At 40.2% G+C, this 284,823-nt stretch overlaps 9 protein-coding genes and 1 long non-coding RNA gene across 19 annotated transcripts; 5 read left to right on the top strand and 5 right to left on the bottom strand.

Annotated features, from left to right (window-relative positions):
- Positions 1-17,068: 17,068 nt before the first annotated feature.
- On the top strand, positions 17,069-39,775 carry rsf1b.1 (remodeling and spacing factor 1b, tandem duplicate 1). Of its 2 annotated transcripts, XM_040032471.1 has the most exons (17): positions 17,069-17,256; positions 19,552-19,643; positions 22,496-22,588; positions 23,293-23,498; positions 23,582-23,673; positions 27,175-29,429; positions 29,752-29,799; positions 29,907-30,188; positions 30,722-30,826; positions 31,124-31,203; positions 32,190-32,244; positions 32,344-32,456; positions 33,542-33,609; positions 33,814-34,027; positions 34,125-34,348; positions 34,908-35,087; positions 36,360-39,775. In XM_040032471.1, exons 1-17 carry the CDS (start codon positions 17,103-17,105, stop codon positions 36,926-36,928), a joined length of 4,830 nt encoding a protein of 1,609 aa, XP_039888405.1. In that variant the 5' UTR covers positions 17,069-17,102; the 3' UTR covers positions 36,929-39,775. The 2 variants fall into 2 exon arrangements, with proteins under 2 accessions (XP_039888405.1, XP_039888406.1); XM_040032472.1 differs by lacking the exon at positions 29,752-29,799 and having other exon boundaries at positions 17,070-17,256.
- Positions 39,776-41,621: 1,846 nt separating this feature from the next.
- Positions 41,622-45,397, bottom strand: LOC120733936 (aquaporin-11-like). The gene is made up of 3 exons (XM_040032470.1): positions 44,385-45,397; positions 43,804-43,920; positions 41,622-43,531 (listed from the first exon to the last, which is right to left on the bottom strand). Exons 1-3 carry the CDS (start codon positions 44,971-44,973, stop codon positions 43,425-43,427), a joined length of 813 nt encoding a protein of 270 aa, XP_039888404.1. The 5' UTR covers positions 44,974-45,397; the 3' UTR covers positions 41,622-43,424.
- On the top strand, positions 44,859-68,790 carry LOC120733935 (glycerophosphodiester phosphodiesterase domain-containing protein 5-like). Of its 4 annotated transcripts, none has more exons than XM_040032467.1 (17): positions 44,879-44,964; positions 54,469-54,602; positions 55,627-55,813; positions 57,607-57,710; positions 57,890-57,983; positions 59,796-59,855; positions 61,083-61,181; positions 61,293-61,386; positions 61,881-62,026; positions 62,447-62,529; positions 64,044-64,194; positions 64,832-65,056; positions 65,193-65,350; positions 65,440-65,587; positions 66,556-66,638; positions 66,756-66,835; positions 68,412-68,593. In XM_040032467.1, exons 3-17 carry the CDS (start codon positions 55,658-55,660, stop codon positions 68,492-68,494), a joined length of 1,764 nt encoding a protein of 587 aa, XP_039888401.1. In that variant the 5' UTR covers positions 44,879-44,964; positions 54,469-54,602; positions 55,627-55,657; the 3' UTR covers positions 68,495-68,593. The 4 variants fall into 4 exon arrangements, with proteins under 4 accessions (XP_039888402.1, XP_039888401.1, XP_039888403.1 ...); XM_040032466.1 differs by lacking the exon at positions 44,879-44,964 and adding an exon at positions 52,750-52,892 and having other exon boundaries at positions 68,412-68,790; XM_040032468.1 differs by lacking the exon at positions 54,469-54,602 and having other exon boundaries at positions 44,859-44,964.
- LOC120733937 lies at positions 45,573-52,760 on the bottom strand. The gene is made up of 3 exons (XR_005695919.1): positions 52,724-52,760; positions 52,456-52,641; positions 45,573-45,775 (listed from the first exon to the last, which is right to left on the bottom strand). It is a non-coding gene; the product is annotated as an uncharacterized LOC120733937 (long non-coding RNA).
- A 3,998-nt stretch (positions 68,791-72,788) lies between the features above and the next one.
- Positions 72,789-122,946, bottom strand: myo7ab (myosin VIIAb). 3 transcript variants are annotated; one of them, XM_040032454.1, is made up of 49 exons: positions 121,068-122,946; positions 119,787-119,883; positions 114,488-114,556; positions 112,203-112,316; positions 110,969-111,121; positions 110,291-110,475; positions 109,955-110,076; positions 109,704-109,846; positions 108,518-108,631; positions 107,629-107,782; positions 107,459-107,535; positions 107,198-107,317; positions 106,355-106,497; positions 106,055-106,265; positions 105,834-105,969; positions 102,489-102,595; positions 100,880-101,017; positions 98,502-98,660; positions 97,688-97,780; positions 96,872-96,966; positions 96,568-96,652; positions 95,948-96,166; positions 92,606-92,923; positions 90,293-90,502; positions 89,464-89,640; positions 89,289-89,378; positions 88,179-88,306; positions 86,884-87,010; positions 85,672-85,791; positions 84,325-84,498; positions 83,811-84,038; positions 82,873-83,043; positions 82,674-82,791; positions 82,448-82,574; positions 81,271-81,440; positions 80,999-81,189; positions 79,985-80,109; positions 79,739-79,896; positions 79,015-79,168; positions 78,378-78,533; positions 77,990-78,095; positions 77,674-77,787; positions 76,648-76,735; positions 76,433-76,539; positions 76,031-76,216; positions 75,024-75,140; positions 74,786-74,869; positions 74,235-74,354; positions 72,789-73,756 (listed from the first exon to the last, which is right to left on the bottom strand). In XM_040032454.1, exons 3-49 carry the CDS (start codon positions 114,503-114,505, stop codon positions 73,664-73,666), a joined length of 6,543 nt encoding a protein of 2,180 aa, XP_039888388.1. In that variant the 5' UTR covers positions 114,506-114,556; positions 119,787-119,883; positions 121,068-122,946; the 3' UTR covers positions 72,789-73,663. The 3 variants fall into 3 exon arrangements, with proteins under 3 accessions (XP_039888388.1, XP_039888389.1, XP_039888390.1); XM_040032455.1 differs by having other exon boundaries at positions 119,787-122,946; XM_040032456.1 differs by lacking the exon at positions 119,787-119,883.
- Positions 122,947-126,313: 3,367 nt separating this feature from the next.
- Positions 126,314-182,240, bottom strand: capn5b (calpain 5b). The gene is made up of 16 exons (XM_040032461.1): positions 181,994-182,240; positions 181,754-181,816; positions 181,107-181,323; positions 168,063-168,236; positions 158,012-158,143; positions 147,167-147,375; positions 145,866-146,058; positions 141,963-142,156; positions 139,164-139,241; positions 138,045-138,240; positions 137,838-137,960; positions 137,553-137,749; positions 136,168-136,289; positions 136,006-136,059; positions 134,793-134,929; positions 126,314-131,411 (listed from the first exon to the last, which is right to left on the bottom strand). Exons 4-16 carry the CDS (start codon positions 168,225-168,227, stop codon positions 131,229-131,231), a joined length of 1,983 nt encoding a protein of 660 aa, XP_039888395.1. The 5' UTR covers positions 168,228-168,236; positions 181,107-181,323; positions 181,754-181,816; positions 181,994-182,240; the 3' UTR covers positions 126,314-131,228.
- Positions 149,471-150,561, top strand: ompb (olfactory marker protein b). The gene has a single exon (XM_040032464.1). The coding sequence runs from the start codon at positions 149,955-149,957 to the stop codon at positions 150,435-150,437; it is 483 nt and encodes a 160-aa protein (XP_039888398.1). The 5' UTR covers positions 149,471-149,954; the 3' UTR covers positions 150,438-150,561.
- Positions 182,241-185,307: 3,067 nt separating the features above from the next.
- On the bottom strand, positions 185,308-206,893 carry LOC120733929 (cullin-5). 4 transcript variants are annotated; one of them, XM_040032460.1, is made up of 19 exons: positions 206,874-206,893; positions 198,244-198,353; positions 198,054-198,153; positions 195,938-196,114; positions 195,695-195,836; positions 194,516-194,661; positions 194,207-194,287; positions 193,503-193,641; positions 192,200-192,330; positions 190,902-191,009; positions 190,755-190,819; positions 190,530-190,662; positions 190,100-190,231; positions 189,742-189,865; positions 188,377-188,552; positions 187,756-187,917; positions 187,502-187,620; positions 186,528-186,651; positions 185,308-186,373 (listed from the first exon to the last, which is right to left on the bottom strand). In XM_040032460.1, exons 2-19 carry the CDS (start codon positions 198,312-198,314, stop codon positions 186,179-186,181), a joined length of 2,325 nt encoding a protein of 774 aa, XP_039888394.1. In that variant the 5' UTR covers positions 198,315-198,353; positions 206,874-206,893; the 3' UTR covers positions 185,308-186,178. The 4 variants fall into 4 exon arrangements, with proteins under 4 accessions (XP_039888394.1, XP_039888392.1, XP_039888391.1 ...); XM_040032458.1 differs by lacking the exon at positions 206,874-206,893 and adding an exon at positions 205,674-205,718 and having other exon boundaries at positions 193,548-193,641; XM_040032457.1 differs by lacking the exon at positions 206,874-206,893 and adding an exon at positions 201,636-201,726.
- slc35f2 (solute carrier family 35 member F2) lies at positions 206,022-213,621 on the top strand. Its single transcript, XM_040032462.1, has 9 exons — positions 206,022-206,172; positions 206,660-206,759; positions 207,168-207,340; positions 208,590-208,717; positions 209,189-209,348; positions 209,626-209,782; positions 210,951-211,003; positions 211,123-211,277; positions 212,247-213,621. Exons 2-9 carry the CDS (start codon positions 206,671-206,673, stop codon positions 212,451-212,453), a joined length of 1,122 nt encoding a protein of 373 aa, XP_039888396.1. The 5' UTR covers positions 206,022-206,172; positions 206,660-206,670; the 3' UTR covers positions 212,454-213,621.
- Positions 213,622-216,336: 2,715 nt separating this feature from the next.
- elmod1 (ELMO/CED-12 domain containing 1) lies at positions 216,337-228,035 on the top strand. Its single transcript, XM_040032463.1, has 11 exons — positions 216,337-216,488; positions 216,920-216,991; positions 220,690-220,835; positions 221,744-221,772; positions 221,926-222,023; positions 222,185-222,314; positions 222,663-222,796; positions 223,003-223,071; positions 224,965-225,015; positions 225,701-225,834; positions 226,749-228,035. The coding sequence occupies exons 2-11, from the start codon at positions 216,975-216,977 to the stop codon at positions 226,922-226,924; spliced, it is 984 nt and encodes a 327-aa protein (XP_039888397.1). The 5' UTR covers positions 216,337-216,488; positions 216,920-216,974; the 3' UTR covers positions 226,925-228,035.
- The last annotated feature ends 56,788 nt before the right edge of the window (positions 228,036-284,823 follow it).

Raw genomic sequence — 284,823 nt, 5'->3', positions numbered from 1 at the left:
ACTTAGATAGTTTTGTCATGTGCCAACCGCAGCAATGCATTCATACCGGTCTGCTAGGAGTTCCTGTCCAGAAGGAGGGGGCACCGCAGGGGAGGCGTCGAGGGGCGGAAGGCGGTGCCTTAGTGCCCTCCCTCCTTCTGACATTTGTAAAGGAACCCTAACTTTATTATTTTTTTAATACTAAGATATATATGTATGTATGGATATGTTTTTTGTCCTCAGATGAGGTTTGAAGTGTCTGTGTGGTGCAGCTGGTCTGGTCTGTCTCTGTACAGTCGAGGCTGCACCCACCTATAAAAGGTGGGGGCTCACCAGGACATGCACACCTCACAAGTTCCCGGCTCTCTCGACTCGGTTGACGGGTTTCTTGGAGAAGGGGAGGGCAGTGAGGCACAGTCCCCCGTCCCCCGACGCCCTCGCGGTGCCCCTCCTTCTTCGACTAACCCTCTGCATAGGAGCCGTGAGAGCCAGGAACTTGTGAGTTTTGTATGTCCACTCAGGCATCATTCATACCTGGTCTGTAGGAAGTTCCTGTCAGAAGGAGGGGGCACCGCGAGGGCGTCGAGGGGCGGAAGGCGGTGCCTTAGTGCCTCCCTCCTTCTGACATTGTAAAGGAACCCTAACTTTATTATTTTTTTAATAGTAAGAGATATATATATATATGTATGTATGTATATATATGTTTTTTGTCCTCAGATGAGGTTTGAAGTGTCTGTGTGGTGCAGCTGGTCTGGTCTGTCTCTGTACAGTCGAGGCTGCACCCACCTATAAAAGGTGGGGCTCACCAGGACATGCACACCTCACAAGTTCCCGGCTCTCTCGACTCGGTTGACGGGTTTCTTGGAGAAGGGGAGGGCAGTGAGGCACAGTCCCCCGTCCCCCGACGCCCCTCGCGATGCCCCTCCTTCTTCGACTAACCCTCTGCATAGGAGCCGTGAGAGCCAGGAACTTGTGAGTTTTGTATGTCCACTCAGGCATCATTCATACCTGGTCTGTAGGAAGTTCCTGTCAGAAGGAGGGGGCACCGCGAGGGCGTCGAGGGGCGGAAGGCGGTGCCTTAGTGCCTCCCTCCTTCTGACATTGTAAAGGAACCCTAACTTTATTATTTTTTTAATAGTAAGAGATATATATATATATATGAATGTATGTATATGTTTTTTGTCCTCAGATGAGGTTTGAAGTGTCTGTGTGGTGCAGCTGGTCTGGTCTGTCTCTGTACAGTCGAGGCTGCACCCACCTATAAAAGGTGGGGGCTCACCAGGACATGCACACCTCACAAGTTCCCGGCTCTCTCGACTCGGTTGACGGGTTTCTTGGAGAAGGGGAGGGCAGTGAGGCACAGTCCCCCGTCCCCCGACGCCCCTCGCGATGCCCCTCCTTCTTCGACTAACCCTCTGCATAGGAGCCGTGAGAGCCAGGAACTTGTGAGTTTTGTATGTCCACTCAGGCATCATTCATACCTGGTCTGTAGGAAGTTCCTGTCAGAAGGAGGGGGCACCGCGAGGGCGTCGAGGGGCGGAAGGCGGTGCCTTAGTGCCTCCCTCCTTCTGACATTGTAAAGGAACCCTAACTTTATTATTTTTTTAATAGTAAGAGATATATGTATGTATGGATATGTTTTTTGTCCTCAGATGAGGTTTGAAGTGTCTGTGTGGTGCAGCTGGTCTGGTCTGTCTCTGTACAGTCGAGGCTGCACCCACCTATAAAAGGTGGGGGCTCACCAGGACATGCACACCTCACAAGTTCCCGGCTCTCTCGACTCGGTTGACGGGTTTCTTGGAGAAGGGGAGGGCAGTGAGGCACAGTCCCCCGTCCCCCGACGCCCCTCGCGATGCCCCTCCTTCTTCGACTAACCCTCTGCATAGGAGCCGTGAGAGCCAGGAACTTGTGAGTTTTGTATGTCCACTCAGGCATCATTCATACCTGGTCTGTAGGAAGTTCCTGTCAGAAGGAGGGGGCACCGCGAGGGCGTCGAGGGGCGGAAGGCGGTGCCTTAGTGCCTTCCTCCTTCTGACATTGTAAAGGAACCCTAACTTTATTATTTTTTTAATAGTAAGATATATATATGTGTATGTATGTATATGTTTTTTGTCCTCAGATGAGGTTTGAAGTGTCTGTGTGGTGCAGCTGGTCTGGTCTGTCTCTGTACAGTCGAGGCTGCACCCACCTATAAAAGGTGGGGGCTCACCAGGACATGCACACCTCACAAGTTCCCGGCTCTCTCGACTCGGTTGACGGGTTTCTTGGAGAAGGGGAGGGCAGTGAGGCACAGTCCCCCGTCCCTCGACGCCCTTCGCGATGCCCCTCTTTCTTCGACTAACCCTCTGCATAGGAGCCGTGAGAGCCAGGAACTTGTGAGTTTTGTATGTCCACTCAGGCATCCTTCATACCTGGTCTGTAGGAAGTTCCTGTCAGAAGGAGGGGGCACCGCGAGGGCGTCGAGGGGCGGAAGGCGGTGCCTTAGTGCCTTCCTCCTTCTGACATTGTAAAGGAACCCTAACTTTATTATTTTTTTAATACTAAGATATATATGTATGTATGTATATGTTTTTTGTCCTCAGATGAGGTTTGAAGTGTCTGTGTGGTGCAGCTGGTCTGGTCTGTCTCTGTACAGTCGAGGCTGCACCCACCTGTAAAAGGTGGAGGCTCACCAGGACATGCACACCTCACAAGTTCCCGGCTCTCTCGACTCGGCTGAAGACGGGTTTCTTGGAGAAGGGGAGGGCAGTGAGGCACAGTCCCCCGTCCCTCGACGCCCTTCGCGATGCCCCTCTTTCTTCGGCTAACCCTCTGCATAGGAGCCGTGAGAGCCAGGAACTTGTGAGTTTTGTATGTCCACTCAGGCATCCTTCATACCTGGTCTGTAGGAAGTTCCTGTCAGAAGGAGGGGGCACCGCGAGGGCGTCGAGGGGCGGAAGGCGGTGCCTTAGTGCCTTCCTCCTTCTGACATTGTAAAGGAACCCTAACTTTATTATTTTTTTAATACTAAGATATATATGTATGTATGTATATGTTTTTTGTCCTCAGATGAGGTTTGAAGTGTCTGTGTGGTGCAGCTGGTCTGGTCTGTCTCTGTACAGTCGAGGCTGCACCCACCTATAAAAGGTGGAGGCTCACCAGGACATGCACACCTCACAAGTTCCCGGCTCTCTCGACTCGGTTGACGGGTTTCTTGGAGAAGGGGAGGGCAGTGAGGCACAGTCCCCCGTCCCCCGACGCCCCTCGCGATGCCCCTCCTTCTTCGACTAACCCTCTGCATAGGAGCCGTGAGAGCCAGGAACTTGTGAGTTTTGTATGTCCACTCAGGCATCATTCATACCTGGTCTGTAGGAAGTTCCTGTCAGAAGGAGGGGGCACCGCGAGGGCGTCGAGGGGCGGAAGGCGGTGCCTTAGTGCCTCCCTCCTTCTGACATTGTAAAGGAACCCTAACTTTATTATTTTTTTTAATAGTAAGATATATATATATATATATATATATATATATATGTGTGTGTGTGTATATATTTATGTATATGAGGATGGACAGTGAACATTTTAAGCCCACTCGGCAGCGACAGATGGCCACCCCTTCCTGAGCCTGGTTCTGTCGGAGGTTTCTCCCCGTTAAAAGGGAGTTTTTCCTCCCCACCGTCGCCAAGTGCTTGCTCATAGGGGATTTTTTGGGCTGTTTTTTTAAAACCAACCGCTGATAAGTTCACTGGCATCAAGTTTAGGACTGCAAACATTTAAATGGATAATTCGTCATCAAGTGAGGAATGATCCATTTAAATCATATTTGAGAGTCACATATATTTGTATATAAATATGATTTGTTGGACAATAAGGCCAATCACAGACTAATTTGGACAATTGGGAAAAATTAAATAAATAAAAAAAATTGGATAAAATGCATGTGTCATTGTTTCATATTGATTTCAAATAACATATCATTTGATTTCAACATATTTTTGTTACACTTGCAGTGGTGTTATTTTGTTATGATCCTGTTCATTTTAAATCTATATCTAAATCATCTAAATAGAAATGGAAAACTAGAAAAATTAAAAATATAGCTTTACTAATCTGAAAGTTATTTGTCATTTGATCCATCATTCCCACAGTGGAAACACATTATTTCATATTATGTTCAATTCAGTAGTTAAAAGTATAAAATTTAATAATGTCTATTTTTAGTTTACTTTGTTAATAAACACATTTTTTAGTATTTTAGAAACACTAACATCATACATATCCAAATATGAAGCAATGTTTTAACTCCCATTTACATACAGACCTGTGGCCAACTTTATAAACCATTTTGAATTTTTTCCAGCTGAGGCGTTCAAAATAGATATACTTTTGATTGTCACAGTGTTATTTGGGCAGCTGCCTGCCTAATATAACATAACATCACCACAATATTTTACATTAAATGAGGAAATGTATCTTTGTTTCCTCAGCTAAGACTGCTTGGCTGCTGTAGCTTGTGTTTATGTTGAGAGTGACATCTGATTTAAAAGCAAGAAGCAAAAGCCACTGAGCACCATCAGTCAGCACAGAGGCAATGCTACAAATTTAAGGAACAAAGGTCAATTCTTTGTGTGTGTACATGCACAGAGCACATGTGCACACGGTTGTGCAGATTAACTCACAGATGTATATGACAACTCACGTTTGTGGCATTGATATTGTTTTCCAATCTTAAATGTAATACATACATTTCCGTCATTGGCCATAATTCTTGCAAGGAAGGGACTCAAAGGTCACAAGTTATTAAATAAAATTAATTAAACACACCATTAAAAGAAGTTCACTATTCACTCCTTAAACATCATAGCTAGCAGCAGTTATTCATATCTATGAAAGAGAGAGCTTAATTGTTTGATTAAGCTTGATTGGAATGTCAGCTCCACACTGTGGCTGGTTGATTAAATAAGTTGGGGGAGCAAAAGTAAAATGAGCTACTTGTGGGATACTATTTAACTTGGGTTGGGTTGGGTAAGCTGCTCATTTTATGCTCATTTTACTTTTCAGATGGTGTCAAGCCTGGCAGTTTGGTGTAATTGTTAGCCTAGTAATTCATACTAATATATTTCTCACACACAACCTCAACCTCTGCCTCTCCATGTGAGCAGAGACGCAGCAGCATCTTGTTTCTACAGGAAGCCTGATTAAAATGTGAGGCATTTATACGGTGTACAAGATTAATAACAAATATTCACTGCCTGCAAACCATACCAGGATGGACTATTCGTTTTCCCAGTGGGTCACACGAAAAACTGAGACTGGTGTGGAGGCTCAAACTAATAAGCTGAACTCAGTTCTAATCAGTATTAATTTTATTTCTTCATAAACTGCTACTGGCATGAGTGCATATTACAACTTCACTGCCACAGTATTCCTTGTTTTCCTTACACACAGACCTTATAGGAGGTAATTGAGAGAAAAAAGAGGGGAGGATGGAGTGGGTGAGTAATGTCATTAGGTGAGGTCATTTGGGATATTTTATGGCAATGAAGCAGAAAATTATTGAACTTTAAACTGGATACATTTAAAATTGCATTGTTTTTCTGATGCAGATTGTATTTTATGCAAAATATGTTAAATCTTGTGGGAATGTTCACTTTCAATACAGTTCAGTTATGCAGTGCTGAGTGTCAGACATGCTAAGGCAGCGGTCCCCAACCCTCGGACCGGTACCGGTCCGTGAGTCGTTTGGTACCGGGCCGCGAGAGTTGAGGCTCAGGTATGAAATGTGTGGTTTTCAGTGTTTTTATCAGTTTTCAGCGTTATTTTGTTATCGTTTTTATCGTTAACTCAGTTTTCCTGGGTCTTTTCACGTGTGTTATGAATAAATCTTCTTTTTTTCGGTACCGGTACTAGTTTTATTTTGTTGTATTTATCCGCGACACCTTAAAGGCTGGTCCATGAAAATATTGTCGGGCATAAACCGGTCCGTGGCGCAAAAAAGGTTGGGGACCGCTGTGCTAAGGCACATGTAATGAAATAACTTGTTTGAGCTTTGGTAAAGAGTTCATTTCTAAATGTTTACACAAATGAGACTTTTCTCACCTTGGTTACTGTTTCAGCTTCACAAAGGCTTCAGTGTTATAATGAAGAAAAAGGAGCATCACTTCAATACATCAGCCGTGTTGTCAGTGATGTAATTTGAGATTTTGCTGGAAGAAGGAGATGTGAGTAAGGTCTTTATGTTTCTGCTTGGACCTTCTGTCCTGCAACCCAAACCCAGATAAGCAGCAAGATATGGATAGATGGATGAGTAGATGTCCTTCTGACATAATTATGTCAATAAGAAACATGAAAAAATAGTTTAACCAGTGCACTTTAGGTCTTAAAAACATGAACAGCATATCCAAGCATTTCCTTAAAACCATATCAACACAATCCAGTGAAGTGAATTAACAGTTTCTCCAAAGACAGCTGCTACATGCAAAGGAATCAAAGTTCACAATGCCATCTTCTCAATTCTGTTGGAAAAATATGTCCCATAATTTTTTAAATGGTTAAGAGACAGAACAAATAACCATGTCTAATGTAGCATCTGTGATTTAAACGAAACACAAAACTGTATCAGTTTTCAATTGAGTACGTTTTGTATGATTTTGCAAATTTAAAAAAAAAAGCACCATGATCTACTTTAAGGAACACAAGCAGGATATTTTGGAGTGACCTGACTTGAAAACTCTGCAGGTGGATATTAAAAATGCTGCATCTTCTGCAAAGCAGCCTAAAAATATCCAACAACATCAAAAGTGCTTCACTGAAAAGTGGGTGAAATTTTTTTAATCAGTAATGGAAAGAATGCACAAGTTGATATGAATATCACAAGGTCTGCTAGCTAAGGGTGTTGCAATCTAGAAACACTGTTGTCTCTTCCTCTAACTTGGAGCAGTTATCATCACAGTGCAACTTCACCCTCAGCTCTGAGCAAAACTGCTAAAAAATGTGCATGGTGCAGAAAAGGAGAGAGGCGATGGATGTGTGAGGCAGAAAACAGGATTCAGAAAAATGCTGAGCTCTGCAGGCTTCAGGAGTAGACTCTGAGTGCACAACCACAAATGGTTCTTTCTAGTTGGAGCTCTTTTCCCCTCCATACATTACTGAGGTGCTGAACCATGGTGGTGGTCCAGACCTTTTTTAATTTATGCCCTCAGCCCTGGGGACTTAGTGACTGAAAGACTGCTAAACCTCTGCTGGTCACTGTAGATAGTCGCAAAGGAAATAATCTGAACTGTTGAGCTGTTTTATCATAACTGAAAAACATGCAGTAGCTAGGAAGAAATATTCTCCATTAGCATTAATTTAAAAAACTGAGCACAATAAGGTCGGTTGTCAGAAGAAGCAGGCACCCTTGGCTCCCTGGCACACCGAGCTGAAGACATGGTCTCTCTTCTCATTTGACCTGTGCACAGTGGACCATAAATGAGCTGTTTACTTTTTTATCTCTACAATATCTCAGGTAATATCTACATTTGCATCAAGTGAGGCAACAGTGCAGTTTCTCTCCTGTATGGATTCTCTGATGAACACACAGGGGCACGCTCGGATCAAACACTTGTTATGTCTGCCTGAATGATTTGTCATGTTCGCATGTATTATGAGGTCAACATCCTCTTTAAAACAAGCACAGCAAACACAGCAGAAGTTTATCTCAGTGTGAGATTGTAAATGATTAGATATTTTTCATGGATGTTGCACATGCTGCCAAGTACTCTTCAGAGACAGCAGCGACCTGACTGGAGGCTCCGTGGCATGCCTTCATCTTCTTATTCTTTATTTACATGTGCAGAAGCAGAGCAGTCTGATTCCAGCAGTGCATGCTGGGAAACGCTGTCTGTAGACTGTAAGCACCATTAGTCAACGCTGTGCGCGAATGCTCCCCTCCCGCCAATTTCCTGAGATAGACTCAGCGGCGTGTGGAGCAGACATGCAAAAAGATCCAGTCGCACCAAAGCATTATAGAATACAGATACATCAAAAGAAATACCATCACAAGTCACAAGACTCAGAACACAAAACTACCAAGAAAATCTATGACGTTGGAGAATTATCATTAAACAGTTCGCAGCGTTCCTCACAGCACTCAGTAGCGATTAGTCCACATTTGCTCCGTGTTTTTAAACAGTTTGCTAAAGAAATTTAAAAACCTTTTCAAGGACATTTTAAAAGTTTGAAACCAGTCAGCTAACTTTTGACAGCTGTACCGACCAGTTTCCTCCAGTCTATGTAGCAGACTGTTTTATCCTAAAAGAAAATGGAGAGAGGAGACGGACGACAAAATGATGTTGGTGTAGGGGTCGATGAACTCCGTTTTACACTGCTGCAAATCGTTCTGTTGTGCGGTCTATTGATTGAAGAAAACCTCTGTGTTCTGGGTCAATTTATTAATCGGCTGCCACATGATATTGACGGGGACAACCGTCAGAATGACGAGGAAGAGGCTGACGAGGAAGATGAGGAGGTGGTTGATGTTCCAGTAGAAGGCATCGAAAGAAATCCATCTCAGGAAATAGAAGGACCCTGGGACAATAATGGAGCAGGAGACTTTGAATTAAACCTGGCTGAGCAAGCAGAAGATCTGATAATTGAGGAAATGAGGTGGTTCTGGAAAGATGAGGAGTCTGAAAATGGTCCTCATAGGCTGTATCCCAATTCAGGGTCTGCAGCCTTAAAGTACGCAGCCTTAACGGTCCGCTAGGGCCTCGTAGTCAAAGACCGCTAAGGACGCCGGAAGTGCGAGGCTTGTGAAATCGGACGGTCTAGCCTCCGTCGCGCTGCCTAGGTTGCCTAGAAACCATGATACTAACCGCTGGAAACGTTTCATACAGCTTTGTTTGACAGAAATTAAGGTGAAATCTTTTTTTCATTTGTTTGTTTGTTTTTACATGAGCTTTGTGTGATTTGATAAGCATCTGAGGCTGAGACCACGGGACTGTAAAAACACAATTGTTGGGCTTCATTTCTGTACTGAACAGTCATTTAAGATTAGCTAGTAAATAACAATTAGTTAATTTTGTTCATGAGACTAAAGTCATCTCACTTTGGTAATGTAAATATAATATGGCCAATATTAAAGTTATTATTATATTAATCATTATTAGTTATTGCAGCAGTGAACTTGAACTCTGTGTCAAATACTGAGCTTCAGTAAAGATTCAAGTTGTAGTTATTTATGTCTTATCACCTTAAATCTTCACTCAAAGACTAGTATCTTTTACAGTGTATATGTACAGTTGTGGTCAAAAGTTTACATACACTTGTAAAGAATATAACATAATGGATCTACTGAGTGTCCCGTTATTTCTAAAACTCTGATTTTTCTCTGATAGAGTGATTGGAACAGATACTTCTTTGTCACAAAAAACATTCATGAAGTTTGGTTCTTTAATGACTTTATTATGGGTTAACAGAAAAAAGTGATCACATCTGCTGGGTCAAAATTATACATACAGCAACATGAATTAGCAATTTTGGTGACTTAGAAAGTTGTCAGTGAACTGAGCTTCATAGCATGGCCTCTTAACTTCTTGTGAGTGATTATGAGTGACTACAGCTGGTGACTTCTCTTAGACAGGTTAAATAGGGCTCATTGGATACAAACGCCCACAAATGCTACAATGGGAAAGTCAAAGGAGCTCAGCATGGATCTGAAAAAGCGAATTATTGACTTGAACAAGTCAGGAAAGTCACTTGGGACCATTTCAAAGCAGCTGCATGTCCCAAGAGCAACAGTGCAAACAATTGTTTGTAAGTATAAAGTGCATGGCACTGTTTCATCACTGCCAAGATCAGGAAGAGAACGCAAGCTATCACCTGCTGCTGAGAGAAAATTGGTCAGGAGGATGAAGAGTCAACCAAGAATCACCAAAAGGCAGATCTGCCAAGAATTAGAAGCTGCTGGAACACAGGTGTCATTGTCCACAGTTAAACGTGTTTTGCATCTCCATGGACTGAGAGGCTGCCGTGCAAGAAGGAAGCCCTTGCTCCAAAAGCGGCACCTTAAGGCTCGACTGAAGTTTGCTGCTGATCACGTGGACAAAGATAAGACCTTCTGGAGGAAAGTTCTGTGGTCAGACTAAACAAAAATCGAGCTTTTTGGCCACAATGCCCAGCGATATGTTTGGAGGAGAAAAGGTGAGGCCTTTGACCCCAAGAACACCATGCCTACAATCAAGCATGGTGGTGGGAGTATTATGCTGTGGGGCTGTTTTGCTGCCAATGGAACTGGTGATTTACAGAGAGTAAATGGGACAATGAAGAAGGAGGATTACCTTCACATTCTTCAACATAACCTAAAATCATCAGCATGAAGGTTGGGTCTTGGGCGCAGTTGGGTGTTCCAACAGGACAATGACCCCAAACACACATCAAAAGTGGTAAAGGAATGGCTAAATCAGGCTAGAATAAGGGTTTTAGAATGGCCTTCTCAAAGTCCTGACTTAAACCCCATTGAAAACGTGGACAATGCTGAAGAAACAAGTCCATGTCAGAAAGCCATCAAATTTAACTGAACTGCACCAATTCTGTCAAGAGGAGTGGTCAAAGATTCAACCAGAAGCTTGTGGATGGCTACCAAAAGCGCCTAATTGAAGTGAAAATGGCTAAGGGACATGTAACCAAATATTAGCACTGCTGTATGTATATTTTTGACCCAGCAGATGTGATCACTTTTTTCTGTTAACCCATAATAAAGTCATTAAAGAACCAAACTTCATGAATGTTTTTTGTGACAAAGAAGTATCTGTTCCAATCACTCTATCAGAGAAAAATCAGAGTTTTAGAAATGACGGACACTCGGTAGAGCCATTATATTATATTCTTTACAAGTGTATGTAAACTTTTGACCACAACTGTAGATGTATCATATATAAGAGACAAATATTGTTTTTTTATTATGTTGCCATCACTAAATCTGTCTGAATGCTTAAATATATGTGTAAAAAGAAAATGTACGAGCTGTGAAAACGGTTTCTGATAGAATGAAGAGTAGACTGATATATGAAATATTCCTTTATTGGGTGAGAAAATCAGACCATGTCATAACTGCTTTAAGTCATACAGAATAGATATCAGAGCCTTAAACAGGCTGACTTCTGCTAAATGTGTCAAAATGGGCAGAAAGTACACAAACACACAACATCCTTATAGAATATCATGTAACACTATAGATCAACTTACCTAAGAATATATAAAGCATATAAACAATTACAGCAATATGATGCAACAAACACAGCAGTGCTACTGATCCAAAATACTCAAAGCTTCATAGAACTGGAACAAACATTTATTTTTAGGTCCTTTCTGCTGCTGATACATACTTTAGGTTTCCGAACATTAAACTTGTTTCTGCCTTTCGTAGTGTGTAACTTGAAGGCCCTGAGTACTTTCTCCCACACTGAAAACACTTGAATGATAAAAATTATTTGAACATTACCTAATAAGACTGATTCAGGACAGACAATTAGTTATTTTAAACTTTTATATCAGTCCTTCACAAACAGGGAACAGTCTGTCTATTCTCTCCATCTGTCAGCTGCTGCTGGCTCTTCCTCCTCCTCTTCCTCACACACTGCTGAGTTTGTCCTGGTGGATCATCAGGGATGCAAAGCCTCACAGATGATGTGCAGCAGTGGGTCCCTCAGTCTGTCCTCACTCTGGACACTTGCAGTTGTCACACATGGAAATCAAATGTGTGATAAGCTGCAGGATTCAAACACAAGTGTAACTTATGTAACATGTTCATACTTTTATTCCACAATCAGAGAGAAAGAAACAGAGAGAGAGTGCAGGACAGACAGGTGACAGTCTCAGGTGTACACACTGCTACAAAACAGCACAAGAGAAGGAGGATTTAGTGTTTGTGTTATTACGAGTGCTAAACAAGAAGAGTTCCCAGATGGTACAGTGGACACATGTGTGACTGCTGTGATTAAAGCATCTTTCTTTCAGCTTAACGAGTGAACCGTCAGCTCGTTCAAACACACGTTAAAGTCCGTTTGGCTCGACACCACCGAACAGAGGCAGCAATATAACATAGCTAACATTAACAGTGAAGTGGATCCTGCTTGTGACGTGATATTCAGGACTGCAAACCGAGCAGCATCACTGACTTTCAGCTTGTTGTGTTTGTGGATATATGACTGACTTTAATTATCCATAAAATCATCACATTCTCTGTAAGATTAAGGTCACCTATTGAACGGCGTATATTTTAAAGTAAAGTCTTAAAACCAAACATCTTGCCAACAGTAATGTTTTAATGTTCTTTGTTATTAAACATTTGCACATAAATAAGTGACATAATATTCAGTACTTACTTTTAACAGTTTATTCTTCGGCCGCCCCGCTTCAGCCGTCTGCCGTTTTTTTTGCCCAAATTATCGGGCTATGAAGTCTGGGATATGTTGGGCCATGAAGGATACACCGACTCATCCTTAAAATTCAGAGAAATGAAGGATGCATTTGAGGGCCGCATTTCGAACTGCCTTTGTGGCGTCGCTGTGACGTAATCGGCCTTGAAATGTGGCCTTTAAGGCTGCAGACCCTGAATTGGGATACAGCCATAGTGACACAGATAGCAATGACAGCGATGATGATGGAGACAATGGTCAGGATGCTCCTGTGTTATTGCCCCCCAGCCCAGTACCAGGAGGTTCAAGGAGGAGCCCAAGGGAGGAGGAGGATGAAGAAGAAGAAGATGGGAGAGCTAGAAAACAATTTAAACACTGAACTTTGAGCTGAGCTCATCTTCCAAAGCTACATGTGTCCTACATGTAGCATATATATATATATACATACATATACATATACATAGCTATTTCAATTCCCCTTGTGTCTTCTACAGCTGTGTTTTAGTCTCCCTTTGCCCTTTATGTGTTCAAGCTGTATGTCTTATGTCAAGTGTCTATTGTCATGTCTGCGTCGCATGTTTCCTGTTTTATTTTGAAAGTCTGTGTCCTATATCAGTGTAGTCAGCTTTGCTTCCTTTGTCTCCTCATGTCAGTCTAGTGTCAGCTGTTTTCCCCATGTGTTTTCACTCCCCCTAATCACCCTTGTGTGTATTTAGTCTGTGTGTTTCTGTTCATTCTTTGTCAGGTCGTCTGTTGTTCACGGCATGTTCTCCATACCATGTTTCTAGGTTTTTCCATGTTCTTTGTTTAGTTCTCCCAGTTTAGGTTTATGTTAATTTTGCTTCGGTTTGCCTTGCCCTTTGTTTTTACCTTTTACCGGCCTCATTAAACGGCTCACCTTTTGTTAACATTCAAGTTTTGTTCCCTGTTCCTTGGAGTCTGCGTTTTGGGTCTTTTTTGTCAACCCCTACAGTCTGCTTTGGCCAGATTGTGACAATGTCTAATTTTTACAAACATTAACTGAGCACAAAAAGTGAGACAGTTAGTGCTTGGTCATTTTTTTCTCTTTGTTGTAAACATGCTTCTTGGCAATAAATCTTATACTGCTGGAAAGCCTGTTTATTTCCCCTCAAATGGTGTCACATTTGTAAGGAAAATATGGGTTGTGGCCATGAAAAAGTAGGAGCCTCAGTAACATGTGGAAGAACCATACACAGCCACAACAGCCTGGCACCTCCTCCTCATGCTGGTCACCAGCAGTGTGTGACTGAGGTTGCGTTGGTCACTGTGTTAAGTGGAGTTGAAATCAGCCATCAACATGTGTGGCCTTGTTTTGTTTGTTACATTTTTGGAAACACCAAACTGCAGGTACAGAGAGTGTTTCAACAACAGCATGTCATCGATATCTATGATTAACTACTTATTCCAAGACCAAACCAAGCTCCCAAATAATATACTAAAAGATATTCTGAGTGTAGATAACATCCGAGATGTGGGGCCTAAATACCCCCATTATGAAGTTTTACCAGAGTATTGCACTCAAGCTTGTATCTTGTTCTGACTTCCACAAGTTCATTTTTAGATCAGATTTATCCTCAAGCCCCAAACACAGTCATTTTATCCTGTTTTCCTACAACAGAAGTTTTCTACACTTACACGACACATTTTGACACACTGAATGCTTTTATTTTCAAACGTGTCAATCCAGGAAAGCCAAATGGAAAACATAAAGTATAGATTTGATTTGAACAATAGAGTCAGCATCTAAGTAATCAAAAGGTTTTTAGCCCATGAAGCAGTTCAGCAAACATGTAAAGCAGCAAAAATGCACTTTAGGTAGTAAAGTGTTTTAAATAACCAATTACTGATGAAAGACTCACCCTAGTTTCCTTAAGTTAATTTATTTTATTCAGCCAGAAAGGAAAAATAAATCATGAGGAATACTTTAAACTTTAAATAAAACACTCATGGAGAGGTGTGAACATAAACCAAACAGCCAACAGGTGGTATCTACTAAGTGACAAATGGCGCCATCTTGTGGCCTCTTTCTGTCACTATAATTCATTCAAAGCTTGAATTATGGAATTTGTGGAAAATGCTTCACCTGTAAAAGTTTAAAAGTCACCAGTGACATTTTCCCCCAGCAGAATGTTCAACAGCTTCATCAGAATGAACCAAAGTCGATGTCGTCGCAAGAGTCAGAACACAGAGCTACCAAGAAACTCTATGACGTTCATCTCTGCATCGTTTAGTTTGGATGTAGTTGGTGGAGAAATATCATTAAACAGTTTGCTGCGTTCCTCACAGCACTCAGTGGACACTGGGCTTGGACACAGTCAAATCAGTATGTGAGATAGCTGGCTGCTCAAATAAGTGTTCTCCTTTTTCATACCAGGCTCATCCTCCAGCTGTGATTCCTCCCCTGTTCCCTGTTTTTTTCTTTGTCTACTGTAGTTATATTATAAACACAAAATTAGCTCAGGTTCAGAGAACAATTCCAAAATCTTGATGGTGACAAAAATACCAAAAATTGTTCTTTTAAGCTGTATAGCCAAGATCTTTTGCTGTAAATGACCACATCCGTTGATAGAAGTCATTTGTAATGACAGGTAAGAACATTTAAGACAGATGAGGTGGAAGAGGAAGGGTTAGATCCTTCACCTTTTATCTTTGCATTTTTATTTTCATTTTATTGTATTTCTGAGCATTTTGTTGTTCCTTTTGGTGTTTTGGGAAACTGTAAATATTGACCGAGAGGCAATAATAATAACATAATAATCATAATTATAATAATTAATAGTATTAGAACATTTTCCTGTTTCTCTGTTTCATGGGGGCTTTCGTCCTGGGTTTCTCTCGTGTGTCCAGTAACCTGGCGTACTGAATGCGTGCAGCTCTGTTTTAAATCACACTAAAAGTTAGGATCTGTACGAAACACAGGAGATGTTTGACTAAATATCACCCCGAGATATTTAAACCCAGCATCTTTAAATGCATTTGCAAGATAAGGGGTTTTTTGTGGAACATTACTTGCAAAAGGGAGATGGAGAAAAGACAGAGATTAGTAGATAAATAGAAATAGAAAGTCTCTGTACTTACTCCCCGGCTACAATCAGTCATGCTTGCCATGAGGGTGCAGGGTCTGGATGTGCATGCACACTTTTGATTAGCAGCTGACTCTTCTCTGGCTAGGAGTCAAACTGCCTGTAACAAAGTTAGAAAATGCTCTGGTAATGTGCTGTCTGGGGCAATTTGTCCGTGACAGGGTTGCTGAAGGTACACTGGTCCAGACTGAGTGTTATTCAGAGAACTCCAAAGAAAAAAAAAAGCAAATTGAAGGATGCTGATGCCTCTCTTGTGAGACAGTGATCCAAACATGACCCTGTGTGCCCCTTAAGCCTAATAACTGGTTTTGCCACCCTTGGAATAAAAGAACTGCAGTTAAGTGTTTGTAAAAACTGGCAATCAGTCTTTCACATTGCTGTGGATGAATTTTGTCCGGTTCTTCTTTGCAGAATCGTTGTATTGCAGCCACATTGGAGGATTTTTGAGCATGAACGGCCTGTTTAATGATACGACAAAGTGTTTCAGTCTGATTTAAGTCCGGACATTCAATAAAAGCGCTCAAAAACCTTCCTTTTTAAATTTTATTTAATTGTATTTTTTTCCCTAGCCATTCAGAGGTGGACTTGCTCGTGTTTTGCATATTTGTCCTGCTGCATAATTGAAGTGTGCTCCTGCATTTTGTATTCACTCGGGTTATTTTTGACCAGCAAAGAAAATTTGTTTAATGATTTGGAAAAAAGCAAAAAACTAAAAAACTAACAAAACATTAATTAATGAGGAATGGGGTGAATCCTTTTTTTCACACGACTTTATGCTTTGTAAAAATGTTTCTCTTAAAATGCTTAAACCAGAATTAACTGAAGATCACTAAAGACATTACAGTTCCAATACAGAGCATGCAACTGATATGGATTTGTTGGACTATTTAGTACTATACCTTACATTACACAAGGACCACCACGGTAAAATCTGCTGCCTGGTAGAAAATAAATTGCATAAATTAGCCTCATTCTAGAATTGGAGGACAACTTAGGCCTAATCTTTGCTCAAATACACCATACATACATACACCATTCAAACTATTGCAAAGGCAATAGATTGTGAGTTGTGAGTTTAAAAAAGCATTCATGATTTTGCATGTTAGCACACTTATAAGAAACAAATATCGACAAAATTTAAAAAAACAAAAAAAAAATAATGTAAAAGGGAATAACTTATGATATATTTGGCCTACAACTTGTCAAAAATGGCTTTTGGGAGTCCTCAAGAACTTTTTTGTATTTTAAATCATATTTTGGACCAACTTAAAAAAATAGGTTTACATTTTGTCTCTGGACGAGTTTTTTTTTTTTTAATGTATGTTTTTATTTTTCTGTGCATGGACTGCTTTCAAATTCAGGGGTGGGATAAAAATGTTCTGCAACTGTAGAATTAAACATTAATAATCTGATGTACACCTTTAAATACGTGATTCTGTTGCATAAATGACATATGTTAAATAGCCAATGCAATTCAAGCAACTTTTTTCTGATTTGACACAGAGGAAGTGCAACTGTAAATAAATAAATATTAATGCAGACGGGAAAAGCTGTCTTTTCAGGACAGGTTACAATCCCAGCGTCTTATTTTGGTAACATTCGGAACTCATGCATTTAATTCCGGCTGGCTTGCACTGGTGTGGAAAAGATGGCTGCTTCGGCGGCAACGGCGAGTTCTTCCCCCGGTTTGTGTCCAAATTACGCTGTGATTTGCTCTTTTCTTGAGCGCTACGGAGCGTTGTTGGACTTGCCGGAGCTCACCTTTCCTCAGCTGGAGAGGTATCTGCAGGACACATCCTCAGGTAGGGTAGTAAAAGGTCCCGCTGCTCACGGGGAGGAGGAGGAGGAGAGACTTCACCGCTGCATTAATGATAATGGTAGCGAGCTAGCACGTAGCAGCTAATGTTAGCTGGCTGTGTGTTATTGTGTTGGTTTTTTAACATTCTCCTTCACTTAAATATAACTTAACTCCGCCCTGAAGCTGCCATTCGAGGTAGAAAACACGTCTGTGCTCATTCTGATCGTTATTCAGCTGCAAACGGGCCGAATTATTCGAGGTTTTCTGTCACTTTTTTAGCTTTTGAATTGGGCTTAATTTTTTTCCAAGCAGCCTTTATCTGCCGTTGTAACGTAAAACAACACAACACGCACACAAACATGCGGCCGTGACAGTGCTCGCGAGGCGGTGAACGTGGAGATAGCTCACGCAGCGCGGCGTGGATTCAGTTAAGTGGTCTCCGAAGGTGTCAGTGTGTGAAACGAGCACGGATTTGTGCACTTTATTTACACTTAAAATATTTTGCCTTGTGGTGCTTCGCGCAGCTACCGTCAAGCCACACAAAAACAGAGGACAAACGCGTAGGCGCTTTCAAAATAAAATAACTTAAAGCCTTAGAAACGCAATAGTTTTGCGGGTTACTGCGGAACTATATGCGCGATTTTGATGTGAAATTAAATTAACTGTGACTTTTATTGTTTCCAAACTCTTAACGATAACCACATCATAGAGAACGGTGTTTAAGAATTTCACGGTAATTAAGAAATTGTTTTCTTCTTCCGCTCCCGCTGCTAATTGTGGTCGACTTGACTGTTTTTCTTATCCCGTTGCGTCGATTAGCGCATGCGCGTCCTCATCTGAAAGTGTTCCTGATTGAGTGTGTATTAATTAGCATGTGCCATCACCTCGTGTGTTTTAAAAGGACACCACGGACACATTTTTTCTACGTTCGATATTCCCATTAATTATTGAAAGTTTCAAGCTCAATGCTTTTATTTGATTAAAATTAGACTTTTTAAAAATATATATACTTAAAAAGTATATACTTTTTCAAATCGAGGGAACAATATATGTTGTTATAAGGATACAGTGTGTTGTATTTATCCTAGAGGCCTTCCAGTGCATGTTGGTAAACAGAAAAAGGCGGGCATGTGTAAAGAATAAACTTGTTTTATGGGAAAAACAAAGATAAATAAGGCTCTGTAATGTGTTGACACTGACTCCCGCACAGCGAAGGATAACAGCAAGAGTGAAAGAGAATGTTTACAAGGCGGTAGTGAGACGTGCTATGATCTATGCACTAACAGAAAGACAGGAAGCAAAGCTGAAGGTGCGAAAAGTGAGCAGGATGGGCAGGATTAGGAATGAGTACATCAGAGGAGAGGCACACCTGAGATGGTTTGGATATGTGCACAGAAGGGATAGTGGATATACTTGACGAAGGATGTGGAAGATGGAGTTTCCAGGCAGGAATTAAACAGGAAGACCACAGAGAAGGTTCACTGATGCAGTGAAGGAGGATGTGCAGATGTTCAGTGTGGTTAGTGAGGATGCTAAGGATTAGGTGAGATGGAGGCAGTTGGGCTCCTGTGGTGACCCCTATAAAGAAAGTAGGAGATGAAAATGAAGTATGTCAAATATTAATCCTATTTATCTGCGCATTTTTTGACTTCGTCCTACATTTTATGTTAAGTCAAAGACTTTTTGCTTTGTTTTTGGTTTAGATGGTTTGCTGCAGATGCTCTGATAAATGATTCTTTTGTTGTCAATTAAAACTCTTCATGAGCATCAATCAGAGCGAGCATCTCTCAGACTTGGTTTGATGTAAATATTACAGAGGGGAGACACTTTCATTGCAAAATAATGTTATAAAATAAAAAATGTATTTAATTAATTAAATGTGAGCTTTTAAAAAATGTAAACGAAGATGGAAAAGATGAAGTTAATATCAATAAAATGGGCAGAAGTTCAGTAAGAAAAACATACAAGAATCAGGGTTTTTTTCTTCTGCATTCACATGTTAGAAATTGTCAAAAGGGCCATATTTAGCATGAAAAGCCCAATAGCGTTACATAGACATTGCATACATTGTTGCCTGGGTGTTTTTGTCTGCACTCTGGGTTTTTGTTTTTTGTTTTTTTGTTTTTTTGATCAGCTTTTCCCACGATGCAAAAAATTTCATCTCCAGTCACAGCAGCTGATGCTGTTACCGGACAGTGTTACTTGCTTTACGGCTGTTTTACACTCTCAACAGTTGTAGCATCACACCTAAAATGCCTTTCGGACGCTAACGGGTTTCTCTGTTTTATTGTTTCCGCAGTTCCAAAGCTGCTGGTTGATCTTCACGTTAAGTTGCTGAGGAAGATCGGCAAATCGGTGTCTGCAGACAGATGGGAGAAGTATCTCGTCAAGGTAAGCGGTTGACACGCAGCACAAAAGAAAAAGAAGTACCGCCACAGTGTTTTGGCACAGGACAATCTAGAATATTTACTTAACATTTAAAATAAATAGCGCCATATTCAGACAGCTCCTACTCCATCCAGAGTACCTAAAAGGGCTTCTTTCAGGAAGCTGAAATGTTCTTTCAGACCATTTTCTTTCTGTACTTTCACGACCATTAAGATTAGCCATACATCCAACTCCCCCCCCTTTTTTTTTTTTTTTTTTTTTTTTTTTTTTTTTTTTTTAAACAAACAGCTTTCCAAAAACGTGCTTTTTAATAGAAAATGCTTCCCACATGGTTAAGCAGATGTCTGGTTTTATAGAGATCATCTGGTTATTTAAAAAAAAAACAAAAAAAAAAACTTTAACGTTGCAGCATATCAACTTTGGGATCTACTAAACTGGGACTAGGTTGACAAATTTGGAAAATAAAACCCAGTTTAATAATCTGATGGACAGGTCTGTTTTATCAGAGACCCATCCTGTAGTAACCACTCTAGGAGCCGAAGCTGTTTGCATGAATAAACGGCAGTAATCCCTGCGCTCAGAGTAGAAAAAGGTACTCAGGGGGTGATGTCAGCAGGTAGCATCAGGGTAGCAGGGTGGGCTCGTAATTTTTGCAAGGGGCCGCAGGAGAAACTGTGGCTGTTGTGGAGCCCACACCAATAAGGTGCTCAATGTTAGTGAGATGTAGATGTCACTGTTAGACAATGAAAATGTGAAGCAGGCATAGTAAAGTCATAATTTAATCAACAATTGAGAACAAAATGTGCATGTTTTTGCAAAATTATAAATATGTTATATTATAAATTATGCAAAGTGCTGTTGCTATTTTTGCTCCAATTACATCTTCTGCAGGTATTCAGCTTTTTTGTTTTGTTTTCTTTTTGTTAATTGAGAGAAAATTGAGTTGTTTTTTGTTGTGTTTTTTTTTTTTTTGGCTTTAACAAGTGCTTTAAAGTCAGGTGCAGTGTCTGAGGTGTAAATGTGGGCAGGTGACTGTGACTGAGAGACCATCTGTGTCTGGATTAAACTTCATTACTGAGAACGATTGTTCACATATGAAGGCAAATTCAAAGAGAACCAACATCTTTTGAGAAGGTCTCCTTATGTGTAGAAAGTTTTCGGCACCTGCTGTCTACCAGTTACAAAGATACCAGTTTCATTTATGGTTTCATTTATTTCTCTTTATATTACATCCACTTCAGAAGGCCAAACATTTTTCCTGTCAGATTTGAGCAGCCATTGGCTGGAACACCTGCCAGTTTGTCCCATTTCAGCCATAGCCCTTCCAAGCAACCGTTTACCTCTGTGAAGAAGTCACAGTCCCTTTCACTGAGTGCACTGCTGCCAGTTCCTCTGTGATCTTAAGTCTGTTGCTTACCACATATAGAAAGATGAGAAACTATCCTGTGTAGACAGACAGCACAACTCTCATCCACAGTCAAGGAGAAAAAAGTCACAATAGTCTGTTTTGTTTTTAAACTGGAGCTCCAGATTTCCTGCAGTGTCCTCACCTCAAGCAGTCTTGTTATGGTTCAGCTGGATTGGACACATTCTCAAATGCTTCTTCTGAAAACTTCTTGTATTTCTGGGTGTTTAGTCTCATAATGGTGATTGAAACTGCAGTCCTTAAACACACCAGTCTGCTGTCCACAGACTAAACTCACAGCTTGACCTCCGACTTCAAAAGTCAGTGTTGTTGATTAAAAAAATCTTTTATTAGAGTGTATTTACAGTGATGCTGCATTTGCTTACTCACAGATGAGAATGTAAAAATAAATGATCAGTCACCTTCAAAATCAAAGCAGTAAAAATGTGTTGTCCTTTCCCACAAAACTGCAAAAAACAGTAAGCCATTCTTTGATGGATACTTATCTTTGAATCCTAATTTCACACTGGCTGGTCAGGGACAGCCAAAAGGCCGAATGTGCCCCACAGTATGTACAATGCCCGGGTCTGCTTTTAAGATAATGTTTTTTAGTAGATTTAAAAAAAAAAAAAAAAAAAAAAAAAAGTACAGGGATGGTTAACAATTTAGAAAAAATGAGGGAGAGGAGACAAATGGTCCCAGTAAACCAGCATGTGATGCTCTAAGGTGGTCGCCTCTGTTATTGTTTGCTATAACAATAAAGAACAGTTAAACACAAACATGCAAAAACACATAAGCACAAAAACACTGTGAAATAAAAGAAATGGGCATGACACACATTACGGCAATGTTTATATGTAAAATTTATGTTTTAAATAATCAGAATAGAAGTAACACAGTTTTGACTGGCCAACCTCAGCCTCTCACTCTTGCTTTGTGTTTATTTCTCTGACCAAAAAATGTAACCATTGTTATATTAAGACTTGAGAGCCTGAAATATCATCTTTTTTTTTTTTTTCTACTGTCTCAGAAACATGACACTTTAAGTCAGGAGTGCCCAATCCCGGTCCTCGAGAGCTACCGTCCTGCAGCTTTTAGATGCATCCTTGTTCCCACACACCCGAATCAAATGAATGGCTTGTTATCAGGCCTTTGCCAAACATGATGGCATGCTGAAGAGGTAATCAAACCATTTGATTCAGCTGTGTTGGAGTAGGGATGCATCTAAAAGCTGCAGGATAGTAGCTCTCGAGGACTGGGATTGGGCAGCCCTGATTTAAGTCATCTAAACGGAGGCTCTTATTTATTTTTTACTTTTTGTACTCAAGAAGTAACTGTGTACCCTCTATTAATTGACTAATGTCTCCAGTTTGACTTTTTTCTGAAAATAAAGGTTAAGCATGTGATGTATTTTAATGCCACTTTGTTGTGTTACTTGTTTCCCTTGCAGGTATGTCAGGAGTTCAACACAACCTGGGCGTGGGAACTCGAGCAAAAAGGATACAAGGAGTTGACGGTGGAGTGCAAGACGGGGATACTTAAAGTGAGTTTTTTGTTGTTGGTGGATGTCAGGATGGCCGTCCGGTTTCCTCTCCCCTATTAGATATTATAAATGAACATTTTCTCCTCCACTGGCCCGCTTTTACACACCCGTGTACATGCTGCAGGTATCACCCAAACATAGACGAGTGGGACAGCTGCAAATAGAGCAAAGTTCTCAAGAAGTCAGTCAGATTTAAAGATGTAGGCAAACATGTATTTTAACTTAATCTCCACTTGTTGCTTTGTAAAATAAACCAGGGGTGGGAGGAAGCAGCTAAAAAAAGATTGCCTTTTGTCTAGCTCGAGTCGAAGTACTGGTTCTTCCCAGTGTAGCTTCACCAGCTCTCCACCTGTTGAAGGTTCTGGTTGGGGCAGAATGCAGACTGTGGCCACATAGTCAAACTTTCTGTAAGAAGTCCCTGAGCGAATGAAGTGACCCAGAAGTAGAAGCGTGGTAGCCTTTATAAGACCTGGTTGGGTTAATACATAGTGACGCAGTATCAAACTGTCAACGTAACTTAAGTGATTCAGTCCATGTAAATGTTAAATAATGGTGTATTTTCCCTTTCACACAGGCTGAGGTTTTGAACCTTCAGCTGAACCATGAATATTCAAGTTTCTGCTCTAAAATCTTTTAAAAATATAATTCTGTGCCTCTATGAGGTAGTTTGACTTTCCTTTATTGGGCCTTTCTTTTTTCTGCAGTATTTGTGTGAGTGTCAGTTTGACGACAACGTCAAGTTCAAAACCGCCATCAACGATGAGGACCCAGATAAAATGCGCCTGCAGCCAATCGGCCGGGACAAAGACGGACAGATGTACTGGTTTCAACTGGACCAGGACAACAACGTGCGCGTTTATGTGGAGGAGCAGGATGACTTGGACGGGTCATCGTGGAAGTGCATCGTCAGGTAAAACGGACAGAAACGTCCGTGTGAAATAAACATTTGTTTGTTTTATGTTTTTAAATGTGTGTTTGTCTCTCTCCCTGCAGAGATAGAAACGATTTGGCCGAGGTTGTGGCTCTGCTGAAGACGCAGATTGATCCTGCGCTGTTGAAAAAAGAACAGGAAACGAAGCCTGAAGGTAAAAGAGTTTTTCAGTATAAAAACCAGCAGTTACAATTTTCTCTGGATTGCATTTTTAGTTCAGATTGTTGCAGAAATGTTTAGACTTCATTAGGAACCTACACCTGAATATTTGAATAATAATATCTTTGATCAACATGAGCTGCTGGCATAGCTCACGCTCAGAGCAGTGATTATCACACTTCAGTTGACCTCTCTTGTGCCAGTTAGATCATAATTTTCATACCCCCTTAGCAGCTTTTTCTCCCCCCTTTTGTTTGTTTGTTTGTTTAGCGCTTTACTAGTCCCTAAGGACCCCAAAGCGCTTTACACATTCAGTCATCCACCCATTCACACACTGGTGATGGCAAGCTACATTGTAGCCACAGCCACCCTGGGGCGCACTGACAGAGGCTTGGTGGCGTGGTGCCCATGTGCACTTGTTTCTAATTTAATGCTGGTGTATATACTTTTCTCCTTCATAGATGTGTCTAATTATCTATATAATTATATCATCATCATTATCTATATAAATATCTAAATTTGGAATTAATCTACTAAAAGTATGGTTTGTGGAGGCCACCATCTTGACGCGCCATCTTGAATACAGTGGCTGTTTTGCTGTTCACGTTTTGTTTGTGAATAGAGACTGCCCACATGCGTAGTACACCAAAGGTGAAGAGGAAGAAAACTCGTAGGCATCCCTATGTATTATCACCTGAGAAGGAGGCCAGCATCTGAGTAAAAGCTCAAACTCATCTCCTGAACTGAAATCAGGGCTTTAAAACAAAACATGCTCGCTTATTCCTGATATTGTCACAGCTATCAGCAGATTAGACCTGTGAGCCTCCCGTCTCTGGTCGTTTGACAATGAGGTGGTTAAACAACAAACAGCAACTGGTTAAATGCTAACGTTATGTCAGCTAATGTCAGGCTGGAGTGTCCTATAAATCGCACCTTACAGTTTATTTGCTAAGTATCTGATTCCAGCAATGTTAGATCCAGTGGCTAACAGCAGCTAACCGAGGCTAACAATGGCAAAAACAGCAGCGCGTACCAACAGAAGTTCAGGATAATCTCAACAACTCACCTCAGTATCGCTGTCAGAAGTGAGTTCTGCTGACTACTTGACTTGTATCGGATTTTCACATAGTTTTACGTCCCACAGAGTAAATGGATGAGGACACCAGTCTACTCGCACTTAGATTAATTGAAGCCAGAGTTCTTTGTCCTACAGTGGCCACCGTAGTTGGGATTATGTGCTTAAATGGGAGAAGTCAGAAAACAAAACTCTGTTGACTTTAATGTGCAATCTACTGACACCATTGTGTCTTTAACACTAGATTATCTATGTTGATACATTTCACATGTGCACAATGATAAAGAAATTTAATGAAATTCCAAATGATGTGATGGCTTGAAATATTGCTTCAGACTGTGGAGGCAGAAAAGAGGTGTCACAACCAGAGTAAAGCTTTATTTATAGTAAATGATAAACAGACTGGCACTTACTTTAATTAATCACTCAAAGCTTTTACTACAAGTCTTATTCATCCAGACACACACACACACACACACACACACACACACACACACACACATTCATACAGCAGTACTGAGCACCTTGTCTAACACTAATGAATGAACTGGGAGCACCTCAGGGTTTGGCATCTTGCTAGTTTAGACATAAGCAGTTATCTTGTTTTCATAACTTGGATGACAAGTATAAATGTAAACAGGGAAAGCTTATACTCCACAAGGATTTAACGCAGTAAAATAATTTAGCCCTGCGACAGACTGCTACAGACTGGCGACCTGTCCAGGGTGTACCCTGCCTCTCGCCTGTGGTAGCTGGGATAGGCTCCAGGCTTTTTTTGTGCTATCGAAGTTCGCTGGCTTTCATTCAAAATCTGTTTATCACGAGCACCTACACATTGAGCAACTTAAAAATGATAAATGGCTTCAAGCTCACATTGACACCTGTGGGGCACTATCAGCCACTAAGACAACAGACAAACTTAAGTGTTTTAATATATGAATATTTCATACTTTTAAGGCTGCCTGTTTATTTAAGGGAGATGAACGATACATTATAATTTTACATAATAATATCACAGATGATAGACTAAATAAATATATTTTAGGTAGATGCTTGTGCATTCTCAAAGTCTTATATGTTGAATTGAACTGAGTATGTCATCTGTTCAAAGCCTCTCCCAGTCAGTGCTGTTCTTTCTGCCTGTCTCACTGTACATGATGTTATTAGCACAAACACTTTAAAATGATCATTTAGGACTTTAACAATAATACAGACAGCAATGTAGTCAAACATCTCACAGTTAGTTTTATTGGGAATTAACTTTAACCTCTTAGACCCCCAGGAGTTTTCTGAGCTTTCTGCTTGGAAATGAAATGACCAAAATAAATGAAGTATTTCTCTGCTATAACAAACTCTGTGTAAACAGTCTGGGCATCAAAATACAACTAACACTTGTGAGATGTCATCAGAGGTGTAAATAAGTTACTGTGACTCAAACATAGAAAAATTTTGTTTTTTTTTTTATTTCACTCACCTAATTTATTTAAAAGTATTTTAAAGCATATAACACCTTTGAAAATATACTTTGGTTCACATTTAACTCCAGAAAATCATAAATCAAAATATGGATATTACCTGTCCACAGATTCATGGTGACGTAACTGCTCTTTTAACTGTTTGGTGTCTTTGCTTTGTTTGGTGGTTGTAGAAATGGTTTACACGAGCTTTTAGCTGAGATTCAGAGGTTTCTGCGGACACTACTTATGTCAGGACTTATATTTTTGACGTCTTGTTATAACCGATTAAACACGATCTCCTCCCTTTTGCCCCCATTTTTGGGGGCGTGGGTGCTTAACTAGTTAAAAACAAACAAACATCTGTCTCCTATTTTTGTGTCACATAGGAAAGAAGCATCAATAACTGATGAGAAGACTTAATTTAGCCTTGCTGTGTATTATTGTGGTGTTTGGGGCAGTTTTCTTGTTTTGTGGGGTGGTTGTTTTTTTTTCCCCAAGTGCAGATGAATATCTCTAACAAGTTGATTTGTTCGCGTTGCACATCGTAATTTTTAAGAGAAATGTGTTTTTTGAGTTACACTATATGCATATAAAGCAACCATTTCCTTTTTTTGGTATTTATTTTGTGTGGTGCATTTTTCTCTGTTTTAACAAAAGGGAAAGAAAGTTCATTTAACTCGACTTAAGATGATTTGTTTTAATTTTTAAATGATCTTACTGAGGTGATGCAAAGTGAAACATGCATTCTTTTTTTTTAGGTAATGTGCTGGAAAAGCTTGAAAATGGACCTTAAAAGTTTTTTTAAAAAGTGCTTGAATTTGACCCTGAAAAATGTGTATGAACTCTGTCAAAATAAACCTCATATTAATCGACATTATTCTACTTTGAGTATTTAAGTACATCAGAGCTCCTAGTAGCCATTTAATCTTTTTGTTCTCTTTTTTTTGTATTTATTTTGTTACAGGTGAGACCAGAAAGACTGAAGATACATCAGATGAAGACAGCAAAGACTCCACCAAGTCAGTCTCTCCAAAGCCGGAGAGCATTGAAAAAGTAACTCAGAACACGAAATCTGAAAATTCAGAAGCAAAATCTGCACTAAATGGTGTCATTGAAGGTAAAGCGGAGGCAGAGCTCGACTCAGAAAATGTCAGTAAAAAAGCCCAGAACATCAAAGAAGAGCCGATGGAAGTTGTGGACACTAAATCTAACTCAAGCGAACAAACACCAGCCTCTGAGACGTTGTGTACATCAGTAAAGGAGGAAAAAGGGGAGGAACCGAAGAAGTCCAGTGCAGAGGAAATGCAGCAAGCCATGAAGAATGACCAGCAGGCCAAGATCCCTTTGAAAAAAAGGGGAATGAAGTTCAGTGAAGACTTTGATAAAAATAATGCCGTTATAGTGCAAAATCCATCTCTTTCTAATCTGAAGGAGGCTTCAAAAGACAACTCGACTCCTGACCAATCAAAGAAAGCGTTGAGTATAAATGATCATATTAATGGGGAAGTTGCCCAATCAGAAAAAGGGTCACCAGAGCGAGTAACAGAAGCTGTGGAGAAATCTGTCGACATTAAAGAGAACGACGCTCCGACCACCGACGAGGAGGTTAAAAAGGACGAGCCACAGGGAGTCACCTCACACCAAGCGGATTTGGAGAAGAAAACTCAAGATGAAAAGGAAACGGAAAAAAGGGAAACATGCGAGTCTTCGCTGCCCCCGACAGAACAGACACCTTTATCTAAAGAGATAAATAATGCAGCAGAGAAATCCTCTAATCACGAAGAGCACGAAGAAATGAAAGAATCCAAACCAGCAGACACAGAGGAGTCTTGTAAGGTGAACAAGACAACATTAAAGGAAAGTCATAAAATATTAACTGCTGATGAGTCAGGGAACCTAAACTTAAATCATGAAGTCGAATCCAAAGAAGCCGAATCAAAAGTTTCAAAAAAATCAGAGGAAAAGCTAGACTGCACAGACATGGACACGTCCGAGTCGAGTCAGACTAAAGAAGCCGAGGCGCCCGAAAGTATAACGCACAAGCAAACAGATACGAGTGACTCTAAAGAGACTGGATCATCTGAGGGTAATGTAGAGAAAACTGATAGCTTTGCTCTGGAAGAGAAGCCTGAAAGCTGTAAGACAACAGAGACACAATCTGCAGACACACCAGAGAAATCTGTAGACTCTGAAACCTCGGAATCAAAGTCTGTCACTAAAAAAACAAGTGAGAAAGCGGAGGAAACAGCCAACACTAAGGAGAGCGTGGACCAGCCTGTTATCGAAAAGGTCGACAAGTCAGACTCATGTAAAGCTGCAGAGAAGCACGATGGCATCAAAGATGCAGAGACGGCTCCCACAGTCTGTGAGACAAAGACGGAAAAGCCAGAAGACATAAAGAAAACTGTCAACTGTGAAGATGGTACGGTACGTGATGCTTCCAAGATAAGCGACTCTGTGTCTGGGCCTGTGGCTGCAGAGGCACAGGGCGCAAAACTCGATGTGACAAAACCACAAAAAGATGACAAAGCTGAGATGAACTCTGTCGCACAAAAGCCAGCAGAGCAGCCATCTGAAGGGCAGGATAAAACGCCCAGCCCTGTTGAGAAGACGGATGCCTCCGATGAAAAACCTGAGACTGAACAAGAGAAGGATTCTGAGAAAAACCCCAGCGCAATCGAGGCAGAGCATCCATCATCAGATAATAAAAAGGATGCTGACAGGGAAAGTGAAAAGGACACTGATAAAGAAAAGCTTTCAAACTGCAAAGAGGACTCCACAGCAGATGAACTCTCAAAAACTGAGGAGAGTAAGGGCAAAAGCGAGGATGTGGACTCTCAAGCGAAAAAAGATGTGGCGAATGGCAGTGAAGCCCCAGCAGATGTTCAGGAGGAGGATGTCTGCCGGAAAAACAAGCGCCCAGTCAACCGAAGGAAAGTTGAGCTCCAGCGGGAGGAGCGACAGGGGGACTCAGAGTCCGACACAAACGTGGGGAGATCCCTGCGAAGATCACCGAGGATCTCTAGGCCGACGCCAAAGGCAGTAGAGATCCAGGACAAGAAGCAGGAGAAGTCGCAGGCGCCTCAGAAGCGCGACGAGGAGAAGGGTGAGAAGGAAAAGTGTGAAGACGAGGAGGACAAGGAAGAGGAGGTGGTGAAGGTCGTTAAGAAGAAGCCAAGAGAGAAAAAGACGGATCAGGAAGGCCAAACCAAACCCAAGGTAAGACCAGGCATTCATTCCATGCACTGTATACAAAAGATGGACATAGACACTGTGACATTATTCCACATCTGAAACTTAGAGGTGAATGAGGAACTGAGGGACACCGGCACTCATGATAGTCAGGAGTTAAGCCCACCCTAAGGTGTAACCTGCTTCATCAGCCTTTCTGACTTTTATTGGGGAATTTAAATTGATGACCATAAGAAAAAATATTAAGACTTGAAATGTCTTTCCTGTAGATTTCTGTAGTAGTGGTTTCTACCTGGTGGGCCATGAAGGTCCTGCAGTCCTTAAACTTGGGAATAACCTTTTTTTGCAGCCAGTGGAGTCGCCCTCTGCTGGCCACCAGAAAGAATGGAGGCTTAAGGTACTGCAGCCATGGCTTTGTCCATCTTTTATGTACAGACTGGTCATTTTCCAGATTGCACAGCTCTATTTTTCCTCCGTTAACATTTTCATTACTGCTTGTTTTAGGCGAGAAAGAGGCGAAGGGTTCGGTGGTCCAACACTCGGACGCGCCGCAGAAAGAAAGACTCGGAAGACGAGGACGAAAACAGCGACGAGGAGTCCAGCGAAGAAGACGAGAGCGAGGAGGAAGACGACAGCGATGAAGACTACAAGGTTGAGCGTACAAGAAAGAGGCGGAACCGTAACCGAGAAAGACGAAGCTCGGACTCCTCGACCTCATCCGACGAAGATCTACCTCCCAATGACGACCCTTGCAAACACTGCGGTCTTTCAAATCACCCAGAGCTGGTGGGTAACATCTGTAAAATCTCACCCGCATATATTTATATTGAAAAGAGACTCAAATTATAACAGCAATGAGAGACTGGAATATTATCCAGAAAGGTTTTAACAATGAGACTTTAAGGGTGTTATTGAATCAGGGGGCAGTTTTTAGCCGTGAACTTGGAAAAGAAACAAGTCCTGAGGCTCCTCCTAGTGGGGAGAAGGCAGAACAACGCTTTTTTTTTTTTTTTTTTTTTTTTTTTTTGTTAGATGTAAATATAGCCCAACATTTAATATCAGTACAAATATGAGAGGAAACTAGGGCAGCTGGGGAGTTTTTGGTTAAAGTCTGAAGCAGAAAAACGCCTCCTAACCGACAGTGATCTCACATAGAGTAGCATCAACGTCACTTTTTGGCAAGCAGGAAAAAACAGCCACTGATTTATTTCCTCATTACTGTAGTTTGATTCTATGGGTTGTGCTAACTTTGCACTCTTCTTTCTTTGTTGAGAGAAATGCTTTTGTTGTGTTACGATCTGCCTGTATCTCTTTCTCAGATCCTGCTGTGCGATTCGTGTGACAGCGGCTACCACACAGCCTGTCTGAGGCCTCCGCTCATGATCATCCCCGATGGAGAGTGGTTCTGTCCACCCTGTCAGCATGTACGTACCAGTCAGTGCACTCAAAATTAAATGTATAGTTAGCTCAGTGTTTCTACATCTGTGGGGCGTCAACGACCGGGAAGAAAAAGACAGCGTAAACCACAAGTAAATGTGTTTTTAATGTAGATTAAAATAATGCAACAAGAGTCCACTGATGCTGTTTTTCACGTTTTTTTTTAAGAAGTCTTAATGATGGCTTTAAAACTTGTGTGGTGTTTGATATCATGACGCTGAAGTGCAGTTTGAGAGCTACTGGATTAACTAAAGTTCAAATGTATCACTCGCCCCCCTCTGTAGAAGCAGCTCTGCGACAAACTCGAAGAGCAGCTCCAAAACCTCGACGCTGCTTTGAAGAAGAAGGAGCGGGCTGAGAGGAGGTGAGACAGTTTGTGTTTCAGCTGCTGTTGAATTTAACATTTTGTTTTACTTTGAAGCCAGTGGTTCCCAGTTTGGGTATGATTTTGAACCATTCCACATTACATACATATTTTTAAGGAAGGTAAACAGTCCTTTAGACGGTCTGCGTTTCCGCTGTGGCACAGACGTAGCAACAGCATCTTCCCACAGATTTGAGTGGAGATGGACAAATATAAATACAATACAATTTGAAAGTAAAATTGAATCAATTTTTGTTCTATTTCCTCTCTCTGATTTGAAATCTCTCTGGACTTCAGCAGTGGTGTAACAGGTCTTTCCAGAAAGCAAGAAAAAAAAAAAAAAAAAGCCTGCACCTGTTAACTGTTAGTTTTTCACCTGGCTTCATTTGGAGCTTGTTGCGGTGGTTTCCCGTTCAGTTGAGGAAGAAGGATTTTGTGAACGCAACCTACTTTTTGCCTACAGTGATGTAACGTGACAGGAATCATTTGTAAGTCAAATGGTGATTGGTTGGTTGATAAGTGGGCTTGACAGGAAGTAAGCAGCAGTAGAGTTCACCATAAAGGGAAAGCAATTCACAAAAATGTCACAGAGCTGCTGCAGAGTAAAATTTTTCATTGGTTTTAACATTTTAGAAGCTAAAACAAGAATATCCCACAGGCATGTTTCTCTGTACATTTTTGACACTGCCCCCTGGTGGTATTATACAGCTGTGCACAAGAATAGTGCACACCCATGGTGTTGCCTTGAAGGTGCAGGACTCCCAAAAACCATTTTAATTCCTGTGCTGGAAAAGATCTCAGTGTTATGTAGTATTATGAAAATCCTGTCCACTTTCTGTAGATGTGTATTCCAGCTTTTACTCTGAAATTGCAGCTCTTTAACTAAGTACTGCAAAGCTTTTACAAGTTTGCACTATTTGACAAACAGAGGACACTCGGATTAACTTTTTTGTGTGATCATCTTACTGTGTTTTGTCCTTCTCCAGGAAAGAGCGTCTGATTTATGTTGGAATCAGTGTCGAGAACATCATCGCGCCCTCTGTGAGTACTTAGTGAGGTCATGGGGTCTTAAATAAAAACAGAAAAAACATTGACTGCTGCTGATGTTTGTGAATGTAAGTGACGCTGAACTCTTTCCAGGTTGAGGTCGAGGAGGAAAAACCAGAGATCATTATCAAAGAGAAGAAAGAAACAAAGAAGAGTAAGAGCTGGGGTCGGAGGTCAACGAGGGCGAAGAAAACCATCAGCTACAGGTACGAGACATACTATTTTGCTGCACGTTCAGGCAACCAGTCCATATCAGTTGATGTTGATGACATCAGTGTTTGTAGCTAGTAGCCAATCACGGATAATATATAATTTCTATAGAGCCGTAGTCATCATAAGAAAATCTTGCCTACTCCACAAACAGTTGATGGCCTGGGTTTGTTGGATAAGCTCGATCTGCCACAGTGTGGGGAGTTGCATCTGCCTGCCAGATGTTTTCTTTGGGGGGGGTTTGTTTTGTTTGTTTGTTTGTTGTTTTTTTTTACCCTAAATAAATCATAAAAAAGATTACCTATTATTTCCAGTATCTAGAAAATAAAAAATCGTAAAAGGTTTTGTTTACTGAAAACAGACCCTGGTCGACATGGTGGGTGCTGAATGTGCATCTGTGTGAGATAAATGTTATCACATCTCTTTTGCTGTGAGCCACTTTAGGGTGTTTTCACACCTATAGTCGGTTTACTCTGGCCCAAATCAGTTTGTAAACTTCTAGCTTTTTCCTTTGATTTGGTTTGTTTTCACACAGAGAAAATTCTACGTTAATGTTCAGTCTGCTTATTGGCCAGGAGTGTCTGGGCCCGACCAACAAAAGTAAACAGGAACAGGAAGGTGCTGTGTTCTGGGGTACTCAAGAAAACGGAGAATTTAGGTTCATTTCAAAGCTCGTTGCTAGCCTGTAAAGACCTTTGCAGCTCTGTAGTAGTTTTTATTTTTCTTTTCTTTTCTTTTTTTTTTTAAAACTCAAACTTGTAATGTACACCTAGTCGCACCTAGTAGTTGGTTCGGATCGCAGTCGGATCAGGTTTGCACCATAAACAATTGTGTTGACTTCGTTTGAAACTGCATTAATCCCACCCCCTCTAAAAACTCTCCGTGCGGTTGTTTTGGTCAGCACCTGAGTGCGATTGCCAAACCACAGTTTGATTTAAACGGACTAAACGCTGCAGGTGTGGAAACACCCTTGGAGTCAGTCGGCAGTTGGACAGGTGATTGTGTTATTATTGGCAGAGACGCATTTAAATTCTCCAGGCAGCAAAAAATATTCTTGTCTGTGTTGATGTAAACTTTGCAGATTTGATGAGTTTGACGAGGCCATCGAGGAGGCTATCGAAGAAGACATCAAAGAAGCAGAGGGTGGAGGTAGGAGGAGAAGAAACTGTACTGTGTACTTTGCTGAAAATATTTCTGGCTCTGAAGATCAACCCAAAATCTGAAGCTCATTTAACATGTTGTATCCGTCTTGTTTGTAATGCAGAAGAATGTAGCAACTTGTCATATTTACACAAGAAGCGGTTCAAATGTGAAAGATGTGAAGTTTTTAATATAACTGAGGTGTTTTTGCAGGAGCGGGTCGGGGTAAAGATATGGCCAACATCACAGGGCACAGAGGGAAGGATATTTCTACCATCCTACAAGCCGAGGAGGGCAAGGAGAACGGCCAGCCGCCGCGACCCAGCGCCAGCCAGCGCAGGAAAAAACGCCGGCGACTCAACGACCTGGACAGCGACAGCACCGTGGACGAGGAGGAGAGCGAGGAAGAGTTTCGCCTCAGTGAAAGGTACAGTTTGACTTTTGGTTTCCAATCTCATAAATCTGTCAGTTTTGTTCACCAGACGCTGAACTCTCTCTGCGTTCGCTTGTTTGCTCGGATGCAGCTCAGAAGAAGAGTTTGTTGTGACGGACAACGACACGGAAGCTGAATCGGAGGCAGACTCCAACAACAGCGACTTTGGCAGCAACGGCAGCGGTAGGCATCGAAAGTCTTCGCGGAGCAGACTGCTGACATGCAGACGGAGCTCCAGAAAGCGGCGGCGACCGAGAGGGTACTCGGATGATGAGGAGGACGAGACGGATGATGAGGACGATGAGGATGAAATAGGTATATCTGTTTTACGTGATACTCTTTTTACTTATTCTCTAAAACCTGAAATAAAGAGATGACTACAGGTTAAAAGGTGCAAGTTGTAGTTGAGTTGTCTGCCCCACAGAGCATCTTTGCTTATAACCAGAAGCTTCAGACCTTAGATCGCTTCTGAAACGCTGCTATTACAGTACTTAAACCCAGAAATTACTCGCAGAGACCTAACACAAATATTTGAGGTTGGACCCCCCGGTAAAACTATAAACAAGACTAATGATAAGCTCAACTAGTAACTAGTACACAAAACTGCAAAGAAAGTTAAGAGAAAAGACCAGTGCTGGTGCAGGAAAGAGACCCAGCATTAACCCTGCTCTTGATGGTGAGCCTCCTTAGGATGAACTACAGAAACGGAGCAGGTTAAAAAGGGGATGCGTCTGGGTACACTAGCAAGTCAGAATTACAGTTTAAATGTCTGAGCACAATGTCATTTAAAATTTGTTTCTAAGAATATTCCTGCTGCAGGTCATCCTCTGATTTTTAACCGCTTCTTTGTTGTTTTTTGTGCGTTTCTGTGCAGTGACCGAAGGCTCCAGTGAGTACAGCGACAGTGATCTGGATATGAGCCGCCGGCGGTCGAGGCGAAGCCAGAAGAAGCAGGTCAACTACTGCGAGACGTCCGAGTCTGAAGGCTCTCAGGCCGAAACCAACCGGGCCAAAACGAAACCCAGACGTCAGCAGGAAAGCTCCGACAGCGACGGTCAGTCAGAAACACTTGAGTGATTGATTAATCTATTTAGATTAGTAATTAATCAGATGAGTTAAAAGTGTGGAGAGCAACTTTGGTTTCCACTAATTTATCTTAAAATATTTTGTGACTTACAGTTAGAGGTAAGAATAAAAATCACCTTTCAAACTCACTGGGTCTCTATTAATAACAAATCATTTAAAACAAATACAAAAGTTTGGTGTCTTTCTAAAAAAGAACTTTTTCATCCAGTTTTGATAATATTCAGCAGATTGCAGTATCTAAGCTTTATTAACTCCCTCCTGTACCCATGACATCTCTTTGATCTTAAAATAGTTAAGACCAGAGTCACCACATAAATCACACCAGCTTAGAGACTGGTTCATGACCATCCGGCACACCTGCCATTCACGAGGGAAAACTTCCGTGTAATTTCTTTGGATGCTTGCACATTTACTGTTAGTAGAGGTGATGGACTTACAAACGGAGCTGCTCTCTGAGCTGTAGTGAAACTCAAAAGTATGAACCAAACCATAAACTGAGAAATTTGCATAACTTTTACTGCGAAGGCGAGCTTTTACTGGTGACCAGCAGTAGTACACCTCAGTCTCCTTGTAGCCACACCTATGGTATCAATTTAAAAGTCTTTTTCTTTTTTTTAAGTTGACCTCTGACCTCTCTGAGATTTTAACTCATCCAAGATTTTTGGTAGTTTAGTTTTTTAATAGTATCAATTTGAAACTCCTATGTGGCCTCATTGTTGATTTGGTGAATGACCTTTTATGGGTGAGGTGTTTAAAAACTGCAGGCAACCCCAGCAATCTCCTAGAAACCAAAGCAATCGCTGGTGCTGGTGCTTTTTTTTTTTTTTTTTTTTTTTTTTTTTTTTTGTGCCAAACAGTCTTTGCACCCTGTGAGATGGCAGACAACTGTCAAGCAATGAGCTCTTGATGTCATGTGAGAAACTTCAGTTTGAACCCTGACAAAGTCCATTCACTTTCAGCACCATGGACAGCGACAGCAGAGAAGTGTTGGTTTAATGTCTTTTAGAGATGAAGCTGATTCAACCTTTTCCTCAATTGATTTTAAATTCTGACTGTTTGACACACACACACACACACACACACACACACACACACACACAGTCGTATTTCATTATTTGCATCAGTTTTAAGTTGCTGAGTTTTAACTGATTGAAAAACAAAACTCGTAAATGAGGCAATGTTGACGTGAACGTGATTGATGACAGCAAGACTAAATGTGACTCTCGTTTTCTCTTCCCAGCGAGTTTCTCCAGAGACTCCGAGGAAGATTCGAGGGATTGGAGGTCGAATAGAATCTCATCGGAGGAAGATTCCCGGCAGCGACGCAGACGCCTAGCGCTAAAACGCAGGAGAGCGTCGGAAGATGACGACTCCGACGATGACTCGGACGAATCTTCCGAGGAGGATCGACCCATCCGTAAACGAGTGAACCGCATCGACTCGGATGACGACGACGATGACGAGGAGCAGCAGGAGGAGAAGCCGAAGGATAAGAAAGCAGAGGAGGAGTCAAAGGGAACAAATGCATTGGACTGCGGCCTGGTAGAGCTGCCGCCCGCCAACGGGCAAAGCCCCATAAAGAGCCTCGAGGGTATCATCAACCGGCCCGCTGCCACCATCGCTACCATCACCGCTCCAGGCATTATCCCACATCTGGAGCCGCCCAAAAGCATCAGTGCCACACCGGCTGCTGCCATAGCACCAAACGGGCTGGTGGGGCAGGACATTGCGGCACAGGACGATGACGAAGACGACCTGTTAGGAGTCACAGACCTCGTGGACTACGTCTGCAATAATGAACAATTGTAAAAACAAAAGTGGTGTACTGTTTGTTTGGGTTTTTTTCTTTGTTTTTTTTTTTGTTTTTTTTTGGTGGTATTGTATTTTTATATTGCTTAACTTTATTATTCCCTCCCATGCCAACAACTCCTCCTCCATGTCCGTTTTTCTCATGTCACCTGGAAGCCTGGACCCCACCCCCACACCTCCAGTGTGACGCTGTCCCCATGGGATCCTGCAGCCAATAAGTGCACCAACATATCATTCCTCATTCGTCTGGAAATAACCAGTTGACCCGCCGAAGCACCGTCGTCCCCCCGGGTTGTCGTCATCGTTGTCCTGTTTTCAGTTTTGGTTTTGATCACTTTTGGCTCTGAAACTGGGGGAAAAAGTTAGTCTGTTTGAAAGCTGAATAACTTTAAAAAAAACAAAACGAATCATTCCATAATTGGCACCAAGTTCTGGACATCTGTTTATCATTTTATGGCTTTTTAAAGAAATGCAATCATATGTTGATTGAAACGCACTTCACCGGGCAGGGTTAGATGAGATGATAGACGCGGCCGTTTAGCTCTGCACAAACACGGCGCGATGAGCTACAAGAAAGCGGATTTAGCTTGTTAGTCTGCTTTAATTAACCAGCTGGCACGCTGACCTTTCACAGCAGCTTTTAGCACCAGATGTTTTTTTTTTTTTTTTAACGTTAACAAACATGCTTCCAACGTTACAATCGACGAAAGCCGGGGCAGTCGTGGTGCGGCACTAATTTAGAGGTTTTTGTTCGTTAATACTTTTAAAACAATGTATGTTTAATTTCCTAAACATATTTTCAGTCAAATCCACCTGTGGGCATTTTTAAAGCTCTTTCAAGCTCACTAATTAACCCTTTATGCCCCATTTGTTGCAGGAGGAGCTTTAGAGGAGCTACAGGTTGATTTTCGGTTTTTAGGCTTCGTGCTGCGCTAACATGAGCTACTGCTTCATGTGAGGGATGTATTTGATAAGTTATTGGTTCTTTCTGATCATATCTGGTGTGTATTTTGTTATTAAACCACGCCCCCCCCCCTTTTTTTTTTTTTTTTTTTGTCAATGCTAATCAGTCAAATATAACCCCCCCTTTTCATCGTATGAAGGTGTGAATGTATATATGTGACCAACCTTCGTTCGTCCCCCCCTTGAACCTAATTTTTTGTCGTTGAATGTTAGAGTAGCTTTTGTATATTGTATACATATATAATTATTTTAACTACACGCGCACTGCCATCAGCATCAGAGGTTGAACTTTCAGGTTATAGTTTGTTTGGAGAAACCAAATCAAAAGGTGAAACTCTCCTTCCCTCCTGATCCAGAATAGCCTCTTCTCATCGCTTTCATGTGATTCATGGTTTCAGTAAATCTATTTTTTTGTATATCTAAACATTTATTTGTTGTTGTCTCTTTGAGGAAATGATGTAAAGTGTCTTATTTTCTTTGTGGGTGGAGATGCCTGCAGGTCTTTAGATTTTTAGTATCTTTAAATGGATGAAGGAGTGTTAGGGTTTACATTAAAGAATGGGGTTAAAATATCCAGAAAAAGATCACCTAGTTGAAGCAAAATAACTCCCTGGTTTGACTTTTTAAAAGCATCCTTTGAATATATATATATTTTTTAATGTAGACATAATACTCCTTCGTTATAAACAACACTCGGCTCTGAAAGCCTGTTTTCTCTCTTATTCCACTCCCCTGGATCTTCCTGTTTCCTCTGACATGAGCCGTTTCCATAATCCTGAGCTCAGGTTCGGATCAGATCAGGATCATGAAAACCAAACGGTTTTAAAGCGATGTGTCGGGTTGCAGGGGAACGGGGGGAAAAAGGCAAACCAATGACTTCACTGACCTCTGCTGGAACCAGTCTGTGTGTATATCTGTAGTTTTTGCTGTAATATATTTAGAGGCATTTTTTTAACCATGGAAAAATATATCGAGCAATTCTTTGGGATTGCATGAGTTTCTTATAGTTTTCTTTTGTAGGGAAGTAATATTGGCACAACAGTGTTTTGTAAGAAAATCGCAAAAAACAAAACCTCTGGCATGCTTTCAGGATCTCCTGACCTGGTGCATTTGTGCTGAGGGACTCGTGAAGTAGGCGTGTTAATTTGCAGTGAAACTGCATACGGGGTAAGCATGCGCTGACGTGCTAAAGGCGTGTTACAGAAGCTCGAGGGGGAAGAACGGGACGTCGCCGTGGAAAATAATCAAGGACTGAGAGGGAGTGAAGCCTGTTTGTAAAATATTTTGTAAATTAGTCTCAGCATGGTCTTCAGAGGATAAACCACTATTTATCATACCGTTTTGATACTGGCCACGGCCAAAATGACTTCCAAGACAAAAACCTATACGTGCCGCTTGCACAGCATAGGCGTCTATACACGATATTTAGCTTTTAGATTAGCTGGGCAGAATATAGAAACCCGGTTCTACAGACGTAACAGAGGTGCGTGTCCTGGTGGGTCGAGACGGAGCAAAGGAGTGTCTGTGTGCTGTGTGTAACCCTGTTTATATTCTCCACAGAGATAAGGAGAATGTATAAATGTGTATCTCATGGTTATGAAATAACCCGTAGCGAGACCTGCATAGGGATGGAGAGAAATAAAAGCTTAATAAAGAGAAAGAGGAGGTCGGTGCCAATGACTGAAGTGTTAACAGTTTCCTATTTACCTCATGATGAATCTGGGAGGAAAGACACCCTGTCCACTGTGTATAGATCCTCGTAGACTGGTTGGTGATGTTTTGTCCGCTCCCTACATTTTTTTTTTTTTTTTTTTTAACTTTACTGTTATTTCTTATGAATCCGATCTTGTACATTTGTCATAATAAAATGGGTTTTAAGCCTGATGTCGACTGTGCTCGTTTTACAAATGCAAAACATGCACAAACAGCTGACCCTTATAATGCTTAAAATACATAAATGATACGTAAGAAAATAAAAACAGGCTAGAAACGAGTTGCAGTTGCACCCTTTGTTTGAGCTGCTAACAAGACATGAACATGTACCAAAAAGCCCTTGACCTCCCTGTCTCACAAACACATAAGAATAAATAAATACTGAGCCCACCATAGAAAAACATTAAAAACTGAATTAAGGAAGAAGAGACTCCCTGAAAACATTAAATAAATGCAATAAAGCACAATGTATAATAAAGCAGTCTAAACCTGGAGTGTTTATCGAACCTTGTGGAAATTTTAAAAAAGTAATTAAATATAAATTTGCATATATGAGCTTTAATTTCTGTCATTTTTGCTACATCTGACATTTTATTGTTTAGCTTAAATAAACATTAATATATAAAGGGGTTAGGGTCAGCTCTTCAGGATGCCTTTTCCACAGACGTAGGTCACAGTGACAAATTGTCTCACTGTGGGTTTTACCGCTGACTTTGGGGAAAATTAAAAGCCCCGACCTGGAAGTTTCTGGTCCTAAAGTGCAGACGACCAAGGTTTAAAAACAGCTTTGTTAAATCTGTTGCGTTGACGCTTCTAATAGGCCCATAATATAAAAGCAGTTCAGATCCTTCACATGACTGTCACACTATTGACTATTTTATGTATTTTATGACTATTGCTCCTTTTGTCTTTTTTTGCGAGGTGACCTTGGGTTTTTGAAAGGCGCCTTCAAATAAAATGTATTATTATAGTCATTATTATTATTACTAATTATTCCATCTCCAGCTTAAGTCACTTTCTCTTAAACAGGAAAGGCTTCTGAATCAGCACAGATGAGCATACAGATACTTCACAACTTCTCCCAAAATTCGGAAGTTCTTTATCAGAGAGTTTGGGAGCTCTCTGAAGATCCCCAGTATTAGACGGCACAGCTGCAAATATTTGGTGGTCTGGTTTGTGTTTATGCATTCACTTGCCGACCAAAAGATCACCGGATCAATAGCAGCCAGACACACAGATCCTCGTATCTCTTACATAATAAAGCATGAAAGTCCACTTAAAGCTCAGAGCCAGATAAAGCTGCTCGTCACCATCGTAAACGCTGCTGAGATAAAATAATCTCTCGTGTCATGAGAGTGAGGGTCAGAGGAGTTTGTTGCAGCTGTGAACTTTAGCACCACTCTTCTAAAACGGCACACTGTGAGATAATCTGTAACCACGTCAGCAGGAGGAAGCTTGTTTACAAACCATCGAGCACGTGCCGCTCTGTCAACCAAGCAGCAGGTCTCAAGGAACGCCGTGCATTCGTTTCACAGGCTGAGGGGCCGAAGGTCACATGTTTGTCATCTGTTCTGCGCTGACGATGATCCACGCTGAGGAAAAACAGAGACGCTGGTGTTGGGCATTTGTTTGGAGAGTGTGAGACGCCTGAGGAAGAGGAGGAGGCGGCGGAGGCGGAGGAAAGGACACAAAGGTCGTGTTGTGTAACCAGCACCATGTGAGCCATGGTTGGGGGGTGGGGGGATTTTATTGGATCTCTGTTTCTGATAATCCAAACCTCAGAGAGAGGAGATTAACCGTCACTTGGTTGTGTGTTTCACTGATGAAAAGACCCCAAATGACACATTTACTGTATGTATGATATATAAACTACACTACACGCATTCTAGGCAGTTTTTGTTTGGCTAGTCTTTGCATTTATCCTCAAATTGGATCCAAATGACTACAATTCCTCATCCGAGGACCCACGAATGTCTGCATGGAAACTTCCCTGCCACCTTCCAATAAAATCACAGCATTTAACATTTTTCAGACATATTTTTAATCAAAATACTGCATTTAAATTACAACATTATAGAAAACCACTGTACATTTTGTTCACAGAGAAATGTTTTTAACCACATTCTTATTTAAAATAATTATCCCAGTTTTACAATCAGAAACTGGCACTGTAGGAGGTTTTTAAGATCAATCGTCTTTATGCACAGAAACTTCAGATTCAGTGTTGTGCCCCAAAAATAAAATACCAAAGTCCCACCAGCACCACATACAGTATAATTCTAGCACCTGAACCTTTAAATACAGTAAACTACCAGACAGACGCGTTAACGAGCCAAACGTGAGATTAAACCAATAAAAGATCAAAGGTTTGGTCACCCAAAACCAACCATCACCATTAGCATGTCCTACAACTGAGGTCCATTTTTCTTTAACATGCTACATGAAGTAGAAAAGCAAGACATCTGAAGGTTTAAGGCTTTGAAAACATGGTTAATAAAACCAAACATCTGCAGTCCTTTTCTCCAACAACACCCAGTTTGGCAATAAGAGTGAATTAAACCCTTTTATGTTGTTTTATGGCATTTGGAGATTGCACAGTGGCTGCATGTGTCTTAGATTCTTTCTGCTGCTCTCTTATTAACGAGAGATTGCCACAGCTGATCCATACACAGAATAACCTTCCAGGCACAACCTCAAATGGATTGGAGTCTTCTTCTGGTCTCGAACCGGGGATCTTTCTTCACACCTCTGAAAACATGTCCTGATATCAGTAATATCAAGCTTAAGAAAAGCTTGGAATGTGGCTCCCGCAATCCAGAACAGACCCAGGCTATTGTACTCCTAATGGCGTGCCAAACCAAAATAAATGGAAGGGTCGTGTAAGCCGGATCCATCCGCTGTGGTGACGCTCATGGGAAATAAGGGAGCAGCATAAATAATTAAAGTGCTTCCAATTAATGGCCCACAACCCAAAAAGTCATGAATCTACCAGACTGCATAGAGAAAAAGATACATTTTAGTAGGTGCACCATCACACATACTTGTTTGCATATTAACCACTTAGCTGCTTGTGCTTTGTCCGTATTTTTAAAATCTGTGCGCTTCTGTTGTTCTTCAGCTTCGTCACATGTGCGATGACATAAGCACAAATATACATTCAGCTTAATAGTGCAGACATTCATCGTTGTTGTGCTTATGACAATTTTCACGTTATTTTTTTGGCAATACTTTAAATATTTGTGCTTAAATCTTAAGACTATAAGATTCATGAAAATAACTATTGATAAAAATGGCACTAACCGTGCATATCCAGGGCTGTTTTCCCTGTTAAATGTAGGGCAACTAGAAAATTTATGCTTTTTGGTAGCTGCAGTTGCATTATAGCTAACATTTAATTGCACATGAAGAAAGAAGAATTAAGATTTTAGGTCAACCTTAAGCCACAGAATGCATATGTTATTTTTAACATTTAAAATAGTGTTTTAACAGCAGGTTTGAGCCTCTGTATGAAGCACATTTGTCATCTTCTAGTGAGAAACTGAAGCCACTTGTGTGTTCTGATTAGCTGCCAGCTTTCTAACAGTGTATTTGACATCTTAGCTGACATTTGCTGTTCAGTGACAGTAAAAGTGCGTTTTACCCTGACAGTACCCACACATTACAGTGTGTATTGTTTTTTTATGTGTTCACAGACATTTTGAAGGTGAGGCAACCCTGCAGTGCAGCATTAATAACAAAAGAAAAACAAAAGCTGGCTGTGCTGCTGTTATCCCGTTAAGACATGAGGAATAAAACAGGCACGGCTTTTCCCCACTCGCACCTACTGGGTCTTCTTTTTCTGGATGGCAGGAACGTCCAGCCCAACGGTACTCCCACCAAACAGGAAAGGGATGATCTTCTCAAACAGCAGGATGCAGCTCACCACGCCTGCACACACACGTTAGACACAGGAAGTTATTTTGGTAACAACAAGCAGACATATGTCAGGTATGAGTCGTGCATTTAAATGACAGGCCAAGCTTCTTTATTTAGAGGACGGTCATCCTAATCGAACCATGGAGTAGCTTGTAGAGCAGGTCGGTCCTGAGCTCTTAGTCAGTTATCTTATTTGCCGAGAGTTAGAAAAGACAACAAATACCACTCTCGCATCTAAAAGTGGACGTGAGAGCATAAAGAGTGGACTCCAGTCCGCTGCTTACCTAAAACTGGTCCCAGCCAGTACACAAAACAGTACTCCAGGTAGGTGTGGCCGCTGCAGGGGAACTGAACTGAGAAGGCCAATACTGGGTTGAAAACGGCTCCGGAAATCTCTCCACCTGCACAAAACAAAAGATGGAAGAATAATTAATTTACTTTATGGGCATGGAACCATCTGCACTTTTAACCCACATGCTGAGGAGGGTAAATATGCATGCTTGCTGCATTTAATAATTGCACTTTTGCAAGCACAAAGGCTGACAGGATGGTTTAAATTCTGGATTTAGTAGGATTGTGGTCAGTATTTTAGTTGTGCCATTTAGATCTTGATTCTTGTGGGTCTATGTTGTGGTTCCCAGGACAGTACAATGTTTCTGACAGAAACCATGGCAGGGTGATTGCCAGTATTCATGTGCAGGATTGTTCTTAACATTAAAAAAAAGAAAAAAAAAAGAAAAAAAGAAAAAAGTTTTCCGGGTCTGTGCGGTGTACGGGGCACAAACTGTGACCCTTTCTATTTAAAGGGGGTTTCATTTACTTGTTTAGACCTGTGAAGAGTAGGAAGTGCCCCTCATTAACACACCTGCATAAACTGCTGCCGTTACAACAGCAGCGATGAAGTGCACCTGGAGTCTTTCGTCCAGTTTGTGGACGTGCATGCAGGCAGCCTGGAAAACGAAGGCGCAGGCCAGCTCCACCACCGCGGCCTCCAGCAGCGTCCCGCCTAGGGGATCGAAGCACCTGAAGTCAGTGCTCTGGTGCTGCAGGTGAATGTCGGAGAGACCCTGCGACCACACGGAGGCGACATAAGACTGCGAGGCGACGGCAGCTGCGAATTGGAGCATAATGAGGACGCCGGCCGCTCTTAAGCTGCGGGTCCCGCGGCACACACTCTCTAGAGCCGCGGTGGGGTTACAGGTCGCGTCCTGGAAAGTTACCAAGTGGACAAGAGTCACCGTGTAGGTGAGAGCCAGGCCGTAACTGAGCTCCAGGTGGGCCGAGTCTCCCAGCAGTTTGAGTTCATGCGTGCAGCAGCAGAGCTGGAATGTGGACGCCGCCTCCAGCAGGTAAATCCGGTAATCTCTCGGGAACACACGCGCTGCGGAGCGGATCAGCTCGCTGAGGAGCACCGAAACCCCCAGCACCGCTACGGAAACCCACAGGTAGGTCATCTCCCGGCTCTTCACTGCCCCACACGGTCTGACCTCAATGCATAAGCCGCTCCTCGTGACGGGGGCAACTTTCAGGACTCATCTGTCAGAGTAAAGTCTACTTGATCCACGCTGCTGCGTCAAGGCGCACGGATTGAGACCGCCTTCAAAATAAAAGTGGGGATTTGAATGCCTGATAATTAAAAGTATTTAGAGTCAAAATACTTAAGTGCCAGCGAGACACCGCTTTGTTCCACATGTTCAGTCAGAATATAAGCATGAAAGATGGAAACTCCATAGAGGTGTAATATGTTTTCGTGGTAAAAAGAAATAAATAAATCCACAGTGACTCTAAAGGCCAACTACTAAAAGTGGGTAATAAATGGGGAACTGCAGTGATTGGCGGGATTACTCACAACAAGCATCTATCAAACCGGTTACAAGAGTCACCCTGAGGGCACTTTCTCTTTCAGTTTGTAATTCAATGTTTTACAATAAGAAGTTGTAATTTACTCTATTATAATAAAAAAAAATCTAAACAAATGGAAAACCGGCACATACCTGTGACAGCATTAAAATCTGTATAATGTAAATGCAAAAAAAAAAAAAAGGGGTAAAAGCACAAAAACACAGAATATTAATTATAAACATTGTAAAACATGACTGATCTCTGAAATGTATCGAGTCTGTTTTCACCGAGTCTCTCTTTAGATATGATGCAGTCACCATTTCTCCCATTCAAAGCTCAAACGTGGGGACAGTCTTCTTTTGCTGCTGTAACTTTCTATGCAGTTCATGTTCCTGCTGATCACACCACACATGCCTGTAGAGGCACATAGTTCCATGCTCTTTCTGTAAGAAATGCTTTTCCAATATGTGGCGAGGTTTTGTACAAAACCAGAAAAATGAGTCAAATTACCAGCAGCAGATTTAGTTTTAGTTAACTATACTCACACTGCTCTGGCTTCCTTCAACAGCCCAAAGACACGAATGTTAGCTTAACTGGTGATTCTAAATTGGCCCTAGACGTGAATGTGAGTGGGAACGGTCTCTTTGTTGGCCTTTAGATGGACTTTTGAAAGTCAAATTTTTTGGATTAATAATGACATTAAATGTCCACCACTTTGGAGGGCCTCGAGTGCCAAAACTAATTAAATAAACGCATAATTACATATTTAATAAAATGCGTCAAATTACAATGGGAAATTGAATATATAATTATGATTCAATAATTTAATTAAATATTTCCAGTTTTAATTGATACATTTAATGTATTTGTTCATGTTGGCACTCATAGTCCTCTGTAACTACGAACTGGTCTGTTCCTTATAGCACTTGGTTCCATTTCTGTTTACAAAGTGTTAAATAACAAAACAGGCATGATTTCATCAACTAACAGGCAGGGTGGAGTTACTTCAGCTGACACAGTTAAAGGTGCACCCCAGACCTGCTGACTATTAATTTTCCTGTTTGGCCTCGAGTTATTTTTAGTGTCCCATAGGAACCCATGCTTTATTTTGAAAAGTCAAATCAGGAATTGGGAGGTAAATATTTTGAAGGGCTTAACATTTGACCTCGCTACCAGTGAGAAGTTCAGGCAGAGGCAGCAGAAATCAGACAGTTCATTGAAAACCTATTCTGACAGGTTTTCATTAAACATCATGCAGGTGTGTGCACATGAACTGTAGCAGGAGAAAGGCATTGGAGCACCTTTCATACACCCTGTGCTAATATCCAGGGTGCAGTGGTGGTGATCCTCTACATGTAGAGGGGGGAGTTCCATGTTTTATGGATATGGTGTTACTGTGTAAGAGAGAAGTTTTCAACAGTCATGAAAACTGGTTGTCTGTTTGCACAGCATCCTTTGACCTATATTAACTGGCCACTTTAGTAGGTATACCACGCTAGTGCCTGGCATAGACTCAGCAACGTTCTTTGAAACACACACAGATTCATCAGGTGAACATGCACGATGTTAATCTCCTGTTCCCCATCCAAACAGGTCAGTTCTGATCCTACCATCCAAAAGTCACAGCAGAAATGGAGGCCCATCAGATCAGGCAACATTTTTTGTCCAGTGTCTGTGAACTTGCCTTTGAGCTTTTCTTTTAGCTGGCGTGGTCTTCTGCCGCTGTAGCCCCTCTGCTTCAAGGTTCTACATGTTGTGCATTCAGACTGTTGTCTTTCTATTGGCTCAAAGTGGTCTGGCCATTGCCCAGAGAGCTGCCACTCACTGGATAAATGCCAAGCATGTCAGCAGGTTCTGAAATACTCAGACCAGCCTGCCACGTGTAGTCACCTTTCTGCCCCATTCTGATGCTTAGATTGAATTTCAGTAGGTCCTCTTGACCATGTCTATGTAAGACTTGCATAGATGATGAAATGCAAGTAATAATTCTATCCAGCTGTGCTTATCTCTGCTTCAAGGAGTGAATGGGTTAAATGCAGAGAGAAATTTCCCCACGGGGATCAATAAATAAAGTATACATTATCAATATTTGCCCCCAGTGTTCCCAAAAACACTGGATAATTGCTCCAGGTGGCTGCAGTTACGCTAATGCAATATAAAAATGGAGTACACTGACATTGAGATGTAAGATTTGCATAGTAAGTAATAATTCAGACAGACAGTAATAATATACCGTCTGTCTACATCCCTCTATCCTTTCTCCAGCTCACGTGGTGAGCTGTACTTCGGTTTTCTGTACTAGCTCCCTTTACAGGCCTCCTGTGTCCACAACCATAATGCTCAGCCATAATCATTGCCCATTATTCTAATTAGTAACTCACCAACCTCATTCTTCAGATACCAATTTTACCAATCCCTATAATAAGGGCAAAATGATCACATTTCTACTTCCGGACCTAATAATTTCATTCCTGTGCCCTGTAAATCACAGCCTGGCAGTTTAGCAGTTATTGGCCTTCTTAACTGCAGATGTTTGTCCAATAAATCTTTTACTCTAAACGATTTCCTTATTTTTTTTTTTTGTATTAGGCAGATTTGGCTGGGGATTGCTGCCCCCTTGTGGAACTTTGTCCACCCAACCATTTTTAAAGAATTAGTTTGCTCCATTGTTTATCAGCAGCCTCCTAAACCCCCCTCTGAATTCTCAAAGTTCTGAAATCTGCTTTCATCTGATCTTACATTTAATCTATAATTCTTCTAATTGTACAGTTCTTGATAATGTGGCCTCCTTAAAATCCAAATTTGCTCCAGTCGTTCTTTTACCTTGGATCAATGATCATATTTGTCATCATAGATGAGAGAGCAGAAAAGCTGAACCTAGATGGAAAAAACCTCCATGTGGGCTACCAGCACACAAAGTAGTTATTAACCTCGTTCAACTGACTTAAAGATGCAAGAATATCCCGTTTCTCTAGCTTGATTAGCAATAATAGGCACAATAATCAGTTCCTGTTTAACACCATCGACAGGGTCTGGTGTTGATGATCATTTATGTCTGTTTATTCAACATGCCAAGTATTTGTCTTTCTGTTCAAGAAAAGCCTACACAGAGTGTGATACAATTTTCTATATGCATTCAACCTATAATGTGAGAAAATTAATATCAGAAGTTCCCTTCGGGTGCTGCAGTGTCTTTAGAGTCCAAAGGCATGCAAGTTGCCTGAAGTATACATTTTCTAATGGTGCATCAAAAATACATTTCAACCAGGGATGCGGAGTTATCATCTATCATCTGGGTGCATGCCAGATTACTTAAACAGCCACTGTCATCTGTTAACTTAAAAGAAAAAGCATTGACTACAGGCCCATTTCCAAACTTCTAATAATTTTTAAAATCCTCAAAAGCTGTGGCCCATCAGTTACTTGGACTGGTTGAGGGCAAAAACACATTTTCATATATATTCCAGTCAAATCATTGATCATACCATTCACTCTGACAGACTGGAGTTGGATTGGTTTCTCTGACACTTCTTTAAAAAGACATTTCATCATATTTATCAAATATTTCAGAAATCATATTAATAATTGGATAGCCTCATCAGAGACCCTCGGGGATGAATTTCTGGACACATTCTTTGTATGCATTTCTTACATTACTATGCAGACAATATGCAGTTATTCTTTTCTGTTAAGACACAGATTAGATTACTGACACTAGATTACTGCAGTTTATGTTAAACTGAGCAAAGCACTAATTACCTGATTTCATCTGGTTCTGCTGGACTCCTGACTAGTAGATGGAAATCTGTTTCCATTTTGCATATTAAATGTTATACGTGACTCCCTGCGATCCATAAGATCATTTTATTGTTTATACATGCAGATTGTTTTATACATGATTTTTTAAAATTGTCTAATTATATTTTTTGTCCTTACTATTGTTCTAACTGGTTCTTAATGGTTTTGAAAATGCATTTTTTTTTATATCAGAATCAACCTTTTGGGGCTTAAGGTTAGGACTGATTTTTAATTGAGATGCTGTGGCATGATCCAAAAACCCGTAACTCATCCGATCAAGAGATCCAAACAATTGAACGTATTTTAGTTTGATGGGCAGCAACAATGAATGCCTGGAGGAAGTTTGCAGTGTTGGACATCAAATAGACTTTAATGACCAGTTTCCCTGCATTTGACATTTGCATCCTCACGTGTCGCTCCCTCACATGATGTCTGTAAAAGCTCAGGCCTGCAGTACAGAAGTGCTATTACCATGGTGGGATTAGTTGGGCCGCTGCTGCTTTGGTCTGGAATGTAAAATGAGCTATTCCATCCATTAATTACTGTTTGATTAGCATTTCAGCGATGGAAAGAAAATGAACTTTGACTTAAAAAAAAAAAATCTGCTAAGTAACATCTCATCAACCTCCGCTTTACATTATATAAAGGCTGAACTCAAGCTGCTTTACACTCTTACATTTTCTTTATGTTAAATTGAACTAGACTATTTCTACCATTGTCCTTCACATGCTGCTGCTTGTGATCTGCCTGACTTGGCATTTCCTATTTGTGCAGAATTTGTTAATATTTACAAAGTCTGTCCGGCAGCTGCAGTGGGAGTCTGCCCACCCAGTGGGAATAAAAGTTCAAGCAAAACAAGATGAACTACTAGACATTTATTCTGTTTATGGTGTAAAAGCAGCTATTTATCTGCTTTAAGAGGGTCATGTAAACAAAGCTCTATCTGCGGGTGTACAGGGTGGGCCATTTATATGGATACACCGTAATAACATGGGAATGGCTGGTGATATTAAAGTCCTGTTTGTGCCACATTAGTATATGTGAGGGGGCAAACTCCTCAAGATGGGTGGTGACCATGGTGGCCATTTAGAAGTCGGCCATCTTGAATACAACTTTTGTTTTTTTTTTTGTTTTTTTTTTTCAATAGGAAGAGGGCCATGTGACACATCAAACTTATTGGTAATGTCACAAGAAAAACAATGGTGTGCTTGGTTTCAACGTAACTTTATTCTTTCATGAGTTATTTACAAGTTTCTGACCAGCCATTGACATGTCGAAGAGGTTAACATGTGAGGAGCGGATCGAAATTGTGTTGATATCTGGTGAACGCAGTAACCGGGTCATTGCAGCAGATTTCAATGCAAGACACCCTACGAGACCACCCATCTCCCATGCTACAGTTAGCAAACTGCTTGCTAAGTTTCGTGAAACTGGTTCAGTGTTGGATTTGCCAAAATGTGGACGCAAGAAAACTGTCACTAATGAAGAAACATCAGTGGCTGTCCTAGCTTCATTCAGCAAGAGCCCACAGCGTAGCACTCTCGCCACATGTCACTGGAGAGTGGCATTAGTCGAACATCCCTTTGGCGGATATTAGCTACTCACAAATAGCACCCTTACAAACTCCAGCTACTACAGCATCTCAACGAGGATGACCCAGATCGACGCACAGAATTTGCAGAATGGGCAAAACAAAAATTGGAACAGGACCCTCAGTTCACGCAGAAGATTTTGTTCAGTGATGAGGCAAACTTTTATGTGAATGGTGAAGTTGACAAACAAAACCGCTATTGGTCTGACACTAACCCACATTGGATGGATCCCTCCAAGACTGCTGGAACAACAAAAGTGATGGTTTGGTGTGGTATATGGGGCACAACGACAGTGGGTCCATTCTTCATCAATGGAAACCTCAAGGCCACTGGATATTTGAAATTGCTACATGATGATGTGTTTCCCTCTTTGAAGCTGAAGCTGGCACGTTCCCTGAGTTTTTCCAGCAAGATGGTGCACCACCACATTATGGGTGCCAGGTCCGAGCATTCCTAGATGAACAGTTTCCTGGAAAGTGGATTGGTTGTCGTGGGCCAGTTGAATGGCCCCCAAGGTCTCCTGATCTGACCCCCTTAGACTTTTATCTTTGAAGTCATCTGAAGGCAATTGTCTATGGTGTGAAGATACAAGATGTGCAGCACCTGAAACTACGGATACTGGATGCTTGTGCTGGCATTTCTCCTGCAGTGTTGCTATCAGTGTGTGAAGAGTGATACCGGTTACTGCGTTCACCAGATATCAACACAATTTCGATCTGCTCCTCACGTGTTAACCTCTTCGACATGTCAATGGCTGTGAACAAAGAGAAACTTGTAAATAACTCATAAAAGAATAAAGTTACGTTGAAACCAAGCACACCATTGTTTTTCTTGTGACATTACCAATAAGTCTGATGTGTCACATGGCCCTCTGCCTATGGGGGGGAAAAAAAAAAAAAAAAACCCCCCAAAAGTTGTATCCAAGATGGCCGACTTCTAAATGGCCACCATGGTCACCACCCATCTTGAAGAGTTTGCCCCCTCACATATACTAATGTGGCACAAACAGGACTTTAATATCACCAGCCATTCCCATGTTATTACGGTGTATCCATATAAATGGCCCACCCTGTAGATGTTAGTGAAGGAATCACTTTGTTTGGGCTTTAACTTCACTTGATATTCAGAAAGCAGAGTTCCTGTCTGGACCGGAGAGATGACACATTAGCCATTCAGGGGGCAGAAGAGCATGATGAGATGGAAAGCATGACCAGACTTGGGGGTGCACTGCAATCTGATGAAAACTCTGTACAGACTGTTAACGGTTTCATTAGGAAAAAATGAATCTGGATGATTCAGGATGATTTTTTTTCCCCCTTTTCTGCTCTTGTATTCAGAATGCATTCACCCCTTAGTTGTGCTACTGAGGGACTCACCTCTTGTCACTCCCCTAGTGTTTTTATGCCATCTATTTGTGTCATTTAAATTTTTCTCTTCTCTCTCTCTCGTGAGGTCTGTGCTTGTTTCCTCTTCTTTACCTTCACCTCCAGATGAAGCAGATCCTGACTGATAGATGATCTTTGCTGCTCAAAGATCATCTATTGTTCACTTAATAAAACTAAAGCACCTTAAAGCAACTGCTATGAATGTATGCAAAATCAATATAATTGAATTTCTACAGGTTTGCAAACAGATGACCAACTACCGGTATACAGATATTCCAAGACTGTTCATTGATATTGGAAAGGAAAAAGACATGCTCACCTAAATTTTTCTTCTGTTTGTTAATATTTTGTCGTTTATTGTAAGGAGGAGGTGGTTCAGAGGAAGCGGGAGCTTGTTACCATCATGGGCTCATCTGATCAGAATGAGAATGAAGTCATCAATCACTTACAGGTTTCTCATTTAACTGAATAATCAGTATTGAAGGACACACATGGACTGCTAACTCTGAAAAGAAACAACATTTGATTTAAGTCATTCATTAAATTAGAATAATACGTGAACTGAGGAGACCCAAACAAAAACTCACCTCAGCTGACACCCATGTGGGAAAGAAGGAGTGAAAGTGAGCTGTAGGTGAGTGCAGTCCTTATATAATGTGTGACAGGTGAGTGCAATTAAGGGCAAGCACCAGACCCAATCAAGTGTGAGGAAAAGAAACAAGGTGAATTTGGTGAAGTGAGTGAGTGCGCTGAAAGGTGAGTCTTTACAACATTTATCATGGTTTCCTCATTTTTTTTTTTCATATAATGTAAAACAAGCTGATTATTTGTACAGTTTTATGTATAAAATACTTAAACAATAAATAGTGGGTTTGTCTTTCTTGAGACCCCCATCTCTGACATGAAACTGGATGAATCACCTAAATTATAGTGGATAGTAGATGTTTTCATACCAGTAACATGGCTAGCCGGAGTAGCCTGGGATGGACTCGGATTGATCTTTCAGTGACCTGTGAAATTAAAGATTTATACATGTGTCTCTTAGGCAGTATCATTAGAAGTCACAGCATATATTTTCACTTCTATGCAGAGTGACACTAAAAAACTATTTCATGCATTTATGACTTCTAGGCTGGACTACTGTAATTTGTTATTATCAGGATGCCCTAAAAACTCCCTGAAAAGCTTTCAGTTGGTCCAAAATGCTGCAGCAAGAGCACTGACAGGGACTAGAAAGAGAGAGCATATTTCTCCTATATCGGCTTCTCTTCAATGGCTTCCAGTTAAATCCAAAATAGAATTGAAAATCCTGCTCCTCACATACAAGGTCTTGAATCATCAGGTGCCGTCTTATCTTAGTGACCTTGTAGTACTGTATCACCCCATTAGGACACTTTGCTCTCAGACTGCTGGTTTGCTTGTGGGTCCTAGAACAGACACATCTCTACTTTTAAGGCTAGGCTTAAAACTTTACTTTTTGACAAAGCTTATAGTTGGGGGTGCATCAGGTGACCCCAAATCCTCACTTAAGCTGCAATGGGCTTAGACTGCTAGGGACTTCCCATGATGCACTGAGTGTTTCTCCTGTCACCCGTTTTCACTCACTATGTGTTTATACACCTCTCTGCATTTTATTATGAGTTATTATGAAACTATGGCTCTCTTCCACAGCATGTCTTTGTCCTGTGTTCCTCCCCTCACCCCCAACCAGTCTCACCTGATTCTGCTGGAGGTTTCTTCCCACTTTCGCCTAAGTGCTTGGTCACAGCGGGTTGTCTGATTGATGGGGTTTCCTGTTTTCTCTGTGTTACTGTTGGGTCCTCACAATATTAAGCGCCTTGAGGCGACTGTTGTTGTGATTTGACGCAAAATAGAATTGAGTTCCTTTACAATAACTGCCCAAATAAATATTTAGAAATAGTTCATTCATTTATTTCTTTATCTGCGCGCTTATGGGACCCGTGTATTTTAAAGCCAGCCTGCAAACCAAGCTTTCCTTGGGATGACGACGACGATGATGATGGTCGCAGTGTCTTTCCACGACTGCGGCAACAGGTGGCGGTGGATGACACAGAGGTGCAGGACATCAACAGCAGTAAAGCAGAGGAACAGTTACAATCTTCTCATTTCCGTGTTAATTTCAAAATAAAGCCGCTCTGTTGCCTCATACTTGCAAATATTTACTAAATATTCTCGATACATATAAAATCTCGCTATGGAGTGTAAATAAAAGCTAAATGGCGAAAAAATGATGCACAAGATTGTATAAAACCGCTAAAATCCTACTGCAGACGTGTTTTTAAAAAATAAATGTGTGCCTGTATTTTTGAAGGCAGGGCCTTTCCCCTGGTCCCCGTGTTAGTAATTCCCGCTGACTTGACCCGTTTTCCGAGGCCACCTGCTCCGGACGGCTGCACACTGCGGCTTCTTCTCTGCCGTTTACCCGGAGGGAGAACCGGCCTGGAGGTAGGAGATCTGTCCTTACGACATAACAAAAAACAGGCTGAAGTGGAAGCTGCACAGTGTTTTTGTAACGATCCGCTGCTCGCTTGAGCTCTGAACAGGTCCTCAGGTCCCGTTCTTTGTTTTATGGAGCGTTCATCACCAGAATGCGTTAAATATTTGTACAATTTTAATATTTTCATGCTGGTTTGCGAACGCGCTTAGTGTGTTTTACTCATTTAGCACTTTTTATGATGAAATAGTCTAAATCTTTAATTCGGCCACGATACAACACACGAAGGAAAGTGTTAAGTGAATCAAAAAAGTGAGATTTGAGTCTGATTAAAAGTTTGCGAGATTTAGCACCATAATCCCAGGTTGGTTGTCTTTAGTTTCGTGATGACTGGTGGATATTTTGTCATGTCATGTTTTATGATTTCCAGGAAGTGGACCCATGACAACCTGCCATGAAATGCCAGTATTGCTGAAATCAGGAAACAATTGTTTCTTTTTTTTAAATACTTGAATCAGTTTCATCTGTCTTCACTTTATTTCAGTCAATACACAAGCGCATTGTAAGTAAATCTGTCTTAAAGGGGGGGGAAACACAACTAGTGAGACTTTCTTTGTTCTCCTGTAGTGATAATGACCCACTTGAGTATCATATGTGAAGAAGCCTGCCAGTGATGGACAAAACCGACCAGTGAGCTGTGTAACTTTAGCTTTCTGGGAGCTGAGCCCAGAGGAGTTAGAAGGTTTCTCAGTGTTATCCTATTTTTATAAAAAAACCCCAAACAAACCACAAAACAAAACAAAAAGACAGTAAATAATAGCTCAGGTTTAGCTTGCACACATTGTATGCCACAATACACCCTAAAAGTGATGCTTTAGTAGCTATTGGACAATTTCAATGCAAACTTAAGACCCTTTTGGCCTCTGTTTTATACCTGTTTTACTTGATTTGCCTCTTTTCTGATGTTTTAGCTTTAATTCGAATTTGTCTGGTTGTCTTAGTCGATTTTTCTTATTTCTGTGTGCGTTGGAGCAGGATGGAGGCTGTGGCAGTGTGTGTATGAGCCATGGCGTCTACATTGTTGCAGTGGTTTCGTAGCCTTCGTGTGAAGTTGCTGCAACGTTATGAGCACCAGCCTTTCGTGTCATGTTTGGCTGGTTTGTACGGCTGCCAGTGGAAACACTACAAGAGGAGTCAGCCTGAGGGCTGCTGCTGCAACAAGGTCAGGAAGCAGCAACACAAGAGCCACTTCTGCTCCAGCCAAAGTCATCTGTTTATTATCATTGGAATTAATGCATCATACTGTGGTTAAGTTTACAGGAGTTTCAGTGTTTTTGGGGTTTTTTATTTTAAGTTCTAGTGTTCCTACCAAAATTAAAGTCCAGGGAAACTGAATGTTTTGGAATTTATTTTTTAAAGATTCAATATAAGAAATCAGCACAGAACTCTAGGTCCTATACGTAAGCCGTCTCTGTGGCCCCCTTTCCTTTCTTGAGTCGTACAGTGCTCTGAAAAAGCATGTACCTCCTTCCTGTTCTCTTATTTTTTGTTTTGCATGTTTGCACCCTTGCATGTTTCAGATCATCAAATTTTAATATTAGACAAAGATAACCGGAGTAAATAGAAAATTCAGATTTAGGGAAAAAAGCTATTTTAATCCACAAAGGCTCAAATATATACATATACTCACATATTTGAATAATGTGGTCCTGAAGGTTCAACAGTGTCCTTTAACTTCATGAGGCCAAGCCCTATTAACTTCTAATTGGTGATCATGATTGACTACAGTTGGTAGTTGTGAGCATAAAAGAGATTTGTTTGACAGCACTCAATGGATTGATGAATACTCAAAATAATAGGGAGCTGCAAGAAAATATGAGATCTGGAAGAAGATCCAAACTGTGATCTTCAAATGTGAGTAAACTGGTTAGGATGTTCAGGAACCACCAGGGCTCATCCCTGTCATGGGCTTTTGAACCTGAGAATACTGTAGCAAGTGTCAAGCATGGTGGCGGTAGCATCATGCTTGGGGACTGTGCAGTGGTTGGAATAGTGAACCTCCAAATTCTTCACTTTCACTTCAAATCAACAACCAACAGGACATTGATCCCAAACGCACAACAAAACTATTTTTGGAAGGGATAAAGCCGGGTGGGACAGCCTTCCCAGAGACCCGACCTCAACCCTTTTGAAATTTTGTGGACTATGTCTAAAAGCCAGGTCTGTGCAACAAATTCAAATGAACTCAAAAGAGTTGTCAAATATTTACCCAAAATTGTGCCAGAAACTTGTTGATGGATATCAAAAGGATCTAGTCGAGGTACAACTTACTAATGGACATTTAACCAAATATTAGTAGGAGTCTATGTGTATGTTTGAGCTGGTATATATACTTTTGACTCTGTGGGTTAGAGGAACACACTCAAAAATTGAAACCTGTGCACCCAATTCTTTTTCTAAAGCCATCTAAAGTTGAGATGCTGTGTTTGGAAAGAGAGAGGAGTAAAAGCACTCAAAATATGATGGAAAAAAAATGCAGAATAATTAAATTTAGAGACACACGTGGTCAGCAACATGAATTTTATCATCAAACCAAACAGCAAATAGGAAAAAAACCCCACTAATAAATCGTTGTGGGAGAATATAAGTCAGCTACAGTTGGAGGAAGATAAAACAAATCAATAAAAGGAAATGAGGTAAGGGTGACGTGTCAGTATGTTGATTCTTTGTTTTGTTTTCTGCAGTTATTGACTTCAGTATTTGCATTTCTACAACTGTAAAAGTCACCAAATGAGAAATAATTTTCAGACATTACAGTTAAACAACTTCATTTCGTTTTTTTATTGTGCTGATGCTGAACAGAGCTGTCGGTTGGAGCTCCTCTGTCTCTGTAAAACTCAGAGGAAGTCTTAAAATGCCACGGAAACAGAGCAGTAAACAGTGCGGGGGGCTGGATTTAACTCGGGGAATAACAAAAACAAATTTCTCTCATTGTTTTGTCTCCTCTGTCATCAGTTGGAGGGTGCCAGCTTTGCTGTGCTTGTGGCGGCTTTCTGCTTGACGCTGCTGTTCCTCTACTTCTGGGGACAAGCCAAGAATGACTACAATGACTTTGACTGGTGGGTGGAGCGACTCCTGCACTTATAGTACTGTCGTAGGTAAACATAGAGCTGTTCAGATTAATCTGCTGCAGGAATCATTGGTGCTAAATTTACGTTCATATGTCTTTGTTGACTGAACATGTAACAAACGTTTTTCTGCCTTCGTGTCTGTTGTGCTTCCTCTCATTTGGCTGAAGGTTTAACTTCGGGAACCTGGGCTTCTGGTTCCCGTGGTCTGTGGTGCTGCTGGCTGTCGCTGTGGTCTTTTTCACCTACGTCACAGTGCTTGTGGTGAGACACAAACGCTGCATTGGCTTTTCATCTCTCATCTCGATTTCTTCTACTTGTCTTTTTAGCTGACTGGATAATTTATCCAAGTGGTGTCAACTTTTTACTCTTGCTTTTTTTGTCTTATTTTGTAGTGTTTTTGGAAACCACACAATCTGTGGTTATTTTTTTTTTTTAACCACAGATTGTTCATTTAAGTTCTCTTTTATATTTTATTGATACAACAGCATTAAAATAGGAACCTCAATCGCTTTTAGTAATTTCCTTTCAAACACAAATTTGAAGCAACTGATTGATTGTTTAAAACCCGAAAAATAAAAGCAAACACTTAAATATTGTATATATTTAATCCACCATCACTGAAATTATCTTGTAACTTGTAACTGCAATTGTTCGCGCCAGCAGCCGCCCAGATTTGAAACATTCACATTCTGTTCACTTCCTCATCCTCAGGCCCTGCACCGACTATACAGGGAGAGAGAATAATTAGCACTCTGGGTGTACCACTCACCCCAGCTGATGCCATGCCCTTAACCATCCTACCCTATCTCTCTCCCACAAATCATACCCTCCCCCCACCATAAGTAGATTCATGGGAAATCGATTGATCTGCAGCCCCGCAGCAGTTTTATGCTGGTGTTTTCACTCATTTCTGGGCTACTTTGACATTTTGACACCTTTGCTTTGCTGCAGAGTTATGCAAGAGATCAATTTATTATTGCTCTCATAAATATGCAGGAAAAGCTGGGAGGCTGTTAGTCATTAAGAGTGGAAACATGGGAACCAGTAAGCCTGCCAGTAAGCCCTGTTCGTAGTACAAAAATACACCTATCAACATTTCTGCACGCTTCTGAGGTCACTAATCGCTCCTGTTTGGGATTTGCATATTTTCCCAGTACTTTGAATTCTCCAGGTAGACCAGCTTCCTCCTGCAGTCCAAAGGCACGCTCATGAAATCAGTCATAAATCGGCCACAGGCCGGTGAAACTGTGCAACTTGCCTTTCTTTTTTCTTACCCAACAATCAGTCCCTGGTTTTGCCGGAGACCTTCTCCTGTTAGCAGGGAGCTCCTCCTCCCCACTGTAACCATAAAGGGCTTCTGCAGGGTCTTTATCATACAACATAAAGCTGCTCGAGACAGCTGCTGTGAAGTGGTAGATTAGAAAGCAAGTGCGTAAATGGTTCCAACATATAACTCCAAACTGATGTAACACTTTCTTGATCTGCAGATGAAATACATGTTAGTTTCAAAATTTAAGTGGGTGTTTGTAAATTTAAAAGAAACAAGATTCACTGTTTGTGTGTTTACTAAATCGACGAGCTCATGAGAACCTGGCCAGATCATAAGTGTGAAAGCAGTTTTACAAAGGCAATGAGAGGTCAGGTTTTTATATAAACTCTGCTCTGGCTGCTTTAAACTTTGCCAAGCGCCGCCCTTATGCATTCATGTGACATTCCTGTGTGCAAGAGGAGTTTTATGTGCTCATCTTTTAACCCATAACCATGCCCACTATGTTATGTTGTTATCTTATGTCCTTTCCTGTTTCGTGTGCTACAGGAACGTTACAGTTAATGATAAAAATAGTGCAGAACCAGAACACAAAGAGCACAAAACAGGCTTGTCTGAGCACAAAAGTCAGTTTTATTATGGGAATTTTAAAGCCAGTACAGAAATGCAAGCCCTTTGGTGAATGCATTTATTAACTATATCTCACATAGACTTTGAACTATTCCTCAGACTAGCTCAGACTTTGCCCAGAAAGTCTCATCATCTCTTCCCAAGTTTATTTTGTCTGTACTTTTCTGTCTCTGCAGCTGCTGGCTGTGTGCTTGCTGTCAGAGGGCCAGAAGCTTTATTTACACTGGAGCCACAAGGTAACTCAGTGATGTGTCTCATAGTTTTTATGGAATGTCGGGTCAATGCAGTGTCACTGGAACTGGTCAGCAGCTTTTTCATAGATTTTTGTTTGCAGACTTCAAATTCAATTCTGAGCTCAGACATGAATGTCTGCACAGTAATTATGGTGGATAATTACTGTCAGTCTTAAAGGGACTTTTCTTTATTTTCTCTGTTAATTTTACTAAAGTGGTCATGAGCAATAGTTCTCCAGGCTTTCTGAAGGTCTTTCAAAATTCTTCTTTGAACGCTGGCTGACCTGACATTTTCACAGGGATTTCATTTATTTTTTGTTAAGCCACTTAACATGGACCTATGAATCATTCAAGCACAGTAAAATCACCTAACATATGGGGATGATCTAGTATCTACACATAAAAGAACCGATTTTAAATGATATCTTTTAGCACTTTGTTACTAGCATCCTGTGGCAAAAGCATATTATTTGTGTCCCCATTACTTTACCTGGATCTATGAAAAATTCCAAAGATAAAATAGTTTCCGTGTCTGAAAGTCATTTCCTTAAGAAGTAGGAAAAAGAGAGAGAGAAATCTGGACCTTCGGTTGATTCATCGACTGCTCATTGAAGTCTCATCAGAAAAAGTCTCAGTGGAAAGATGGCCGTAACGAAGCCGTTCTTAAGGAAGGTTAAAAAGGCTGAGATATGCCAGATTACACAAGAGCTGGATTGAAAATTAGTGGCAACAGGTCTGATGGAGATACATTTTTGCTTCAAATCGTCAGTAAGTACAGAGGAGGTCAGGATAGAGAGACAACAGTGAGTGTCTTCAGCTATATTTAAAACACAGTGGATGCTCGGTCATGGTTTAGGCTGCATTTGACCATAGTGGTGTTTGGGACCTTTTCAAAACCAGTGGAAAACACCATCAGATTCTAATCCACCATGAAAAACCATCTGAAAAAACACACTGCTAGTGCAGTAAAAACATACTTGGATAGAAAAACACACAGTGGAAAACTATACTATCCATGTTTGTTGTTCTCCTTATATTCACCCAGACATCATCCTTAAAATTGACCTGCTAATTCTTTTCTCTGAGCTTATTAGGATGTTTTATTCACTGGATGCTAAAGAAAAAAATCACCAGAATGAATCAATTCTAGTCAGTGTCGCCAAATGAAGATGTTTTCTATCCATATGAAACATTTTTCATGTTTCTACACGTTGACACTGTTTTTTGCAGATCGGGATCCTGGTGAGCCTGACGGTCTCCGTCATCGCCATGGCTGTCTTGTCCAACCTGTGGAGTAAAGAATGGAGGACGCTGCTGCTGTCCTTCCAGGTGACGCTCTTCTTCTCCTCCTCAACGTAACTTTTTCTGTGTGTCTATGATTTCCACTTCTCGTGTTAGATTTAACTAGATTTTTTTTTTTTCCCTCTTGTTCATGACCAGGTAACAGCACCTTTCTTACATGTGGGCGGAGTCTTACTGATGACATCACTGGCTTGGCCTGTTGCTTTGCATTTCTTTCGCATGAAAAGCACGGGTGAGTCTCAGACGTGCTTTTAAAATGTTTGTTTTTATTCTGATATATGAAAAGATGATAAACATAAAAACTCATATTTAAAGTAAATTGAAAAATAAGTTTTCAAGAAACACAAGAAAAGCACAATATGGGCAAAATACACTCAGCAGACACTTTCTTAGGTACAACTGATCAACTAACCAATTACATTAGAGCGACTCAGTGCATTTAGGCATGTAAAGGTGCTTAAACTGAGCATCAGAAAGGGGATTTAAGTGACTTTGAGTATTTCAGGAACTGATGGTCTTACTGGGCTTTTCCAACTCATCCAAACGACCTCACAACACTTTCTTCTCACCTATACATCCACGAACTGTGAAGCAGGTTAGAAAAATACTGAGGGGAAAAACACACACACACACACAGATTCCTTCATTTATTAGTTAGGAGCCCTCGGTTGTTTTTAATCTCTTTCTCTTCGTGTTTATGCTTTATATTGTGTGTTTGTGTTTTAGTACGGCGAGGCCTGATCATGGCCGTGTACCTGACCGTCCTGTTGTCCCTCTACTTGATTCCCCTCGGGTTGTATTCTCCTTGTATCAAAGAGAAGGGGACCCTGGGCCCTGCACCGGCTCTCATTGGCCACAGAGGAGCCCCTATGGTGAGCAAAAACACAGTACACAGTCCTGTACACTAAAGTGAGAGAGCAGCAGTATTTCAATTGTCCTAGTGTCACATGTGACAAAGTAAAACAGAGAATTTTTCTTTCTTTGTAACAGAAATAAGCAGATTTTGATTTTCTTTTCTTAAACAAACAGTTACTGTTCATGAGAGTAAAGGATTTTTTTACATGCTGTTGTAAAACCTTTTGGTCTGTAAAAGAGTTTTAAGCCTGAATGTGACACAACATAAATGAGTGTAATGTGAAATATGTTCTTGGGCACCGCTCAGGCTCTGAACTGACACAAAAACAAAGGGAAGCTCACATCCTTCGTGTGTTTTGTTCAGAGCTGAGAGAAAGTCCCCCACATGCACTGACTGCTACTGCAAGTTGCTGTTCTCTGTTGATCTCATTCTGCAGCTCGCTCCAGAAAACACCCTGATGTCCTTTGAGAAGGCGGTGGAGGCTGGGTGTGACGGTCTGGAGACGGATGTCACCATCAGGTCAGCGAGGAGCTCTCTGCGAAAGCATGTGTGTTCAATTATGGTACAATGGCCCTGAGAGCCCAGTGCAATGCAGCCTAAACAGTATTTAGAAAACATGCTGCAAAGAGACAAAGCAATCACATGTCAGCAGCTTGCTTTTTCACATAATCACTGCACAGTCTCAGTTATTGTAAAACACTTTCAAAACTCTATTGAGCAGAGCACCCTGGGCTTTATTATGCAAACGGCGTCTTATTGACTTTGTTCTGTGTGATTTTTGTTCTGTATTTATTGCTCATTTAGTAACTGTTATGTAAAGTGTATATTTTGAATAACTTGTTCAGCACTTCGGTCAGCTGGGGTTATTTAAAATGTCCTATAGAAACAAACGTGGCTTTAAAACCGCAACCAAATACGCAGATGCTGCAGAATCAACAGTGGGCGTGGCCAACGACTGTCTCGATTGATCATGTGACCAAACATTTGTGGATGTCTTGCCATCTTGTTTCACTTCCTGTTAATTGTGGTGTTTTTTCTGCTGATGACTGATCTGATTTCAGATTAAGGTTACAAAATGTGAACTTCTAATTGCAACAGCTGCAACAATGAACCACAGTCTTCTTTATCTAATAGTATAACGTTTATGATTCCTGCAGCGTTGGCTCTATTACTTTTGGTTCTTTTTGTGGCAGACACTTTTCTACCACATGGTATTTAATTATGTGTAAAATACAGTCGGATCCAGTGACATTTTTTTGTAGTTTTGCTTCTCTAAACCAGCTCGGATTTAAAACCATTCAAGACTGTTTAATGCTTAGATCCATTTTGAAACGCAGTCCTCCATTTTTGCAATTGGACAGTTGACTGATACGCAGTCCTTTTAGGGACATAAAAGATCTGAAGTAGATTCCAGATCCGGTATATTTTCACTGGTACATTCAATATGAGATCCAAAGAGATACTGCCAACGGTTGCTCCTGACTGAGCCTGGTTCTGCCGCAGGTTTCTTCCTGTTAAAAGGGAGCTTTTCCTTCCCACCGTCGCCAAAGTGCTTGCTCGTAAGGGGTCTTCTGATTGTTGGGGTTTTCTATGTATTATTGGTCTTTACCTTACAATATAAAGAACCTTTAGGCAACTTTTTTAATTGATTTGGACGTCACTCATTAATAAACTACTGTTATAAGTGTTATCCCTTACATTTACAAAAAATATTGTTTATTAAAGTCGAGTATAAAGAATAAGAATCAAAGTATCCAATAAATCCAATGATAATCGACTTTTTGAGGAATTCATTGGCATTTTAAATTCCCCAAGTTTGTGTAATAGTGAATGTAAAGTATTGATAAAAGAATTTGAGCATTTGAGCCAGTAGCTCTCTACATACATGCTCACTGGAGACCAAGCACTTAGCCAGGTCTCAGTGAAGCCTATTAAACTTTAAATACAATAACTTTTCAGGCAAGCTGACTTTTCTGTTTCTGAAAAGCTCCCTGCCCCATTTGGAGTCTCATACTGTTGTCCTGTCCTTGTAGTTTTGATGGAGTGCCTTTTCTGATGCATGACTACACTCTGCAGCGGACGACCAACATCCATGAAGTTTTCCCAAACCGGACCAATACTCCAGCTGCCAGGTTTACCTGGAACGAGCTGGAGAGCCTGAACGCTGGGGACTGGTTCCTGTCTGTGAGTCTGCCATTTAATGACCTTTCCCATGATAGTCATAGCTATTCTCTGATGTCTGAAAAATGTAACCAAAGAAAAAAAGCTCTAAAAAAATAAGGAAGAATTATTGATTTTATTCACTGCATGTTTGAGGGGTCAGCTAATAACCTCTCTGATATTCTTTTACCTGCTGTTTGCCGTAGATGGGCTCAGAGCACAGCTGCTAATCTTTTCTATTCAAATAAGCCATTTGAAGTGTTTTGAGCATGTCTACCTGACACACTGGGGCAAACTCAGGACATGTTGGAGAGATTGCATCACTTGGTTGGCCTGGAAATGCGTCCCAGAAGAGGGTTAGAGCGAGAGGAGGTAGCTGGGGAGAGAGAACCCTGACCCAGACTAGAATAAGTGGCAGAAAATGGATGTACGGATGTAATGAAATGCTAAAAAAGAAAAAGAAGATAGTTTGTTTACTATATTCAAGGTTTAAGAGTGTTACTATAACTACAGGAGGGAGTTGAGCATGTTTGGACACAAATGAATTCCTCATGACAACAGCCAAAAATGGGGGGAAAAAAATCAGCTGGCCAATGAAAAGCATATCACATGTCATATGAAATCACTGTATTGATTGGTTATTGATGGTCACCCCCTGCAGCACAACCCATTTGGCACGGCTGGCTCTCTGAACGCAGACGACCGACAGCGAGCTGGAAACCAGTCGGTCTGTAGCCTGCAGGCCTTCCTCCAGCTGGCAGCTCAGACGGGCAAACTCGTGATCTTCGACCTCTATCGGCCACCCAGAGATCACCCTTTCAGAGACACCTGGATCCAGCGCACGCTCGAGGTCATCCAGAACGAATCATCCATCCATTCCTCACAGGCGAGGCTTATTTATTTCTCTATCACCAGACTCCATTGTGAAATGTTGTAATTTAGCATTTTACCGTTTGAAAAGAGTAAAGAGTGCAGTTACTGTGAGTGAGTAGTAGGTAACACTGCTTGCGTGCCATATCTAGGTGCTTTGGCTGCCATCAAATCTCAGAGCTCTGGTCCAGGAACTCGATCCTGAGCTCCAGCAGACTTCAGGCAGTCGGCTCCCTCTAGAGGAGCTCCAGAGTAACCACATCGTCAAACTCAACCTGGACTACACTTCCATGTCTGCTGAGCTCATCAGGTAACACGTGTGTGTGTGTGTGTGTGTGTCTATACTGTCCTCCTCCTTAGTTTAGTAATATTCATGACTTTCTCCTCTCCTGTGTGTAGGGAGTACACTGCAGTAAACATCACCACAAACTTGTATGTGATCAGCCAGTCGTGGCTCTACTCTCTAGCCTGGTGTGCTGGAGTGCATTCAGTCACCACTAACGCCCCCCAGCTGCTCAGCACCATCAGTTCCCCTTTGTTTATCATGGTGAGTTCAAGCAATGCGCTTCATGTCTGACATCGACCTGTTCTCTCTCTTTCTTACTGCAGAAGCTTTTATTTTGAAACACCTGACCTAGTGATGATACCATATAGTTAGGAGTGGGGAGTAAGGGTATCAATTTTGAGGTAGTTTGGATGAGGTGCGGTTGTAGTATCATGTAGTGGGGCTTTACCTTTTATGGTCCAAGCTGCTGAAGCAACCTACCAAATCACATCAGTCATCCAGCATAATCAGGGATTAAACCAAACTCATAGCAACTCCTATTTAACCTTCAGTAGTCCGGTTTCTGGTTTTATTTTACCCTATTCCTGCTTGTTTAATCGATTGCAATTTTTAGGTTCTAATAATTGTTCATGCATGCGTGTTTTAAAGTATCCTGCAGTTGAGTGTTTTGTTTTTTATCTGTAAAAACACAACGTACACCGTGTATATCGTGAGCTTGTGCTACATAAATAAAGTTTTGCTTGCTTTTGTTGTTACATTTGTTTCTTATATCTGTTTTAATACATCATTTAGTGCACTAAAGTGCATCTAAAGCACTAAAACACATCTGTAGCATGCTAAATTATGTTATAATACACATTGTTACATATCATTGGGCAATTCTTTACCAGAGAGGTGTTGAAATCTTTTCAAGTGTGTTCTCGGCTTTGATTAACTCTTGATATTTCTTTTTATAGTACTACAGCCGGCAGGCCTCCTGGTCGATTAAGTGCTTGGTTACTTTAACTTGCAGCACCATCTTGTGGTAGAAATTAGTGCAACAAGCTTTATCAGGGAAGCTTTTAAACCATATTTAATCACAGGAATTTACAGTAATTATCAAGATGATAAAAGGAATGATAAAATGAACTGTGGTTTTATCTGTTACCCTTTTATTATTGTTTCATGTGTGAAAGATATTAATATTCACCTGTTCACTTCCATACGGTCTCTTCTGATCTGCTTCTCAGAGTCCCGATGAGTATAAACTGATGTGGATTCTTACTGATCTGATGTCCTTTGTGCTGATCCTCCTTATCTTCTTCTTCCACAGGTGGAAAACACACGCACACACACGCACACACACCTACCTCACATCCAATACATCCAACCTCTATTCTGATGTAATCGCGATGTTTCGCTCTCTATCAAGATGAAAATATGTTTTCAGATGGAGAGAGAGAGAACTGGCCTTCTGCACGGGCAGCAGGATCAAGTTGGAAGGTGGCACTTACAGCAAATTTAAAAAGGGTAACTTACCATAAAATAAACGTCAGACTTAAAAAAAACAAAAGACTAGAAGGAAACTGGAGTCTAGATATGTGACGCACACAGACATTTTCATCTCTAGGCTAAATTAAAATCACCCCATTGAGAGTAAACAATGATTTTTTTTTCTCTGTACATTATTTTAAAAATCTGGTGTTTTAAAAACCCCTAATTACATCAAATTAAAGAATCAACTAAATGGAAATATAACCATCAGATTGGTTACATTTCTCAATAAAAATTAATTTATCATCAACTATGTACTTTGTATTTATACATGTAGAAAATATATTCTAGTATATATTGGAAAATTGCCATTATAAGGTTGTTTACAGACTTAAACTGATTTATTTTCTTACAGTATAGGTTTTCACAAAGATTTAATTATGAGATGAGGGATTAGACGTACACTGTAATCAGTGCAAAACAAACAGGTCTAACATCTTATTTGCAATGCAAATGCAATGATTATAAATCAACAATTGTTTTTCACAGTTGCAAAACATTTTTGGGGAGTCCTGTGTTAATACAATGTGATGGAATTAGTGTGATTTGTGATTATTTCTCATCTACCTCCTGTAGTTTAAGGAGCTGGTTTGATGTTTCACACTGAGGACTGAATTAGAGGACTGAAAATGTTAACAAGCAAAAACAAAAAAGAAAAAAACACAAACAAGTGTGTGTGTGTGTATAATGTTTCCAGCTTGTGAAAAAAATGAGGATTTAAATTTTTTTCATGGGGGTGTTTGAACTGTTGGACAGAAAAACCAAAACATCTAAGATGCCACCTTAAATTATAGAAAACTACTTTTACATTTTTAATTTATAGTTAATTTTATAGTTTAATACCCCCTTTAATAACTCCATGACCTTTTCTATAGCATCTTTCATTCTATATGAAGTCAATCAGTACCTCCCATCTGAACCCCTCAGAATCAGCTGATTGTTTTTTTTTTTTATGACAACTTTAGTATATTTAATGAAGCCACACAAACTTTTACCTTCATACTAAGAAAATATTCCAAGAACACAAGGCTGGGTTTTGGAATTTTGGATTTTTTGGAGCTCTCATAACGTAAATATGGGAGATATCAATATGAAAAAGTTTTTCTTTAGGGCTAAAAAACACAGTTTAAACAAACAAACTGCAGATAAATCAATTCCCACTGCCACAATATGTGTATCATATCCTGAGAACCTGCCTCTTTGAAGCTAAAAGAGGGCACCCAAAAACATGAGATATCATTGGAAAAACCAGCATGTCCTCTATAGAGCACACCATCAGGACTTATTAGGGTAGCTTAATTAAGTCAAAAGATATAGACCAAAAACAAATGTTCATTACAGCGGATATAAATGAATAGGAGTCGTATTATGAGGATATAAGTGCATAAAATTGCCATATGTAGCAACTTAACTTAAAAACTGAAAATTCATATATGCAAATGGGAGTTTCCTGAAGGATTTTTCTGGTCCAGGCTTTATGGGGCTAAAAACCCAACATTTTGACTTATGGACAGCTAATTTTTCTTTCTTCTGACTATATCTTCTCTCTCAGAGCTGAGTGATATCTGGTCGGTTTCCAGTGGGAACTCAGCAGCGGAAAGGATGCCCAGCCTGGCGGCCGTAACAGAGCACTAATGTCTGCTGAGCCTTCGAAGCCCAATCACACACTGCCAACCTCGAAAAACTTCTGTGTCTTAATGAATTAAAGTGTCTGAAACAATGCTTCACTCTTTATTTATCTGGTTTAGCGTTTTAAATAATTTTACGTTAGACTTAAAATGATTAGCAACAGCTAGCAGCTTAGTTTAGCTTAGCACAATAACTGGAAACACAAGGGAACAGCTAGCCTGGCTCTGGCTAAAGCTAACAAAAATCCAGTGTCTTATTAGATGGCACTTGTTAAACCTTTCCCACAGGGGCCGTTTTAGTCAACCTGATTTTATATTCCTCTATTTAAATTAATGGGAAACTCTTTATATTGAGCTGTATTAAACAGTGTCAAATAATCAGGCGCGCTAGTAATGTAAGCCAAAAGCTCTCCAGAGCGGTTAGCTCAACATGCTAACTTTTTTTCAGTGGCAGAAACAATCATCGATACTAATTTGGTTATCTAGATTCTAGGACACAAAAGGTAAGCCCACCTGCTGTTCAAACCTTCTGTTTGTCTTAGGAAGCCAGTCAGAAGACAGTTGGCTTAAATGGGATGAAGCTAAAACGGCATATGAGATGTTTTAACAGAGTAACTACAACAACAACAACTAAACTGTGGAGCTGAAAATGAGCCAAATAGGACCACATTATAAAAACTTGGACTTAAGCAATTTACAGGTAATGAGCATTAACTGAGTAGAATATACATTGTTAAGAAGCGCTAAAATATTATGGAGAAAGTTTTGTTTCAGAAGTGTCACAGGTGTATGGTATGATTTTGAGTGCTTATAATTGCCTGTTATATTTCACAAACAACCATTTTAACAAATTTGATTATTTAAAATGTGTATGTTAGAACCTGAATAAATACTGATAATGTATGCACACATTTTTAAATTAAACATCACAAATAAGATCATTTTTGCATTCAAATAGCTTTCTGTAAAAAGCTCAATCTTTGAGTATACCTATTTGTATTTGTAAGAGATTACTTTTAATTAAAATGTTGTAATTTACAGAGGTGTGGACTCGAGTCACATGACTTGGACTCGAGTCAGACTCGAGTCATTAATTTTATGACTTTAGACTTGACTTGAAAAAATGTTCTAAGACTTGTGACTTGACTTGGACTTTTACACCAATGACTTGGGACTTGAATTGGACTTGAACCGGTTTACTTGAAAAGACTTGATATTTTACCCCAAATATAAAATTTAACATGCATATTATATAGAGATTGAAAATGTGACGTCATTCACGGGTAGAACCGCAAAGGATTCTGGGAACTCGTGGCAAGCGGTACTAGCGCACGCAGGCTTTCAATTAAAATCTGTTATACAGCGATAAAAAGAAACACAAAAAATGGCAAGAAGCTGTTGTATTATTAACTGCAATAGCCGGTCGCATGACAGCCACGGGAAGCCGACGGGTAAAGAGATCGGTTGTTATCGGATTACGTCGTTGAAGAGAAATTGTTCGAGCCATGTTTCCGAAGTAACAAAGAGGCGACGGGTGGCCTGGATTGCAGCCATTCAAAGACCAAATATAACGTCCCAGAACCCTCCAGCTCACAGGTTAGTCTGCTCCAAGCATTTCCACACAGGTCAGTCTGCTGTTGTAGTTAATGCGTCATTTTCATAACATAATTGGTGATATAGGTTACAAGCAAGTCTGGTGCTGAACAGAAATTGTCGCGCTATGCTCCTTTATTTATTGTGCATAAATAGTGAATTGTCCTGACACAATATTGTGTTTCGCTTCTGTTATTATGGTACATTGACAAAAACATATACTTTCATTCACAGGGTAAAACAGTTGTTTTGTATCACCAATCGCCCAGTGCGATTACAGCATACAATATTATTGTCACTGCTACATTTCTGTGATGCTACCAGAAATTATTTCCACTGCTAATTAATTACCGTTGAGCTCAAAGGTCCTAAACGGTTAACAAATGTGTATTTATGACGACGATTTGTGAGACTGGTAAACTTATGATACGTACGATGGTCTTTACTTTCTACACGGTGCATTTCAAGGTCCTGTACCCATCCGTCGGTAAACTGTACCTGGGCTTGTTGCAGTGACCGGAAGTTACTAAACTTCACGAGTGTATGCACTCACAAGAAGCGTATAATTATAAATATGCTACGATGAGATAGCTGACTTCATCTAACTAGCAAATGTTTTCCAGGCTACGTTGGTGATGCAGGTTTTTTTTTTTTAAATGATATTTTTAAAAAAAATATCATTTATTTATGTATGATATTTTTGTCATGCGATTTTAAAGCCGGTCCTACAAGCGCATCCAAGAATAACATGCAGCTTATCTCAGAACTGTCGGTGAAAATTATTCTTGGAGCTAGGTTTAATTGAGCTGCATTTTAAAGAGGTGCAATTTCACAATTTGTGTATATTTTCTAAGTTCACTATTTTGTCATGTGTTGAGAAAAACACAGATTTAAAAATTACATGGTCTAATATTTACATTTAGCATATAACTGCAACATGCTTTTTTTTTCGTTTTTTTTTTAAAGACTCGAAAGGACTTGAAATTCAAAATTTCAGACTTGTGACTTTACTTGGACTTTTACACCAGTGACTTGAGACTCGACTCTGACTTGCCTGACATTACTTGAGACTTGACTTGAGACTTGAGGATAAAGACTTGAGACTTACTTGAGACTTGCAAAACAATGACTTGGTCCCACCTCTGGTAATTTATACATGATTGTAAGGATATAGCTTACAAGTAAATATCAGAATGAAAGTTAATTTACAGCTGGTACTTGGATGTCTTTGATCATGCAGGGAAAATTCTCTGGCATCTAAAATCTCATGTTGCAACCACACAGGACTCTTTGGAAAATGTTATTTATTATTTCTACAACATAAGATATGTGGTCATATGGATGAAATAATTTCTGCTTCATAAACATCATCCAGAACAAACATAACTCTGTTATGATTTACAAATTAATACTAAATTCATATATTAAAAAAAGAAGAGACAAATACGAATCATTTACCAGCTACAGTACACATGGAGACACTGAAAAAAAAATCCCTACTGGATACAAAGAGTGCTTGAACTTTGTGGCACACACATGGGATGCTAACGATGAAGTAAAAGCAACATTACTCGTATTTCCTCCATGTCAGTGCTATGTTCAAGTCCAGATAGTGTTCACAGGTTTGGAGATTGTTCCTGATGTGGTTGAGGTTGACTGTGAAAATTGGCAAAGTGTAACAAATCGATCAAATCAAAGAAGAAGAAAAAAGGAACACATCTGAAACGTACAATGTTTTTTTTTTTTACATGTCATAACGTTGATTTAATAACCTTGGGACAACTGTAAGCATAAATAAGAACACTACCTACAAGTTAAATAAACAAAAAGAACCAGACGACTAATGTTATGGGGAGATGTTGCTTCAGATAGCCATAGTTAAAAGTCAGGGATGAATGAAGCATCACAGAATCTCTTGGGATTATAAAGATTTGGGTACAATAACGGCACAAATTAACCCATTAATTCAAAAATAATGCAGCATCATTTTGACTTGACCCGCAGTCAGTCCGGTGGGGTTCCAAAGGTTCAAGTAGAGTCATCATTGATATTTATTAGTCCTTTATTTATCTAAAAAAAATCTCATTGAGATTAAAAATCTCATTTCCGAGAGAGACCTGGCAAGTCTTAAGTCTACAAACTTGTGAGTTGTGTAAATATCAGATTTCTAATGTTATTAGTCTGCCTAAAAACACATTTTTGTGATGAGGTTCGTGGCATTTTCTTTTGAGCCAACACAGACGCTCTGAGGCGGAACACCTTTTCAAATTTTGAATATGCAGATAAAAAAAAGTAGCTCCAGAGAAAAGTTCTGCTCAGAAAAGGTTTGGAAACGCCCCTAACGTCATCAGAAAAATATTGTCATGACCAAACTAGAGATGCAGAGGTAAAATTTGGCAGTTTTTCTGTGAGAAATATCATTATTGTAGTATTATTGAAGGGTCTGTACCTTACAATATAAAGCAATTTGAGGTGAGAGTTGTTTATCTAAATGAACTGAAGTGAATTTAGGAAGTATATTACGATCCTTGAATTTTTCAATGGAAAACAGACGGGGAGTACTGGGAAATTTTCTTATATTGGATCATTTTTTAAATGTCTGTGAAGGTTCTCAGTCATCCAGGTCATCGTAGTTTGAGGAGCTTGGAAAGAAAAGCATCTGGAGAAACTTAAAGAAGTCCAGATGCTTTTCTTTCCAAGCTCCTTAGATCAGTTTCTAAAGAATGACTCTAAATTGTATAAATGGGAGTTTGTTCATGCCTTTAGGATTCTAGTTGAACTTTTATGCCATTTTATATTCTTAATGAATTATAATCAAGAATATGATCTATAAAGTAGAAGCAATTCAAAGATCTGCAAAATTAAAACTGTTGATTTGACACAAGAAGTGTGCACGCATAAATCTCGTGCATACCTCTCTGCGTAAATATCACCAGGTCCAACATAGCAAGATTTCTTTGAGACTTTATGGAAAAGTGACCAGGATGCTTCTTCAGATTTGAAACCGGCATGTTAAGATGGAGATTAATAGGACAGAAAATGATCTAACTGCTATTTCTTTTCTAACAGAAACACTAAAAATGACTGGCTCCAGATTTTAAATGTAGTGTTTTAAGGATCAGTTCATCGATGACGCCAAACAAGACATTTAACTGTGCTCCCCTAACACAGTCAAACAAGAACAGTTGCATTCATCACTTTCAGCCAATGTAGGACCAAGTTCCTACTTAGTGACACTTTATAAATACAGGCCCAGCTGTTTCAGTGCAGATGTTAATAGTATAAAAATCTTTTTGCACACTTCAGTCAAGACATGTGAAAAGTGGTTTCATTGAAAGTTGAACGTGTCACACTTTACAGCACAGAGAATAAACGTCACTGCTAATCACTGCAATTACACAAAGTCCAGCTTCAGGAAAAAGTCATTTAAAGGCAGCGGGTGAGTTTTAAGACAGGACCGATGTTATAGTGTGAAAACATTAGAGCGTCACAGTCAGCCATTAGCGCGTTTTTTACATTCTGCCGTGTGGGTGTTTGTGTCCGGCTTCGATCAAATGGGATCAATGACTTTCCAGCCTTCTGCTCACTTGCTGTTGCCCCGGGACGTTCGCTGTTTGGTCATCGTCGTCAGCATCTGGCTGATGTAAGAGGTCAGGAGGTCGTCCATTTTGTAGCCCTGATGGATGAGAATACATTAATGATTGCTTTGTGGGATGTGCGGCTCTTTTCACTGTATAAGGATCTATTATTATTCACACAAGATCACTGATTTGATTTTCTCATAAGTTTTCCTGTGACGTTAGAACTGTTACTTCACCCCTTTTCTCTGAGCTGTAATCAAGTTTGAAGTTAAAAAGAGAGCACAGGTAACCATGCAAAATCGTTTCAGACACCACACTCAAAAAAAACTTGATTACACATGAAATAAATGACAGATTCAAATGTGAACGCAAAGATTTTGCTTCCTGCAGAGCGTAATCTTGTTGGTGGAACACGTGATAAACGAGAGAGTCTACAGAAAAGACAGACAATTAAATCTGCTGGCACGCTGCTTTCACTGCTCAGGCTGTGCATAATCACATTAAAAGCAGCTTTGTTTGGAAAGCTAAATGCTCACACTCTTTGTTTCATGTTACAAAAACTTAAGAGCTCACCAGGGAGGTTTCACACAGCAGCTTGCTGCCTCGCACCAGGTTTCCAATGGTGATGTGAAAGTACGTGTTGCCGCTGCTCCAGTTGGAGATCTTGGTGAAAGGGTGAGTGATGAGGATGTCCTACAGGAAATTTTGATAAGCCGGATAAGAGAATAATCCAGTGCTAAACTTGACATACAAACAAATATTTGCAGGTTTAAATCAAAAACTAATTGCGAAAAAAAAGTGCTTTGAGTGCTCAGATATTTAATTCAAAGGAACAGCTGCCTCAACGTGCTTTATATTGTAAGGTAAATACAATACAATAATACAGAGAGAAACTACAGTAATAGAAAAAGGCACCAACAATCAGAAAACCCCCTATGAGCAAGGACTTGGCAACAGTGGGAAGGAAAACCTCCGTTTTAACAGGAAGAAACCTCTGGAGGAAAACAGGCTCAGGGAGGTGCATCTATCTGCTGTGACCAGTTGGGAGTGAGGGGAGGGAACAGAGTAGCAAAGCGCTCTATCAATACAGATCGATTTCAATATCAAAGATAAACGTGTTCCACCTTAGACTTGGGATCAATCAGACTGACTCCATGTTTGTTGATTGCTATCAGGAGGGTTTCTGGGTAATTAGGATCAGTTGTTTGCTGCAGAAAAAGCAAAACGGAAAAACCAAAAATGCAAAGTTTGTCACAGTGTTGTGCTGCTTTTTTAAAAGTGAAAGTAGATAAAATAGAGCAGGAAACAGTGAATGCAGAAGTTCCAAGCTTTCATAAACTAACGAGTCTCTAGCGTCTTTACCTTGACTTCGAAGAAGGCCGAACCAAACGTGGGCCACTTGTAAATGATTTTGAGGAAGGAGAGTTTGGCTTCTTCCCGAGTCTTCCCTGAGTGCTTGTTGAACAGCGACACGATGGACTGAGACACACAACAACAGGAAGATGAAACACTCATTCACTCTTTTTGCACACAGACTTGTAAGTGATTACCTGTAAAAGTAGCAAGCAGCTGTGGGATATGTTTTGGATTTTAATGTTTTCGAACTCCCAGAGAGCTCTGAAAACAGTAAAGCCTCTTTTTGGGGTTTGGGATGACGTCAGAGAGACAAGCTGACGTGCTGCTACAGATTTAAATCTCTGCATATCGCCTGGTGATTGTCTCGAGTTCTTTTTAATCAGTACAATCAGCACACAACTTTTAGTTTGTTTCAGTTTGATCATTTTAACTCATTTGAAACTTAAGTACCTACGACTGATTAAGGAACGTGTATTTAGCAGCATGGCTCAGGCCGAGACTCCTTTTTCAGGCCTCTAAAAATAACATTTTTCTGAATCCGGTGCTTCAAAGGATCCTGTAAACACATGAGGTCGGCTCTTTTGCAATAAAAGCTCCTGCATAAAACATCTGAGTCACCTAGAAGTTTTAATGTGCGATTAAAGGTTTTTGTCTCACTAGATTTCCACGACAAGTTCAATCTAACTTTAGTGTTTTTTACTTGTTGATTAAAACTTTAACTGGCTAGCATAGGAGCCAAAAAGCACCAATCACCAGACCTTATTTCTGGATTTTTGAACGAAAGCATGAAAACATCTTAAATATGTAACTAGAGAAAGAACTGTGATCACCGAGGAAAGGTTATGAATGAATGAACACCCGAGGATTAAATCCAAATCTGATGTTTTGAATTCTGCATCTGTGGCAACAAACTGAAGAGGAAATTATTTTTGAACATAGTCATCATTAGCCTGAGGCCATTCCTGCATCCAGACATTCCGTTTTTTACCATTTTTAAATCTGCGCGTGCTCACCCGCTTCCAGTCGTCGGGGGACAAATGTCTGATCTGGTCCTGGGGGACGAGCTCCTTCAGGATCTTGGAAATATTGTGGAAGTGGGATTTATCCTCCTCAAACTTCACCCTGTAGATCAGCGCTGCCAGCTGGTGCACCTCCTCCTTTGAGCACTTGTGGTAGCCACGCAGATACTTCGGCAGCTCCTGCAGAGAAAGACAACAGCTGGTAAGAAACCGATACCACACACAGATGTTCTTTTTTTGAAGCTTTGCACAGCTGGAGGGAAGATAGAGACAGAGAGCATGATTCAGAGTTTAGTCTACACCATCCATTCTACATCAGGCAAGTTTAAAATGTTTTATCTCAACATTTAATCAAGTTAGAGTAACCAGATATACTGATACTGCAGAGGGACTAACCTGGTAGTAGTGGAAGATGGAATCAGCCATGGAGTCCTTTCCAGGAAGTGTATTAGTCCACAGCTTCTTCATGAAGAACACCTGGTAGGTCAGAGAAGGCACTACACCTGCACACAGCACAAAGGTAAAAAGACAAACTGGTAAAGAAAGAAGAACCAGCGAGAAGATCAAAGATAATCTGAGCTTCAATCTGAATCTGATCTGATGGGCTTTACCATCTTTTACAAGTCTGGCTTTCTTGATCCAGTCAGTCAGGTGCCTCACAAAGTCAAAGAAGAAGTCACCGTCCGGCACGCTGATGACCTGGAAGTAAGTGAAGGATTTAATTGTGTAAAGAAGATCCATGTTGAATGGCTTCAATGGTAGGCATGATCCCTTTTTCCTCAAAAATAAAGCTATTATTCAAAGTAAAAAGTTACGACTACATGTATACTAATCACATGTACAGGCAAAGTCTGTACAGATGAAAGTAAAGCAAAAAAAAAAAAAAAGTTAAATAAAAATAATTACAAGCAAACTGAGCAGCAAAGGACAACCTATGAATACCCCCCCCCCCCCACCCAAAAAAAACAAACGAGTACTGAGAGCTGCAAAACCAGCGAGAGAAAAGCAAAATGACCTCAGACTGAAAACCACCTCAGAATGATTTCCAGAAACAAATCTACACCACTGAAGATGAAAACTTATCATGCAAACAAAAACCAAAATATAAACACAAAAGGAACCAGGAAGTCACGGACTGACAAGAAATCAATTAACTGATTACAGAGAGGTGGTAGAAGAACTTAAAAATCCAGAACCACTGAATAAGTAAATAACATGACTACAAACACACAAAAAGAATGATTAACAAATACAAAATAACACACAAATCAAACATCTGCAACAAGACCCAAAACAACCAAGAGAAGACTCACAATTACCACAAAACAGGAAGAGGGTCAAACCAGTGAAAATAGGATGCAACATAAAAACAAACTGACTCCAAATTAATGAAAAATGACTAAAAATGTTACTTTTTATGAATCTGAAACAACAAATTCTTGGTAGAGAACCAAAGGTCTACCAGAAATATGACAGCAGAGAGAGCAACAACTACAAACAGCACAACAAGAAAAGAAAAGTCATCAGCATAGAAACAGAAAATTATGGCTTTTTTGTCTAATCTGTCTATTTGCTGCCCCTGAGCTGAGCTTGTAGTGAATACGTTTGTACGATCGGGCTGCGGATGAAGGCGTCACCTTGTCAGTGATCTTGACGAAGAGACTGAAGCCCTCGGAGGATTTGAGCATCAGACGTCCGGAGATGTTGTGGCAGAAGTCTTTGGCTTTCGTGCTCGACTCCACCTCAAACACCTGTGAACACAAACATAAACTAAAGTCAAGCTATAAGCAGAATATTTAGTACATGTGCAGAAAAATGTGAACGATGCAAGTTCACTGTTTGTTTAAAGAGGTGGCACGTCTCAAATTACAGTTTTTTCCCCTTAGTGTACAAAATGCACAGTTGTAAAATACCACATAACAATGTACTTTTTGAATGTTAGTCGTAACTGACCTCGTCTGAATCGTCAGGGAAGTAAACTTTGTGGAAGATTTGCGTCGTCTTGTGCTGGATGGCCTCCACCTCCACCAGGTGAGGAGGGTACTTCCTTGATCCGTTTCTAGCACAAAGGGCAGTGAGGATGAATAATGAATAAAATATAATAAAAAAATTACTAGGGGTAAAAATTGTAATTTAAAGCAACCATTTAATCACACACTGGGGTAATATGCACTATAGTTTCTGTAACTGAGCTGTATGAACTAGCTGGAAACTAGAGGCTGCTTGCAGGTGCTTCTCAACTGAGCTAAAAAAAAAAAGTGGTGTGAGACTTAAAGCTGTAAAAAGCAGCAGTGAAGACGTTTTAACAGGCGTTAACAACAACTGTGTGCGTTTGTGTTACCGTAAGGCTTTCTGCAGCCGCTGCATGCAGTCTGGAGCCAGAGGATAGTGTTTCTTGGCTTGCAGAAACTTCTGGACGTGAGGCAGCAGGATGTTACTGGGAGGAAACAAACCAGTGCAGAGCCACAGCAGCTCCCAGCCCTTCTCCTCACTGTACCTGCACACAAACACCATGACAAGGTAAACGGTGCACAAACTGAGGGTCAGGATTTTGGCTTTGTGGCACAGGAAAGAAAGTGTCCTTTAGTGAGAAACATCTAGAAGTCAGAAATTTTCTATGCATGCTCATATTCCATCATGCTTATATCATTATTTTCTTGCTGCTACCAGGCATATTTATAAGTGTGCAGGGATTTTGTTTGTGGTGACGGTACAGCAGGTGAAAATGTTAAACACCAGTCTCTGTGTGGACAATGAATACAGTTTTGTTTGCTTGTGTGAATTTAATGAATTTCAAGTGGCAAAAAAGACTCTAAGGGTGCTGCAGAGACTGTGAAAGAACCGCTGGGGTTACCAGGAAGGTGCATGTTACAGATGTAAGAGATGCTTTGAGAGTGATCAAAGTGAACACTGAGCTAAAATATTGATTATAGAAGAAGAGATAGAAGAAAAGACTGTTTTTTTTTTCTTGGACTTACTTAATGTGATTGTCTGTTAGCTGTTTGAGAATCTGGCAGAAGATTTCGTCTTTGAGCGGCTCGGCCTTCAGGGCTCCTTCGAATATCTGATCGGTGAGCTCGTTGACAGAACGCACTCGTTTGGACGGGTAGTCGCCCATATACTTCATGACAGGTGCAAACACAGTTAAGGACCATTCACATAACGACAGGCTGGTACAGGTCAGGCAGTATGGCTGACTGGAAATAACCAAGCAGCAAACTTCCTCTCATGGCCAATTGGCTGGCTCCAAAAAACCGAGTTCATCCCTATAAACTCTCATGTTAAAATTACTAACCTACCAGCATTAAAAAGCATGTTTTCTTTGTATAGAGCAGATTCAATATTACAGTTTCAATCGCTACAAAAGCAGCTAGACCTTTGCTAGCGATGGAGCAGTCAAGACCAGCTTATGATTCCCATCAAAATCACAAACAACAGTGAGTAACTTTCATGGGGAGTTTGGTCGAGAGGTGTGACTGCAGGCTTGAATACCTGCAACATCCACTCTTACCAGTAGCAGTTTATAAAGAAACAAAATGAATATTTATCAGAACTGAACTGAGCCCTTCACAACACCTCCACTTTCTCATATGGTCCCTTGGGAAAGTTAATTACCTGCTCTGATGTAACAAAAGCACCAGAGGAAAAAAGCAAACAAGAAAGCCAAACATATGATCAATCACGCCCTCTCCTAAAGGATATCTATGAAGGCAAGGCAGGCCTCCTGGGAGAGCTCGTCGTGAGCCAGGACTTTCTTCAATAGAGGCTGTTTGAGAGGCTCGCGGGTGCAGCTCCACAGACGCTCCTTCCCTCGAGCTTTCGAGATCACCACCCTGCTCAGAGTACTCTTTGGAGGAGGCCTGAAGAACAGTGGTTAGAAGAAACTTTCACACATATTTTTTTTAACATCATTTGTACTTAAAACAGCCTCACATTAGACTTAGTTACCTGAAGTAGTCGTAGGAAAACTCCTCCAGAGTGTAGGCCTTAGATTTATCCTCTTGGTCCGAAAGGTTAATCTGGGACAAACCGATAGACTCGCGCCTCTGATCAGGAGTCATGGTGACGAGAGCCTGAGAGACAGTAAAACAGGAGGAAGATTGGATTTTTTTCACATTTGACCCTTCCAACTGGTTAATTCAGCAAAGTACATCAACATATTTCAGAGCATTTTCTAGGAAGAAAAAATGCTTTTGGCAAGTTAATTTTCCTTTTAATGAGCAGCCAATACCTGGAGTTCAACAACCACATCCCTGTCAAAACCTTCCTTTCAGAATCCATGAGTTTTTTGCTTTTAGTGTGTGGTTTAAGCACTTTTTTCTGTTACAGTATACCAAGCAGAAAACTAGTGATGTGCTTTTGATGATAATACAATGTGCAAATTCAATATTTCTGTAATATTCTTATTTTTTCAGTGTTTGGCACTTTGTAGACAGCCATTAAACACACAGCTGGCTGCACAGAGAGACTAGCATATATTTATTTTTGTGTTTTTTGTTAATTGGGAGGAAAAACTGCTAAAAAAAAAAAAGGTGGACAGCTAATAGCTAACAATTGGAGAGACAGCAGCTGCTCACATGCTGCTTTAATCAGGTTGTTTTCACACATGTGTTGAAAATGTATGTACGGTGCTGGGAGAGGCTCCAGCGCCCCCGGGGCCCTAAATTGGATAAGTGGAAGAGAATGGATGGATGGATTGAGAAAGTACCGAACATTAAAGAAGCCCCTGACACCTTCAAGCCTGGCAGAAATTTGCTGCTGCACACATGGATAATTCAAATGCCTTAGCTACAATAACCAGGTATATCTACACACTGTTGCACAGGGACATCCTGAAATCACTTACACTGGAAGAACTGGTTAGACTTCTAGTTCTGTCCTGTAAAAACAACCTGCTGGATTAAAAAAAAAACCTTCCAGCAGAATTTGGAAGACAGAGATTATTTTTCTGACTCCACTCACCACTATATCATACTGTGGTCGGGTGATAGTAGGTAGCACATAGACACAGTCAGCAGGGAAGTCCCCTCTCTGTTTGGTCCTGTCATTGACGCCGTGTGCCCAGCCAGAGTTCATCACGTGCTCTCCGTCATGTTCGTCCAAGATGATCAGATCTCCTTTAGCAAAACTCAGGAAGTTGGAATCTACCCCTACTGCCAGGGGAGATGACAAACAGATTAACCGTTCTGCTCCTAAAATCACCTTTTTATTTCTAATTCATCAGTGAATCTTACGTGGGTTCAGGCAGTCTAGCAGGCCCACCACATATTTGGATCTCTTCCTTAGACCCTCGAGGAAGGAGACCACCAGGTCGCGGATGTCCTCTGCATTGTTGGAGGTGAACGTATACTCGTCTCCTTTGATGGTGGCCAGAGTGAAGCTCTGTCCCTGGAGTTTACCCCCTCTGCAAAGTTAAACTTTGCTTTATCAATGATAGTTCAAAATATGGACAAGATGCAATTCTGACAAGCAGAAGATCCCTAAAAACTTAAAAATGCTAAAAATATATTTATTAAGTAATGCTTACAATCATTTGTATCAGCACAGAAGTGAAGAAAGTCTTGTTTGAAATTAAACGTTATGTATGTAAATATTTTTTTAACTTATTAAAGAAGTATTAAAGAATGATACCATCTCTGATTATCTTGGTTGCCTCCAAAATAGTGTGGCTTGAGAATTAGCAAAACTGAATTTAGCTAGCTAGGTTGAGGAGCAAACCCTGTTTATTCTGGCTAATGTTAGCTAAAATATAGCTTGCCTGCTAGCATGTGCTAGTATTCAGTGATTTGAGTCCCCATGACAGAACTGATTGAACACCTTGAATTTTCCACATCTTGTTTTGGGATGAAATAAAACAGATTTAATTTAGATGATGCTTGAATGTCATTTTAAACCAGATATGACAAATGAGAAACCCTTCTTATACTTCAGGCTTACATGGCTTACATGGCTATCAACTTGTCAATCACAAGCTAGACCTACTCCAATTCATACTATGACCTATTCTCCCATTTTATCTAAATGGGATGTTTACAAAATACACATCATACTCTGTTCAACCAGAGGTGAAAGCAACGATTAAGACCATGAACTCATCAGGGAAGGTTTTTCTGAGGTCATAAAGCAACACAAGAGAGCCATTAGGCTGTTTTCTTATAGACTCTATATAATCAGATTTCTTCAGCTTCAGATTTAGAAGTTGTTGTGGGAAGACGCCATTAATAACCAAGATTTTCCTGATGTTAAGACAAACAAATCGATTGTTTGTTTGTAGAGAACCTTTAAGGTCAATATAAATGCCAAGAAACCAGCAGCAATTAATTCACTTATTAACTCTGTACAACTCAAATATACTTTGTACTTTATTTTGGGGTGCCTGTCATTTGGTGCATTTGTGGCTGTTTGTCATACCTGCTGCTGGACACAGCCATGATCTCTGGGAAAGAGAGCTCGAGAAGGACCTGCTCCTGTTCATCCACAAAGTAAACGCCGGTCCAGTTCACCGCTACGATAACGTCATTCTTGGGCAGGCTAGGCCCTGTGAGCAGATGTGGTCACATCCATTAAAAAATATCCACAACCACTGATGGGAACAAAGCATTTAGTAGTTTAGAAAGAGGTACAGTGTTTTACCAACCAGAGAATTTGAAGGCCTCGTAGAAGCGTGAGAAGAGTAAAGGCCACTTTAAACGAGCAAAATCCACCACATCCTCCTTCACCTTCTGCGTGTTTACCCTCCTTTTCATTTGTACTCCCTGCACAGTGAGCTATAGTTAGATTCTCCCAGAAAACAGCACAAAATTAAGACTGGTTTTCATCACTCGACCAGAAGGTACCTTTTTATGGGCGCTGATGATGAGCTGAACCCACTTCTCCGCAGTCTTAGTGGAGGTGATTTCTCTGTCGGGGATGTAGGACGGAATGAGGCTGAGCAGACGATCCTGGAGGACCTCGGCGCCGTAATCCACAAAGTACTGCTGAGACGCCAGTTCTGCCAAGTCCTCCTCCTGCAAGACAGACACAGGGTGAAGCAATGGTCAGGAGAAAGCAAGCCCAACACCTGAAACCTGCCATCAACTCTTCTTTCAAGTAGATAAGATCATATCAGGAGAACCAGATGGGCTGATCAATATACAGTACTGTGCGAAAGTCTAGAGCTACCCCTCCATTCTGTATATTTTGTAAATACGAAGTAGTTGTCTGTTACTCTGCATTGGCCCTGCAGAAGACTGGTGCCCTATCCGGCACTGGATGACGACCCTACGATCGGATAAGAAAACTGGAAGAACAAAGAAGGATGAGTAGATCAAAAAGCTGCAAAACTAGCTCAAGCTCTTCTGTCACGGCAGCCCTCTGCATGTCCCCCATCCTCTTTGCCTTCAGTCTGGCAGCTCCATCCTTTGTCCAATATCCACTATCCCTCCTCTGTACATGTCCAGACCATCTCAGTCTTGTCTCGCTGATACACTCAAGGCCTTGTCTTATATTGTTATAACAAAATGCAAACCTTGAGGCTTTAAAGTGCAAATTCCAGAAACCAGTGGGTGATACTACTGTCGTTACAACCATACATTACATAATGGTGCTTATAAAGTGCTTTTCTACTCTATTTAAATGCTCAAAAACCTTTCTTACTACAAGACTCATTCTCCCATTCAAGTGGGTTTAATGTAATATTCACACAGTCATACTCCAGTGGATCCATATGGATCCATCAGTATCTCACCCTCTTTCACACAAAGCATGCAGAGTTGCACACAGCTCAGAGGCTCACCCTCTCACAGCGGTACTCTCCGAATTTCACCCCCCGGACGATCTGCTGATAAATGAGGTTTGTGGCAACGTAGTCCTCGGCAGGGTTGTGCCAGGGGCTGAAGATCTCCTTCCTGAAGAACAGCCTCCAGGGAGCATTCCTCTCCTGGGCGCCCTGCTCCTTTGCATATTGCTCACACTGCGAGATGGCGTCCATGACGTGATCGTTACCGCTGCCCAAAGACGACACCTGATGAACACATACTTGCAGTTAAATAACTCCATGAGATCTGAACAAACTGACTAAATGTTTTCATTTTAAAAAATATTGTTTATTTAAATTTAGTTTCAGTTAGTTCCAAGTATTAGTTTGATCATTTCACTTAAGTTTGTCTTCCGTGTTAGATTTAGGAAATTCATAATACACACTAATGTCGTGCAGACGTCCCAGATGAGCACCAAAGCACGTTTTCTGACAAACGTCTTAGTTATAGTTAACTGTTACAACCTCGCTGTCAGTAGAGCCTGTGTTTTACCTTGTCAAACAGAGCTATGTACAGCGAGAAGCCAAAGCGATCTTTCAGGTTGATTTTGTCCGCCAGTGCGTTGCACAGCTCGCTGGCTGTGGTGGCCGAGTCTGCGAGGAGTGTCTTTGTGGTGCCGTCCATGAATGTCACGGGGAGCATGATGGGCTTCTTAGACTTTGTGGCCTGGAGGGAAAAACAATGAGACTCATGTTCAGACAGGCAACAGTTAAGATGCCCTACAGCTGTGCAGCATTGTGGTGTTATAGGCTCACTTCAAAATATAAATATTACAACCTCTACCATCCAACCACCTGTAAAAAAAACAACCCCATTATTGATATTAAAGATAATTAACCTGTAGAAAACCACAAAAAGAAGAGATGAAAAAGTATAACAAAGTATAAAAAATGCAAATTTAATTTCAGTTTTTGATCAGTCATTACAGATTTTAATTTTTTGTTGAGGTCTTTAATTTGTGATGTTTGATTGTGGTTATTTTGTTTTGTAATTATTGGTTTTGTGTGGAATAAATAAACTTTTATCCTTTATTTTTGATGTCTGCCTCATTGTGGTTACTGAATAGGAGAAAGAGCGAGCTGCCTCCTGAGAAACACGAGTCAGAAACTGACAAAGAAGGTCAGAAGGTTGCTGCTACAGTCCTCTTGATCCAAACTTTGATAAGTAAAATTAAAATTAAAGAAGGACCAATGGCTTCTTCCGGATCACATGAGTTGATGTTTTAATGAGAATTTAAGAGAGAATAAATATAGTAAAGAACACTGAATTTTAATAAACTAGCTACATTTAGCTGTTTTTTGTAAAGTTTTACAGTTTACGGTAATTTGATGTAAAACATCGTCAGGCTTTCTAGATGTTTCTTCATGTATGTAATGTAACATTTTAAACACCTGAAAAACAGTATAAAAACTATCTTAAAATCATCTCCGTTTTCAAACCAAAGTATGAAAACCAGTGGAATGATATGAAAATATTTATTATAATATCACATTAAGCTCTCAGTTATTTTCAGCTAATTCTAGTTTCTAATATTTAATGCTGATATTTATTACAGTTATATAGTTATAGATGTATTTCAACAAACAGTTATTATTTAATACAGATTTTAGCTAACCTGGACACTCCCTCAGCACACAGTGAGCTTTGTAACTGTTACTCAGTGATAACAGTGATAGCATTAGCTACATGCTTTGTAAACTCCTAAAAACCACAAACAGAACAACAAACGCTGATAATCCCATCAATTTACTGTTGCAAATGCTTCCAGTTAAAAGATGAGACACTTGACAAACTGGATTCACTGGACTTGACGACACAGAGCAGAGAGATTTTTGGCACCTGCAGTTCCAACCAAGACGGCGGCTGCATCCGAGTGCGGTTGACAAACGTCCTCCTCAACCTCTCCTCGCAGTAGGGAGCGTAACCCGGAGGACCGTTTTTCAAAAATGTCCGTAGATACTGATAAAAGAGCAGAGAGAAGAGAAATATTCATCGTATTACTGACATAAAGGCCGTTTACAGCCCTGAGCAGATTAAAGGTTAAAGGTGTGACATACCAAAGACATACCAAAGGCACTGACACACTGCACACAGCATTATATTTATTCTGTTTACATAAATGAAATCAAACTCATAACTCAATTTTACTAAAATCAGTCAGGAAAAAAAGTTAATTAAAAGTTTCTAAAGCTAAACGTGATTTTCAGATGTAATATTTTGTTTTGAGTCAGACCAGAAAACTTTTGCTATGTTTTTGTTAAAAATGAATTCTTGCAATGATCAAACTGCAGATGAAATCTTTGAGATTCTCCCTTTGACTACTTTATTTTAAGCTTTTACTTTTACTTCTTTGAGGACTTAAACTGATTTTCAGCCATCAGACCTGCTGATGGTGATGGTGGAGACGGACAGACTACTGTTTACTGACTGAATGCGAGTGGATCGAGTTATAGATCTGTCCCATCTGCTCTCCTGGACTGAAATCCACTGCCGGAAAACAAAAGATTATATCTTTGTTCGTAGTGTATATGACTTTATCTTTTAGACATGTCTGCTTTGGATTAGCTGGCTGACCAACATTAGTAAAAAGGAAGAAACGTTGTTAGGTGGCTGATTAGAAACATCAGCCACATTTGAAACCCGGTCGTAAATTTCTGTTGACATGCTTATTTATTGCAGTTTACCATTATTTCTTTATTTTATGGTCAAATTTAAATCATCTGTAATATATTATTATTAAATGAATTTTCTTTTTGTTCCTGACCTTTCATGTGCAGTACAATTACATGGATGAAAATAATGGTACTGCAGGCGGCATAGGGCCGAAACAGTGAGTACCACAAAACACTTTAAACAGGCAGTGGTGGGCAAATATCAGTAACGTGAAGATACAAGTAAAAAACTGAGCGTGTAAAAGTGCAAAAATGGTGACACTGCAGTTACAATAGTGGTTATTTTTTTCCCCATTTCAGTTTTTAAATGAGTTGCAATTTTCACCAGTTAACCGTGAGGTTTTATCATCAAGTTTCCCATCAGAAATACGTTTCTTACTTTGACGAACTTCTCGGAGGGGGCGAAGCAGCCCACGCAGAGGGACAGCAGGATCCATCCGCGGGCGTGGCTGCTTTTGGACGGGTTCTGGCTGAGCTGCTTGCAGATCTGACAATAGATCTCGTCTCTGAGGCAGAGGACAACATTCAACAAACAGATCAGAGGCCTTCTTCAATACACGAGACAGTCACCACAGCTAAATCAAATTAGACCCCATTTAAAAAAAATTTCCAAAGAGGATCGTGCAGCATCTGGATGTAGGGACTGTGTCCCTGCAGTGAGGTGATCTATAGCCAAATATTCCATACAGAACATACTCCAGGTCTGCTATGCCAACAGCATAAAATGGTTTCTATTTAACACTGTGTCTTTAAATTGCTAAAGCTCAGTGAACCCGAGCTCAACAGATGCTGAGGCAGGACTCCTCTGGCAGTTTCTAAGACCCAACAAAAGATGGAGAGTGACCAGGTTTTGTGCTGAATCTGAATCATTTCTCTGTTTCCTCCAATATTAAAAATTCTTTCTGTTAATAATTTTAATTAATTTTACTTTGGTTTCCAAATTATCTTCCCTTTTTTAACTAATCATCCCATTTTGTTTAAATATTACTGTTTATAGCATTAGTTATTAATCGCCGAGTTACAGGAGATTTTCTGTTTTTGCCTTATTTGTGTTCCGTCTTTGTGAGAAATTTATTTTTCTTTTCCTTTAAGCTTCTTAAACTGTGTTGCAGCATCTCGTATGTGGGCTTCCTCTAAGTTGTGAATTAGAGTCTCTAATAGTTTACAAAACCATACAGTGGAAAGTGACTCTCTGTGAAGCAGACAGGAGGAGTATATGTCTGCAGATTATGAGACCTTTAATTTTGACTGTTCTGAACGGTTGTAGTAAATGCACAAGCCAGAATCATCTCAATAGCTTTAAATTAATAAGACATACTTTTAATAATCATGGTATGAAAGTAAACCTCTCTCCACACTAACTATTCAAGCTCCACACTCACAGGAGTAACGCTCTCCACACTTGAATTTAGCCGAAAAAGCCATCTGATTTCAACAAACCTATTCATTTCAATTCAGTGTCATCTTCAAGACAAAATCTACAATCAGAATAAATCTTGAAGTCTACAGTGAAAGTTTTTCATCAACTCCAGAGAACAAAAACATCAGTGCGTCATTTGCTTGGTCCAAAAACATCGATAAAGCATCGTCATGCTGCCGCAAGCAACATCTTCATCCCTCACTGCTGCTTCTAGGAGCAGCCTCTATTTAGTGCCGATGACACTCATGGGTCACCTGAGGGTGGGCCGCAAGATGCCGTTGCCGATGATGAAGTGAAGTTTCTCCAGGTTGGAGGTGGGTCGGTCCTCCAGCATGCTGTTTCCCTGGAGACTGTAGTCCCCTTCTGTCAGCCGCCTGGTGACCTGCCACCAGCGTTACAGAGAAAAGCATTAATTTGAAGGTTTTGAGCTTAAATTTGCAGAATCCAAGAAACGTTTGGATTTTTTTTTCAGTCTTTGGGCTATAGTGGTAAAAAACTTCCCAACAAGAAGTCTACCCCAGCTGTTGTGGTTAAGAGGTGGGGGACACCCTGGACTGGTTACTGATCCATCACAAAGCTAACGAAGAGAAAACCTAACCTAACAGGCTTGTCTTTGGATCTCTATGTTATCAAGTCAGACATTATCTATGTAGGTACAGGGAAAACATGCAAACATTACAGCAAATGTAGGATCTGTTCAAGGTGAGGCAACAGTGCAACACTGCACCGGTGTGCCACCTTCAGTTTCCCGGTGTCCAAGTGTCCCAGTGCTTGAAAAAAACCCAAACAGTTATGCCTATAACTTCTGTTCCCCGAAGGAAAGGAATGAGGTACAACACAAATAAGATGGGATATCACACCTGTGCATGTCCTGGCTGAAGAAATCTCTATTAGCAGCTTTAAGGCAGATGACCTGTGATGACATGCACACAGGCTCATCTGCACATATAGCCCATCATCACAATGATCCCTCAGTTCGATAGCAGTCTTCACCAAGCCAAGTTGGGGCGGGGCATAGCGGGGCAATCTTGTGTTGTACCCCGTTCCTCTCCTTCAGGGAGCAGAAGTTAGAGGCATAACTGTTCATTCCCTTTCAGTTGATTGACTCGGTAGAACGCATATAATATGGGACACATATACACACCCCATAGAACAGCCACCAAACTGGAGTCACCACTGACGGTACTGACTACACCGCCATTTTTGTCCAGGTTCTCCCATTTCTTTTGTTTAAGTTAACACTCTTTTAAGGTTTGGTTTTATACTGTTATCACGTCACCCTATGATTAAAAGTGGAAAACATGGGACATGTGAAATAAACTATTTACTTAGATCAGCTGAAAAGAAGTGATGTTGTTTCTCACCTCCTCAGTGATCTTGGACTTCCTCTTCAGAGTGAGTGACACGAGTTTATGCCTGACGCTGTTCCTCTTCTGGCTGTCTATGGAGCTGTTCTGTAGGTACAAACAGGAGATGACATTTTGGAGGCTCTGACCTGACAATCTGTAACGACTCATACAATCCCCAGCATCCTCTCACCTCTCCCTCCACCTGCAGCTCCTGCAGCTCTCGCTTGTAGGTCCTCTTGCCGAGGGTTTCATAGATCTTTGTCATGACGGGGATCTTCTCGCTGCCGTCATTGATGACCATCGGGCATTTGGGTTCCGGGAGGTCGCCCATGAACCTCAACACAGTGATCCATACAGCTAAAGCCGCCTGGAGGACAGGTCAAATATGGCAAATAAGAAAAACTTTTTTTGAAATCACCTGATTTTTCATTATACATGTTAGAGTGATTTCAAAATTATTCTACAGCATTATCTCTGATTTATAAAAATAAATAAAAAATCACCAGCTTTGAGACTCTTTTTCTGTAGGTTACAGCCTATATTGTAGCACCACTAGCAGTCAAGAGTAAAGCATTGTAAACATTTTAGTAGGCCAGTGTTCGAAGCCCAGAGGATTTTAATTGATCCTTCACATGTCTGAACTCTGACTTTCTGCTAACGAGGAGTTACAAGGTCCCTTTGTGTAGGTGTGACTGTTTTGCCGTCTCAGTAAGAACTTTCTAAGATGATTGGATTGTGTTATGTGTTATAATAAGAAAATTAACAATTTATTCATACCAAAACTAAACTGAAAAACCAACATTTTTGGTGATATGGTTGTTTTCTCTTCTTTTTCCAGAAAAAGGACAAAAAGAGTGACAGTTTAACTTGGTTTTTTCGCCCAAAACATATTCGTAATCGGCTCAGCAGCCGGTACGTGTGTAAATCTGCTGAGCCCATTAACACATAATACGAATAACTTAAATAGATGATCGGGGGCTGTAAAAGGCTTTGGGATTGAGATCGAAAGTCAGCCTCACCAGCTGGTCTCCTTCGTCCTCGTGGAAAAGCAGAGGTTGTTTCAGTGGCCGTCTGATGTAGGTGTGGGTGGAGACACCCTGGAAGTAGGTGGCTGCAAACTTGGAGAATTTATACTCTGACAAATCCTCCTCTTCCTCGTCAGGTAACGGGGGAGCCTCGCTCAAAACCTCCTCTTCAGCTTCCTCACCACAAGGCGTGTTTTCCAAATCCTGAGAAACAAAACGATATGTGAGAGAAATTTCTAGGAGACAAAAAACAGAAGAGCTGAAAGGAGAGTGAAACATTTAAATCAGCCAAAGACCAGAGACCAAAACACTGAACACTGTTCTCGGTGAGGACCAAACAAACCATCCACTTCCTACATCTAAATAGTACTAAAACCCTCAGTGTAGACTAGGACCATGGCATCACTAAGTCTGAGGTGGAACCTGGTGGTGTCGGCTGGACAGAAACAGAATGTCTCAGAGGTTTACTATTGGACTCCGGGAACTGCCTGCATACTTTTGCCACATGAGCCGGAGCATTTCCGTGGACCAGGAGGAACCCAGGACCCACTACACCAGCATAGGGTCTGACATGGGTCCAAGGATTACATCCTGATACCAAACAGCAGTCAGGGTCCTGTTGCCTAGCCTGTAGAGGTCTGTGCATCCCTCTGTGGATATGCCTTACCAGACCACCATTGAGCCACTGTCATTTGTGAATGATGTTGCAGGCAACATGATCGGACCTTTTCACGTCTGTCACATGTGCTCAAAGTGAATCTCATCTGTGAAACGCGCGGGGTGCCAGTGTTGGTCCTGCCAATTTTGGCTTTCTATGGCAAATGTCAGTCAGGCGCTATGATGCCAGGCAGTCAGCACAGGGCCCAATAAAGGAAGTCAGCTCTCAGACCACTCTTATAAAGTTTTTTCAGATTTTTTTGGTCAGGCATTCAATTCAATTCAGTTTTATTTATACAGCGCCAAATCACAACAACAGTCGCCTCAAGGTGCTTTATATTGTAAGGTAGACCCTACAATAATACATACAGAGAAAAAACCCAACAATCATATGACCCCCTATGAACAAGCACTTTGGCGACAGTGGGAAGGAAAAACTCCCTTTTAACAGGAAGAAACCTCCGGCAGAACCAGGCTCAGGGAGGGGCGGGGCCATTTGTCGCGAATGGTTGGGGAGAGAGAAGGAAGACGGGATAGAAGACATGCTGTGGAAGAGAGACAGAGATTAAAAACAAGCGTGATTCAATGCAGAGAGGTGACTGAAGAGTGAGAAAGGTGACTGAAGAAGAAAAACTCAATGCATCATGGGAATCTCCCAGCAGTCTACACCTATTGCAGCGTACCTAAGGGACGATTGAGGGTCACCTGGTCCAACCCTAACTATATGGTTTAGCAAAAAGGAAAGTTTTAAGCCTAATCTTGAAAGTAGAGATAGTGTCTGTCTCCTGAATCCAAACTGGAAGCTGGTTCCACAGAAGAGGGGCCTGAAAACTGAAGGCTCTCCCTCCCATTCTACTTTTAAATACTCTAGGAACAACAAGTAGGCCTGCAGTGCAAGAGCGAAGTGCTCTAATGGGGTGATATGGTACTACAAGGTCATTAAGATAAGATGATTATTTAAGACCTTGTATGTGAGGAGCAGGATTTTGAATTCAATTCTGGATTTAACAGGGAGGCAATGAAGGGAAGCCAATAGAGCAGAAATATGTTCTCTCTTTCTAGTCCCCATCAGTACTCTTGCTGCAGCATTTTGGATGAACTGAAGGCTTTTCAGGGAGTTTTTAGCACATCCTGATAATAATGAATGACAGTAGTAGCCTAGAAGTAATAATGTGTGAACACATTCACACCAGTGGCCTGCGGGAGGTCATTTTGTGGCTCTGGCAGTGCTCATTCTGTTCCTCCTCGCACAAAGGAGCAGATACTGGTCCACTGATGGGTTAAGAGCCTTCTATGGCCCTGTCCAGCTCTCCTCAAGTAATCGCCTGTCTCCATGTTCTTGACATTGAGATAGGAGACACAGCACACCTCTTGGCAATGACATGTATTGATATTCCATTCTGAAGGAGTTGAAGTATTCATGCAACCTCTGTAGGGCCAAGGATATTATCTTTACATTATTTCCATCATAAATGCATGCAGGGGTATGCACAGATTACCAGAAATTAAGGAAATTACATATTTGACATTTCCTGGAAAAAAAACCCAAGAACCCCGTGTGTCCCCCTCAAAAACCGGAGGGGGGAATCCTAGCTAATGGATGATTTAATCAGACATCTTTTCTGGACTACAAAACCCACATATACATACTTCAAAACCAGCTGGTGCCTGTCCATCCTGGTTGGGCAGCGGCCCGGAGTTCCCCAAGAAACCAAACATACGGTCAACCATGTCCGAGTGGTCGACTGGCTGCTCCTTCTCCCTCTCCATCTGCTCCAGCAGCTCCTTCTTCCTCCTCGACTCCTCCTTTTCCTCCCGCTCCCTGTCCTCTTGCTGCTGTGCCAGCTGGATGAGCCGCTCCTGGTGTTTCCTTTCAGCCTCAGCCTTCGCCCGCCGAACTGTCATCTGGTTTCGCAGCTGCTCCTCCTCAGCCAGGCGCTGGCGCTCAGCTTCCAGTCGATGCTGCAGCTGTAGAGGGAGGTGAGAGGAGGAACAGAGGGACAAGAGTTCACAGAGGAAGATGGAGGATTATGCTTACATTTTCTCTGTTATCTTATTGTTTGTCTTGCTCTCTATTAACTGTTAGTCAAAACTAGAGTAGACACTAATCTAACAAATCATTACCATTAGATAATAGTCGACAAAGATTATGAATATTGTTTAAAGCTGAACACGACATGAAGTATGAGCTATTCACAGAAGAATAAATCTAAACTTCTACACACTAACATAACCAACAATGAATAAAAACAGTGCAGAGGTCAACACTGTAACACTCTGACACATGAACACGTTTAACACGATAACACGCAGCAGCAGCCGCCTCTGGTCTGTCACCCGCTCTGCTGCGGTGCTCCTAGAGACCTCACGCTCTTCGCTTGAACTGCAGACATGTTCGAGAATATTACAGTTCCCTGAACGTTCAATTTAATAAGAAAATGAGATTAAGCAAACATTTACAAAATACAATATTTTATTTAACAGTCTTCAGGGGGAAAAAATCATATAAAAATAGCAGTTTTTACCCTGAAAAAGTTGAAAAGCTAACAAACATTTCCATAGTTTACAAAAGCTGTTTTCACACATAAATTCTGGACAATTTCCTGAGACTCAGGTCAGGATATTACCCACATTTATGCTCTCAAAGATGTAGCACACAGGGGAAAACAGTCTGCACCGAGCAACTGGAAATACTCTGAGAACCAGCATGTCAGCACTGGCAGGTTAAAGACTGACCTGACTACATGGGACATTTGCATTCTCACATGTGAATCCATCAAATCGTGTTTATCACAGCTCAGAGCTGCAGTGCATGTATGAAAACAGCTTTACAGACTTTTACATAAAATCGCTGTAACATAATGTGTTAAAAATAGTTTTATGGTGACATAATTTAGGCCAACAGAGTTTAATACAGAAAGAATAAATATAAGAATATATAAAGACAAGTGAAACAAAACTTTGCAAAAGATCTAAAAAATTATTTAAACTCACACTAACAAATCCTGGCTCAGAATGGGCCTTTGAGCCGTGACTACCCTAAACCCAATGAAGGCCAGCAGAGTCAACTCATTTGACCCAACCAATCACATGATGTGAGGGTGGCTTGGTAACTTCCAGGACCACCACCAAGATGACAACCCCACTCAGAGTTAAATACCCAGGACTAATATTTTCATCTTATGTCTGACCACATGATAAACCAAACTGTCCAACCTTTATTCCAAGACGGCTGGACGCTGTGTAAAATGTAAATAAAAACAGAATCCAATGATTTCTAAATGTCATAATCCCATATTTTATTCACAATAAAACACAAAACAAATCAAATGTTTAAACTGAGACATTTTACTGTTTAATGAAAAATATTAGGCAATTTTTAATTTGATGGGACCAACATGTCTCAAAAAACTTGGAAAGAGGGGAAAAAAAAGGCTGAAAAGTAAGTGGCAATAAAAAGAAACATATAGAGGAAAATCTTTACAACTAATCAGCTTATTTGGCAACAGGTCAGTAACATGATTGGGTATAAAAAGAGCTTCTTAGAGAGGCAGAGTTTATTGGGAGTAATGATAGGCAGATGTTCTCTAAAAATTGCATTTCAAAATAAAGTTCCTCAACGTAAAATTGCCAAGACTTTGAATATCTCATCTTTAATGCACATTATATCATCAAAAGACTGAGAAAAATCTAGAGAAATCTCTGCGCAAGGGACAAGGCTAAAAATCAATAATATGCCCATGATCTTTGGGTCCTCAGGCACCACTGCATTAAAAATATGTATGAGTCTGTCATGGAAATATCTGCATGATCTCAGGAACACTTTCAATAAGTTGGGGTTTTACATTATAACTGAATAAATTACATCCTTACCAAGCATATTTAAAAAAAAAAACACATACACACACATTAAACATTTTCATTGGAATGACAGGGATTTCCTTTTGAATCCAAAAAAGAAATAAAAAATAACTTACAGTGGTGGGGTGGTTGCTTTTTTAAATAAAGCCTGACATGACTGATACAAAAATCAAAAGGTAAGATTCAATTATGGATTATTTTGCTACTTCATTGAATCATTTTGCTCATTGTAGCAAATAAAATGATTGGTGATTAGAGGCCTCTTATTTATCAAAGGATGAAATCAAAGGATTTTTCTCACGGCACACTGACGTTTATATCAACTCCCTAATTCTTTAGTGGCTGTTGTCGCAATTAAGTTATTCACATAATTGCTATTCTCATGAAAATGTGAAGCCAGAGCCACCAGAGCAGCTTAACATAAAGAAATAGTTTTTTTCTGAAGGCAACAAAATCAAAAAGTGTTATTTTAAAAATTATTTTAGCATTAAATAAGATAAATGGCACTAATAAGCGAGTTATATGTTTCTGACTGAGATTCATTTGGATATTGTTAGTACAGACTGTATACAAAATGCTGATCAGCCACAGTGTTGATAACCACTGCTTACTAAATAGGACTCTTAATGTGATCTTAAGTTACAAAATTGACATTATTAAACAAGGCATAAAACTAGTGACTGAGGCCATAAACTCATCAAAAAGGGTTTAATGAGATCATAAATCAAAAGAGGCTATGAGGTTTTTGCAAACACAGGACCCCCTGCTCTGGTCATTACAAAAAAAATATGGAGGTTTAAGGCACTTCTGCATTGGCTTCACTTTTTGGAGCTGGTAGCTATGTAGATCTATAGTCTGTAACTTTTGAACAGAAGCTACAGGTGAACCCTTTTTTTCCACTTATTATGCTAAGCTAAGCTAACTGGGTAGACTTGAAAATGATATCGTCTGTCTCTTCATCAAAGTAACAAACTTGTGTTCAGTTGCATCTAGCACAGATAAAATATAATAAAGACGCCATATTATCTTTCACCTCCATCTGTCAGTCTGGCCTCAGGACCAGTGTTCTCGTCTTCCTGACCCGCCTACAACATGATTTAGGTAGCAGTAGTAAATGTAGTAACTATTTACCTCTGCCCTGAGCCTCTGGCAGAGGCGTCTGGCTATCATGCCCCTGGTGTAGGCCTGGATGGTCAACACGGCACGAAGACGCCGCCAAAATGCCTGCCGGATGAGGAAACCGCGGCAACGGGCTTGGATGAGAGTCACGCGAAGGCGAGTCGTCCGGTAGCTTCGGTAGTACTTCCTCGACCTGTAGACGGCCTGGAGACGCAAGAAGCCGGACTGCATCTGAAGGAGGGGAACGCGTTTGACAGGTCAGGGATTATTGTTATGTATTTAATTTGTTTTTTGTTGGTGTTGTAATTGTTTATATTGGACACCGTGTGCTGAGGCTCGCACATGAGTACATCTTGGGGAAAGAATGTTTTCATATGTGTTTAACATTTGCAAGAAGCAAGATTGTAAAAATGACCAGGCTCAATTTTATGCAACTTGGAATAAAATAAAGAAAGAGCTACCACTGCACTCTGTCTCGTTTTAATCTGGTTTAAGAAGACCTTGCAAATTTGAAAACAAAAAACGGAGAGAACAGATGAAAATTGGGAGAAACAAATACATACTGAGGCTTTCAGAATATTTCAGTGCATAAAAAACTACAGAAAAACAGGCTGTTGATGTAGACGACTCACAATTTGGTAATTCTTTCTGCACCGGTAACCCCTCCAGACCTTCTGAATAACAGTCACAGCACCCTTCAGTCTGAGGAAGTTTGTCCTTGGAGGAGTGACAGAAGGAAACAAACTAGATTTCAAACCTTTATCTTTGTAGGTTAAGACAGAAATCTCTTTTCATTACTCCTTTGCTTCACGCTGTGGTAAACCAAAGATATGTATATATGCTGGACCTAATTTTACACTTTAAGGAAGAAGAGAGCATTATTCCAATGAGCTACAAACACTTTTGATATTTGGGAATCGCCTACAAGTCGCTTACCTCTCTTTAAGCCCACGCACAGCCTTCTGGATAAGGATGACCTTGTCGGTGATGGCGTTGTCCCTCTCTATCTCCAGCTGCATGTCGTGGTGATCCTGAAAGGAGACAAAGTGGCAAATAAAGAAAAGAAAAATTATTAAATTATAATATGCAACAAAAAGGCACAGTAGAGCTCTTTTGCCAAAACTATGTTTAATAACTTAAATAAAACACTTGAAATTAGCTTTATAGGAGCTTGTGTTTTTTGCCTTGGGGACCCATACTGAGACAATTCGTCTAGAGGGAACAAACTTGAGCTATTAAAGTAAAAATGTTCTTGGTCATCAAAGTTTTTGGTGATTTTGCTTTTATTAGAAAAGAACAGTAGAAACAGCCAGGAAGTACAGCATTTCCACCTAGTGTATACCCTAACCACATACGATTGACCTGCTAGGATGGTTTGCCCCCTCAAAGTGTCTGGTTGGGGATGACAGCAGTGAATGTCATTGACTGATTGAGCATGCTTGTGTTTTCTCTTTTTGCTGCTATGTTAAAAAGAACCTGCAAAATCCAAAAAGTTTATTGAGCTGCAGAAGAAATCCTGTGATAAAAGACCTTGTTCAACATTTACACAGATGGACACTGCAGTGAGCTTCATTAAGAAGGTCTGAAACTTTTTTAAGGCTATCAATGTTTTGCTTTGTTGTGCATAAAAATGACAGCAGAAAAGCCTTTTGCTACATCACCAGCTGCCTAAACTGTCTAATATTCTGCCGAATATTCAAAAGTCTTTGGATCAAGGCCTCAGTAAGCTAACTTTCACATGAGGAAACCAACCTTTAGAAAAATTTTAGTCTTTCCAATCTGCCAGTCATCATGTTTTCCCAGCCGGGCCTGGACTATTTGCTGACAGGTTCCTCGTAAGTCCTCCTGGAAAGAAAAAACTAGAAATAATGACTCCTGACATGAATTTGTACTTTGTTTTAAGGTTTATCATTAAGATTTTCATCAGAATTAAGGAAACGTTGAATTACAGTCAGTTTAACTCTTTCGACCTTAGACACCTACTGGGGTAACCCTCGTTTCTCTTCTCTGAACTTTCTGAGCTGTCATATTAGATTTCCTGCCTATAAAACAAAATGACTGATGTCAGGGGGATCTTGGAAAAATCCAGAACAAACCACAACTTTACTGATATATAGTAAAAAATGTCAAAACTCATCATTAACGCTACAGGGGAGGTCATCAAATGTTGTCTCAATGGGGGAAAGAGTTAAGAAGGTTATGTAGCAATGTGTCAGTTTTAAATTTAACAAACATCTATTAAATATATCCAAATATATTTTTTAAGTAAGTTAATTTAAGGTCAAAATTCATTAAAGACAGCTTCAAATACTTTCCAAACCATATTCACATTTTTAAACAAGGGTATGCTGCTGTAAATATACCGTAATTATATTTGATACAAGACTGGAAGCTCAAATAGCCTCTACACCGTGTTTTATATGCTGTATTAATGTGGATATATGCTCTAAAAATCCATCATTCTGTAATCTAAGTAAAAGATTCTTTCAATAATAATGATAATATCTCAGCTAAAATAATCTGTCAGGACTAAGCAGTGAAACGGATGACTGATTTTAATGTTGACCTGTATGTGAGCAGGTTTGACGCCAGGCATCAGGACTCGGTAACGATCCACAAATTCGGCGAAGGTGTATCTGATTGGGTAACCCGCCCGCCTAATCCGGATGGTCTCCATCATGCCAGAGTAGCGCAGCTGACGAACGCACAGCTCTCCATCAAACAGCTGAGAAGGAGAAACAAGCATCCAGTGTTAAAACGTGAGTTAACCCTTTTCTGCAGTGCCTCCTGATGTGCAAATGAAGGCTTATAAAGGTTTGGGGTTCAAAACAAAACTAAATCTACATCATGCTAAAGTGGGCCACACAATCACTGGTGAGCTATAAGCTATGAATACGTGAAATTAGAAGCTTACAGGCCCAGTTTTATTTTAGTTCCAAACTAATGTTTGTGATGCTTGTGTTTTAGACCATTTCTATAATTTCAGGAGCGTTAGTTAGCTTATCGCAGCTAACTACGTTTCAGGAAGATAGTTTTCCCAGCCAAAATGTAGTCCTACTGATAGTCTTATGTTACTGCAATAATACTTTTTATGACTTTTTCAGACTGTATGTTCAGCATTACGAGTGTTGAGTTTTTCATGAGTTTACCTTCAGACAGAGCCAGTGTTTTCATGCTGTAATAAGCTTTTATGCCGGGTATATGCTAAGCTAATTTAGCATCATCAGTTTTCTCATTTAACTCCACAAATATGAGAAAGTTTAATATTTATATATATGTATATTGTGTGATAGCAAATATTTAGACCCTATATATATATATATAAGTAAAAATTCTACTTTAGTAGCCTAACAGTATGAAAACTTTACTATATAACAGACAGTCTGTTTTCACAAGGGGGCGGTGCTATGCCATGGCTGCACTCTGAACTAGGGTGACCAACTCTTTTCCCCCGGACATGTCCCACTTTTCACATTCTGTCCGGGGGGATTTTCGAGATTGATAAAAATGTCCGGGTTTTCCTGTATTCCGATAGAGGACCCGTGTGTGTGACGTCATCCCCGAACTGCTGCTTTGTGAGCGCTTGTTCTGTGCTCACAGATGGGACTGACAGCGCGCAGCAACGTGCCTAATGATGTTTGAATGATCCCAAAGCGCAAGTGCATCTTTTCAGATGAACTGCAAAAGAGATTTCCCTCGTACTGACCATAGCTGGACTGACCATCAGGCATACCGGGATGGTTTTGTTGTTGTTGTTGTTGTTGTTGTTTTGTAACGGTATAAACAATGAAAGGTGGTGGATTGGCCAGATGCTGGCCGGTGTGTGAAAATAACTCAGTTATTTGGTGGTGTCTATGGCGGAGCTTCCACAGAGGCCAGCGGGTGGATGAGTGTCAGGTAAACTGAACTTCAGGTAAGAAGTTATGACCTGCAGTCTATCTGGGTCAGATATAAACCAAGTTTAGGTGGAGTTTATTTTCGTTGTGCTGACTTTTTACAGTCAGTTACAATAACTCGTACTGCATGCTAACTAGCATGACGGAGTTTCTATACAGCTGGGTGGGTGCTATGTTACTGATAGTGATATGATATCGGTTTGGTTATCTGGTGAGAGGGAAACATGAAGATGAAACCAGGAGATGTCCTTACTGAATCATCAGAGCTAAACAGGTGATGGAGAAACAGGATTTACCTTTTAGGTGACATGAATGAGTTGAAGGGAAGTTATGAACTGTTTCTGAGAGACAAATAACACCAGGATCCTTTTCTATGTAGCTGACAGCTGGTAACTGTGTCAGGGGCGGGTCTAGCAAAGTTTTGCCAGGGGGGCAGGTAGGGCATTAACAGGGAGAGGGGGGCACAAAGAAATATTTTTCTTTCTTATTCTCATTTAAAATGTCTCGCTTTTAAAAAATAATTATCTGAATCTTACAAACAAAGTTCTTATCTGATGTAAAATGTATAGAAATCATACATATACCAACAAGACTGTACATCACTGTCACAACAGAGTTCGTTTTCATTCAAAGGCTTTATGGCTTTTCCTATAATACCTGGTGGGCCGGTCTCTAGTCAAAATGCCCTGGTCAATTTTTTGTCCCAGTCCAGCCCTCATACCGACTCAGTACTGGTAATTCTTTTTATGCAGATGAGGCATTATTTCTGTACCATTATTTAATTCCAGAGGTTTTTAAGTTATTTTTTTTTTGCACTTGTTGACTTGTAAAAGCCTATATGACATAATTTATTTCACAATTAATTAACCACACAGAGAAGGCATCGTTTAAATATGTTAAATATGTTTCTTTAAGCAAGTTCTTCATGACTGAGCTAAGTGTCCTCTTTTTTTGGAAATCAAAATATGGTCACCCTACTCTGAACATATCTCCGTACTCTGGGGCATCGCAACACAGAAGCGCATACATAGTAATAAATCACGCTCACCATGGGTTTTTTAAGTTCATTGGGTTTTATACAGCGAACGAAGAACGGCTGACACACACTGAGCGTCCTCATCAGCAGCTCCAGAGATCGTTTGAATTGACTGCTCAGAGTCGGGGAGCGCTTCCTCGTCTCAACGCCCTACGAACGCAAACACATACAAAACAGATAGTTTCAGAATGTTTGCACTGCAGGTAAAGACATGCTATTGATGCTGCTGTAATGGGACATCACAATGGTATATAAAACACCCTAAATGGGAATTGAATTTTGAACGCCTACAACCATAAATAACCAGTGGCTTCAAACTCTTAAGATCCACAAAGCAAACACAGATTGCTCTCACGTTATTTCTATTGCACACGACGGACAATTAAAAGAGGAGACAACACAAAATCTCTGACACCAGTTGTCACTGTGATCCTGTGAGTAAAGCCAAAACACAATTAGATTTAAACATTTTAAAAGCATGCAGGAGTTTTCGTCTGTATGCAGAACTGCCTACTGTGTCAGAGAGTTTGAAAGATTATTTTTCATTAACTTCACGCCAAATTTCCCCTCATCAGCACAATGTTCCCCTCTGCTTTTGGCACACCTGTGAAATAAAAAGAAGGGCTGAGAGGGAGCAGAGGGATGCTGCTAAGCACGTCATGGATAATTGGACTCGGCTTAAGAGAACACACACGGGGTTGGAGGGACCACATGTGGCTAAAGGCTGGTGATTACCTTGGGAGCAGGTGTGCTGGGCTGCTGATAGCCACACAGAAACTGATTTCAGGAGGAAAAGAAAGAGGAAAGAGAAAAGAGAGCAGAGTGAGAGGAGGTGTTTGTCATTAGGAGAGAAGCCGAAGGAAGGCAGAAGACACGCGCGATGTTAACAACACCGGTCTACAGATTTAAAACGCTTCAGAAAGAAACTGAAAATGATGCAATGTGTTAAAGTAGGGTTGCTCGGCTATGGTAAAAAACATATTCATGATTATTTTGATCAATATTGTAATTTCATAAGTACATGGTTAATCTAATTACTTACAAGCTTAAACATCATGCAATTTATAAATCTTTAAAACAAATTAATAAAGAGAGAGGTGGATGCGGTGTGGGACATCGGGTCATCAGGTAGGGAGCTAGGACCTTTAAGCTTGCCTCACAAGGGCAACTCACAGTCCCTGCAAAGCTGCAGCCACACCAAAGACAGGGGGTGGCAGATGTGCACATCGTGGGAGATCTGTGCAGTGGGAGAGTGATGGAAAGCCACAGTCTCATGTTGCTGACAGGGGCCGGGTAAAACAAAGGCTCAGGCTTAATGTCTTTTACTTCTTCTACCTACTCCTCTTGACCAAAGGCTCTCTTTTTGTCATTGTAGCTCAAGCTGAACAAACAATCGGTGAGGCTGAACTCTTCGAGAGGCGTGAAGGTGCGCTGCTGTAAAAGCCTTCATAAGCTTTGTAGTGAAAATTAATCCAAGAAAGTAATAATTTCTTCCAGCTCAAAGCCAAAAATCATAAATAAAGTGAATATCGATTATTTACCAACCCAAATAACCAAATAACAAAACAGAAAAAAGATACAACATACAGTGTCGTGATTTTATTGCATTTGTTGGTCTCACCATGGCAACATCAGCCTGGAAGATCTGCTTGATGAACTTATTCTTGGACGAGTGGACGAGCTGAATGATGTCAGTGTGGAGGCTGTCTCGGTTTTTCTCCAGGAAGCCTGAAAGGAGGGCGTAATGAGGAAAAGCAAGACAGAGGACTGATTATATCTTATTTGAATCAACATTTTTACTGCGCTGATTTTTGCACAGAAATTTATTTACAAAAAAAAATCACTATATTTTGGTCATGTTTTCAACACTAAATTGAACTGAAACATTATAATCAATATCTTCTGTGAGTGTGACAACTGCTAACTTGCTTGAATGACCTTTTCAGATTAAATGAGAATGCAATGATTTTAAAGGAACAAGCTAAACTTCATACAGCAGCACAGTATCGTGCATGAGCAATATTCAATTCAATTTTATTTATATAGCCCCAAATCACAACAGTCACCTCAAGTTGCAATACATGTATTTAAGAGAAGTTTAGGTTTTGCATTCACATCAATTTTCCAAACAAACTCAAACAAACCAAGGGATATTTTCCTGAGGATGAACCGACATGTTAGTGAATTCTGTTCAAAGCTGGTCTGCATGTTGTAGCTTAGAGACATTAAACAAAGTGAGGTTAAGTTGTTAAACTTAACCTCCTAAGACCCGAACTCTTCCACGGCATGCATTTTTCATTTCTCTTTGATATTTGGGCATATTGGGAACCAATGAATGTAAAAACAAAGAATTACCAGATTTTTTTTTTTTACCTGATTTTTGTTTCTAAGAAAAATGAGAGCCACGTATGAGGATATTCATTTAAAATTTCGATAGAACAGTAGCATATAATGTCCTCGTAAGTGGATATCAGGCCCTTATAGAGCAAAATTGAGTATTTTGGTCTAAATGACCCAAAATGGGATGTCCACATATAAGGACGCTAGGTCCTAGGAGGTTAAAATGAAAAAAATAGTTAATCCACACCGGAACCAGCCACACAAACCAATTAAACACTGGGAATGGGGCTGGTCCTGAGTTAAGGAGTGTGTTGAAGCTGATGATCAGCCACTAGTGGACATTCCAGGCTGTGGTTGTCTAGGTAACCCTATGTATTTACCATGGTCTCATACGTCAGTCAACACTATCCTTCACTCACACATGTGTTGTGGCTTCAGTGTCTTGTCTTGAAGTTGAGAGGCCAATGGGCGGGTCCCCGTAGTGCCCGTAGTCCCTTAAAGTCGCTGAATGTAATTGACTTCCAGTGGCTTCTGGACTAGGGATGGGTACCGGTATCATGGCACCGGTTCTGACATAAACGGTAGTAACCAGACCGAAAAGCAGCACACATTTCGGTGCTTTATTTCGGTGCTTTTTTTCCTGAGATGTCATACACTTTGGATTCTAGCCAATCATTTTACCTTTCCAAGGATAGTAGGCGGGCCCAGGTACGTACATTCTTTTAGAGCAGAGCTACAGCTTAAAAATGCCCAAGGCGAAGCGGTCAAAATTCTGGCTGTACTTCACAGCAAAAGATGCAAACTCAGCAGCCTGCAACAAGTGCTTTAAGGTGATACTGTGCAAAGGAGGTAACACCTCGAATCTGATGAAACACCTGGTGACGCATAGCAGGGTTTTTTTAAGCCGAGAAATGCGCCGTATTTGATAGCTTGCTGCGAGACCTCACACCGGCACATCTACTGCCGGTGTGGTGCCTGTTATCGGAACCGGAGTTAGCAACATCCCCCAAGAACCCGAAGAGGAGAGTCCTGGCCCCTAGCCCTGCCAGTGTAGCAGAAATGATGACGGATGATGATGCAGCAGCAGCAGCCGTTCTTCTCTGAGTGAGTAGCTTAATGTTGTTCGTGTGTAATTTACATTGAGTAGGCTAATCACGTTATTAAAATAATGCACATAAGGTGAACTAGCAAACACCATCGTAGTTACATGCGGCTGTCTTCTTGTTTGATGGCAGATACTCCCTTCACCCTGGCCAATAAGGCTAAAATTACCAAAGAAAAAGTGGAAAACAGTTAAACATGAGAGGTTTTTGGACAAAGTTTGTGTTTTTTCCATTGTTCAAGCACTGCTTCCAGCCAAGAGTGATACCATACATGACCCTATAGCTGCAGAAAAGGCTAACATTGTTATCTTTTTACAAACAAACAGCTGAACATGAGAGGTTTTTGGACAAGTTTGTGTTTTCCATTCTTTAAGCACCGGTTCGAGCACCGTTTAAGCACCGGCAACGTTTCAAAAGTACCGGTTTGGCACCAGTATCGGCTAAAACCTAAACGATACCCATCCCTACTCTGGACGCTACATTGCTGCTAGTCACTTCCTGTGTGGATGCCCTTTTAAACTTTTCTCAACTACCAATGAGTGTGAAGGATATGACATTAACTTATGACAAGTTGGTAGACATGTTAGATGGTTACCAGGCAACCAGAGCCGACTCCCAGCATCAAAACGATGCACGATGAGTGAATCGCTTCCTGTGTCGATATCCCTTAAGACCGGAACATCTGGCTTAAATGATTTCTTTGTAACTATTCTTCTGGCATCTAAACTCTAAATTCTTGCTTTGATTTTTGCAGATGAAGAATTTCTGGTTGAAACCGATATTTATCCTTAATATCCTCTTTAATGTAATTCTGAGTGAATCTTGTGACACAAAGTGTTCATTTTTGGACCAGCTCAGAGTATGTGATAATGATTATTTTCTCCAGCAGCTGTAAGAGCCTGAGAGGTGAGAGCTCTGGTCAGATGTGATGAAGCATCTATTAAGACTGCTGTAGCCAAACACCCTCCATGAGACCCTCATCCGAACTGTCTGTGCTTCCTCAGAAAAAACTTCTTCAGACCAAAGTTATTTTTTAATCAATATGATCTTAATGTGCCTGCTGGTAACTTTCCCTACTGACCTTTTAAAAGTAATAACTCGGGAAGAACACATTTGTTTTGAGGAAACAAGAAAAATCCTGTCAGGACAGGTTGATTTCAGAATCAATATCCTCTCAGTGTGCCTGCTGCTAACTTTTCTGAATGACCTTTTGATAGAATGTTTATTTCACCCACTTGATTGAAAGACTCGGGAAAACAACCTTCAAAGGCCAAATTAGGGTCTGGAGTTACTGGAAATTTATGCTTCAGCGGGAAATCAACGTTGTAACCTGATGTGCACCTCCCTAGAAATGTAACTACACGTCAGGTCTATGCAACTTTTGTGACTGGTCTGTTCAGTACAGCTGATTCCTGCTGGCATTTTTAAACGTATCAGTGAGAGAATAAAAATCATTGCTTCAATATAAGTTTAAATCAGATAAACTAACACAAACAGAAAAAATCTGATGAACAGGGACGTACCTCTGGTCTCGTAATGTACCACTCCTGCAAAGTGCTGGATACCAAACTGGGTTTCGTAGCAGTTTTTAGGAGGAATGTAGTTGGAGTTGAGCTTGTGCTGAGAGTTGAGCTTATACAGCATCGTAGCATCAGTTCCCTGAAAAAATAAAAAAACGCACATCAATCAAAGCCAAATTCAGTAAGACTTATCTTTACAAGTATCTACTAAATATCTGTTGCACCTTGGGAAACTTGCTCTCTTCATCTATGAGGGAGATGATGTTCATGGGTTTGTTGGCGATCATGTCCAATGCATCCTGGTTGTCTGTGAACTCAATGTGCTGCCAGCTGATGTCCTCCAGGTTGTATTCTTCCTGCTCCAGTTTAAAGACGTGGCGGACAAAGAATTGCTGCAAGTTCTCGTTGGCGAAGTTGATGCACAGCTGCTCAAAACTACAGTGGAAAAAAAAAAAGATGACAGCGTTAAACTAATAAAGTAGCATAAATGATCTACAAAAACACTCTTTTACACAACTTCTCACCTGTTGACGATAAAGTTCTCAAAGCCAAAGATGTCCAGCAAACCGATGGATCTTCGGATGATGGTACTCTCGCAGGAAGGAGGTCGGTATATGGCAGCATTAATCTTATCCACTATCCAGATAAACAACCTCCCGTAGATCCCCTGGATGACAGAATTCATGAACTTTGCTGAAGCAGACTCGCTCACCGCCTCCTAAGTGTGCTTCTTCATCACCATCATTGTCTTCGTTGTACGGCAACGTCATTAGCGTCATTAAGGTTCGGAGACTCCCAAAAATATTTTCCCACAGACCCTTTCCCAGACTTCACTCCAACATAAATACTTCATAGTTATTAGGAATGGGAAAATGTTACACAATTACCACCAAAGGTGTGGAAATAACCAGCAGTGTCCCATCCACCAGCCTAGGGGGGTAAGTGGAGGGACACATTTTAAGGTAAGCCAGCACCTTCCAGGTCTGTGTGTGCATCGCACCTGTGCAGGCTCTCCTAACCAAGCTCCATAAAACCATCATGACAGTGACAACAAATGTCCATGCCTTGTAATAATATCTAGGGTCTTAAATTCTCGCCTGCTCTGCAGAATAAGTGAGTCTTGCATAGTTGTACATGAACGAGCTCTCCAACTTGCAGGTAATGGCTAAATTGGCTCTTTAGCTCACAGCAGATCTCCTGGAGAGTAAGTCAAGGACTCTGTTACCAGCTATAGCTGTAGAGTGTGTCTGCAGAAAGACAGACTCGTAGAAAGAAGAAGTTGGATTGTCTGGAGGACAATCACAACATGATCTGTGAAAGACTCGGTGATTACGTGTATTACCTCTAAAACAGGACAAAATCGGTACCTTAACAAAGGCGTCCCTGACATCCAGGCCTTGCTCCACACTTAGAGGGGTGACAACACTTTCACCACGTGTGATGAGGGTTCGTGTCGTCAAACACACCATCACATCTTTAGGCTCCACCTACGGTTCACAACGACCAACAAAAGCATCACCAAAAAAACTGCCAGATATCAATTTGAAAGAGATTTAAAGCCACTCTTTTCTAAGGAAGAACAGTAAAATGGTTGTGTGTCAATCATGTGTGTGAGAACAGTTACAGACCTCCATAAGCGACGCAGCGGTCACCAAGTCAGGAGATCTCACAACCACACAGGCGTCCAAATTATCATAGGTACGAGCTGAGGGAAGCAAGACAGAACATCGTTTTCTTCACAGGTTTGTAAAGTTTGCAAATTTTCTGATTGATGCTTCAGATTTGTGTATTCACGCACCCTCGAATCGCAGGTTTCCCATATGCAGGATGGCAGCCAGAAGCTTGGAAATCTCCCAGGTTTCCGTCTCGGTAAACATGAGAACCTTCATGGCTGACAGGATGCTGGAATAATCACTCAGGTCGTTACGACCGTCACACTTTGTGCAGCTACCCTGTGATATAAAAGAAATCCAAGTTCAGGTCTGCTGTTTATGAGCAGAACCAGGCCAGCGGCTCCAGGTAACTGCAATGTGGCTTAATGGGTTTCACCTGACAGCTCCGAGTGAAATGCTCTGGGAAGCAGCTACGTGCTGCTCTTTATCGGAAACGGTAAATTAACTTTACATTATTATTATATTACTTATGATCCCTGAAGCTTTGTGCACAACATTTACTGCACCATTTATGTTTCTGTACTTTAGCTTCATTTTACCATCAGGACACAAGGGCACAGTCTTTTTCCACTCACTGTTTTTATTGTAACCTCATGCATTAATTGAGACATACTTTATTATGATTGGTAATTTTTTATTTTACTAAAATAACACTTTGTTAATTCTTTGGTTGTGGAGGACCGGAGAGGGTGCACTACATACTGGAGCAAGAACATAAAGAGCTTTAAAGACAAGAGAGTGATTTTAAAAGCAACATGTAAGCTGAAAGGCACCAGTGTGTTCTCTCCTTCCAGGCCCAGTAAACACTCAGACTGTAGAGGTTTGAAATATATTGAGGTTAATTAAAAACATTTTTAATAGAGCAGATAGCAGAGCACTGCAGTAGTCCACCCTGTTATAAACAAACAACACAGTGATGTTCAAAGTGCTAAACTCAGCTGTATGATGGGTACATCGATTTCTTAATTACTCATTTTTATCACTAAAAATGAGTAATTAACTGGCGAGACTCACCATAGTGAGGTAGGCGTAGTCTGTGGCAAGGCCCAGGCCCAGCTTTGACTTCATTTCAGGAGCCATGCCCTTCAACATGCAGTAGAAAATATGGTAGTTTCTCTCATCTGGAGCCTGCAGGAGCAAGAAAGAAGCAAACCCTGTATGTCCGACACACAATATGCTATGCACATGTAAGCAGCATCTACGTGATACTGTTTACGTATCATAAAGAGTATATATTATTAATCTTGGACCAGTATTTATTTTTTTTGTATGTAATATGTCCACATATGCAGGGAGACTGAATGGTTCATCTGCCCCTGTTTAATTAATGATAAATAAATGACTAATTACACACTTTGATTCAGCTGTGAAGAGTTTGATTGTAGCTTGCCTCCACCAGTGTGTGAATGTGTGTGTGAATGGGTGGATGATTGGGTGTGTAAAGCGCTTTGGGGTCCCTAGGCAGGACTAGTAAAAGCGCTATACAAATACAGGCCATTTACCATTAAATATAACAACTCCTGTGAGCACCAAAGTGGAGGCAGCTGCTGTATAAACAAATAATAAATGACAAACTAGTAAAACATTAAGACAGGTGAGACTCCCTCCTGTTAAAAGGGAGTTTTTCTGATTGTTTGTGTTTTCTTTCTTCTATTGTAGGGTCTTTATCTTACTACCTTACAACAACTTAGGCAACGGTTGCTGTGCTTTGGAGCTATATTAATAAAACTGAATTTAAATAAATTGAAAATAATCACAAACCCAAACAAACAAAATCACCATCCAACATCTTGCAGTTTTAGTTAAATTAATAATTTAATTCTTCAATATTTATTGCAAATATGCGCACAATATCTTCTCTATTTGTTTATTATTTGGCTAATGTGTCATTTATTTTAGTAGTAAAAGCAGTCATCATGTAAACTTGAGACTGTATGTCTGTCATTGATGTCAGACTTTTGATTTTGTAAAAAAATATTAAACTGTATTTATCTAAGGTTCAGAAGCAGGATCACAACTGCTAGACTCGCTGTCAGATAACCTCTACCCAGGAGCAGCCATCAATCTTCACTCAGGCCCATCCCAAACTGCATTCTCAGGTCTAGATCATTGCTTACCATCCATCTGTCTACAAATGTTGACTAATTGTGGTTGGAGTTGTGAAAGATTTAACATATTTAATCTGGATCTGGTTTCTCACCTGTCGACACACGCGGGACTTCTCCAGCAGGTACTGCTCTATTTTGGCTCCTTCAATGGCCCCTCGCTTGTTGAAGTGGATATCTATGTACTTCCCAAAGCGACTGGAGTTGTCATTTCGAATTGTCTTGGCATTGCCGAAAGCTGAAGAAATTGACAAACCAGACGATGAAGGTGACCCATGACACTTTCTTCCATGTTCACTGTCCATTCGTGGACTGAAGGTGATCTTTTTTGGAGTTTAATGCTTACCTTCCAGGATAGGCGTGGCTTCTAGGACTTGCTGCTCTATCCAGGAGTGCTGCCCGCTGATGGCAGCGAGGAACTGCAGAATCAGCTTTGTGCTCTCAGTCTTCCCAGCTCCAGACTCACCGCTGCCTCATAAAGAAAATAGTGACACAGTCATGCAATAAACATGATGATTTCATTACAAATAAACTATTCAAACAGCCGCAGCACACAAAGGACACTAAGTATGACCAGCCTTTTTAACCAACAGAAGCTTGCAGATTAACTGCAGAGTTTTTCCTGTTTAGAAATGGCGCACTTCCATCACTTTGAGTTCTTATGAAATGATCAAGCGCAAACCTGATGATGCAGCACTGGTCCTTGTTGTTCCGCTGCATGTTGAAGTAACAGTTGTCTGCGATGGCGAATATGTGCGGCGGCATCTCACCGATCTTCTTATTGGTGTAGAGGCGGATCTGGTCTGGAGTATAGATGGGCAGCAGCTGGTAAGGGTTGACTGCTACCAGTATTGAGCCTGTATACGTCTGCAGACACCCAAAGACAGACGAAAGTCGATGTTTTAAACATGAGATGGATCAAAAACTCAGGGACAAAATATGTGAATCAAACACTACTGACATGGTATAAAACAAAATTTTATGCTCTCCAAAATATATGAGATGATTATAAAAATAATGTCACTCTATTATTCCTATTTAGTGGTCTTAACTTTGACTTACTAGCATTTCTAAGATTGGGTGTTTTACAAGTACAAATGCCTGTTTCTATCAGTGAACCTCCGGTCAAACAGCAAGGAGGGGACGTTCTGTTTTATTTATAGCAACAAGTAAATGCTGCTGTTGCTGGGCGCTTAAGATACAAGTAAACAGATTAACCTGAATAAGACCTTAACTGGGCCAAAGCCAGTAGTTACTGCTTTGCTGAACACGCGAGTAAAAGGCCTGGAAGTTACAGAAACTAATTGCACCTCAGGCGATCGTAAATGCAGCTGCGTTGGTGCCACAAAGGGAAACTTACGTAGATGACGCATTCATTATAGCGGATTAGCAGGTTACGGAGGATGCCAGCTTCATTGAGGTCACCCAGACGGATCATGTCCTCCACCCCATGTATGGAGGTTGGGTGCATGGGTTTGATGTTGGTGGCATTTTGAGGGGAAATCCAGTGCTCCTGCATTGGTGAGGAACGAGGAAGCAGATTAGAGGAACAAAGGCCTCAAAATCCACATGAAGTCACACTGACTCATCCTTCTTTGACGGAAACAATTAATTGGCAGTTTTGTGTCATTTTAAAAGGACAAAAATATCTGTATGCTACCTGTCTTCTAAACAGATTCAGGGTACAGTGGTGTTTAGACGGGGAATGAAAAAACAAAACAAAACAAAACCCTTAAAAAAAGACAAAACAAAGTTCAAAAGCCAAAGGAAACCATATCGGGAACACACTAGAAACAAGAGATCAGAACACAGTACAACGTAACAAAGAACACAGGCAAACTGAGGCTAAAAATACACATGACACAAGGAGGTAAGTGGAAACAGGAGGGGAACTAAACACAACTGAACACGATTAAGTTAAATGACAGAAACTAAAACTAGAGATAATGCATGGGAGACTTAGTAAAACACAAACTAAATAGAAACACTGAACATGAAGCGAGACACTGATGGATCAAACTCTAATACAAACAGAAGCTCGAACTAAGAAACAAGGGCTCAAAATACTAAGGGAACACATGAAGAAAAACGAAAGTAATAAGTGAACTAAGAATGAAGCAAATACTCAAAAAAGTTCAAACCATTTAAAACCCATGACCATGAAAAGCATTACAAATTATTGGACGCAGATTAGGTTTAATGGTCTAATACAATACAAGTGTGCAACAGCAAAACACAGTCTGAGTTTTGGACTCTGAATTCAGGTCTATTGTTAACTATTCTTGATTTATTTAGAATCTAAGCTTGTGCGTTTAGAGCTCTTAGTTTATACATTTCAGATTTTTTTCCTCTGTTTTTGGCCTTTAGTTCTTATTATTTGTGTTCTCTGGTTTTTGTCGTATCCTGTCATCAAGTCCTCCCTGATTATACTCTGTGTGTGTATATAGCGTCAGTCCACTTTCAGTCCTTATCACAGTATCTACGCAGTCTCCCTTGTTTTCATATTTGAAAAACCTAAATTCTAATTTCTCTTGTTTATGTAGTCTACCTTGGAGTACTGCTTTCAGGTCCTTCCTGCTTTTCTGCAAACTTACCCGGCCTTCATCATCCAGAACCTGGATCTGTCCAGAGTCGCACAGTTTGACCACGGCTCCCACGGGGACGTCAAACTCCCGGCCCGTTTTAAGATCCAGCCACACATAGTCCCCCTGGATTACAAAACTTTAGTTAAAGACTGCAGGAAGTAATAGAATAACATCATAATATCAGAGCAAACTGAAGCTGAATGATTTTTTTTTTTATCTCCCTGGGGAAGTTCAGAGCACTTGTTAAAAAAAATCTGTAACCAAAGATGTCAACTGTTTGTAATCATATAATTTCTTATCTCATACTTATACTTTAACTCTTTTTATTCCTAGATGTTATTTTGAAATTTGAGCAAAAAACATCAGGTTTTCCCCGTAACAGCTGCAAAACCTGATGAGCTGCATGTGCCTTAGCTGTACGTGACATTTGTTACGGTCTCCTTGTCTGCATTCAACTATTTGATATACATGTTGGATAACCAGGAAATATCAGTTGCACCACACACCCAGTTACCCAGTTTTTCAGCTGCCAACTAGTTACATTTTTGAGGATTTAGCCTGAAAAAAGGATTTAAACTTGACCACATCCACCAGGAAGGCCATGATGTAACACTGAGACTTAGGTAACCCCATGTAACAACAAATAAGGCTTAATTTTCCTGAGGTGGAACCAACACTTAGCAAAAACCATGACTGAGCAGGTTGCTACAGGAGGTATTAAAAATCTACAAAACAGTCAACCAATCATGGCACTGACTGTGCCATTAGACATACTATGAAAAGCAAGCCCCCTGGAGATGAACACTGCCGACCCTAAAAAAGTGCATTTATCATCTTAGACGTGCCAGCACAGAGGTCATTTTGTGTTTTGCCAGTGAATGAAAAACACGAGGTGTCATTTAGATGTAAATCAGAAGGGGAGCTGGTATAAACCTCATCATAACACTGCAGCACGATGCTCAGCGTTCATCCCCACAGTCTAGACTGTGACCTTAAAGATGCTATTTTTGCTTCCATTTAACAACATCCAGATGTCTCCCACTCGAATGAGATTCATAGCCGTGGCTCTGAGCTGAGATTGAAACGGTGCAGGAGTGTCTGAGTCGTGCCCTGCAGGACTCTCGGGGGAGAAAGGCACTGGCATCTAGTTATTGAAAGGGAAACTATTGATGGCCTGATATGAGGTAACTGCCCAGCTTTTTCTATATTTAGTGTGTCAGGACTGTGGAGCTCATGCTGAATAAATCATTCTTGCTCACAATTTGATTTTCGGTTGTTTCTTTTTACATTTTAATTTAATTTAAAATCATTAAACCTGCTGGCTGGCCCACCATAACAAACAAACATTCCCATAAGACACTAAAATGTCAGGTTAAACTGACCTACTTGCATGAGTTGATGCTAAAGAGACCTAAACTATGCTTTTTGTGTTAAAGTAGTAGAGCCACAATCTGGATTTTAAGCCGATCTTTTATGAACAGAGGCACTGGCAAGGTTGATGTAACGATTATGGCCTCTCATAATAATAATATGGAAGAAGAAAATGAACGAGTTCAGTAACCTTCCGCCCTCCTTCAATAAATCCCAAATGATCCTTCAGACAGACAGTAAAAAAGTGCTGCCGTGCTCAGATATTCACCTACTGACTTCTGAGGTAGAGTCAGCATCTAAGAAGACTTAGACCTCAGACAATTAAAGCATCTGATATGAAATAACTTCAAATTATTTTCTCAAAATTTTGAGATAGTAACCCAAACTTTTGACTTATGGATCCATGCAAAAAAAAATTTCTCCACTGGCAAAAACACTGGTCCACTGGTCGCTACGTAAAAATCTTTTGGCGAGTAATGCATTGAAAAGTTCCTTGTAATTGCTTTGTTCTCCAATATATTTTTTGTTATCAACTTGGGTGCAAATACTCTCCAAATACTCGCAGAGAGGTAGGGGAACTGCAAAAAGTGTGATGCAAACCAGAAACTGTGGCTCATTTCCTTCAAAGTAAAATCTGTGCCTCTCTGCTACAACAAATAAACTGCTGATGTCAATGTCTAACCAGGTCCCATTACAACATGGACACCAACAGAAACTCCACCTAAGTTTAAAAATAATAAATATCAGCAAAGGAAAAAATATTACCTGACTTTTTACATTAATCCATAATTCCCACAGAACGTTTGTACAGAAACGAACTTAAGAATTTAGTTTTAATACACGGACAGGACAAAGAGGTTGGAAGTGAATGTCTACAGACGAGGACTCTGTAGACGTTCAGAACCATTTGGTACAGGACCCACCTGTTGCAGAATGACCATGGTTCAGCCTCGTGTTGATTCCAGGTCATCAGAAGTCACCATATGAGGGCTCTAAAATGAAACCAGTCACAGACATCACATTAACTTTGAGACAACAGACTGCATCTACCTCGTATGTATGAATTCCACATTTTTATACACACAGTTTGAGGGAAAGTCACCAAAACAAAGACTGTTCAACAGGTTTTTTTGGATAACGAGATGAGAGAACAGATGAGGGGGGGAAAAAAACAGGATACACAAGTTTTTCATGTTCTTTGCCACGTGGGGTTGAGACCAAGAAAAAACAACGTCTACTTTTAATTCATTATGATATATTATGCTTTTTTCCACCTCTATACTATTAACTCTACTCAAAATAGGCACTTCCTCTCATTTTAAGCCAGCTTTCCTTTGATTTGCTGCTTCCCCCAGTCTGAAACGAGCTGAAACATGGATGATTTTTGAAGACTAACAGTTGCCAACACGAGAGTATGTCAGCATTAGCAATGTACACAAAAGATATCTAAGTTTATATTCTTGTCAGCCTGTGCTGCCATCATCAACCCCAATTTATTACAAACCATCTACAGTATTTTTACAGGTGCGTAAGATTGAAGTTATGACTGCGTTCATTTATTTTTGGAGCATTTAGGAGCAAATCTAAGCTGTCCTGACACAAACATTAGGCTTCCTATCACCTACAAAGCTGTTATGGTGAACATTTTTGGCTAACTCCCACCAATACAGAGCAGTATTATCATTATTATCATTCTTTTAGATTCATGTTGAATTGTAGACTCTGTTTTAGCTTTGTTTGAGCCTCCACCCATTCCTAATGAAAACATGTCAGTCTATAGCGTCAAAAAGCTCCACTGATCTCAAAGGGCAATGGACTGCATTTGTGGTAGAGCTGTGTGCCATAAAATCACTACAAAAGTTGCAGAGACTGTGTACACCAGACACATTTCATATTGCACACTTAAATAAACTAGATCAGAGACGTGCTATAGTTCGTGATGGGTTTTAGGAGCCGTAAGAGGTCTGAGATCTAATATGAGGAGGTGAACAAAAAGTCTGATCACCATCAGTCCTTTCAGAGCCGAGACACACAGTCCTGTGGTTCAACCAGTGAAGGAAACAGGGGGCGGGTGCAGAGTTTAAAGGGTCTGATAGGGGCTGTTAAAGGCTTACTGGGATTCCTGGGGCTAATCCCATCGCTTAAGTACGAGGCATAGTTGTTGCAGCTATGATTTTCCTTCCACATGAGGCTGTCTTACTGTTTTTGTACTCATTTATATTAAAGGTGATGTGGCTGTTACATATAGTGGGATACGTGTTTATAGTGGCCTTTTTGTTTAAGGAACTATAGAAGAGGAATTGTTAGTCTTTAAAGGTTTGTATTTTGTACTGACTATAGCACACACAGAAAAACTACTAGAGTATGAGTGACACAAGCTAATTAAACAAGGCGAGGTTTGGAGCTATTAGAAAACAAATAGATTGGTTTGAATTAATAAAGGCAGGATGAATGAGGTGGGCGAATGGAGAAATAAAACTAAGATGACTGCTTCTCTGCTAATTCATTCTGAGGAAAAACAAACACGTTAGTAATATAAATAGCCTGTGTGGCCAGAGAAGAAACACAATGACCCAGAGGATATGAGTGATGAAGATAAACCATGTCACGGGGGAGGGGCTAAATCTACTAAATACCCATTGGAGCACTAATAAATCTATTAACATTTATTTAGACCGCAAAGAAAACTGTATTAAAGTCTGATTATATGCACATAAAAAATAAGCTTCATGTGGTGAAGTGAAGCTACTGAAGGGCAATAGAGTTGATATACAAGTAATTACCAGTCACAATATGTTCAGCTTAGACCAAGACAGAGCTTCTAATCCAGAACCACAGGGTGCCAATCTGGCAACCGTCCCAAACACAGACACTTAGCTCTCCACCTGACTTTACAATGTGGACTGGGAGTCATCGTGGCCTCACATTTTTCCACTAGTTTTTATTATAATTTAATTTTAATTATAAGTATTTATTCAAACACCTTTTCTCTCTTTTTTAAGAGTGAAAGAGAAAAAATGTAATAAAAAACAGGAACGGGACTTAGTAAAGATATAAATACAATTAAACAATAAAAAGAAAATAAATAAGGTACAGTAAGTAATGCAAAGGTACATTTGGGAAAACTATGATGTAATGTCAGGGAGAAGGTGACTCTTCCATTGTAAAAATTGGTCTCACTTTATAATACAGCCAGCAACTAAGGGCGTAATCCCACTGTAATCAGACGAATTTCAATGCATTTTATTTGAAGTTACATGTGATTATATCTCCTGAAAAGTAGGCAAACTAGAATAAAGGGGTCCTGAGTGAAGTTTTTACAGGAAAAAGGAACTTACTAGACTGTTATGTAAATGTAAGTACTGTGCAAGTTGTTTTAAGTAATGCACATGGAATTTCATGTTATTTTTGCAGAAGAACAAACACTATTTCCCCATTTTTATTTTTTTTTTACATCTTTATTTAGTATTCATTATGTTATTGTGCGTGACGGATGTTCTATTATTCAACTGTCCTGAAAAATGCAGTGTATTTACAATGTAAGATGAAGAAATTGTTTGTTTTACTGCAAAATTACCTCAAAATTAAAGAGTACTTAAATTACTCCCAGATTAATTTGTTTCCTTTCCTGTGAAATACCTGAAGTTATATAACATTTAAAGCTACTTATACACTAAAAGCATTAACAGGCTGATTTCTGTTGACATATGTTGACAAAAAAAATAAAGAAACCAAATAAATTTCCTGTGTATTTTTATGTTATTTAAATTTTGTAAGTACACACACTGTTTATGTTTTTACTAATATTCCAGTTCACTAAAATATTTTCCTCACTCAGTTTTAGTTTTTAGTTTAGTTTTCCGCTTACGTTTCTAAAACCTCCGAGGTTGATCTCTGAAAACTCTGACAATTTAATCAAGTGTTTGCAGCAGTCCTGCTTTTATGACATTTACTTTTCAGGTTTTCAACTCTTGCACGAATATTAACCACCAATTTTATTTTCTGTGTTCTATTGTAACTTTACTCCAAAAGACTTGTACGTCAAATTCTGTGAACTTTTATGTCCTGTTTTCTTTTTAAAATGCTGCTTTAGATTGTTTAAATGTACTTTGCAATTCCTGGGTGTAAAAAGCAATATATAATTCAATATTTTTTGCCTGCTTACTAACACTGCCTTGTTTAATAAAAAAGTAATAATAATATAATAAAGGATCCAAACCATTATCACAGTAACCTATGTAACTGACACGCTTTTGCATTGAGCTGCTTATGAAGAGGATGCTGTGACACAATGTGATCTGTTGGAGGTAATCCCCATTTATTCTGATAGCAGCAAAGGATAGGCAACATCATGTAAGGAAACTGCCTGACTTTGAATTTCTGTGCAGAAACAGCGCAGAAGTTGTCTCAATTCACCAGAACCTGAACATATTTATGAGCGAGACATAATACTGATATATTGGGGTAATACTGAAAATAGGAGGGAAAAAACAAGTACAAAAAGTTCCTAAAGTAGAACCTAAATCATTTATAGGGAGAAATAAAAGAGAAGATAAAAGTGCTGTGGAGCTTAGAGGTCAGCCAGGTGTATGAAATACTTTAGTAGTTCAACAGATTTTGTTCACAAGAGTACAAGAAATTTTACAACACCACTTAAATCCGTATCATTAAATTCTTCTTCTTTCATTTGCTCCCTGTTGGGGTCACCACAGCAGATCATCTACCTCCACCTCACCCCTGCCTCACACAAACCCTCTGCATGTGCTCCTTCACTACATCCATAAATCCATCCTTTGACCGACATATCCACTCTCCCAACTCTATACATGTCCAAACCATCTCAGCAGTCCTTCCCTAACTTTGTCTGCAAACTGTTCAACCTGCAAACATTAGGCTCATAAACAGGTGAGAAAATTAATCATGAAACCATTAAAAAGTAGGCCAGTCTTGAAACTACAGTCTCTTAAGAAACAAACAAAACAAAGCATAAAACAACCCTCATTGTTGATATATTTTACCAGATCAAAAGCCGAAGTTGCATAGCATATAACAATCATTGGGGAAAGGTGTGTCTATCATGCATCGTGTGACAATTCTAAGAGTTTTCAAAGGGATGAAGCTACTTAATGTGCTAAAAAAATAAAAAAAATCATGTTTTTGTATTACTCTTATGGGTTGTGATAGATCTCCGCTGATCGCTCATTTTAAAAAATGCACCATTTTTAACTACTGGTTACTACTGGATAACGTCATTTCAACATGATGCTAGTGAAAAAAAATCACTACTTCTTAAATAAATGACATCAGCAATAGTGTATAAAAAAATGCAAACGCTCTTATCTGTTCTTTTGTTTATTATTATACATTTTCTGCCGAGTTTGTTCTTGACTTTTCTTTTTGATAGTCCCTCGACTTCTCTTCCATGATTACCTTCAGCTGTGTTCCCCTGATGTTTCCCATCTTCCCTTTTGTATAATTAAACCCTCAAACTGCTTGTGTTCTTATTCTGTAACACTGACTGTCTGAGCTTTTTATCTGCCGGTGAGTTTTCCCCTCATCTGCAGTCTGGAGTTTTGGACTCTTGCCCCAATAAAGATGTGGGTGTTTTTGTTTATAAGTTTTGTTGTCTATATTTGGGAGCGTTGTACCGTCCTGTGATGTCTGCCTTTTGTGATAGGGAGTACTGCGGCATCCCACCTTCCCACAGCCTTGCTGATAGATGCTAGGATGTTTAACTAAGACTAAAAACCGAAGCTCATGTCAATGCCAATGTTGAGATATTCTAATCTGCATGAAATCAGGGGACTGAATAGAAAACCAACATTAGCGTCATAGTTAATGAGGCTACAAACCGGCTGATAGGCCACAAAAGGCTGACAGATCTTGATTGAATAATTAAGCACCTGCCAGGTGTTGTTTGTGTCTTAGTCTTATAATCAGCTGTCACTGGGCAATTTTTTCTCTTTTTTTTTTCACTTGCCAAAATCTAAAAAAGTTTACTAATAGAAATTGCACATAACATATTAACTTTCCTGCTGTTTTTCTGCCTAACAACTATTTCTTCAACCTCTTCTTCTTACGAGACCCAGAGTCACTCTGGTCTGAGATTTTCATGTAACGGCTGAGAGAAATCTTTAAGTCCCCGGCTGCTAATCTGTGTGTGTGGCCTCTAATGCTATTCGAACAAGTGTTTGCACAGCACATGCGTCCGCTGTGACTCACATGGCAGGGATTCACAGGCTCCGGCGCACAGGGGCGCGTCATCATTGATCAAGAGAGTTCAGGAGACTCATTTCCATGAGGTCAAGTGCTTCAGTGTCTGCAAAACACAACATAGGAGAACCTCAAAAGTCAATAAAAATACTCAAACGGGGCACGTCAGCAACATCTAAAGGTACTTTTTACTCAGCTGTATCCCTACTTCTAGGATCTACCTTTTATATGTCAAACATATGGTGAGCCAACAAAATTGATTAAACTGTGTACATTGGTGCCAATTTGACAAACCGCAATCATATAGTTCTCTAAAGACTGCAATCTCTGAGAAGGCCCATGTGTGTTGTATGTGTGCACAAATGATTTATGTGGTAATGCATTCAAGCATGGCCCAATCCAACCCACCGTTGGGTCACAGGGTGACAGGTACGGTTCCACCCTAGAGGGTCACCCGTCTGCCGCTGGTCTTCTAACTTCATATTTAAACTGACCTAAATCTAAAGCTATTTAAACTCTTTACAATGAAGTTGTGAAGCTCCAACCCTTTGGTTTGCTAATAATTTTTTTTTTTTCTTATAATAGTGATAGATATGTTTGCTCTCTTGGATCACAGGCAGACTCGCTGGTTCAACTTTGCAACTTCTTGGTGTTCTCCTCACGTATCCCATCTTGGTTTTGCATAAAAATTAAATAATTGAGCTCTGAAACAGCTGTTAAATCCCCCCCAACTCAGAATATCTACACTTTAAGTCCATTCGGTCTCATAAATGTGGTTGAAAACCATCCAAAATGTGCTAGAAAAGGAGCACCTTGAGTAAAGAGCTGAAACAATCAGTTAATAAGTTTGGGGATTATCAAATTAAAAATGCCGTTCTCTAGTTTCAGCTTCTTCAATGGGAGAACCTCCTGCTGCCATAATTGAGTTTGAAAAGCTCTCAGCGTTTGACGTTTGTATTCACTGCTCCCCTCTAACCTGCTGTAATGCATGAATGATGTTCCTCTGTGCCGCTTTCATTGGTTTTTGCTCTCAAAGAGACACTTAAAAACGTTCCTATGTGACAAGAGGTGATCTCTAATCTAATTTAGAAGAAACCATCCAGACTTCATGGAATAAATACACAGTGCAGCCAGATTTATTTATTTTGAGGGAAACACAATGGCTGCTTTAAGTGCTGGCACAGGACGAAGTGAGCAATAAGAGGCTTTGGTCTAAAGCTATAGCAGAGCAGCGGCCCTCTGGCCTAATAAGCCCTCAGGCCTCGACCCATGTTCGTTTGCCCCACTTACCTCTCAGCACAATTCATAACATCCACTATTCTTCTCTTCTATCCTCTGTTGTCTTCTGCCCAAAGTTAACAGGATGGCTGAAGAAGGGCTGGAGAAGAAACTGGAGAATTAAGTAGTTTTCTCTGCTCCTGTCGTTTTCTTAGATCTTTCCAACAGACGTCTGCTCTTCTGGTTGCGTTGTGGTCGCAGCCTCCTGCAGGTGGCTTGCAGCCCTCTCACAGTCTGATGTCTGGGACAGTAACAGGGCTCTCGAGACTCTCTTGCTGCGTCTCATTCATGGCTGCTGATCCTGATTAGCTGGGAGGGTGGAGCCTGTTGGTGGCACATACTGTACAGGGATCAGCTGGGGGAAGGAGGTGAAGAGGGAGGTGAACCAGGTCATGATTTCCAAGTTCTGGTTCTGGAATGAATTTTAAAGGGAATGCAGATCGTCTGATGCGCAGGTTTTAAATTGTGTAGATTATCTGCCTTTTTGTGTCTTGTTTATGATCAGAACCTCCCCTGTGTCCCCTTTGTATACTGTTTAGACCCATTCATCTAACCCGAGGGTGCAACACACAGTGGTGGGTGAGGTCTTTCAGGTTTGTAATGAATCTCAGTGCTCCATGACAGATGCATGCATGCAAATAACACTGCTTTAATTCAGCTCTTAATAAATATATTATATATGGCAGGGGTGTCAAACAAAGTCCAGGGCCAGAATCAGCTCAGCAAAAACTCCAATCTGGCAATCTGGCCCACTGGAAGGCTTTGGAAAATATGAAGTGCATAGATTTTGCAATTTTAACTGTATTTTCTTAAGATTTACAGAATTTTCATCACCAAACAGGTTCATGATGGATAAACAATTAAATGACAGAAAATGCTAAATAGGTAATTTCTACCATAGGAAAAAAAGAAAAAAAAAGATTATAAATACAGGCCAGTGTGGGCATTTTACACATCATGTAGCAGAGGCACACTGTTGAAATTGTACTTATTTCACTCATATTAAGATATTTCAAGGATTAAATGTTTAGTTAAATTTCTGCACACTGGCATAAAGTGGAGTTTCACTAGTCCGCCCCCCTTAAGGTCAAAGTGGGCTGTATGTGGCCCACGATGTAACATGAATTTGACATCCCTGATATATAGAGTAACATTGTTACACGTAACTGTATGAAGGGATTCCATCATGTTTTAATCTGAAAATATCTGGCTTTTTAAATTTCCTGTTCTGAAAACTCAGTTTTTAATTTCTGTCATGGAGAACAAAAATCAGGCACCGGGTGAGAGCTCAGCCTATACTTTTATATAACACGGTGAAGTTCGATTGATTATTCACAGATTTTGTTATTAATTATTCATAACGTAGGTCCAAGTTTTCTTGTCTTCTTCCCCGTTTGCCTGAGTGTGTCAGAGTGCGCCGAGCTGATATCAGGCCACTTTTGTGTTTCTTAGCAGACAGACCTCCTTAAATGATCATGTGTCACTGTATCAGTAGTGTAGATATCAGTGTCAGTATTGTGTTGGATCGATATTAGAGGAACAGGATCGATGCTTTAGTTTGGTCTTTTTCTTCCAAGTATAGACATTGCTCTTTTTTCATGAAAAGGCAGCTCTGTTTGTGCAAGCATCGACCCCCCCATGCATTCACACGTTCTTACTTAAGGCTGTAATCTTTTTCGTATTTTATTCTCCAGAGCAGGTTTTGTTTTTATAGTGGCTTTCTATCTGCCTCTTTTTTCTAATTAAATTGATGTAATGTGATGGAGGTCTTTATCATTCGGAAAAGCTATAAAACTTACAAAATTACAATTGTATTCCGTTACGTTACTCAATGAGAGTAACATATTGTGAATACTTTGGATTGCTTAATATTTTATCATGCTTTTTACAACTACATGAATGCACTATTGCTGTGGTAAAGGGACCTCTGGCTAATACGATTCGGTGTTGGGCTTGTAGCCGAAAACTAGCTTTACTTTGTCTGGGTCAACTTTGCTAGTGAGAGACAAAGGCTGCTTATTGTTTCGGAGGAAAACACGAACACAGTGTACAGTCGAGTCTTACTTACAACTGGGCTCGTCAGGCACTCTTTTTGGCTGCAGTGGTTATTATTATATTTACATGCTTCCGTCTCCCGTTTCTAGTAGGTCATTTGTTGAATAATAATGTAAAAAAAATATTTCTTCACGTCATTATGCGTGAAGTAGGGGTGACATGGGCCGCGAGATTGAGACACAGGCATTATTAGCCTCTAAATGCGTGTTTCGTTTGGGTTTAGACCAGCGTGAAATTACCAAAAATAGACAGGGCATAGCCTACCATATGAAACAGGAAAAGACCGCTGTATAATCTATCTGTTTCAACAAAGTAACTGTATTCTGAATACCACCTTTTTAAATGGTAAGTGTAAATACGTAACGCCGGTACATGTATTCCGTTACTCCCCAACACTGCCCGTGTCTATTTGTTGTACTAAACTGAATTTTTAAATGCTGTAAACAAAAAAGAAAAAAGAAGAAGTACTCACCTCTGAGTTAAATTTGCAAAAATTGCAAAAATTATGACAGACCCAGAATAAGTTTTCCCGTTTTATTTCAAAGTCATGCCACAAGTTGACATTAAATACAAAAGAAAAAATAATAATTTCAGATCTTAGCTATAAAATAACCACAGTGTAACCGAGAACCAAATTAAAACGAACAAGTGTTAAAAAAAAACAGAACAAAAAGTAAAGCTCACGCTGAAAAAGAAGACACAGACAAGCACACAGTACAGAACATACAGCACGGCTCTCTGATACCTAGCTATCAGTAAACACGGTAGTTGGGAGTGGATATATAAAATTAACAAGGTTATAAAATACTGATAAAAGATACTTGTTATAAAGACCATAGCATTTTCTAGAAGAGTCACCATGCAGTAGGTATTCCAGTCTCCAGTTAATAAACAGCAGAAAAATACAAGAAGAATCACAAGCTCATTCCTTGAGTGGACAAGACTTCGAGCTCAGATTAAAAATGTCAGAGTGTCAAATTCGGTACGGCCTACATGATGCTGTCGTTAGGATGAACGTGATATCTGGTGCAGCCGCTCCTCGACTCCAATTTAGACTCATGCAGCAAGCTGACGAGGCTGTAAGATCAGCACGCAAGCAGTCGTTCTGTCTAGAAATGATAAGCGCTCTAAATCCAACATGTTTTCACTTGATTCCTACTTCCATTGAACCTTGTGTGCATCATGACTGCAGGTGTCTTCGCTCTTCTTAAAGATTTGGGAGCATTAACTGCTTTTTCATACCAGAGAAGAAGAGAAGGATGACTTAAGAGATGAGGCTCACTCAGGTTCTTTTGTGCTGAACCATCAGCAGTCCTGACCTCTCATCTTCATTTTCCCTCTCTCCGCCTTGCATCTATGCTCTCCTAAACCTTCTTTATCTCTGGATTGTTCCCTTTCTGCATGTATGAAAGGTGTGCTTGATCATTGTGTAGTCCTTTCAATTTCACAAAACACCTGCAAACTGCTTGAAGTCCCCAATCAATCTATGTCATAAGTTTCTTATGCCCCTATTAGAGGCAGGTGACTGGCACTTGGACAATGACACAGATTTTGTAATTTTGTTTCTCTACACCACCTCAGTGAATTTCTACATCAAATAATCAAGATATGACTGAAGTACAGACTTAGAGTGTAATTAAAGGGCTTTACTAAAAGGGCTGTATTAACTGTTCAGGACATTTTTATACATAGTTCCTCATTTCAGAGGCTCAAAAGTAATAGAACTGTGGTAAAGGGACCTCTGGCTAATACGGGTTGATGAGCTGTTCTGTGGTTTTTCATGACAAATCAAGCAGATAAAACATCCTAAGAACCTCAAAACTTTGGATTCAATCAGACCCACATTTCTTTGTCACTACTTTTTTTTTTTTTAACCAATCAAAACATGACTTCAGAAACCAGTGGGTGATCATCACATCACAGAAGCTACATTCATATTTTTTAATCCTAAACGTGTTGGTAAAACTACTGTGCAGTGGGCATGTCTGACTTCCAGAAGAATCGAGGCCCTGTAGTTTATTGATGATGGGACTGCTGATAGAAGTAGCAGGATGATTATGAAGTATAGAGGGCTATAGTCTCTGCACGAATGGATAACGGCCCAAAGCAAACCCCAAGAGTAAGAAAAGTTTCTGAAATAATGCAATTCTGTTGTTAAAACTCTTGAATTAAAGCTTAAAGTCTGCACTTCAATCACATCTTGTTTGCTTGATTTTAAATCCACTTTGGTGGTGTACAGAAGTAGAGAAACAAGGTCCGAATACTTCTGGATCTAACTGTAACTCACACAAGGCATTATGGGAGAAGGAATAAGGGAAACAATCGGATTCCTTTACACATTCTAGCTGATCACTAGAGGTTGTGAACACAAAGTGCATTCACTTGAAATGAGTGTCTAGGATATAAGCATCCACCAGAAAGATGGATCTCATGATAAAAACTAATAAGTCAAGTTCCTGCTACTTTTATATACATACTGTATACTGCTGGATACTAAATACAAAATATTAGAAAACTGGTTACTGTTTCCATGCATGCAAGTGTGCAACACAAGCCTTTTACTTCACACAGTATGTTTATCAAAGTAGCAAGTGGGTTTTTACGGCACTCTGAGAACTGAAAATGAACACTCTGTGATTTGTGGTGGCGCGAGCAGATCTGAAGTGTTTTTGCTACATGCACTGGCATTTTTGGATTCGTACAAAAGTCGCCGCCGCTGTGACTAATTCGGCTTCATTCAAACAGTTTCTTCAAACCTGCTTTGGCGTGGCCATGCAGAAAATCTACACAGAAGACTGATACGCTTCACAGCAACTGTCAAAAAAAGGTCCAGACACTCCAACAAAGCCTGGTCTGTGTAAGTGTGTGTTAGTGTGTGCTTGTGTTTGTGTGTGCGTGTGTCTGTGTGGTGGTTAACAGTGAAAGCCATTAAACACTTTTGGCAAAAGGATTACAATGTGCAACAATTACAATGATCGACACGGTGACAAAAGGCAGAAACAAAACTGAGCATGTAGTGAGGAACAAAAGCATTTGTCCAACTCAAACACTCCATCACCCACAATGCATCTCTTCAAAATAAAACACCTTTTTTTTTTTGGCACATGAGTTGGGGCTCGGACTCCGTACTCTTATGATTGCTGACTCTAGTGCCTAAATACTCACATGTGTCGCAGCTGTCAACTTCAGTGTTAGCCGTTATATTTCTGCGTCACTTCTGTATGAATAAAGAAACAGCCGGAGCCGCGAACCATTGCTTGGAAACCTCACAGTACAGAACTGGCATCACCTGAAGGGACACTCAGAGGGAAATAAAACCCAGGTTGGCTGATGGGAAGCTTGTACTTCTGAATACAAATAATGTCCTGTTCAGTCCCTGTCAGAGTTGATGAAAAATAATCTCCCTTCACTTATCTGCTGTTATACTCAACAACAAAAAAATAAGGGCCATATCTATCCATCCATTTTTCCTAACTGATTATCCGAATCCCAGCTCTCACTAGGTGAGAAGCGAGGCACACTCTGGACAGATGGCAGGTCCATCGCAGGGTTAACAAACAGAGGCTGACTGCCACTCACGCCATTCATGAATGCTAACAGACAGGGTGAAAATTAGCATCCCCCAGTCTCAGGCCATGATGGAAAAGGGCGGAGTACTACTCCAGGAAGTGGTGGAGCTTAAGTATCTTGTGGTCCTATTCACGAGTTGGAGAAAAGCAGAGCAGTCTGTCGCAGTAAAGACAGACCTGAGGGTATTCATTTTCTGATCGATTTGTGTTTCTACCCTCGCCTATGTATACAAGTGGTAGGAATGAACTTCCTCTGAAAAGTGCCAGGAATCTACAGACACGCTGAGGAGCTCAGGCATTTTTAGGAATTAGACATAAGAGTAGGAGAGAATCTGGTTTGGTCATTTCTTGTCTTCCAAACACATCCACAGTCATCCATTTCCCATTTAACATACACATTTGTGCAAGAAATGCCAAAGAAATACTGGTTTCATCCACAGGAATCACAGATAAGGAACACTGCTGGGCAACAAGCAATGCATTTCGTGTCAACCTGCAGTAAACAGACTGATGATTGGAGAGGGGGAGGGGGACCATATGGGCTAATTGAGTCCCATGTGATTTGTCTGTAAGCAACCTCATTGGTTAAAACACCAAAACTACAGCCCGTCACAGCGACGATGTTTACCAGGAGAGGGTATTTGTCTGATTCCAGCTTATATCTTTGTATCTTATATCTTTCATATCTGACAACTACATTTCACTCATAGAGAAGAGGCTGTGTTTTCTGAAAAATAAATCCCAAGCAATAAATTTAAGACCCAGAACACTGACATTTGAGGTTGCAAAAGCATTTCCAGAATCCTCACATCTCGAACCATTTCAACAAAAAGTTTTTAGTCTCCTGCACAGTAAAAGAACAATAAAAAATTACTTTCAAGCTATTTTCTTTCGTGAAGCCTTGCCAATTTTGTTACTCAGCATCAGCATAGTTTCTTATGAAGTCTGGTTAATTTTGCATTTATTTAAGAAGGATGCAGGTCATTTACATAGTCTGTATATAAAGATGGAAATGGACACGGTTTAGTTTGTAGATTCAGCATTTTTGAAGCCTTCACATCAGAGTTTTGGCCACGACTATGGTATTTTATTGGAGCCAGAATTTAGAAAAGACGATGGAGGGGAGCTTTTGGATAATCCATTAAAATGCATCAAGAGCAAAAACAAGGTCGAGTGATTTAGTTTGGTGGCGGTGAAGTCAGACAGCTGCTGACTACAGCTGTTGTCTGAAAACAAAGCGACCACATCCCTAAATTTTAAGCATTACCAAATCCAAACAGATGAGTTGAACATTCACCTCGCATTCATTCGATATGAAGACAGAAATCGTGTTCTGGACTATACACACTTTCTTTTTTAACTCTGTAAACCTGGGCATTTTTAACAGAGCACAATGACTCGTTTTGGAGCCCCAAGTGGCCGATATATGAAATGCAGTTTTTGCCTTAATGCTTTTTTCTAATTTACATCTGCAACTTAAAGGTTGAAAATTTTTATCGTGTGGGAAAAACAATATTTGGTGGTTAGAAAATACTTTAAGGATTCAGAAAATACCCAAAAGATCAAAAGATCCTTCTTTTTCAGGAAAAATAAAAGCTCTGTATCACAACACCCGTGCACACATTTGGCACTGATAATCTTCCGCAATAAATTCATTTATCTGAGCTGTCTGATTTTTTTTTAGCACATAGACAAAAATGATCTTTACACTGTTTTGGACAAAGAGAAACTCATTTTAACCAAACTAAATTAACCACAGCTGGGACTTCACTGCCTTGCAGTAGGCCACTCTGTGTGAGGGAGGGGGAAAGCCTTCTTTGTTTACCCAAACACCTCTTTTTCACAGTAGGTGTTGGTTAGGAGGGAACTCTGCATCGATACCACTGGAGAGCCTGCCTTTATTTAAACAAGTTCAGGAGCCAAACATAAAGTGGTGAAAGCTGGAGCAACCTCTGCTCTTCCCATAGTCACAGGTTCCAACTTCAGGATCAATTTTATGTTGCAGAGCTTGCCTGTTTTCAGAGAAGTGCATGGAACTGATTGGCATAATAAAGAGGAAATACTCTGCAAATAAAAACCGGCAGGCTGTCTAATCTCACACTGCTCTGCACTACAGTCTCCAACACTGGCTGTTTGCACTGTTAACACGCTTCAGATTCAGTCTCATGTTACATGACGTTCACGTTCTTTCTGAGTGAAACCAAAAAAAAGACCACAAAGAAGAAGATAAATAGCACCTAAATAGTCGTTGACAACTGCTGCTAATGTTCACAGATGCTAGAGGCATTATGAATGCATCACTGTAGTACAAGACACAACTGCTTCAAACAGACTGACATGATCAGACTGACATGAGGTGCATTTAAGTGTAGACATGCTCACTGCTCAAAACTAGCATTTCCAAGACTTCTGAGATAGAAAGAATAAATATATAGAGTAACAATTGAACAGTACAATACAAGGCTGTGGATATCTTGGAAAAATAACCCATGCAAGACACATTTATAAAGATGCTGTACACAAACATGTGTGACCACTTAAATGCCATGAGTGACAGTTCAAGTCATGGAAAAGGGCACTGAAAAAAAAGGGGGTGGGGCTTGATATTTTGTCTGAGAGATTAGTCCACTAATGGTTTACATTCAAAGGAAAGGTCTTAAAAATAACCATAAGTTACATTTTTCAAATTTTAAGGGGAAAAACGTAATAACCAAAAGTTTATAAAACTTGGATTGCACTTTTGAAGAGAAACAAAAAACACAGGCTGTTATTTTCTGTCACAAGAAGCCGACTGGATGGTAAAAGGTCGGATCGGATGGCCACATGATCTACGCGAGAAATGTCATCAGAGAAAAGATTAAACTGTACCAGTGTTGGTTCAATATTCAAAACCATCTGAATTCAACAGTTCGTCCGAGTTGTTTTCCTGCTGTGGAGGCAAAGCCAGGAACAAGGCGATGGCACAGGTTGTTTGGCAGGACGTCTCCTCTGCTAAAGCACTCCTCTCTCTCTCCGTAGTCTCCGAGGGTTTTTCTTTTTACCCCTCAAAGCTAAAGAAATAAAGTGCAAGGTGTGTTTTTTCCCTTCAAAAAAGGTCCCTTTTACTATTCGGTTCACACCTTTCCTTTGTGATCTTTTTCTTTCAGGTATAACATGACATTCACTCAAACACACACACACACACACACAGTCTCACACACTCACGCTTGCAGAGCTGCTGTCTTTCGGGATCACGTGGCGTGAGTCTTTGGCCCGGGCCGACAGACTCAAGTCAGAGGAAGCGTCAGGCAGTGGTGTTGCCGTTAAGAGATGATGTGGCACAGGGGGTGGCGGTTTGTCGCTAGGCTTGGGCCGGGCCGGGCCAGGCTAGGCCGGTTTGAAAAGGGGGCCTGGCTCCTCTTTGGTCCCATAAAGCACTTGATTTATGTCAGGGTGAATCTTTGCACTCCACTGGACAGGAAAGATGTTTGCATGGGGAGGAGGAAGGGGGTAGCACTATCGGAAGCACCGGCTGCTAAGCTACGACTAGAGAGATGTGCAGCACAGGCAGAGAGTTTCGGGGTTTTTTCGTTTTCTTTTTAAAAGCCATGCAGTTTAGAGATCGTCCATAGCAGCCGGCGACGGAAAGCATTCTCGAATGATGCTAGTGATGGAAACCGGGAGGCAAGACTTCACACACGCGGGTGCGCTCACAGAACAACACAGAAAAAGCACTGAGTCGAGGGGAGAGAAGAGCTGCTGTTGGCTTTGAAGTCCAACGTAAAAAGTGACAGACTGCTGCATGCTCTCCAAAGCACCGGCAAACTGCTGAAGACTTGAGGTGTCTGGGTGGTTGGGCTGGCTGGCTGGGCGGGAGGATTATTCACAGTCATAAAAGAGCATTTGGGAGACAGAAGCTGATAACACGATGGCAAAAAGCAGGGCTTAATGCGAACTTTTAGAGACAAAGAAAAAACTAAACCAAGGCTGTGCTAAGATAAATAGTATTCAACATAACCCACCTCCCCTCGTCTCCTCAAAGAGGTGAGACAAACTCAGCCTTAAGGCAATGCATAGCCCTTGGAAACAGTGGCACATGCATGGAGAGTGCAGAGATGTCTGCATATGTATTATATTCATGTATATGTGTGTGTGTGTGTGAGTATAAGAAGAAATAAAAACAAGTCTGTAATTAAGGGTCAGAACAGCAAAAAAATCTGATAAAACTTCATCAGTTTCTTAAACTGTTGCTCTGATAGAGATTTCTGCTACTTTAAGAACAAATTTGTGACTGATAAACAATTTTGACAGGAATGTATTTAAAAATAGTCTGTACAACCCCCTGTACAGCTTCCATCAGGATATACAGATGCAGGCCTTCAAAAATAAAACCCTGTGAAGCTAAAGGAAGCAAAGGAAAACAGAGACACACAGAGAGCGCAAGCGGCAGGAAAAAAAAAGACACAGTGAGCTCCCGCGACGGTTAAAAGATGAACGGCGAAGGTGAACGGCGGGCACGGTTCGTACGCCACCTTGAGCTTCGATCATTGCAATCGTATAAACTGCCGCTTCAGATGTTGGTGAGCGTGGTGGACGTGATGAGGCGCACAGTGAGCGTGCCCGGGAGGTCGTTGTCCTGGCGGCTGCCTTTGTCGCGCAGGTGAAGCGTGTGCTGCTCCTGGCGCTCGTTGGGGTCGCTGAACAAGATCACCTGACCCAGGAAGGTGTCCACGATCATGTTCTTGTTGTAGATCTGTTGGCCACTCAAGGGAGGAAGTCAGAAAGGAAAGAAGGAAACAAAAAGACAAAAGGCAGTAAGCACAAAAAAGGAGGAATCAGCAAAGGAAATACACCAGAGAGAAAGTGACAGAAGAAAGAAGACACTAGGAAGGAGAGAAGTAAAACACTGAGGAAACAAGGCAGCACGAAGAAATATTGAACCCTTTTTTCCCGTTATTCACTCACACAGGTCGTTTGAAACTTATATGTCAGAGTATCTGTTTAAAAATTAAACCACATGTCACAAACAGCGGTCCCCAACCTTTTTTGCGCCATGGACCGGTTTAATGTCAGACAATATGTTCACGGATTGGCCTTTAAGGTGTTGCGGATAAATGCAACAAAATAAAATGATACGACCAAGACAAAAACTGTGGTATTTTGTAAATATAATAACAAAAGTGAATTCACTGTGTAACTGTGTAACTTTATTAGCACCATCCTGCTGAAATGCGCCAAAAACATTGAAAGTAACATCCTCCTCTCTGACCCTTAATGCTCTCTGGTCGCTATGGTAACGTGTAAATATTTTGTTCAAAATAAGATGCACAACTACAACACGGGAAAAGACCCAGGGAAACCGAGTTAACAATAAAACCCCTGAAAAACATAAATTTCACGACCGAGCCTCAACTCTCGTGTCCCGATACCGGTCCGTGGCCCGGGGGTTGGGGACCGCTGATTTAAAACAATAAAACAAATATTTTTTAAATCTATTAAAAGCTTGTTTAATAGTAAGAAAATGTCATTTATTAAATAACAAAATGAAATGAATAAACAGTCCTTATTCACACGTTAACCAATAAACATAAAGGTAACTGTCTCTCAGTGATTGTTTGACATTTTATAATAGTAAAAAAAGGGATACTGTATTCATACATATACACACATTACTATGTAATTACATCGTATGAGAGTTTATTAGTTCAACAAAAGGTACAGCCACTTCAACGACAGTTTCACTAACCTGGACTAACAGCAGCTAACATCAACAGAAATGGCAGTGCTACCAACAGTTCACCAAATCCTCAACAGGTTCTCTAACTCTGCTTTCAAAAAGTTTTACAGCCTCTTCACAACTGAGGAAAACAATGGAGTGACAGCCTTCAACAAACAGGGAAAAGCCTAACAGTCAGATCCATTTCAAACAGTAGTACAAACAGGTCAGCCGGCCACAGCCATCATCTCTCGTCTGTCTGAAACATGTTTGTCCTATAGCAGCCACAGTAGCTAAGATTATGCACTTAAATTAGAAGGGCTAAGAAAACACCTCAGTTGACTGCAATCTGAAATCTTGAAATCCTGAAAACGTGGGACGTGTAACTGGGATTAGAATGACTGAATTTCCAAAGTAAAAGCGAGGGGACTGGCCACGGATGAATAGTGAAAATGATAAAATTAACCATTAAGTACACTTGGGTTTTTAATGGAGCTGTACTGGACAAATTAATAAGCTCAATGAAGGTCTCCTTACTCAGTTGTGAATTGATCTGTCCATCTTTTAGATTGTTTGGTGAAAAACATCATGAAGGATACCTCATGTGATCGTCTAACTCTCTTATTTATTTAAATGAATGATGTCTCTCTCTCTGATGCTAACAGCATGTAAATACAGATGATTTACCAGCTCTAATGCCCACTCATGGTTTCATTTCACTGTGTTACAAATAAAACAATTTCACAGCTCTAAACAAGCAAATCCAACATCGTATCACTATTAATAACCTCCCTCACAAATACACTGGTTTACACGTGTCGCCTGATATGGAGCCTGTAACTGATTAGTTATGGATGCTCTGCAAACATCCTTAGCAGCCTCATTCTCACGTCCCGTAGGCTCAAAGAGAGAGTTGATAAAGGGAAAAAGGACTGAAAATGAGACAAGCGATGAAACGCTGCGAAACTCTGCGTGAAGACAAGTGCCGCGGGACTATCAACCCAAATTATTCCTGCAGCTAGCTCCCACTTTTCTGCAGCCGTCACTGTCGACTGCGTATTTAGGTTCTTGCTTTCACTTTGCGAATACTTAAGATGTTTTGACATATCTACAAATATAAGAAATATATTATTCATGCCCTAGATCGTCTACATCATGTACTGAAGGAGTCAATTTTCTTTCAACTTACAAGACTCAAATTTCCCACGTGGTTACAAAATGCTAAAACACACACACATACAGCGCTGTCACACAGGATGTCAACGTGAGACCAGAGAGCGATGAATGTGGCGAAACGTAAGGTTTTGCAACGTTTTATTTCAACATATGTAACAGCTGTAACTCCTGAACCACTTGCTCGATAAAAGAATTCCAACAGTTCCCGAAAGCAGCGGGGAACTGTTGCTTTTCAGTGATATCAGGATTATTACAATAATTCCAGGAACAGTGTCGCAGCAGCCTCGCTGAATGTGGCGCCCTACCTGGGATTACCATCACGACCCTCATATCACTGATAAAGCACAGAGTTGATGCTTTCAGGAACCGTAGGAATTTTTCAATTGCACCAATGGTTCAAGAATTACGGTAGTTAGATCTAAATGTTTTACCTAATGGGTTAATAACAGTTTGATGCCCCTGAGGAAAACTTAAAATTTGTGATTATGAACATTTATTTCTCAGTAAATGTGATCAATACTTAGTATTGGATTTTTACTGGCTGGATAACCCTGTATTTTGAATTCTACGGCTACTTTTTTGTTTGTGTACAGCGTATATTATGTCTGCATAATAACATGTTTGTTCTGTAGGTTTATTTTTATTTTCTTTATATATAAATTATTTTACATGTAGTGGCAATATGAACGTGAGCTTTTTCCCTTTTCTGGAACATTGTTTATTTTAATCTTGATATTTCTTTTCCTTTTATAAAACACCTGCTGGTGTTTAAGTTTTTGCACACTTTCCTTTGATATAGGTGAGTTTATGCTTTAATCTGATGATTTTTAAGACCCTATGTGGGTTATATAACAACTCAAATGGCTAGTATTTAATTTAGAGTGACCATGTGTTTGTCAGAGCCCGAGGAAAAGAGGTTACAAAATGGTCTGATCGCAGAATAAACACACAGTATATAGCAAGACTTCCTAGACTTTGTTTTCTCATCCTGTTACCTTGATTTGAGTTTAGTGAAACTATGCAATGAAATCCAAAGTAAGCAAACAGTAACCTTTTAGTAACCTTATAGCTACTGTTCAGAAGATGTGCACTTTACATTTTGGTGCCATGTATAAATGTGAAAGTTGTCAAAGGCCACTGGCCAAAAGCTGTAGTTTCTGAGGGATAAAGAACAAATCAAATTTGAAGTTGAATTGTTTTTCTTCAACCTTTCACACTACGGACTGCAGAGTGACAGCTCACCTCGATGTGGATGCCCTCCTTGGGCTTCTTGCGGTAGAACAGGCCTTTGATGTCAAAGTTTGGGCACCGTGTGTCCTTATGAACTGGTGAACGAACCCTCTCTCCTTCACAGGTGATGATGACGTAGGGATCTACAGCTGTCAGAAAAAAATGAACAAATATCTAAAAGTTTAAAATAGCTCTGCCGGGATAAAACCAGCAAAATGTAAAAAAAAAATGTATTAATATAGTACACTGATAAATAAAAAACAGCCACAGAGGACATTTTTCTGTTATTAACAATGTGCATTTTGCTGATAATACCTCTGGACTTCTACATTTGAAAATACTATTTAATAAAAAAACAGCAACAAAAAACTAGTATTTCTGCCTCCACTTATACTTTATAAATATGTACAAAGCAGTAAAGGTGGGTGGCTCGATGATAGTATTGATACCAATGTTGGTATTGGTATCGGACTGACACTGGCATTATGAATTGATACTTTGTTTCTATCCTCTGCTCAGCATGTAGCCCACTGAACTGAATAATTTTGTGGGAAAATAAAAACATGCATTATGAAAAACATCTGAGCCCTTTTGTACTGACTGTCAAATCTAATTTTATTAAGAGAGGTGGAACTAAAGTGCTTTAGAGACAGACACATGGTGGTCCATTAAATGTGTTCAGGATTTGGAAACTCATTGATTTATCTCTTAAGTCATGACACACTGCTATCCCCTACATAAGCTAACTTTATAAATTTAAAGTAAAACCAAAACTGGCCCTTGTATTTACTTGGTATCGGAACAGTTAATGACCCCCTGTCGAGTGGCTCCTTACTGTAGTGGTTTACACATTTGCCTAACAATTAAAAGATTTGAACAGTTTTATCTCAGGAAGGGTAAAAATAAAGTAAAATCTGTCAAATCAAACACGAGGAGCTGCTCGCTCTGGTGGCTCTTTGTGGAGTAAATGTAAATAAAGCTTGACTTTTTGGGGGGTGGTGTACACTGACTGTTCAGCGCTGATTTACTTATTTAACAGAAGCATACTATAAGACGGTACAATCACATGAACTTTTGTGTTAAAGTTACAGCAGTTAGTTCACACGCACGCACAAACACACACATGTACACACACACAGTAAGAGATTTAAGCCATAACTGCGGCACACTACAGGCTGTAGACACTACACTAGCTAAATTATCTCAGCGGGTGGTGCTGAGGTACCTCGTGCTTTGCTCTGGGCTCTCGCTCTCTTTTTGGGATTGAGGCAGTGCAGCTCTGTGGGTTTTCACAGCACTTCATCATTGACATGCAAATACAAAACACAGCACTCAATGTCAGGCAAGGTTACGTCTGCTACGCACCGACTGGAGTCCTCATACCGACCTCCATTGGAGTCCTGTCCCTGCAGACCCTCAGCGTTCAGTACATGGACCTGAGTGACCAGCTGAGGGTAGCCACACATCCCCGTCCAACATGTCTGAGGAGGCTCGTCCAGGGTCAGCTCTCTGAGTAAGATGAAGACAGCACAGGTACATGGATGTATGAACACAGATATGCCTCATGTTGGAGTGTGACAGGCCTCTGTAACGCTGCCAGTGCTTCAGCAGCAGGTTCTGGTCAGCAGTCCCAAAAGCAACAGGAAATAATAGGTGAAAAATGATCTACTATCTGTTACTGTGCTGATGTATCAACGCAGCGTGAAGCAGTCCTTCTCTTAAGCTAACATGAATGATTTCCTTGGCAGAATTTCTGTGGTTGTGTTATTACAGGAATCAATCTGGTTTAATGAGTGTAAATGTAGGACTGTACCTGTCCTCATACACTGTATAAATCATTTTTAAAATTAAAGACAGGAAAATATTATATATAAATTATATATATTTTATATTAAGACTTAAACAGTGTTTATAATGGCTGAAATACAGACATTCTGGCTTTGAGCAGAAGAGTATACTCTAAGCAGGACACCAGCTTCAAAAGGCCTAAGATAAAACTGGAAATGTGCACAGCACCTAACAGCAGCAGTGGGTCTAAGACTGATATGAACAAAGTGCATTGTCCCATACAATTCCACTATTCATTCACTCTCACATTCACACACTGGTGTAGGCAGCTACAGTTGTAGCCACAGCTGCCCTGGGGCAGACTGACAGAGGCAAGGCTGCCATATCGCGCCATCGGCCCCTCTGGCCAACACCAGTAGGCAAGTAGGGTAAAGTGTCTTGCCCAAGGACACAACGACCAGGACAGAGAGCCCGGGGAACGAACCGGCGACCTTCCGGTTACAGATGCGCTTCCCAACCCCCTGAGCCACGGTCGCCCCGACCTTGGAAACCTAAACCAAGGTAGCAATCAAAATAAGCCGGGGAAGATACCTGAAACCCAGGCATAAGATGATTGAAATAAGCTAGACAGGACAACACTGGTATGAGAAAATCAAAATAAGCCAGGCAAGGAAGGAAGCTGATAATAAACATGTCAGAACAACACAGAACCAAGCATTAAGCATTGTTCCCCTCATTAAGCCCATGATTTGTCCAGATGTGTAGGCAGATGTTTAGTGTTAACTATTGATTAAATGGGAGGTCTTGGAGCGAGTATTCAAAAAAAATTACTTCTTGCAGAAGTAACTGTGTAAAGTGACTGACAGGAAGTACAATTTCATCCAATAATGCATCCAATTGCATCAGCCTCTGACGAGACTCTAAAGATGTAAAGCCTCCGAGAGTAGCTCTTTACATCCAGATGTAAGACTATCATACACTTACTTGCAGTCTGAAGGCACATCAGTGAAGACACGGAGCAGGAAGTCACCCTGCTGCCCGGGGTCAAAGGTTGTGGGAATGATGACGTAGCGGCCCTCCTTCAGCTCCTTCCTGAGGAAGACGCAGCGTGAGTTGATGTAGATGGAACCTGCTACTTTCTGCTGGGCTGTGTGCATACGGTACTTCCGATTTAGCTCCACCTGTGAAGGAGAAGATCCAGATCTATCACAGGTTTACTTCCTGGTTCCGCTTTGCGAAGATTTCTCGGTTACGTGTGGGTGTTTCTACCCTGTGGATATCGAAGCCTATTGCGAGATTTTCTGATTTGCCCTCTTTTGGTGTGGCTCTCTTCTCTTTTTGCTGTAAGCAGATCAGCACCTCGTCCTCCACCTTCTTCACATCAAACACATACTAGGAGGAGAAAAAGAGGACGGTGCATCACAGTCCAGCACTGATCACACAGTTCTTAAAGACAAAACCACGACATTTACCGACCTGAGGGTTCTGCAGGAAGGTGGCTTTGTGATTGATGCAGCCTCCGGATCGGTTGCGTAGGGGATCCTGCCGGTGGACCCAGGAGCCCCTCATCACCTCCTCCTCCCAGGTCTTGTGGATGCTCAGGTAGGAGGTGTTGATGAGGCGGCACAGGATCAGGTCAGTGAAGTACTGGCAGAAGTCATCAAATGTCATCCTGCAGGAGGGCAGCAGGAAAAGAGGAGAGAAGAGAGCAGAGAGAGTGGATACCAACTAGAGGGAAAAGCTTGAAAGAAGAAGATCTTGAACAGGTACAAAAGCAGAGGAAACAAAACCAGGAGCAAAGCAAATGGTTAGGATGTACAGAGCTGAGATAAAATGAGCCTAAAGTTTGAGTGCCGAGGGCTTCTGTAGAAGAACTGCATCATTTTATTTGACACGATGAAGATAATCTTCTTAATCTTAAGTCTAATTTGACCTCTTTCTTTAGTGATACATGCAACAAAGCAACAAAGTAATAAATAAACTAATAAATGAGCTTAAGCCAGGCTAGCTTATACTCTTGATGCTTGGCTAAACTACCCACCTGTAGGTGAGATACAGAAATTAATTAGTTTCACTGTAAGAGCTATTCATATATCAGAGGTGATTTGAAGGCCTTATTCATGTCTCTGCCTTCCCCTCATCATTCTGAGGTTGTTGCCAAAGAAAAGGACAACACAGAAATGCGTATACTTTTAGACCATGTTTAATTGCTTAATTATCTTTATGCGGTTCATTTACATCACAAGGAATTAAACAATAAAATACAGGAAGAAGTATGTTTCACATTCTAGTGTTCCCAGAACAGCAGTTCTGAAGTTCAGCCCCTGAAACAGATACATTTCACATTGGTCCTAACCTTGGGTTTGTCAAAAATATAATGTCCTTAGTATGAGCATCTACCTTTGTGACATCAAATATGATAGGCCATCTGCTTTAGCTTTGGATCAAAACATCAAAAATCTCAGCAGGAAGTAAAATAAGCTCAAAATGTCAAACTATTCCTGCGGCCCAAACATCAGTGCCTGAAAATAAAAGTGCTGTAGCCTTTTTTAATGTAACAAAATGACTGTGGGTGTATTTTTTTCAGGCTCTCACCAGAACTCGCCGTCGTCCTGTACGGTGACGCCCAGCTTTTCTCTCTCACTCTTGCTCACCTTGTTCCACTCCTCCGAACTGCAGGGAGCAAAAACAAAAGAGCAAACAGGCTTTTATGTGAAATGAGCTTTTGTTAGAGGTAGACGTTAATTTTGTTGTATAAGTGTGTCAGATTTTAGTAAAAGGCCTCACTGTTTCATGACCTGAACCCATTTGGACCTGCTCTGGGTGACGTCTGTTGTTGACACGTTATCTTCTGTCTCATGTGTTGGTTTTACACAACCCCTGCAACAGAGCCCGGGGGGCTCAGGTGCTGCACATGGAGGGGGGGATCCTTGAGCATTATCTTTTTGAGCTCATCATTTGTGACAGCTAATTTCCCCCTGCTCATCATCAATTTATTTCCTCTGTGACGGCAGCACACATTACAGGAGCCTTCACAACTTCTTGCTGGTTAAACGGCACAAACGAAACACCTTTAAGCCTCTAAAAGACCAACTATAAATGGACCATTGGGTGAGCAAAAATCAAACCTACAAATGAGACCTCAAAAAATAATGTCTGAACACGTAATTATACTTTCAAGTAACCAACATCCAAGATTGTTTTACTGTTCTCATTCAGCTTAGGTGCTGCACAGAGCCAACTGCTCCCTGTTGGAGTCTAGTATGACACTGCATTTGTAGTGTGGAGATGAAAGCCCACGTCTACCTGTCAGAGCTGCTACTATCAGCAGTGGGAGTGCCAGAAATATGTACAACAATTAGTGGGAAGATAGAAGTCGACATCCATAAAGAACTTCTTTGTAACAAATGAAAATTGTCCCTGCAAATGCTTCTTAAGCACGATTTATTGATCATCCCTTTCCTGGTCGAGTCAGCATTTGACTTACATAAACCATGTTGTGGTTAATACTATAATCACCCCAAAAGAGCACTTTGCTCTCAGACTGTAGGCTTACTTGTGGTTGCTAGGATATTTAAAAGTAGAATGGGAGGCGGAGCAATCAGGTTTCAGGCCTCTCTTCTGTGGAACCAGCTCAAAGTTTGGATTCGGGAGACAGGCGCCTTGTCTACTTTTAAGATTAGGCTAAAAACATTTGTCGTTAGGGCTTAATCAAGTGTATCTGAATCCTCTTTTAGTTAACAGGCCTATTAACTAGGACTGTTTCTTCTTCACGCTTGTCTTCTCCATCACCCGTGTTTAGACATTTCTCTGCATTTAATCATTAGTTATTATTAAACTCTGGCTTTCTTCTTGCCCATAGGGGGTCGTCTAATTGTTGGGGTTTTCTCTGTATTACTGACTTTACCTTACAATATAAAGCAACTCGAGGTGACTGTTGCTGTGATTCAGCGTTACATACTGTAAATAAAACTGAACAGATCTACTCATCCCTGCGTTACCATACTGTTTTATAAATCCTGCCCAAGTCTTTAATTGTGAGGAAAAACCTGCAATCTGTTGCTTCAAACATGTCTTTGTCACTCGAAATATTTCAATTTTTATTTTCTGCTACTTTCAGTGCAAAATTTCCTTTCATAGCTAACCTTAAGTTACCCTCAGAGTACTGCAAATAATCCCTAAGGGTAATAGTAAACACATTTACACAAGATTAGCAGATTTAAACCATACAACTTTAATTTAAGATGCGTACAGTCATACTAGTAAAATAATATACATCTGCCTGCTATGAAAATGGTGGGACCTCAAATATGGGGAAGAGGAAAAACATTTAAATTATTAACAGAATATTATAAATATTAATTGCAAGACTTATAACGACCACAGCTATAAAGTTTATTTCTGAGTAGCTGTATCGAGTTCAGACAAATGAATCGCGCGCGCGTCTCTCCCTCCTGAGCTCTATTTTACACCACCAGTCGTGGTATTTATTACCGTGTGAATCATACCTGCACATCAAGGTTTCCTCTGTATTCAGTGCTCAGGGGAAACACAGGTGTTTTACTGGATGCATTAGCTCTGTGTTTATGTCTCTGTTTATGACGCCCTGACAAACGTCCAGCGGTCTGTCAGCCTCCATTTACAGTAACGGGTTTTATCAAACCATGAATGAATTATTCAGCGACAGTGAGTGAATGATGAGGGATGACTCACGTCTCTTTAATAACAGCTGTCTCTCTTTCAGCCTTATCAATAATTCAGAGTCTGTTATTATCCGACTTTACCGGCTCCCTGTTTGTTTCACCGAATTTTCCCGTTCACGATTCAAAGACAGAGACGAGGAGCGAGCACATTTATTTTTCCGTTTTACCCACTCCTGAGCTGAAACATTTTTCTCGAGGACGTCTGAGCTGCTTTCATAAACAAGCGGCTCTCCGACTGGGCTGAATTTAGCCGTTCTTCTTTGCTCAGCGGCCCATTAGCTTGATTGCATTTCCATTTTTCATTGTCTACATGACATTTCCCATTGTCCTCCTCTTTTCTCTGTGTCCTGGACCTTATGTATGGATTGCTTTCTGTTCGGTCGTTTGGCATTTAATCATTCGTCATGTTACGTCTCTTAGAAACCTCGTGAGTCAAATTCTGAGGGACTGGCGCACTTTGACATTTTCAATTTATGTAATTGGTTAAATTGATCGTGACACGGTCACGTATCCTATTACGGGCAAAATACATTGTTTTGGGAATGCTCCACATCTGACTCGCAGAGGTAAGATGTCTGCTACGAGTAATGATAGATGAAGACAGCTCAATTACCTTTAACAGGGTAGGATTTGAGACTGAGGAGCTTCAGTAGTTTATCTTCCTGCCTGCAGGTGGCAGTGTTGTGATTACCTGTCACTCCAAGGGCCACTCCACTCCTTCTCCCCCCAAGGGTTCCTCATGCGGATCATGTGCAGCTTCTCCGACTTGAAGAAGGCCAGCAGTCCGTGACCTAGCCGCACCTTCCGTACATCTGTCACGGCGTAGGCGTGGCCTTTGACCAAACCGCAGTCCAGCCGCGCCTCCATGTCTTCTATTGTGGTCGCCTGGAAAGCAGAAAACACAGATGCCTCTGTCAGTCTAGACAAAAGAAAAGAATGCTAACAAACAAAGCTAACACACAAAAGCAGTTCCTCTGGTGGCCACTTGAGGCAGTCTACAAAACTATTTAAGGGACCTCTTAAATGTGTGTTTGTGCTGTTGTTCCTTTAAAGTCTTTTTAAAGGAATTCTCACTAGTATTATCCCATCCCTGAGGTTTGTGCTTCAGTTTTGGTTAGTTAAAAATGTATTTTTTAGTATTTAATAGTCTGTTAATTAGAACTAATTATCAGCAGTGGTGATAAACAGGGTGATAGAAGAGGTCAGGCAGGAGTATCTGTGGACTACGATGTTTGCAGATGACACTGTGATCTGTGGTGAGAGGAGGGAGCAGGTGGAAGACAGCCTGGAGAGGTGGAGGTATGCACAAGAGTGAAGAGTATGAAAGTACGTAGAAGCAGGTTTGAAAGTTGAAGATGCAAGGAAAAGAGAGATTTTAAATACCACCCAAAACAACAGACAGTGCACCAGAGAGGTGAAGAAGAGAGCCGAGGCAGGGTGGAGTGGGTGAAGATGATTGTCATGGGGGATTTGTGGCAAAAGAAGAAAGGACGGTTTGCACATACAGAGGGCTGGTGTCACAGAGGAGCACGGTAGAAATAGGACAGGGTGAGATGGAGGCAGATGATCTGTTGTGGCGACCCCTAAATGAGGCAGCCGAAAATATTTAGCAGATGTGTGTGTGTGTGTGTGTTCCACCTGTATAGTTTATGAATGCAGCTTTGTTAAATGCTAGGTGGTGTTAGCTGATTTATAAGCTTCTGGCTCTAAACCCCCCCCCCCATCATGGTGGCAGACAAAATGCTAACGCTGGAATGTATCATATAAGCTATGTCCGTCATGTATACTGTCACGGACCGCCATGTCAGTATGTTCAACTTACATACCAAATATGATCAGTTTTGGTTAAAAAAGAACAAAGAACAAAATAAAGCAAGCTGCAGGAGCCAAAAAGCTAGAAAAAAAGGCAAAAAGGTGAGACTTCAAAAAGCTCGAGTAACCAACATCTGTTATCTTTTACATGAAATCTATGCTCGCAACAGCTTTTACTATTTTGTTCTTGCATAGAGGTGAGTCGGCTTAATGTTTTATTGGAAGAACTGAGTTTTGTAGAAAAGCTGCTATATTGATGTCTAAACAGATGGTGGCAGGAGAGCAGCAATTCTCAGTTTACTGGAGGTTCAGACAGCATAAAAGATGGACGTAGCCTCCTGGTCTTAAAAGTTAAGCACCTGAAACCTGAATTCTTAGGTGCATCTTGTCCTGTACCCCCCAGCCGGCCCCGACAGATGGGAAAAGGAGGTTTCTCCTTCCCGCTTGCTCACAAAGGGTCGTCTGATTGATGGGGGTTTTTTTTTCTGTTATTGTGAGGTCTTAACCTTAGAATCTCAATCACCTACAGGCGACTCTTGTTGTGATTTGGCGCTATATAAATAAATAAATAAATGCAATTGAATTTAATCTTTTTAAAAGGCCAGCAGGGGGCTGCTTATCTTATTGTAAAAAGACTTGGTTATACAGAAGTTCATGGGAAAATGGCCCTCAGCTCCCTCTGGGACCTCAGTGAGCACTTTCCTGATGGCTTTATGGGCTCGTGCTCTAGTTTCAGATCACACTGAATAAAACATTAAGATCATCTTGCAAATTACAGTAACCCACTGCTACTTATATAGTATCTTTCTACTCCGTTTTGAGTCACTTGCTGATATCTATACCTAAGCACTTTTATCTAACATTTACACACACCCACATTACAATGAATGCATCAGGGTATTCAGAGTTCAATATCTTGCCCAAGGATACATCAAAATGTGGACTGTAGGAGGCGGGAGATCGATCCACCAACGTTCTGATTGGTATACGAACCGCTTTAACACCTTTTAGTGTCAAAAAGACAGGATTATCAATGCTATCCTCATTGGCCAATGACTGCCGACGTCAGTCAGATCCACACTTCATCATCTTTAGTTTCAAAACATCAAGATGTCAACGGTGAAAATGCTCAGCTCGAGGTGCAGAACAGGATTTCAGTAACGAGTGGGTGACATCAGAGTGGCTACATCCATGTTTTAGGCTGTCTATGCTTCAAAATGACAGTCCTAATAATAGTGTCTTAGCATAGACTCTATTAAGATTTATTTTACCCATTTATTGTACTCAAATTAGTCTGACTTTCTACTTTCCAATGTTGCAAATAGCTGCAGTGAATATTTGTTATTTTTCCTCCTGAATATTTTCAAGGGCTTGCTCAAAGGGAATGTAAAGTGCCCTGAAATGAATGTTGTTGTAAGGCTGGTGCTATTTAAGTGAAAATTAAATTGACCCTAAATGAGTTCCAAGAATAAATTTTACTAACAGCAAAAAAAAAAAATAGGAATGAAAGACCGATTTCTGTCTCCTTAAATTATTCAAATAAAAACAGAAGCTCTTGCAAAAATAATAATTTCCTGTGCTCAAACACATATGAGCACACACACATATAACTTGTAAATTAGAGCCAGGAAATAAATACATAAAATAAAATAGAGACTCAAAGAAACTTCATACACAGCCCTGAAGTTTGACTGTTGTTGCATTTCCAGCACTAGTACCTTACAGCTACAGTTATGTGCCGTCAGGGTGCAAAAACCTTGTGTGTCATTTCAGTATAACTAACGGCAGAAAAAACTCAAATTAGTAACAGAACGTGATTTTAACTGACTATTTAACGTCTTTACATTATAACTTTAATACAAATGGCCATAAATTTGTCCTGGTTTATAAGTGAGTTTTTATTGGCTTCTCTTTTTCACTGGAATGGACCGTTTATTAATCCCCACATTAAAACCTGCTTTTGCTAACAGGAAGCCTATAACAATACCCGGGTCTGGTTCTTCAAATGCTGAGGACAAGAAAAGACACACAGGCACAAATCTGAAATGTTGCGCACAATGGCACCTCGTTCGCACATTAATTATAGCACAAAGTTGAAGAGCCTTTGAGAAGAGCTCATTCGGAGATTCTGAGATGGCTGCTATCTTTGCCAGACAATTGAATGTCTTTGGAAAGTCAGTCACGACAGGCAGAGGTTGGTTATTCATCCCTGGATTTTAAATCAGAATAGAAAACGTTCTAATTATTAAAGGGCTCTGGGGAGGTCAGCTGTAGGGTGATTACACAGTTTTCAGACAGCAGGGTTTTGAATGCTGTTGAAATGCCAAGTGCGAGCTTCCCGATGGCTTTGTTTCAAAAGTCAGGTGCTTGAATGCATCTTTAAATTGCACTCTACTTCTGTGCTATTGCACCTGGATAAAGTGCGAACAGCAGAGACTGACATCCTCTGACTATTGGAGTGGGATGAGGTTTAAGTTCCGACTAAAATTACTCCATCAGCCGGTTGAGCTGCAGTTTAGACCAACATCTTTGACTCTGACCTCCAGTAAGAGAGTTTTTGTGCAGTAATTAGCGCATTAATTACTGAAGTATGGCCAGAAATTGAACTGTAATCCAAATTTTAGTCTTAACAAAGAAAATCAGCTTTGATTTGAGGGCTGTGTTCAAGGTTTTCTTTTGGTGCTTCATATTCATATATGTACATCCAACAAACACAAGCATGTTAGAATAACTGGTGATTCTTAGCGTGTTCTTTAAGCTGAACCTTTCGCACGGTTCTTACCCTGATGGAGCAGCTGATGAGGCCGTCCCTGTTGTGGACTTTGAGCACGCGTTCAAACAGCTGGTTACGGGCCGCCTCGTCTGTGGCCATCTGACCCTCCAGCAGGTCCACGGGCTCAGAAACACCACCCGTGAAGTCCACCAGTGCGTCAGCCGTGTTCCCCCCATCCAAAGCCTCGTAGCAGCCGTAAACCCTGCAGGAAGAGGGAACTATTTCATATACAGTTCCTATTTTTTTGGGACAGTCGCAAAAACAGGTTACTTCTGACTGGTTAAATGTGGTAACAGAGATAAGGCCATGATGCGTTTTGTTTTTGTGTTATTTATTTAGAGAATTTTCCAATTTAAAATCGAGTTACAGATACCGGTTACAATTAAATGACTAAGTGTAAGCAATAAAAATAGTTCAGCAAATCTATAAAATCAAACTGACGTACAAAATACTGAGAAAATAGACATCACATCGAACTGTGCAATCACATCTTTTAACCGATTTATCTCTTTTCCATGAAAGAACTAAAAGAGCAAACTTGTGCATACGAATGAGTGTTGATCTCTGGAGTAATCTGCCCACAGATGTGACTCATAAGAACCTTTTTAATATGAAAGGCACAAAAGAACCGCTGACCTTCATAAAGTAATGCACTTTTATTTCCAGTCTGTTTTTTAGCTGTCTTATGCTGTTGACTCTACAACAGATTGTAGAGTTTTATGTTTTTTGTTTAAAAATCACAAAAAAGTAATAAAGAACTGATGCCATATTCACAGGTGTAGCAACAGAAATTTACACTTCATTGTTTTACACTTAATTCCTGCATTTTATTTAAATTTTGCTTTCAAGCTTATGGTAAAAATGTCTATTTATTAATGTCCAAAAAAAGGCAGAGAGTGTTTTCCGCATAGCTTTAAAATTATTTTTGTTATTTGATATCAATGCTGAGTCATCCACGTCTAAAAAATGATGTACTCTTGTGTCGTCTTGTGTTTTATGAAGGACATAATAATTCTTTGTATCGGGCTGCTTTTGGTGTTTTTGCTTTGTGGACAGAAACCTGCTGAAATGTGCTCGTCTCGCCTGTTCGCTGATAAATGATAAACGTTCAGCACAGTTTAACACATCTTACAAATTTCTGTGTTATGGGATGATTTCTAGGAATAATGAATGTATCTGTGATGTTAAAAAAACTGTTAATGACACCAATATGTGACCACACCCTTGGTGACTCTGTACAAGCTTCATAAATCTGACTCCGATGGATTTATAGTCGAGTTTAAGTAAAATCTGCTGCCTCTGATGCTCACTTGGCATAGGCTTTCTCCACCAGGGCGCTCCAGAACTCGTTGCTGTCGTTGGAGTGGCAGTAGACCAGCTGGTTGTCCACCGTCGGTAGCCGGTCATCAATCACCACGTCCACCCACTCCCCGAAGCGCCAGAAGCGAAAGTGGAAAATCCCAGCGTAGGAGTCTGGTTTTTCTGTATCCCACTCCTGCTCCTTCCAGTCTGGAATGACCTACATGGTGGAAGAGGACAGGGGAGCAGAGGGGCAGGTAAGCCAAACAAATAGCCGTTGGTCCATGGAGCACAAATAATATCATAGTGGAGTGGGCAGGCGAAGCGAGACCACCGTCCCCCTCATGTCTGCTGTTGCGTTCAGGATTAGGGGACAAATTTATAACCTTGGCTTTCACAGTCATAAATCCAGCTGTAATAGGACATGGGTGAGAGGTAATAACTGTTTGACTGCAGTGTGTGTGTGTGTGTGTGTGTGTGTGTGTTTTGGCTGCCTGCATTTCCTCTGGCCCAGCGAAATGCCCATAAACAGACTCCATTTTGTGAACTGTAGTTAGTTTTTTCACAGGGGAGGTAAAACAAATACATGTATCAGGAATTTCTTGATGACCTCAGAGCCCAGAGCAGACACAGAGCAGTGTTTCCTGCACAGAGACGTGGCTCGGTAACCCAACTTTGAGAACTTTTGACCTCCTTTTGACCAAGAGAGCAACATTACCTGCAACTCATTTATTAGTTTACAGTCCTCTTATTTTCAAAGTTCAAAGTTTCAAAGTGCTCTTCCAGGCTCAGGTCCCTCAGGTCTTTGATATCTTTCAGCTACGGTGAGAGACACTGACTCCACCGTACTGGACTGAAACCGGTCACGGCAGTCGTCCTTCTGCTCTGGAGAGCCCCTGTGTGCTGGAGGGTCCCTTTAACCACACCTGCAGCAGGTGAAGAAGTGTTGCACCTACAAGAAGCTCACAATGTCTGCCACCACCACCTTGCAGTCTGAGACAGTGGCGCTGGAGTCGGTCCACACAATGGAGAGGCAACTAAAAACTGCCCTAGTATCACAAAGTACATATAGTTATCATTTAACTGATTTAAGAAAGCATGCACACGTGTATGAATGCAGGACTGCACATGTAAATATGTATTTGATATATAACTCGCCATTCAGAATACTGACTCAATGCAGGCAAAAAAAGCTTGTATTTCAGTCTTTCTTTAATAATGAAACCATCTATTATCTTAATCACACCCAAATTTCCTAAAAAAGTGCAAACCAAAGTTAAATGACAACATTTTTTGACTGATATCGATTAAAATAAAGGAATATCTGCAGCAGACAGGTTACAGCCTTTGTGGTTGAGAGTGCAGAGTCCAGGGCTTTTCCTTTTAGCTCTACTTTAGTCTACGGTAGCTCCCACTGTATGTTTGAATTTCACTCCCAGCTGGTCCGCATATGTGTGGCGAGCAATATTTTATCTCAGCTTTTTCATTGAACACAACTTCCTGCTGCAGGAAATCAGTCAAACAGCCAAAATAATGTTAATCCCAACAGACTGCAGACAGCAGAAATAAACATGTTTACATCCTGGTACAAAGAAGAGCTTTGTTCTCTCCTCCTCATCAGCTGTTCTCAGACTGATTTGGTTCTATAACTCACATATTTAAATGATGATTATCTTCATACTTTCTGCAATGAAATGAAATCAGTGACCGGACAACATCCAGAAATGTACAAGGGGACACAAGTGATTTCTGAACTATAGTGTGGTGTGATTGCTCTCATCCCACTGCGGCTCAGAGTCATAACGGAGCACCTTATGAACACCAGAAGTGACCTGCAAAAAGGGTGTCTGTGAAGCCTCTATCAGCATGAATACAGTCTCCGATAAAACCTGCAAATGATGCAGAGAGCGACAACATGTGTGACTGACTGTCCCAGCGGGAGTTCTTGGAGATGTCAGGGTGCGCTAACTGAACAGCAGTTACTGTCAACCCTCTCTGCAGGAGGTGACACCCGCTGATGGAGAGAATCTGGCCCCTCCAGAGCTCTGAGAGGCAGCAACAGCTCCTTTTTACAGGCGAGGAGAAGGAAGAAACAAAAAAAACTAAGCACCACACCACGGAGTCATTTCGTAATCCTTCGGGAAGCAATCTCTCTTGCACTCCACCTTCGCTGCTACTTAGTCTCTGTCTCTGCAGTGTGCATCTATCTCAGCTTTCAGCTGTGCAGTGCTGCTATACAGCAGCTGAACTCTGGAGGGAAAGTGACCCAACGACTGACCAGAGACACAAGCACAAAGCGCCGCGGGTTTCCCCTGCTGCCACATAAGAGGAGTGAAGAGGCTTTCTTAACACTCCCTTCTTCTTATCCTCAGATGATAGAAGCCCACCCATTACATGCGAGGGACCACCTGACTCTTACTTCTGGCATTCACATTTGTTTTGCCACTCATGCAGGCTTCCAAAATCTAGACGACACTTCATGCAATAAATGTGTTACAGTTAAGAATCTGTATCTAAGGAAGCAGAGACACAAACGAATGTGACAAACACTATTAAGCACAGCTCCCTGAGGGCTAACCCTGCACTGTGGTTGCATCTTGTTTTCTCTATCTCCTTCTGTAGTTCTAAGTAAGACCCGCCTCTACTATCAGTAGTACACGCTCATGTGTAAGCCAGCAGAAAGGAGCGGAGCACAGGAGAGTCTGGACAGAGATAAATTATCTTCGACACAGCTGCCGATCTAATCCAGCCTTGCAGTTGGTATTGACCTCTCTGCCTGTCAAGGTGTGCCCTCTGAGCATGTCTAAAGAGGTGAAGCTGCCCTTCCGGCTGGACGTGGAGCTGACGGAGGTGATGCGCCTGCGGGTTCAGTCCCTGCAGCAGCGCGGCCAAAAAAGGCAGGAGGGCGAGCGCCTGCTGCAGGGCAATGAGGCCGTGTACCGGCTGGACTTCTCAAACCAGTCCCTCCAGTTCTTACACTGGAAGGTGTGGCTGGCCCAGCCGGGCCGCCTCACCATCATGGGTACCTCGCAGCTCTGGACGCCTGACCTCACCAACCTGATGACCCGTCAGCTGCTCGAGCCGGCAGGTGTTTTCTGGAGAGCAGCGGGCGATGGGGACGACGCGCCGGTCCAGTGCTACGAGGCTGACGCTGACGAGTTCGGTGAGAGGATCGCGGAGCTGGCCAAGGTGAGGAAGGTGATGTACTTCTTGTTTGCATTTTCAGAAGGCTGCAGCCCAGAGACGGTCGACTGCTCCATCACCTTCACAGTGGACAAATAAGACTTGGCGTGTATGATCTCGGACAGATACTTGGACTCATCTTCAGTCCTTGTGTGCTTTCAGTTGAGGAACCCGCTACTATAAAGCCAGCCCTCTGTCTCCTTTTATCATTCCTCCCCTCTAAAATATCGACACAGGCCATATGACATCCTTTAAGGACTCAAAAACACTTTAGTGATCAAAACAGGTTGTTGTTTCATAACTTTGTATCAGATCATTGAAATAAATCCAATCATTCTAAAAGGCGTATCTGCATTTTCTTAAGTGCTTTGGGTTTGAGTGTTGAACAAAATTGTTATCCCATCTCTAACTCACAAACAGCCAGCCCTGAAGGGTTTGCTGGAGCCGATTCCCACACGAGATAATGCATAGAGACAGTGTTTACTTCTGTGGATGGGTGCAACTATTCCCCAGCGGACGAGGGGAACAGGTTCCTGCCACCTCATCGGTCTCTGTCTTACATGGTGACCCTGACAAACAAGTGAGGAGATGCATGTGGATTTCACCTCTCTGCCCCCTCCTCCTCCACTTCTTCCTCCTGCAGGCTCGCCCTGACTGCTTTCAAACTGCCTCAGGGGATGAAATGCTAACTGTGAATGAGAAGACAAGTGTCTGGGAAAAGTGTGAGAGAAAAAGGAAAATAACCCAGACGACAGGAGGATTTAGACTCGTTTCTTGTCTGTACAAAGCGTGTGACTAACATGCAACTCAGAGGCTCGGTTTTGCCTAAAAAAAAAAAAATCTAACTCTGCACATTCTCAAGAGTCTCAATTAAATCGATCTTGCCAACAGTGTTGAATGCATGAATATGAATTTTCACCGACTGTCCTCGTTGGTATGTCTTCTCTGCTCACTCTTTCCTGTCGCCCTGTGACTGAGAGGTAAACTAATGCACCAGAGAAACAAGCCCACCGGTCATCCCATTATCAAGTGAGGATTTTTCTCATTAACACAAATAAAAGAACATCAAAAATTACACGTTAAAATATTTCCAGAACTATTTGAAAGAACTTTAAAAAGCTGGCAGCTTTTTGCAGGTAATTAACTGGTACAAAAGTACAAAATGTTTTGAAGTAGGATCTCCAGGGAGATGTGTCTGCTCCTGGGAGACTTGGACCATTTACTTGTTTTGCTCTCACAGGAAGTAAAACTAGCAGGAAACTAAGTAAATGAGGATGTCTATCCTCGCTTACAAGACCTGACACTGGCTACTTAATGCATTCAAAAACTGTGAATTAAGAATAAAGGATTCTAAGATTAAAGCCTAATTTTTCATGAATTACATGAATTATCTTGCCCAAAAAAGAAAAGAAAAATAAACCTGTTACTTTGTTTCCTGCACATTTACATTTAAATTCATGACATTTTTATATGGTTAGCTTTTAGATGGCTTGAAAGATGTCCCAGCTATACTTTGTTGACATATTTTGGTTTATAGGGAAAACTTAAACTAAGCATCCACCTGGAGCTGATCTGGACTTCCAGTGTGACGACCGGTTAGTGTTTCGGCACTAGAGCCCAATCAGGTTGTGCGGTATGCCTATCACCCCCCCCCATGAGATTAGTAATAACTGCTAACCACAGGTACAGAGGGAGTCAGTAATGTCTACTCATTAATGTGGCGCTATCCACCCTCCATGCTACACGACAAAACCAGAACAGGGCTACTGCTACTGAGAGAGAGACTAACAAGGGATTTTTTTCCACATTGAGCATGAAAAAAAAAAAGAATGTAGACTATATCAGTGGGAGCACCCCAACAGCTAAAACGGTACATAGTAACAACTAGCTCATTCAGTCTCTTGATATATGTGTAAAATGGTCCACCTGTCTCTCCTCCAGTCTCCACCACGACCTCCTAACACACAAACACAAAAAGCACAGGAAAGGACACAAACCTGTATGTCTGTGGAAGCACAACCGCATTAAATCTCTATTAAAAAGAAACAAAAATCCTCCTCCTGTTTACACTTGTTTTGAGGCAATGACTGCAAGTGTTGGTTATATTCAAAGGTGCCGACATGAAACCATAGCAAGGCAGATTATTTCAAATAAGAATAATGAATTTCAGTTTACTTCAATAAGTAAGGAATCACATGAACCCAAATAAGTAAAACACTTGTTGACAGTGGGAAGGAAAAACTCCCTTTTAACAGGAAGAAACCTCCAGCAGAACCGGACTCAGGAAGAAGAAGGAAGACAGGGCAAAAGCCACACTATGGAAGAGAGCCAGAGATTAATAATAGCTAACGATTAAATGCAGATGCAATGTGTATAAACACACAGTGAGAGAAAAGGTGAGTGAAGAAGAAACACACAGTGCATCATGGGAAGCCCCAGCAAAATGTGTCCCCTATACATTTTTACTCAATAAAATGTGTCCAAAATGAGGAATGAAGAAACTCTGGTTCCACGACTGAGTCAGTAATAAATGTTTTAAAACCTGGATGTATTTTTTAAAAAAAAGTGTATTATAATTTATTATGTAACAAATTCTAATGACGAAGAACAAGAAACAAGAAAAGAATGAACAAGTGGCAACATCTTGGAAAAAAACACAGCGGATGCTGATTGGAAGTTTCCTTTAGCAGCTGCAGGCGACGCTCACTGAGGGGTGGCAGCATGGAGCGGATATTTTCCAAATGACCCTACGTGTCTGTTTTCTTTTCTGTTGAGCTGTACTTTCTTGCAGGTGCTGATTGGAGGGTCATCTGCGGCGTAGACGACACCTGGGCCTGTGCTGAGTATGCTCCGCTCAATAAAAACTTCCTCCCGCCTGCAGATTATTTCACGAATTTACTTCCTTTTTTCTCCACGTTTACCATCACACAAAGCTTTACATTACTAACATACTGTTATTTAAACACTGCATCTTCTTGTGTTTTTTTGTAAGAAAAAAGAAGAAGATGTTTTTCTCAAGTCAAGGTGCAAAAAAGAATTTTAAAACCTCAGTGTGACAGAAAACAGACAAAAATCACAAAAGACATGTTAACCTGGTTTGAATATTTTGATACTGTTTTGAAACTGAAGGTGCTCTAAAATTAGGTGCAGTTACCTCGTACCGTGCCCGAGTATGATGGACCCTCTTCTGGTCTGTGTTTACACTGACTACACTTCGTTTTGCATCTGAAATACTCTCTCCTCCTCTCTTTATGTTTTTGTCCTCAGCATCTCCTGTGAGAAGTCAGTTGCGTCCCCGTGTCTGGTTTCTGTGTCCCTGTTTAGTTCTGTCAATTTAGTATGTCTTAGTCCTTGTCCCAATGTTCCTGCTTTACTTTGACAGTCCCTTACCTCATTAGATTCAGTTCATCTGTTTCCCCAGATGTGTTCACTCTGTCCCAATCTCCTCTTGTGTATTTAAACCCTATCAGTTTTCTATTCTTTGTTGTTTCATCCCTTGCAGTTTGTCTTTTGGAAGATTTGAAGGTTTGGTTGGATTATTTGTTCTTGGCTTTCATCTTGTTTGTTTTGTAAGTGGCTCAGCAATAAAAGTTTTAGTTTTATAACTTCTTTGCCATGTGTACGTGTGTAGGCAGCACTCCGAAAACTCTATTTTAGTAGAACTAAAAGACCAGGTGGGCTCCAGAGGCGAATGCAGGGAAAGCTACAAATTTTACACAAAAACTTAATTGCTGTACTTGTGTGCATGCATTTTAAAATTGCATAAAACAAGCCTACAAGTGCACCTATCATTTCAGAACGCCACCTGGGGCTTCAAAGAAAGGCCTACTGTGGTGATAATGCACCTACAGGTGTCCGATAACAACTGCAATGCACCAGAAAAATGGCCTGTGAATTTTAGCTGTTAAATTACAGGAACAATTACACTGCAGGTAGATGGCAATAATCAACACAAACATGCATTCAACAAGCTCAGGTGGATTAAGGAAGATTTACAGTGATTCTAATCAGACATGTGCATCATTTTGAAAAAAGAAAAGACATTAACAAAGAAGGAAAAACCAGAACAAAATAATCAGCCAAAACTAAAGACCTAAGAAGGGAAATAAGCAGAAGACATGCTGTTCCTTGAGGATGGACCTGATCAAGCTGCCATGTAAGCATCCCCATGTGTACTCGGCCTAGTTCCACAATACAGCATTTCTCTAGAACAGGCTGAGGCATCTTGTTTCAAATCCCATTAAACCTCACTAATCATTTTGTTTCCTCTATCAGCACGTGAAAGAACATCTCAGAATCATTCTGACGCCAGAGACTTCAAACCGGCTCAGCACAGTTCAAATAAACTGCTCTTTATTGACAAAACGCTGCAAGTTTGTGTGCTCGAGCTGGTGATAGTGGATGTGTGATGCCAATCAGGATGCAAACACTTGTTTACTTAAATCTGTGTTTAAAAGGCTTCAAATTGACTTTTCATTGCAGCGAACTACATCTCTGAAAGTAAGGACAGCTGAATGAAGCTCTCTGCGGTCCATTTAAAGATCTCCAATGCACCTTTATTCAATTAGCAGAGGTAGTAAACATTGGATGAAATCTGTTAAAGCACTGTTGCATCTCCTTACAACAAACCACACTGCTGGACAACAGCTATGACTGATTAATAATGACATCCACTTTGCTGCATGTCACCCCCCCCCCGTCTTTTTCACCTATTACCCATCTTATCAAATAGAATCAAAATGCCTAAAAATAAATCTTGAAAAAGACACCTGCTAAGGCTGATCACAATGCAAAACCAACACGAGAAAATCAGAAGAATATCCGATTTTTTTCTGCATAAAACTTTTTTTTTCAAAATTATAAATCTGCCATAGATGTCACAAAGATAGAAGTTCCACTTGTGAATTAATTCTGGATTTTTATTACAGTGAAAAAACATACTAGCGGCTGCCAGTGCTACCCCTGAGCCTCCTAGTAGATGCACCAATGAAAGTCTTAGGTGACACACAAGAGCACAAGATTTTCAGAAAACCTGACCTCTGACCTTATGAACTTTAGTAGATACACATATGGTTTTTGATGAATTTGAAAGTCCTACGTTGCCTCGTTTTCGAGTTATTGCATTCACAGACTTGGATATCCACACCGCCTGCCAGTCACAGCGCCAATAACACTCCATCAGCCTTTTATGGCTGAGGGGTACAAACGTCTGCATTCACTGGTGAAGTAGTCGCCACTGCAAGCTTGAATAAGCCTCACCAGAGCTAAAATGCTAATATTGCTATAGAGCAGGAACCTCTGAAGTCAAAGTGGAAACGCCAAAAACTGCAGTTCCTTCAGTCAATTCTAAATTTTTAGATTACTCACTGATTTAAACTGTATTCAAATCAGGGCTATTTTGAGTGTCAGTTGCATACCTTTTGAAGCATTCAAACAGGCAGGTGTATTTGAATGCTAGCTAACCAGTAACATTTTAAACTGCATTATAAGAGCATTATAAGTCTTGTTGCTTTTCGTTTTATGAATTGGCTAAAAGGCAGACAAGGCACTGAATCCCGAATAGTAGTCTATGTTGTAGGTTGTGTAGGCTCTGTGATAGCAGGTTATATAATTATTATGCGAGTGTATTTCGAGCCTCGGCCTCTTCTCCATGGTTTGATCATTCAGGTTAGCTGAGGGGGTTTACCATGCATACATTAATGGAGTGCCAGCAACTCTCCACAGTGCACAACGTGTGGTCCAAACACAAAAACCACAAATGTACTCTCTCCAAAGCTGTTGTGGTTCTACAGCACAAACACACACCCAGAAGAGGAAAAGAAACAAGAAGAAGAGATAAACAAGCAAAACAGGTTCCTCTGATTTAAATTGAAACCACTGGATGCAAATCGTGTCTTTCTGTTTTTATTTTTGTTTTTGTTTCCATTTAAGTCTTACTTTGGGGAAAATGTACCACACCTCTGAGCTGTATTGAATAACTGCCCAGACACATTGCAAAGATGGCTGCTAAGTGACAGGATTTGGTGTTAGAAGGGCTTACACTGATCAGGAATAACAAAACCGCTGTCAGGTGAAGTGAATAACATTGATTATCTTCTCATCATGGCACTTGTGGCACATATATCAGGCAGAAAGTGATAATTTTGTCCTCAAAGTTGATATGTTAGCAGCAGGAAAATAGGTAAGTTTGTCAAAGGGCCACACTGTGATGGCTAGACAAGCTGGAGCCCTTGTGGGGTGTTTCCAGTCTGCAGCTATCAGAGGCAAACCAATGACAGGGTTCTTTTTATTTTTAGTTATTTAATTTGTCCAATCACCTTTGAGCCCCTGAAATGAAGGGACTGTACTAAAAAAGATGCTTTAGTTCCTCACATTTTATCCACTCTGCACTTCAACTGCATCTTAGTTGTTTAATTTAATAATTCAGTGTTGTAATGTATGGAACCAAAATTAGATAAAAGTTGTCCATGTCCAATGTCCAAATATTTATGGACCTAACTGTATTCTGTCTTCTTACGGCTAAGTGTGCCCCTGCTTGCTTTAGCAGTGCAGAAACGCCTCTGCTGGTTAACCATGTAAAAATAATAATAAAAAACCCCTCACTAATAAAAACCCATTCAGAGGACATCCATCTAGCCTTAGTGCTTCCAGTCTGTCCTCAGAGACTCCACATTAGACTCCACCATTCAGACTTCTACTGACTGATGCAGTCTGGTGTTTACTTCTTATAGTAATGTTTCATAATGGATGCTTAAACACAGTCGAGCATATGATGCATCCCTTTTTTCCAATGTACTGTGCACACTTTTGCACAGGGACTTTCTCTCTTCAACTATGCCTCCATTACCTGGCCGATCCTCAACCAAAGGGTTGTGTGTGGTTTGTTTGGTAATGCTGGCAACTGTTCAGTGAGAAGTTATCTGACAAAAATGGACACTCAGCCATTAGAGGGAGCAAAAGAGTACAGCAGCTTTCAACTGGGAAGCAGCTGCAGTCATTAGTTTATTCTGGTTTAAAGGAATAGTTCGATATTTTTATAAGAGGTGGAGAAATGCGTGGGGAATTGGAACTTGAAAAATTACAATTTGTAACACTAAACATTTATAAAATCACAAATCTGAAAAGCATGCTGGGTAATACTAGCTAGCTAGGTGGGTTTCTTGCTACATTCAAGATCCAAAAAGACATGGATGAAAATCAATCGTGGCTCAACTTGGACTGACTGTAAACAGTTTGCAAACACACTGCAATCAGTTTGAGTCAGAACAATTTGTCTGCGACTCGTCTCTTTGCATTAAGGAACTCAAATTCAACTATCACAAACCGATAGCAGACCGACTCCATCTTATTGCTGTTTATCGCCGTCTTGATCCACCAAACTTGCTTTGAAGATGACTGAGTGGTTGAAGCAACGATTTCAAAGTTACATTTCCATAATCTTAAAAAGATCCTAAATGTATACCACCCATAGCTAATAACAAGCTTGGTCTGGAGTTTAAAAATACCCCCACCCACACTTTGTTTAAAATCATTTAAGTGCAGATTTACAGTAACAACAGACACAATGCAAACCAGAAGTGTTTCATCGGTGGGTTTATGTTTTCAGGGTTTAATACAAGATTAATCCAACCTTGTAATCAGGAAAAAAGGCAGAGGAAAAAACATGTTCTTACCTTTTGCCACAAAGACTCTCGGGAGGCCAGGCTGGAACACGCTGCGACAAACCAGCAGTTACCCAGCTGTCCCTGATGCAGATCGTGTGCACTGATGCCATCTACAAACAGGTGAGGGTCCTCACACAGCTCCTACACTCCCAGAGAAAGACAAAAACACTTATGAAACACGCTGCACAGCCAGTACATGAGTAAAACCCTTGCAGGAACTCATACTATTATTTATATGTGTTTAAAAAAAAAATTTAATGGGGGAAAAAAAAAGCAAGTTATTGTTTTGAGGGTGAAACGCCTCTGAAATAAGGTTTCTGGTTAATAAACTGTGTGTACAGCCCACAGTACAAGGCACAGAGGTGCATAAATAGGTTATTGAGTTTATGAATCAGAAAGAAACCATCTGTCCTTATGCATCCATGTTTCACAGTCATGATCTTCTACCCAGGAGTCGGGAGTGGGGGGGGTGATGGGTGGGCTGTGTGCATTTGTGAAATCACATTTGCTGCGGCTGCTGTGTCGAAGTCCATTTTCTGGCACAGTGTGTACAGACAGCCTATTACCGCTAACAACACGTTCAATGAGCTGCTCACGCTTTTTCTCCTGCATGTAAACTGGACTCTGCACATCTATCGGCACGCACAGCCACATCTTCTGTGGGGCGATTACAAGAGGCTGTGTGCTGGCAGTGGACACTTTTACTCTCGTCCATACACGCTGGCTACACAAGGTTATCTGCACCTTTTAAAAATCAAATGCAATCCCGTTTCCAACAAATCTGGGTCGCTGTGTAAATGGTGAATTGAGTGGCATTTATGGAGCTTTTCCACTCTCACTCAACGCTCACACAGTTTGGAGTTCAGTATGTTATCCAAGGACACTTTGACATGTGGACAAGAGGAGTTGGGGCTGAAACCACTGAGCTTTCAAGTACTAGAACACCAGCTCTACCTGATGATGACAGCAACATGAGATGGGCATGTTTACCACAGTGTTGCCTCACCTCTGCTTTTAAAGACTCTCTGTAAGCGTTTGGGAATTTACTGAAATGGGTGCCAACACATGGGAAACACTTTATATAAGGCAACAACAGTGTCAAATTCTAGCAAGCTTGAGAGTTAATGTGTAGTATGACCACCTTTATTCTTCAGCACAGTTTGAACTCTTTAAGACAAGATTTAAGACAAGAATTTCGTTAAGTAGTCTTCAGGAATAGTTCTCCAGGGTTCCTGAAGGGCATTCAAAGATCTTTGGATGCTGGCCGCCTTTTGTTCTGTTCTCTGTAAACATGATCTCACACTTCTTCAACAGTGTTTAAGATTATTTTCATGTTGAAAAATGAAGCTGCTGACAATCAGAGACTGTCCAGGGAGACTGTGGATCAAACGGTGTTGTTTTGTTTTATTTTTTTACTGGGATTTTAATTCCATCAATTTTCACAAGAAGATGGAGGCCCTCCTGAATCCTGCTGATCCATGTTTTTTCTTTGCATGGTAGTTGTAACTTTTACAGCAGCAAACTAAGTTCCCTGACACTCTTTCTATTGCAGCTCAATAATAATGTAGTGATAGTGGGGTAATAATATGGAAATAAGAAGCTATTACTACTTAATTATCAGGACAATGCCTGAAGATGACGATATGGAAACAAATACATTAGTAATAGCAGAGTAACATTTTTGTAACAATATGATAACCAGCTGGCAAAGAAATGGTAATATCAGTGCAGCACTGAGCTGTTGAATGCAGGCTTTTGGCTTATCAGCCTAATTTAAGTGGGACTCTCTTTATCTTTTAATGATACTATGCACCATAGATTTTACAATTTTCTCTTACTTCATGTTATTCTAAACATTTTCTGATTCTAACCTGGCGTTCTATATAATATGGCAAAACAAAACAGTTAAAAAATGATTACACAAGGAAACAAGCTCAAGTAAATAGAAGAAATAAAATAATGGAGCACAATAACAAAAAACCTAAGACAGAATAAAACAGAAACAGGTGTTTCATGGAAATTCAAAGAAGAGTTTGTTTTGTATAAAATCATCTAATGCACTAACTCCAAGCTTTAATTTAACCTGATACAAAATATGAGCCAGCTTCATTTTTACTGCAGAGCTGTGCTTGCAGTGTTCTGGGTGTGAAGCCTGTCTGTTCTCTGCTCTCTGCTTTATGGGACCAGAGGGTCGATGAGCACCTCGGCCATTACTCAACAGGCAGCAGCAAGCATGGGACCACTTAGCAGCTCTTTATCTTTACACACTGGCAGCACTCAACTAGGGTTAGAAAAGTAAAAGAGGGGCCAGGAGGGAGAGAGCATGGTGCAGGTTGAGCTTTTAGATAGGCAAAATTTAGAAAACTCGTTTTACACCTGCGTTACCAATTCTGCAGAATCCACATTTAGGAAAGATGTGACTGATGCTTTTTAGTTCACAGCAACTTGTGTGCATCTGCTCGCCAGACCTGACTTTAATCATTGTTAGTTTTCCTTGACCGTATTTAGTTTTCCACTTTGCTTCAGTCCATTTTAAGTGAGCCCAGAGAAGATGGTGGTGTTTCTAGATCATGTTCACATCTGGCTTCTTCTTCGCATGATAGAGCTTTAACCTGCATTTGTGGACAGCATGGTGAACTGTGTTCACAGACAGTGGAAGTGTTCCTCATTTCATGCAATGATTTCCACGACAGAATCATGCCTGTTTTTAATGCAGTGCCACCCGAATGCCTGAAGATCATGTTTATCCGATATTGAATTACAGTAAGTGTGGAACTTTGTGATGTTTTGGACCTTTGTTTGAGAAAATTTTCTCTGGACCTTCTTAAATTCTAATTGATTATCCCTGTAATAGATTAATATTTAATATATTACCAGGTTAAGTTCTATTGATCTTGTTTATAGTCACAAGGTATGATTTTTTTGAATATGTAGACTTTTCTGTGAGCCACACTATGTGGACCACCTACACATTACACCTACAGGAAACCCATGCCATGACGCTCCCGGCACACAGTTTCTGTGCTGATGTTAATGTCATAGGACGTCTGGAGTTCTGCAGCTCATTTGGAAGTTAAAATATTTACATGCAGGTCTTTTGGTGATACACATACCCAGCCACCAAGAAGAGACTCTAAACCTGAGGCAAATCCCGGTAGTCTGCATACTGTTTTACAGTCTAAACATGGCAGCTGAACAGAGACTTAAAGCGTGTGCCCTAGGGGTGATTTTAAGTATGACTGAATCAGCCCTCTAATAGCCCATCCAATGTGGGCTGGGACGGCCTCAAGCACACCATTTGACTTTAATCATAAAGATTAGTGCTATTATCAGCCTTCACGGCTCATGTGCATGTATATAAAGGCAGATCACAGCATACAGATACACACAAGTGTGTGAAGCTAAAGCTTGCAAGCGTGTGCACACACACAGGACACAATAAGGTCAGTCATTTGCTGACTCTGCAAAGCTGTATGCTGCAAAAGCAAACTTTTAATCTGAAGCAGAGGCCACTGCAGTGCTCCCCAGAGGCCTGCAGTCTCTACCAGCAGGATCCTCTCACCTTACACTGACCAGCACCAGAGCTTCCTGTCTGAAATCTCTCTGTACGTGCAAGTCGGCAGAACTTTGTGAGGCAATGTTTTGATGTTGTTCTGTGAAACTGTGTCTGAGTTAAGATATCTAATCTCGTTTCTTCTCCCTGTCCGCAACAACATTGATTGGTGGAGTCTGAGCAGCGGCGAGGGCTCCCTGTGGTGGCCTGCCATCCAGGGATTGGCTCAGGTGGAAAAGTAATAGAGTATTGATCAGTGCCCAGCCCTGCAGTCTCTGAAGTAATGTGAATATTGTGGCTGAGCACAGCCTAATCATTTACCCTGCCATTGAGAACCTTTCAACCGGCTTCATAGCCCTCCTCAGCACCATTCATCAGCTGGTAAAGGAGACATGAGCCACGAGTGCAAAAACCCAGAGAATAAAAAGTGCAATCCAGCAGTGAGAATCCAAAGTAACCCAACATTTTAGAAAAAAAATGAAAGCTTGGATTATTTACACACAGTTTGGCCAGTTCACATTCTTCTTCCCTACCTGCATTCCTTGGCACTACTAAACTGTCACCACTTGTAACAGTAACGGCTGCGTCCATCACCACCTGCTTTGGCAGTTTGGACCAGCTGAAAGCACAAACTCGTGTATGAAGTTTGAATTATTAGCAGTTATTGATGTTCAAGGATGAGAAATAGCAATGGATCCCAGTTACCCCTGTACAGGAAGTCAGGACCGAGGTCAGCGTTTCTGATGCTACGATTATTACCCTAGGTTAGGCTATGCAGAGACTAACTTAAGCCGGTATCAAGGACTCTCACCTAGAACTGCTTACATCCAAATGCCGACCCGCCCCCCACAATCCTCTGACCCGCCCCCCACAATCCTCTGATGATAACAAACTACCAACCCAAACAGTTAGGTACAATGCCTGCTAACAGCAGCTTTCCTCATTATAGAAAGATAAATTGGCTGAAAGTTATTACTTTAGAGGTCAGGAAAATAGGCCCCAGGGATCTTTTCATTTTCAAGGACCAGAATAACCTGTAAGAATTAGAAGACCATTAAAATACTCCTATACATTCTAACCTTACATGAAGACTCGAGAAGGGAATGCCCACAAATTCAAACTTTAAATGAAGAGTTTAAATAAAATATCCTATGTGAAAAAAAGCTTACTGCTAGATGTCAGTATATTGTGAATTGTAGTCAAGTGAGTTCTGCTTGCGTGCCCATCCTAATTCCTAGCTACAGTGGGCGCTGTAGGACAAACATGTTTTAGTCCCCCAAGAGAAATCAAAAACACTAAATGTGAACTGTACCTCGTAACAGCTGTGGCCAGCCGGCGTATTTCTGCTACTGTTTGGAACAGATTTGGATCTACACAGGAGTTTTTCCCTATCTGTGGAAGCCAGTCAGTCCACTGTTGATCTCAGATGTCAATGCATCCACGTTTACTCTAGGAGAGGCAGTCAAACATTGTGAAAGGAGTCCGATATGGATCAATGAGTCAGAGAAGCCATACTGAAGTGAGTTGTTAAGGATATGCTGAACCTATTGCATATAAGAGAAAAGGTTACTCGATGCAGAGCTGGGTCAAAAAGACAGAATCAGAGCAGAATCAGGAGATGATCAATTATAAATAACGCTAAAAACATTCTAATCCTAAACAGCGTCTTTGACCTAAATGTAAACTTGAGTTTGCAGAAAAGCTCAGTACAATGAGTGTGCATACAGTATTTTAAATGAGCTTTTGTCTGGAACCTCATACATTTTGATTGCTCTGAACATTTCATTCTCTCACAGCCACTCTGCTCCTAAGTAATTTGATGTTTAACTTCATTATCGTGCACTCTCCCTTGAACGAAATGCTGCACTAAGAGCTTGCAGAGAGAACAGAATCAGCTTTTGTATTAACAAGTTAAAACAGAGCTCTGCTTTGTCTTGTAGATTTTTGGGTCAGCTACATCCTTTACTTTTTTTCTTTTTTAAAAAAGGACAGATTGCACCAAGAAAAACCACAGCAACAATCACTGGTAATGCTATGGGAGATATTGATCTGCAAAGTTGGTGGTGAAGTCCCAACTCTTTTGAATGCCGCTGCACTCATTAATTCAAGTCTGGCTCTATGCAAGCACCACCCACTGGCAGGTAAAGGGGGGACCTATCATGCTCATGTTATCTCGTACTCAAACAGCAGGCATTGTGGAAAGGTTAGTTTAGGACTTCTAAAAAAGATGATCAGTGTTATTCACTTCATCTGTCACTGTTTTTAATGTTTAATATTAAAGGATGATTGGTGTACAGGGAGGTGCTTTTACAGATTCTTGAGCAAAATTAAGAAAATCCCCAATAAAAATCATTAAAGCACATTATTTTTGCTTTTTTTGAGCTTCAATAAAACCTTTAAAAATAGCTGGGCTAAAAATGTCCTGCTCCGGGTTCCTAACCTTCTCACATAAACCGCTGTCAGTGACGACACAAATCGTGTGCTGGCAAAAATGAAAAGGATGCTCCTCCTGCTTTCTCTCCCTTTGACTTCCTCCAGTTTTCCGTCTGCATGACTGACATCAGCACAGACCAAAACATATAATCTGTGTGACCCAGTTTCCATGGCAATGCACGCTGGCTGCATGCTGCAGCGGTACACAGGCAGAAGGAGGTTACAGCATCCAGAACCACGACGTGCTGTGAGAGGAGGATAACAGCGGCAGGGGACTCGGCTCAGTAAATCCTGAGGCCCTACATCTGATATCATCCACCACCGAAAGACACGCGCGGTGCCAGCTTATACAGGAGACTAGAGAGTGCAGTAGAGCAATGACTGATTACAACTGATGTTAGTGTTGAATTATAAATGTTTAGTCTTTCTCTATGTCACAAAACTCTTGTTCTGCAAGCACCTTTGGCACTGATAACTCCCCAATGCGAGTGTTTTTACAGGTGCAAACACTGCTCACTATTTATGTCCAGAATAAAATATTGCTGCAGGGCATCGGCTGTGCCTCGCTGACTGTCCAGGGAATAGGTTGTTATTTACACGCATGTATGCTGAGGAGTAAATTATTCTGAACATATAAACTGTGAAGTTGTGGGTAAAGTTTCTTGTATAAGAATTGAATTCAGATTGCATTTTGTAGATTTACCAAATTGGATGCTCAGACCCCAAATTTTAGCTCTTGTTGTATTTGCAACAAGTTTGCAGACGATACGACAGTCATCGCACTTATAACTGCTAACAATAGGCATGCATACAGGGACATCATCATGAATCAATAATAACTTGGTCATAAACATCACAAAGACCAAAGAGATATAGATGTAGGGTTGCAAAAAAACCCCACACACAGAGCTCATGGAGTCTTCAGCTTTAGGTTTCATCTTGCCTGGAATGACAATACCTCAGCAGTCATGGGTAAGGCACAACAGTGCTTTCATTTCTTAACGAGATTAAGGAGAGCCAACTTCGCCTAAAACTGCTTGTCAGCATTTACAGATGCACAATAAAGCGATCTGTGTGACAACCTGGTACAGTAGCAACACCAAAGCTCACAAAAAGGCCCTCCAGTGTGTCATGAAATAGCACAAAACATCGCCGGCACAGACCCATGCATTGCTCGCAAATCTCTACAAGAGATCTCTACACACCCTCGGCGCCATTCGGTTAAGCTTCTCCCCGTCTTTTCAGAGCGCTCCACACACACACACTGAAACACAGCATCTTCCCAAAAATCTGTGACACTGCTGAACTGTCAGTGACTTCAGTGCAACCCCAACGTGCAGTATGTTCAGTTTCACACGTTTACTTCCCTGATATGTATATATAAACTGCACAAAGAAATCAAACCACAAATGTCCATTAATGAAGTTAAGGAAGCTCCTTTCCATGCATGGAGGGTTTCACCTCAAGTCCAGGGCCCTGAAACTGTATGTTAAGAGGAAGGAAGGTCTAGTGAGTATCAGAACCACTATCCAGGATAAAACAACAACGATCTATGAGTACATTAGGAAAGCAGCCATGGCTGATAGTGTGCTTAGTGAATACCTCAGGCAGCAGAAACCTGAGAAAAAAGAGGAGTAAGAACAGGAACCATCAAGGAAGAACAGGTCCCTGCAAGGCATGTACCACTGACAAATAGAAGAAGTAGCTGACGTCGAGAAATCCGCCAATGACTGGATAAAGCTGGACTTAAAGACAGCACAGAGGCACTAATCATGGCAGCACAGTAACAAGCTCTAAGTACAAGATCCAGGCAAAACCTCAGGTGCAGACTGTTCAAAGATCCCCGTGAAACAATCCAGCACGTACCAGCAGGGTGAAAGATGCTAGCTAGCAGGGCATACATGGAGCGGCATAATCAAGTGGCTTACATGGTATACAGGAACATCTGTGCTGAGTGTGGCCTGAAAGTCCTGAGGTCAAAATGGGATAGGGTGGTTGAGAATGTCTTGTATCTAGAAGGATTTTAGCTCAGTCAAAGTGAAGTCAACCAACCGGACATAGTAGTTGTAGATAAGCAGAGGAAGATGGCTATAGTGATAGATGTAGCGATACCAAGTTAACATCAGGAAGGAGTTACACGTGAAATGAAAAAAACTACCAAGGGCTGAGAGCGGACCGATAACAAGGCAATAAAATCAATGATTAAATTTGATCATCAAAAATCTGCTATTTGGTGGGCTAACCATTACAGAAACATATATATATACACGTCTTTTTATACAAGTCAATAATTTATACTTATTTAGATGTTACACATCATGTGAGGTTAACAGAAATCTCATTTTATTAATACCATAATATTTTGAACTACAATGAACTGCGTATAATTAGAATTAGAAAGTAGAATAATTTAAACTTACATTTAAAATGTAAGTGTGGAAAATGATAAAAAATTCAATAATTCTACCGCATTAAGAGTTAGCAAATAGAGCTTGTAACTGTGGGTTAACACATAGATTTACTGAAACTACATGTAGCATAATATTTATAGAAATAGTAATTGAATGAAAATATATCAATAATAAAAAATAAGAAAGAGTTAATATGGAGTTAATATTTAGTAATGGTAGCTAGCTATATAATATCCAATGCGCAAAGTAACTCAAACACTTGTATTTATCTACTGCAATCATTCAATATTTACATGTATTTAGTTGCATTCACACTTAGACAGTTCATCCTCATTTCATGAAAATCTGGGTCGACCCCATGGAAATACAGTGACAAATACAGTTACTACTACCAAGCACCAACAACAACAGTTAGTTAGCAACATCTTAGCACAAATAATTTCCAGAGATTCAAACGCACATTACTCCCACATGTCTTTCAGTGGGTGAACTGATCTTGGACCAAGAATAACAGCTTGTTACTGCTTCTGTGCGAACATACATGTTAGAATTACTGGAGCTGCTTTTCTACAGGCATTTAAATAATACAGGCAAAAAAAGAGGTCGAATTTCAGTGAAGCTGAAGCTTATTGAGGCTTCTTACTGGTAGAATTGGAAACACTGGCCACAAATGCTGATTGGTTGAGTCCAGAAATGTTTGTTGTATTTAGTGTGCCTTAAAGGAATGAAAGAGTTAACTGTAAAAAAGTTAAAGTGGTGGTTAGGAGTGTTCGGTACCATTATCATATTTGAATCTTCTCAGATATCGCAGAGTTTGTATTCTACCTAAACCAGCTTGAGTCTGTCTTTTTTCTTCTAACGAAACTTAATAATATCTACCATCGTGGTCAGAAATGTACATTTTTTCACCAAGACAAATGTCTTGGTAATTTGAGGCTTTTAATGATTTGTTTGAACTGTTCTTTTTCCATGGTGGAATGATTGTACAGTTTTATTATTTATTGACAATTCATATCTGGACACAGACACTTTACGCCTTAGCAGTTTTAAAACTAAACAATACCTAAAAAGCACCAAATGTGTTACTCGAAACCAAGTTTTTATGTCATTCTTTATGGTAATTATATTATTAGCCAATCAGTAACCAATCCATGAGGTTTGTTTTTATCAAAATATAAGTACCGAAAGTAAAAGTAGTAATTACTAAGAATAATATGCATTACAGACTATATTATTTAATCTTTAGATAATTATTACATCACTTTTGATTTTCAGCTGAGATTATTTTAGTTTCTTATTAACCGATGGGTAACTTCAGCTATAAAAATATAGTGTAACATATTTTTAGATCATCTTATCCAAGGGGCAGTGCCCCTCTGTTCGCCCCCCCTCTCTCTGGACACGCCCCTACAATCCAGTGATTTCATCCAGTACAGCACAGATATCAACACTCTTGTTTGGTTCAGTGCTTACCTGTAGATACTTTTCCTCATACAAAAATAAATAAATGGATTAAAAAATGCTAAAACACATTTCATTAGCAGTTTGGTGAACTGTAAAATTAATACCTGTATATTTATATTCATCAGCAGCAGTAAACCTTTAATGCTGCACTTTTAATCAGATTTATCAGTTTTTGTTTTGCTGAAACAAGCCGACCTACCCGAGGCCTCTTCCAGACGACACGTCCGATCCTGTTACCCTGGTAAAAGAGCGAGTCGTCTGTGGCGGGGAAGCGGGGGTCCTCGAAGAGCAGGCCACTCTGCAAGCACTGCCTCTTCAGGGTGGAGTACTGCTGCCCCTCGAAGGCCTTCACTGAAGTGAACATGCTGCAGCCCTGGAGGACACAACGCAGATGGCAATGAAGTACAGATCTGCATCCTGTCATCACACCACCCTCCTCTTCTGTCATTGACTTTCACACACACATTTCAGCATCCTTTCTGAAAAAGCACCATCTTGTGTAATTTCTGAAAATAAATTTCCTTCCTGCTCATCTGGTTTTCAACTCACAGTCATCCCAGCAGACTGACAGCCGAATCCAGCAGACGGTAATACCTTAGCAGCGAAAGCTCTCAGTGGAAACAAAGTCGATGTGCGCTGCTGCCTTGAGCACAGCCAGGCTTCACTGGGTCAAAATGATTAATCTGTCAATTCACTGATATCCTCCTGGGCCTAATTATCACTGCTATGCATTAAAGGAGTCACATATACATTGATCAGCTCAGGGCAAGCAGGGGAACCGGTGAGTGAGGGAGGAGGCAAACTAAGAACTATTGAAGGGATAATCAATACTGAGACACTGAATAAATGGCACACCGTTCCACATATCACTAAGTGCTTACTTAACATACATCACTAGGCTACACATCGATACAAAATGAACAAAATAAAACACTTACACATTTATTTACACATTAAGCAAACACAAAACAATGTTATAATTTATTTGGAGCCACATTTCTTCCATACTAATGAATAAAATACTTTGCTTCATTCTTTTTAGCTCCATTTTGGTCTCCACCAGCGATTTAAAAATATCTTGTTTTCTAGCTGTTCGGAGCTTCCACCTCACACTTCTGTCTGTTACGCATTCACACTTCAGATTAATATTATTCACAGTGAAAGCAGTCAAATATCAGTATCAGCCCCAAAATGTGTGGTATCGCTAAGCCTCAGAGCTCAAATTTCTGAGCATCAGCACAAGTAAAAATATAATATATGCCACTTTCAGGTAGATATGGCCCCTTATTGATAAAAGACACAATAACCAAAGGTGACATCAGTCACAGCTAGAAGTGCATGTTTCCTTAGCAAATTACTTATTAAATGTGATCTATTATTGTCGTATCGACATTCTTATTTTTGGAGTTTACTAGAGTAGCTTTGCATCAACTATGTGCCTGAAATAGTCATATTAGCGATATGGCTTCTTAATGACATCATAAAGAGCCAAGAGTAGAAAAGAACTGTCTGAAACTGAGCCTTTTTGACTCACAGAGATTACTTACACATACATTATACATATGTGTAACTTGAGCCTCCGCCACTGTAACATATGTACACGATAGAAAATAAAACAACAAAGTACACAAGGTCAACTTTAAAAGTCTGACTTTTAAGACAAATCAGCAATATCTAATAGGGTTTTAATCTTACCGACTGTTTTTAAATAACTCATCATATTTATTAGTTTTACTGTCAGAATGTCAGAAACAGGTAGCTATCCCTTAGCACTGGACTCAACACAACTGACAACTCTTTATATTTAATTAAAACCTCAGAAACAGTCAATATGCTTTTCAGATGCACAGAATTATTCATGTCTGAACTTTTCATGGTCAGCAATTTGCATATGTCCTTTTCTATCAGTGTCACATCATAATCAATACCTCTGCCAGCAGAACTATTGACAACTTGTGAAATCAGAGCCTCGCTGTAAGGCATTTAAGGCAAAAATCATACTGGCTGATTAGAAACTGAGTTTATTGACTGGTGATAAAAATATATTTTCTTATTTTGTCTGACGGCAGAATTTTTAAATTATTATTGATTAACTCACCTTATTATTTACCCAGTTACAGTGTCACAAAGTAGTTCCTCTAATGTTTCCTGAAAACACTTATCGTTGCCAAAGTTCTTATATTGTCTCACGTCACGTGTCTAATCATAATAAGCTAATCTAATATTTCACACATTAAGAAAAGTTTGGAAATAAATATCCAAAGTCTTAATGGTGCAGCTTAACCCTGCGTACCCACGAAGAGACTCTCAATCCCCACACTGGGAATCATTGACTTGAGATGGGATGGCATTTAGCTAATCCGTAACTTGGAGGCATACACCTCTGATCAATTCATTTTATACGTTCCAGTCTAAGAGCAGTAAAAGACTGCACACTGGCACTCTTACATTGCTATTACACAGACTCTGTGTGCTCGGGAACTGGCAGGTTAAAGACTGTTTTAATGTTGAATCTAGCTGTGGTTGTACCTCAAATTAGTAAACCATAAAAAACATTAATTTTCTAAATATTTTGTTCTTATAATGTTCTTGATATTAATTAAGAACAGTACTGCATGTGTAGAAAGGTCTTATAGACAAGTAGAAGTCAGGAGAAGACAAATGCCGATCATGCAGATCAATAAGTCTTGTTGCACTCAAGGTTAATGTGACATCCTGCTTTATTTTGATTGATTTGCCAAGATGCACATATAATTAGTACAGTGCCATGAACCATTATTAGACCTTGAACACTTATCAACTAATAAAATGACTGCTGGCAGGAAGAAATGTAAACAAAGAAATATCAACACCAGGAGAAAAACACAAATATTAATAATTACAGTTGATGCTGATAAACACTGGATTAGTGTTACTATGGTTGTGGTCAGAAGATAATATGCACTCATCATGGACATGAAGGTCCTGATAATTTGGGGCTTTTGATTTGATTTTGATTAATTCCTTGAACTGTTCTTTTTTTCAAGGGTGCAATGATTGAACAGCATACATCTTTAATGACTTAAAATAAAATTGGGTGCACAAGTTCAAATTTATTTTGGATTTTCTATAATCCACACATGATCAAAAGAACACAGACTCAAAGACATGCATATACATCCACATATTTGGTTAAATGTCCCTGTGCATAGACCAGACACTTATGGTAGCCATCACCAAGTTTCTGGGTGGCTATCTGACCTTTGACCTCTTCTTGGAGGAATAAATAGAATTTATTGAATTTTGTTGGTTTCCTAGCATAGATGTGGCCTAGCATAGTTTGGGGCCTTGGAAGTGTTATTCTGCAAGCTTAATGTTAGCCAGTTGTATCCATTCTAAAACCAGTTTTAATACGTGTTTGGAATCATTACCCTGTCTGAACAACCAAATCTGTTCACATTTTATCGAGCTGTTGTTTTGCCCGAAACGCCAGAATCTCAGGTTAAATTTTGACAACCGCCGAACAGCTAAAACAGTAAATGAGACACGGTACAGGGCTTCTGCACAAAGAGGTTAACACAAAGCACAGACCCGCCAACGCATCAGAATCAGTGAGATGTCGGCTTTCTCACCTGACGGCACATACACGGACACGCCATCGGGGCTGAGAGCCGACATCCCACTGATTCTGGTACGTCGGCGGTCCGGTCTTTGTGTTTACGTCTTTTTTGCGCTAGATTCTGAAGCTGCAGGTTTCATCACTATCCAACCAAACCAGCAGCAAAAGAAGATCCAAACTACGCTTCACATTTAGCTTCACATAATAATAATCACATCGCCATGAATTCCCTCTTACTCTTGCTGTTTTGCTTCCACCACAATAAAATAACACTTCATGCACAACTCTCTCTCTCTCTCTCAGTGTACTTCAAGACAGTTTCCCATCTAAAATCTCTGTTTTCTGCATTATTTGCTTGCTTATTACCCACCAGTCTACCGTTATGTACAGCGCTGTCGGCCACTGTTTTTTTTTTTCTTTTAATTTAACTGACTTCCGACAAGAAAATCTCATGTCTGCTGTTCAATACTGAAGAAATTTAAACATTTTAAAATTACGCAAAATTGCAAAACGCTTAGCTGTGTCTCTAATTAAACCTCTGTAACTTTGCTCTGCTTCACTTCAGCAGCATCTGGTAATGTTTATATGTTGATTCATGGTTTTCTTTAGTTTTTGTTGTATTGCAGAATATTTTTAAGGGTTTCTGCTATAAAAAGCCAGGCCAGGAAAATCTCCTTCATGTTTTTCTGTTTTATGCTCAGTTACTTTGGTGCAACGGCATCTGCTGTGATGCTTACACCTTTGATAAAGTCTCAGAAGTGTCAGCTTTCTTTTTATAGACATAAAAATATGGATATGTACTAATAAATGATCAGAATTATAATATTTCTGACTGTCTGAGGCAAAATTTCCCCGATTCAAATCGAATCGATCGAATCAAATCGGGACCTTGTGAATCAGAATCGAATCCATTCTAGAAATCAGTGACGATACCCAACCGTAGTAGTCCTCCTTCATTTATATACTGATACTAGCGGCTACAAAACAGCCCCAAAGCATGATGCTGCCAATACTATGCTTGACAGTCGGTACAGTGTAAACCTAAAGCATCACTCTATAAAATATTTAAGTGAGGGCGTGCACATATTTGAGCCTGTATGTTTTAGTTGCTTATACTTGGCAAATCAAACAATACACATAACCTGTCAGATGCACTCTCGGGTGCATTATGAGAGCCTGCTGTTTTAAAGCTAACACGTTCTGAATGCTAAAAAGACACCAGTGTATAATCCGGCTGCTTGAGGCACTCGAGTCTTTGTAGGGCTCAGCTTTTAAGTGACGCTGTGCTCCAACACAGAGTCAAGGGGGAGATGTTCAGATTAAGTGGGAGGGCTTATTCCGCTACAGCTTTTCAAACTCATCTTAAATCATCTTGAAACTCACAGATGAAATGCTCTTGTGATGTTGTTTGGATCATACTGCAAACTGAAGTGTGCGGAGAAAAACCTGCTCAGAGAAATGGAAATGTATCCCTGTTAAACTTGGTACTGAACCAATCTGCATCTGAACAAGGTCAACTCTGAAGCAGTAAATCAGCATTTTCTGCCGAAAAATGACCTAATACATTCAACAACAACTGAAGACTGGAGAACAAAACATGTGTGCATGTGCCGGTGGTATTAATGTATAATGTAAAATGTCTCAGTATTTCTCAGTATAGTAAAGTAATAAAACCAAATCCTGCTTATGTCTCTTTATGCCAGATTACTACGCAGCACTGCTATTAACATAAAGTGTTTTTTAATTGGGCTGAGATGACCTGTTCACCTTCCAGCAGTGCTCAATGACATCTAATATCTTTGGGAAAATGAGGAGAACAGAAAATTGAGAGCAGCCCCACTGAAAGTACGTCAGCAGCTAAATGAAATCTAACCACAGTACCTTTCAAACATTATTAACCTGAAGGATTTAAGGACTAACTTTTTCTGACACTTTGAGAAATCTCATGCTTTCAGCAGACATTCATGTGTTCAAAGCAAACTTTAAACATCCTGCTGCAAGTGTGGTTTTCAGATATGTCACATTACCTACAGCCTGTATCTGATTAGTCTCTAACCTTAATTAAAGAAAATAGCCAGTAAGTTCACTTTACAGGAATTAACAAGCTATCTCACTCTTGAGTGAGTGATAAAGTAAATTCCTGGGGGAATGAGGAGGTCGCAGTTGGAAGCAAAGTCTGACAGATGGCCTGGTGACTTGGCTCGTGACTGCAATGGGGAAAACCATGCTGTCATCTGGCCTCTGTGGACTGCCAACAGGATCACCTGCAGAGAACGAATCCTGAGAAGCTGCTGGGCTGCATTTCTTCACTACTGTGGCAAGAACAGCAACAATCACTGCTGAAAATTAAAGCTGCAAGGTTTCTACTATGATTATCTGTCAGTATGTGGCACATTTAAATCTAATTTTCAAACAAATTCTCTGTTCCATGAAGCAGGATGATCCATAAACTTGACGCCTGCACTTCCCATACATTCTCCTATGCTGGTACATTTGCTATTTTAGCACTTTTGCTTCTTTTTATTCATCTGAGAGAAAAACTACTGCTTTAATCCGCTACTGGATAATCCATCCATACATTTTCTGCCGCTTATCTGGGTTCGGGTCATTGGGGGACACCAAGACGTTCGCAAGCCAGCTCAGACATAATCTCTCCAGTGAGTCCTGGGTCTGACCCTTGGCCTCCTCCCAGTAGGACATGCCCAGAATACCTCACCTAGGAGGCTATCAGGTGGAATCCTAGTCAGATGCACGAACCACCTCAACTGACTCCTTTCGATGTGGAGGAGCAGCGGCTCTACTCCAAGTCCCTGTCGAATGACTGAGCTCAGCCACTTCTTCTCCTGGTAAGACGTGCCCAGAACACTAAGCCATCCTCGTCAGATGCCCAAACCACCTCAGCTACATTCAGCTCCCTCTTCACCATAATGGGCCGTATCTAATGCCCCTATCACAAAATCACTTTCCAATATAACTATATGCACATATACACACACAAATACCCAACCCATTTGACAAATACACTCTAAAGCTAAGGTAAACACTTGACATACTATAGAAATTTCATGTACGTTTGTGGCAACTCCAATGAAGAAGACGTTACAGCTCTACATTGACATTAATGAGCTGCACAGCAACAGCAGCAACAGGAGAATCAAAGCACAACTAGCACCTGGATTTATTCATCAGAGTTAAATTAATATATAAACAATATTATATAATATTATGATAATAAATGATAAATAAATACGAAAAGGTACAAAAGCTCTCTGTCCACACGAGGTTTGCAAAAATCTCCGTCCTGATGGCAGTACATCACCATCACTTAGGGTGGCTCACCCCCTTTCCCACCACTCTGGACTAACATAGTTGCATCACTCTGTGTTGTTGTCTTGCTGCTCCTCCACATCGAAAGGAGCCAGTTGAGGTGGTTTGGGCATCTGACAAGGATGCCTCCTGGGCGCCTCCTGGGTGAGGTTTTCCGGGCATGTCCCACCGGGAGGAGGCCCCGGGGCAGACCCAGGACCCGCTGGAGCAATTATATCTCTCGGCTGGCCAGGGAACGCCCTGGTGTTCCCCTGGATAAGCTGGAGGAGGTGGCTGGGGAGAGGGAGGTCTAGGCTTCTAACTGCTGTTTAACTGACACAGGTAGCAGGAACTGAAAGGTGAGGACTTAAGATTTATTTCAAAAGGCCATCACTCTGACTGGTTTATTGGAATCGCCTCTTTCTCTCTGATTGATAAATGATGAAGATCAGAAACAAAACATCTGCAGGTCTGGTTCTTTTCAAGCTGCCACAGCTTTTACTTGAAGTATAAGCCTCGGGATCCTTTCTTGTAAATGACACTTGTGGTTTTCATCAATTGCTGTCCCTAAATATATATTTTAATTTACATCCTTGGAACAATCCTGTGTTGCTGTGTCTTCCTGATCAGTCTAAAATTAAAACTCATCTTCTTTGTTTGTTTTTTGGACTGTTACCTACACACACATCAATCTGACATGGAGCTGAACTGAGCTGAACTCCAGTTCTGGCACAGATAGAGGATGAGCTAATGGGCCACTGTAGCCCCACTGTAAAAGTAAATCAGGATTATTTAGTACTGTCAATCTTGCAGAGCTCTCTAGCAGAAGAATAACAATATGGACCTAAAAATGAGATTAATAGGCCTCTCTTTAACAGTGGTTCTGTTCCATTAAGTGTCCCCCTGAGCAATGACAGCGAATCAGTGTACACAATAGCAGGGCCCTCCCTAAGTGGAGCACAACCACCATTAATGCACATGTGATTTTCCCGTAATGACATTTGAAAACGTCTGCTTTGAAAAAGGTCTACTGGTGGCCACAGGAGCTCTGATGTGGAAGAAATGCTGTTGGACTGCAGGCAGATGTTTGGGAAGACGTGCTTTATGATGATTTAAGACTTCAGCCCTCCTACGAGTGCGGAAAGAAAGCAGATGGGAGGTTTCTCCAATGGAAACTCAGTAAGAACTGCCTACGCTATGGGAACAAAGGGTGAAGCAAGCGAGTGGAGGCAGGGCAGACTCTGGTAGTCATCAAGAGGCTAAAAGCAGCCCATTTGGTTTCTCTGCCTCTTCAGAAATTACAAAGACAACACAACCAAGAAACTGTGAATATTAGAAAGATGGCATTTCCATCATTCAATAGAATTATCAAAATTCAACCATTTGAAGTGACCATGGCAGATTTTGTTTGGAAGTGAAAGCAGTCAGAATGAATAAATGAGGTAAATCCTGATGCAGCTGAGGAGGAGTGTGGAGGAGGAGGAAGACTTTTGAAAGGACAAAATGACAGTTAAAGAATTCCCAGCTGACACAAAGCACAAATCTCTCCCCCAAAACAATGGAGACATGATTAAGAAAACGACGGCTCATGCACTGGAGAGAGGTGAAACGCTGGAGGGAAAAGTCAGCCAATCAGCGATCAATAAGAATGAGGAAACAAAGGGCCCTTTCTGACAAATGTGAGCAACGCTGATGTAATAACAACATGTTGTTTAATGCATTGCTTCCAGCAGCAAATATTAATCTTCAACTGCGCTCTAAACTGTTGATCTCGGAAAACAAATTATTCACAATGCTGGCTTTTTCCTCATTTCTGACACTGGGCTTGTTCCCCTGTTTGTTTACACAACAGTGTTAGAAGCCTGACATCTTGTGAGGTTACAGATTTTGGTGGAGAGGCCGCGGCAGTGATAATAAACTGATTGCAGTCCCAGAATGATCTATGATCTTCGCTGTGAGTGAACAACACACATGAACAAATGGCTGAATTCGAGCAAAGGTGCAGACTGCCAGCTGCCCTTGCTTCATTGTGCTATGCCTGCATTACTGAGCAGGAAGAGCTGCTGGTCAGCAGATGTCAACATTGATGTCATTCGACCGGTGCTGCCCAGTGCTGGCCGAGACATCGCAGAGTATCGATGATGGCAAAATGGCAAGATTTTGACATATGTGAATGCCAAAGTAATTGAAAAAATAAATCTGCGGTTGGGTTATTATTGTAATCCACACTTATTGATTATCCATTAAGTTACCAACATCATGCAAATAACTGAATTCAACAACATGTTTTGTTTTGCAGTAATTTTCTTAAACTTCATTTATAAGAAACACTGTTAGGCTTCCTCCAGATTGATCTTACTGTAGGAATGCTCTCTTCTGCTTACAAGTTTGAGCTTTAAGGAGGGGGTGAAAGAGCACCACTGTTAAAGAAGCAGGGGCACTGGATTTATAATGAGAAAACACTGACAGCCCTCCAGTGAAAAATTAATGCAAAGAGTATCGCATTATTTTGTTTTCTGACTCGAGCCTCCTTCTGTCGAGCCTCTTCTGCAGCACCACGAAGAGTATTCGTCTAAGGACCACGGAGAGCTCCTGTTACACAGCACTGGGTGGGACCACACTGAATCAATCAATCACAAAAGAGTCAATCTTTGTTCGCGTTCCTGGACACTAAATGTCACGTGTTTTTCTTGATAGTCGACAGGGATTTATGGGTAATGTATTTTTAGCAAAAAGTCTGGCATATTTTCTTTCTGCAGCTTGTCCAGATAAATTCGGGGGCTGTGTCACCATGTCAACCAAGAAATCTGAGCTTTCAAATCATGACATTTCTAAACACTAACCCGTTAGTGTTTTAATCCATAAACCTAACCTAAATTTTTAATAATCACAGCAACCTATTTTAAGTTAATAACATATTAAAAATAATCAATGCAGACTCATATTTTTTAATTTACTAATTTCAGTTTTGTGGCAGATGCATTAAGCCAGAAAGAAATGTCCTTCACCAGAAGCATTTCAGGACTTCTGCTTGGGAAGAAAGTCAAAACTTCCAAATATTTTAAACTAAGAGATATAAAAGTAATATATATAAGTAAATTCATTTCATTGGAATTAAATAAATTAACATTTTTGTGCATTGTTGGTTTTAATCACTCAAGCTGCTGCGCAACGAGTTTCCCTACTTGGGAAAATAAAGTGAAGTCAAGTCAGGTTCTACATGATTTTTGAGTCCTTGAACACATTTTCTTCAGCAGTCCGCCCTCATATCTACAGAATGCACATTTTCCACTTGCATAGGAAAAAAAAAAAATCTGCATTTGGAGGTTTGGTGGGTTGGTGATGGAGTGAATCGCTTTGACGCTCATGCCAGAGACAAAAGTTTACTTTTTTTGATAGCTTATTAATTAAAAGGATTTCATTTGGTTTCAGGACATAAAACAAAGCTTTACAATGTACAAAAAGGACCACTTCAGATATTTTCAATTATAGAATAATATCTAAATTATACCAACAATGAGGAGAACAGGAACTACAACACTGTATGTTAAACAGAAATGGGAAAAGTAACATGTGAGTATTTCTGAGGATGAACGGTTGCAAATACGGAGACACAACAATCCACTACATCATCACAAACTTCAAGAGAACGCGGTTTTCGAGAATTCAGTACAATTTTTTGAAATTTTGGTGATTGCCAAAATACTGGGCTTTCATATACCAAGGTACCATATTTAGGTAATATGGAAGGAAATATTGTGTCAGTAGAAGAGAAGACAGCTGTTTAAAATCTTGTTAGTAGCCGGTAAGAAAGCAATCACAAAGCGATGCCACAAACCAGATCCGCCAAGGCAAGATGAATGGCTGAAAACAGTGAGTGAAATATTTGTTTTGGAGCGACTGACTCTGATGAGTCTGATAAGACGGAGACTGAGAGAAATGGAAGAGCTGGACCAAATTCAAGTATCAGTGACACAGTGAGGGATGAAAAACTACACGGTCAGGTTTAGGAAAAGATAAAGGTTTGGCTTATAACACGGTTATAAAGTAGTTATCAGGTCTTATAAAGCAAAAATTACTTACACATTCATGCTAAATGATAAAAAAATGTTTGTTTTTATCACCACTTCATGCTTTGCTACAAGTCTGTACTAAAACAATTCAAATGAAGTCATGTGTAGATCTCAAAATGCAGTCTTTGCACTCCTACAACTTCCAAATGAGAAGTTTTTCTGTGTGTCAGAGTAAACTCACAAACAATGACTCTACTGTGTGTTTTGCTTAACCTTACCCACACTCAGGTTCTTCTTACTTTTAGGTAAGCTGTTAAGTCTGTAGGCATATTTCCATTTAATCTGTTAGCAAATTAGGAGCTTGGGGCACGCCTGCCTTCTTCTGTGGATTCTTGATAGAGGAGCCAATGAAATTACCTCCATATTATACCAGCAAAGAGACAGAGAGTTCCTTTAAGAGCATTAATGGTTAATGTTAAATAGACTGGTTTTTATATAAAGCTTTTCTACTCTACTTTAAAAGCGCTTTCCGCAAAATGTCTCATTCCCCCATTCACACCCAAGTGCTAGCATTTACGCACAGCAATCTAAGGACCACGGACAGCTCCTGGGACACAGCACTGAATGGCAACGAGTCTTCTAAGCTAGTCAGAAAAACACGTATCTAATCAGATCTGGGGGGAGAAGGCATCACTGAATAATGATGTGCAAATGAGTCCACACACACCCTGGAATCACAGTAAGAGGCTGTTCTTCTGTTCTTTTAGCTGTTGCTCACGACGCATGCAGGAAATTCACACACTAGAGATGATAAGGGTGTATGTAGAGCAGAAATGCAGTGTAGGTGGGCTGTAGCGTAGTTAACTTAAAGAGTGATGTGAATATTGCACGTTTCCATCTGGTTTTGTATGGATAGACAACACTTTGAGTCACAAAAACAAAAACAACAACAACGGAAAATAACGATTATTGAACCGATTTGAGCTTAAGGCCGAGGCACCCCACAGGAAGGATGTGGTGAATGTGTGGTCAGATATCAGAGTGTGTTCAGGTGGATCTGGATGTGGTGGTGGTGGTCAGGGAGTGACTGATTGAGTCTGCTTCTGCTGACAGACTGATTACGCTCTGAAGTGAACAGGGAGGAGTAATGCACCAGAACACCACAGAAAGAGAGGGAGAGAGAGGAGAGGGAAGGGTGTGCCAGACCATCCTTCATCCACCGCCCCCACCTCTCTCCTGCATCACGGAGGAGGGCTATCCCAGCTTCCCCCATCCTCCCAGCATCGTGATCTCCCCTCTGCAGTATCTCCTTGTGCTTCTGTGGGCTTGGCCGTAACACACAACACTTATGCCCAAAGTCCACCCAGGCCAGACTGTTTCACTTTTAGCTACTCATATGACACTTATATGATGAGATAGATAAATGTTACATTATGTGGTTTAGGAATATTATAAGGTGTTAGTTAAACCCGACAAAAAGCTGACATTTTTTACCATTATCTTCTCTTTAATGAACAATAATGGCACATATGAAGTAGCGATTATTGGGTTTACACAGTTTACCTGGCATGAATCGGATTAAGGTTGAATGCCAGTAAAAACATGCTGAGAGTGTCCACTTTTAGACCCTGAAAGCTGGCAAGTGGTCCAAACATAGACTATTAATGTGCATCCACTCCCCTCTGGGTTCTCTGCAGAACAATATAGTTGTGCAATTACTAATTTATTACTCCGAGTGCAGTGGGGGAGAAAAACAGGCAGCACAGAGTCACGCAGAAAGTCCCTGTTTGAGAGGAAAACTTACTGAGAAAGGCTTTAATTTTCCAGCAGGAGCCATTACTACTGATGTGAGTGATATTTGGTGAGGGTAACAGCAGCTCGCTCAGATATGGCTCCCACACAGATTTACTGCAACTGTGGCTGTGCATTGTAAATATGAAACGAGAATGTAAAAGACTAAGCACCTTTGAAACAGTGGATATGCTGCAAGCCCTGAAATGCACAGGCAAGACCAGTAAAGCCTGGAAGAGCGGCTCTCCCGTCCAAGATGCACAGTATATAGCGCTCTTTTTGCGCAAAGTAAAAGCTGCTTTCACACCGGTGCAATACGAGTTCACTCCCACCCCCCATCCTCACCTCTTGTTATCGGCTCGGCAGCCCTGGACACAGAGGCCGTGTAAATCATACGACAAGTAAGTAACAGGATATCGAATCTACCGAGATTTAACTCGCTGATCGCCGACTCTCCATCTCCGGCAGCCCTCCACACAGCACCTGCCTGCCAAGGGGGAGAGCAGCCTGAAGCGGCTTAAAACAGCACTCTCACCTGAACCGAGGCCTCTCCCGTGGCAACGTGGGTCTCTCTCGGGTCCTCCTCCGCAGGGGGGGAGCGGGCGAGGGAGGAGGGGGATCCAGCCGGTCCGGCTCTCGCTCTCCGGGGCTAGGGGGGGTGGGGGCTGCTGGGATTCCTCTCCACGCGCTCCCTGGTCCGCCGACGGAGCTCCTCTCTCCTCCTCTCCTCTCCTTACCCAAGCAGCGTCAAGCTGCGGATGGAAAACGAGAAGTTCCGCTCTCTTGATTTCAAAATAAAAAAAAATTTTAAAAAAAAATGTACACACATGACCTGTAATATAGCCAGCGAAACAGCAGGGGGCGCCATAAAACAACCCCCAGCCCCTAATTAAGATGACCAGGAGCTTAACGTTTACTTCTAAAAAATGAATTAATTACAAAATAAAAATATGTAATTTTTCGCACATTATATTGTGTATTATATTGTGTTTGATTTAAATAAAAGGACACTTAGTCTTTAGTTCCTTGTCCTTTAGTCTTTCTTTCACCAAAGCTAATTTTGCCCATAAATCGCTAGCAAGTGCATGCTAATTGGTACATTGTGCCATTTCCAAGCCATAACTCGACTCAAAGAGCAGTTAAACCATAACATTAACTACTAACTGAGTAGAAGCTGATTACCGTGGTCGAAGGCGACTGTTATCAAGATGGTAAAAGTATCCTGGACAGGTGCCAGCTTCATGCCTGAAATCAAAATGGCAGATACTGTGACGTCCATAGAGACAGGTATTTTTACTTCCCTATTCGTCGGCTTAGTTATTGATATTTTAACTTTGAATTATTGTCTGTATATATTGCGCTTTTGGGATCTTTTAAAGTGTTTATCTTGAACTGACAACTTTGGTTACACTCCGTACTCACTTCTGTAAAACACCAAATTTTAAGCTGAATTTCCTTTTCTACCTCATTTTCCACATTTAGCCGACTTTTTCTCGGGAAGAAATAGCACCTGATTTGTTAGTTCTACCAGAGGGTTTGTTAACACCGCGCTTCAGTGCGTTTTATTTTGAAGGTACAAATGGGAAATTGTGTATCTCCTTTGCTTCCTCGTAACGGGAATCCTCAATATTGGGCTGTACACAGTGCGCATGCGCTCAGTTAACGGGCCTGCTGTAATCCCCTTTGTCACAAATAACAAGAGGACGCAATCTGCTGTAATTAAGGAAACCTATCCGCCCAATTACAGGTTTCCACTTATGTAACAGTTAAGGTCATTAAAACCAAAATAAACACAGCTAGGTTTATTTGATATTTCTCTTTACAAATTAAAACAAGATCTGTGCTTTGCAAAGTGCAATAAAATAATACCGTGCATTTCTTAAATGAACGGGACCGACTGCAACTGCGCATTTACTGCCCAAAAATGAGTCGTTTCATCAGAAAAGCTACAAATTCAGGCAGTAAGCCCTCAATTTCAAATGTAAAGCAAAAGTATTGGCGAGGAAACTTAATATAACAATTACCAAGTATTAAAAAGAAGATGATGATGAGATATTAATAGTCTTCACGAACTCTGCCATTGCTCATTTAATTTCCTAATTAACTGACTGATTTTTGAAAAACAGAAAAATAGTGATACGTGACCCAGAGTCAAAAGTGACATCATTGTGCATCATTTGTGTTTTAAAACCTAATCTTAAAAATAATAAGTGTATTATTATAAGTAATAACTATTTAAAAATAAAACGGAACCGCCTCACGTTTCAGGAGTTTTGGAGCTTTTTGCATGACAAAAGCATCACTGGATTTCAAAAAAAACAAACAAACAAACAAAAAAAATGTTAAAATATTTCGCTCTTCATGAATTAACATATGAGCAAAAACGTTGGAGCTTAATAGTTGTTTTATTTTTCCTTAAGTTTTCCTGAGAGTACAGTACTTAGTTACATCAAGCTCGTGTAAGCTTACCTTACCAGTGAGAAACTGAGGTGAATTGTACCGCCACAAGTCCATGTAAAGGATTTTTTTTTTAAGGTGATGGATTTTCATATGCACACTCACTGCTGTGTAGATTCCAGAGTTTTTGCTGAGGCTCTGGCACCATCTGCTGTTCAGTGACCACCTTTATAATGCTGCTGGGAATATCATTTATCTACAGGTGAACAAGCTGCCTTTAACGTGAGCCTCAGATTTAATGATGGGAAGGAAAAAAAAACAACACAATTTTGTTAAACAAAATCTAATTTTCATTTAAATTTCAGTGCTCAAAATATCTCCATGTTTAATAAAAAGAAAATTTCATGGTCCCCAGAGGATGAGTGCCACTCATTTTAAGAGAGCCAACTAGCCTTTCCTCCAGCATCACTAGTTGGTCAAAGTTTTCACTGATCCAGTGAAGTGCACTATATGGACAAAAGCACTGGGCCACCCACATAGGAGCTTCTTGGCAATGGAAACACATACCATGAAGCTCCCATTGCACCGTTTTTGTGCTGATGTTAATGATAGGAGGGAGTCTGGAGCTCTGCAGACGCATTGGCGACTGTTAGGCACTATGCACCTTAGCACTGGTGACTCTGCTCTCCAACTACGTGGCTGGAGACTAGTTGCTGTTGCTTCCACTTTGCAATAAGGCTACTTAAATACTGTAATATCTCAGAGGGAGGACTTGTTGCAGTGATTGCATCCTATTACAGCACCACACTCGAATTCTATGAGCTCTTTGGAACAACCTGTTCATTCACAAATGTTTGTAAAGGGAGACTGCATGGCAAGGTGCACCTGCAGCAATTCAAAGAGATAAATACTTTTGTCTAAATAGTGTATGTTAAAATCAGCGTGATGTATAGGCACAAAAACCTGGGACAGCTGTTGTCCCAAGAGAATCTACGCCAGAATTATTGGTGATCTCTGATTGGCCCTGGACTACAAGAGGGTACTTTTACAACACAACTGATATAATTATTACTAAAGTTCATAAAGATGATGTATTTTGGTCGCTTAATAACTTTTCACCTTGCATCAGTATTTACTGTTGGTTTTGGACCACGATCCTGCAAATTAATAATAATAATGATAATAAAAAAAAGAACATTTTAGATGAGCTCGAAGTTGTACTCATTATAGCAGCACTTAGCTGTAACATGTTAGATTTACTCACTATTAAATTAACTACCATACCAGAGTGTTATCCGATAGGCGAACCTTGCGTGTTTATTAACACAAGAAACTGCAACAGCCCTCCTGGCCTATAAATGGAGGCTGAAGGAAGCCTTTCATGATTAATGGTTCAAAATAAATTTCACTTGGTTCATGCTTGATCCATCCATCAGTTCCACTCTGTCTGACACAGGGGGTGGGTGGGGTTTTTGTGCTCACATCCAGAGCCGTATACCTGAGATGATCATACCATGGGTGTTTCAAGGAGTCTGAATCTTGAGCTTTCAGCTCACAGGGATTACTTGTACATGGCTAAAATTCGAAAAGGAGTACATGTATGACTGAAAACCGGTGGTGACGAGTGAGGAGAGAATCTGACGGAGAAACCGAGGAGCGCGGCACGGCGACTGGCTCATCGTCCTTCTTTGTGATGCTTCCAATGAGCACATTTTTAAACAGTGGGCTTCTTGTTTTATTCCAAACTAGCAACTGATCCCAGGAAAGTCTGGGTACCTCTGGGCTAAAGTAAACTTGCTGTAGTGCCAAATTATAAGAGACACTTTGTGTGAAAACAAAACAACTGGCAGTCTATTATAAACCTACACTGTATTCTCCACAGTCTCTTCCTGCTTGGTTACAAGGTGTAGCTTTGGGAAAAATGATTCATTGATAGCCTCTTGGCACAGAATGGAGGTTTCTAGCATAACCTCACCTACTTCCAAGGTTCGTTTAGAAGAACCAAGGGTCTGAAGAGGTCGAGGCTCTAGCAACACTTGCAGTATAAACAGCAGCTTTATTACTTGACTAACGCGTTTTGGCTTGTGGTGCTGATCAAGTAATAAAGCTGTTTTTTTATCCTAGTTTAGAGTTGCTGGAGCTTCAACCTCTTTAAAACTTCTATGAACAACATATTTGAGTGAAGGAAGCGTACGCTGCTCTTAGCTCTGCCTGGAAACAGGCTTGTAAATGACTCCAAATATACCTCAATTGAGGGCAATTAAGAGGATTGTTAGGGCTTCCTTTTAAAAAAAAGAAATCACCTAAACTGTTCATGTGATGAAAGACAAGCCTACATGTTGTTTTATAATAAGGTGCTGTTTATTTCATCATTTCATTATTCACATCTCACAGTACACTTTCTTATAGCTTTGAATTGTAGTTTTTAACCATGTGTAATACTGACCTCAGCCTCCTCTCCCAGGCTTCCTGGCGTCACTGCGGCACCCCCACCTCTGTTCCTGGGTACATTTGGTCGCAGGGACTCGGATTCTAACTTTTTACCCAGGGCCAGAGGCTTGAGGGAGTCTGGAGCTGGCTTTAGATTATTGTCTGGTTCAGTCCTGCAAACTGTGAAGTGCTTATCTTGTTTTGTTTATTTATTCACACAAAGTCCAGATTAAGTGTTTGATCACTTTAACTGCAGAGAGCCGCCACCATAAACAGGTTATAGCAGCCTTCGAGGGACGCGGGCGGCGCTTTATTCAACGTTCAGATGATGTGGATTTGGCATGGATTAAAAGTGGACTGCAGGTATTTTGAGTTCCTCGGCCGTTTCCTGTCAGCATGCCTTCAGAAGTGTGCAAGCACTGAGCAGGAGTGTTATAGTGGCTGCCCCGATGATGCACCACTGCATCACAAGCAGACCATTAAAGATTAACAGCCTCATCTGGACGGCAGAGGAACCCCGCCGTAACTAAAAATACTTATGATCACTTGGTGCAGACTCCCACTGCAACTGGTCTTTGTTTTTGTTTTTTTTATGTCTGTACAACTTTAAGGCAGGAAGTTGAATTTTTTTAAATAGGACTCAGTCTTAAAATTCATGCCTCCCTGCACAGGATTTTTTGTTTTTTTAAATAAAGGACGGGGAGCCTGGAAGTATTCTAGTGTCCATCAGGCCTGATCCACTGAAACCAAAGTCAGAACAAGTCGTCCTAATGTGCTCTGCTATGCCATGTAGATGAAGGTGTTTATATCCGTCTCATCCCGCTTTATGTACTTATGGTCTATCAGCCACTCAATCTGCTCCTTGATCATCTTCTTCTGTGGTAAAAACATGTTCTTTAGGATTTCCACCAGCTCCGTCTGCAGCTGAGCGTTGTTGATGCGCTTCCTCATCTTCATTATTTGGATGATGGCCTCCTGGACGTGAGAAAAGGAAAAGAAGAGGGTGGAAAAATAACAAAGCAGGTCAAGAAACTGCACTGTGAGGCTCTTTATTCACAGTAGGTGGAGTTCAAAACAATTGAAGATGCACCAGCCTCTCCACCTGCATGCTGCGAGCTCATCTCTGTACCTGTGTTCTTAGTATCCTGAGCTGGACGATGCCCTCGTTCTCCTCCTCTCTCATTCGCTCCGTGGTGAGCTGCAGCCGACCGATCAGGTTGATCTTCCCCCTTTTCTGAACCTTGGAATTTTTTCTGTAAAGTTGAATTTGAAAAATAAATGCCCCGGGTCAGCGTATGGACCTGTGGTCTCTACTAAGATATCTGGTCTGCAGTGTGACCATTTAATCACCAACTATTAACACCATCATCACTGGTCTGTTCGCACTAACAGCAGTGACGCAGAGAGGCCCGGAAGAAGCTGCTGCACCTCTGCACACCGCCATGTTGTCTAACCCTGCTTACCTAAGCTATTATTTATTTAATAGGGTTTTTATTTATAATAATATTATTTGTATTACATTTGCATATATTTTTATATTACTTATTATTACTAGTTTCAAATCACAAAAATGTTATTAGACAAAAACTCTTTTTTCTCGTTTATATAATGCATTCTCATTTATCACTGCAACAATTTCTTGCGTTCGTAGAAAAACTTCATAAAAAATTAAGGGAGCCTCAAGATTTTTGCATAGGGCTGCACATTTAAAGCACATCTAAGATCCTGTTCTTAAAAACAAAAGTGTTTTCAAATTAAAAAGAGAATGAAGTGATTTTGAATCTGAAATGTTCCTATTTTTGGAATATGATAATTTCATTCAATAACCTCTCAGCATCTCTAGTGTCCCTCAAGTACATCTGATGCTATAAATGTGGTAAAAGCTGAAACACATGCACAGAGCTAAACTTCCAAACACTCAAAAGTTATGTAATGGATTTTATGAGTCATTTGGAAACAACAGAGTGTGCAAAATTATATTTCTTCCTCACTAAGACCAGACTGTGCATTAAAACTTCACAGAAAGAACTAAAGAGGCAAAGTTGTGAATAAGAAGAAGAAGAAGAAGAAGAAGAGAGGAACAGGGTGAACGTGATCACTTACATGAGAGAAAATTCCTGGTTGACATAGAATAACGTTCCTTCTGCAAAGTCTTTTGGCGAAGACACTGCCGGGTCATAGAGCAACACCTGCCTCTTGAGTTTGGGAAACGCTACCAGAGACTGGGCGAACAGAGAGGTTTAAGGAGAGAAACAGAAAATCTTGTATTAATCAAACAAAAGAACAAACTTGTTTGTCTAAGACGTGATAGAGACAGTCATCTACAGTTCACAGGCACTTTTGTCCTCGTTGTTTACCCAGAGAGTGCGCCGCAGCTCTGCATCGGGCAGCTCAGTGGCTAATTTGAGGTTTTCGAAGCTGATCCGCTCCCTCGGTCGCTGGTTCCAGGCAAACAGCACCGCCAGCTGGAATGTGGTCACCTCCAGGTCATACTGGCCCACCTCGTTCTTAAACGTTATCTGGAGAAGTGAAGTACATTTTATTTAGATTACTAACTTCAAACAATAAAGAAATAATAGATCGCGGGAGGAGTACATGTGCACGGTCGAAACTCTCCTTTGTAAAAAGTTTGAAGGAATTGCCTGGAAAATGTTCAATACAGAATTAATATGCTAATGTGGTCACCTCAGACACACACATGCTTTTCTAACCTTGGGCAAATAATCAGAAGGATGCTGGTTTGAAGGGACAGGAGCTGATTAGCTTATTTCAGACAGTGGAGAAGTGGAGAAGTTGCTAAGCTCAATATTAGATTTTTTTTAAAAAAAAAAAAAGGATTATTCTAATCTGTGAAATATGCAAAGCTGCACCAGTGAAAGTTTTCCAGTAAACTGCTTTGGCCATTACAGTAACTGGAATGGTGCAATTTCACAGTTAAGTTGCTTTTGTGAGTTCCTGTGCAGACACGTTAGACTCACGATGCCGTTGGACATGAGGTGATGCCAGTGAAGCTTCCTGCCACTGTGGTTCTTCTTATAGAAGTCTTCTACCTCAGGTATCAAATCCTCCAGCTCCGTAGGGAGAGACACAAAAACCTTCTCGCTGCTCCTCGACCACGCTCCAGCATTCAGGATCTTTATGTTGACCGAGTCAGCTGCAAGGGAGCGCACCAACATGAGAAAGTTTACAGTTATAGCACATCCCAGTCATAAGTACACATTACTGCACCTTGCTGGCTGAAACCAGCTACTAGTTAGCTTAGCATAAAGAAAGTCTTTAGGCTTTTGTGTTATTTAATGTTAAAGCAGTATTTGATGTAGGGCTGTTCGATATAACGATATATATCGGATGACGATATAAAAACATCTATCGTTTCATTTTACACTATCGTTTGTTTCGCGGTGTCGCAAAATAAACTGTTTACGGCAATATTTTTCCATCGTTTTGATGGTCACTGTAGTGGCTATATTAATTTCTTAAAGTTCTCTCTTTCTCTTATATTTAATATAACCATACTACAGACAAGACGGTAACACCATCGCGTGTCCGCTTGTTTATGTTCCACATAAACCTTTCACAACAAAGCTCAAGATCCTGTTAAGACTTTTCAAAATAAACTGAATCACGTGAAAGAGCAGATTATTTACGGATGAGAAGTAAAAAAGAGCCGCCAGGTGCTAAAAAATAGACCTTAGACTCAAACGTTAGAACAGGCTTTTCCCCGCAGCACGCCGTATAATAAATACTCACAAAGAAAACGGTGGCCGTTACAACTTATGTCTAAAAATGTATAGTTTCATGCATCGGTTAAAACACTCGACTCCAGCTACATGAGGCGCAGCTGGAAACACTTCACGCAAGACGAGCTTCCCGAGATTCACATAATTTACAGAAAATGTTACATTTTTGTGATTTATATCGTTATCGGACGATAGAATTCTTATATCGGGATATGAGATTTTGGTCATATCGCACAGCCCTAATTTGATGTCTGTCTATTTTGCACACTGTGCTCACTGTTCTCGTGGAGGATGTAGATTGCAGTGTATTGAACTGTAAGGGAAATCCCCTTTGGGGTCGTGTCTCCTCCCAGGTAATTTACATGTTATGTTACTTTTTTATTCTACCCAGAAGACAAAGTCGTACGGGTTAGCCGTTTCCCCCATTTCCAGGCTCTATGCTAAGCTAATCTACTGCTCATTAGTCTTTGTGTTTAGATTATACATGAGTGACATCAATCTGCTCATCTCAGTGGAGAAAAGCAAGAAAGTAAAATGTACTTGGTTCCCCAAACTATCAAACTCTGTCATCATTTTATTAAATAAAACATTTTCTGACTTTACCTGGTAAAGCAAGCTTGTTATGTTTATGCATTTCTTTGAAGGACTGGTTGAGGTCCTCCGACACCTTGATGTCTTGGAACATCCTCGCTAGCTTGTTGACATAGTCGGCTGGCATTCCTACTTCCTGTTTGGAAAAATGACATCAGAGTAAAGATGAATCAATTAATCGTGTTACTAATTGTGTCTGTGTTAATTTGCGAGCAGTTTCTCATTATGATGTTCTGTCGGTGATACTTGTGATGATAAATGAAAAGGAGACAGCCCCAGATGTCTCACTGATGAAAACATTTAGTAAACAGAGTAAGGTGAGCTTCACAGAAGGAAAAATAGAAAGTAAATGTTCCCCGTTAGCTCCTACCCTGAGCCACTCCACCATGTTCTCCTCTATCTCGCTGTCGGCTGAGATGTCCAGGATGAGCCGACGGGTCAGGTGGGCTTTGTGGTAGCGCATGAAAACATCTTTGTTCTGGACATACTTCAGGACTAAAAGCTGCAGGAAAACCGATAAATAAATTTAAATAAACACCGGTTGGAAAGGACTCAGCAGCGACTTTCGGTGTTTGTTGCAGTTTCTTGAGAATTCAAACACGTAAGAATATTTTTCTGAGTTGGCACAAATTTGTTGAGGTTATTGCTCTTTACTTCTTAACGTTCCAATAAAGTCAGAGCTTGCCTGTTTCATGTTCTTCCTGCATGTTCTCTCAAGACTTCCAGAGCAATAACTAACAGTAGATCAATGTCAGATGCAGGAACGCCATTTTAAAAACTTACAAGAACACTAAACTTACCACTTCCTTGAGCTTGGCCTCGATCTCTTCAGAGGTGAGCTTCTTGCTGAGTGGAGTCTTCCTCAGGAGCATGTCACAGTAGTTGGCTAGCAGCTCTGGACACTTGGACTCAGGCTGAGTTTTCAACCCTACCCTGTAAACGCAGGTGAGGAGAGACGAGTGCAATCAAGCTGTCAGGCTGCTTTTATCATTCGGAGCTGAAGTTCATGCAGGCAGCTCTCTTACCCTTTCTGTTTCATGGGAAGCTCTAATTTAAATATCGTGGCATCATTCACAACCGCTTTATAGGCCTGCAAAGAGGATTGAAAAAAAGTTCTGAGGATATTCTAAGACAGGCATCCTACAGTTACAATGGAACAAAGTGTGACTCACTTTGTCCCTAGCAGTCAGGAAGCGTGGATCATCCTGAAAGGCCTCTTTCACCAGTCGACTGAAGCGGTTAAACAGGGTGAGCAGCTGCTCCACGTATTTCTCTGAGTCCTGCAACAAAGACCCGATGGTGCAACCACTCACTGAGATCAGGATAAAAGTTCAGATTTACATTAACTAAGCTCAAGGTCCACAAACTTACAGGACGTTGAAATTTTATCTACAGGCCTTAAATTTTATAATTTAAGCATTAGAAATCTAAACCGTTAAAAAAGGGGCCATAAGGACCATAAGGACAACCTGTAATACCAGTTACAAACAGGTACAAATGCACTATTCTTAAAATTAAAAACATTTATAAAAGCCCCCCCATCTGGTTCATTTTCACACTGCACAAATTATGTAGAAAGCAATAAACTTACTCCCTGACAACACCCTTATAGTGTTTCTTAAAAGAGAAGGGACATACACTTTGAGGCCAGTGGTACCCCTCAGTCTTCGAGATTTTTTTCTTTCAAAATTCCAGGTGAATATTGCATCCACAAGATTTTTAGAAACTTTACCTCTGGACTTGAGGTCAAGTTCAAACTCGTCTGAAGTTTTTAGTAGATACACCTATGGTATCAGTTTTAAACTCCTACATCGCTTCAGTCTCGAGTTATCGCATTCACAAACTTCGATGTCCATGGTGCCCACTTGGCCTCCTGGCAGGGTGACAACGATACCCTCCGATGGGGTATCTAAGGAGTCCAAGGATTTGTGTAGATTTGGTGTACCACATCTAAATTTCTAAATTAATTTATTAGCATAAAAAGGACTGAGTGTGAGATGAGAATTTTTCAGCTTAAACAGAAGTGTGGAGGTGTAAAGTGAGGAAAATGTTTTGCAATATTAAAAAAACAAAAAATAAAAATCTAACATGTTCTCTGTTAGCCCTGCGACAGACTGGCAACCTGTCCAGGGTGTACCCTGCCTCTCGCCCTATGGTAGCTGGGATAGGCTGCCCCCCCAGCAACCCTGACAAGGATAAGCGGAAGAAAATTGATGGATGGATGTTTAGTCTTCATGCATAAGATTAACTCATCATCTGCTGCACACCCATTTCCTTTCCCAACCTCAACGATCTCTCTCTGGATCATTATCAAGCTGGCGTTTTGATTAATAAGAATGACGGCATCTCAGCATTTACTGCTGTCATTGAAACGCATCTCGATGTTAATACAAACTGTAATAACCTGCAGTCTATTCTGGCTAACCTCCCACCATCACCAGTGTGGCATGTTTGTCTGTGCGACACTCACAGAGGTGATCGTCTCCGCCGACGCTACCATATCGGCCAGCCCAGCACTCATGATGTGCTCCTCCAGGTCCTTCAGCATGGGCTCGATGCCGTTGGGCACTTTGTCCATGAGAGAAAACATCAGGTGCAACTCTGTGGTGAAAGCAAAGGCATCATCCTTGCTTTTTAGAAAGACTATGACTCAGAGTTATGGAGCAGTCAACAGAAAGGAGGTGGGCAGTGTTATTGCTGCAGAGAGACCCTAAAACAGATGATATACTGCAAGAAATAACTCTGTGATGCCCCAGTCTTTACCAGAATCAATACAACTTAAAAAATTAAGACTGAACTAAATCCCTAAATGTGCATTTCTGTACTAGTGACATGTCTCTAATGTTCATTTTGTAGCTACATTATAACACGAGCAGAAGATGAGCTACTTTAAAATCCATTATTGTGGAAGGTCTTTGTCAATTTCATGAATTAAACCACACACACACAGATGCATTAATAATACGGATGGGTGGTTAATGCAGCCCAGAAACTTGACAGAGGTCTTAATCACGAAACAATTCTCCAATACAAACTTTTATGTATTCTTAAGATTTTCCATATTGGTCATTTACATTGAAATCGTGAAAAATGTCTGGAAGAAAAATGCTACATAATCTCTGGGCAGGTTTAATGCACCAGGATGTGTTCATCTACAGTGAACAGCAATGTGAGCAAAAGAAAAGAACAAGATGTGATACCAGCAGCTAAAATATCAAATTCAAAACTAAATGCATCTGTGGCAACGAGCACAGACTACCTTTAATGTACAAAATTATTATTGTGATATAAAACCTCATGAATAAGTCTCAAAGCTTGGGCACAGATACAAGACTTGAAAGCCTCTTATTATTAAAAAACAAACAAACAACAAATTCATGTCTGAGTAACGAGTTTCAAATCCTTATTTTTGTTTTACTTTAACCTGAACAACTTCTGCACTTCCTGCACTCAGTCTGTGTGTTTTCAAACCAGCGCGAGAATCAGTTATGATCCACTGAATACCTCTTGTTATTAACGTTATGAAATTTAGTGTATACTATTTAACCAGTCCCCCCCCCTCCCCCAAGTAAAAGCTTTGGATCCCACAGGACACTCAGTTAGAACATCGAGTGCTGTGACAGACGGATCTATCGTGATGACCTTCCACCTCACACGTCGCCTTCTGTGTAAACCTCCGACTTGGTTTTAGATTAACGAGGCTGGTCATACTATCACACAGGGATGTTGTACAGATGCAGAGAGATTTGTTCAGGCTATTTTCTAGTGCAAACCTGAGCTGGCTGAGCCTTTGGTGGGAACAGTCCTGCCGTACTCACTCTCTGTCTCATTTCGTTTGATCATGCCCGGACATTCGGCTAAGATGGTCTCCTTGAACGATGTTACTAGCGCATTGACGCAACACTCCATTAACTGCAAAGATAAGCAGAGGCAAAAACACTCAGAGACAACACACGTGCAGATATCAGAAATCAGCATTTTTGGGACGATCCTTCAGCTCTGTCTTTCCAAGAGTAAGAGGAGAAGACCAAACTTGGAATGAGCCCATCAAGGAATAATAATAAGAGGAAACGTGAAATAGGCTTTGCGTGAAATAACCCAAAGATTAAAGTAAAAGGAAATATGTGAAAGGAACGCCTGGCCACATCTGTATTATTCACTATACTACAAACAGCAGTTTGTAAAAACAGTAAAAACTGCAGTTCAAGGGAACTTGAACTGCTACATACTCTAAATATTTATTTGCAATCTTTTAATCACACAAAGTAAACAAGGATATTTTAAAAAGATGCTTTTTGTCTTTGATTTCTGGGTGAAAATCGTGAAATATGGCAGAAACTGGCACAATATTTTTTACTGTAACTTGAAAAAGAAGAAAAAGCTTAAAAATTAAATAGAATATAAACATTTAGAGACCACAGAAATTGATGTTCATGTTTACAAAATTTCAAACTAAAACAATGGAGCTTATACTAACTGCTTGTACAGAGTTGCAGTCACGTCTCGTCTCTAGGTAACGCAGGGCACGTTTCTCCTCTTCCCTCAGCTTCGAATCAGCCTGATGAAAATAAAACATATACATGCAATATTTATGCATGTTAGAAAAAGCTAAAAGCAAACATATAAAGATGAAAAGCCTGCAAGTTTTAAATGTTTATAGTTGGTATTTCACAAATATGGGATAAATAAAGGTAGTTATACCAGCAAGTAAACAGTGAGCAGCAGTTCCATTAAAATAAACAGAGAAACTGGGAAATCTGTTTTCTGGCACAGGAGTGTTACTCACATATTTCATGTAGTTTTGGACGCCGTTCTGCTGGAGGTAGGCCGGTGCTTGTGTTCTGTAAAACCTCTCAGTAGAATCCATATACGCTTTTTCAAAGTTATCCCTGTAGATCTGCAGCTTGTCGTCGGGGTTGGAGCACAGGTTTACTGCTCAGGACAATAAAAATCATCACACAGTGAGATACAATACAATTTTTTGAGCTTGAGTGACTCAAATGTTAGTGTTAAGTGGTTAAAAAAAAAGTAGTACAAAGGCTAGACATAACAAGACTGTTGATTTGCATATCTGTGGTTTTTCATATTTTTCTCTTCCTGGTCCTGTGTTTTTTTAACAGATGGTGATGAATTACATTTTCTACTGCGCTCCATTTTCAGGGCTCGCAAAATTGCTAGCCCGATGGGCGGGGCTGAGATAGATTTTGGTCGCCCGACCGGAGATATCGCTAGCCCCGGGACGTAGGGCTAGTACTCAGAAATCCTTAAGTACTTCTGAAAAGTTTTGGTGTTTTTCTGGAAAGGCAGCTAATTTTGTGTTACTTTTCAAGTGTTTTCATCATTTCAAATGTTAATAACTAAAGACAGTATTTTGGATTTTGTCTCACTTGGCCTCTTGGCTGGAGTTTATTCAATAAAGAAAGAAAGAAAGAAAGAAACTGAAAACTGAGTTTTCGAAAATCTCCACCCCGGCAGGAGTTTTTAAAAATCTGTTTTCAGTGAGCAAAAACATTGTTTACGTGTGGACGAAAGGCCCAAAGGCTCAAACGCATAGAAAAAGCTGCGTTTTCAAAAATACCCGAGTAGGTGTGGACATCGCCTTAAAGAGTTAGTATGTTTGGTGCATTCAGATCATTGTTCTGATTGCAAAAGCGAAGAAATACGAAGAAATGAGGGGTGACTCAAGGCTTTAGTATGTATAACACAAAGAGTATTTCCAGTAGTCCAAAAGGTGTGAAGCAGACCATCTCCAGTTGTTGTGCATTCATAAACAATGTCTGTCATGTAGAACAGGAGGCCTCAGCCTCAATACCAAGCTGCTGAAACCAAAAGCTACTACGCTGTCATTCACGAGCAGTCATATTTTCTACCCTTTCTGATCTATGACTGGACAAACAGAACCTTCAGACTTCGCCTGCAGGATCCAAACAAAGGCTTGAAACAGGTGTGTCTCAGTTTTTCTCACCGTATGACTCCCGCACTCCGATGACCAGCTGTGAGTCAAAGGCCTCCCCCAGCCTCTCGGCGTGGACGAGCTTCATGGCACTGTCTTGTAGCCTGTTTTTAATGTTGGAGAAAATGGACTCGTTCCATGTGTCAAGCATGAGCTGCAGTGAGCATAGAGAAAAAGTGTTAAACACAAACATGCACACTGACGAATGTTTCTTTGGATCACAGTAAAAAGACAGAAACAAACAAACCCACTCACCTTGCGGACGATGCTGTCCTCCATGTTGGACTTCTTGTTGCTTCCTTGCTTACCCATCAAAGTGATCTCCAGCTGGCAGAAAGGTTTGGGCAGAATGTCACACTGTGTGAAGAACTTCCTCCACTCCACAATGTACGCCTTCAGCAACGCCGTGTCATCTTGGTGACTAAGCACCCGCTAAGAAAAGGAGAGAGACACAAGTTAGGGTCAGTTTGCACCTGCAGAAATAAATTGGTAGCCGATATTTAAAATTAAGATACACCTTAAAGAATCAGCACGAACACTGATGAGAAATTTAAACTGATGTCAGAACAGAAAGTATTTTTTAAATGTCTGGAGAAAAAAAAAAACATAGCCTGTATCTATCATTCAAACAGACACAGATAATTTTAAATCTCTGTCATAACATTCATCCAACAATTAATGGAGCAGTTCCCAAAACGGTCAGCTAACAGGTAAAAAAAGGAGAACTTACACAAAACTTTGGGGAACAAGTTGATAAATCTCAGTTTGAAATTGACACTAGGCTAGATTTTACTAAAGTTCTGTAATACTTATATCTTTTAAGTATTTTTATTTCAAATGCCACTCCATATTAGAGAAAAAAAAAATCTGTTAAAGGGAAACCCACTCTTTAAACGCTGGATGGAGGAACTCATTTCAGCGTGACTTTAAAGCTCTGAGTACTAGAGAGCAGAATGCCGTCCGGCCTGACCGGGTCATCTGTCAGGGGAAGTTGGCTAATGTTGGACGATGATGCTGCCAATTAAGCATAAAGGGGACTCTCAAAACCCAAATGTCCCTTCTGAGAGAAGAAAGGAGCAGTTGATCTTCAGAGGACTGTGTGAAAGTGTCAGCTAAGGCAGTGGGGCCAGGTTTTTCTGCTACTGTAAAGTAGAAGCAACCTCACAAATAACTGAAAGTCTATGTGTGCTGCAAAAATGATCAAAAGAGGAACTCATGACATGAATCTATTTTGTTCATTGAAACAGGGGCTGTACAACAAAGAAAGCTTAAATTATAAAATATATTTTTTTCCATATCTAGCTTCATTTATTCCAACAACAGCAATCAGACTAGCTACAAGCAGACGGACGTGAAAGATGCAACAGTGGCAGCATGTCAACAATCACAACCATGGACAGGTGTACTGGCTACAGAGTCACAGTCACACAAAACAGTGGTCTGAGATGAGAGGTTTGCAATGGTTGCTTTGAAGAAAGGATCATTTGCTGTCAGTTGTCTTCTTCAAAGCATCTTAGGTGTGTCACAACGGAGTTAAAACACCAATAAGATGCAGTCGGTCTGCTACTCATCTGTGACTGAATGAGGTTACGTTTGCAATTATATGCAATCTGTCTACGAAGATAAAGTGATTAACTGTAACAAATTGACAAAAAGTGTAAATTTGTTGCTGTCTGCATCCACAGAAATTCATGTCAACTACTTACATTCAGTGTCCAGCCAGAACCCCGTAGATACAAATCAAAAATTGCTCAACAAATAATGAAGCAGTTTTTCCCCAATACGGCAATTTATTGTGAAACTACAATGTTGCTTTTATACAGGAATATACCCAGAATACAACAAGCTGAGTGGAGTCCACTACTGCAAGGAGACCTGTTGCAGACTCAGATTGATGGTAATGTGAAGGCATCTGTCTGCATTTACAAATTAGACAGCAAACCTTTCCCAATCTGTGTGAGAGTGACTGCAGTCAATATAAGTCAAACTGTGACTGTTTAAAGACATGTTGCCTCCCCTAGGCAACCTGTGCAATCACCTTGCGATCAAAAGTGATTGTCTGGGATCGAGGATATTTGCTCGTTCAACCTCTGTCTAGAAAAGTTCAGTGTAATCACTAGGAAACTGCCCATTCTTCCTAGTCGCATAGCCACAGTAAAGGAAGATAAAACTACAATATTAGAAAAATGCAAAGATGTTAAACAGGAAGGCTTTCTCATCTACTCAGATAGATACAAAAACATTTACATAACGCTAAAATAAGTCACAAAATATACTTGAGTGTTGGGTAAGATGCTTGTATATGCTGTCCAAGCAACATGTATGTGTAGGAAACACTGAACTTAAATGAACTGGAAGACAAAAAGCTTACTGCTTGTGCTTGTTTGATGAAATCTAAGATGTCCTCTTTGAGGGCCTGGTGGATCTTAGCTGGACCTTTGTCGTCCCACAGGCACACAGCATGGACGTCTCTGTAGAAGCAAAAAAAAGGAGTCACATCATCACATCTAAAAACCAAAGCCTAAGGTGAAAGCGCAGAGGTAGAGTCACCGAAAACTTACGAGAACAGGTCAAACCACTGTTGTTTGGTGACGGACTCTTGCCGCAGGAGCTTCAGTACTATGGGCCGCATCAGGTCCCATTTATCTTCAAACTGAAGGGAGCCTTTGTTCTGGAAACAAGCAGGAGAGGAGAAGAGTCAAATTATATAACTCACTAAAACAAAACTTTAGGGTGAGCTACAACTCAACATTAATCTGCTTTCAAACACCTGGCAATTTAAGATTATTTATATGTATATATAAGTTTCACTTTCTCAGCTTTCTGTTTTTCTCTGTGAAACTTTCTCAGCTTTCTGTTTTTCTCTGTACAATGACAAAATTTTGAGATGGAGGTTTCTTTTTGACAACACAGATGAAAGGGAATGGGAGGCAGTGAGAGGAGAAGCAGAAATGCAGAATCTTCCCCACAGAGAACAATCACTTGTGATGACTTATCAAAATGGACAAAGCTGCCCCTCCTCAGCCACAGAATAAAACATGACTTCACGGGCCGACCATAAAGCCTGATTTAGGAATTGCAAAACACCATCACCATTCCTGGAAAACTGCTCTGACCTCAGTGTCCTGACAATAAGTTTTCAGTGACAGAGTCTTTGTCTTTCCCTGGTAAGCAGAAAAAGCGTTAATATAGATGATCCAAAAACAGGAAGTCTGAACCTTGTACTTCTGTACCACATATAAAATCTGCAAGTAGGCTAAATCTGCATATCAGATCCTCCCGGTTTCTTAACAACAAAACTGTGAAGTCTGTTAACTTACACACTCTGACTTAAATCGGCTTTATTCTTATATTGCTTTTCAGTTTTACTGACTTTCATGCAGTGCTCTTCCCCTCTCTTCTGATTGGTCAGATGCTGCCAACTTCACCTCATAACTAGAGTGATAAACTCTGTACTTATCGAGTTGTGAAGCAGATTTGTGTGACCACTCAGCCTGATTGATGATGTTAGGTGAAGTGAAGCCAGATAAGGAAAAGCTATCTCAGATGTGTTGAACTTGTTTTACAGTGGAAACCCCGGGAAGCTTAAAGGACTGGATGCTTGTTCAATTCACAGTGTTAAGATTTGTACAAAAAGTCAAAATAAAAGCATTTGGATTTTAATTTAATCTCAGCTGTTTTTCATTTTGATGGGTCATATACCGGTAGTGACTCATTCAAGAAGCGCTGCGGTGCTGATGGACTTTTGATATGTCTGATATTATTAATGCCAGTGCTGATATTGATTCAGTCTGCAGTGTGTTAGCTTTTTTGTTTCTTTTTTGTTATATATCATTCAAAAAAAATACTTAAAAAATGACAAGAGTTTTTAGAGTGGTAATTATTGCACAATGACTTGATAATAGTGCAAATGAGATAGACTAAGGTTAGACTACCAAAACTACCATCTAGTTGCACAGTTTAATTTGTGGCTATATAACATTTTATTACTTGTTGATTACCTTGTGCGGGTTCTCTGCATCAAACTAGTTTAAATACCTTTATGATTTTAGTGTAGTTGGTCACAAATCCTGGGATCATAACAACCCTAATATTTAAAATAATGCGGCTGATCAACTATGCTAGTGTTTTACTGTTTTTTTTTAACCTCTTGTGCCAAGGAAACCAAGAAAAATAACTGATGTGACAAGAAATAAATATCTGCCTCTGACATCAGCAAATGACATTATTAGCAGACATCAATCACCAGTATATCACGGTTTCTCTGGCAATCATCAAAAGAGTTTTGGCCTTCCCTACAGCTGGACCAACCACCGTAGGTACATACAGGCTATTCCAGTTTCTTACTTTTTTGCATATTTGTCACACTTCAATGTTTCAAATTATCAAACACATTTTAATATTAGAGAAAGATATTTGATATAAGATCAAAACCTACCTGGCCCTATATGAAACAGTAACTGCCTCTTAAAGCTAATAACTGGTTGTTCCATGCTTGGCAGCAAAAACTGTAATCAAGCATTTGTGATACCTGGCAATGAGTCTTTCACATTACTGTGGAGGAATTCTGCCCACACTTCTTTGAACAATTGTTTTAATTAGGCCGCATTGGGGGGTTTTCGAGCTTGAACGGCCTGTTTAAAGTGAGTTCAAAGCATCTCAATTTGATTTAGGTCTGGACTTTGCTTAGACCACTGCAAAACCTTCATTTTATTTCTTTTTTTGAGCCATTCAGAGGTGGACTTGCTGGTATGTTTTGGATCATTGTCCTGCTGCATAACCCAAGTGAGCTCGAGTTTTAGGGCAAAAACTGATGGCTGGTGATTCTCTTTTAGGATTTTCTGGTAGAGAGCAGAATTCATGGTTCTACCTGTACAACTTCCTGAAGCAGCAAAGCAGCCCCAGACCATCAGGCTGACACCACCATGTTTGACAAATACTTTATCACACAACTGTATGTGGCCCATTTCTTACTTTTAATTTGATTAATATGCACAAACACAGGTTGATCTCAAAATAGTCTGCATAGCTTTTTTCACCCTCTGGTGTCCCATTTCTCCTTTTACCTTTCACATTTTGTATTTTGATGACCTTTTGTTGGCAATAAAATAAGAGGAAAACAACGAATTTTCTTACTTTTTACTAGATCATTTCATAAATGCAAGAAAACATGGCACTATGGTAAAGAAGTAAAAAGCTAAAGGACCAGATAATCATAAACAGCTCACTGCAGAGTGGTCACATGTAGCAGATTTAATTATTTACACCTATCATTAACCTTGCGTGTGAAGGCCTTCATAATAAAGATCCACACAGATTCTGTTTTGGTCAAAGAATGTTCATCTGACAGTAACTGTTGAGAATCACTGAGTTATTTCCCTACTGAATAGACAGTTGTTGCATAGACTGCTTTCTGTCACTTAACTATACCTAGCCTTCAGCTCTAGCCTGTGTCTGCTCACATCCATAGGTGTCTGACAAGCGAAGCTTTGTTAGCGAAACAGCAGCTGAAGATTACAGGAGCCACCAGAGCAAACAGAGCAGCTCCAGGCAGCCTTTAGCTTGGCTGCAGATTCCTGAGCCACTGACAGGTAGAGGATATGATACCTGCACCCAGCGCGCACACACACACAGACTGTGGTCGTATTTTAACGCAGGCTCATTAGAGAATACATCCCTGTGACTCTGCACCTCCCCCGTATCTGCCGTTTCCCTTCACATTTAGCAGTGTTGTAGCTTTTCTGTGTAGCCAGCTAAATCACTGATAAGTGGCTAATGTTAGCCAGATGCAACTTAACTGCTCCACGCTGAAGTAAACACCGACGGGACGGCCGTAAACGGGTGCAGTGTGCTGTTCGTTAACACCGGAGCTAAACGCCCACAGCACACTGCACACATGACAAGCAATTCCACGGACGCTGAGTACAAATAATTGAATCGAAGTGGATCCTACCTTTAGCAAATTAGACGTCGCCATGTTCCCTCAACTTATCCTCTCGTAAAATCTCGCGCGAACAACAAGACCTACGAAGATTAACCTTATCGAAATATCGCTGTTGTTAGGGAAGCTTTTGTTTTTTAAATAGAAATATTTTAAGGACAAAAGTATCATTTTAACCACTTTCTTTTACATATAGATGTACTTTATTAATATGTATTAATAAAGTAAAATTATTTTTGTTTATTAATATTTACGTGCATTTATTTACGTTTTTTGTTGTTCCTTAAAGCTCAGCCTATGTCAGAATGTCTTTTTGTGGTGCTCATTTTACGTTTGTTGTATAATTTATTCTCACCTTCATTAATAACAGTATTTAACAACGCTCTGTAGTGGAACGTTTATAGTATCACATAAAAGGTTTATTTTTAGTTACAGTTAGTTTATAATGTAGCCATTAAGAAGTATTACTTGTTAAAGTATATGTTATGGTTTTCATGTTTCCTGCACTCTCCTTCTCCTAAAACTTTTTTGTTTATTCTTATGTTTTTGATTTGTGTGTGTGTGTGTGTGTGCTTTTTTTTCTTCTTCTTACAGCAACATTAGTGTAGTAAGTGTAACGGAGGCTTTGATTTTATTGTCATTCGTAAATTGTTGGAAATTAATCCACAGTGGACGTCTCATTTTAACAGGTACAATCAATTTTTGGAGTGTTATTGTGTGTTCCCAAATTTGTAAGGTCACATCGAACGAAAAAAGGCACTATGAGATTTAATCATAGTTTGTACCTGACCAAAATATTTGAATTATTTTAAATGATTTGTGTGTTTTGTTTGTTTTGTTTTGTTTTAACATAAAATGATTTTTAAAAATTAATCATATTACAACATTGTAGAATAAACAGATTATAGACATTAGCTAAAATATTCTCAGGCTGAATATTATTTATGTATGTTCACAAACAACATGAGCAAAGTGTAATTTGAGCAGGTATACTGCACTACTTTTGCCAACCATAAGGGATTATAGTGAAAATGTGGCGGCCCTAGATCTCCTGTGTCATCTTTACCATACCTCCACAAAACATTCCTTTTGCAAGTTCATAAAAAATAAATAAAGAGTCTAAAAAACAAAGTCAAAGTAAATAAAAATCTTTTAGTTTGGTTAATAATTACTTTACGGTAACTTCAATCAAAAAATCAGGTACGATGTATAATCACGTTTGTGAAAACTTTTTTTGAAGTTTATCATCTGCAACTAACTGAAGTTTTTTTTTAAGTTCTCTAAACCTTATAGGATTTACAGAATTTATGCATTTAGGACTAATAAACCACAAAAAAAAAAAAGGTTCCTGTACAATAATGTATAACAAATACAGCTAATCAGAGACATTAGAAGGTATTTTCTGCCATACTGAACCACATAGCACTACCTCTGCTGTTTTAGTTCACTTTCACTGCCTTGTAAATGATATGTAGGAAAAGTAAAAGGAAACATTTGCCACATATCACACTGAGTGCAGAACTGGAGATAGGAAAATGTTTGTACAGTCTCAAGGCCAGTTATTGTTTCACTGTCAGCATGGTCTTTATTATCATTCCTTCCCTGCATGACATGAGGGAGAGAGGAGAGAAGTACAACAACATTAATAAAAAAGGGAATTTTGCTCAGTCACTGCTGGGATTTTTCCATGACAAGATCATCCTGAGGAAAAAAGAATAGCTTGGAGAAATCAAACCTACATTCTTTGAGTAAGAATGTAGGTTTGATTTATAAAGTGAAGTGCTGGGGACATTTCCTATCCTGTACTTAGACACATTATACTGTTACTGTATAATACTTTCTCCACTCTGGTGACCATATAGGAAATATGACCAATTAAACATTTGCTGCATACCTCATGAATAAACAAACCCGCTAATAGCGATAAAACATTACTTTTTATACAAACTTCTGTGTTGTCTACAAATGTTTTATATTAATTATAGCCAACAAATGAAGCGGGAAAATAATGAAAAAACAGGAAGAATCACAGGCGAAATGTTCACCACTCTAATAAACACATTGCTGCATATACTGGAGGTAGAAACTTTTGGGTTAGTGTATTTCTGTTCACCTCAAATGTATTTCAATTCCAAAATTCCAACAACTGCCTGGAGTTACTTTATATTACAAAGTGAGAACCCTAAAATCAATCCCTTGATTTGGATCTGAGTTGATCACACAATGTTGCTGTGATCACAAAAGCAGCAAGACAGCAGCTCTTCTTCCTGCGGCGCCTGAGAAGATTCAGATGAACTCTAGAATACTAACAAACTTCTATCGAAACCATTACCATTGATATTATTCTGACTGGCTGCATCACCACCTGGTATGGCAACTGTAATGCTCTGGGCCGCAAAGCTCTGCAGAGGGTGGTGAGATTAGCACAGTGCATCACCAGGACTGAACTGCCAGCCATGCAGGATCTCTATAGACAGTGCTGCATGAGGAAGACACAGCGGATCCTCTCTGATCCCAGCCACAGACTTTTCACACTTCTGCCGTCTGGCAGGCAGTTCAGGAGCATCCAGACCTGCACTAGCAGACACAGAAACAGTTTTTACCCACAAGCCATCAGGCTTTTGAACTGCTGACACTCTTTACACACCATTACACACTCACTACAATTACAGGGCTCTACACACTGTCACTTCAAAAAATGCCACTTAAATGCTCATTGCACAAGTTTTTGCACAACCGGTAAATACTTTTGCACAAACTTTAAATACCAACTTGTCTTAAATACTCTAAATATTAATACTTTTTCTCTCTTGTATTATTATTATTATTATTATTATTATTATTATTATTATTATTATTATTACTGCTATTTTCATGTTATTTTCTTCTTAATATAACTGCACACTTTCTATATGGTCATGCAAAACTGAGGAGCACGAGCCAAAGTATTTCATTATGGGTAAATGTGGCTACACTGTTTATCTGGACATGACAATAAAACCTGAAACCTGAACTTGAACTTTTCAGCAGCATTTGGTGACAGTGGAGTAGAAGAGCTCCCTTCCTCTCCTTTCCTTTCCCTTCCTTTGCTTTCCTTTCCTTTCCTGTCTTGCCAGAAGACATATCTTGCAGGACCTTGCTACTTGTCAATGGTCTAGTTAAACATGTCTTGCATTCACAGACTTTTCTTCTGATAACAATACCCCAAGTCTTTCAGGATGAGGGATAATGCCACGCAGCAGCGGAATGGCTAGGGGACATAGGAAGCCATGGGAAGAGTGTCTGTCTCCAGAATCCAAATTAGGATCTCCTTCCACACCAGAGGAGCCTGACAGCTGAAGACTCTGCCTCCCATTCTACTTTTACAAATGCTAGGAACCACAAGTAAGCCTTCAGGCTGAGAGTAAAGTGCTCTATTGGGATAAAATGATACTAAAGTACTATATATACTTTAGGGTATGATGGACCAATTCGGGGCTTTTATGTGAGGAGAAGGATTGGAGAGATTTCGCAGGTCTTTCCTCCCTACTGCTGTCGGACTCACAACAAAGACTTCAACTGATCAAACACACACATCCACACATGTGTAATAGCAATAACACTAAGTGCAATACTTTTTTCTCGCATTGTTGTATTATACTCAATTGTATATAGCATTTGTATTCTATTTTATTCCATTGTATATTGTATTTTATTTTATTCTATTCTATTGTGTACAGTATCTCATAGATATATTATTCCAGTGTTTTTTCTCTAATTTTTCTATGCAACTTTGCACTGTCCACTGCTGTAACAAAACAAATTTCCCACACGTGTGGGAACCTGTAATAAAGGTTATCTTATCTTATCTTATCTTAAAAGGGTTTTAAGAGGAAGCAAATGAAGAGAGGCTAATACGGAAGAAATATAATCTCTGTTTCTAGCCTCTGCTAGTAGCCTACTTTTGTTGATAACTGTCACCCTGTCTGCTCGTCTGTCTGGTTATTTCCTCTTTGGTTTTTTCGGATCAGCAACTTTTTAAAAACATAAAGTGTGTGTTGTTAGACTCACATGCTGACTTCTGCAAAAAATGTGGAACATTATGTGGAACTCGGGAACAAGGCATAGAGATGCAGTGCTAGCCCATCAGAAAAATCAGAAAGGCAGATCTCCACACCGCATGCCACAAGTACGCGATCAGCAAGTAGGACTTTATAAGCATGAAAGTTTCCGTAAACAACACTGCCAAAGCATCAATGAGCAATTTGTACAAATATACTAATAACAATAATTCATCCCTAATAAAATACGTTTTGTGTTATTTTTTCTGACTAAACTAACCGTAATTATCCTCTTTATCAGCTTAATAAGTTTGACTGCACTGTGCACACGTCACCTAGAATTCGTTGCAACCAATCAGAGCGTAAGGGGCGGTCCTACGCGAACACGAGGTTAGTCCTGTTCGTCCTGGTTGAGAGGTGTCTCCGCGTGGACGAAGATTTTTTTCTTCCTGAATAAACATGAAATCATCACAGCTGGAGGATGTCACCACATAATTGAACGTCAAAATGTATGTTTTATTTATATTCATTTACATTCATTGATTAATTCGCTGTTTTGTTAGCTGTTTAGCTAATGGAGTGTAATAAATGACGCAAGGTTCACCAAACTCCATTTGAAAAGTTGAAGTTTAATATTTCTGTACTTGCTACTAATTATTTATACCTGCTTTAACGTAACTAAGTACGTATTACGAATCATTACGAGCTACACTACAATTCGGGATATTTATTTTCTAACTAAAGCATGTAATAGTAAACCTATCAGCGTCGACGCCTCCAGTGTACACAAAGCTCGTAACGAAATATATATAACCGGTTTTAATCACTTCATGCAATGTGTTTGTACATTAACCTCAGTCCTTTGGAGATTAGGTGTCATGCTCTGCTTGGGCAGTCTGATGAAGATACTGAAAACGAAAGACACTAATTCCCAATTATTTTTCTTCCAGCTTTTAATCTTGCTCGGTGTCCATGTCTTTATGTCTTTATGTTTAGCTCTTAGAGAGATGGAGGGGCCCGTGGAGGAGAGATTGTGTGGGAAAATGAAGATTGGCTGTGGTTTGCACAGATACAACCTGAGAGATGTTTTCACGTGGTGAGCACAAATCTAGATGTGTAAATCTCGTTTTAAGCTACCGTAATGTATGTTGTATCAGTGAATGTAACAGGCGTGGAATCACCAGGGTTGTAAAAGAACTAGAGAACTTACATCCACATTTTTTCAAGAGTTGAATGGTTGAATGAGTTGAATGGTTGTACAGCATACATATTTAATGACTGTAAAAACAAAAAATCAGGTGCATCAAGTGTTTATTTATTTGGGATTTTTCTCTAAACCACACAGTGTCAAGAGTGCACATACAGCTGAATATACAAATATATGCATCCACCCCTACCAATATTCGGTTAGATGTCCCTAAGCAAATTGCAAGTTGGAATATCATCATGACATTCACGACAGTGTTTTTCTTTTGATGCATGATTCGTGTTCTTCACTTACCAGGAGTCTGCTGAAGACTATACTCATGGGTCAGGTCCTGTCACTGCTGATATGTGGGACAGCAGTCAGCTGTGAGTACCTGACTCATGCCAAAGTGGAGACACCCATGCTGCAGAGCTTCCTCAACTACGCCCTCCTGCTGTTCACCTACACAATACACCTCAGCACCCGCACAGGTCAGACTGTCATGCTCTCAGGATATTTGACATTCTGGCTGCTCTCAGTGAGTCACAATAAGTAAATGTTTCTCTGTAGCATCAATCATACTGATGAACCTGCAAATTTATGGTAAAGTAAGCTGATTTAGCAGGGAAAAGGAATAGTGGTGAGACCACAAGAGTGAACTTTAAAGGAGATGTACAGTATTAACCTCATTTCCAGCTCCATGCTTTTATTTTTGGAGTAGCTTTGCCTGATTCACTGTTAAAAAAATAATCCTTCTCTGTCACATCAGCCCCTCATGTCCTCCTCCTTTTTGCGTACAGAGGGTTGATGTGACAGAGGAGGCGTTTAGGATAGGATGAGATGGAGGCAGATGATCCACTGCGATGACCCCTAAAGGGAGCAGCCAAAAGAAAAAAAAAAAGATTTTATAAGGTACTTGGTGCCGCCTCTTAGATCATCCTCTGTCTGAAACAACCTGTTTAAGCTCCTCCCCCTTCAACACAACTTTCTTCTGATTGTCTGCCTATCGCAAGCAGAAGGTTTGAACCACAGATGATTGTGACTTCTGTGCCGGAAAATCTATAGTATCATATTATCTGCTCTCACTGATCTCATAAAGAGCAGAAAAAACAAGCTTAAGTCTGAGCGTCTGGCTCACAGAGATCGCCTCATTATTTAAGACTTGTGTCATCCGAGCTTCCATCCTTGTAATATAGCACAAAACAAGGTAAAAGGACAATAGGCAATAAACTAAAATTCTGTGCAGAGTTCACAGAAGCTGCAGTGTTATGTGATGATTAATTGTCCTCATGTTGCTCACTATAAGCATATTAGCGGACAGAAACAAATATTAGTACTAGAGCTCTTATTCTGAAAATCCACCTTTTATCGTAAACATAAACTGTTTACATATACACATTAATTAATTACAAATGGATACAAAATATTTAGCAATGGAGCAGAATCACGTTGACGTCATAATCGTATCACGTAACCACTATTTGAATGCAAATAAATGAACATTATCCAGGTTATAACACAGCACAGCATCAACTCCTCTAAAAGGAAGCTTAATTTAATTCCCTTTGTTTATAATATCCTTTGAACAGTGAGTAAAATAAGATCAAAGGAGCAGAAAATAGCACAAAGGAGTTAATGATTCACAGTTTGTTCAGATCACCAAATGTATGTGTAAAGCAGTGTTTAGATGTTTAAAGGGTCTTATGGACCATTTGAATTCAGTCTGATGTGTTTCTTCAGGTGACAGGAACATCCTACAGATTTTAAAAACCAACTGGTGGAAGTATTTGGGGATGGCTATAGCAGACGTTGAGGCGAACTACGCAGTAGTGAAGGCGTACCAGTTTACCACGCTGACAAGTATACAGGTAACAAAAGAGTGTCGTCAGTAAAGACTCTTCTCCTGACTTTGCTTTGAACACATGTATAGTTTGGTTAACCAAAAGACTTCACTGGGCAGCAGGGGGCGAGCCTGATGCTGCTCTCCTGATGAGCTTATTGTCTTAGCTGCTAGTTTGAAGTCTTCTTGAAATAAGTGCAATGTTTATTTTGTATGTAATGATACTCTATAGACTCAAAGAGGGACATAAAACAGGTGCTACTATGTGAACGTATGGTGTTTCTCACTTTCTCAGTAAAATTCTCCCATCTTGGTGTAAAAAAAAACAACTCTGGGTTTACAGCCAAACTTGACTATTTTTTAGTCAAGTTTGGCTGACTTCACATGGTAGGAGGTTATACTAAAGAGGTCTGTTTGTGAGGAACAAGCTGGCTTGCATGAAGTGCAACCTGTCTTTTGCCCTCATGTGAACGCCTGTTTGTCACTGTGTGTGTTTCAGCTGCTGGACTGCTTTGTGATCCCGGTGCTGATGTTACTTTCTTGGTTTTTCCTGAAGACTCGATATCGGGTGATCCACTTTGTAGCTGTAGCAGTGTGTTTGTTGGGGGTTGGGGCCATGGTAGGAGCTGACATTCTGGCTGGAAGAGACCAGGGATCCAGTAAGAACATTTTCCTCAGTCAAAGTTAATGTCAGACTTTTTTGTTTATCCTCTTGATGCATGAAGGCATTCAGACAGCCAGTATCCTCATCTGACTAAAAACAAACAAACAGGCAAAAATACATTTATCACTGTAAAAGATTCATAACGCAGTCAGTGTAGGTTCATATTAAATAATTCCTCAGTGTCTGAGAGACAGATATTGGTATGAATTGAACTGAATTAAATTGGAATTGTGCCTGTGTCTTATACTAACTGCCGCTTTCTCTCTGTGCAGCTAGTGATGTACTGTTGGGCGATGGGTTGGTCCTGCTCAGCGCCGTCCTCTACGCCATATCCAACATGTGCCAGGAGCACACAGTGAAGAACTTGAGCAGAGTTGAATTCCTGGGCATGATGGGCCTGTTTGGGACTCTCATCAGCGGTGTACAACTGTAAGATATTGTGTTTTTCTGCACCACTGACACAGCAGGTAGTTTTGTTCTATACTGCTGTTACAGAGTAATGACTATTGTTGAGCCACTATTAATGTGCTAATACCATTAATATAATGTGAATAATGTCACTTTTTTGCCATCAGATAATATACATCACAGCTCTCTGCCAGCCCACATTGTTTAATAGATGAACCAGATGTGTCTTAAACCTGAATTCCTTTTAACAGCCAGCAGGGGGCGATAGCTGTGTTTCAAAATCCTTTGGGTCTTTCCTCAGATCTTAGACAAGCAAAGGACCTGACCTTCACAAACACTTTGATTATTTTTGGACTGGGTTGCTCATTTAAAACATTAAATCCATTTTATGAATTTAAGTCATTCCAAGAGTCAGAAATGAGAATTACCCACAGTTTGCTTATTTGCTAGCAACTTGTGTTTTAAAATTTTAATCTGGTTTCAGAACAATAAGAAGGCGAGAGCAAAAACACATAGATGAGACCATGATAGACACTATAGAAGATGTTAACAAGAATAGTTGGAAAATGGAAAATTTTGAGATTATGATTGTGATTTTAGCATCTTTTTTTCTTATACTTTCTATGAATTTCAGTGATATCTGTGTGAGAAGACCTTGCTTGTTGAGCTTTATTTAAATTTAGATTGTGGGTATATGTATGAATATGGAGGATTTGAGGATGACCAAGGCTAGCACCAGTGTTAACGTGAATAAAACAAATTAATAAAACAAACAAAGAAACAGGAAAAATGTGGGTTTTTGGTGGTTTTAGTCAGTCGATAGGTGGTTGCTAGGTAACACAATGATGTCACAATATACTACACTTACTGAAGATTTTGTGGATATATATTAAGTGTTTTGAAAGTTAAACAGAAATCAAAATCATCCTCTTCTTAATACATGAAGCTACAAACAGGTCATTTTAGGCCGCTGGTAAGTGGTTGCTAGGCAACATGATGATATGATATCTTACATATAAGGACCTTCAGGAGCCAGTTTTGGTTGCTCAACCTTTACTCATGTATAATGAGTTCAAATGCAAACAAATATTTTTTTAATGATGTAATACCTAATAGTACCTAATTGTGATGCAATACCCTTTATTAATGATGTTCCCTCATCATTTTAACTTGTTGCTTATTGTTGCAGAGTTGTGCTGGAAACACATGCAGTAGGAGAAATCAAGTGGGACGTTCACATCTGTGAGTTCACTTTCTGTACTGTCATATTAAACTGCAACATAATCACATTTATAGAAGCGTCTCTGATTTTAATATCACTCCACTGCCTCTCACTCAAATCTGTTTATTGTGTTCTGCAGCCATGCTGTTTGTAGTCTACACCTTGTGCATGTACGCTTTATACAGCTTCATGCCTGTAGTGGTGAAGATGACGAGCGCCACAGCAGTGAACCTCTCTCTGCTCACCGCTGACCTCTTCAGCCTCTTCTGTGGCCTCTTTCTCTTCATGTACAAGGTGAGTTTGTGATGTCTGTATGTATGCATGTCAGTCCTTAATGAGAGAAATGAGCGATAGCTCTGCCTTGTCTCGCAGCAGCAGGAAATGCAAATGATTTATTTGGTTAGTTAAAATATTTATTTTGTGCTGAACCAGTTGGTTCCTACTAGAGCATGAAAAACAAGATGACAGGCACATGACCAGTGAGAAATATTTAGAAAATCAAATAGGTATATTGTTCAGTAAAATAAATGCTAGGAGTGCATTTAAATAAGGGGGTAATGATTTCCTGTATCTGACCTTGTGGCAGTAAGTCTAAGGCTGACGTTCGAGAAACTGTTCAAGCAGCATGCCCAGTAAATGATGCAGAGGATGGTCAAGATCCCTGTATCATCCATTATGCATCAGCAAACCCTGTCATCCGCATAGCTCCTTAAGGATTCGATACGTTACACAGGGTAGTAGAAGTGTGATCAGCTGATGAAGATTTTCTGTAAGATTTATTCTAAAGTTGACTTGACAAGACTTGCAAAAAAGAAGGCATTTCAACTTGCATAAAAAACAATAAACAGCAAAAATTGACTTTTTCACATGACAATAGGCTGCCAGTCAACCCGGGGAGGGTTAATGGATATGTGAAGGTTGGCTAGGATTTGACAGAAGAAGAATTTTGTGTTCTTGTTACTGTTGCTTGGTTTTTAAATGTTTTTTTTTTCTTTTGGAAAGTTTTGACCTCCTAGAACTGTTTTTAGTTCAGAACAATGCAGAAACGGTCTGAAGTCAAAACCCAACCACAAAGTACACAAGGTAGATCATAGTTGTTTAACTGTAGCAGGTGGATTACAACAGGAGAGGACGTACACCTGAAATACTACACTGCCCACATCAACTCCATTTGATTAATGACAGTGGAGGTATAAGCAAAAAAGGCCTCACACATGAACAAAATCCTCTAGCGTTAATCTGTGTCCCTGTTGTGTGTCTCAGTTTTCAGCCCTGTACATCGTCTCATTTGTCGTCATCACCGTGGGTTTTATCATGTTCAACGCTGTCCCAACATACTCAGTTTTACCCGAAGAGCCTGCTGAAGCATCTGATGACCCCGAGGCTCAAAGCTCCTCAGACCAGCTGCTGCTGTCTGCAGACAATGACACTCAGAGAACCGAGACACTCACAGCCAACGATACACCATGACTGAAGAATGACATCTTTTTTTTCCCTACTGTAGGTCAGTGGATAAAGGCCAGTTTTACTCTTTTTACTTCAATATTGTTACAGAAGTTGAGCTTTTATGCACTAAGCCAGAGACTACCTGTGTGTGCTCAGTTCAAAATAGATGAAGAGAGATTGAGAGGTCAAAAAACCGTGTGGCTCCACTCTCTTCTTGCCAAACTTCCTGTCTGCACCAGACTATCAGAATAAAAGTATACATTTTAAGCACAAGAAATCAGACTGCATCTAGGGTCCTACAGTTGTATTGCCACATTTTCATTAATGCTGTAGCATTTTTATAGAATATTGCCTGTTGCTTCCCTTGAAGTTGTCAGAGTTTTACAAAAAGGACCTATTGTGTCTATTTTCAGTTCCATGTTTTTATTCTTTAGCTTGGTGTGATCCACAGTTCAGAATCATCCTTTTTTAAAATCTTATTGTGGGCGTTAGCACAATGCTGTATAAATGAAATTGGATTGAACTGAATAGCACAGCCCTTCACTTCATCCACTGTCTAAAACAAAGTGTTTAGGCTCCTCCCCATTTAAGCCAATTTTCTTCTGATTGGCTGCCCCTCAGAAACAAAGTTCTAACAACTGGTAGGCGGAGCTTCTGTATTCAGAGTCTTTGTAGTGTACCTGGGATGACCATGTTAGGAGTACCTCTTCTGATAAACAGAGCCTTAATTTAGACTTTAGTTATTTTTAATTTGAGCATATTAACAGAATATCATCACAGACAAAAGGAAAGCATAATAGGTCCCCTGTAAGATTTATTTTTGCGGTTTTCTCCTTTATTTAATAAACAGAGAAAAGGGGTTAAAGAGGGTGGGTCAGTTGACGTCAACTTTCACTCCCGCTGCTGTTTATTGTTTGATTATTGATTTTTGTTTGTTTTCTTTTTTGTTTTATAAAATGTCACCATATTTCATGTTTTGTTTTTGTTGTTTCTTCACCTCTACAGTCTACAGTTTTACGTTCCTCTGAGTTACATGGCTGCATGCAGACAAATGACTTAGCTCATTTAGTTGTCTCCTCTGGTGCTGTTACAGTTTTTATACTTATGTCATTTGGCAATCTACAAACTGCATCATGGCTTTCTTGCACCCAGAGTTTTACTTTTTTACTATTAAAATATTTTTTGAAATTTTCTTTGTTCTTGTCTTTTCTCAGTTACTTTACTTTAAAATGATTTTACAGAAATGAAAACATGTAAGTCTATCTCAGTCCTGCATTAGACAAATGATGTGTGGATATTCTATCTCTTGATTATGCACTCACTGCCCTCTTGTTTAGATATATTTGTTCCCATCTGCGGAAGTATCCAATCAGCCAAGCACATGACAGCAACTCAACCCATTTAGGGATGTAGACAGGGTCAGGACAACCAAGTTCAAACCCAGCATCAGAGTAGGGAAGAAGGGTGATTTAAGGGATGTTAAACACGACATGGTTGCTGGTCTCTCGTGGGCTGATCTGAGTATTTCAGGAAATGCTGATCTCCTGAGATTTGTTTCCCACACAACCAGCAAAAGGTTTACAGAGTCCAAAAAACAAATATTAAGTGAGTGGAACCTCAGTGGGAGAAAATGCCCCACTGATATCAGATATCAGACGCTAGACTGCTTCCAGATGATAAGAACAGTTACTCAAATAACCTCTTGTTACAACCAAGGTATACAGAAGAGCAAAGCACATCAGACCTTGAAGGAGATGGGGTACAGCAGATGGGGTACAGCAGTAGAAGACAGCACTGTGCCACTGGAGGCTGGAGTTCATATAGGCTCACAAAAATGGGAGAATAGAAGACTGGTAGGGTCAGAATTCAGTCATCAAATCTCAATTGATAAAGAACCTTTGGGATGTGGTGGAACAGGAGATTTGCATCAGGGATGTGCAGCCAAAATATTTTCAGCAATTATGTGATGCTAATCATGTTAATATGACCCAAAGTCTTTAAGGAATGTTTCTGCCTTGAATTCTGAAAGCAAAGGGGAGTTCAGTTGGGTTCTAGCAAAGTGCACCTAATAAAGTGGCTGGTGAATGTAATTTAACAAGAATGTGTGTGTGTGTGAAATATGATGTGGAAATATGACACGTGCTATAATTTTGCACATGATATAGGAAAGTTGATCTGGTTATGTATTCAGTTTAACCAGAACAAGAGTCCTTAACTATGTCATGACCTTAATTAGTAAACAGTAACATGGAAGCATACTGATCAGGCATAACATTATGACCACTGACAGGTGACGTGAACAGCACTGATTATCTCGTCACCATTGCACCTATATGTGGATGTTACTTTGACATGTACCTCCTACCTAAGCATTGTTCCAGACCACGTACACCTCTTCATGGAACCTGCACTCCCTGATGGCTGTGGCCTCTTTCAGGAGGATAATGCACCCTGCCACAAAGTGAAATGGTTCAGGAATAGTTTGAAGGCAACGGCAGTATCCAGTTTGAGGTGTTGACTTGGCCTCTAAATTCCCCAGATCAAAATCCAATAAGGGATAGAGGTCCAACCCATGGAAGCCCCACCTCACAACTTACAGGACGTAAAGAAGACTTAGCAATACGAAACCCAAATGATATTGTACTGTGGTGGTTCTCAGTCCAAGACAAATACAGATGTAAAGATACAGAGCACAGCAAACAATCAAAAATATTTTGGTCTATTATGTATTCTATTTGAATAAAAACAGCAAATGTATTGAGATGTTATTGTTAATTAATTTATTTGAAAAAAGTACATAATTAAAAAAACTCGTTTATCTATAATTTAGCTTTTTCCTGTTTTGCTCATCACTGGTTATAGCATGAGATGGTACCTGCAGCAGGAGATAGGCTGTCACACAAGGAGACAAAAGGGCTGCAGAAGGACATCAACTATCAATCAATCTGCTGCTTTGTGCAAGGAGGAAGAAGGGTAGCACTGCTGGAGCCCTACAAAATGACTTCCAGTGATATGCTCACGTGTATGTATCTGATCAGATTGTCACTCTATTAGGGTGAAATGATGAAACACCCTGGTGAACATCATGCTGCATGCAGTTTCATCCAGTGTGATTGGTCTGGCAGTCGATCAGTGGGAAAGGCAAACTCATGCCAAATGCCAAGCTGAATCATCACAGGATCATGCAGCTTAGAGATGAAATGAATCCTGTGAAGCCACCATTGGCAATAACCCTAACCCTATGTTATCCTAATATGTATTTTTTTTTATTGTTCATACAAGTCTTTAAAAAAAAGCCTTTTTTGCTTTTATCCAAAACATAGTGCCGTTTTAGGGTAATGACCAATGATGACTCAGACCACAGAAGGTTAATGAATCTCTACACTACAAGATATTAAAGTGGTCCTATTACACGTTCCCTTTAATATCTATACTAGAACATTTATTGGTGTTCATAGTGATACGTTTCAAATAATGAAGAACCAAAATTCTGTGAACCAAAACGTAAGGCTTCAGTTTATTCTTTGTCTACTTTTGGATCTATATGGCATTAGGGAGCTATTTCTAATACGGCTATCTCAGGTCCAGAAGCCCCACCCACCTGCTATTCAAACCGTCTGTTTTTGAGGGGCAGCCAATCAGAAGAAAGCGTATAAAGAAGAAAGGAAAGGAGCTAAACTGGTTTGTTCTAAGGGACAAACTGAGGCCCTAAGGGCAAGTATAAACCAAATAAGGATGATTTTAAACTATAAATCCTGCAAAGCTGTTTTGGTTGAGAGTTGAACAATGAAAACAAGGAGATGGAAACGTGCAACTACACTTTTTAAGGTACAAAAACAAGAACGTGTCCAGTTTTATCAATACATGATACTGGTAGAAAATGTTCCTGGGACTTTATGAGTGCTGTTATTCTGCACTGCGTTGCTGTTGCTGTAGCTTTTAGACTGAGTGTCAGTCAACATGGAGGAAAGCAGGCGACTGTAGCCCAGAGAAGAGGACAAAAACGCTGCACCCTGCCGCCTCCCGCCTTCCGTTTTGCCTCCTTATTATCCCAAATCGGTAAGAAAAGGGTCTTTTTCTTCTGGTTTTACCGGTTATATTACAGGTAAACCTTTTACAGCCGCTGTTTGATTTCCTGTAGCGTCTTCAGCTACAGATTACTCAGTGTTTGCGCCTTGGTTTGCTAATCACACCGGAGACGAACGAGGAATGAAAATTGAATTTATCTGCCTTTTTCTGCTCTGAAAACATTAAATAACCGCCCTCAATCCTCCAGAAGAGCTTCTGTGGGTGGCTGTGGTTTTTACAGCGCCAAATTTAACCCAAACAGAAGCTCTGCGGCTCGCAGGAATCAAGCGCTGTTGCGGCGGAGAGCCGCAGATTTGCATGCGCGTTAATTCCTCAGCACCGCGGACAGCTCCGGAGCTCGGGCCTGTCTGGCGGCTCCGTGTCCGCAAGCCTCAAACACTCATCATCTCCTCCGTTTCCAGGTGATCACTCAACTGCACCAGCACCGGAGACACCTGAGGGGTAACAGCGGCCGAGATGAAGCATTTCCTGAGGTGAGGCGAGTCTCCGTGATTAAGATGGAAGCTGTGCTGTGGATTTGCATTTTGCATGGAAACGTGAAGGAATTCATCGTCACTCTCCTCCTTCTCTTCTCAGCTTGTTTATCCATGTTTGCCTTCTACCTGCTATAATTAATTATTAATAACAAGCACCGCGGTCCCTTTATTCCCAGTCCTCCCATTTAAGCTCTTTCCAGTCCATTATGACATTGTGTAGCAGTAAGTGGCTGTTATGGTGTGAATGGCTTTGAATGAGTCCCTTTGTAAGGAGGCCTCTTAATAATGGAGCACTCCAGAGGTGTTTCTATTAATAGTACTGCTTTCTGCCTTGGCTTTTTAATGTGTGTTTTTTTTTTTAAATTATGGTGGGTTTTTTCCCCCCTATTTTGGGCTCAATATTGACCAAAACTGGGAGAGTATAATATTAAAAAGCAAAAGTTTAATCAATGTGGGTGAATTTAACACCTGAGCCTATAAAGTCTTCAGGAAAGTGTTTAATGAGGTCACTGAGGAAGAGCTTTCTGATAGTTTGATGCAGAAGTGGTTAGCACTGTCACTTTGTAGCAAGAGGTTTAAATGGCCTGGTTAGTTTTCTGTGTTAAGTTTGTTGTGTGTTTTGTCCTGATTCTCTGGCTTATTTCCATAGTCCAAAGACTATGTCTACCACTCTAACTGGTGGTTCTAAATTGGTCTAGATGATTGACAGCTTAGCAGCAGATCAGATTTTGTTTGTCTTGAACTGAAGTTCTTAGGCAGACAGACATTTTGTTCTTTAGTGGAAACAAGCATCCATAGGAATCTGTACATATAAGGCTTGACATGTATAAATGTATTCAGGGACGTGAAAATAAGGAGGGGAGGTTAATGTCCATGAATACGATTAGAAGCTGTGAACATTTCACAAGTTGCTGTGAAACTGTGTTGGCGTAGTAAACGTCTCGACAAAGAGAAAGACAAAACACGAGGGGGGAACAAAACACAGGTGAAATAAAACACCTTTAATGTAAAACACCAAATGACGGAAATGAGAAAAAAAGAACTTGGCAGTATTTTGGAGATAGATTCTTAAATGTTTTGCATTTAGCAAAGCCAGCAGTATTCATAACTGTGCTTTTTCCACATCTGTAGTCATCAATCTTTAAATTGGCTTTACCCACCAGTGCTCCCCCCCCCCCCCCCCCCCCCCCCTTTGCCCCAGTTCATACCAAATTTCCCATAAATCCCAACTGATTTCCCAAGTGAATGAATAAATTTGTTGGAGAAAATTTAGCTTCATTAACTTTTAATGAACAGTAGAAGCCAGTAGAGGCTGCCAATGTTTTTCACTGATGGCTGTGTTTGCTTACAGTAATTATTCTAATGTGCCACGATGACTCTACCAATAGTTTAGAGATGGAAATGTGATTCATGCTTTTGGCTGATCAGAGTATTTTGAAGGAATTAACGGCAACACTTTAATCATTCTAGCAGCTGGGGACATCAGTTAGGGTTTTTTCTTGTGTGTAATTAAATCAAAGTGAAGTTTAATAAAATGATGGTGGGAGGTTGTCTCCATTGTTTTGACCGTTTTCACAGGATGAGCAGGTCTCGCAATAACCAGCAAACTGACCTTTATTTGTATGACTCAGTGGGGTAACCCTTTAAAATAGATTAGCAGGTGGCAAGTGTGTTGTTCAAGGACATTTTATTAGACAGTTCTGTGTATTAAGCCTGTAATTGTGGGTTGCTATATAACCTTAAACGCCTCCTTCACTCTCCCTTTGCTCGGTGTTTGCTTCCTTGAAGGTTAAAAAGCTGAGTGTCAGTACGAGCTGTTCAACATGCCAGTCTCATCCACAAGCTGAGAATGAAAGATTAATCCCCACGGACCTTTCTTACCTTCTATTTGTTGTTGTTGATACTGAAGATCACGTCCTACTGTGATCTTTGTGCACAAGCTGGATTGATTTCTGTCTGGAAAAATTGTAAATGCTGAACAAAGATAGAGGATTTGCAGCTGGATAGAAAAGAAAAGTTTTCAAGTGTACTTAAAGTACTGTGAGTCCTCCCAATCGCTACACAAAATCTGCTTTCTTGCTACCATTAGCTTACCTACTAATGCTTCCAATCCATTTATACATTGGAAATTAAAAAAAAAGTAGTAGACTCAAAAAAATAACTCTTTGAATGAACATAAAAAAAGTCATTGAAAGAATTTCCACGTAAATAAATTGCTTTATTTTAGCATTATGCAATTCTGTTATTCCAACTCAATGTACTTGAGTTAGACTAACGTGATTAATTAATGATGAATCAACTGTTTTACTAAGGTTGAGTCCAACTTAATTTAATTAAGTTGATCCAACCCATGCAAATTACGTTAGTGTGACAAAAATGCTTAATCGTAATAGAAAGCTATTTATTAATGTGGAAATCCTTTCCATGATTATTTTAGGTTCATTTAAAGAGTTATTTTTTGGAGTGTTCAACAAAGTCTAGAGTCTGGTTAACATAAGATGTTAATGGATTTATAATAATAACTCCATCCATCCTCTTATCTTTACCAGGGTTGCAGTGAGGCTGGGGCCTATCCCAGATGTGATAGGGTGCGAGGCAACAGTGCTAACCACTGTGCCACCGACCTGTCAATCTAGACTTCAAAAAAATAGGGAAGCTATGATTACAAGGCTTGATATAGAATTTTCTGTACGTTTTTGTCCTTTACAGGTTAAACCGCAATAAATAGCTAAGGCATATAGTGTGTGTATGGTTGTCTATCTCTTCTAACCGCAGTGATTTTCCTGTGGTTTGAACTCTTGTGTGATCTTGTGAATTTTGTGAGTCCAGGCAACTAACCACTCTTACTAGATTGTATCATGTCATCTCAACAAGAATAAATGAAGTTGCCGGATTTCATGCAGATCCTACATGATTTAATTACGTTCACCACAGAAACATGAAATTATTTTGTTCACATTACAAGTTTGAATTTTGCAAATGTAACAACCACCCAATTTCATTTTTTTGAGTGTAACAGTGGAAAATACAATTTTCAATCTTTAGTGAGACAACCGACGGGGAAAACATTGAGAAGAAAAAAAGGATTGTGTTCAGGGTGATGTTCAGCATTCTCTGCAGACCGAGGCGGGCGAAGGCCGGAAATCATTTATTCTCTTAATGGGTCACTATGCATTTCCCAGGACATTTCCATTTTCATTCTCAGCATCCCCTGCAAAAATAGCACACTTTGATCTGCTGCAAGTCTCCCCTAGTAGACAAGACGTGAAGCACACTCTTCTGACACTTTGTGTCTTCCTCTCTGCTTCTGCATTTTCACTTCAGCGTCTTTGTCTCAAACTTAATGTGAAACAAAATTGGTCAAAAATAAATTTATGTAGGCATATTTGTGTAATATGCTGAACTGTAAAAAAGCAAACAGAAAAAAAAATCATACCTACAGTTATTTATTATTTTATTACTCACCTGATGTCGGTAACAACAAATCCAATCCACACAGGCAAAGAAATCAAACCACAGATGCCCATAAATTATGTGTAATACTGAGAAATGAAGGTGAGAAGTTCATGGCAATAGCACCTTTAGAAATACATTACTTAGAAAATTGGTTATGTATTCAATACTTATTTTACCCACTGTATATAATATCTGTGTAAATTTTTAGGAGTATAATCCCCTTGTTTTCTCCCCTGCAGAGTCGTGACCCAGTTCTTTGTGTTCCTCTACTGCAAGTGTCTTTGGCGGGGCCTAAAGTTTGTTGCCAGGAAGTTTACAGGACGCTGCGAGCTGCAGCGAATCTGCTACAACAACAAACATGGAGCCCGCAGGACCCTCAAGATAGGTATGACTTTCATCTTATTTGTAAAAATGTTTCGCACACATGCATCAATGTTCATATTTGTATATGATTTGGTCATATTTATCATTCATTGATTCTAGTTGCATTTTGAAATAGACGTAGACTCCAGTTGTGACGCCAGTGTGGAAATGACTTAAGTCTGCATTTTGTGTAATGGCCAGTGGGGGGCCAATTAGATTTCATGTATAGGAGTCTATCTGAATAATGTTTTTCACTTGATTTATGACCCCAGTAAACACCGTTCTGCCTGTGTTTGTGGTATAAATTTCTAGTTTTGAGTCTTCATTGATACAGGATTGTGTTCATTTTGTAAATTGTGGTCACATTTTGAGCAAAACAGATGATAAATAAGAGTTTTCTTTGGGGCATGGCTACCTTCAATTCAGTTTTATATAGTGCCAAATCAGCATGCACTTTATATTGTAAAATAAAGAGCCTAAATAATACCTTGTGGTTGTCAAGTTGCTACAATATGAGGATAGATCTAATTCTGGGTTTTATAGTGATGAGGAGGACTCAGGGAACAGAACACATGTAGAAACCAAAAGAAAAAAACGCTTTAAGTAAAACAGGAAATAACCAATACATACATGAATACTAACACCAGGATGTGCAAGAGGAGGAAACACAAAAGATTCAAAGCTTAAACACAGTAATTGAACAGAGCGAGGCACAGACGAGAACACAGAGAAGAATCAGAATATAATCAAACCAACACAAGAATTCATTCATCCACTTTTCTTCTGCCTCTTACTTATTCAGTATTATGTTAGCTCAGAGATTCATGATTTACATTCAGTGTACCATATCAGCAGTCTGAGGCATTGGACAGAGCATTGTTCACTGTTACTGTACACATTTGTCTTACTCTTTGCAACATTTCCTTGCAGAGTCATCTCTGAGGTACTCCAAGAATGAGGTATGGAGCTCTTTCAATCTGTCGTTATGCACGTGCAACATAATCCGGGTTTATTGCTCAGTCTTCTTGCCTCAGTCCTTAACATGTGTTCCCACTCTGTCCTTGCCTCTCTCTTTATATTCCTGCCATCTTCTCTGCTCTTATCCACTCCAGCTGCTGCAGTCTGCCCTCAGCGTCCATCCTGATAAAGTGGAGAAAACCATCGACGACATCATGGCCTTGAAGAAAATTAACCCTGACACCAACCCACAGTGAGACTCTGCGCTGCATATCACATTTCTGTTCTTGTGTTGTGGTTAATTAGAGGTTAACAAAGGAAGCTAATCCCTAGAGTAGCTGTGAAGGACAGCGGAGAGTTTATACAATGCACTCCTCAGAGACAAACGGACTACCTGTCCCTTTGTCTCTCCAGGCTCGGCATCTCTCTGCAGGCCAGCCTGCTGCAGATTGTGGGCTACAGGAGCCTGGTGGCAGAGGTGGAGAAGCTACGCAGGGAGCCTTATGACTGCGAAAATCCTGAGCATGAGGAAATGCTGATGAAGGTATGCAGTCTCTCTCTGGTTGCTTAAAGAGAACAAAATATTGTATCTGTCTTCATGTAGTGTCAGATAAACTTCATGACTGGGGTCACTTATTTGAATCATTACTCTTTACATTTGCTTGAGTTAAATCGGTTATCCCGTAGTTCATTTCATTAAATGGATGTTCTCCCACTACTAAATTAAATACATTTTTTACTATAGAAAAAGTTCCCCCTGTACCACTATGCTACAGTCTCGTACTTACACTTGTCAGGCATGATATTACACTGTAGTGAATACTATGCTGTGTTATAGAATAATAATTTTACTCTACTGAGCTGTGGTTGTGTGCTTGTGTGTGTGTTGTAGCTATGGAAAGAGCTGCGCCCTGACACACCTCTCACGGGTCGCATATCCAAACAGTGGTGTGAGATTGGTTTCCAGGGCAGCGATCCAAAGACTGATTTCAGGGGCATGGGACTGCTGGGCCTGCACAACCTGCTGTAAGCTGTCGGCCTGGAACACAGATTAAAAACCAGCCAAGCAGTGCAACACTTACATATGGAGATATACATGTTCAGCATGTCATTTAAAGACTTTAAATCAAAGCCAAAACTATAAATAAATAATTATAATTCATAGGCTACATATGCATATCCATGAACGGGAAGTTCAGACATGCCTTTTCCCTTCTGTTGTCTTTCTACAGGTATTTTGCTGAACACGACAAGGCTACCGCCCTGCAGATGCTCCATGATTCCCTTCAACCAAAGCACAAGTATGTTCATTTTGCCTTTCACGGGCATATGAAAGGAATACACCAAGTGGATTGGTAGAACATCTCTGCCAATAATTACAGATGTAGACTGTATATGAATTTATGGAGTTTATAGTTCATAGAAAAAGAAAAGTACAGAAAAATGTAACCTTGCAATAACAGAGGAAAGTGCACATTGAGCTATAATAGCACAAAGTTCAAGTATTAGTCAATGAAAAGTGTGTAAACTATACAGCAGAATCACAATATAACACATTATATTAGATGTAACCACAGTGCTGGAAATAATATCCTTCAGATTCAAACAAAGCATGGATGTGAGGTTGGTTTTGTATAAAATATAATCAAAGAAATATCACATCTGTTCGCTAAAAGGTCATATGTATGCCAAACAAACTCTATTGAAACCAAAAGTGATCAACGGTGGACCTAATGGTAAAACCAGGACAGCTTTCTGTCATTGACTAACAACTTAAGATTGATTTGATTGAACCCTTAGCCAATGTATATAGCTTGGGCAATTGTACTTTCTGTCTCTAATACTGACCACAATTTGAAAAATGAATTTTAAGTTTTATTAAATGTGACGGGACTCTGGCGACTGACTTCATATTTGAGGTCACACAGTTTCCCATACGTTTCAGTACAAATGTAAGTCTTTTTGCAGCCAGAGAAGTCGCCCCCTGCTGGCCATTCAGAAGAGTGAAGAAATTCAGCACTGGCTTCATTTTTCAGCTCTAGCCACATCTGTTTTTTTTTATTGCCTATGTAGCTAAATTATTAATTCAGCAGACAGCAATTAGGTCAGTTTTAACCTCCTAAGACCCGAACTCTTTCATGGCATGCATTTTTAATTTTTCTTTGCTATTTGGGTTGATTGGGACCTAAAGAATGTAAAAACAAAGAATTACCAGATTTTTTTTTTTTTTTTTACCTAATTTTTGTTTTTGAGAAAAATGAGTTCCACATATGAGGACATTTGTATCAAATTTTGATAGAACAGTGGCAAATGGATATCAGGCCCTTGTAGAGAAAAATTAAGTATTTTGGTCTAAATAACCCAAAATGTGATGTCCACATATGTGGACACCAGGTCCTAGGAGGTTAAACTACTTGTATTACAAGTGCCACCAGTGCTGACGTTTATGACCAGTTTACAAATCTTTTTAGCCTCTTTTAGCTCATTGCTTCTCCCTTTTTTGCTTTTAAAGTAAAACCAAGCTCTAATGAAGCTACCAGTCCAGCATAATACCTGATGGTTATGAAGAAAAGCTTAAAAACAGATATAACATAAGAATAAATCAAAGCGTCTACTTACAACTACTTGGTGTATTCCTTCTACATTAATCTGTACTTAATCATGCATAACTCTGCATCCATCATACTCTGCTTGATTATATTCATTTTTACAGCTTGATGCCATTCACTGCCTCATCTTTTATTGACTACTGCTGCTTGTATTGTTTCTCATCGGCATCCCAGTGAGCGGTCTCATTTCCAAAATGAAGATTCTTCTTCTTTTTCTTTTGTTTCTCCTCCACCTCCATTTCTGCCCATGCCTCCTTCTCTGTCTGTCTCATGCACTGTAGGAGCACACACAGAAAGCCAAGGTACTCTACTTCACTTTCATTCACTTGCCGTTTGCTGCGTTCATTGCTTACTCATTTAGGTTGATTTTTCATGCACCTAAAGCTGCACTAAGCATGATAATTTATACAAACTGAAGCATCATCTTGTCAGCCTAAAGGCAGAAAAAAAGAGAGCCATAAATCAGCATTAACAGACAGTTTCTAAATTGTTCTCAGAAGATTTAGCTTTTATGCGCATTATGGTGCACTGTGGTTGCTGCTTCACATGTAAACTATCCGTGACTCAAGTGTGTGTCCTTCACAGCGAGGTAAACAAGCCTGAATGGGAACAGAAGAACCTTGACAAAGCGATTGGGTAAGTCTCACATGCACATGCAATATACGCAGACATGCACGTGTGTGTGGAGCAGGGAAATCTGGGCTGCTGCTGCTGGAGCTGTGTGAGGTTTGGCCTCAATACAGAGCAGCTTCAGCATGTGACGCTCACAACAAGCCAGCATATGCATGTGAGTGCGTTGTAGAAGTGTGTGGATCTGTAAGCAGGAGACACTGTGTTTATGTGCTAATGGGCAGGAAGTATTTTACTACTGTGTGGCCTGCTGTACTGCTACGCTGGCTTCTGTTGTCAGTCTGCATTAGCGCCGAATAGAGCCGAGGATTGTTGTGAAAAAACAAGTGCGACATCGCAGCAGTGTCTTTAATAAATAGACAGTTTGTGATTTGGACTGAGTGTGGACTTTGTCATGAAGTGAAATGTTAAAGATGTTGAGCACACCATTATGGCCGAGTGATGTTGGGACAGTAATCCTGTTAATCTATATTTTATGCCTTTAGAATTTTAAGTCCTTGTGTTTAATGTCTATGGTAATTTGCTTACAGAGGCTCTCTTTCCATCTGTTTGAGTGTAATCTCCGTTCTCTACAAAACATAAAATCTTTTGTGAAATGGAAAACCTGCAGTCTGTTTCTCCTCTCCTGTCACAGCAGTCTAACAAAAAACAGGGTCCCACCTACTGACTTAGTAAATATTTTGTCCTCCAGGTATTCCTTTGCCATTGTGGGCATCAACATCACAGATCTGGCCTACTCTCTGTTGGTGAGTGGAGCTCTGAAGACCCATCTGTACAATGTGGCTCCAGAGATGCCCAGCTTGCTGCACTTCCAGCAGACCTTCTGTGAGTACATTGGATTGGGATGAACAGTATTTTATCTTTATTTTTCCCGTATATTGATTTATGTGTTTTTCATTTTGCTTAAAATTTTGAACGTTTTTGCATCAGAATTAAAAAAAGTTTTCTTTTAAAGTTTAAGGTTGGGGAGATGTTGGTATACAGAACTTGCATAAAATTGTATTTTAACCAAGTGGCATCTTCCAAAGCAGGTCCTTCTCCAAATACCCCAAGCCGAACATATCAATAATACAAGTTTAAAGCCTGGGACAAAAAAACTGTTTTATTCTGTTTGGGTAGTTTCAACCTTTATTCCAACTGTATATCTGGGAACTCTTTTTATAACTAATGTTTCTGCAGACTGTTAAGGCTTATAGTTTTAACCAACGAGCATAATCCTTCTGAAACTTAAAATATCCAAAATGTACAAAATGTATTTTGGATTACTATTATTTTATTATTATTTGAATTAATCAGTTTGGCCAAAAATGGGTTAATGGACTTCTATAGCAGCAGAAGTCTATGGGGTCCACCACAGGTAGCGCCCCTGGTGGCTATTTCTGCATTGCATCCACTTTTCTGAGCCAGAACTACGTTCATCTTTTAAACTGTGAGAGCCTTAACTGTATACAGTCATAGAAAAAAATTTCTAATGTCCCAAGGTGGCAAAAAATTAAACCACATACATTGTTAAAAATATGTCATTAACTTTCAGCTGTTTGTTTAACTGTGTGTGCAGATTTGTAATTGGAAGCTTTTTCTCTTTTTTCCACCTGCTATGGTAAAAAAAGAGGTGTGAGAAAGAAACAAATCAGTTAAACTGTGTGGTGGAAAATAAAAAAGATGCTAAAATGCAGTACGAGGATAATTACTTGTGGATTAGCTGCACATATGTGTCTATTTACTTTCTTTCTTGGCAGGTTACCTGATGCAGGAGTTCCACCGCTTCTGGATTGAGGAGGATCCCAGCGACATCATGGAGTTTAACCGAGTCCGCTCCAAGTTCCACCGAAGGATCCTGCGACAGCTGAAGAACCCAGACATGGCTCTGTGCCCCCACTTCTCTGCCTCCGATCTCCACCTTGTCAACCTCTAAACACCCTCACTGAGCCCTTCATACCCCCACAGAGGTCTCCCGTTTTCATGAACCCCCACAGAGGTCTCCCTTAGATGTCTGGTAGGCCATCAATACATCAGAACCAGCCTCACTCTCGCAGAGATGGTTCCTCCAGCTGCTGGACATATCTGGGAAGGCTCTGTTCCATGTCCGCTCAGCCCAACACGTCCCAGCTAACGTCATGTTGCATCACTGCCAACAGCTTAACTCAACCACACACACACTCACACACACACAAACAGAATCTAACCTTAGACAGGATCTTAATAATTTAAAATGGGGACTTTTCCCTCAGACTTCCCACATTGTAAACAGATGTTTGACCCCAAAAAAAAAATTAAAAAAAGAAGTGCACACACATACACACTGCCTATCTGCCCTCACTGCAGCGTTAGACCACCAGCATCAGAGATGACCATAGCGATTGTAGCTGTGCATGAGGAGGCTGGCACCACTCCATCACTACACTCATTGTTGTTGCTTTAAGGACTCATAACGATTGTATCACAGCCGTTACACCTCAGTTATGAACCCTTTTTGTTTAATTTAATAACAAACCAAATTTACTTTATCAGCCAAAAACAGCTATTAGATAGATTGCGATGTATTGATCAGCAGTTTGGAATATTTTGACGGTTAGCGCACTGACTATCAGAGACGAAGACGTATAGATATATGAAAAGGTGTGATTTATGGGGCAGGGGGGTGTTTTTGATCCTTTTTGGGAGGGGATGAATTCCAACTAAGTTCAGGAGCTGCTGAATTTCCAGAAAAAATCCCTCTGAATCTCAATTTAAATTTCAATTTGCATCTCAGTCTCATGTTTTCATCTTGTGGACACAGCAGGATGCAATCAAACATAATATAAAAGTGTATCCCAGTTTTATATGTCATTTGGCCACACTTAAATATTTTATATCCAGTTAAATTGGAGCGGGACTCCCACAAGATCTTCTGTCACAGTGGTGCTGTGTCTATTTCTGACTGTTTTGAAGTTGCATTCAGAAAATTACCTAGCAGAGTAGATAAATTCTGCCCCAATTGGGACTAAACATAATTCAGCAGAGATGAGAATATGTAGACCAGAGGAGAAAAATCCCCCTCATCAAATCAAAGTTTGAGAGAACTTTTGCTGGTGCTGTTTCAGTCAAACCATGAAGGGCCACTTCACCTCGAAACTCTGTTTTACGAACTGCCACAGATGGTGTCTAAATGACATCAACACCTAAGATTTCTCCTTGCCAAAATATCGAATGTGGAGCAGCAGCTTTGCTTAAATTTCATTTTTGCAAACCTGCTAAATTATGTTTATAAATATTTTATGAATCTTACTCGATGTGTGGCATTTGGCAGCCCTGCTCCCAGCTTGGATAGTAGAAATCTAAATATGTATGTTGTGAACATTTTCTACAGGTTTGCAAAAGCTTTTTGCCTTTGATTTGACTCCATGCAGAGATTCTGTTATGAATGTTTCTCACATCCACGATTGTTTGATTCTTTTTGTATTCATTGAATGTGACACTGTGTCCACTGTTGTATCAGCCAAAGCAATAATTTACACTCATTTCACTGCACATTTCTTTAAAATGTGTTTATTTGCACCATGCGTGCCTGAGTGTTTTGTTTAACTTTCTGACTCAGAGCTGGAATACTAATCAGTTTTCACAAGCCACATGCAGAGCTGAATACAGGTGAAATGTCACCACATTAACTTTGAAACATTAGTATAATTACTGTAGACAAAGGTTTCCTCGACTGTGGCAGCAATTGCGCTGCGTTTAACAATGCTGGAATTTGGCAAGACATTTAAATGCAGAGTTGCTCCATAGGGAGTTTATTAAGTGACTGCTGCTAAAACAGAGGAGAGCTGACAGTGAAAGTTTAAAATGCAACATGATGGAGGTGTTGACCTGCCAGTCAATACACCACCTGCAGAGCTCTCACTGTCACACTGACCAAAATGTTTTTCTTTCCTTTGTGCTACCATCAGCAATCTGACTGATGGAGGCATCAGCCTCCTAGTGAGAGCAATAGGACGCTGATGGTGCAGATTTTTTCATATTTTTGTTTAAAGTTAACTCCTATTTTTATTAAAAGAACATGTTTAAGATGTGCAAGAATGACCTGAACAAGAAAACTATGAGAAATACACTCACTGGCTACTTCATTAGGTACACAGTTCAACTCCTTGCTAATGCAAATGTTAAATCAAACACATGGAAGCAGCTCGGTGTAATTAGGAATATAGACATGGTCAAGATGACCTGCTCAAAATTACTAATTGAATTGGAAAAAGAAGACTGAGAATTATATCTGACGACTGTGAATTTCTGCTGCAACATTCAGATGATAGGGCCAGCTGAGCATTGTTTAGCCACCAAGCAGCCTAGCTGAATATGGTTGATAACTGTGTGTATACCTTTATGATCGTAGTCCACCTATCTTCTAATGGCTGCTTCCATTAGGTTAACGTGTCATGTTGCAAAGCTCAAATCATCTCAAACTGGTTTCTTGAGCATCAAAACGAGTTCACTCTACATAAATGTTGACTCCAGAGTCACCAGAGCTCAATCCAGTAGAGCCCCTTTGGGATGTGGTGGTACTAGCCAGGTGTTACTGGTATGAGGTGGCCAGTGAGTGGATCACAAATTAGCATTCAGGAAAAATGCAGTTAAATATTTGGATTACATTCTCAATGAGAACCCTAATTAACATTTTTAATTGACTGCTATTTTATTACTGATGTGAGAACAGATTGTAACATAACTTAGAAAATGATTCCTGTGTAAAACACTGAATGGGATTTGTCCTTGAAAATCCAAAGCATGACCTTTATGCTAGCTCCAGAGTGCCTTCCCTTGCCACCTCTCGTTCACTCCCAAATACAAGAACTAATCAATGCTAACTTAAATAGAGTCTACTAATCCTGTACACCAACAAAGGCTCCAACACACAGTACAAAAATCCAAAACTCATGTGGATTCAGACAGTACTTAGGTACAACTTTAGCGATTAAGCTAATAACGGTTAGCCGGCTAGCAGTTACATTAGGTAGCTAGCAGCGATCTAGGCAACCGTGGTTATGCTATTATTTTGAAGGAGTACTTCAATTATCCTAATCTATCCTAAATAATTGTCACTAGGACATAAAAACCTACATGGCTAAAATCACCAGTCAAATCTAAACTAAACCAAAACAAGGGTTTTAAAAGCTGTTTCCCCTGAAAGTTACACTTCTCCATTACTGCTGTTGTAGATTTTTTCTGATAGAGTTCAATAAAATGTTCTTTTTTTCTTACAATGTTTCTGGGTTTAGTAGATAAAATAACATCAGTGTCGTTCTTCTGGCTAATGTTATGTAACAATGATATTTAGCAGTTACTGGCTTTTTTCTGTTTGATGTTAACATTAAGCCTGAAGACACCCAGGTTAATCTAGTAAAGTCCTGCTAGCCAAAAGAAGACATGGCCGATGTTAGGGCAAACCTAGGGTCAGCATCAGCAGGGAATTTAATTGATAGAGGGATCTTTATTTTAAATTTGATGACCCTGAACTCTTGTTCTTCAATTCTTGCTCTATAATTCTTCATTACGATTTCTTTTTTATTAAACTGTTTTCTAATTCACAAATAGGGAAAAATACACGGTCTAAACAACATGAACAAAACTTTGTACAGGAAATATTTTCCCCTCTTGATATTCAGCATGTGGACCCACTAGGACCACTGCAGCTGTCTTATTTGTCACACAGCTGTTACCTGAGGTCCTTTTGTAGAGACAGACTTGGGTAATATCCAGTTCATTGTCTCTGGAGCAGCATTTTGATTTTTTTTTTATCTCAGCTCTGAGCCACACTCACTTTTTCACCAAATGGTTAAAGCCCACGTCTTTTCTTGGACACACAACCACTGTATTTAACATGCTTTGACAAATGTACTCATCACATTACTGAAAGAAATACAACACAAGCATTAATTTTACATCCATGCTTGCACTGTTGATTGTGTTGAACAGTACTGAATACCTTTGTTCCTTTTGAAGTGAATGTCAAAGCTTTTTGTCAGTATTACGCAGCTGATTTATTTAGTGAATGTCAGCGCCGATTTTATCTCCTGCTTGCATTTGCTTTGCTTTACTGTGGTCAGCTTTGCACTACTGTAAAAATATAAATGCAGTTTTCTTTATGTTAATAAATCAGTAATTTGTGGTGTGAGGGCCGACGTGTCCAACGATACTGTAGATGAAGTTAGGTACATGCTGCTGTATATTCTGCTTTGAAACTGCCTAAGAGACCTCGATCTGCATGATACGGTCGCTGCTTCGACATTGTGTATTCCTCAGTAAAGTACTTCTGAATATTGTAGTGTGCTTCATTTGTTTGTGCTGTACTTTTTGAGATCACAATAAAGATCAAAGGAGAGTTAAACGTGTAGTTGACTGTTTTTTGATTGGATACAGTAAAAACAAAGAGCTTTTAATAAAGTGGAGAAATGCCACTCCCTATGGACTTACTGTTTCATAGAGAGCACTCACGAGATTAGCCAGAATAAATGCAACCCTGTGGAGCTTTTGTTTTGAAGGTGGTGTAAATAATTATTCTAGCTGTTTAGCTGAATATGGACATGAGGCAGGACAAATAACGGGCATGTAGCCCAGGTCTAACACAAACACCCATATCTGCGGCCAGTGTAGAATGTGAAGATGAATGACCCGCCTGCACATCCACGAGCTCATAACCCGACTTCTGCTTTCTAAGCTGGGAACAAAACATCGCTCCAACTTGGATTCTTTTCTAATGTGCAATGGAGTCAAAATTATGACAAATATGTGCTGAATTTCTGCTGCTCATGCATTTAATTTCAATGAACAGCAGAGGGCAGTGAGGCAACATAAGAGAAGGCAGAATGAGCCGCTTTGAAATGAGAACAAGGGGAACTTAATGCAGAAGGTGTAGACTAGAACAGATGATACTGCAGGGTCACTATTTGCACTATTTGCAAAGCATTTGCTAAACAAGATTACCGATGGTTGTTTCCCCTAAACACGCTTCTGATTGAAATTAACGACCTGAAAACTAGATCAGAAATCGGAGCCACAGCCTCTGAGGTTGGCCCTGAGAAGTCAAACACACTGCAACCTAAGAAAATGCTAGCACAGCACACAAAACACAACAGAAGTGAAGCTGAACAAAACAGAAGTTGAAAGATGCTACATCTTCCTCCCTCACTCCTCCCTCCATCCTCTGCTTCTAGAAGTGACGTCATTTTCTCGGAAATGTAGTTTTTTACCCTCAGGGCCCCATCAGCCTGTACTGGTGTTTTTAAAGGTTATGTTTGACTTTATGACTTTCTGTATTGTTTCTGGGATGCTTAGAAGTTATATTGCACTGCTGGAAATAGTTTATTTTGATGCATATGCTGTTTTTTTTGCAAATTTGCATTATAATATTTATTTTCGTTTTTCCTGTAGTAAATAAAAATTGGTGTATTTCAAAAATAAAACTATGGAGACACTCAAAATAAATTTCCTGTGGTGGGAAACTATTTTGTGCAACTTTTTTGTATTTACAGTTTTGAGGCATAAGCCTCTTAAATTTCTCTAACTAGAAATATATTTTAAAAAAACAAAAATGATTTTCAATTTTTTTGTAGTTTATTGCACTTTTTTTTTTTGCAAATTATGTAATTACTATGCACTTAATGCATACATATTATTAAAATTTGGGCTATAATGGTTGTATTGATGTATAGCAACTTGGAATGCTCCCAAAAATGGCACTACAGCATGTAAAAATATAATATAAGCTCTGGCGGACTTGGTTCTATGGTAGGTCTTAAAGGGTTAAAAACTATTTACTTTGCCTTGTTTGGTATCATCCTTTTCAGCACAACCTCACATGTCTGAATTTACAGTTATGTTTTCATTTTGACATACTGTACTAACACAATTGATCTAAAATCAGAGAAAAAACATAAAACCTGAGTAGAAAAAAGTAGAAAAGATTCAATAAACATGTTTATTGAATCATATTTCATAACTTCAAATGCAAATATAAAATGTCAATTTTAAAATTATATGCACAAGTTTTGCAAACAACAATGTTATTTGCACCGATTTACCTTTTACCCTTTTGTATAACCATTCCAAACTATTTACATAACAGTCAGGTGTTCTGCATTCAATAAGATGCCACACAAATTATTTGTGCCACTCGAAAAAATAATTTATGTCCACTATAAAGGAGAACATCACAGCCTGACGCCTGCAGGCCTGACAGCAGCAGGTGTATCACTCCTGTTTTTATTCAGCAGCTGCCTCATTGTTCTGACACACAACACAAAATTATCCACAACACTACACAAGACAACACATTAACGGCACACACGCTAAACGTCACAAATCTCTCACATCTCAAAACTCTCTCTCTCTCTCTCGCTCTCTCTCGCTGTCACTCCTAAAACTTCCCCCTCTTCCCAAATAACCAAATGTCATGTTGCCATATCATTTTTTGATTGGTCGACATGGTGCATTCTTCCACCAACACAAAAGGGATGTTTTTTTTTTTTAAATTTGTTTGTTTTTATTTTTTGGTCATGAGTGTTTGCTAGCGCTGTCCTTAGACGTTAAACGTGGCAAAACTATTGAGGAAAAAACACAGCGTATGAATTGTTTATCATGACTCTGGGTTTTACGTAGCCTATCAACACAATTAAAAACTGGTATATATCACCTTGTTGCTTTGTCATCTTGAAGTGGACATGTGTTTGGGTTACCACGACTCGACTACTTTATGCTTCCTCAGTCAAACAGCAGCACTCATGCGATTGTTTTGCCCCCTAGCTCCAGGTGTTGTGCCAAAAAGTGATTGCCGTCCGCGGGAGCGCGCACAGCTGCTTAAAGCCGTAGCGCCCAGATTACTTACGTAGACAGCTACTTCCTACTGATATACCACGCAGTAAGCTGAAGACAGCTTCAACCGCCTGTTTGCTGAAAAATAGTCACGCGACCGCACCGCATTTTCTTGTTAGTAACGGTAACGGCGTTGTAACGATAGAAATAGCTATTAGTTAGATTACTCGTTACTGAAAAAAGTAACGCCGTTAGCAACGCCGTTACTTGTAACACCGTTATTCCCATCACCGGTTATGACTAATAGGCTGATGTGCAGCATCGCTCATTCATTCATTCATTCATTTTTTTTTCATATAAAGATGCATTTTGTTTTAGAACTTTGTCCCAAACTATAACGAGGTATCAAATGGTGAATAAAGGCATTTCTGCAATGTGAGCTGTAATCTGAATATTTTGCTTGACTAAATGTTACACTAAACTCAAACTGGTTGACTGGCTGAGGGTCTCATGTGGACCAAACTGTACCCGAATGAACATGAAAACACTTTATTAGATATGCGGTTTATCTCACGTAAAATTAAAGCATATGAATAAATTATACACTGGATGTATACATGTGGGACTCTTGCATTTTTTGGTGTGACTCTCAGTGAAAATATCTTGTTACCGACTTGAAGCTCAGTACTTTTTGAGAACTTTTTGTTCCACATGTGGCTATTTGCAGTTGCTGGTTGATGGTGGATAATAGAAATAAAATAAAATTGAATAAAGCAATATTGCTTTAAAAGGCTTTCAAGTACTATGTGTTGATTATAAATTGTTTTAAAACTCATGAGCACATCCCTAACGCCCTGCTTGGAAGCAAAATGATTGTTTCTTTATCTTCAGATTTTTCTTTTATTTGCTACACCTTTTTGTGTAAAAGAGCAGCTCGCAGCACTAAAAAAGCTTTAAAGAAGGTAAATCTGTAGACTAAAATCACAATATATGGAGTTTGTATTGCTAGAAACAGTAATTAAGATTAGCTGATCTCTTCAGTTCACTCTCATGAACAAGCAGCCGTCTCCTATCAGTAACTGATGACACGCGGAAAACAAACACTCCTGCTCTGAGTGTGCAGAGAAGATTAACACCGACACTATGATGTACAGTGTGTGTTACACAATCTCCAAACAAACGCAGAAAGTCTGCAGACGTGGCCTTGTGTTGTTTTTGTATATTTACCCCTCTATGATAAAAGCATGCCTCGCAAGTGATGACTCACCACAGTCACAGTCTTGAATGAGCAGGAGCTGACCCAGAAACAGGAAACAGTGTAATATTTGAGTCTCTTTTTTATTGAAAGCAGAGAATCATTAAAAGTTGCTTGAATGAAGATGAAGCCGTGGAAGCAGATAATTAAGAGCTGCTGGTAGGGTAGGAAATGATGAGGAGTGAAGGTTGGAGCTGGCACAAGTCTCTGGAAAAAAAAAAAGGCTTGGAGGCCCACTGACAAAGAGTTGGTCTGAAGCACAGGAGGCAAGACTTACACAACGATCAAATAAATTAAAAGGTTTAAGCTAAAGCTAAATTTTAAGTTTGGCGAGCATGAACGATGAAAGATGTCTTTTAAATGGCATCCAATTTATTTTTATTGTCACTGACTATGCCCATGTCCTTCTGTCACAGGTATCTGTCTTTCAGCTTAGTGAGTTTTTTTGTAGAACTTTAGAGCAGTTTAAAAAGCTGTGAAGAAACATTTAAATTATTTTAGAGCGTGTGGCAGGCTGCTGACTAACGTTTCAAAGCTTGTCAGCATCCCTGCTATAGTCACTGTGGAGTTATTTGCTAGTGAGCTATGTCAAGCTTAAAGTAAGAGTTTTCTGTCTCATTAAACTGACTAAATCTCTGTGATAATAATGTTCTGCAGCATTAATCTGCTTTATCATTTGCATCGGTGTTGCACTGTTACGTATTTTTTAACATGTTCTTCATAGACTTTTAGCATTTTTTCATCATCATCTCGACTTTTCTGGTGTGGGCGGCACTCACATGGATAATTTTTGCAGAGTCATATGAATCATATTTTTATGTGCACCTGGATGGAGCCTGAAGATGAGAAAGATGCTAAGTATCACTGTGATACTCAGAATGGGGTTTTAGGTTTTGTCACGCTTGCTAACACAAAGGAAGCTTGACTATGTTGAATTTCTTTTGTAGTGTGGGATACCCTTTAGGTGCACCTGACCTCCACATTAAATGCTGCGTCTCCCAGTGCTGAAAAGTCTATTGAGGCAGAGGGTCAGAATTTTTAACAGAAATCCTTTGGTTTGTTAGAAAAGCCTAAAAAACCACGTGTTTAAGATACTTTGTCCAAGAAGTGTTGAAACTCTGTTGTTACTGCAGTTAAATACAACTTATAATAAAATGGCTTAAATAAGAATAGAACAGATGGTCTCCCAGCTTCATCTCTCATGATTTTGTCGGCTGAATCAGTAAAATATGTTTGCCTAATAAGCCTAATAAGTGCTGACTAAGATTTGTGTCGGCAATCCACATTTTTAATGTGTCTAACACAGCACTGCAGTTTTGACTTAGCTCTCATTACATCAGAGTTTGTCTGGAGCTGATCCGCACTAATCCATCGCTTTGATGTGATGTACATGTAGCTCCACTTGCATTATCATTACACACTGTAACCTCTTCTCTCTTTCTCTCTGTCTGTCTGTCTGTCTCTCTAATGTTAGGAAACAAACTAGAAACACTTCTAAATTTGCCAACACTCACTGACAAGCTGTTAGGAAAGTTTGCTAGAGTGCTTAAATGTGTTTTAGTTGCTCTGATAAAAGAATGAAAGTCTCAGCTTTGTCGATCAGGCACTTAGTTAATGTTAAGTACAAGACAAAATGCTTCTGTTCTTTTAAGAGCCTTACTACATTTGTACTGAGGATGCAGAGCAGACGTGATTGTAAATAATGTTATCTGTAATGAAATTAATTTGGTCAAGTGCATCCTCTTTGCTTTAATTGTCCTTGAGATGTGTTTGGGACTTGATTGGAGTCCAGCTGAGAGGTCTGTGAAATGAGCCACAGGAGGAGAGGCCCAAACATAAGACACCGGGAGGCAGGGTAAATCCAAAGAGTCAAACTTTAACTCCAGGCAGCAGTCGTACACAGGTGGTCGCTGAGTTTTGGCAAAGTCAAGGAAATAGTTGAAAAGGCTGGACATTAAATTAACTTGGAACATGATTTGATCTCTGGATCCAGCCACACTTCCAGCTCAGGTCCAACTGGCAGAAAGAAAAAAAGGAGACACAGCATTTCACACACCCTGGATAGAACTTTATGGGAAGATCCTAAAGTGCTAAAGATTTATCCACTCCTCGGTAGCTGAACTTGAAAGCATACAGCGCCAGTATTTTAACACTGAATAAGCACTTGATTGCTTTTTATGCACGACTGAAAAAAAAAAAGCTCCAAAGTTAAAGTTATAGTTTTGACACAACTTGTCAGCTCAGTGTTATTCCACAATGTTTTATGGACAACCTTGTTAATGATTCCAGTTGTGTTCAAGAACTGTTTTATATTACCTTTTTGCTAATAACAGGCTTAAATCAGCAAAATCTAGATCAAAATAAAAATGTCACATGGACAAGAAAAACAACAGTCTCTTCGAATATCAAACAGCTGACCTCTGGGGCAGAGGTGTGGTCCCTGGCTGATGTTTTGTGTTTGGGTCGAGCATTATTGCCAGTTTTTACTTTGGTAATTCCACTTTGGTTTTATCTAGGTGTGAACAATCTTTATCACTTAGAATGATGGACTTTTCAAACAGTTTTGTTGGAAAATTGCCTTACAATCATTCCCTCTAACTAAGATCTAAGGTCACTCCTGATGCCTTTCCTCCTTTGCTGTGTGTTAACAGACACCTGAATGCTCCAGATCTGAAAAAACCTCTGCTTTTATATAGGTGGTCACATTTGCTGATGTTTAGTTAATCAAATGCATGAGACTATTAGCATATAGCTGCTCCTTATCCTGTTATTCAAACACTGCCTAGAAGTAATCAATGTATGTTTGATACAAAAAACCCTCCTACACATTTGTTTACTATACACATTGAAGGACAAATCCTTATCTTTTGATGCCATCAAAGTCTTTTATGTCTTTAAGCGCTCTCCGTAGTTTAACTAATTACTGTGTGTCATCTGGATTCATTCTGATTCTGATAGATAGATAAAGCTGGGTGTCATCTGCATAGGAGTGAAAATGTATGCTATGTGCTCAAATTACACTGCTTATGCATATACATACATACATGTATTACATAATCAGAATTGGCCTTAGCATGGAACCCAGTGGAACTCCATATTCAATCTTTATCTATCAAGAGGACTCTCCATTTAAATGAATCAATTAGAGTCTTTTAGATAGATGTGACTCAAAGCAGTGCAGTACCTTTAATGTTCTAATCCTCTAATACACTCTCTAATTACTCTAATAAATATTATGGTCAACAGTATCAAACGCTGCACTGAGGCCTAGCAGGACAAGCACAGAGATAAATCAACTGTCACAGGCCATAAGAAGATCATTTGTAGCCTTCATTAAAGCTGCATCTGTACTGTGATGAGCTCTGAAATCTGATGAAGTTAGCTGCTTTACAAGTCTGTCAAGAATTTTTGAGATAAAAGGAAGGTTGGTCTATAATTAGCTAAGAAGTCTGGGTCTTTTTAACTAATGGTTTAATTAACACCAACTTGAAGGCCTATGGTGTTTAGCCCATCAATAGAGACAGATTCATCATATTTAAGATTGACGCATTAATTAATGGTAGGCCTTCTTCTTGTGAAAATGGGGTCTATTAAACACATTGATAGTGTCTTAACAGTAGTTTTATTCAATAGCAGCTTTAGTCCGTGGTGTGATGCATACCAGAGAAGATCTCAAATTATTATTATTTTGGGTAAAAGAGAGAAAACTAGAAAATAATTACAGCCTGCAACACATACAAGCTTTCCTTGGCATTATGACTGACATCTTTGTGATGTAATTGACTTTACAGTCGCAAGAAAGGAGAATTTACTAAAACTGATTTCAATACAATATGATCCAACCTAGAAATTGTTCTCTTTAGTTGGATCAGTTACTCTCCCTGCTAAATCTAAAAGAAACCAATAAATGTTATTTATGAATTAAGGTGTTGTTACATCTCTCACATATGTAGTAAGATGATGAGCACAATCTAGAGTTTAAAAAATGGCTTTTGGTAATGCTCTTAATTAAAACGATTGAAAAGACAGTGGGTGGAGGAAATGTTTATCGCAACAACATTAATGCCTTCCTTCCTTGATGCTGTCATTGGTCGCATCCATAATCACCCATTCATTCATCACTCTGTGTTTCCTGGGTAGTTTATATGCAGAGGAGAGTTGATTGGCAAAATTAAACAGCACTTTTCGACACTACTCAGGCATTTTTCTCAGAACCATTAATCAGAGAAGTGATAAATGACAAAACAGTGGCTAAATAAATTAAAACCAACACGCATAATTTCTGATAAATATTCATCACTAATGGCATATTTTCTCAAAATACTACATAAAAAAACACTTTTTCACTTTTCCAGTTTATAATTTCACAGTTTATAATTGTATACAATGTGATACAGTTTACATCAGCTGTGTATTACTGTGTATTACTAATCACAGGGTATTGTGCGATGCTTATCTTATCTTAACCCCTGATACAGTGAGTGATTTCTGAAACATTTTGGTTTTCTTTAGAGGGGTTGAGAGATGAAAAAAGGAATCACACACTAACACAAAATAAACTCAGGAAGCCACAGAAACAAAACATCAGAATGATTTTTAATTTTGTAATCCTTGCTTCATTCCCCATCAATTTACTGCTTGTTTAGTTAACCACTCTCTCCACTGTAAATACTCCCCTGTTTCCATTTGCCACATCCTTGACACCTCCACTCATGTCTTAGTCCCTCCCACCAGAGACGCAAGCAGAGGAGGTGAGGAAACGACACGAGGAAAGAGAGGAGTCATGTCTTATTTTGAAAATGATGACTGAGACAGCTGCAATATCAGCCCAAATACAGCTGGGCTTTATGATCACAGCTTTAACAGTGCTTGTGACATAAAAAAATATATTTGGGGCTACTTTGAATTAAAATCACAACATAGTGAAATGTGGCACTGAAAGCCCCTACCATGCTTTGTACACTGCTCAAAAAAAAATGAAAGGAACACTTTTCATCACATCAGTTAAACCTCTGGGTTATTGATCTGATCAGTTAAGAGGCAGAGGGGGTTGTTAATCAGTTTCAACTGCTTTGGTGTTAATGAAATTAACAACAGGTGCAATCCCCAAAACAGGTTTTACAGGTGGAGGACACTGATATTTCCCCCCCTCATAATCTGACAGGTTTCTTTTCACTAGTTTTGCATTTAGCGAGGCTCAGTGTGGCTACTGGTAGCATGAGGCGACACCTGGACCCTGCAGAGGTTGTACAGGTAGACCAACTCCTCCAGGATGGCACGTCAATACGTTCCTCCTTCTGTGTCCACAGGCTACTAACACAGTCGTTGAGTTTAGCAGCTTAACATTAGCATGATGTCAGGCTACAGTTATTTCCACAGTAGCTTCAAACGTCCATGTGAAGGTGCTAGCGGGCAACAATTCATTGCTTCAATTTCAGCCAGCAACAGTCTGCCCAACCTCCACCACATTCATGTAAAGCAACGTGTAAAGCCAAATGTAAAAGATTACAGTCTGACAGTCTGACACACTGTTTTTTTCTATATTCTCTTGATTTGAACAGACAAATATTCACCCACATATGTGTGTGTGTGTGTGTGTGTGTGTGTGTGTGTGTGTGTGTGTGTGTGTGTGTGTGTGTGTGTCAGACTCAGCAGCACGGTGGGTTCATTAAACATAAGTTTGAAAATTTGCTGATCTGTCTATGATTATTTGATACATGTAAGCTGCTGTTTATTTAAAGGTGGTTCTGAAAACTAAAGCTGTACAGAAACTGAAAGGATGAAATGACGGACATTTGCTGAGATAATCCTAAATTTTAAGGATTTAAAAAAAAAGTCCCCTGAAAGCTACACTTTTATAACAAATATAGTTACATTAAAGTCATTTATAATATCAATAAAACAATACTAACTATATTATTTGCTAGCTGTTTCGTATCCCTCTTTGTTACAGGGATTTGTTACAAGGGCAGGAATAGCTCAGTAGGTAGAGTGGTCCCCCTGTGGAAGGACGGGGGTTCGAATCCACTGAATGATACCCTCCTGCTCCCCGGGCGCTGGATTGGCTGCCCACTGCTTCATTAGAGTGAATGGGTTAAACGCAGAGAGTAATTTCCCTACGGGGATAAATAAAGTATACATTATTATTATTACCTTCAAGGAAATTATGCATTTATTTTGGTTTGGACAGATTCATATAAAACTTGCTTGGCTTAGCACAAGTAACTTGTGCTGTGAACCTAATCATCTCTAGATTAGAATTCAACACTTGCTGACCAGTTTTTCCGGAAAAAAAAGTCACCATTCCTGAAAGATCTAATTGTCCGCCGTGTGCTGAACAAGCACAAGGTGGGTCGAAAGTTTTTTTCAGTCGACTCTAATGTATGTTTGTTTCCCTGATGAGCATCAGTAAGAAATACAAATTCTTAGACACAACTTTATTCCATCCATCCATCTTTCACTTATCCGATTAAGTGCTGCGTCTGACTTGAGTCTATCCCAGCTGCAATAGGGCGAGAGACAGGGTACATCCTGGAAGTGTCACATTCACACTTATGGTCAATTTAAAATCGTCAATTAACCTTACCCCATGTGCCACCTCCAACAATTGTATTACTTTATTTCTTAATTCAAAGACTTTTACAGCTATTTTGTTGTTCTATAAACAATAATAAATGATCCTAAAAGAGATTAAAGCACATATTTATAGCCTACGTGAGGCTGAAGCTGAAAGAAAAAAACTAAAGCTGTCTTTTAAACATTTATTTAATGAAACACAAATGATATTCCATCAGATCCCCCCATGTCTTAATGACAGAGTTGTTATATATTGATAAGTCTGTTAATTTACACAGCTGGTACTTCTGCTGGTTTCCCTCCTTGCTTCAAGTAGGTTAGATTTTACTATTAATTTATTATTTCACACATACACATTCACTTTTATCACAATATAGCTTTTATCTTCCTTTGGAAAATCAGCCCCACACTTAATTGTCCATAATGGTGATTGGTCAGATGCTGCTTTAATGTACATGTGCAGGTGAAACCCTGGGTTACCTTAGTGAGTTAGCTTAATGTTTTATCCTTATTGCCCATGTTAGGGTATGTGAAGATAACAGAAAGAGATCCTGGGTATGCTGACGTCATAGCCTTAAGGAACATGACCAAACTTTAAACTGAATCATGACACAAATTATTCAGTAATAAAAATACTTATTCCACAATTTATGTTATTACCAATGGTGGTATGAAAATATGTAACCAGATAATTGGCTATCACATTGAGCATGGCTGCTCAGTGTCTCCTTCCTGTTCAATCATATTTATCAACATGAATCAGACTTAGCTGGTTGGTCTGAAAACAATTGTTTCAGCACTACCACAGGACATTTCATTTATAGTAATAATATTTGAATAAAAATATCATTAAAATAAAAAGAATGCCTTATTTTATTGAAAGACAGACTTCTTTGTTATTACCGCTACACATAAAATAGCTTTAGAGCCAGCACTGACCTCAGTAAACACCTTGAAATATTCACTTGACTGTGCTTTGAATGTTATCATGGCTGACGTGGGCTGTGGATTGTGTGTTGCTTTGAATGCTGCTGCCAAGGGGAATAGTTAACCCCCGTGCTCTCAAAATGAGGGTACACGGTGCATTAAAATAAAATTAAGTCTTTTTTTCAGCATCCAGGGTTACCTCACATGACAAATTTTTAAACCTTACCAAGAAGTTTTAGTGTATAAACTGAAGTCAAACCAAAACACAAAAACTAATGTACCTATCGGACACAAACATCAATGTGCTGGTTCACAGTCCACTAATTTAAGCCACTGCAGCACTCTCCTGCCTGCCCTACTTTAAATAGGACTGTTTATCCTCTAATATTAACGGTCGGGTCATATCTTGTCTGTTTGTAAAGAAGAGCCTGGTTTATCGTAAAGAAATCAAGAAAGGCTGAAGCACACTTTCCTCACACTTACTTAAATTATATCAGCAGAGGGTGCTTGCAAACTCCATGAGCCTACTAATTTTTTGTGACTTATCAGCGAGGCCACAACACTCCAAGGACAACATGGTGGATGCTGAATTATAAGAGAGGTCCTCGAAGGGGTCCATTACTTTCACATCTGCCCGATTCATCATTAAAACAAGGTGAAGTGGTACAGCAGGCAGTAATACTTCTGTTTTCCCCAGTTGTCTTCCTCTTAAGCACGCCATTTAAATCTGAATCACTGGAATACAAAAAAAGGATATATAGTGCAATGGAAAAGTATTTGCCCCCTTCCTGAGTTCTTAGTTCTTTGCATATTCATCACACTTACATGTTTCAGATCAGACAAATATTAATATTAGACAAAGATACGATAAGACTAAATACAAATTGCAGTATTTAAAAGATTTCATTTCTTAATGGAAGAAAGCTACCCGAACCTACTTGCTCCTATTTTAAAAACATAATAGCCTAAATTCCCTAAACCTAATAACTGGTTGTGCCACCTTTGGCGGCAGGAACTACAATTTGTGATAAATATCAAGGAGTCTTTCACATCATTGTGGAAGAATTTTGGTCCACACACTGGAGGGTTTTCGAGCATGAATGGCCTGTTTGAGGTCACGTCAAAGCATCTCAATCAGATGTAAGTCTGGATTTTAACTACGCCACTCTAAAACCCTCATTTTGTTTTTTTATAACCATTCAGAGGTGGAGTTTCTGATGTGTTTTAGATCATTGTCCTGCTGCGTCGTGTGCTTGAGCATTAGGACACAAACTGGCTGGTCATTCTCCTTCAGGATTTTCTGGTAGAGTACAGAATTTATCCAGGTCCTGAAGCAGCGAAGCAGACCCAGACCATCACACTACCATTACCACCACCATGTTTGACTGTTGCTGTAAAGTTCTTTTTATGAAATCCTGTGTTAGCTTTTCTCTAGATGTCATTGTCTGAGTGAGCAGCTGGAAATTTCCATCATTTCCTGAGCGTCCTTGGATCCTTGGATCTGCCCATGGGCAGGGCCACCACAGCTTCACGCATCTGGAGCTAATTGTGGCAATCAGGCCAAAGGGGATTTAAGCTCTACGCTGTCATCTCTTCCCCGCCAGTTTGTCATCTACCTGATGTTGGTAACCGGCTCTCATGTTTATGTTTCTCCTCTCAAATAGGTTGACTTGTGTTGTTTCTTGTGCTCCAGGACTTTCTCCAGTGCCGACTGCCAGTCACCTCTTGGATCTCGGTTCCTGCTCACTGGGAAATATCTCCAGACCTCACCTGCCTGACTGCCTTCCTGCCCGCTCACCACTTTAGATCCAACGTTTCACCTTCTCAAACCCCAAAGAAGTACATCACCTCCCCCTCAACACCTCACCTCCACCTCCTGCAAGTAAGCTGGAAAAACTGTTATGCTCACCTTCTCTAGTAGCCCACTTAAACCCAGCTCTAACTCTGCTCTCCTCTCTCCCCAGTGTGACTATTACTTACCTGCCAGATCCAGTTGTCCTTATGGTCCTGCCACTTTGATAGTTTCACGGCCACGTTCCCACGCCACAGTTAGCAACGTCCCTGTATATTTACCTTCGTCACATGTATTGTACATTCACCAATAATTTGTATTATAACGCTTCCTTGCCTCCGCTCTGGGTTTCTGTGCTTGGGTTCTGTTCAAGTTGCTGGCCTCCGCCCAGTGTGACACTAGATGTAACGGAACTCAAATCTCCCAAAAATCGCCCAGGTGAGGCTAGTATAAGTAAACTCCAAAATAAGTGCTTAATCACAGGTAACTTATGATTTAACAAATAGAGGCAGTTACTTTTCATGTAGGGCCAGGTAAAACAACTGTGAGTTAAGAACCGTTTTAAGCAAAACTGACACTTTCACCAAATTCATGAGGATACATCTTCCCAGGGCCATGTATATCCAGTCTATAGCTCATTATGATCTAGCCTGTAGTTCTTGAGATATATCTGACTTAGTGATCCTTTCTGCTATGCCTTTAGCAGCGCAAAAGATAACGTGTGGAGCAATACGAAATGGAAAAAAGAACTCCTCCTGTGTGACTGCAGTCTCATGAACAGTAGAAATTTAACTATAGTTTATCATTTGGACTGTAAAGGTCACAGTGAGATTTTGGAAATCTCAGTACAGAATGGCGCTCTACATCCTCTTAGACACATGGAGATGCTGAACAATAATCTCTAATTATCCCACCAAAAATAAAAGTCATGCTGCATAATTTAACAGGAAACTCGTGGGCAGAACCAGCACATTGTTTCTGCGAGTCTGTGTTAGGGAGTCGGTGCTGGTACACCGAGAACAACTTCCCCACATGAAAGTGCACATGCAAGTATCTGCAGTGTTTGTATTGATCTGCCCTTAAGGGTCGGTTTGCACCCTGCTGTTAGAGTGAATTTCAGGTGTGGTAGTTTGGCAGGAAAAGGATCTCTGTTTTGGAAACTGTGGAAATCACAACGTTCCAGGTCTGCCATAAAAATTCTCTTTGATCATCTCCTCGTTATGTTGCACTTCTCTTTCTCCCTGTTCACAAACACATCATGCACACTCCACTCTGTATCTCTTGTTCTCATCGTCCTCCTTCACCTCCTGTACACCCATCTTTTCTCATTCTGCCACTATTTTATAGCTTTTTATAAATTTTTGCCCCCCACTCCCTCCTCTCCCTCTCTGATTAAGCTTGCTGGTGCATTAATAAAGTGCAGCTCCCCCTCCCGCCCTCCTCCAGTGGGATTAGGCAGAACACTAATTCCATCTCCGGTCCTGGCCGCTTTGAAGTCGACTGCCAGGGAAACTGGCAGCTTCTTCAATTGTCCATTTGCATAATCCCACCACTGCACTCGTACATGCTTATCAGAGTGGAGGATGAGCTAATATGCTGGATGGAGCTGCACATCGGCATTATAATAATCCAGTCGTTTCTAGTAGCCCGGCGTTCTTCATCACTAGGACCATCAGGAATAAATGGATCGCTGTCGTTATCGCCATTATGATGTCATCATTGTTACAGCTCATCTTCCTCATCACTCTTGGTTAATTCTGCAGTCCTTATCATAATAAGTAATTAGCATGCACAAATGCTAATTTTTGCTCACTGGCAGCAGCAGCTGATTGTATTTGCGTTGCATTATCTGCTCAAGCAGCACAGTGCAAAGCGCCTGTGTGCTCTCACACAACACAGCAGAACTGATGTGTGAAAACAGAGCCGCTGTAAATGTCCCAATAATGATCCCAGGAAGCCTCCCTGTGAGAAGAAAGATGAAACGGGAGGAAATGAAAACACTGTGGTTTCATAAAAGGCGATTGCCTCGATGTAATCCATGAGTCAGCAACTACTGGTCTGAACCCATGACGGAAACTTCGGGACACCAAGCATATCCTATTAGTTTTTCATACGCAGCATATGGTCACTAAAGTCCTCCTCACATGAGACTATTCTTAACTGATGTGATTTTTTTTTAAAACAAGTGAAGCGGATGGTCTGTGGAAAAAAGTGACTGCTACCAAATTACCAAGCGAATCAGCACCTTCTTCTGATTCTAACAGACAACAAATAATATATCACATACACAGATGAGGCATAACATTATGATCCCCTGCCCAAGATTGTGGTGGTCCCTCTTCTGCTGTCAAAATAGCCCGGACCCTTAGCTAAAGGCATGCATTCCACTACACCCCTGAAGGTGTGCTGTGGTAAATTAGGGGTGGGGCCTCCGTGGATTGAACTTGTTTGTCAATCACATCCCAGAGATGCTCAACTGGATTGAGAGCTGAGGAATTTGGAGGCCAAGTGAACACTTCAAACTCGTTGTTGTGCTCGTCAAACCATTCTTGAACCTAGTTTGTGGCAAGGCATGTTATCCTCCTGAAACAGGTCACAGTCATCAGTTTCTACAAAAGGGTGAACATGGTCTGCAGGACCCAACGTTACCCAGCAGAACATTGCCAAAAGCATTGCACTACCTCTGCTGGTTTAACTTCGTCCTATAATCTAAGGAGCTTGGAAAGAAAACCATCTGGACTTCTTTATGTTTCCTTCAAGACATTTCACCTCTCATTTGAGAAACTTCTTGCAATTGGTGGAGAGTCCCAGATTTAAAACCCATATGGGAGTGTCCCCAAGAGGGTCATGGACACCCTATTGATCCTCTACCTGATCACACCAGCCAAGACATTTCACAGACATATTCTTCCCATAATGCATCCCGTTGCCAGGTGTTTGACCATCCATGGGCACCCTGACTGGTCTGCAGTTGTGTAACCCCATACAAAACAACCCCGCTCCAAACTTTTTCAAGAATTCGAGCTACAGAAAGGCCGGCTTTCACTCTCCATGTGCATCAGTGAGACTTTAGTGCCCATGACCCTGTTTTTTGTAGTTAATTTAGTGTGTTTCTCATCATAAATAGACACAGCATTCAAGTCTGAAAGTGTAGCCACCATGGAAGCACCTTAAACCTGCATTCTTTTTAACAGACACTAGGGGGCATATCCCTTGGCTGCAAAAACTACTTGCAGCTGTATAGAAGTCTATGAGGAAACAGCCATTGGCTCCTTTGCTCTGTGGTCTCTGGAAACAGTTTTTTTGAAGACTTTATGGGCTCAGTCCCTAGATTTAGGACATATTGAATAAAACATGAAGTGCATTTCATAAATCATGACCATCATTAGAGTTGAAAGCTAACTTTGGAGGATTTCTTTGAGGAAATATAGTCTATACCAGCTAAAACCCAATACATGTTGAAAAGACTACTTCATGCTCTGATGGCATCATTAATGTATATTCATGAGACTTGTGTAGTTGCCAGGTTTTAAATCTTCTCACAGAAAAATGCTCCTCGCGTTCAACTGTGAACGACAGCAGCAACTTGTTTAGATATGTTTTTTTGGATCGCATTATTGACTGAAGACTGCAGGAGAAGGGTGCCATCTGTAGCATGTAACCAAGAAGAGAAGGCTTTAGTGTGAAGGTGTAAAATACTGTCATCTTACCATCCAGCAAACAATGACTCCATCAAACCAGGAGGAAAGCAAGGTGAAGGTTTGCAGAAACCACCACAGCCGCCGCAGAGCAAACATGATGATATCTGAGTTATCAGTACAGGTAGTCACAGTGGACATAACCTTCTCTGATTGTTCGCCTTTGACATGTACTATGGCCAACAAATATTTTTCATCTTTTACCTCTTACAGCTAAGCATCTCGCTGTCACATGACAAATAAAGACACAGGCAGCCACAAAATACAGTGGTAACTTTTGTGAGTCTCTGTGGTTCCCTGTAGAAACAATAAAAACTCAAAGCTTTCACTCTGAATCATGAATATCAGGAGAATCATAAAAAAAAGATTAAAAAAACAAGCATCTTCTGAACGGACTGTCATGAATGATTATTTCTGATAATGCATCATCAGATCAAAGGTTCATTTTATTTTTTATATTATTAATATTCTATTTCCTCTTTCACCTCTCACCCCTACCTGATCATGGCAGATGGCCGCCCCTCCCTAAGACTGGTTGTCTTGGAAGTTTCCTCCTTTTAAAAGGGAGTTTTTCCTCCCCACTGTCGCCAAGTGCTTGCTCAAAGGGGGTCGTCTGATTGTTGGAGTTTTCTCTGTATTATTGTAGGAACTTGAGACAACTGTTGTTGTGATTGGAAAGTATGTAAGTAAAACGGAATTGAACTGACTTTTTGTTTTGTTTCTTTTTTGATATTTAGTTGTATCTTGCATTTCATTTTTTTTCCTTCCTGTCTTTTTTTTTTTTTTTTTTTACCTCATGTGCATAAATAGTCCAGTCTCCCTCTGTCTTTTGTCTTAATGTCCCTTGAACTTCCTTGTTTACCTCCCTGCCTGCTCAAGTTTTACTTTCACATGTAGGCACTTGTTTGTGATGGACCTTACTGCCATAGTAAAAGCCTTGCGTTCTGTTATCCCATCTGCCTGAATGTCTGCATTTGAGTTCTCGTTCTAAAACTCATGACATAGAATAAAATAATATAGTTATTTAGTTTGAAAAACTCTGCATCTGAAGTTTTTGTGCTTTTGTAGAGCTTCTGTGATTTATAATGCACAGAATTTGACACTTTTGGAATTTCTATTATTTTTAAAATATATCTCAACCTTTTCATTACTAGTTGGGTAGGTGCACAGTTCATTAAATATGAACTTTTACTAACTTATAATTAAAGAAGGGTCGATTATAAACCCTAAAATCTCAGGCTTCAAACTGCTCTGAATGTACTCTCAATCTCTATGTGCTTCAAGTACTTGACAGGATAGTGAGACTTTTAAAAACTTTTTCCCCCCGTTTAAAAATCCATCAAGTCTATTAGAACATTAGGTAAAATACCTATAGAGGGCTCTGATCAGAGGGCTTGCAGAATATAAAGCTTGAAACCGAGGGACATCACAATAATGAGATAAGGGGCAAAGGGATGATGAGGTCCAAAGCTAACGCTATAATTTCAAAATCAAAAGCTTTTCAGACCCTCCCGAGGCAACCTCGGCAGACACTTTTCCATGCTGGAAAATGTAATTGATGCGGTAGATTTTAATTTGGACTTTGACAAAAGAGCTTTAAATAAAACAGGGAGCAGTTGGCTGGTCAGGCCGCATTAACATTCAGGACACTGAGAAGGAACTCAAGTAAAGATGCAAGAAGAGGCAGGTAAAGGTAACAGAAATGAGTGAAATGAAGAGTTAATTGCTGATATAAACAGAGTGAAATTAGCAGATCGGTGTTTATATATAAAGTATGCTACAGAAAAGTTGTTTTAATTACTGGCATAAAAACTGTAAAGCAGCCAAGAATCATCATTAGAGGACAAATGCTAAATGAGAACTGTAAACTAAAGCTGGGCATACACTGTGCGATTTCTTTCAGTCGCATTATTCAGCTTCTGCTCAAACTGCACGATTGACTCGCAGGGGTTGTAAGTTCCCAGGTCACGATGCAGGGTCTCACACTATACGGCCCGATGCTCTGATGCGACCCGAGTGCTCACACTGTGCGTCCATAACATGAAGGTTATAACAGAAATTCTGTCGCTCGCTCTCTCTCTCTGTCTTTCACTCACACAGACACGCACACCGCCACCATCAGCTTTGCTAAATTGCTAATGAAAAACATTGATCAGGCAGCTGTGATTAAGCAGCACTGTAAATCCAACTATGGTTGTTGTTGTGGTGGCAAATTTTGAAGCCATCATGATAACCTTCTCCCACCAACGATGTGGAAATCCAACCCTTTTAGATCCAATTAAAACCAAGACACTCAAATAGATGCTCTGGAAAAGAGTAGAATTCTTAGAACAGAGTTTAATACACTGAATCATATGAACAGCAGGAAAAATACATACAGACATTTAGCAAGAGAATTACATGGCAGAAAGCAAGCAAAGCAAAACCCCGGGGTGTACAGCCTTAAGCACAGACAGCAGAGCAACACAGAGACGGACAGGAAGCAGCAGCAGGAGGAAAAAAGTGCTGGGGGTGTCCTCTGGTCCCCTAATATAGGGACCAGTATCCCCGCCCCCTGCTGCTGGGTAACTTTCCAACACGCCCAAACGCAGCTGCAGGGATCAGGTAGCGGCCAAGGTCTTGGCCAAAGGCCAGTCAGGACTCTGACTACCCCTTGCTCTGGCTTATCACAATAGGTCATGACTAGGGATGGGTACTGGTATCGACATAAACGGTAGTAACCAGACCGAAAAACAGCGCACATTTCGGTGCTTTATTTCGGTGCTTTTTTTTCCTGAGCTGTGATACACTTTAGATTCTAGTAGCCAATCATTTTATGTTTCCAAGGATAGTAGGCGGGCCCAGGAACGTACGTTCTTTTAGAGCAGAGCTACAGATTAAAAATGCCCAAGACGAAGCGGTCAAAAGTCTGGCTGTACTTCACAGCAAAAGATGCAAACTCAGCAGCCTGCAACAAGTGCTTTAAGCTGATACTGTGATACTGTCAAAGGAGGTAACACCTCGAATCTGATGAAACACCTGGCGACGCATAGCGTTTTTTTTAAAAGCCGAGAAATGCGCCGTATTTGATAGCTTGCTGTGAGACCTCACAACGTGGACATCTGCTGCGGGTGGGTTGCCTGTTATCTGACCCGGAGTTAGCAACATCCCCCAAAAACCCGAAGAGGAGAGTCCTGGCCCCTAGCCCTGCCAGTGTAGCAGAAATGATGAGGATGATGATGCAGCAGCAGCTGTTCTCTGCGTGAGTAGCTTAATGTTGTTCGTGTGTAATTTACGTTGAGTAGGCTAACCACGTTATTACATTAATGCATGTAAGGTGAACTAGCAAACATCATCATAGCTACATGCAGCTGTCTTCTTGTTTGATGGCAGATACTCCCTTCACCCTGGCCAAAAAAGCTAAAATGACCAAAGAAAAAGTGGAAAACAGTTAAACATGAGAGGTTTTTGGACAAAGTTTGTGTTTTTTCCATTGTTTAAGCACTGCTTCCAGCCAAGAGTGATACCATATATGCCCCATAGCTGCAGAAAAGGCTAACATTGTTATCTTTTTACAAAAAAAAAACAGCTGAACATGAGAGGTTTTTGGACCAATTTTGTGTTCTCCATTCTTTAAGGACTGGTTTGAGCACCGTTTAAGCACCAGCACCGTTTCAAAAGTACCGGTTTGGCACCGGTATCGGATAAAACCTAAACGATACCCATCCCTAGTCATGACACGGTCAAACATCACACATTAATCCTAATTATTAAATCTTATACAGCATGTATGTACAATCTTATAACTACATAGGTTACATGCTTTTTCATATATAAAAACTCTTCAGTGTGGGTTCAAAGTGTGTGTGTGTGTGTGTGTGTGTGTGTGTGTGTGTGTGTGTGTGTGTGTGTGTGTTTATATCGTATGATATTTTATTGTGATGTGTTCAGGATCTCTGTTACAATGTTACTGTTTTGGTTGTGCTACATGAAAGATGTTGAGAGTGTGTGCAGGAGAACTCTCAGCAGCATTAACTACCCTGTTACTGTACCACCCTAATAAACCATGGTGAAGCAAAATGTCTTGTGCTCAAGACTCTACATGAAAGTTAAAATATATATGTTCAGTGCACATAGATATATAGAGTATATAGTTACATAGTTATACATATCATACAAAAATCCACCACATTGTGGTTGTGATAATTTTGTGAGGCCACATCGAAAAGGCTCGGATGAGCTTGCCAAAGTTGTACGAGTTGTGCCTCCATCGCTTGTCTCCAGATCACACACTGCACTGCCATGCTACTCCGTCTTTTTCACCGACATTTATGTGTTTGCGCGTGCGCAGTGTGAGAAGCTGCAGTGACACCCTCACGACCAAGTGATTGATGGGGAGCTGGTCGATGCACGACACACGATGAAGGCCAAAATCGGGCCGATCACCAAAACGGTTGCACGACTGAAAAATTGGCTCAAAATGGGTAAAAAAAAAAAATCGCACAGTATAAGCCCAGCTTAAGTATCGGGAACTTGCTCTCTTGCTCTCTGAGACAAGATTCCTCAGAACCGAAGAGCCGAAATCTTTTATGTTGACCTTATATGTGCAGAACACAGATGTAGGGCTGCACTCACTGGAGCTTTATTATTAAAGTTCCAAGAAAACACAGAACCTAAACTGGCAGATATCACAGCATATTGACTGGAACCACTGAACAGCAAGCCCACACATTGAGGGAGATCGCAACAACAGACAAGGGGAGACACAGACAATATATACACAAGAGGGAAGGAGAGCAGAGAGGAAACACCTGGGGAACACAACTGAGCATAGTCTGACTGAGGAGACAGGGGAAGCAGAACATAACATAACTCACAGAGAAAAAGAGACTATCACAATAAAACAGGAAACAGAGAAACACACGGTGAGGCTCAGACCGCCACAGCCATATGCTTGTTTCCTCTGTTCTCTTCTCTTTTGGGATGTTTTTTCAGCTGTGCAAGTCCATTTCTAGTTTGCGTCACACTTTCACATTTCACTACTTTCCTGCTAGTAGGTGGCAAGTGCTTCCAGACAAGTTAGCATCTTGATGACTGGGGTAATCTGCTGTTGATCAAAGAAATTGTAAGAAGGCTTTTGGTGTGTCACCCTCTTTGCGACTGAAACCTCCAGCAACCACTTGCCAACCAGTCAAGGAATAGATTTTCCCAGATGTGCTGCACAGCTGGATCAGATGTTGAGCAAGTTGGTGCAGATCATCATGTAACTTTCTCTTTTATACAATACACCTGGTATTTATTCATGAAATATCTGAACTGGCAGTATTACTGATTTAGGCAGGTGTTTGTAATGTGGTTCAACTGACCTACAGTTACAGACACACTTACAGCACTGATCCTGCGATATTAAATATACATTAATGTGATTCACCCTTGTGTTATGCAGGGATTTCACTGAAATTCAATAATTCTGTCACAAATTTCGACGCTTAGGTGCTGATGTAGCTCAACTTCTTTTCTTTTTAAAGAAATTGGCAAAACATTGAGCAGTCCTACTTTAAAAGTGTGTGTTTAACTTATTCTGTTACAATGAATATTAATGAACAGGACTGCACCTATCCTGCGAGTAAGGAAAAATGCAACTCCAAATTAACACCGCCTGAGGGAGGTAAAGGAGGGAAAAATAAAAGCGATCAAAATCTTTTGTTTTGCTGTTAACACTAAGTGCCTATAAATGAATTTTAATTTGTTGCAGCAACCTGACTAAAATTTTTTTGACATGCAAAAAGGAGGAGAATAACTGACAGGCCCCATATTGACTGAATAAATGAAACAAAAGGATCTTTTCTCTGCTTAATCCTTTGATCAAACACGCATTTGTGTAGCTCAGTGGTGTAGTGTAAAAAAAGTGCTGTACCTGCAGTCAAGCTCTCAAAGTAATAACTCAGCTGCGAGGAGGAGCTGTCGGCATCCTGACATCATGTCCAGGTCTCACAAAGCTCCCCACCCTTCTGACTGATGAAACTAAAAAAAAAACAAAAAAAAAAAAAACATCCTTCCCTCCTTAAACGGGACACAAATTACTGGTAATGCAGGGAAAGAGGTAAGTGCTCATTGTGTAAGGTTTGAAGGGAGTTGAGTCTGAAGTAATTAGCGTTTGATTGTCTCCAGGCTGCACTTTAACTGTCAGGCAGGTGGTGAGAGAGAGGGAAGTCGGAACAAAAGGAAGTCTCCTGGCTGAAGACGATGGAGGTGCCTGTTACTTAAAAAAAAAAAGAAAACAGGTTTGTGACCAGAAGCTGTCTAGCTGTCAAAATATTTAGTCGTGTGAATGATGTTCAGGCCTTGAGCTGGTGAATCAGACTGGAGCAAACAGAGCAGGATGGTACACAAGAGGATCAAGCGCACAGAGGAAATCTTTATAAAACACCTGGAGATGGCCTCAGTGTTACAGTACTGGGGTATAAGTACTGTGGCTTGATGATTAGATGACTGAGACCAGCAACACCCAGGAGTCCACATTAACCAAGATCACAAATCTCCCCAAACCTCGATACACCCTGTCGTGAAAAAGCTTGAACTTAAGTTGCTGGTTCATCAGGCAGGAGACCATGGTTTGTGCTTTAATTTCTTTCAATCCTAGCAGGAAGTGCAAGTAAGGCATTAAAAACTGCTTCCCAACAGTGACACCACACTTCTGAAAATGACAAGAAGGAAATAACAGCACTGTCTCACTAATACATTGGTACATCATGGCCTGTATACATTACATTTGTCTATAATGCAGTGATGTAATGGATATGGTTATAGTACTACATTACATTGCAGTTACTAATTAAACAATCATGTTGTTACTTGCACAACAAACCTTGCCGTGAAAAAGTATTTGCCCCCTTCCTGATTTCTTTCTTCCTTTTAAGTATTTGCCACACTTCAGATCATGAAACAATTGTAATATTTGACAAAGATAACCCAAACAAAAACAAAATTCACTTTTTACATTATTGTTGTCCTGCTGCATAACCCAAATGAGCTTGAGCTTCAGGACATCAACTGATGGCCAGACATTCTCCTTCAGGAGGTAATCCTGTGCTTACCGATACCAGTGACACTGACAAAAATCGTAGGATCCTCCTTTCTTAGAATGAGAACTGCACAAATACCACCAAACAGAAACGGGCAAGGAGAAAACAGGAAAAAGAGGACAAAGACGGGCAACAGTGGAGGCATGGAGGCCCTGACAGAAGCGATCCGGGAAATATTTCCAACCTTGAAGCAAACCGAAGACAGATACCGCAATTGTGTCTCCTTCAGGTTTAGCTGTGGAAGAATTTCATGGTTATGTGCTAGCTTTGAAACCCCCCCTAAATCCTCATAGTTATGAGAAGTTAGTTTTGCTTTATGGTTATTATTATTCACTGTACTTCTGTTTTTTAAAGTGTCTGTAAGACCTTCTAGATTAACCATAACTAAGACTAGAATTTCTATGTTCACATGATCTAAATGTTATTCCAGAGTTCATAGTCCTTAAGATTAAAAATATACCAGCTCACTTTCATTTGTTCATTCCTAAACTGAACCTTCTCCATACATCCCTCAATCACAATCACATGCCTACACAGACATTACTGATTATGAAAAGGTACAACAAACTAAGTTGAATATATATTTAGGTAAGGATATTGTTAAGAGCATTTCCAAATACTTCTGTTCAGAGTTATAAAAACAGTTGTTGGCTAGATGTTGTTGTAAATGATTTGTGCATATTGTCAATCACTGGTTATTCTCATCCTTCAACTCAATGTTTTATTTTAAATTACTCCACTTTATCCATGTGGTTGTACTTGCTAATTTTTTGCAGCAGGCAAAACAATTTGCATGAAAATTTGTAGTTTTTACTGCGAGCCAACAATGCCAATTACTGCATCAACATGCCACCAACAAGCTAACAAGAAAAACTGCACAATCACTGCATTAAAAAAAAAATTGGCGCAGCTTTCCGGTCTGAACATTGAAGCCACTGCAGACACAATTAAAACTTCCATTTTTCCCCACTAGAGTCAAATCCACTGGTTTAAAGGAAGTCATTGGCTCTTACTTTTTTTGTTTGGTGAGTCATTTATGGTAAATTATGGTCCTTACGGGAGTCAAAAAGCAGTCGTCTGTAGTTAGGAAAATAATGCAGTTAAAAAAATGGTCTCAGCTTCAGGCTTCAAACGAGACTCTGCCAACCTTGCTTAGTTTTTACGTTGTGATTCCTTGGCTCTCTCTTATTTTTCTGTCTATTCTTTTCTCTGTTGGATTCTCTTGGCCTTCTCAATTTTGGTTACCAGCTTTGCTTGTGTGTCTCCTGTAGTATTACCTCCTGTGTTTATCATCCCACCTCTTCAGTTTCTTAATTGTTCCCACCTGTCTCTTGTTTCCAGTCACTCTGACAAAGACAGAGGCTGAGACGATGCTAACAGATTTTCTCTGCAGTTTTCCATCAGCTGAGCTTCTCTAGATTTCCAACTGCCCAGTGGTCTAAAGGTAAATTCACGGACGTGCTTTCATTTTGTTTTAACCTTTCCTTTCCAGCCTTTGTGATGTTTTGCCATCTCACAGGTCCAGGGTTTTTACTTGTCCTTACAGCGGAGGGAAAACTTCTGAAATGCACAGCTGCCATTTCAATTTTCTTTTTCTTTGTGAGAAATAAGAACAAACAATTTATATTTCCCTTTCCGCCCACCAGAAACCAAGGTTTAGTTTGGGCCCAAAGGTTTCTGCAACGACTTTTTAAATTGCATTCTGCTTTCTGCAAATAGTTATTTATACCAAGCAGAGAATGAGAAATAGAAAATGCATCACTTGAGTATCTACTTTTCCATGTTTCAGCAGAAATGTAACCTCTTCTCCACAGGGGAACTTTTTTTTTTTCTTGCAACAGACGTTTATCTTTTTCACACGAGTGACTTCATTAAGACATTAAACAGCTCTGTAAGCACAAAATTCCCTCTCCATAACAGCAGGTCGTTGATGGCACTCTGTACACCCTGACATCATTGCAAAGAAGCTGACAGTGATTAACATGTTGCAGGACAGGCAGGTGTCTATGGCGCCACTTCTTCTTCGGTTTTGACACATTTCTGGCATCTCTTCCATGCCTTTGATCTGAATTAGTACTCAGTTTGTGGCCCTCGTGTCAGCTGTCTTGTTGACAAGCTCTCTTGGGGAACACAACACAGAAAAACAGCAGCAGTGCTGATACTATTGGACCAGAGATCCTAGCAGATAATATCTAATGCTTTTATTCCACATCCTTCAGGTTAGTCGACAATGACTTCAACTTCAAATCCTTTCAAGGCTAGTTACAAATATCATAATGAAATACTGTTAAATTCTCCCTCAAAAGTGTGCACTTAACATGATGCCATATATTTGTTATTATTTATTATGATTCCACATCAGTCTGTTTCAATTATGCCTCATAACTACTACTAATAACATTTTTAAATTTAGTGTATAGAGATTATTGCAGTTTTGGAAAAATTGCAGAAATTCTTCAGTAGAATAAAAGATTGTTCAAAAGAAGTTGAAGAGTCAACTTCTGGTGTGAAATCCTAACAAAGTTGGCTAATGTAAAGTACCAGGATGAAACTATGTGAAAATTGAGCAACATTGTTCTCAAGCACACAAAATATGGCCTTTGGAGATGGAGCCATGTCTGTGGACAATCTCAGCCTGACCTGCAACATCCTAAGCTCAGGTGTGAACAACCACACAGTTAAGATCAAGACATGGAAGGTCAATAAAGGCAGGAACTAACTCATTTGGCTGGACCATGAACTCCTAGAAGAAGCAAACTTCTTAACGGTGGGGTGACAGACAAGCAAGATGGGGCAGACTCTGTTCTGAAGATATTTGAGATGAAATCAGAGCTTCTATAGCTCCAAGGAGATCTACCAACGCAACAAGTTGCTCAATTCGAGCATCAAGGCGATCATGGCTCAACAGTTGGGAGTTCGCCTTGTAATCGGAAGGTTGCCGGGTCGAGCCCCGGCTTGGACAGTCTCGGTCGTTGTGTCCTTGGGCAAGACACTTCACTTGCTGCCTACTGGTGGTGGTCAGAGGGCCCGGTGGTGCCAGTGTCCGGCAGCCTCGCCTCTGTCAGTGCGCCCCAGGGTGGCTGTGGCTACAATGTAGCTTGCCATCACCAGTGTGTGAATGTGTGGATGACTGGATGTGTAAAGCGCTTTGGGGTCCTTAGGGACTAGTAAAGCACTATACAAATACAGGCCATTTACCATCAAATCATTGCTGCTGTATGGAGTGGAGAAATGGAGAACAAAAAGCCAACATGTGGAAAGTTCAGACTTTTATGATCTAGTGCCTAAACCAAATTCTCTCGATCTCATGGCCAGAAAAAGTCAACTTATGGTGGCAGACAGAGCACCAGCACAGGGAAGGCTCGGCCACACCCTGAGAAAACTGGCATCAGATGGCTGTAGCCAGCAAGGTGAAATAAGAAGGAAGGTCTGTGAAAACATTTAGCAGCTCGACATCGTCGTAGACATCAGAGTGGCAGGACTGAGATGGGAACAGGTAGTAAAGAGGCTGCAGCCAGGCAGTTATCAATGGCCTAAGCTTCAGGAAGAGGAAAGAGCCCAAGGTGTCTCACTATTTCAATGGCTGTAGAGATGCAGCTGGTGAGTTTTCTGTTCATCTTTTACTGAGTAGCTTTTAGATGCATAGTTATCACCAACGAGGACGATACAAGATCAGATCTTAAACTAAACCGTATTTGAACAGGCTGTAATGTGTATATTAATCTACGGTAAATTACCATCTACGATATCAGTGGATGTGTAAGCTGAATTCTTCAAGTAATTTCCCTCTCTGAGACATTATGCAGTATATACAGCTTGAAAGAGTGACTACACACCTTAAAAGATAAAAGAAGCAGGACAAAGATGAAAAAAGAACAGAGGCTGAGGCAGCTTGTAGATGATACATGCCCCAGTAAGCAGTGAAGCCCTGACAGCTTTCACAGCTTTGAGAAAACATTATCCAAGAGGGCCTGCAAGAAGAAATGTGCCAGGACCTGAAGACCATCCACACATTACACTGCTGTCAGCTGAGGGCCAGCTGTGCTGACAACACAAGTCCACATGAGCAGGAAAAGAAGCTGACATGCATAGTAACACAGTTTAGTATGTTTGCAGTGTATTTTGTAAGAGGAAAGACAGAACTGCATCTGATATTTTTTCTAAGTGGAGACAGTTTTCCCGCCTCATATTTACAAGAGAATAAATTACTTTTCTATTTAGCACACAGATGATGTACTGCTGCATGTGTGGAGGATTTAATACCAAATACATTTCATTGTTTTTTCTTTCTTTCAAATATTTTCCTAAAGCTCTTTCAAGGACATCTGCAGCAGTGTTTTTTTTTTTTTTTTTCCCACCAGGAGTCAGATCTGTTACTTAAATGCAATTTAGTAATACTACGCTGTTAAAGTAACCTCAATTACAAGCAAAACACTTAGAATGTTACTTAAGTAAAAGTATGTCAGTGCATAAAAAAGGCCACTATGGCTGTTGTTCTTTCAATGATTGAAAACAAGGATTTGCTGTTGTAGTTGGTCGAGTCTCTGGAAATCACAAAACTGGACTCAGAAACAGATCATTTAAGAGTTAAACAAGATTTATAAACATTAGTTATTAGATTTAGATTAGATGATCTGAAAGATTAGAGCTAGCAGTGGACCAGAGGCCAGTTCTACGAAGCAGGATTTTGGGCCCAGTGAGATAACTTGTTCATGCTTTTCTGTGATCGCTAACAACACTGCTTTATTCACATAAACATGCTTATAGCTAGATTGATAACTTTCTGGGACTACTTGGTCTGACCGATTACTTTAAGGCAAGTGAGACCAGATAAGAACGTTCTCCGTAGCTCAGGCCCCACAGCAGGTTCTAGTGAGGTTGGTGTTGCTGGCTGGTGGCAGATAAAGATTAACAATAACGTGAGCAACACACTTATCATGGTTAGTGGAAAAGGACCTGAGGAACTGCACCAAGGCCCAGTATGAGATAAAGAAGGCTTTTTGCAAAGCTCTTCTAGAAAGCCTAAGAATTAGAAAGATGAAACTATAAATTAGCATAACAGTTCCCACTTTAATAGAAGTTTTATTAAGTAAACTAGATGAAAATAATAAACCCCATAACTAATTTTCATAAAATATATTTGTTAAAACTATAAAAATAAATAAAAGCTTGTGAATGAAGTGAATACATGATTAGTTTTATAGTTTACTCTAAGCATTTTATATCTGTCTTCATAGCCACAGCACTTACATGGGTCTGAAGCAAACACCAGACTTCACTGACCATTATTATGACTGTCTGTGCACTTAGATCTACACCCAAGCCACTGTCTGCATTTTCCACTTCTCATTGGCTTTTTGAGAATTATAAAATCCAGAGAAATCTGTATAAAACCACAGGAGTTTAAGGTAAGCTCAATCTGTATCATAGTCTCTACTTTCCTTTTGGTTAGTCTCAGTACTCATAGCAACTTGAGAATCACAAAGCCCACTCAGCTTCAAATACCTTACACAGGTCACATCTGTCTGTCACTATCATGGTACACATCTGGAAGCCAGGCGTGGTGTGTTAGGAATTCCCCATCCTGCTCACCTGCACTGGGGAATAACGTGCTTTGTTTGGTGCTGAACCAAATACTTCATCTCCCATCATAGCCTTGATGGATCTGCTACCAATAGCTGTCTAGTTAGTGACCTGCCTACTGAACTCTGTTAATGTGTCATGAAATGTCACAGAGGTTGCCTCTGCAGAATCGGAGCCTTTTCAAAGGCCTTCTGAAGAGATAAGCATACCCTGCCAGGCTGACTCTGGAATACAAATGCCCATTTTAGCATAGGGAGGTGAAAGGATAAAGATAACACAGAGTAAATGTGTCAGAGAGTGGAGCTGGGAGGAATGTGGCCCTTATGGGAAAGCCAGCTAAGGAAAGACGGGTTGCTGGAGATAGCTATGTATGCATGGATGTGGACAGACAAACAAAGGGAAATACAGGGAAGAGAAAAGAGTCAGCATTTTGTTAAATAGAATATTTTAGGTAGTGTTGTGTGCAGTTTTAATGGAAAAAAAAACAAACCCCAATGCATTTTTCTTACCTTTAAAATGGAGTTTGCATGTTTTCCCTGAGTCTGCATGGATTCTCTTATCCAGCTTTGTCTCGATTCAAAAGCATACATGTTAGGTTAGCTGTGGATTTTAAATTGGACATAGGTGTGGTCTGTATTAGTGCAATGATAGACGTGTGTGTGTGTGTGTGTGTGTGTGTGTGTGTGTGTGTGTGTGTGTGTGTGTGTGTGTGTGTGTGTGTGTGTGTGTGTGTGTGTGTGTGTGATCTCTGAGTCAAAGTCTTCTAGTCAAAATCTTTTGATGACTTGGCCTTTGGGGGGATTTTAAGGGTTTCCATTGTATTCTCAGGGTGTTCTTTATCAGCTGCCATCCAGGCAATGAAGCATGTGGTTCAGTCCAATGAGGCTACAACATAAAACAAAATTGTGACCTTGCAGTGTTGATATGCACTCCATGTCAACATTGTAAGGTGTGATGGAAAAATAAACTAATTTAATAATAAAACAATATATTGGACAACAATCAAAATATACTGAATGTAGTGACTACAAAGTAAACTAAAGTGAAAATAACTAATGGTGAGGTGTGGATCTTACGATGTGTGACTTGCCATCACAACCCACAAGATGTCCTTTGGCAATATTGGGCAAGAGACAACAGTTTTTTTGTTTTTTTTTTTTAAACTACAAAGTCTACATAAGGAGTTTGGAGAGCTGGTGGTGGCACAACTTGTTGACACATCAAGTAGGGACCTTTTGCATTTTACCCTTTATTTTGCATTTTTTTTTTTCAGCTTTCTGATTTTTCTTTTTCAGTCACTTTTCACTTTTGACTGGTTGGTGTTGGTGGTTTGGGTTAAACAACATGCTATAACCCACGTTCCATCACCACAAGAAACCTTTTTGGTCGGAAGATTGATCCTCACCAGTGGCTCTTACAGAATAACATTTATTGGATGGGTTTTCAGTGGTCTGTGGACTAGTCTGACTATGAACTGTCTTGTGCTGCTGTGTGCTCAGAGATGAGCATCCAGCAGACAGATCAGCAGTTTGTAAAATACTCAGACCAGCCTGTCTGCCAGGTTCAGAATTACTTAAATCATCTTTCTACCTCATTCTGATGATTAGTTTGACCTTCAGCAGGTCATCTTACCATGTTTGCATGCCTAAATTCACTGAGTTGCTGCTATGTGATTGGCTCACCCAGCCAAGCATTTCAATTCAGGTGTTCAAATCATTTCCATGTCCACAAGTGTATAAATTCAAGCACCTAGGCATGCAGACTGCTGCTACAAACATCTGTGAAAGAATGGGTTGCTCTCATGGGATGTTTGGACGCATTGCTTTGACAACGATCACACACATCAGAAGGCACTAAATTGTAATGGAAAACCAGTCGCATTTTGGACAATTTCATGTTCCCAGGCCACGTCACTATTGGCTCAGTGGCTTAAACACACCTACTAACTGTGTCCAAGCACAGTTTGGAGATGGCAACTTCCTGTTCCAACAGGACTGTGCAGCAGTGCACACAGCAAGATCCACAAAAGATGGATGAGCGAGTTTAGTGTGGAAGAACTTGACTGGCCTGCACGGAGTTCTGACCTCAGCGTGTTCTGTGAGGCCTTCTCTTCCAACATCAGTGTCTGACCTCACAAATATGTTTCTGGAAGAATGATCAAACAATCCCATAAACACTCTTCTAAACCTTGTGAAAAGTCAGATGAGTTGAAGCTGTTGCAGCTGCAAAGGGCGGATCAACATCATATTAAACACTATGGATTAAGAATGGGATGTCACTCGTGTTCATATACATTTATAAAGCAGAAGAATAAATACGTTTGGCAACAGTGTATGTCTTTAGGTGGTATAAAATTGGCACTTTAAGAAATTTGTCTGCAGGTATTCTACTGTAGGTATTCCTGGCATTGCTGAGAAGTAGTTTTACATTACTTCCTATAAAAATAAGACAGGGCACATTAAAAATTTCACCTGACATAAAGATGTCAAAAAAATTACTTTAACAAACATGATACCAAAATAAACCACAAGCTTTTATTTCTATTCATGGAGCCATGTCATTAAAAACAACGAGGTAAAAGGAGAGTGACAGTGTAAGGAGAGGAACTGACAAAAGAGGGGCTTAGAGTCACCGCCTGGGGCGAAAATATCAGTCAACTCTTCAGAAGTTTAACTGCAACCACCACTGTGATCCCGAGTGCAGGTTTCTCAGATTTCCTGTCTCATATGTTCACTCACCAATCCTATGATGCATATTAAATCACCGGGTGAATAATGAAGCCAATCTCCCATAAATTAGAGAGACATGCTGAATTCCCCGCAGGTTCAATCACCATGAATATTAAAGCAAACTCACAAGGTTACAGGGGAAAATGGAAACAGGGAGGATAGGTGAAGAAGTATGAAGAATGAAGGACAAAGAGACAGCAGATAAAGAGGACGGCTCCTGGCTAGAGGGGAAAGCTGTCTTTATAAAGTAATGTCAGCGATGACCGTGTCATCATTTTTGTGTACATCTGAAAGCAGGGTCAGATATGGGGGCAATTAAATTTCCGCTGCTGCATGCCATGAAATTAGGAAAAATAGAGTGTAAGCTGCTGAAAGGACAGTTATGACATTCTCACTTTACATTCTCAGACTACATGCGCTGTTTGCCCCCTTAATATAATTGAACTTACTGAACTAACTCAATAGTGACGTGGCCTCACCGATGAGAAGCTCTATTCTTAGTAGCAGAGTCGTCATCATCATTGGTTTGATATGTTCTAATTGTACAATGGTCTGTATGCTCTAACAACCCCTCCCGAACACAGGTATCTGTAAATGGGAACACCTGAAAGCATACAGAGCAAACACAAGCCTGTACAAGGACAGTCTCTGTGGAATTTAGACATTTCTCCCTTTCGAACTGTAAGAATCTTCATGTTGGTGAAGGACAGAAACATTCTCATTTTTAAAAAAAAAAGAAAAAAAAGAAAAATATAAAGCAATAATATAACTTTTAATATATTTGAGATGAAAACAAACATAAAAGCCATCATAACCTCCCCATTTTGCATTTTAAAGCATCTACATCAGCATTTTGGCTGCTGCTGCCATATATTAGTTTGTAGCCAGATGGATGTTAACATACTTGGATGACAGGTAGGAGTTTTCAGTCATTTGCTAATGGTAGCAAGCATGCAAGCAAGCTGCATCTGTAGTCACAGAATCATGGACAAACTAATCATAGAGGTCAAAACCGTTTTTGGTAGCAGATTGTAAACATCCATTTTATTGTTGCAAAGTTTAATATCTGAGGATTGTCAACCTCAAGTGGTCGCAAGAGGAACTTACATGCTGGCTTCATTTTTGAGCCCTGGAGGTTGCAGGTTGACTTTTATAAACAAGACATATTGAACATAAAAGCTCAGTTACAGAGTTAAGACACTTAAAGACAATCCAATTCCAATATATTATACTAATTTCATTGTATTTTAAGGATAAAAATGTTAACTAAATTCTTCTGGGGTAAATATTCAGTGCAAGCATCAAAAATTCAAAAGAGCCACAAAAGGAGACTTGCATGTCAAGACTTTCTTTTATTGCATACGGAAAGAGAAAATTTACCATCACTGATTGTTTCTGTGGCTGGTTTTCATTCTGTATAAATATTTTATCAAATGTATTTTCAGATTCTAAAATTACCACCTCCTTCTCTCTGTCCCCGTGTTAGAATCAGGACACATTTCAAGTAATTCAGTGCCATTTGACTCATTATAACTGCATCAAACAGCAAGTTAAAGTAGCAAAATAGATCTTAATTTCTGCAAAAATTGCAGCTATTTCTCAGAGTAAAATCTTCCCCCAGTGGCACAAAAAAACCAGGTCAAAACCTTGCATTATGTCTGATGCCAGGCTCTTATGTGCAGTGAAAAATTACACCTTCACAAAGGGAGACGTGAACAGGTGGAAGTGGACTGGCACTAAATGAGTGGAGAGATCAGGGGGGATTTTGGAGTAGCGGAGGGAAGCATATAGCAGATTACTGATCGGAATAAGACATTCATGTTTTCAAATAGGTACTTCTCCCTGCTTCAGTGAAGTTTCCAATTTTAGCTGTCGGTTCAGTTCAGAGGATGTCATCTGAAGTGTGTAAATAAGATTCACAGGGATGGAAGTGGAGCTTTGTTAGTGTGTGTTTCTGTGTGGTGGTCTCTGTCCCAAGCAGCAGGCTATGACAGGAGTTATTTTCAGTTAAACTACCTCCATGCTAGCTTTTCCACAAAGTTAATTGAAACTTACATGTTCACGGTGCATACAATGCTAATGTACAGTGCTAATTCAGTGACACCCCCCCCCCAAAAAAAAGAAAGTCTAAAAATGTATCATTATGGAGACATAACATCACAAACTGTGCATCTATGGTTTAGGATGTTTGAGCTTGTCAAGTAATTTTCTGTTCTCTTTTGTCTCGTTGATCTTTTTGCATTCCTGTCACTTTTCATTTCTTCCATTTGCAGTTTGCTGCTCATGATAAATGGATCCGTTTAGTCTCACCTGTGCTGCATTAGCCACTTCCTGTTCCAGCCAAGGTTGTGGCACACCTTGCATTCAATTAGTAATCAGTCTCCTCAGTAGCCTTCATAAACCTCGTCTCACTTATCAGGCTGTCATTGTTTAGCTCAGCTATAAAGCTTTCAGGTTACACTTTTGTGTGTTTTCTAGTTTTTACAGTCCCTTCTATATTCTAAGTTTATGCTGTACTTTTTACCTGTTTTTTGAACCTGCACGCGTTGTTTCCCTTTGTTATTGCTTTTCTGTGCCTTAAGCCACACGGATTAAAGAATTTTGTGTATCCTGCATTTGGGTCCTCCTACCATGGAGTCTTTTACAGGTAGCAAGCTGCACACATAAACTGTAAGGGTGCAATGGAAAGAAACATGTGTCTTCTAGTCAGTGCTAGATTATATGCTAATAGAAAAAAAGCACACATTTCCTGAAATGACTGTTACAATAATCCATTCATACTATCTAGTGACACTGAATACCATGTTAGATAGTATATTCAATTCAATTCACAGCAGCAGACACCTCAAGGTAAAAATCCTACAATAACAGAGTGAAACCCCAAAAATCAAACAACCCTCCTTTGAGTAAGCACTTGGCGACAGTGGGAAGTAAAAGCTCCCTTTTAACAGGAAGAAACCTCCGGCAAAACTCTGCTCAGGAGAGGGTGGACATCTGCTGCAACCAGTTAGAGGTACTGCAAGCAAAATGGGACAAAAAAACCCCAAAACAAGCTGTGGAAGAGAGCCAGAGCTGAGTAATAACTAATGATTAAATGCAGAGTCTTGTGTAAACACACAGTTAGAAACGTGAGTGATGAAGAAACAGAGTATTATCAGATTTTATGGGGCAAAAGCTCTTTATTAGTGCTGCTGAGAATTTGTGAAATTCATAATTCCATAAGCAACGACATCTACAAGGACCAGAAGGAAACATTTGTAAAGCAAGCACTCAAGTTTAAGCCTTCATTTCAATCAGGATATGCAATTTATGAATCTAAAAAGCTTTCCTTTGATTAAATCTGTTGTCTGTCACATCTTCATATGCAAAGAGGAATCCGGTTAATTCCAAAGGCTTGGAGTTTGGCTGGGTTGCTAACATAGAAGTCCAGGCAGTATCTATCCATAGGGTAATTAATATTGCTGTCTGGTTAATTGCAACTGCAACACTTAGTCTTAAAAATTTTTGTTACTAAATAATTTTGAGGAATATGTATTTTTTTTTTCTTGGGAATTTGTACTTATATGATTTCAGAAAAGCAGAATATTTTTCTGGTAAAGTCCCTGAACCCCATGTTTTCCTTTATTTAAACATTTAATTGCCCTATTACACCATGAAAGTGGTCTCCGTTTGGATCAATTACTTGCGAGACTTTCAGTGTTTTGCTTTTCTGCTTCGCTCGAATCAAATGTCAAACTTCGAGTTCAAGTTCTGTCTCCCTAATGCTACGACACTGACAACAGAACAGTCAGGAGTTTACTCTGTAATTGTTATCTTTTGTTGGAAGAAAAAAACATCATAACTGGCATCCCAAGCGATATATGTTGCTTGTACACTGCTGTATGTGAATGTAACATTACAACGAAAGAAAAAAAGATGAGTCACTTGCTGACTTTTGCTTCTCTCTTGTGATGTATAATCGGATAATGGGACGGCTGCGTGCTCTCTCCTCCATCTGGCATTCCCATATCCTCAAGTCTTAATGCCCCCATCTCTCTCCTCTCTCTGTTCACACTTAGCCAACTCACAGCTGGGCTCCCAGTGAGGAATTCTCACTTTTTGTGGCTGGACACATTTATGCATGACAGAATAGACTAATGTTTACAGGATGACTCAAGTTTGAACACCACATTATCTGCAACCATTCAAGTACAATGCCAAAAGTTTGAAATACAGACTAATATATGCAACACGGGTCCAGTTCTTTTAGTGGTTCCACCCGTGTGTGAAAGAGAACACAGGAGTCTATGCAGTCCGGTGAAAAACTAAGTACACCCAGTGATTCAGTCTCTCACTTTATTGAGTTTTGGCCTATTCTTCTTTACATTTCCTCAGCCTGTTGAGGTTTGCAGGCATTGTTTATGCACAAGCTTTCTTAAGGTCCTGCTACATCATTTCAGTCCTTTTGAGGTCTGGACTTTGACTGGGCTATTACAACATCTACAACACATTTTTTCTTTTTTCAGCCACTAAGTGAAAACGACAAGAAAGATCCACTACAACTGGCAGTTTCTCTTTGCCAGCATAAAAAGGATTTGTTTGACATTGGTTAGGATGTTCAGGAACAGAGATGGGTAATGCGTTACTGTAATCCGATTACTTTTTTCAAGTAATGAGTAAAGTAAGGGATTACTATTGCAAAAACGGTAATTAGATTACCTTTACTTTTCCGTAGGAACGCTGCATTACTGCGTTACTAAAACCGTGATTATTATTTTTTTTTTTTTTGCGAGAGTGTCTCATGACAGTGACGTAAGCAAGTGCGACATCGTGACAACAGCTGTGTGCAGATCAACAGTGGATCATATATCTACGGGAGAGAGTATGAGCGTGCAGCCTTTAAAGTGTGGAAGTACTGACCTTACTTTGAGTTTGATTCCATAAAAAGTGACAAAAACATTAGCGTCCATCGTGCGTGGGAAGAAAACATCTTTTTACAGCGAAAAAAACCCCTAAACTTCCAAGCAAGCACCGAGTGCGCTACAATGTAATGGGAAATTCACAGAGAAACTGCCGTATCCTTCCACTGACCGCTGCGGCACACCTGCACCAGGGTAAACCTCCGCCTACCCAACTCCTGCTTTACAGGTGAAAGTGGAGCAAAAGGACTGCTAGTCTTTGATTTGATTTATTTTCTGCTGTGTTTTACTTGCATCTATTTGAAAGACTGAGTGTAAACACACAAAAATATTTGATGTGCTGGAATGTGCAGAAAATAGGTTTAAATATTAAACAAATTTCTTCCAGTCAGAGAATGTTGCATATAATTAAATTTTTGCTTGATGCATAAAGTTAAAAGATTAAAATGAATAAAACTATAAAAGTTTTAAAAAGAGACTTTTCCATTTGATTATATTTTGTATGATGGATTATAGTAGAATTGGGCTGAAAGATCTATCACTTTATCACCTATTCAGGTTGTAAATCGTGTTTTTAAAAAGTAACTAAGTAATTAATTACTTTTGAAAACAAGTAATCAGTAAAGTAACGGGATTACTTTTTGGGGGAAGTAATCAGTAATTAGTTACTGATTACTTTTTTCAAGTAACTTGACCAACACTGTTCAGGAACAATCCAGGGACCACCAAGGCTCAAGCCTGACATTAAACTACCAGGACATGCATATTGATCTAGTCTACAAAGACAAAAGGTACATTTAGAGGAGAAAAGGTGAGGCTTTAAAACCTAAGAACACTTTACCAACTGCAAGTATGGTGGCTGTTTTGCTGCCATGGTATGGGTACCACTTTGATTTCAGTCCAGTTCATTTTCATTTATATGGCGTCAAATCAGAAAAACAGTTGCCTCAAGACGTTTTATACTGTAAGGCATATATGACCCCACAATAATGCAGAGAAACTCCCAGCAATCACATGACCACCTATAAACAAGCACTTTGGTGACAGTAAGACTGGTCAAATATTGAGGCAAATATTATGCCAGAAGACTGCTGATGGCTACCAAAAGCATCTGGTTGAGGTGAAACTTACTAAAGGATTATTAGGGATAATTGTGCGCATATTAGATGACTTTGATATTTGCTGGGTCTGTAAATGGATGTTTTACAACTTACTGAATACAACATATTTATTTTGTAAATCGTGTTGCCTGTTGGTAAGAAAATAAAGCAGGGTCTGATTTAGTGGGGCCCAAGTTGTGTTTAAAAGAAATGCTACCACATGAGTGTCACCTGTAGCAGTCTCTTGTTCTGTAGAGAGAATTAATGAAACTATTTTCATCACAGGTCTGTTCATTTGATCTCAATTGGATCACAAAAGGGAGTCCGTTATTTTGAGTTCTGTATCTCTAGTTCACTCGTTACCAGAAGGATTTTTAAACAGGTTTCCCCATACCTGTGCGCTTTAATGAGGCATTAACGGCTTCACGGGTGTCTGCGTCATGACTTTGTGCCGATTCTGGGGAGAACAAGTCCTCTGGTTTCTCTGAGTTTGATGCTCATCCCAATTCCATTTCCAAAACACAGTGTGTGCACTATCCACTTCTAAGTGAGAAAAAATGAAATCTATTAACTGTAATCCCAACAATTTTAATGAGATTCTTCTACTCTTCAGTGCTCTAAAGGGAATCCAAGAATTGATGGCTGTTGAAGGGACAATGTCTGATTCTTTTAATTGGTGTTCATGTTTCCAGCTCTAAAATAACAAAGAATATGACCTGCTTGAGTTGAGACACTCGACTTTGGAGAAATCAGAGTAAAAAACCTCAATGCTGCACACAGATCTCCTGAGCGCTGTGTTGCCATCACTTAATTATTAAACTCAAAATGCTTGCGATAAGGCCGGGGTTTAATTCCTAAGATCCTTGTGAAAAACCTCCTTCACTCCTGGAAGAATTGCACGGCTCTATTTTCTGTCTTAAATGAAAATCAAATCATTCATTAAAATAAAATAGGGTTGCCCAATTTTCAGGCTATTGTTTTTGTAATTACAGGTTTTAATTCAATATAATGTGAAATCTCTGGCTGCGTGCCCTTCGCTACAATGGAGTAATCCATCCACCCACCAGCTCATTCAAGGCTTTGACAGAAAGCAGCAGTTCTCGGCCCACCAGCCTGTGGAGAATCGATTAGCTCTGGCTGGGGAGGAAAAAAGAAGATCACACTGACAAATTTGCAAAAGGCAACTCCACATAGCCACAGGAACACACTCGGTTGCTATGGCATAGTGTTAGTGATGCAGACCAGCTCTCGGGAATGTGAGACACCTGTTTGCAGACACCAAAATTTAACAGCACCTGTGATCTTTTTGACTTCGGCCACGAGCTGATAAATCTGCTGCATGTCCTCACTGTCGTTGTGGTATAGGGCAAAAATAATCAGCCCTTATAGCTTTTAAAAAGTATTTAAATATTCCAAAAACAGACTTGCTACTGCATTAGGGTACACTTTGCTTGCACTGCATTGGGCCCCTTTAGGCTTTTGCCATGTGATTGGCTGACAATACATTAGCAGTAAAGAACAGGTATACCTAATGTAGTTTCAATGTTTCAATGTAGTTCTATGTCAAAGAAGGTGCTTTGAATTTGTGCACAGTAAACTGCATAAGTTGGGTAAGCTTAAATTAACTTAAAAATGGGATTACTTAAATCTTTTAAGTTCATGTGACATTTTTTTTTTTCACAAGCTACTTATTTTTAATTCACTTGGACAAACTTGCTGATTAAGTTTGTATATTTAAAAAACCCCCAGTATAACTGTACTTGTTTCAGGAAAGCTGTGGGTTTACAAAATATTGGATTGTATTTCTGTTGAACTGTGCACACAGCTGAAGCTACGACACCATCAGTGAGGATGTCTGCTGTGTTAGCTCAGACAGTTTCTAACTTTAAAATGGATGTGATGTTTACATTAAGTGCCAAAGAAAATGACATTAACTTTAAAATTAAAAAAAAAGCAGTTCCTTGAGACTTCATCCAAAACTGAGTTAATTCCCCTAGACTTATTTGGTTTCCATAGTTAACTTAACTCATTCATTTTGATCTTGTTAAGGCAAAATTAGTTGGTGGTGTTGATGTTATAGGCCATTTTTAACAGAATTATGATAAATAGCATTACCTGCTGTGTGCTACACACCATCCCAGAAGTGTGTGCTTTAGTGTTAGTGAGTGAGTGAAATTAATCTGTGTGCCTTTAATTTGTTACTTAGCACCAGCCTGCATTGTTACGAATGCATCCTCTTGTCCTGCCATGGTTCTGGGGTTTTGTGTGCTTTGGGTTTTGGTTACTGTTAGGTTTTGTGTGCTTTTGGTTTCTGTCTTTGCTTTATTATTAGTCTCCTCTGTTTTCCCTTCTCTGGACACTGGAAATGTGGTTTCAGTGTTTTGAGCTCTGCCATCTTACTGAAGTTTAAAGTGTGGGAGTAAACTTGCAGACAGTCAGTTATCTTCAGAGGTCCACTTCATTTGGAAAAACCAAAATCAGATTTGTTCTGTCTGTATGTTACAGTCTCACAAAGAGAGATCAGTGTATTTCGAGGATAGATGAAGTTTTTTTTTTTTTTTTTTTTTTTTTTAAAAGTGTGAGACAAGTTAAAGTAAAGGGATTAAAAGAAGGTGAAACCTGCTAGCACATTAGCTGCTGGTAGAATAGATTAGCTCTTAGAGCATTATTAGTATTCCTAATCCTGCTGCAGCTGCTTGTTAATTGATCATGCATCATGCTGCTTCCAGTGTTTATGCTCCTCTACCTTGGGGTCTGTTATAACTGGTTGGAACTCTTTACAATTAGCGTGTCTGCTTTAGGTGGGGATTTCAAGTATTCAGTTTGAGATTAAGTCCAACATTTCCTGGTGACCTCCAGCCTCTACAGCCAAAAGATCCCGGTGAGAGGATCTAACGAGATTTCAAATTGGTCATATACAGGGAGTGCAGAATTATTAGGCAAGTTGTATTTTTGAGGAATAATTTTATTATTGAACAACAACCATGTTCTCAATGAACCCAAAAAACTCATTAATATCAAAGCTGAATGTTTCTGGAAGTAGTTTTTAAGTTTGTTTTTAGTTTTAGCTATTTTAGGGGGATATCTGTGTGTGCAGGTGACTATTACTGTGCATAATTATTAGGCAACTTAACAAAAAACAAATATATACCCATTTCAATTATTTATTTTTACCAGTGAAACCAATATAACATCTCCACATTCACAAATATACATTTCTGACATTCAAAAACAAAACAAAAACAAATCAGTGACCAATATGGCCACCTTTCTTTGCAAGGACACTCAAAAGCCTGCCATCCATGGATTCTGTCAGTGTTTTGATCTGTTCACCATCAACATTGCGTGCAGCAGCAACCACAGCCTCCCAGACACTGTTCAGAGAGGTGTACTGTTTTCCCTCCTCGTAAATCTCACATTTGATGATGGACCACAGGTTCTCAATGGGGTTCAGATCAGGTGAACAAGGAGGCCATGTCATTAGTTTTTCTTCTTTTATACCCTTTCTTGCCAGCCACGCTGTGGAGTACTTGGACGCGTGTGATGGAGCATTGTCCTGCATGAAAATCATGTTTTTCTTGAAGGATGCAGACTTCTTCCTGTACCACTGCTTGAAGAAGGTGTCTTCCAGAAACTGGCAGTAGGACTGGGAGTTGAGCTTGACTCCATCCTCAACCCGAAAAGGCCCCACAAGCTCATCTTTGATGATACCAGCCCAAACCAGTACTCCACCTCCACCTTGCTGGCGTCTGAGTCGGACTGGAGCTCTCCGCCCTTTACCAATCCAGCCACGGGCCCATCCATCTGGCCCATCAAGACTCACTCTCATTTCATCAGTCCATAAAACCTTAGAAAAACCAGTCTTGAGATATTTCTTGGCCCAGTCTTGATGTTTCAGCTTGTGTGTCTTGTTCAGTGGTGGTCGTCTTTCAGCCTTTCTTACCTTGGCCATGTCTCTGAGTATTGCACACCTTGTGCTTTTGGGCACTCCAGTGATGTTGCAGCTCTGAAATATGGCCAAACTGGTGGCAAGTGGCATCTTGGCAGCTGCACGCTTGACTTTTCTCAGTTCATGGGCAGTTATTTTGCGTCTTGGTTTTTCCACACGCTTCTTGCGACCCTGTTGACTATTTTGAATGAAACGCTTGATTGTTCGATGATCACGCTTCAGAAGCTTTGCAATTTTGAGACTGCTGCATCCCTCTGCAAGATATCTCACTATTTTTGACTTTTCTGAGCCTGTCAAGTCCTTCTTTTGACCCATTTTGCCAAAGGAAAGGACGTTGCCTAATAATTATGCACACCTCATATAGGGTGTTGATGTCATTAGACCACACCCCTTCTCATTACAGAGATGCACATCACCTAATATGCTTAATTGGTAGTAGGCTTTCGAGACTATACAGCTTGGAGTAAGACAACATGCATGAAGAGGATGATGTGGACAAAATACTCATTTGCCTAATAATTCTGCACTCCCTGTACTGTAGAAGACCATATGGTAAACTACAATTTTAAATAGGTTCACTGTAGCTTCAGCCTTCACAAACCCGCTCATTCATTTGAGTCGCTAAGGCTGATGAAATGGAGCTGATGCAAAGAGCTCTGCCAAAATAACACAGGGTTGTCTATGAAAGAATAGAACTTGGCTCAGTTTTTGTCAGAATGCAATATCATCTGCCGAGTCTCTGCAGGAGTCAGTCAAATAAATGAGCACACATGCCTGATGTAAACTAGTTCCTCAGCATTAAAAGTGCTTTGTGGTGTTCTGACAAGGCTTAAAAGTCATGGATCTGCTACTCAAACTGGGCTTTCTGGATTGTATTTAATATTTTTTGTTATTGTCATTAATATTTAAAAATTCCCTTTCATACCGACGTGTTAGAAGCTTCTGTCTTGTATCATCTCATCTGTTTCCTACTATTTATAGTTAGACTGGCAGACGATCATATTAACCATGGCCGGGGTATCATATAATAAGGTCACTGTACAGTTCGCATAATTAATCCCCGAAGTGCCAGTCCCTGCTCTTCAAGCATTTTATTTGCAAGGTGCAGCCAATCAGAAAATAGTTCTCTTAAAGGGACAGTTCCTCTTAACCTTTTAAGTAGGAGGAACCCTTGAAGCTGTTTCCTGAACTGAGCTGTTTCCTGTCATATTTCAGGCCTGCTTATAGAAGGAAATGACAAATGGGTGTGCACCAGAAGTAAGGGAGGTCTCTGCCTATGCAGCCACCCTTAAAAAAAGCCTCATAAATAGGGAGGCTGTCAAATGATGTCTTTATGGGGAAAAGAGTTAAGAGGGAGAAGGTAGAATGACTTGTTTCAGGGAACTGATGAAATGAGACTTACTACAATATAAGGGCTCATGCAGCGCTGCTCAAATAAAAGTTGAGCTGACTTTTAAAATACCCACCTTCACATTCCTAAACGTGTTAAAAGGTAGACTCTGATCTGCAACATTTCCCTATTGTCCACAGTTGGTGTCCTGCCAGTGACAACACCAGCAGAGCACGTTTTCCAGTGGTCTCACTGCGTCTGTTTTACTGCAAGACTACCATTGGAAAATAATGTTGGGTGCACAGTAATGGTGTTGGCAATGTGACTGCTCACCTGGCTGAGCAGGTGACCCATATAGAGAAGGCTATAGTTCTTCTGCAGGGGTTGGTCCAAGAGCATTTCCTGCACATCACTTATTCCCTTTCACTTTCCTATGCAATAAAGGTAAAAGTTATGACGTCAAGTCAAGATAACAAGATGATAAAATCTATCCTCCGGCACTAACAAAGGTTTTAAACATTTTAAAAACACTGGCTTATTGTGTCACAACCCTATTAAACAAAGGTTCCCATAATACGGGGGCTGTTATGTGAACAGGACATATGTTTTAGTGAACTGCCTCTGCACTCTTGTTTTTCTGAAAGTATGATGAGCTAGTTATCCTGCTGCAGTGTACAGCCATCACTACTTCATTATGATGCTGAAGAAAATGAGATAATTTTCAGGCATGCTCTGGGGTTAAAAGGAGGGTCCTTTTGTATGATTTCTCGGTAAAGCTTGTAATCATTCATAATGGAAGATAATGGTACCCTTGTATCCGTGTTCAGAAGTGCTGCCAGGAAAATGCAGCAACTGGGCAGTAAGTTTTAAAAGTTCTTAATTGCCCCCCACGAGATTTGTGCCACAGCCTGTTGACAGCAGCGATGGGGCCAAATCGATTGGCCGTATGTTGCTGTTTTTAATCAAAAGCCTGCAAGTGTTAGCTAACGTCTCACTCCACACAACACTGTAACAGTTTCAAAACCTCTGCAAAATATTTTTCTAATTTTAAATATAATTTAAAGGAGATGTGTCTTTTTTTTTCAGGCAACAAACTGAGGCCAGCAGTAACATTTCCAGACCTCCTTTTTAGAAATCTATCAAGGATCTTTATCTGTAACGTGGCAGGGAGATGGAGGTGCATGGTAAATTTATACAGTGTTTAATTTATTGATCTGAGTCAGCTTGACGTTTGTGTTTCCATATTAACGTCGCAACTCTCTCAGAAGGCATTTAATTTGGTGTTATCAGAATCACTAACAGGAACACAGCTGTGCTGTCTCATCAGCTATGCTGAGGGGAAAAGAAGGAAAGCGAGTCGGGACCCTAACAAATCAGCTGCAAATGACAAGACTGATTTGATTTTTCATTTTGGCATTGGAGAGGAGCACATTTTCAGGCTGAAAATGGAAATGGGCACATTAATTCATTAGCATGAAATATAACTTTAGGTGGAATTCAGAGTTGTTATCATTCCTCTGGGGAGAGGCAGCAATGTGTGGGCCCTGCCGCTTAGATGAAAACCTCTGCCAAGGTTGTGCAAATTGAGTAAAAGCGCACCCTGACTGACACACAGGATAGATGGCTGCTGAGGTTGGCAGTTTGCCACTGAAGTCATACCCTACAGTCCTCTATCCACTGCTTTTAAATATAGAAGACCATATGTCCAGAGCAAATGGAAAACGAGAGGACTAGTGCCAGGAACAGTAATGAGACGTGCGACAAACAGGCCTGAGATTTAGTTCTGACATTTGATTATCCAAATGCCTTTTTATTGTATTTTGTTTTATTTATTTTGTTTGTTGTGATCCTTGAAATGCATTCATTGTGCCACTGATTACGATGACTTCTTGGGTGTCTGTCATCCGAGACACAATGTCTGTTTAATATGTTATAAAACTGAAAGCTCAAGAGTCTACAGCCAAGCTAGCAGCTCTGTGAAGCTCAATGTGATCAAAAGGCATTGATAGTATACTGACATTTAGCAAATATGCTTTTTTTCTATGTTCATGTTCTGTTTTTTCTATATTTGGCATATTAAATGTATAATTAGTGCTAAATGGACCACTTCTGAAGCTGATAGCAGGTAATAAGAGACCTGGGAAACAGATTTGCTGTAAAAGGACTAAAACCCTTGTGATTCGATTAACATTGTGTAGTAAGGCTGTAGTAATTGTTCTAAGTGGGTGGACTTAGTTGATAAGGAGCCGAGGATACACCAGACACTGGGTCTGAGAAGGAGACTTTTAGGACCACATCACAGACAAGAGACTGACAACAAGACAGATGAGGGGAGGGCAAAGACACAAGTTTTGCACTATTATTACCAAATTATCATAAATATGGCTAAATATATATTTGCATAAGGTAAAATGTTCAGGTTCTGCATTTCAGCCTGTTTCTCAAAGGAAATGATACATCGTATGATAACAAACAGGTTTTTTTTTTTTTTTTTTTTTTTTTTTTTTAGTTTTTCACACTTATTTCAGATATGAAATCTTGTTTAACCTTGCTCATCTTTTTTTTTTGATACACATCAGTCTTTTTAAAATAATAATATAATCTATCAACACAATGTCTGCAATTATAACCATTTCCAACCAAAATTGTTTTGATGTGTTTTACTTTGAAAACAAACCAGAAGATCCATTAAAAGATATTTCTGTCAGTTTGGTTCAAAATAAAAGGTCGAGGCTGGCGTGCTAAAAAATGTTTGAGGCACTTGTACATGTATCTGTCTATCTTTGCAAGGACCAACAGTAGTTACCCATCATGCTCAGATTCAATTTTTCATTTTCTTATGGTCCCGGGTTGGTTTACCAAGTATTGGAGTTGTTTTGGATTGCCAGTGTCATTAATTCAAATATTTTTTTGTGTTTCTTTACCTAGTATTTTTATTTTTTTCATGCATTTTGTCTCCTTTAATGTATTTAGTCCTGCTGATACTAATACCTTTAAAATTGAGTTCTCCTTCTGTGCTTGATCCTCTTGCATGAATCCTCCTGTGTTTAGTTCCTTCTTGTATCTTTGTTTTCACTTATCTCCCTTCCTGCTTATTTTGAGAGTTAATATTTCTTGTACTTTGTTTTTAGTTTTGTTTCCCTTGGCTTGTCTTTTGTGACTTATTTCACCTGTTTTTCATTCTACTCCTGTTTGTCTTCACTTCCCTGATTGCCCTTCTCAGTATAGTGGCTCATACTGTATACTTTCCCAGTGTTCCCCTAACATTACCTTTGAACTACTGCCAGCAGTCTCATAATAAATTGTTCAGTTTAAGCTCATTGTCTGAGTCTGCGTTTGGGTCCTCGTCTTCTGTTTCGTTTTGAACTCATCATCAAGCTTCGGTTCATGAATTTTGGGACCACCAAAAAAAACCTTTTGGTTTGGTAAAATTTTGGCTTCACTTTTGAGACCAGACTGTGACGTCGGACCCCAACACACACACACACTTATTTTATTATAGCCGTGGTTTCGGCTTAAACGCACGGGACACAGACACTCCCGCTCAGTAGTCACTCTGCTCCCTTCCTCGACTGTCACTGAAACATAAGAAGAGTCACAATCAGTCACTCGTTCCAAACACCTGTTCAGCCCCGCCTCTGCGCCGGTTGTGGTATGACAGAATATACGTGTGTCAATGAGAGAGGCAAGTGTAACACTGAAGATGCAAGGACCATAGACAGTGAACGTGCATGAAGTCAAAATACCTGGGGTTAAACATCCAAAGAAACAGACAGTGCAGAACAGAGGACAAGAAGAGGGTACAGGCAGGGTGGATGGGTGGAGACAGGTGTCAGGGGTGATTTGTGGTGATGACCTGCTATGATGCATGGTTTGGAAATGGTGGTACCCGACTAAAAGACAACAGGCCGAGCTGGAAGTTGCAGAATCTAAGTTGCTACGATTTTCATTGGTGGTGACCAGGATGGAGGAGATTAGAGATTATTGTATCTGATGACAGTTTGGGCTGAGCAGTTTAGATGATAAAGTTAGAGAGGAGTTAAAAAGCTAAAGTTAGAAGATTGCAGAAAAGATTCATGGATGTAGTGTAGGAGCACATGCAGAGGGCTGGTGTGACATATGAGTACATTTGGTGAAATGAGCTTAAAAAAAGAGATCTGACGGACTCTAAAAGGCAAGAAAATTAAAAAAGACTTTCAGGCGGATGCAGCACTCTTGAAATTACTAAGATATTAGGGCATGATCATTAGGTGTTTTGTTCCAAGAAGTCAACAGGATCACAAGAAAAAAGATGCAAAATAGCTGCTGAAGATTTGAGAAGAATCAAACGTGACGCTCCCAGGAACCCATTATCCTCAAACGTTGTCTTACCCTGAGTTCCCAGAAGTGCAAGCGCTCAGAGACATGTCCGAGGTCAAGAATACTGAAATGCAAACACCACGGATGTGTCATGACTAGGCCAACAAATATCTGAAGACATTTTCTTTTGTAACAACTTTATTTTCTTTCTCTGAAACCAGTTGGGAGTTTCCTTGGCTGTGTGCTTGGGATTATTGTCTTGCTGAAAAGTCCACTCTTGTTTCATCTTCACCATCTGGGTAGATGGCAGAATTTTTTTTTTTTTTTTTTTTTTTTTTTTTTTTAAATCAAGAATGTCGTGATACATTTTTCCAGTCATCCTTCCCTCCTTTATATGAAAGCGTGCCAGTGTTATATAATGAAAAACAGCACGATCCCACCTTCAAACTGACCTGTTGGTCTGGTGTTTTTCAGGTCATATGCAGTACCTTTTGACTTCCAAATATAGTGTGTATGAGGACATCAAAAGAGTTCAGTTTTGGTCTCATCCGACCAGTAGAGCGTGCATAGAGGCCATGTCGGTTGAGTGCATTGCGTGTTTTCTTTGAAACAATTGTACCTGTTGATTCCAGGTCTTTCTGTAGCTCTCTACAAGTGGTCCTTGGATTGTCCATCATTTGGGACTGAACCAACTGAAATCAGTTTACACTAAATGCCAGAATGCTTTCTAATTACTGATATATCTTAAGTGGTGCAATGACTTTCTATGTCTTTTTTGCACCTGTTCATAGCTTCGATACCGTTTACCTGACATTTCTCATTATTACGCATAACTCAATTTATGGACATCTATGGTCTGACCTTTTTGCATATGTGGATTTGATGGGTTTTTACCCACATCTGGTAAGAATTTGATGTCAATGGCACTTTTAGAAATATATTTACTTAGAAAAATTGGTGACATGTTCAATTCTTGTTTTACCCCAGTGTAAGTCCTACACTACGACAACCGACTGAAACCAACAAAATGACCATTACGTGGTCTATGTTGTGGACACATCTTCTTGTAAGTGGCACAAAAACGTTTTTTGATAGGTACGATAATCGTACTGTTAAAGTATGGAGGAAAAAAAAAATTAATTTAATTTAAATTTTACATTGTGAATCATCTCTATAGATATTTCAGATTTAGGTATTGTAAGATCCTGTAAGGTCTTGCTCTCCCCAAAGTAGGTAAGGCCAGGATTAAGGTTAGGGATTGGCGCACATGACGTCGGCAGGTTAAATACTCAGCTTGACTTTAATAACATTTTATATTGACCAAGAGCACTGTGATTGTTTAATAACAAAATTGGTCCAAGTCCTTAATAACTTCCCTAAAAAGTGTTCAGACTGTAGTTGATACATTAGTTTCTATTGTTGCTAGGCAACTGGTTTGTTTACATCTGATTGCAGATTGCGCATTTTTTGATGTTGGGTGACTTCTGCTCTTCTGTTAAACACAACTAACACTTTGCAGGGCATCTTTGGGGGGAAAATCAGCTCTCATGGAAGCAACTTGTGGCCAAGATGCTCCAGGTAAGCGGTAACTTTGCTGTAGCACAGTGTTTGTTGTATTCTGTGTCGATGACACACTGTTAAGCCTCTCTGTGGAGATCACCAACACAGAGCTTTCAAAATGTTAGTACTGGTGAACACTCATGAAGTCATTCTCACATTTGATTTATTGATTGCAGCACTTTGAATTTGTAGAGATAAAAATAAAGACTAATTTTCACCCCATATTCTTAAACATTTTTACTGAAAAAACAAACAAACAGCCAAACTGGTGTATCTGTACACATACACGTGTGTGTTTGTTTTAGCTGGGTTTCAGCCAACTGACTTAAGTCTTGTTTAGAAGAAATTCTTGAAAAACTTAACTTTAACATTAAGCATTTGTTACTGGATTTTAGTATGAAATAAAAATATGAACCTGGTGATGCTTTTTAAAAAAATGACAACAAAACAAAAGTAAACCAAACTTTCTATCATTTACCTGAGGAGAAATATTGACCATATTTCTGTGCTATTGCTCCACAGCTTCATTGAAAAAATATTTGCTATGTCAAATGCCAAAAGCTTGGGCTGACCTGCCTTCATATCAAGGACCTCCGGCACCTGGCAGTATTGGGGTCTATACAAAGAGGACTGGAAGGGAAACCCTGCGTTATAGGGGCTACATTTATCCATCTGCTTCAACAGAAATGCCCTTGACAGCATTTCAGCACCCATTCACATGTGGGTATAAGAGAAAATTATCCAAGTACAAAAAGCTGCTGAAGGAGTTCAAGGATAAAGAAACCGAGGCCGAAGAAGTGACAAAGTTGATCTCAGAGATTCGAAAGAACAGAGAAATGCTTGGCCATGCGACTACGTCGTCTGAATTAAAACACTCGATCCAAGAAGACAACGCAGCCACCAATGGAAGAGAAATCAAATCAGAACCTACGGGTTCATTAATTCAGCATGTGGAGTCTGACAACGTTGATCCACTTCAAGAAATTCTTGATGAAAGCGAGCCCGCATCTCTTGACTTGTTTGACGAATTTGAAATAAGCTACAATGAGTGGCCATTTTAGCATGCCGTAGGAGCCGGAGTGTTCTTTGGATTTTCAAATAAAATATTGGAAATCTTGCATAAATAATGTGAGCAGCAGTAAATCTTTTTTTTTTTTTTTTTTTAAGTTTATCTATCTTGGGTGAGCTCTACACACACACAGTTTACTTTATTTAACTTTAAAAGTTTATCTAACCTTATTTTACATGTAGCCATCACTTTGGTGATGGTTAAATTGATGTTTTGCAAAAATAAAAATAAAATGTTTGGTAAAATACGAGAAATAATGCACACACAGAGATAATAAGTTGTCAAAACAATACACTAAAAACTCTACCAGCCCTCCGAGGCTGTGAAAATTGAGACAGGCCTACTTTACTTCATTTAAAAATTCACAGAAAACTAACTGAAATGCTTGCTTATTTAGGACTTTCAATATCACAAACACATTATAAGTGGATCACCTGCCCGCTTTCTCAGCCTCTCTCCTTAGCCATCACATACCAACTCCATGGAGAGAAACTTGGGGTTAGGGTCGCTGAAGGATACGTTTGTGGGTCGATCCCGTTCTCAATGTGAAAGCTTCCAGTTTAATGGATGGCCTACTCTATCTCCTGAGCTACAGCCACATCGTATATAGTAATGCACTTTGCAATTTGATGAATGTAGTAGCGCAGTTTGACCAGTACAGACCAACATTCCTGCAAAATCCAGCATAGTTATGGGGGGGCGTACTAATAATAGGTCTTGGGTTCGAATACATCATCTGTCCTGGGGGCCTTTCTGTGTGGAGTTTCCAGGTCTACATCAATAATTAGTGAACAGTATGCTCAATGACACAAACAGAGCCATGATGACAGTGTGTGGAGTAGCCCCTTTCATGAAATATAAGGCAAACAAGTTTGACCCATATCGAAATTTGTTTTTGTAAGGATGCAGAAGAGATTTGAGATTTGCTGGACGACGCCCAAAGTAAACGACGTCAGTGTGTTCTGTCTTCCTCCCCTCATCCCCAAGTGATAGCGGCAGATGGTTGCCCCTCCCTGAGCCTGGGTCTGCCAAAGTTTCTTCCTGTTAAAAGGGAGTTTTCTCTTCCCACTCTTGCAAATGCTTGCTCACAGTGGGCCATTTGATGGTTGGGGTTTTTGTCTGTGTTACTGTGGGGTCTTTGTTGGTATTTGGCACTATATAAGAAAAATTAAAATGATGATCGGAGATCAAATATGACTAAGTCAAACTTAGCACTACTGCTGAAGAAAATTAATGCTAATCATGAAACAAGAATACACAAATTAGTTAAAAAACGTCCAGTGTTTCTTTGCTGCTTCTTTGCCTTTAAAGGATTGTTTCTCTATCAGTTTCCTGTATTCGTATATTTTCTTCGAATAATGTTTACTTGACACAAAATTCTAAGGCATGCCTGGATACCATTTGGCATCCCTGATGTAGAATTTGAGAAGGAAGAAGGATGTGTGGACTAATCTGTTTCTGCTGAATCAGTTTAGATCCTTTATTTTAACTATTTACTTAAGATTTTGTTCTGTTGCACCTTATCGCTAGATAAACGTTCCCCCTGAGAGGATTTGCTCTTTAGTACCATCTTCTGGCATGACTTGGGATAACATGTTTGCAAACCTGTCTCTGTTCCATGATGTCATCAAAAAGAGTCTGTCATTGTTTGGGGAAAAGCATCTCCTGCTCTCTGCTGTAATTGCCATTGTTTGACTTAAGATGGTCTTTAAAGGCATTGTCGTTTTGTAATTCTGGTTTCTTCCTGGTAATGAACAAACAAGTATTTGAGCCAAACTAGCCAAGTCATTTTGCACTGGTATTGTGTATTTTTTTCTTTTTGTTCATTGTCAAAGGAGCTTTCAAAGAAAAGCGTCTGGACTTCTTTAAGTTGCTTGAAGACGTTTCACCTCTCATCCGAGAAGCTTCTTCAGTTCTAAGGTCAAATGGCAGAGAGTCCCAGATTTAGTCCCAGATTCCCAGAATCAACACTCGACTTTTTAAACTAATTTGTGTATTCTTGTTTCATGATTAGCATTAATTTTTGTTCATTGCTTCTAAAGGCATTTAAAGTCCGTGAAGTTGACCCCTCTTGTCTGCGTGGTCATTTTAAAGAGGAGTTCAGATTGAATGTCGATTCTAGCAAGACGCTGAAGGTGGACGATGTTACAGTTTTTATATTAAAAAGGCACTCATTGTTTTAGACATTTCCCCAGTGAGAGCTTCAATTTATTTTTTCATTTGATGGAGGGAGTCTTGCGGTCTCTGGCTGCCATGGTCACTGTGTTGCTTCTTCAAGCTGGATCAGGCAGTGAAAAATGTGTCTGTTCCCGTTCCAAGGTGAAGGATAATAACTTACTAAGTGGAAAACTGGATTAGAGGCGTTCACATTTGCTTAGTCATGCCGCCCTCCCTGAACACGTGCACACACACACAATCAAATGTGCTGTACACACAAACAATTATCTTGTGCTCCTTACAAAGTCAGCCCCATGACCCCGCTGCAAACAGACAGACACACTTTTTTCCAACCAACATGCACACACACTGAATCAATCTGCCTGCAGTCCGCATGATTTATTCCACTCTAATTGCCTAACTCCAATATTAATAAGTTTCCTTACTTGTGCTACAGCCTTTGAAGGGTAATTGTGTAATTCCTTGTCAATTTTTTTTTCTGCAAAGATTTTTTTTAAAAATAAATTACTTTATAATCCAACAGAAAAAACACAAATTTCATTTGACAAGAAGAGATTAGGCCTCTGACTCTTGACATGTTTCCCCAGCTGTCAAAGAATCTGACAATAAATACATTTAAATCTATGCAAGCCAGCACTGTTATGTAAAGTCTTGGCAGTCGATTGGTATGAGTGGCTGCGTACTGTTTCGATGCCCTGCAGAGTTCTGCTAATGAGGTGCATTGACATCAGAGTGCAGAATTACCACTTGCGAATTTATTTGGTGCTTGTTTACCCCATAACAAACAAATCCTGTTCATCCACTCACTGCTCATAAAACTGAATTTTAAAAAGGTTTTAAACTTTAGTACAGATCTACAAGATTCCATTTGACAAGCCTGAATTACGGTGACAAAATCATACACAAGATGTTTTTCCATTTGATGAAATGTATATTTAAAACAAACAGAAGACGACTGAATCTTGGGTTGAAATCTAAGAAGTTTGTTCATCTTTCTGCGAATATTTGATGGAGAAAGTGAGT

This window comes from Simochromis diagramma, unplaced genomic scaffold, assembly GCF_900408965.1.
Source record: "Simochromis diagramma unplaced genomic scaffold, fSimDia1.1 OVJJ01000216.1, whole genome shotgun sequence".
NCBI lineage: Eukaryota > Metazoa > Chordata > Actinopteri > Cichliformes > Cichlidae > Simochromis > Simochromis diagramma.
Note: the sequence above shows the minus strand (reverse complement) of the source record. Positions and strands in the feature narration are given on the sequence as shown.

Excerpts from the sequence above, each read along its gene's own strand:
- capn5b (XM_040032461.1), bottom strand. The coding sequence starts at position 168,227 with ATGTTCACTTCAGTGAAGGCCTTCGAGGGGCAGCAGTACTCCACCCTG. Across the intron at positions 138,241-139,163 it reads CAGGACGACGGCGAGTTCTG|GATGACATTTGATGACTTCT; the intron begins GTGAGAGCCTGA and ends GCCCTCCTGCAG. Across the intron at positions 136,290-137,552 it reads GATGTGCCTTCAGACTGCAA|AGAGCTGACCCTGGACGAGC; the intron begins GTAAGTGTATGA and ends CATCTTACTCAG.
- rsf1b.1 (XM_040032471.1), top strand. The coding sequence starts at position 17,103 with ATGGCTGCTTCGGCGGCAACGGCGAGTTCTTCCCCCGGTTTGTGTCCA. Across the intron at positions 23,674-27,174 it reads ACAGGAAACGAAGCCTGAAG|GTGAGACCAGAAAGACTGAA; the intron begins GTAAAAGAGTTT and ends ATTTTGTTACAG. Across the intron at positions 32,457-33,541 it reads AAGAAAACCATCAGCTACAG|ATTTGATGAGTTTGACGAGG; the intron begins GTACGAGACATA and ends TAAACTTTGCAG.
- LOC120733935 (XM_040032466.1), top strand. The coding sequence starts at position 55,658 with ATGGCGTCTACATTGTTGCAGTGGTTTCGTAGCCTTCGTGTGAAGTTG. Across the intron at positions 61,387-61,880 it reads CTTTCGCATGAAAAGCACGG|TACGGCGAGGCCTGATCATG; the intron begins GTGAGTCTCAGA and ends TTTGTGTTTTAG. Across the intron at positions 66,639-66,755 it reads CTTATCTTCTTCTTCCACAG|ATGGAGAGAGAGAGAACTGG; the intron begins GTGGAAAACACA and ends ATATGTTTTCAG.
- slc35f2 (XM_040032462.1), top strand. The coding sequence starts at position 206,671 with ATGGAGGGGCCCGTGGAGGAGAGATTGTGTGGGAAAATGAAGATTGGC. Across the intron at positions 207,341-208,589 it reads ACACCTCAGCACCCGCACAG|GTGACAGGAACATCCTACAG; the intron begins GTCAGACTGTCA and ends GTGTTTCTTCAG. Across the intron at positions 211,278-212,246 it reads TCTTTCTCTTCATGTACAAG|TTTTCAGCCCTGTACATCGT; the intron begins GTGAGTTTGTGA and ends TGTGTGTCTCAG.
- elmod1 (XM_040032463.1), top strand. Across the intron at positions 220,836-221,743 it reads CCGCAGGACCCTCAAGATAG|AGTCATCTCTGAGGTACTCC; the intron begins GTATGACTTTCA and ends ATTTCCTTGCAG. Across the intron at positions 222,797-223,002 it reads CTGGGCCTGCACAACCTGCT|GTATTTTGCTGAACACGACA; the intron begins GTAAGCTGTCGG and ends GTCTTTCTACAG.
- myo7ab (XM_040032455.1), bottom strand. Across the intron at positions 106,266-106,354 it reads GAGAACTTTATCGTCAACAG|TTTTGAGCAGCTGTGCATCA; the intron begins GTGAGAAGTTGT and ends TTTCCACTGTAG. Across the intron at positions 77,788-77,989 it reads TCCCTGACGATTCAGACGAG|GTGTTTGAGGTGGAGTCGAG; the intron begins GTCAGTTACGAC and ends TTGTGTTCACAG.
- LOC120733936 (XM_040032470.1), bottom strand. The coding sequence starts at position 44,973 with ATGACCTACCTGTGGGTTTCCGTAGCGGTGCTGGGGGTTTCGGTGCTC. Across the intron at positions 43,921-44,384 it reads AACGGCAGCAGTTTATGCAG|GTGGAGAGATTTCCGGAGCC; the intron begins GTGTGTTAATGA and ends TGTTTTGTGCAG. Across the intron at positions 43,532-43,803 it reads CTGGCTGGGACCAGTTTTAG|GCGTGGTGAGCTGCATCCTG; the intron begins GTAAGCAGCGGA and ends GTGTGTGTGCAG.
- ompb (XM_040032464.1), top strand. The coding sequence starts at position 149,955 with ATGTCTAAAGAGGTGAAGCTGCCCTTCCGGCTGGACGTGGAGCTGACG.
- LOC120733929 (XM_040032457.1), bottom strand. The coding sequence starts at position 201,659 with ATGGCGACGTCTAATTTGCTAAAG. Across the intron at positions 192,331-193,502 it reads CAAAGGCTCAGCCAGCTCAG|AGTTGCACCTGATGTTTTCT; the intron begins GTTTGCACTAGA and ends CTTTCACCACAG. Across the intron at positions 189,866-190,099 it reads ACATGGTGGAGTGGCTCAGG|GAAGTAGGAATGCCAGCCGA; the intron begins GTAGGAGCTAAC and ends TTTTCCAAACAG.